Consider the following 246,434-nt stretch of genomic DNA (forward strand, 5'->3'; position numbering starts at 1 on the left):
CGATCCACTCGTGCGACTGATTTTTTGACTAGAAATCGAATTTTAACCATCAATCACTCACCGTATTCGCCTGATATGGCGCCCTGTGACTTCTACCTATTCGGAAAATTGCATTTGGCAATGAAAGTAAAACGTTTTGCGTCCGTAGAGGCCATCAAAAAGGCTTGTACCGACATCCTGAAGGACATTCCGGTCAATGACCTGAAACACTCTTTCGAAAAGCTTTTATATCGCGTAAAACAGTATATCGAGGCCAAATGGGACTACTTGGAAAAAATAAACTCGAAGTGATCAGAACAAAGCTCCTGTCGTTTCTATTTTAGCTCAGTCTTTTTTATTTTGGACTTCACCTTGTATATGATCTTACAACAAGAACAACGTTCGCATCTAGTACTTCCTTAAGAATCCAAATATCAAAAAATCCTTTCACACACATATTTTCAATATATTTAAGAAACAATTTGTGTAAAAAAATCAATTCATTTTTATTTCCATTGCTCATATATTTTGATTAGTCAAAATAAAGCAATCAACTAAACAACATAAAAAATTATAAAAAAAATATAAAAATATTACAATTCATTCAAGAGTTTTATATGTACATATGTCTATACATATATTCAAAGACAATTATTCTATTCCTTGGCATATATCTACATTCACAGGACTATATCTACATTCTGACGCTTTAAAAAAAAAAATAGTATAAAAATAAAAAATTGGTAAAAAAATACTTTCAAGGCAAATTTAATATTAAATGAATATATCCACTTAATTCACATTATGCGTAAACAAACAAAACAAAACGTGGTTTTCGGTTTTTTTTTTTATATCTAATATTAAAGATAAAAGTGAATTACCTGCTATTTTCATAAAATAACTGCTGTAATTCTTCGTGCATAACAAATTCATCACAAATTCTATGCGAAACGAGTGCATGAACGTTAACCGTCACTTTTTCGCTTCAAATTTGTACATGTGTATGATTATTATTATTAATATTTTTTTTTTTTTTGCAGGATTCAAATAAAGCTGTTCAGTGGCATCTTAAAGTGGCTAAATATTTGTATTTCGTTTATAAAAAATTATCATTTTTAAAACTCACTAAAACGAAAAAATACGGAATTTTCTTCCTTATATCTACATGTTGTAATTGCCATTCATTGGGTTACCTGAAAATAAATATAAGTTAATAGACATTCTTTTATGGCCACGGTCATAATAATTATTTCAACTTACCCAACATGTCCATTGTTATATTGGCGGAATTGGGTCTTATCAAAATTTTAACTGGTTTGTAATTGCAACTACCAGTGAAGTTGGAATTTTGACTCAGCAGCGCTATGCGCGGCGAAAATAATGCAGTATTTTGAGCAGTCGAGCATAGAGCGTTCGATGTAGTAGGCGATAGCAGTTCTGGAATAGGATACATTGATGAAATAGCTTGCTCTTGTATTGTTGGCATGGGCTGGTGTTGTGATAAAACTTGTGCTTGAAAGCAGTTCACATTCGGCACTTGATTCTGTAGATTCTTAAGATTCACGCATCTTATAACTTTGGGTTTTTGCTGCGCCTCAGACATTTCCGTATCATTAGCAATAACAATATCCTCATCATTAATAATTTCAATGTCACTATCAGATTCATTATCGCAGGGTTCTTGTTTTACGATAGTTTTGCATGTACCAATGTTTAGTTTTTGACCCAAAAACGGTTCATCAAAGCAAGGTGCAATCTGGAGTTTCAAAGGTTTTATTGTATCTACAGATAGTTGGTTATTAGTAGCGAATCGACAGCGTATTCTCAACACTGCAGTTGGATGATTTTTATTGAAATGCTCATCACATTCTGTGAGTTTAAGCGATTCCTCACAAATTTCACAAAAGTATTGTAGTGTGATGAGGTGAAACTTTTTCAAATGTGTTGCATACGCTTTCCATGAACTATCACTGCCTTCTGGGCAGAAGAAGCAGCTCTTGATGGTTGAAAAGGTTTTCCTTAGTTGTGCGAATGCGATGGATATTGATATTTTTACGCACTCTGTCGACCGTATTATGGTCACAATCGGCACATCTCTAAATAGATGCTCTTGGTTGAGATGTTCCAATATTTTTCGCCTATCATGATGATAATACGAACACACACAGCAAACATGTATGTCGAGTACATGTATTTTTATATGGTCTATGATGGGGTCCCAGTTTTCGCTCGTTATACGAAAATCACATTTAGCACACATAAATTTTCTATCACCGATGCGATGGCTTCCTTTCAAATGTGCATAGAATGTTTCATTATCAAATGTTGAAAATGTACAATTCTGACAGAAACATTTTCGTTTGATGTTTTCGCTATTCTTGTAACTCGGAAAGTTTTCTAACCACGAATTTGTAAATGGTACAGTCCACTGTGTTTTTATTGAATCGTAATATAACTGTTCAACATACTTGCAACGATTCTGTACAATTTCTTGCAGCTCTAGCAAAAAACAATATCTATCTTTTTGTTGCTCGGATGACTTCATTAGTACGGTAAATGGTTGATTGAAGTACAACGGCACCTTTTCAATTTGTATCAAAGCAGAGGCTGGATTAATATCTGCATGTTCAAGTGCTATATGATCGTTAGCTACCCTCTGCTTAGGAAATGTTTCGCCACAGTGGTAGCAACCATAAAGATGACAACAGTGCAGTTCGAAATGTTCCTTGAAATCAGTCAGTGGTAATTCTTTTTTCTTCTCATTTGGACAGTGGGGGCACACACTTATAATGCAACAATGACGTTTTCTCATATGTCTAAACCACATCTCGTATGATGAGAAGAATCCACCACATGTCGGATGCGGGCAGTGATACAGTAAATTAGGTGAAATGCCTGTACTGCCAGTTAATTTAAGCAAGCTGTGCCGAATACTTTCCTCAGCTGTTTGCACCAATTGCTCTAAATTTGGTTTAGTTTCACTCTGAGGCTCATTTATTCCATCTGGTTCCGCTATATTTGCTTCGATTGTCTCTTTCGCGTTCATATCCTTGTCATTTAAACCGGATCCCGTTTTCACATTTACTGCCTTGATGCTTCCGAACGGAACAAGCGGCAACGACACATATGTTATAATCAGGTTCTCAAGTAAATCCTCCTAAAAAACAATCAAGTTTAAATAAAATAATAAAAAAAGTTTGAAGGAGAGATTGCATAAAAGCTGCATCAATTTACTTAAAACAGCCTTACTGTTTGATAAGCAAATTACTATTTTTACTCAAAAGTTGTCAAATTATAAGTTTTGAATTATAAATTTTTTTAATTTTGAATTATAAATTACTTTAACACTGGCAACCTTTAGCCATCCATGTATACACAGATGGCTCAAAGCTCGAGGGCAGGGTGGGCGGAAGTATATACTCCGAACGTCTGGGGATCTCCTTCAGTTTTCGGCTGCTCGACTACTGTGTATTATCTTTCGGGCTGAACTAGTGGCAATAATGAAAGCCGCGACACTGATACAGTGTGATGCGAAATACGAAAATAATATCTACATTTTCACCGATAGCCCAGTGGCGATAAAATTCCTCACAAAACAGTCGGCAACCTCCAAGGTAGCCATGAAATGCCGCACATCTCTTAACGAGATGGCTGGGTAAAAGGTAACATGATTTCCTGGCCATCTTGACATTGAGGGTAACTGTAGAGCCAATGAACTAGCGAGACTCGGCACCAAATTGACCAATGAGTACATAGACAATAACATAGGGATACCCTTACAAACATGTAAGCTACTCAACCTTGAAGAAATTGTAAGGAAAGCAAAGTAAAGGAAAGGAAATGGCGTAATGAAGCAACCTGCAAAATCGCCCGTCAACTGTGACCGACTCTAAATGCTAAACGCACAGCTAAGCCAAAATCAACCCAGTCTTTGCACACTGATTTCAGTCACAACGGGGCACTATCTAATAGGTACACACGCCCGAAGGATGAGTGTGCAAGCACATGACTTCTGTAGAAGTTGTCTAGATGAGGACGAGGAAGAGACAATCTCGCACCTACTGTGCCACTGTCCTGCTCTAACCAGACGCAGGGTTACTATTCTAGGTAAACAGTTTTTGAATGAGTTGGTTGGAAAATCTCAGTTCTGCAGAAATCAGATATATTCTAAAATTTTTGAAAAGAACACACCGGTTTTAGGAGAGATAGGGACCGGCTTTCCACGCGGCATCAGGGCTCACAGGGCTATGAACCTGACTGTGTCCTACGGGACAACCGCTTCAACCTAACCTAACCTAACACTGGCAAACAGTAGTCAATTGTCACTGTTAAATTCTATAAAATAAAAGGGGTAAAAGGGCCAGATCTTCCTTAAACGGCATCTTCACATCGTGCAATTACCGTGTAGTGACGGTGACGATACGCCTATTGATCAGCACACGAAACGTACTCACATTTTGAGTGATCAAAATAAATATATTAATATGTATTTTATTTATAAAGCCACTAAATGAAATAGATTCTCATAGGCCAAGTCGACTTATTTTAAGGTTAATAGGCATTAAAAAAAGGAAGTGCAATTAAACTATCTATAATAAATATTCAAAAATTTCAATCTTCGGTCTTCTGAAAATGAAAATGAAAAATCTATCTAAAAAAATTTAGAGATTTCATTAAACTCAATTAAGGTTCTAGTAATAGGAGCATTTCGAGCATAAAGAGATTTTGATAGACGAACATAGAAGAACTCCGAACTACGAAGAGCTCTGGCCGGAATATTCAAGAAAATTCTCTCAAGAAGCACCGGACAGTCGACAGCACCAAAGGTCAAATCAAAAATGAAAGACAAACATAGGATTATTCTCCTGTTGTGCAATGATTTTGAGTTAATCAATCAGCACCGCGCTGCATAGGTAGGGATAGGGATAGGGAATGTAAGAACACTTTCTGGATTCGTTTAATTCTCGTGTAATACGGAGACCAAATGAAGCACGCATACTCAAGTTTCGAACGTACAAACGCCGTTTACAAAAGCTTCAGCGCATAAATATCGGAGAAATCGGAGCTACGACGCCTAACAAAAGCAAGCACAGCGTAAGATTTGGTAATAATAAAATTTATATATTTAATTATATATATAATTAAATATTATATATAATTTGGTAATAATAAAATTTATATGACTAGCACGCTTAGAACAAGTAATTTGGAAACACTTATTATGTTTAGCGGTAGACGATTTTTGATACACCAGTTACTGAAATTATCTAAATTAATTTGCATCAATTCATCAATCGAGAGAGCTATTGTTCGCCGAATAAATCTCAACGTCAGCAAGCAGCACGCACGAATCTTACTGACGAGAAGCAAGAGCAAATATCATTGATAAATAGAACAAAAAAAAACGGAATACTACCTTGCGGAACCCCAGAGCAAGCAACGAAAGGAAGACATCCAATAAGATGAGATCCAACTCAAGAAGGCTAAGTAGAAGCCAATGCCGGCTAATTTTTTAATTAATATTATATGGGAAAACCAGGAGCTAAATCTGCCATAGACTCAGCGCGACAAGCGCACTTACCAATAAAACATTCGCACATAGCTTAATAGGCATGAGTTACAGGGTCCAGACGGATTATATAACTCCGAAATGCAATTGAGTGAAGAAATTCCGAACAACAATAGAAGAAGAGAGATGGAAAGGAGGAATGAAACCTAAACCAAATACTCTTAATATATTTACTGATGGCTCGAAAATGTTAGACGGAGTAGGGGCAGGGATCTTTTGCGCAGAGCTAGTCATCAGACAGCCATTTAAGCACTCCAGCCACTGCAGTATCTTTCAAGAAGTCTTAGCTGTAGGTAAGGCTGCGGAAATAGCATTCGCAAAGACATCAAGCAACGCCAAAATAAGTATATACGTTGACAGCCAAGCGGCGATAAAAACAATAAACTCATATGAAACTTCATGTTATAAATGTTCTAAAAAGCAAGGAAGCCATAGGAGACTAGCCGCAGCCAAACGATTGCATATTTATTGGTTACCCGTATATAAGGGGATTGTAGAAAACGAAATTGTAGATGAGATCGCCAAGAGCGCTGTTTACATATTATACAATTCGAATAAGAAAACGACATACTGAAACTTTTAACCAGTTAAGCGATTAGTTTTTCTTAGACAGCTCTATTTACTGTGCTGAATTAATTTCAAGCGATGGACTGTCGATGCAAAACCGGTTTTTAGCCAAATATTGGATTCACCGTGCGCGTTGGCTGAACGATTATGATAACGATTATCTGGGAATTCAGTGTTCGTGCTTACTTTATAATGTCAAAATAACAGGGAAATTTTCGTTTTTTGCTCAACTTTAAATTTCATAGCAAATGCAATTTCCTTTTTCGTCATGACGCACATATACGACATTAACTAAAAAATGGACTTTTTTGACGCATATATACGACATAATCACTTAACAGGTTAAATACGGTATACAATGACATCGCTGCGGACGTGAAAACACAGATAGACAGGAGGTGAAATAATGTAGCCACTTGTAAAACCGCGAAAATCATGTGTACACAGAATGCAGACAAATACGTCAGATTCGTACTAGCCCTGTCCAGAAAAGAAAACAGAACTATCGTAGGTATACTGACAGGCCACAATTTGCTAGCGGCGTACGCATACAAGATAGGAATTACAAATAACGATAACTGCAGATTTTGCAATGAACTGGAAGAGAGGGAAACGCTAGAACACCTTCTATGTTCTTGCCCTGCTTTAGCTAGAACCAGATTAAAATGCCTAGGGGCTCTACAATATGTGAAGTTAGAATGCCTCTCGGGGTTAGAGCTTCAGAGTTTGCTTAGACTCGCAAAAGACGCAGACGTATTACAAGATGTCTTCTACAAAGAACCGTTAAGGTCTAGCTCCAACTGGTAACACTAAGGACCAATAGGTCTACGGTATGTGATGGCTTTCAGCCAGCCAGGTCAACCTAACCTATGGGGAACCCGATCAAAAGCCTTAGAGAAGTCGGTATAAATTATAATTTTTGCAAATGGCGTCGTACGTCGGTCAATCACATTTGACACTCGTGAACCAGACAGCTATAGTATACAAACAGACAAGGCAGACAAGGAATGGAAGGCGTAAAGGTCAAAATAAAGATTTAAATCAAACCAAATTATTTTATTTTATTTAATAAAAAGTTATTTAAAAATTGAATTAAAAAAAAAAAAAAATAGAGATTAATTTTGCGCTACTATATATTTATTATTGTTTTAACCAGCATGGTTTCATTAAATATGTGTAAGTGCGCTGAAAAATTTAAACAAACTTAAATCATCCTATCGTACTAGAAGACAAATGAACTAAATAAAGGCCCTACGTGGAAAGCCCAAGGTGCACATTCAAATTTATTATAAATAGAAAAATTTGAGTATGTCCTTGCCAAATATTCGTATTTAAGATTATATATTCTGAGACGTTAACCGCAGTTAGCAGATACTTTAATGATTAGTGGCGACTACCAATAGCTGTGCCCTGAGACAACAATGGCAAGAAATTCAAGGTGATTTTTAAAGTAAAGAATGAAAATTAAGAATAGGTGCTCTATCGTCAATTCAATGCTTATTTAGTTTAGACATTTACAAAATGGGCCACTTTTCATTAGAACAAAGTGAGATTTTTAATTTAGGGCTTTTTTGACAGATCACTGCAAACTAAATACATAATTTTTTTTCAGTATTCATTGACATCTCATCATGTAAAGACTTACCCCTCAACAACATTTACAAATCGTACAATTCTATTACGAAAATCGACGCTAATGGAAAAGAGTTCATCGCGCGCTCATGCCAACTTATGGTGTTCAGCGATGAGGCCCAGTTTTGGTTTAATGGCTATCAATAAGCAAAATTGCCATGTTTGGACTGAAGAACAAACCGAAGCCATTCAAGAAAAGCCAATCCATTGGAATCAACCCATCGGCCCATATTTCTTCAAACATGAGGCTTTGAATCGATGCCGGAAATTGAAGTCCGTGATCTCCACAACATTTGGTTCCAACAAGATGGCGCTACTTGCCATACAGAAATAATGGATTTACTGCGTCGTCGTTTCGGTGAGCAATTTATCTCTCGTCTCGGACCAATGGATGATTAGCCACCAAGATTGTGTGATATCACACCTTTATTTGTGGGGTATGTAAAGTCTAAATGCTTTGTGAATAAACCAACTTCGATTGAGGCATTGGAAGCCAACATTACTAAATTTATTCACGAGATACCGACCGAAGTCCTCCAACGAGTCATTCAATATTGGTGTATACGGATGGCAGAAGTACGGCACAGTTGCGGCCAACATTTGAAAGGGATTATCTTTAAAAAATAAATATCATGAATGGTTCTACACAAAAATAATAAAGATTGCCCAATCAATTTTAGTTTTCGTTGTTCTATTTTAATTTAAAAACCGATACTTTTAAGTTGATCACCCTTTATTACATCAGAAACCATATAGCTATGTGTACACAGGTAAGCAAAAATCAACTGAACCACGCTTCCCCTCTCTTTTTGTAGTGGGTAGAAAATTTCACACATTCATATGGTCAGAGTATAACAGTTTGAGAAAAGTGAACAAAAATTTGAGAGCTCTGACACTGGGCAGCATAAATGCGACAATTTTGCAAGAAAATAAACTACCAATAACATTTCCAACTTTGAATGTATCAATTCGTACCGAGTTTTTTTTTTTTTTTTTTGAAGCTAATCTCTCTTGGAAGGTATTTTTCGAAACATTTATGGAACCGCATAAACTTAATTTTCAAACTGCAGCAAATTAAAAATAATTCAACCGATTGATTGAAATATTACTTTTTTGCGATAAAGCTTTCAAATATTTACTTCACATTAATCAAATATATCAATTATTTCCTAAAACTACTACAATTTTGAAAACAAAAGGAAAATTTTAAAAAATTGCGTTTGTGTGTATGTATATATACAATATATATATATATATATATGTATATAGTCGGAGTCGGCTTAAAACTGTAGGTCCCTCCATTTGTAGAAGAACATCAAGACGTACACCACAAATCGGCCAAACACCCAAACAGGGTGTACGCGCCAATTATATATATATATATATATACACCCTGTTTGGGTGTTTGGCCGATTTGTGGTGTACGTCTTGATGTTCTTCTACAAATGGAGGGACCTACAGTTTTAAGCCGACTCCGAACGCCAGGTATTTTTTTATGAGGGGATTTTTCATGGCAGAAATACTCTCGGAGGTTTGCCATTGCCTGCCGAGGAGCGACCGTTATTAGAAAAAACGTTTCCTTCATTTTCACCGAGATTCGAAACTATAGGGCCCGCCCTCTATCGTTACGGATTTGAACTAGGTATTATTTGAAGAATGGTAACACTTAGCTGTCATCTGATTTGACAGAAAATTAGTTTTATTCTTCCGCTGAACGAAAATGGTAGTGCCGTCAAAGACCAGTGTTATGCCAACAAACCAGCAACAATTGATGCACTGAAGACCAACATACGCGATGTCATAGTTGAAATACAGCCGCATACAATCGAAAATGTGTTGAAAAATTGGACCGATCGTATGGAATAGTGCATGGCTAGCCGAGGCAGCCATATGAATGAAGTTGTGTTCCATCATTAACCGGAAGGATTGTACTTCAAAATAAAAAAAAACAGTTTGGAAAAATATTGAGTAGTTTCTTTTTTATATATTAGCATTTTTAATTCCGTACAGTTATATGGCGGACCCTGTACATACGTTTTCTCTGAATGGCGCTGGTGCCAAAAAAAGCAAAGATGGAAAATGCACGCTCTCTGATTTCTATAACTCGTTCTATAATTCGTTATTGTGTTGCTAGCTGCCTTTCGTACAGTGAACCAAATGGAAACCGGGACACCAATATTGAAAAATTTATATAAATTAAGAAATTATTCAAAGATTCTTAAGAATCATTTGCATTATTATTTCTCACCTTTTGCCATTGACGTTGTAAGTTTTTAAGAGTGAAGAAGAATAAGCGATCATCGAGTGATTTAAAAGAACTTATGCTGAAATACCACTCCGAAGGGAAAAGTGCGCGTCAAATCGCGGAAATTTTAAAAAAGAAACCCAAGTCGACAGTATTTAATATATAATGAAAACCATTATTTTCTTAGAAAAAGTGGTACTGGTAGACTTTCGGAAATTAACTCAAATGTGACCAAGAAACGCATTATAACACAGTTAATTTTGCCAAATCATTCAAAAATTCGGCAATTGTAGACGTACAACCACAAACTCTCAGAAATTTTCTGCACAGTAACGAATACACAGCGTACACTCCTAGAAAAAAATCTCTTTTTTCAAGGATTAATGTGAGTAAAAGATTGAACTATGCTAAAGAATACGTTAGCAATCCGAATGAATTTTGGAGCAACCGACGAATTTTGGAGCAACTTATTTGGGTCGAGTACTGTGAAACCTGGTGGCGGCCATGTTATGATTTGAGGTGTAATGACGGCAAATTGAGTGGGCTGGTTTTGTTTTATTTAAGGCACTATGACTAAAATATATTATCTAAAAAAGAAGATTGAAGGAGCATATTTCCCAAAAAGTCAAAAATTACAGTTACGAGCAGCGTTCACCTTCGTGCACGGCAACGATCCAAAGCATACTGCGTTGATTGTAAGGGAGTGGTTGCGTTAGAATGTAAGGGAGTGGTTGCATTGAAAGAAAATTGCGCAATCGGCAGATTAGGGGCACAATACTTAAAATCAGCCTTTGAAGATATATGGGAAAATATTCTAAGAGATGTCACCAAAACTGTAGAGACTCATAGTAACGACGCCTACAAGCAGTAATTAGTGGAAAGGGCTACTGCACAAAATATGAGTTCATTAATTTTCCTTTACTTCTATATTTTCATTACTGCTCTATTTTATGTTTGAGTTGTAAAATTAAGTTATTGTGTTGTGTACTGGAAAACTTCCTAGTCATTTAAATATTATAATATTATTTTTTTCATAATAAAATACTGAATTGAATATTTTGCTTTGGCTTTTGCCCTTTGAAAATTGATTGAACCGTTCTCAAGTTATAAAGGATTGAAGTCAGAACAAACAAATGTCCCAGGTTATTTGTGGTTCACTATATATAATTTTCCTTAGCGGTATAATGGCACTTGCCAGATATTTGCTAGTATATTTATAAAACCCAAGAAACTTTACCTCTTTTCCAGCAATTAGAATTCTCTGGCAAACGAAAGGCTTCTGGTCTGGATGTGACACAACTAAATGATTTTTGACATCTTCGATGTCATGCAATTTCTTTGTACAGTATATACATGCATATTTCTCAACTGCTGCGATAATTTCACTATTAATGGGCAAAGAGTGCATGCTCATCAAATGACTCTGCATCCATACCACATTCTGAAATTCTCTTAAACAATCTATGAAATATAAATATAAATGTTATAAATTTAGGCTATATTCCAACAGTAATTATCACGCAATACCTTTGAACGGGCAAACGAGTGGTTCAACGTGTTTTTTTAATAATTCCGAAATATTTGTTGGTAAAGCGTTGTTAAAAGTTATATCGGATGCACATTTGTAAATAAGCTCCTGCTGATCTGGATGTGAACTTCTCGCATGCATTAAAACATGGCTTGCCGAAGACGCACGATAGCAACAAACTGAACACTGAAACTGCGAACGGTGATGGGATTTCTGAATGTGTTCAATTAACATTTCCGGCGTATTGCAAACTTCTGGATTCAATTGACAATAGGCACATTCCAGATATCCTTCAGGTGGCTGTTCACTTCTGCAATGTTCGCTTAAATGCTCTAGAATTTCACTGCTTGCATCCGTTGAGTATAAACAATCAGTTGCCATGCATTTAAATAGGCCATAATACGAAACTCCGTGCGAATATTGCCGATAAGATATACGACTAGATTTCAGCACTGGCTGTTTGCTGTCATAATTTTCTTTTTCTATTGACAATAGGTCCTGGTTTTCAGTTTTTATATTAATTTCTAAAGCACACACACTACTTGCAGTTACAAGATTTTCCATTGATGCCAGAGGCGCACATCGTTTGTCACTTTCTTGTGCAGGTTTTGCAGGAGAAGTTTTCCTCGATGAATCTATTAAACTTGAATTTATTGTTTCAATCCATGCGTTGTCCAAATCTTCATTATGAATGTAGCTCGTAGTCGGCAGCTCCACCATTTCCAAACTTTTAACAATAGCATTGCCATTTTCCTCGGCAACTTCACCTTCTTCTGGTATTGCTTCATTTATAACCAAAATGTCGTCCTCTTTCTTCAGAAATTCAAAGTTCTTATCTGTTTCAGCAGAATTCTCATATGCTTCCTCATCATTTACGGCTGCCAATATATATTTTCGAATTAAACTATAATCGTCTTGTCTTTTATCGTGGTGATCGCGCAAATGTTTGAATGTATTGGCTTCATTTAATTGCACAAAGTTACATATTTTACAACAATATAAATATATGACCAAGACATTCGGATGATATTGATAGAGCAGTTGAATGCGTGCATTGCGACAAGATTTCGAATGACACTTGTGCGACTGAATATCAAATTCAAAAGGCTTTTCCAACTTGCAAATACCACATTGAAAAGCGTACTCTCCTGTATGTGTTGAAAAATGCTTGTAAAAATTTATAAATTTATCCTTTAATTCATCCTCGCAGAACGCGCATTTAAGTAAATATTTTTTAGTATTAAGATTTGTGCTTTTGAACAAACTTTGCGCAAATGGAATATTTGTTTCTAGAGAACTTAATGCCGCTCTGCTTAAACGCGCCACATACGACTCAGTTTTGTGTACTCTTCTATAGTGATTTGTTAAATCGCTAGGCTTTGATTTGCACAATGCACAAAAAGTTGTATTTTTACTTGTCATTAATATATCAACATTTTTATGTTTAATGTTCAATTTTGCTGGTTTTGGCTCAAGCAAACGATCTTTGTTTTGCTTCTTTGTCTTGCTCACGTCTTCCACAAGGTGGATATTTATAGTTTTAGAACCTGGCGACAGTTTTACTGCCTTCGTGTATTTTAAAATAGTTTTGGGTGAAAGTCGTCTCAGTTTTACAACTGGTGTGTATATCAAAGGCGTTGAAGAAGGTGGTGGCGACGATGTCGATGACGCGGTTAGAGTCGACGACGTTGATGAAGAAGACGATATCGTTCGAATTCTCTTATAAGGCACACTTTTTTGGTATTTTCTTTTTCGCTGACTATTCAACGCTTCCGAATTCATTTCAATTACTTTTTGATCATTTGCAGGTAATTTTTGATATGACTGTATTTGAATATCATTTTCAACTGTTGTTCTCACATTTTCGTCTGAGCGTGTATCAGTTAATATTTGTTGATTTGCCAATGAAAGTGATTTAGTTTCTTGATGTGCTCCTTCTTCTGTACTTAATTTTGCTACTGTATCTTTTCTAAGAACGTCCAATATTTTGTCTCCATATGGTAGTATGGCTTTCAAAATCATGCTTCTCAGATCAATTTGTGGCATCAAAGGCGAATAGTTATGACTCTGTATCTCAGAATCTTCCACAATCTCTATGCCTTTTTTTGGTAGGGAAAAGCTACTGGAAACTTCAGTGCTTTGGTTTGGTGCATCTACACTGTTTGCTCTTAGTAAAGTTGAATTATTGCGCACTTCATTTGAATTTACGTTCGTTTCTGGTTTTGCCTCCTCTGATTGCTTTTCTAACTCTGCTCTCTTTGCTAGCTCGCTTCTTTTCGCTTCTTCTTCTTTCATCATGGCCTTTGCTCCCTTTTCTAAAACTATTTTCGCTGTTTCCTCGGCTTTTTTTGCTTCCTCTGCTTTCTTCTCTTTCTCCGCTTTGAGTCGCTTATATTCACCGTATGTTGTTGGTTCACAGTTCGGTACTTTCGAATTGTTTGTGCTCTTAGCATTACACACTGTTGTAGAAGAAAGTGGTACATTTTTATTTCTTTCCAATAATTTGATAATCCGCGGATCTCTTAGATTTAACTGAAATGGCTGAGATGGAAGTGAGAGAGGTTGCATAGTACATGCGTTCTGTTGTATTTGACTGGTTTCCGTTTGACCTTGAGAATCCATAGGTGGTACATAAATATTTCCGCATTGTTGAGTAAAAGTGGTACCACTGTTTTGAACTATGTCATTAATCACATTTTCCGGCGGCGTGCTCAAATTTACATCTTTTAACAATTGTTCAATATTAACTCCGTATTTCTTTGTAAAACCGTTATAAATTTCTTCCAACTTTTTGAGATCAAAGCTCTCCAAATTTGTTTCAGGGATCGTTATACACTCAGATGTTGGGTCTTCGATTGCATTAACACCGTCTTTTTGAGCTTCGATTTGTTCGAGAGCTTCACTTTTTCCATTATCACTAATTTTGATTGCCTCAATTTCTTCACCAATTTGAGTAGTAAAATCTTCTCTTCTCTTAAAAAGCATCTCTTCATGACACAAATCATATTCATTGGCATCAACATTGTTATTTTCATTATCCGAATCTATGCAAATTGTGTTCTCCGTTTGGCAATGTTCTAAGGTGGATGTGGGTTGCTCCTGATTACATTGAGTGGTAATGCTTGATTGCGGTTGAGAAATTTCTTGTGGATTATCTGATGATGGAATAATGATAACATCGTCATCGTCCGATGAATTTCCAGCATTGTCTTCATCATCTGAACATAAATTTACTCTGAAGCATTTAACTTTGTCGTCTCTATTAAAAATATTCATAATATATTTTGGTACTTTCTGGAAAGAAAAATCATATTAATAATGTATTACTTGATAAATTAAAAAATTCAACAAGATTCTACGTATGTATATGAAAAAAACAAAAGTAAATGAAAGCTACACCTCCTATAACAAAACCCTAAAAGAATTTTTTAGCCTATAGATGGCAGCCACCGTAGTACATTGGTCTGAATCTCCGTGAAAGACTAAAATATCGAAAACGTTTTTTCTAATAGCGGTCGCCCCTCGGCAGGCAATGGCAAATTTCCGAGTGTATTTCTGCCATGAAAAAGCTGCTCATAAAAAATATCTGCCGTTCGAGGTCGGCTTAAAACCGTAAATACCCCCATTTGTGGAAAAACATCAAGATGCACGCCACAAATAGGAAAAGGGGCTCGACCACATACCCTTGGCGCTTACTCTCTTTTGGGGTATTTGGCCGAGCTCCTCTTCCTATTTGTGGCGTGCGTATGTATATATATATATCAGTTTTTTTCTATACGTATTTAAAGTTACTGTTTTCGAACAACCCCATATTTCTTGATGTTTATTTCTACTAAAAACGTACGATAGGTGGCACTGTCGTGAAATTTTTGCCATGTTTTTTTTTCATTGAAAAATTGCTTTTTTACTGTTTTAAGACTCACAAATCGATTTTTTTATAAGTTTTCCATGGCAAAACTTATGAGGAATATTGTTATAAAGATCATTTAATTTGTTAGAAAACAATAGCATAAAAGTTCATATTTGTTTCAGCGATTTGTGAACTAAACGTTTGGAAAATGAGTTTATTGGATTTCGAAATAGGTTGTTTTTTTAAATTAAAAATTAATAACTGCTTACAAAATTTGTGATATTATTGTAATTTTTGTAGAAAATTTAATACCGTCTGGCTAGTATAAGCAGAAATATGCTTGGAAATTTGCCATTGATACTGCCTATGTGCGGCCTCTATAAAAAAACACTTTTTCGGGTTCGATAGCAAAATGTCTGCCGAAACTTGTCTGAAATATAATAATCAAGAACAATAGAATATAAGATTCCCGAAAGTGAAGAGAAATTGGGAGGGTAATTTTCCCGCGACATAATTTTAAAGGATCTGATTGGAAGGTGTCAAAATATCACACTGTTGTAAACCAAAATTAAAGTTTGATAATAGAATGGTTCCATGTGTAGAAGTACATTCACTTGGGAGTGGCCAGGACGATTCTTCTGCATATGGTCCAAGCAGCTCACAACTCCCGGGATTAGCCCAATTATCCTCTGGATAGCTCCCGAACACCCGTTCGGGAGTGAGAAGGCGAATCATTCCAGGATAGCTGGTTGTGTGCTGGGTTTGGGACCCGCCCCAATGAAAAGATATACAAAGCCTCGGATGAGAACTACCTTTACTGATGACGACCCCTGCAAACGAAACAGGGAATACGATTTGAGGGCATGCACCTGGAATGTCCGGTCCCTTAATGGGGAAGGTGCCTATGCCCGGCTGGTTGCTGTTCTCGAGAGAGTAAAGGCTGATATCACTGCCATTCAAGAAATGCGATGGACGGGGCAAGGCAAGAAAAAAATAGGACCTGGCGACGTCTACTACAGCTGTCATGTAAAGGAGCGCAAATTTGGTGTCGGATTTGTTGTGGGAGAGAGACTTCGTCGCCAAGTACTGTCGTTCACTCCGGTGGACGAGCGTCTCGTAATAATCCGCATCAAAGCACTTTTTTTAACATCTCGCTAATTTGCGCCCACGCCCCGACGGAAGAGAGGGACGATGCGACCAAAGATTCTATGAGTGTTTGGAACGTTTCTATAAGCGCTGCCCCCGCCACGACATAAAAATCGTGCTTGGCGACTTCAACACCAGGGTGGGCAAGAGGGGAATTTTTGGTCCCACAGTCGAAAAATTCAGTTTGCACAACGAAACATCCGGAAACGTACAGAGGCTGATCGACTTCGCCGGGGCCCGAAACATGGTAGTCTGCAGTACCAGATTCTAGCATAAGAAGATACACTAAGCTACCTGGCTGTCTCCAAATCGATCATGTTGTGATAGATGGTAGACACGGTAGTGTATTAGATGTACGTACGCTCCGAGGACGCGACATCGACTCCGCTCCGCTCATTATGGGATGAAAGCATGCCTGCCGATTGGAATTTAAGTGTGCTCTGTCCAATCCATAAGAAGAGCGATTCTGCAATCTGTGCCAATTACCGCGGGATTAGTCTTCTAAATATCGCCTATAAGGTTCTAGCGAGCGTATTGTGTGAAAGTCTGAAGCCCACCGTCAACCAACTGATTGGACCTTATCAGAGTGGCTTTAGACCTGGAAAGTCTATCATCGACCAAATTTTCACAATACGCCAAATCTTGGAAAAGACCCATGAAAGGAGAATCGACACACACCATCTTTTCGTCGATTTCAAAGCTGCATTCGACAGTACAAAAAAGAATTATCTGTATGCTGTGATGTCTGAATTTGGTGTCCCCACAAAATTAATACGGCTTTGCAAGATGACGTTGCTCAACAACAGCAGCGCCGTCAGAATTGGGAAGGATCTCTCCAAGCCGGTTGATACCAAGCGAGGTTTCAGACAGGGTGACTCGCTGTCGTGTGACTTCTTTAACCTGATGTTGGAGAGCATCTTACGAGCCGCAGAACTTAATCGCTCAGGCACAATACCTATTTTATAAGAGCATTCAATTGTCGCGTATGCCGATGATGATATCCAGTTCTGCCTTCTCCAAACTGGATAAAGAAACAAAGCGAATGGGTCTGGTCGTGAACGAGGACAAAACGAAGTACCTCCTGTCATCAAACAAGCAGTCGGCGCACTCGCATATCGGCACAAATGTCACTGGTGACAGTTATGATTTCGAGGTTGTAAAAGACTTCGTTTATTTAGGAACCAACATTAACACCGATAACAATGTCAGCCTTGAAATCCAACGTAGAATCTCTCTTGCCAACAAGTGCTACTTTGGACTAAGTAGGCAACTGAGCAGTAAAGTTCTCTCTCGACGAACAAAAAAAACACTCTACAAGGCTCTCATCATCCCCGTCCTAACGTATGCCGCGAAAGCGTGGACGATAACAACATCCAATGGAGCGACGCTTGGAGTGTTTGAGAGAAAGATTCTGCGCAAGATTTTTGGACCTTTGCACGTGGGCAACAGCGAATATCGCAGGTGATGGAACGATGAGCTGTATGAGCTTTACGACGACACAGACATAGCGCAGCGAATAAAGATCCAGCGGCTACGTTGGCTCGAATCCCTGTGAAACTGTGTGATTGCAAATGGTCATGCCAGATCACACTAAATTAGTAATATATGTAGTCTTAAAAGTATTCATCGGTTACCCTGAATGTAACGTGAGAGCTTACATGAATGTCACATTTCTTCTTGACGCACCCAATTTTTATAATTTATATCTAATATTCTAGTTAATTTTAGTATTATATTTTAATAGAACTCACCTCATCATCATAAAATAGATTTCTGTACTGTGTTAATATAGACTGTTCAATCTTTTGCAGCACATTCATTGGGTACCTAAAAGTTTTTGATTATTATTAGATTAGTAAAAAAAATTGTAATAAAAACATATTATTTACCTTTTTCTTGCCATAATCCAATGCTTGATATCTATAAATTTTTTATATTTCTCCTTATCTATTTGAAGAAGATAGTTCATGAATGGCACATATTTCTCCAAATCATCCAACTTCTGATCCACCTTTCTCACCATTTGATTCTGAAAATAAAAATATTATTGTTAAATAAATTGATCAAAAATGAGCAAAGAATTCGAAAAAGTACAATATAGAAAATTGACCTTTTAATGATACTAAAAAGCTATTGTAAATTTTTAAAATGTCTATCTACTGAAGAAAAAAATTGAATTAAATATATTATTTTGCTATGAAATTCATTATTTTTAAATATCCTGACGTTGTTCCGCAAATAGACCTAGAGCCCCTTCCATTCATTGCCTTTACCACAATATTCTGGGTTGATTCAAGATTTATTCCAGTTATGCCACTAGTGTCCAATGATCCTGAAGTGGATTGTGCTTCGCTGTTATAAGGTTGTTTTCGTGCTCGCACCGTTGCTGTTTCGATGTTGATTATATCTTGAGGCTGATCTTCAAGAATAATTATATCATTCTCGTGTTGTGAGTGAGCTGCATCGACTATGGATTCTCGATTGTTCGTACGATCCAACGTTTTTCTCCGTTCTCTGCAGGCACGCGAGCGTTCGGTTGATGTTTTAGGAGTTTTCGACTTTTTCCTCACTGTTGGGATGTTTTGATGCGTGTCTTGGCTACTTTGTCGACTGAGGGCCTCATACAGTAGCGAACGTGGACGCATAGCAATCGAATCTGCTGCCACATTATGTGGCGACGCTGGTTGTAACGCATCACTTTCAACACAAGTGACAGATCCAGCTATAACTGCGTTTTCAAGTGCGTTTACTCGCGCTCTGTATTCGCGAGAGCGCTGTGCCCCAGTCTTCGCTACTTTTTTCACTTTTGGTGCAGTTTTTCCATCTTGGCTTCCTCGGGGTTGGTTCTCTGATTTTTTCGGCATCGTAAAATCTGTGGAGAATAGAAGTTAATATGTAAAGCTATGTTTTGGCGACATATAAATTGCGGAGTACAAAAGGATAAGAGTATTTATTTTTTCATTTAATAGTATACTATGATTTATATATTATTATAGTTTGATTAGAAAATTTAATAAACCAATTCACAATATAAGATTGAATTCAAATCGAATTATAATACCACAAGTCTGTGACACGTAACTATATACATATATACATATATATTATATATAATATATAATATTATATACATACAGTTAGTAAGAGAAGTAAGTATACACCGGACACGTTTTCAATTTTCCCCCAATCAATTCTTTCAAACAAACTAAGTTATAACAAAATTGTGTTTTATTTACATGAATGAAATACAAATATCATATTTAATCCAAATAATGACAAAATTTTAAAAAGGAACAAAATTATAGCTTTTTATATTAAACTTTAGAAAAATGCATGTCTCAAAAGTAAGTATACAGTTCAACACATTATTAATTTGTGAAATCAAAAACATAATTAAAATCAAATCCTAGTATTTGGATGAATAACCATTAGACTTTACAATCGGTTTAAGTCGTGATGGCATTGATTTCACCAAGTTTTCAGTTACTGCTGGTGGTATTTTATTCCATTGCTCTTGAAGGACGTTTTTCAGTTGTTACCAAGTTTCCAACCCTGTTCGCAGCCATACATCCCCAAACGAACACAGAGCCCCCTCCATGCTTCACAGTGCCGGTCATATTTTTTGGATCCAATTCCACGTTAACTTTTCTCCAAACTTTTTCACGGCCATCAGATGTACAGATACTGAACTTACACTCATCAGAAAATATGACTTGGTTCCAAAACGTTTGGTCATATTTTTCATGATCTTTTGCGAATGAAATCCGTTTACTCCGATTGATATGAAGGGCTTTTTTCTAACATTGCGCCCATGATAACTAGCACTATGCAAAACCCGGCGAATAGTTTGGGTGCTAAATTGTTTTCCAGGCTCATTTTTCAATTCGGGGGCACTTACTTTGGGGTTTATCCTGATTTTCCATACGACTAAGCTTTTTTCTCTGGGACTTAAGAGGCGGACGCCCACAACGCTCTTTATTAGTGGTGCTTCCCGCACATTTATATTTATTCACAATATTTTGAACTGTAGCAAAACTCCTATCTATCAAACGAGCGATTTGCCGCAATGATTTATGTTCCTTGTGATATTTTATATTATACAGGGTTGGCCATATTAAAGTGACCCATTGAGTAACCCTATAACTTTTTACTGTAATTTGAAATCTAAGGTTTACGTCAACAAGCCAAATACACTAGGCGCACTTAAGGCCAATATCCGACGGGAAATAGCCGCCATATCGGCCGAGACGCTGGCCAAAACTATGGAAAACGCCGAAAAACGGGCACATTACGCTATACGAGCTAAGGGCGACCACTTGCGCGATATCTAATTCAAAAAGTGATTTAAACGAATCTCCTTGAACTAAATTAAATGTTTTTCACAATGAAACACAAAAAAATGTTTCTTTTTCCATATTTTTTTAATAATCACATGGGTCAGTTTAAGATGGCCAACCCTGTACATATCCAAATACGTGCTAAGGGCGACCACTTGCGCGATATCATATTCAAAAAGTGATGTAAACGAATCTCCTTGAACTAAATTAAATGTTTTTCACAATGAAACACAAAAAAATGTTTCTTTTTCCATATTTTTTTAATAATCACATGGGTCAGTTTAATATGGCCAACCCTGTATATATATTTTATTTTTTATAATCAGTTTTTTTAAATCATCAGAAAGCTCTTTTCCTCTTGGTGCCATTACTAAAAATGTCGCAAAAATTAATACAAAACGTACTTCCCTAAGTTTTTATACTCACTTTGATTATTTCCTTTTAATAGTGTTAACTTTTTTAATCAATGCGTAAAAATAAACGTTATGCTAACTGAACAATCGTTTGCTGTATACTAACTTTTGTGACATAAATTTCGCTGGCATCAAAGGCAAAGCAAATCGTGGATAACGGTACCTAAAATTTACAGCTAAATTAAGGCGCATTTGAAAGCTTATCCCAGTACACAATTACCGTGTGTAAAATATTTTGATTACATATTAAGGAAAGCGTTAGCGTCAAACAATTCCATAAATCAGGCTCCTGTATACTTATTTATGTTACTAACTGTATATAGGTATATGTACATATATAGTTATGTGTATATGTTGTGTATGTTTAGTCAGTGTTTGGTGATGCCTAAAGGTCGATTTTGTAAAAATTTTAATAGTGTAATTATACTTACATAATAATTCTTCACAGATGCCGTTCAATAATCACAGGACACAAATTTTAATAAATATAAATAATCACAAAACACAAAAATGAATAATAATACACGTGGTATATCAACTGCGTATATATAGCATCTGTCGCCAACGCGTACTGCCACAGCACGCACAATACGATATGTCGTATTCTAACTATACGTTGCTCTCTCTTGCTCCGATGTACTAGCGTGGCGTTAGAGCCGTGCGCACATATAGCGTCTAACACTATAACGTGCATAGACAAGGAACGCGCATACGCAATACTATCTATCATATTCTAACAATATGTTGCTCTCTTTCGCTCTACTATAGTAATATGGCTTTACGTTTACGCGTCAGTCTCTTTCTCTCTCTGTTATATTCTAACGCCGGGTATATAATGTATACGTGGTTCTCTCTTGCTCCTACAATACGAGTAACGTCGTACGACTTAGACTAGAGCCTAAGCGTAGGAGTGGGAGAAAAGACGAAGGACCGCACAAAAGGGAGACGTGAATAGTCTAAAGTCTATCTAAGATATATATAAGGTATAGCTCTCTCTCTCCTTTTCCGCTACTTTATATCTTTTTTCTCTCTCGCGGAACGAAAATGCTCAAAACGTTGCATGGCCTTAAAATTTTACTCTCCATTGTTGCTCGTCCAAGAAGTTTCACTTCAAAAATTAAGGACAAACACATCACTATACTATGGAAGCCACTTCAATATGCTTAAATATCATGTCTCTTAACAATTTCAATTTTTCTATTACAGATAAACAATTCAAAAATTGTTTAGTATTACATTGAGATAAAAGGTGGCGATTTGAAAGCAAAGCATACTGTTACAAATTTTGTTACGTTATAATTCAAATAAACCTCTCACAATAATTCCTCTTAGCTCGATCACCGGATTGTCAAATGAAAGTCACAAATAAATTGTAACACTTAACACTCAAGTAGCACTAAAGCGCCTTTTTGATACCATTATCCTCCAACAGGTAGATATCTACAGTAGGGTGGTTCGAATTCCAACAAATTTTTCAAATCAAATTCTAATAGTGCGGAAAAGTTGCTATGGAGTAACACAAGTATTTTGGTAAAAAAAAAATTGAAATCGGTTAATATCTTCTGTTCGCGCAACTCACTTAAAGTTTTGAAAATTTTGTCGAAAATAGTGCATTTTCTGAACTTTTTGAAAGTAAGATTTAATTGTTATTTTTTATTAATATTTTGTTACTTATGCTGTCAGATTGTTAGTTTTTTCATAATAATTAACTTTATGTTGTTTGAGACAATTATTTTTTAAGATCCAGTGGAGGTGAAAGAGTGAGACTGTGATTCTTGTACGCGATATTCAAAAGTCAAATAATATTGACTTTTACTAGCACTTTTTACGAATTATTACCAAGCTATATCACTTTCTTTAATTGTTATTCAGTAGTTGTATTATATTTACTTTTGCTTAAAATGAGTGAAAAAACAAAAAAACTCCGGTTTCATATTTCTCGGAAAGATCATGTTTGTCCAATATTTGGCGCTCCTAAGGATTTTTCTTTAAGAAATCTGCCCTCTTATGCTGACGTTATTCTTTGTTGTTTTGAACAAAGATACGTAATGTCATCATCAACAGAATTACCTTCACAGAAAATTGCTTTTTCAGAAATAGCGAATGTGGTAGCTCAGAAAATTAAGATGCTTTATATGACAGCATCTATCCCTACAGTTTCTCAAACCAGGGTTGAACAAATGATCACTGCATATCATGCAAAATATTGGAAAAAAATAAAGTCTTACAAAAGAGATAAAGAAAATCCTAAGTTTCAGAAAGCTCATGAAATATTCAAGACCGAAGCAGAGAAAATTTTTGACATTTCTTCATGCAAATGTCAAATGTCAAATGACTGTAACTGCGGTAAACCTTTGTCATTATGTATTTGTCCAAACCCTATTTCTATTGACTGTGGATGTGAAAAAGATCGTAAAATTCCTGTCATAGAACGTAAATTTCTTTTCGATCAAAGAACTGCCAGAGTCGGAAAGATTGGTTCTATAGATGTACTTGAAACTGCAAAACTTACTCGTCGAGCTGAAAGAAATGAAAAAACGAAACATAAAATGACATCCTCTAGTACTTACACTTCTTCTGTTGACAATGCCAAAAGTTTTTCAGATGATTTGGATGACAACATTGAAGAGTTCGTTGAGAATCGTTCGCCTGAAGTACAAGAACATGTCAAAGATCCAACATTCGCTCTCAGCCCATCAACATCATACCTTCAAAAGCCTTCTACCTCACAAATGCGCATTAATCTTCCTGAAACTGCAGTAATTAGTGACCGATTTGGTGTTTCGGAAAGAGCAACCGCTGCAATTGCGACGTCAGTTCTGAAAGACCTACAAATCGTTACTGATACAGACTTGACTTTTGTTATAGATAAAAATAAAATCAGAAGGGAGAAATCTAAAATCAGAAAAGCCTTGCAACAGGAACCTAAAACTATGTCCGAAGCCCTTACATCCTTTTATTTTGATGGGAGAAAAGATGAGACCTTATACCAGGAGGAAGTAGGCTCCAAGCGTTATCGCAAAACACGCAAGGAAGAACATGTCTCTATTATAATGGAACCTGGTTCTCAATATATAACTCATGTAACGCCTATTTCTGGTACAAGCAAAGGTATCACTGAAAGTATGATATCTCACTTAAATGAAATGGAATTTGATTTTAGTGAACTTCTCCTAGTTGGTTGTGATGGCACAGCAACTAATACAGGCTGGAGAGGTGGTATTATTAGGCGTATTGAATTATACTTGAACAGACCAATTCAGTGGAATATATGCTTGCTTCATGCAAATGAATTACCTTTGCGACACGTATTTCAACATTTTGATGGAAAAACAAGTGGACCGAATTCATTTTCAGGTACAATCGGAAAACAACTTCAGGGCGTTGAACACTTGCCTGTTGTTAATTTCAATAAAATTGAGTGTGATTTAGTACAAGTCACATGCAGAGACAATTTGAGTAAAGATAAAAAATATCTTTACGACATTGGGCAAGCTATTCATTTAGGTAATTGTTCATCTGATCTGTCTCTGCGAGATCCAGGAAAACTCTCCCACGCGCGTTGGCTCACTCTAGGAAACAGAACGTTGAGATTATACATATCAAGTGAAGACCCTTCTGAAAACTTAGTTCAAATAGTTACATTTATAATGAAAGTGTATTTACCTATGTGGTTTCAAATAAAACTGAACGATTCAATTGCAGATGGTGCGAGACATGTCTTCACTATGATTAAAAATTCTCGGTACTTACCAGAACATCTTCTGAGAGTAGTTGATCCTGTGATACAACACAATGCTTATTTCGCGCATCCTGAAAATTTGCTTTTATCTATGGTCACAGATGAAAATCGGAATGTACGTAAGATTGGGGTACAAAGGATTTTAAAAGCCAGAGAGACAACTTCTACTACGAAGAATTCGGTGCGCTCATTCATTTTGCCAAAACTGAACTTTAATGCCACTAATTACTATGAAATGATCGACTGGTCTTCTACAATACTATCACTTCCTCCAGTACTAAGAAATGTCTTAAATGCAGATCTGTTATCTTCCATTGATAACCAACCATCTATCTCTCAATGGAACTTGTCAAGCTTTCCATGCCACACTCAAGCGGTGGAGCGAACTGTTAAGCTTGTCACTGAAGCGTCGAACAAGTTATGTGGTTATCAAAATAGGGATGGTCACATACGGTCAACTTTATTTTCTCGTTCTAGTTTGCCTAAATTTGATCACAAATCCCAGTTTGTAATTAACGCATAAAGAGAGTTCACTGTACAAATCTTCACGATCGTAAATTTTTTTAATGATAGCAGCAAACAAAAAATTTAAAAAACAAACAAAAAATATTTAAAAAAACAAAAAAAACATAAAATATTAAAAAAAACAAAAAAAAAAATGGGATCAGATTTTTCACCACGTCCTCGTCGTTGATCCTGGGGAAAGCTAAGCGTGAGAAGCCTTATAAAATGCATGAATAAACTGTTTAAATACAAACTAATCCTTATAAATAATTAAATTTAAACATAATAATAAGTAAAACTTTGGAAAACGACATTTAAAACATAATTCTAAAAAAATTAGGAAATATGCATTTTTCGACAAAATTTTCAAAACTTTAAATGAGTTGCGCGAACAGAAGATATTCACCGATTTCAATTTTTTTTTACCAAAATACTTGTGTTACTCCATAGCAACTTTTCCGCACTATTAGAATTTGATTTGAAAAATTTGTTGGAATTCGAACCACCCTAATCTACAGCCAGCCAGAGCTGTTGATATAATGGAGAAGATTGATTGGATTAAGGTTGGCGCACGGCACCAGGCTGTCGAAGAAAGGAGCTTCCAGTGACCTTAGTCGTCTAGCTGCCAAGCCCGGACCTTTACAGAGAAAATGCTCTACAGTCTCCTTCTCTGAAAAGTCCCCACAGCTTCAGCAAGGTGGGTCAAATGGTAACCCTAGCTTTTCCGTGTGTCGATCGTCCAGTGACCGGTAAACACAGCTACGAGTTTGGAAATTTAAAGGCGAGGAGTCCAAAGAACTCTCTGAATCCTTCGTATATCGTATTGATGCCAAAGAGTTTTCGAAATAGCACATGAAGAAATGGAGCTCCATCCTTTCGGCGCTTTCCTGAGAAATAATTTGTGCAATTCCCCTTTAGGTAGGAGGTCTCTGAGGCCAATTCAGTCCCCTTCCTGGGACCATAGTGAAGAAAAATTAAAAATTTTAGCTTTGATCGAGAATTCCCTAAACAAATAAAAAGCAAACAAAAAAAATACCAGTCTAACGGTTAGACGCGATAGAAGTGAAACCTTCCGTAAAACAAACTGAGAGAGAATGAGACGAAAGCAGCATTAGGAGCGGGATAATTATAGGTTCATTATAATATTGCTATAAAGTTCATATTTTATTTTCTTCATTTTACTATTATTCATCCTCAATGTTTTCAATTTCAACAAATGATACGAGTGGCTTATGATAGCTAAAAAATGATACAAATGCTTTGGTTTCGATGTTGTCATAGAAAATATTAAAGTACTTACGATGATCGTTTTCACTATTTTGCACAGTGGATGCATTGTTATGCACAATAGAAATACTAGGTTGTGCATTTCGTAATGTTTTTCGGCGTGCACGAAATTCACGTACACGTTCTGTTGAAGTCTTTGCGGTTTTTTTAGTTTTATTTTCTTTTCGTTCTTGTTTTTTTCTCTGTCGATATGCACGACACCTTTCTGCATTATTTCTCGGCATAATTTCGGTAAATATCTAAAAATGAAAATATTTACGAATATAAAAATACGGACGCAATACAGCACACGCGGTTGCTATTATGAGCGTCGTAACGCGTATATTACACAGACGTACTAACATACACACAAACATTCGTAGGACGCTTGGTTTGAATTTTTTATACATATGTATGTATGCTATACTATGGCCTAGCCTATGTACGTATATACATATTTGTGTTCTGAACTTCCAGCAAAACAATGCTTATTAATATACACATATGCATCTACATACAACCGCACACACAGGCCACTCACTTTATTCCTGTAAATGCGTATGTCGTCCAAAGCTAAAATTCTATGCCTAGCGACTATAAGAACAAAATGCATTAATAGGCGCAGGCGTAGCGGCCATCATCCTAGTTGCCATAGCGCTGAACAGTCGCGGCGGCGCCGAACATTTTCAACTATTGTACTGTGCAACAAAAACTCATCATCAAAAAATTGATTTATAAATTCGAGCTCACAGTTCTAAGAGCAAGTACTTTCATTCATAAAACGAGCCGCCCATATGCTAATTTTCTCGACAATTCGAAAATAGTCAATATTGGAATATTTCGCGTAGAATTATTTGCCAATATTCAATTTTTGTCAAGTCGAGTGCCCGCGGCTCCGTAAATATGTTTGCACCCATATATGTATGTAAATATATGTTTCTAAATGCTCGACAACCGCAGCTGCCTGTTCAAGGTTACTGTACATTAGGCGGGGTCGATTTGTGGGAAGGCAAAAAAATCGCCCATTGCTCTGTGAAAATCATACTCTAGGGATCAGAATAAGAAATTTTGCCGAAGGAACCATACCTCTAAAACGATTTCTGATGTCCCCCAATACGGGTCGAACTTTTTAGTTTCTTTTCTATAACTCACATTCATTCATTTACATATGTTCTGACTAAATAAATTTCTTAAGAGAAAAAATAGATAATATTATAAATAAATAAAAATAAAGAAAAAAACATAGCCATTTAGCTGATTTTTTCATGTAAAGGCCAAAAATGGTGATATTTTGAAATTGGGGGACATCAGAATTCGTTTTAGAGGCATGGTTCCTTCGGCAAAGTTTCTTATTTTGATCCCTAGAATACGATTTTCATAGAGCAATGAGCGCTTTTTAAATCGACCCGCCCTACTGTACATGCAATGCTGTGCCTATGAATGCGCGCTGGATTTCTTGAGAAATTTTACCGTATGTTTTGCTGTGGCGAGGCACATATGTACATACACACAACATATATACATATATCCGCATATATACATACATATATAAATTCACAAATTTAAAATTGCTTATGCCATCCTTCTGTGTGCCTGGTAATGAAGCATTTTCTATACATACATATATATACGTATATCTTTTTTCTTCTTCTTTTTGGTGTCGCTTTTTCGTTTCATCGAGTCTCAAATCACTCCCAACGATTCTAAAGAAGTTTTCACTTCAATAAATAAAAATAAAGAAAAAACATAGCCATTTAGCTGATTTTTTCATGTAAAGGCCAAAAATGGTGATATTTTGAAATTGGGGGACATCAGAATTCGTTTTAGAGGTATGGTTCCTTCGGCAAAGTTTCTTAGTTTGATCCCTAGAATACGATTTTCATAGAGCAATGAGCGATTTTTAAATCGACCCGCCCTACTGTACATGCAATGCTGTGCCTATGAATGTGCGTTGTGCCTATGAATGCGCGCTGGATTTCTTGAGAAATTTTACCGTATGTTTTGCTGTGGCGAGGCACATATGTACATACACACAACATATATACATATATCCGCATATATACATATATCCGCATATATACATACATATATAAATTCACAAATTTAAAATTGCTTATGCCATCCTTCTGTGTGCTTGGTAATGAAGCATTTTCTATACATACATATATATACGTATATCTTTTTTCTTCTTCTTTTTGGTGTCGCTTTTTCGTTTCATCGAGTCTCAAATCACTCCCAACGATTCTAAAGAAGTTTTCACTTTAAAAATTTATACACTCATTCAATTACTGTACTTGTCTACGACTATTAGGCGCCAACAGTTATTAAATAAGCACACACATTGCAAAAATGGAATGTGTGTGTAAATTTTTATTTTGTTGTTGGCATTCTCGATCAAAGCTAAAATTTTTAATCTTGCTTCACTATGCAAAGATATTCTTGACAAAATGTACAGTGACTCACAAAAGTATTTTGCATGAGAAGACAAATAAGTTCACGCTTCAATTCCTGTATATTTTTTAAATTCATTTGTTAATTATTTCATAAATTCTTAAACATAAACCTTATATCTACATAAACAATGTATTAAAACTTTAAAAGAAAAATATGTTCCAATGTAAACGTAAAAAAAATAAAATAAAATAGAATTCATTGCTCACAAAAGTATTTTGCTTTTGACTAGGTGGTGTACAAATATACTAATTTCTATTCATTCAATATTTCGTATGATATCCATTATTTTTGGAAACTGCTTCCAAGCGTCTTGGCATAGATTCTATTAACTTGCGACAAAAGTCAAGAGGTATTTTTTCCCATTCTTGGAGTAAAACATCTTTAAGGTCACTTTTTGACGAAATTTTGTGTTCTCGCACTCTTTCTTCGAGATAGGCCCACAGATTTTCTATGGGGTTGATATCGGGACTTTGGGGAGGTGTTGGCAAATGTTTTTTATTAAAAAGTATCCACATTTTGACATCATGAGCTGTATGCTTGGGGTCGTTGTCGTGTTGAAACAAAAAGTGGTTAGACGACATTCCCATTTTTTCTGCACTGGAATGTAAGTTGTCTTTGAGAATAGACAAATAAAGATGTTTATCCATCGTTCCATCTATAAACACCAGCTTTCCGACTCCTTGGGCCGACATACAACCCCACACCATGACGGAACCTCCACCGTGCTTAACAGTGGATTTAACATTTTTTAATCGCAGCTCTTCATTTGGCTTCCGCCATACCATACGACGTCCGTCCGAACCAAAAATGTTGAATTTGCTTTCATCACTAAATATGACGGTTTTCCAAAACTCAAAACTTTTGGTTTTATAGGTGTTGGCGAATAAAAGCCGCTTTGCTTTATTGACTTGTGAAATCAGTGGTTTTTTCCTTGCTGCACGACCGTGAATATTGTTGCTTCTGAGGGCTCTGCGCACTGTCTCATCGGATACTTCAATCTGAAAGGTTGCTTTTATTTTGTCGTTGATTTTTGGGGCTGATAAATGTGGGTTTTTGCGATTTTCTTTCAATATTTGGCGTTCTTCTCTCTCAGTTAGCAACTTTGGTCGACCAAAACGGGTTAAATTTTCTAAATTACCGCGTTCTTTACACCGTTTTATTACATTTTCTATCGTTTGGCGGCATCGACTAAACATATTGCAAATATATTTCGTAGATTTTCCTTCATTATGGAGATGTAAAATAATTTTTTTTTCAGCTGTAGTTAGTTCTTTACCCTTTGGCATTTCCGATATGCACAGTACCACAATTACAAACGAAATGAACTCAATTACAAATAAAATTGATTATAATACGCACTTGTAGCCACAACTTCAGCGAAAACAGAAAAAGTAACTGAACTGCGTCCAGTAACGGTATCTATAAACAATAAGCAAAATACTTTTGTGAGCACACATTTTCATTGCTACGCACGTTTTTTGTTATATGCACCTAACGGTACAATTTTTGTGCATGATGTGTAGCCCAATTGCTAAGACAGTGCTCAATAATGCGTGTAAGTATTAACATTTTTATTTTCGGATACTTAGTACATACAAAATCTTAAATTTGTACATATGCGCTATTATGCAAAATACTTCTGTGAGCCACTGTATGTATTTCTTCTTTGTAGTTAAACTTTGTTTTTTTGTTTGTGCTTCAATGTGTCAGGATATTCACCTCTATTTTTATTTTAACATCAAACTATACTTTTCTAGCATTACTGGTCTCTCCGTTATTAAGGTAGCATATACTCATTCTACTCGCCTGTCCGTTATAATCTTATGAATCTTCAAAACGCCGGGTAGGCGCGGCAAGTTGCTTGTGTGTATGTTCGCTGTGTGCCAAATGTGCCGAGCTGCGTTCAGTGGCAAAGCAAAGATGAGCAAAGCTGTTCTCACGTATCAGCTCATTTGTTTTGTTGTATACCCCTTTCCGACCGTGTACGCACAATTGTGCGTATAAATTTAAATCCTAATATTTCCGAAAATATCTGCGCTAGTGCAATTCAACCTGATATACACAACTGTGCGAGCTATTTTCTTAATAAAAACACAACGAACAGTTATTTTTCGCGAATTTCGCTATTTTGATGTGCCAGTTCAATCATTTGCAAAAATGAATCGAAAGAGTAAGTTAGAAAAATTATTTAAATTGTGTAAACAGAGAAATTTATAGTTAAAAAATGTGTTATCATAATAATAACAAAAGAAGTTTTAATTAAAAAGTGAAATTAAGTGTATTTTTTTGACGTTAATTAATGTGCAGCCAGTTTAGTTTGAATTGTGCGTGTTAGGACTTATTTAACGAAATATTTGTTTGCTTTTTTTCACTCAGAGCAATTGACTGAAGACGAAGAAGAAATATTGTGTGCACTATTAGACTCGGATTTGGAGTACTTTAGTAGCGATGATGACCTTCAAGATGCTACTTGGGAGTTACCTGGCGCACACAGTGAATCAGCAAATGATTAAAGTGATGACAGTGACGAAGGGAATGGCGAAGGTACTGAGGAACCACCAAATGAAAACAGCAATCGCCGCGAAATTTGGAGGAAAAGACCATTTCAAATAAATCTGGAAGAGAGTGCTTCTATTTCTGTGGTAGTTAACATAGATGTGGAGTCCCCTAAATACTATTTTTATAAATATTTCAATGACGACTTTTTCAAACGCGTTGCGGAATACACAAACAGATACCATATGTTTTCAAAAGGAAAACCACTGGGGACTACAATTGGTGAAATAAAGAATTTCTTTGGCATAAATATTGCGATGGGCTGCATACGTTATCCAAGATTGCGCATGTACTGGGAGACCAAAACGAGGCTTCCAATTGCTGCTGATACAATGTCCCGTGATCGCTTTTTTCTTTTGCGAATGTGTCTCCATGTTATGGACGAAAATGGAGTGACAGAAGCAGGGAAACAATCAAATGTTTTTTGGAGGATTTATCCATTAATTGAAGCTGTAAGATCGGCATGTCGGAGCATTCCTAGAAAGCCAAGAGATAATTATTCCATAGATGAGCAAATGATCCCATTTACTGGTCGTTGCCCCGTGAGACAAAGCCTTCCTAACAAACCTAGAGGAGTGGGATTAAAGAACGAAGTATTAACGACATCTGAAGGGCTGGTACTCGATTTTGAAATCTACCAAGGAAAGACCACACCACTTTCCAATACATACTTAGGCGTAGGTCCAGCCTTCGTTTTACGTTTGGTTGAAACACTTCCAGAAGGTTCAAAAGTGTTTTTTGATCGATACTTTACGACAATACCACTCCTTCAGGCTTTACTAAACCGTGGTATTTATGCTACAGGGACTATAATGAGGAACAGAATAAAAAACATCCACCTTACCAATGAAAGGCAAATGAAAAGGGGTGATATGGAAGAATTTTGTCATAGCGAGGATAATATTGTCGTAGTCCAGTGGAAGGATTCCAAAGCGGTAATCTTGGCATCATCAGCTTATGGTTGCGGGCCTGTTTCCAATGTAAAACGCTGGGAAAAAAAGGAAAAGAGGTATGCTGAAGTACCGGCTCCAAGGATAGTGCGAGAATACAACAAGTCTATGGGAGGGGTAGATATATGTGATCAATTAATGGAGGCATACCGTTCGTTTTTCAAAACTCGTAAGTGGACGTTGAAAGTTTTCATTCATTTTATTGATCTTGCATGCTGCAACTCTTGGCTACAGTACAGAGAACTTTGCAAAATAAATTCGAAATCTCGAGCGGATTCTCATGACTTACTAAGTTTTAGATTAGCATTAGCTAAGCAACTGATAGCTGTTGCGGAAAGACCACGTGAAGAGTATATCTCCGATACCAAAGAAGAAGAAACTCCAAGTGCATCTAAAAAATATCGACCATCTGAACAGCCATGCATTGATAAGAGGCTTGATAGGTACAATCATATACCAGAGGAGCATGATTTGTCATCAGCAAGATGTTGCAGGCGTGTTCGTTGTAAATCCCGCACACGTTTATTTTGTACCAAATGTAAAGTTTATTTGTGTTTAAATAAAAGACAAAATTGTTTTGCGAAATATCATACAGAAAAATAATAAAAGTGCCTAATAAAAATAAAATAAATTAACATTTCTAGCAACGTGCATTTGTATTTATTTATCGATTTTTATTTGTATCCAGGCCGAAACGCTACAATTGTGCGTATCCTGGAAATAAAGGATACACAGAAGATTCGGCGAAATAAACTTTTTAGCTATTTTCTACACTGACCAAAGTGATAGGGACCAAAAATACATACCAATTGGTTGGCTAGATTTGCCATAGTTCGGAAAGGGATACTGCTATTCGTTTTATCGCTTTGCGTTGGCGATACCATATAATATTTCTTTGCTACTTTTATCCAAACCAAGGACAAACACTTAAGGAGGCCGGCTTGAACCTTAAATCTCAAAGTTCTACACATAGCCAATTATTTGTAGCTCTATCCCGTGCAACAAATAAAGAAAGTTTATGTCTGTTCCTGATGAAAAAGCTTTGAATATTATATACACTGAATTTTTTTATTTACTGAACGAAGAAGTGTGATATGATTACCTTATTCACTAAATTTAAGGGTTGTCGTTTCCTCTGAGATTCACAATTTACACCACGACTGAGTAGCTTGTCCTTCTATTTATTCCCCTAATGTTAGAGTTATATCTCACAGTATAAACACATTGACGACGGCACTTCACGACGTATACACAGCTTGTTCACACTGATATTTATTGGTACAGAAAAACGAAAATAAATTCACTTATCTGCTTAAAATCATTGATTGTTATCACATTTACAAGAAAAAAACTAAAGCTTTTTTCGATTTTTTAGTGACAGCACGGCATCTGTTACCATCTCCGGCAAAATGGGAACAGATTTAATTTGATGACGTCTACAATTGCAGTCCTGCAGCCACAACGGCGCGCAGGCGTCTAAATTATTGCCTTCATAAGAATAGCAGATGCTAGCTATCGTCTGCCGTCGTCAATTTGTTTCCATTAGCTGATAACGTACCCAATGAAACAGCTGGTGTATAAGTAGTTAGCTAGTTTTCTATTGTTTACTTGTTCAAACAAATTCATTGTAATGAAACAAACAGATAAGAACAAATGGTACGAAAATAGTTTTTGCTTATCGAATGAGTAGGTGCGTGACTACCATTTGGGAGTGCGTAGACTCGAATCTCCGTGCATAAAGCACCAAAATTAAATTTTTTTTCTAATAGTGAAAAAAGTCTATATGTGTTTGTATAATTTCTTGTATTTGGTAGTCTCTATTTCGTCAGAATTGGGAAGGACCTCTCCGAGCCGTTTTATACAAAACGAGGTTTCAAACAGGGTGACTCTCTGTCATGAGACTTCTTTAACCTGTTGCTGGAAAAGATAGTTATAAGAGCTTAAAATTTTTGGCATATGCCGGTGATATTGACATCATAGGCATCGCATATCGGCACCCACGTCATTGTTGACAGAAATGATTTCGAGTTTGTAAAAGACTTCGTTTATTTATGAAGCTTTGGACTAAGTAGGCAATTAAAGGTTAAGGCTCTCATCCTCATCATACACGTCCTAATGTAGGCAGAAGTTTGGACGATGACAACATCCGATGAGACGTTCCTTGGAGTATTTGAGAGAAAGATTCTGCGGAAGATATTTGGACTTTGTACGTTAACAATGGCGAGTATCGCAGGCAATGGGAGCTGTATGAGCTTTACGGCGACATAGACATGGCGCAGCGGTTAAAGATCCGTTCCGACTTTGAAAGAATTCGATGCGGTACCAGCTGGTGGCATCAGAGGAAGGGAAAGGTCTCCTCTACGTTGGAAAAATGGAAGAGTCCAGAAGAGCCAAAAGTCGATAGCAGAATATCGCCGAACACGCAAAACACTTGTTTATTTATGCCTCTTGCAAACAAACTAAACATGCTATAATGCTAAAATCGTGAGCATATCTTCGAGACGAGTATACCAAAATAAAAAAAATAATAATCGAAAGTCGAATATATGTACGTAGCTCGCGAAATGTGAGAAAGTAAATGTGCCCAGAATCTCTGGTTGTGGGAAGGGTTTGGGACCCGTCATGTAAAAAACAAAATCCCCCGTACCGCGATACGTCTTTTACGCGAAAGGTAGTATATGGAGGGACCATACTGAATAGTAATAACGAAAAATATAGAAGAAGAAGATGCACTAGAACTCCAGGCTAAGGCAACGGTTTTGACGTGCCCATGTAGGCCGGCAGAGCTCGCAATCGAGACGATAATAAATAGGCCGCCAGGCTATGCTATTGATCAGTCCAGCGCTAGCAATTCTTAGGTCAGGCGAACTGCTGCAGTTACCAACTATACAATTTCCGGGTGATATCCAGCCGGGCAGCAGGTGATAGGGGGTATATATATATATATTAAAACTCTCGAATTCGACATCGCCTGACTGTACAACTATTCTTTAACATTCTAAGGTGTTGTCTCTGCGGTTGATGCCTTCATTGATAAGACTTTATTGCATAGTGCGGTGGACTATGAACGCTAGGTCAGCACCACAGTCTCGCACGCGATCTTTTCGGTGCGCGTTATAGCCCAATGCTCCACTAGGAATAAAAGGAAAACATATACAGTTTGGCAAGAATATCTTTGCATAGTAAAGAAAAATTTAAAATTTTGGCTTTGATCGAGAATTGCCAAGAAATAAAATGCAAACAAAAAATGTATACACACATTCCATTACTTTACTTGTCTACGACTATTAGGCGACTACAGTTATTAAATAAACACACACATTACAAAAACAACAACAAAAAAAGATGTTTACTCTATTTAAAAAGTGTCAATAAAATCTTTGCATAACTGGTGAAAACAACAAAAATTGCAGTTATTTTCCGCGAATTTCATTCATTTGGGTTTTTCTGCAAATGGTATGGAATGTGAAAGGGGTAAGAAATTATTTAGTTATAAGTTTAGTTGTTTTCAGTGCTACAATTTGAATAAAAAAAATGCCAGGAAAACGAGTTTCAAAAAACATTATTCAATTAGTGTATTTCTATCACTACAAAGGCAAATCAGCCAGAGAAATCGCCGATATGTTCTCCCTCAAAATTAAAACTGTATATAACATAATAAACTGTGCTGAAAATGAAGAAAGACTCGAGTTGAAAGGATCTACAGGCAGACAAAGAAAGTGACGCAGCGAATTGAACGTAAAATTATTAAAACTTTTTATTATTACGGGTTAAGAGTTTCTCATAAAACTGTTCGAAAAGTGTTGCAAATACACAAATATTCTTCAAAAGTGGTTAGGAAAAAACCCCTGATATCAGCACAAAACGTTAATAAAAGATTGCGATTTGCCACCGAGCACATATCACTTCCCACAGCGTACTGCGATGGCGTTATTTTCTCAGAAGAGACGAAAATGATGCTCTACTACCATGATGGACCCCAGAGAGTTTGGCGTAAGCCTCTCACAGCACTATAAAACAAAAATATTATCCTTACCGTAAAGTTTGGAAAACTGTCAGTAATAGTTTGGGGTTGTATATCAACAATGGGAGTGGGTGAAATCAAAGTTTTTGACGAAATAATGATGAAGTATATCTTGAACGCCGTAGCCGAATGGGTTGGTGCGTGATTACCATTCGGAATTCACAGAGAGGTCGTTGGTTCGAATCTCGGTGAAAGCAAAATTAATAAAAATATTTTTCTAATAGCGGTCGCCATTCGGCAGGCAATGGAAAAACCTCCGAGTGTATTTCTGCCATGAAAAAGCTCCTCATAAAAATATCTGCCGTTCGGAGTCAGCTTGAGACTGTAGGTCCCTCCATTTGTGGAACAACATCAAGACGCACACCACAAATAGGAGGAGGAGCTCGGCTAAACACCTAACAGAAGTGTACGCGCCAATTATTTATTTTTTTATTTATATCTTGATATTACAAAAAACGAATTGACTTCCAGTAATAGAAAATTCGGCTTTGTTGACCTGGAAAAATCGAGCAAATTTAAATACAAATATTATCAAGATAATTATCCCAAACATAAATCTTATTAATGCAGGTCCTGATTACTCGACAACTGCACCAAAGTTATTGATACTCCCGCCAAAAGTCCCGACATTAACCCAATCGAAAATTTGTGGGTTCATTTAAAAATAAAAGTAGGAAAAAGATCGCCAACTAATAAAACTGAATTAATAAGATTCATCAGAGAAGAGTGGGGAAAAATACCTTTGGAATATGATATTCCGAAACTAATTTAATCAATGCGAAATCGTCTTCAAGCGGTAATTGATGCCCAAGGAGGACATACAAAATAGTAACCCCAAAAGACTGCATTTTTTGTTGTTTTCACCAGTTATGCAAAGATTTTTTTGACACTTTTTAAATAGAGTAAACATCTTTTTGTTGTTGTTGTTTTTGTAATGTGTATGTTTATTTCATAACTGTTGGCACCTAATAGTCGTAGACAAGTACAGTAATGGAATGTGTGTATAAATTTTTTGTTTGCTTTTTTGTTTGTTGTTGGAATTCTCGATCAAAGCTAAAATTTTAAATTTTTCTTCACTATGCAAAGATATTCTTGACAAACTGTATATGCATTTTAGCCCTCTCTGGTAATCAGGGAGGAACTACAGTGAAGCTGTTTTTTAGACTGAAGCTAGTAAGATTCCATTTCGGCACATGCAGTCGATCATCTCGTTGATACTATTCAAGAGTCCGTTGCAGTTCAGTTGAAGGTTTCAGGGTTTGAGGGACGAGTGGGTTTAACTACGGTGTTTCTTCTATGTATGCCGCTGTTGTTGTTGTGACCTGGTGGTGGTAGTCGGCCGCGTCACACTAGGAGATTGCGGATTCAGAGCGCTACAGGAGGGGACAACGTAGTCACGTGCCCAATATCGAGTGTTACTTATCTGTTGCTGATTTTTGGATCTAGAGCCAGTCATTTATTCGGGATCTACTTGTGTTAATATCAAGGGGTGTTAGGTGAGTGGGTCTAAGGGATCATGAATAGGTGATTAGTATCGTCCGGGGTACCTTCACATGCCAAACATAGATAGGTAGGAGTTTAACTTCCTACAATATCCAGAACGTAATTGAACAAAAATTACGCGCGTATCACGAGGCAGCTGAAGCTCTTCGTCTGTGATGGGGGTCGTTAGACTTAGATGACGGTACTCGAGGTTCGGGAGTTTAAGAAGATGGTTTGAGACTACCGAGAATGTCGTTTAATGTATGTCTGATTCAGAAGTTGTAGTTGGATCTCGTCAGTATAGACGAAGAAATGTCTCCTGACTCGCCTAGTAGGTGGCTCAGCCTTCAGCAAATGCCTGTGGGGGTGGTTCCTGCAGTAGCAATCCAGTAGTAGTTACTGAGAATCTTACCATAGCCTTAACCTAAAGCATAGTAGCCTAGTTGTGGAGATGTTGCAGGGAGCACATTAGTAGGTATTCCGGGGTTGTCCTGGTGGTATGATGGCTGAATGGCTTAATCCACTGCATATCACTAGAAAGTCCTGTCGCAGGGGCGGTTTTTGGTTATGCCCACGATTGACATATGTTTATAGCTATGAGTACTGTAGTGGTACTGTACACTCTGCGGAAGTCATGCTGAAGTGTAGCTGGGGTTAAGTGTTTCATGAAGAATGGGAGCAGGAGGGCCTCGAGTGCCTTCACTACTGGGGAAAGAAATCGAGCGCTAAGACTCTCGTTGGTTGGCAGGCTTTCAAGGCTTCTACCTGCTTTCGGCTTGGCAAGAATATGAGAGCGGCCAAGGTAAGATTGGCCTTTCTGAGGTATTCTTCTCCCGATGGACCAAAGTTATACAACATCACCATCCCGGCAGACCCAATGGCTTTTTTGGAAGCTTTAGTTTTCCTTATGACTACCCCCACTTCATCACAGGAGAAAGTAAGGTAGCACAACGTTTCGAACTGGTGACCGGAGGATGCAAAATAAATTGTCGCCTAAGTTATGCTATTGATCCTACTCGCGCTAGGAATCAGGCTGCAGTTACCCACCAGCCCGGTGGGGGCGCCGTGGTGGTCACCAACAACAAAACGGGTTTCACCTCTGATAAGCGCACCAATCTCAGCGTGATATACAGCCGGGCAGAAGGTGACATTTTATATATTCATATAAATATTATATATTTTTCGAGCTCGACACCGCCAGACAGGATAGCTTTTCTTTGACATTGTAAGGTGTTGTCACTGCGGTCAAAGTCTGCATCGATAAGACGATATTAAGCAGTATGGTGAACTATAAACGCTAGGCCGCCACCATTGTCTCGCTCGCGATCCTTACGGTGCACATTGTATCCTCACTGGTAATCAGAGGCGAAATTCAGGTTAACGAAATTCCGTCTCAGTATAAAAAAATCGGTTATCGGTACTTACATACGAGGAATGGAGTGACAGTCCTTGGCCGGATATAAATCCGGGTCGTTTCGGTAACGTAGAACCGACTGTCGTGGAAACGATCTCATCAATCTTGTCCAAGAAATTTTTTCATTGTATGTAATTAAATTGTAGTAGCCTAAAGTTCCCCGGAATAGGGGTTGCGATCCGTGATGCCAGAGACGCGTGAGTTTGTCTGCGTTGGACCTGCTGTACCTTCCGCTGTTGTCTGATGATGGGAGGCGGTCACGACAAGCGAGCGGGTGCGGATGTAGAACCCTGCCCACTAGACGACACCAGCCAATGCAGAATTGCACTTGACTGATGTGAGGTTCCGACGTACTCTAGGCTGACGGAACAGACTTAATGAAGGCCCTCACAAAGGAATTTGTGCGGAAAGGTAATGGGAGTTGGGTTGTAGAAATGGGGAAGGCACCAGCGCATTACGCGAAGTAGAAGCCGTGGAGGCTACATACGCCTGATGGCGAGAACAACTTCAGTCCGGAATATATTTAACGCACAATGATCTCCTACATATTTCCCATCGAATTTACATCTGGACAGCATTCTCTACATACATAAATACATGAATGGTCAATTAAACTATAGGGTTGTTCAATAGGTGCACTTCAACTTTTTTCCGATAGGGAGGGGGAACGACGCAATATTTTTTATTTTTCGCTTGTCATTTGTAAACTTCATTAGTATACATTTCATCATGGAACGCTACACACTTGAGCAACGATTGCCAATCGTGCAAATTTTTTATGAAAATAATCGTTCTATTGCTGCTTCTTTAAGAGCATTACGGCCATTTTACGGTCCATTTAACAAGCCGTCCCGTTTTGGGGTTATGTGAAGTCATTGGTCTACAGTAACAAGCCGCCGACGATTTGTGAGCTCAGAGCCAATATTGAACGCGAAATTGCTGGAATTTCGGCCGATTTATGCAAAAGAGTGGTCGAAAATTGGGTTCAACGATTAGACTTCGTAAAACGTGCACGCGGTGGTCATGCAAAAGAAATCGAATTTCATACTTAAATGTATATGTTCAAACTCGATAATAAAAAAAAAATTAGTTAAAAAAGTCAAACCGTTTGTGTTTTATTCAAAAAAGTTCAAAAGTTGAAGCGCTCTTACTGAAAAACCCTATACAATACACTTGGCAGAAAAAGTATCCGTACACAAAGAAATGAAAGCAACATTATCTCTTAAAATTTTAAAATGTTTTAGTTTTTTTACAATGAATTTCTTAATATTTTGCTTTCATATCTTTGTGTACGGATACTTTTTCTGGCAAGTGTATATAATTGGCACTTATACCCCTTATTTTGGGTATATGGCCGGACTCCACCTCCTATTTTTGGTGCGCATCTTGATAATGACCTATAGTTCTGTAGCGCTTTTGAACGGCTGTTTGTTTTTTTATGAGGACTTTTTCTTGGTAGAAATACACTCGGAGGTTTGTCATTGCCTGCTGACAGGCAACAGCTATTAGAAAAAAAATTTTATAATTTTCTATCAGACTAATATACGAAGAATGGCAATTAAGATCAGGGAATTTAGTTATAACTCGCAAATTGGCACCACTGCGACGTTAACAAACATATGCATGGCAAGGGGCGCCTTCCTTTAGTTCTCTCACACTTGTGTTTTATGTGTTTTTTAAGGTGCCAAAATTGAACTTTGAGGATTTTTTGTCTCGAATTTAGTGACGGCAGAGAATAGATTAGTCAGATAGTCACTGAAAATTATACATTGATAGTTGAGTACGAGCCCGCGAGCCGTAAATCAGCTAAGCACAGAAAAGAATTGTAAGAGGATAAGGAAAGCGAGGATGCCCAAATCGTGACTGAAGCAATCTTGATTGTTATTCGCACACATTCATGTGCACCTCGAACTCGACAAGAATGGATACATCTCGCACCATGAGACATTCCAAAGTTGTTACACCTAACCTATGCCTCCAAACTGTTCTGCTTAAAACTCAAAATTATAAAAGAGGCTTTTATATTCAACGTCACGGTGCCAAAATGTTCTCGAAAATTTCCTCAAAAGAATAAAAGTCATAAGGTAACAATTTAGTAGATATAATCTTCTTGTCTGTACTCTGTATAACAAAAAACATCAGTTTTAAAGTAACCAGTATTTTTTTTAATTTCAAAATAGTCGGTCTTAATGTGGCGCCCTACATTTTTAATCCGTTTATATTAAGTGGAGTAAAAAGTTCTGAGCATTCTCCACCAGATTCCTTCATTAAGGCATGATACACACATGGAATCGCATTGATTTGAAGATGTTTCAGGTTTTGTCAAGTCAGTTGTATATTACCGAGTCCAAAAAAAGAAATTAAAAAAAAAAATGTTGATAAATCTTTCAGTACCACTACGACCAAGATGAAGTCGGCTAAAAATGTGTGCTGCTTTACAATTACTTCACTTACAAATATTATATATAATTTCAAAAATATATATTTACCACAAATTGTTTGTTGTATTGATATTATCGCACTTCTGATTAATATTTATTTTACGGCATGAATTACCTATACTTAAAGTAAAAGCACATATAAATACTTACATAAATAAAAGTAAAATATTACTGTTTAAGTTTCTACTATTAATCTAAGAATATTACGAATTGCTTTATGTAAAAGTAAATATTGGTTTTTTTTTGGAAAACATCTACATCTTTAATCCATTTATATTAGGTGAAGTAAAAAGTTCTGAACATTCTCCACCAAAATGGAGGTAAAACCAAAATATGTTACTATATCTTTCAGTACCACTACAAACAAGATGAAGTCGGATTTGATGGCTAAAATTGTGAGCTGCTTAACAATTAGTTCTCTTACAAATATTAGACATAGTTTTACAAATATATACCACAAATAGTTTGTTGTATTGATATTATCGCACTTCTGATTAATATTTATTTTACGGCATGAATTACCAATACTTAAAGTTAAAGCACATATAAATACTTACATATATAAATAAAAGTAAAATATTACTATTTAAGTTTCTACTATTAATCTAAGAACAGTACGAATTGCTTTATACCATATAACAATAAACAAATGAACTTAATAAGAGCAAAATATGCCAAACTTCGAAGACATATCGAATTTTCGTGTATTAAGCTATATGCAGCTATAAAAAGGGACGGCAAAATGATTTGCATCTACATTTCGTAAATTTATTAAATTTAAATTCAAACCAATTGGTACAAATCTAAACGAATAATCAAAATATTAAGGTCACTCAATGAAAAACCCCAAAAAGACCCTAATATGAAAATGTTCCCTAAAACTTCTTTTCTACAATCTCCTTGTAGTTGCAAGAATATTCCACAAATTGGAGCTATTTGTGAACGTAGCTACTCACTTTCAGGTTATAGGATAAAAACATAAAAACTAACAAAACCTTATAATAGGTTCAACTGTTCAGGTAATATATTTTCTCGAACTTAACTCCCAATCCGTAATAAAATAGCGAGATTACCCATAAAAGTATACTCAAAGTAAGAATACTACAACAACAACATCACACATAAAAAGTTTCTCTCCTGAAATCCGATTATAAAATAATCTAAGTTTATAAAAACGTATGGCGCAGAAGCTTGGACGATGACAACATCCGATGAAGCGACGCTTGGAGTGTTCGAGAGAAAGATTCTGCGTAAGATTTTTGGACCTTTGCACGTTGGGAACGGCGAATATCGCAGACGATGGAACGATGAGCTGTATGAGCTTTACGACGACATAGACATAGCGCAGCGAATAAAGATCCATCGGCTACGCTGGCTGGATCATGTTGTCCGAATGGATACAAACGCTCCGGCTCTGAAAGGATTCGATGCGGTACCAGCTGGTGGTAGCAGAGGAAGAGGAAGGCCTCCTCTGCGTTGGAAAGATCAGGCGGAGAAGGACTTGGCTTCACTTGGTGTGTCCAATTGGCGCCGGTTAGCACGAGAAAGAAACGACTGGCGCGCTTTGTTAAACTCGGCCAAAATCGCGTAAGCGGTTATCGCGCCAATTAAGAAGAAGAAGTTTATAAAGATACTTTTTTTCCTACAATCCTGTGTTTTGTCGCCAGCAACATTAGAAATAGATTAATTCGACTACAATTTGCAGTTTTGCAGCCTGAAGGCGTTATGTCACAAAATAACTGCGCTCATAGGAACGTGTGTATTTTAATATTTGACATATTAGTTTATCTTAGGACTTTAATATATAATATTAACCTCAAAATTCGACTTAGTCTGGGACTACCATTCGGTGGGATACTCTCTGGGGGCATGAAACATAAAATCCTGGAATAAGTTTTCTCTAAAAGCTATCGCTCCTCACCAGCAATGGCAAACGTTCGAGTGGTATGATAGCCATTTTTGCCCCTATTTCCAAATTTCCTACACTACTTGGTTTTTAACAGACGTCAAAGACGGAAATCAAAATAATTTTCACGACAATCGGTTCTACGTTACCGGAACGACCTGGATTTATATCCGGCCAAGAACTGTCACTTCAGCAGCATTTCCCATACATGTATGGGGAACGTTTATGCTGCTACAACAACAACAACGGAAATCAAAATAGTTGAACCTGATCTGAAATGTAGACTCCAACTTGGAGACGATTAGCCTTGATTTATCGGGTACATTTCGTCAAAAAAAACTAAAAATTAAATATCCGTTATGTATACGTGTGCGGTCATTTTCTCTGTGAATTTTGATGCAACAAACTGGTTAACGTTATGCTACACTAAAAGAGGAACCTAAATTTACAGGTCGCAACCACTATCTATATGATCTGTTATATACTCGTACATATACTAGCATATTCCCGACATGCGCTGATCTCCGTATATACTATGTATGTGTGTACAAAAGAGTGGAGAGCAACGCAATAACAAATCACTTCTGCGTATTAATATTTTACATATTGAAGTGAAAACTTCTTTAGAATCGATGGGAGTGATTTGAGACTCGATGAAACGAAAAAGCGACACCAAAAAGAAGAAAAAAGATATACGTATATATATGTATGTATAGAAAATGCTTCATTACCAGGCACACAGAAGGATGGCATAAGCAAATTTAAATTTGTGAATTTATATATGTATGTATATATGCGGATATATGTATATATGTTGTGTGTATGTACATATGTGCCTCGCCACAGCAAAACATACGGTAAAATTTCTCAAGAAATCCGACGCGCATTCATAGGCACAGCGCACATTCATAGGCACAGCATTGCATGTACAGTAGGGCGGGTCGATTTAAAAATCGCTCATTGCTCTATGAAAATCGTATTCTAGGGATCAAAATAAGAAACTTTGCCGAAGGAACCATACTTCTAAAACGAATTCTGATGTCCCCCAATTTCAAAATATCACCATTTTTGGCCTTTACATGAAAAAATCAGCTAAATGGCTATGTTTTTTCTTTATTTTTATTTATTTATAATATTATCTATTTTTTCTCTTAAGAAATTTATTTAGTCAGAACATATGTAAATGAATGAATGTGAGTTATAGAAAAGAAACTAAAAAGTTCGACCCATATTGGGGGACATCAGAAATCGTTTTAGAGGTATGGTTCCTTCGGCAAAATTTCTTATTCTGATCCCTAGAATATGATTTTCACAGAGCAATGGGCGATTTTTTTGCCTTCCCACAAATCGACCCCGCCTAATGTACAGTAACCTTGAACAGGCAGCTGCGGTTGTCGAGCATTTAGAAACATATATTTACATACATATATGGGTGCAAACATATTTACGGAGCCGCGGGCACTCGACTTGACAAAAATTGAATATTGGCAAATAATTCTACGCGAAATATTCCAATATTGACTATTTTCGAATTGTCGAGAAAATTAGCATATGGGCGGCTCGTTTTATGAGTGAAAGTACTTGCTCTTAGAACTATGAGCTCGAATTTATAAATCAATTTTTTGATGATGAGTTTTTGTTGCACAGTACAATAGTTGAAACTGTTCGACGCCGCCGCGACTGTTCAGCGCTATGGCAACTAGGATGATGGCCGCTACGCCTGCGCCTATTAATGCATTTTGTTCTTGTAGTCGCTAGGCATAGAATTTTAGCTTTGGACGACATACGCATTTACAGGAATAAAGTGAGTGGCCTGTGTGTGCGGTTGTATGTAGATGCGTATGTGTATATTAATAAGCATTGTTTTGCTGGAAGTTCAGAACACAAATATGTATGTATGTACGTACATAGGCTAGGCCATAGTATAGCATACATACATATGTATATATGGCGGCCGCCGTAGCCGAATGGGTTGGTGCGTGATCACCATTCGGAATTCACTGAGAGGTCGTTGGTTCGAATCTCGGTGAAAGCAAAATTAATAAAAATATTTTTCTAATAGCGGTCGCCCCTCGGCAGGCAATGGCAAACCTCCGAGTGTATTTCTGCCATGAAAAAAGCTCCTCATAAAAATATCTGCCGTTCGGAGTCGGCTTGAAACTGTAGGTCCCTCCATTTGTGGAACAACACCAAGACGCACACCACAAATAGGAGGAGGAGCTCGGCCAAACACCTAACAAAAGTGTAGGCGCCAATTATTTATTTTTTATTTTTTTTTACGTATGTATAAAAAATTCAAACCAAGCGTCCTACGAATGTTTGTGTGTATGTTAGTACGTCTGTGTATTATACGCGTTACGACGCTCATAATAGCAACCGCGTGTGCTGTATTGCGTCCGTATTTTTATATTCGTAAATATTTTCATTTTTAGATATTTACCGGAATTATGCCGAGAAATAATGCAGAAAAGTGTCGTGCATATCGACAGAGAAAAAAACAAAAACAAAAAGAAAATAAAACTAAAAAAAACCGCAAAGACTTCAACAGAACGTGTACGTGAATTTCGTGCACGCCGAAAAACATTACGAAATGCACAACCTAGTATTTCTATTGTGCATAACAATGCATCCACTGTGCAAAATAGTGAAAACGATCATCGTAAGTACTTTAATATTTTCTATGACAACATCGAAACCAAAGCATTTGTATCATATTTTAGGTGAAAAAAATTTTCACCACATACAATCTATATAAATAAAAATGAAATGATGTTCGTTTGTCCGCATTTTTTTGGGCCGATACGAGGCCAATTTTATTCGTTCTTTTTTCATATTATAGGGATCCACTAGGGGAAGGTTTTTAGCAAAAAAAATTTCTTTTAAATATTTTCTTCATATAAAAAAAAGAAAAAATCAAAATATTGTCTAAAACAAAACTTGCTCGATTGTTAGATTAAAGTAAGTTTCGAATCGACATTCATTTTATGTGTACAACTTTTTTTGAATTTTTTGTATTTGTATTGTGATACAGAAATGTATTGTATACAGAAATGTATTGTATACAGAAATTTCAAATGATTCGAATGAAAATTTTTTTTTTTTTTTATTTCTTCCATAAAATATTACACAATAAGTAATTTGATTTACAAAAAGATGGAATGAGAGTGATATTGAAGGGCCAATGCCCCCAAGCTCATTTAGAAGAAATATATACATACTAGCGTACCCTCGCCCGCTTCGCTAGACGATGAATTCAATGATTTGCTGAAAGAGAATAAAATTAATATAATACGAAACAAAGCAAATTCTTTGATACAATTTCATTCGAACTTTATTGTAACACTTTTTGGTAGACAACGTTTTTGGTTTTTTCATCTTTCGCGTGAATAATGACGATGGTTTGCCAACTCGTGAGCAAGCTACATACAATTGTCCATGAGAAAAAATTGGGTATTCTAAATTAATACCGCACATTTGTAGAGACTGTCCTTGCTCCTTATTAATTGTCATAGCGAAGGCAAGGCGAATAGGGAACTGCAAACGTTTGAAATCGAATGGTAAATCCGTCTGAATCAGTGGAATTCTGGGTATCAAAACGTCTTCTCCTTTGTACTTCCCTTTCAAAATTGTTGCTTCGATAACGTTACCCATTAGCTTCTTCACAGCGAGTCTGGTACCGTTGCGCAGCATAATAATCGGTGCTCCAATTTTTAATCGTAAATTATGAGGTGGTAGGCTTGGCAAATCGAGTGAGTTTAAGAATTCAGTTGGATAATTTACGACATCATCTTGATCAGTAATAGTGTCCATTGACTTACTTATATGCAACTATGTCACCAGGTATTTGATCTAAAATAGCTGAATTTATATCATTGACGTCCTTATTTTTCCCGGCTAAAATTGCTCTTTCGCTGAGTCAATCATGGTTTTTGTAATGTTGAACTATGTTTGGAAATACACTCTGTATCAATGCCTCTTTAGACTGTGCAAAAGTGCAGAAATTGTTAGGCAATGTTATCATTCCTGTTGTTTTTGAAAAAAGGTTTATTTTTTTTGGTTAAAAAGTGCTTTTTGAAGTTTTAAAAAACACTTCGCTCTAACAAATTTCTTCTCAGTTAATTGCTGAAAATTAAATATTTTGAAAAAACTATTTTTTTTTAATTTAACGTTTTTGAGAAAATTTTGTTCTTGAAAAAATTTCATACTTTTGTAAAAGTTTAAATTGATTTGTTAAAAAAGATTTTTTTCCGCTTTGAAAAACACCCCCTCGAAAAAATGTATTCTCTATTAATAGTGGAATATGAAATGCTTTGAAAACACCATTTTTTTTTAATTTTGTTTGGTTTTTAGAAAATTTTGTTTTGAAAAAATTTCATACCCTTGAAAAAGTTTTATTTTATTTTATTTGTTTAAAATTTTTGAAATTTTTTTTTTTGTAATTTTAGAAAAACACCTCTTCGAAGAAATTTCTTTTATCTTTTTGAGGAAAATTTGGTTTTGAAAAAATTTCATGCTTTCGAAATTTTTTTTTATTTTACTTTATTTCTTCAAAATTTTTGAAAACAATTTTTTTTATATTATAATTTTCGAAAAACACCCCTTTGAAAAAATGTTTTCTATGTGTATAGTGGTATTCCATTAACTTTTAGGATTATAGTCAAATACTTACAAATATCTACGCTTTCACAAACAGCAACAATAAACAAATTTCCTCAAAACCAAAAAATTTACTTTTTTCTAAAAAAATTCTAAGCAAACAACGTAATAAATTTAGAATTTTGTGTTCACGAAAAAACAGTATTGTTTTTATTGTATTAACTCAAAACCAAAATGTTGCAAAAAATCAAAACAAAACTAAATTATTTTTTTGTGTTCATTTGGTCCATATGTTCCATAAAAAGTTGATATGGTAAATAATATGCAGGGTCTGATACACGCAAATTTCCATTGACCATTATAGTGACAAAATTATCGATCACCAATTCCAACAGGATTTCAAAATCAGAGTTGGAATGAGTTGTTGTGTGGTGTACTTCTGAAAAAATGAGAAATAAACAAAATAAATCTAAAAATTCGAATTCTAACTTTATCTTGTGTATGTTCTTATTACCTTTGAATTTTTCCAATGAAGCACCATTCATTTTAAATTTTCCAAGAATTTTTTTTTTCATTTCGCGTTTCTTTCCTTTTTCATTCGATTCCAACATTTGTTCATAGCCGAAAACATCGTTTGCAAACGCATTCATTTCCATATAGAATTGGTCAAAGAAAGCATTGCTCAATTGAATTGAAACATTATTTTCATAAATACTTAGGACCTTAACTAATGCACCTTGGTACATACCCAACGCAGATATTCATCGCGACCTTGACATCGATCCTATTGATGAAACAATACAAAGCGCTAGCAGAAGACACATAAATAGACTATTAACGCATACAAATCCTATGATGAGAAGACTACCAAATAAAGAAAAATCTACCCAAAGTCGGCTTAACCGTCAAACACCAACAGATCTTGCAAAATCCTTGTAATCAATTGTCAACTAATCGTATATGTCATTGTTTGTTAACCACTTGTTTTTAAATAATATGTATATATTTCTTCTAAATGAGCTTGGGCGCATTGGCCCTTCAATATCACTCTCATTCCATCTTTTTGTAAATCAAATTACTTATTGTCTAACGACAGGTGTAATATTTTATGGAAGAAATAAAAAATTTTAAAATTTAAAAAAAAATTTCATTCGAATCATTTGAAATTTCTGTATACAATAACGAAAAATTCAAAAAAAGTTGTACACATGAAATGAATGTCGATTCGAAACTTACTTTAATCTAAGAATCGAGCAAGTTTTGTTTTGTACAATATTTTGATTTTTTCTTTTTTTTATATGAAGAAAATATTTAAAAGAAATTTTTTTTTGCTAAAAACCTTCCCCTAGTGGATCCCTATAATATGAAAAAAAGAACGTATAAAATTGGCCTCGTATCGGCCCAAAAAAATGCGGACAAACGAACATCATTTCATTTTTATATATATAGATAATAAAAAAACAAGTATAGTTTACATGAATTTTTCTATTTCACAGATTTCACCATGCCAAAAAAAAAAAATGACGAACGTTCACGAGGTACCGAAGGAGAAAAAATAAAAAAAAATTAAAAAAATAGCCAAAACGGAAGCAGAGCGGATTCGCGCATACCGAGCGCGCATAAGGGCCCTCGAGAATGTAGCCGCGGCTGCATCTATAAGCAATGTTGCTGTCCTCAGTCAACGGAGTAGCCAGAGTGATCAGGAAGCAGGGAATACTCATCAAGAATTTGTTGTTCGAGCTGATGTTCATCAACCAGATTTGCCATCGCTTTCGGATGCTCCGTCAAGGAGCAGTAATGCACAAGTTCTGCGTGGCACATTAATGTTGGGGAGACGTGGTAAAACTCCGAAAACATCAGCAGAACGTGTTCGTGCTTATAGTGAACGGCAAAAGTCTGCAAAAAAATGCTACCAACCGGCAACACGTTGATGACATTTCTGTACTTGGTGAACTATCTCAACAAGTAATCAACACGGCAATAGCCACGGCAAGTCAAGAATGCGCAGGGCGAAGTCGTACATATCGAAATTTTGTCGAAACAGTATGCACTCTCGGATCTTCAACCAGTGTACCACCGTACCACACAGAAGTTTCACTTCTACCACGTGTACGATGCTGCACATGATTTTTTTTACGAGGAGCTTTTACATGGCAGAAATACTCGGATGTTTGCCATTGCCTGCCGAGGGGAGACCGGTAGTAGAAAAAAACGTTTTCTATCATTTTGGTGTTTCATGCACGGAAATTCGAGCCTACGCACTTCCGAAAAAATAGATTACACACTACAAATTTCGTTAAAAAAGTGCTATCTTTTTGCCAAGTATATAAACGATATTTTTATAGACCTGAAAGCGTTTAAAAATATATAAATGAATTTTTAAATAAATAAATGCAACGGAAATATAAATTCCACGTAAATAAAAAAGTATATTTAAACCATAACGCCTTCGTATGCATACGTAGCTCAAATAGTTCATTGTAACACATAAACAAAATCCAAAAAGAGAGTTAATGTTAACATATAGGTATTACATATGAATTGTTCAACTTTTAATAGTCAAATAAGTATAACTCACCTATATCACTTTGTTTAATACATTTTGTTTGGAACGAAATTTGTAGGCGAAATGAAAAAATAACTATGTTTAGCCGATGTATGCTCAAGGAACCTTACTTTCACGCTTACTACATTCAACTGTACTCTTTTTTTCTTAAAACGACCGCAAAGGAATAGCGCTACTAAAAAAATACACTTACATACGTACACACAGTTATAGTTTACAATCCACATTTAGGTACAGTGGCTCAATAAAGAACTCGGACAAACCTTAGTTAAAATTTTGTATAAAAAACACTGCTAAAATAAAGGCAATTTGAAACGATATATTTCGATTTCTAAATGCTTTATTTATATAATTTAAGAAATAACAAAAACATAAGATAAGTCGTGTACACTTCTTTTACAATAACAAAAAACTTTCAAAATGAGGAGAATTCACGCCAAAAAAGAACTCGGACATCTGGCATCACTTCGTAATTTCTGACAGTTTAAATGGGGGAATCCCATTTTTTAAATTATATATAGTTAATTGAGGAACGATCGACAGTTTTGGAAGTAAATTGTGTCAATAAAATTGTGTCAAGTACGCATTTTCTTTTTCCTTTTTTTAAAATGAGTCGACAACGTGGCCAAACTTCGGTGGAAGTGCGAAAAATAATTTTTTGAGCAAATAATAATTATTGAGCAACAAAAAAATGGAAAAACCATGCGTGAAATCGGCAAACTTGTAAATCGACCGCGATCAACTGTATGTGACACCATAAAACGCTTTAAAGAAACAAAATCTGTAGAAAACAAAGTGAAATCAGGACGGCCAGAGCTTTTTACGGACGCTAACGAGCGGTGGATAGTAAACCAAGTCAGAGCAAATCCTCATTTAAGTGCTCCAAAACTTACAACACAAGTTAAAGAACATCTTGAAATTGACTGCAATCCAGAAACTTTGCGATTAATTCTAAGAAAAAACTACCTTAATGCAGAGTCGCAAGAAAAAAAACCAACATTAGTAAGGAAAATAAAAACAAACGAATTAATTTTGCAAAAACCTATAAAAATAAGGACATTGAATTCTGGAAAGATGTGATATTTTGCGACGAAAGCAAATACAACATATTCAGATCAGATGGGCAGTCGTATGTATGGAGGAAGCCAAATGAGGAGCTGAAAGAGAAAAACCTGCGTGCCACTGTTAAACACGGTGGCGGTTCAGTGATGGTTTGGGGATGTATGTCCGCCTCCGGACCCGGAAATCTTTTTTTTGTTGATGGCATAATGGATCACAAGCAATATCTATCAATTTTAAAAAGAAATTTAATTCAAAGTGCTGAAAAATTGGGCATAAAGGAACAATTTTATTTTTACCAAGACAATGACCCCAAGCATAAGGCGCTTGAAGGTCGCTTGTGGTTGATGTATAACTGCCCGAAAGTGCTCGAAACTCCACCACAGTCCCCTGATATAAACGTCATTGAGCATTTATGGGCGCATTTGGAGAATAAACTCAAAATTCATAAAATTTCAAACAAAAAGGATCTCGAAGCTGCTCTTAAGGACGAATGGCCTAAAATTGATCCTTCCGTTTGCAGAAATTTGGTGGAGTCAATGCCGAAACGACTAAATGCTGTTATTTAATCCAAAGGGTTTCCCACAAAATATTATTTTTTATTTTTATTGGCTTTTAAAGTAAAATTAATTTCCATGTCCGAGTTCTTTTTTGGTGTGAATTCTCCTCATTTTGAAAGTTTTTTGTTATTGTAAAAGAAGTGCACACGACTTATCTTATGTTTTTGTTATTTCTTAAATTATATAAATAAAGCATTTAGAAATCGAAAAATATTGTTTCAAATTGCCTTTATTTTAGCAGTGTTTTTTATACAAAGTTTTAACTAAGGTTTGTCCGAGTTCTTTATTGAGCCACTGTATGTAATTAAGCACCATAAGCAAAAGGTTCGTGTTCGTGTATCGCTAACCAGCTCTCAGTGAATATCACAAAATGATGACGTCTGCGAATGTTGTTTTCATTTTTATTTTTCAAACGGCTCTTTTGAAATTATTGTTACCATACCATAATGAGCGTTAAAAACGCAAAAAGGTTAGGTCAATTACTTGCAGATGACAGAAATCCATCGTACAATTCTGAGATTATTCTGCTACGAATAATTCTCAAAGCTTCTTTGACAGTGTATTCAACTTCGATTATCTGCTACTTCTTTTGCAATTTGTTCAAGCTAAGTTATTATAAGATTCAATATTAACAGACAAATTTTTATATACAGGGAAATATGTAAAAAAGTCGAATACGTTCATAAATAAATGGGTGCAACGGTACACCGAAGTTAAAAACGACTTCCCCAAACAATGACCAAAAAACATGAGATCATTGCTTTGTTTGTGGAAAAGCCAAACTTATCGTTGCGTAAAACTGAAGCTGCTCTAAGGAAAACTGATACTAATGTATCCTAAAATACGATTCGAAGACGAATCGGGATCGGGTACTTTTTCCCCCGGCCCCGGAGTTTTCAGAGGGGCCCGGACTCGAGGGTAATTCCAAGAAATTTCCTGCTTGAAAAAATATAGTAAATAATAATTCTACCAGAGTTCCGTCACAGACTTTTTTTGGTGTCACCATATCGAATTTTATGATCACGATTACGAAGAATAAATATAATATAATAATTTTCTCATTCCTCTGGCTATTTCCTAAAATTGAAAAAGCAGAACTTCAGACAGCAGCTCTAAATTTTGCTAAAAAATACCCTTCTGATGTGTCGGAAGAAATCTCAATTGAGATGTGTCACTTGAAGAGTGTGTACAAGGCGAATTTTCCTGGAAATTCGGAATGTTGTATGCCTCCGTTCGACTTGTTGAATGCCATCATAGCTAAAAACTTGGATACTCTGTTCCCGAACATCTGCATTGCTTTGCGAATATTCTGCACCCTGCCATTATCGGTTGCCGGCGCCGAAAGATCGTTCAGCGCTTTATCAAGGATCAAAGACTACCATCGTTCTTGTTCAACTCAGAGTCGAGTAACAGGATTGGCAACTTAGTATTTGGAATCTGAGTTAGCAAGGAAACTCGACTTTGATATAAGAAAAGCAAAATTCTAAGCATCGTGGCAGTCATTTTCAAATATTTGTAAGGCTCACAAAATGAATAAACAATTTTTACTTTTTTCAGCTGCGTTTTTTATTTCAGATCTGCTGAAGAGTTTTCTAAAATTCATTTTAATCAATATTTCATAATTAATTCTATCAAAAATTTTATCAATGAGTTTTTCAATGTTTAAATGTTATATCACTATAACATAATACGCAATTTGATAAATAAAAAAAATTTGAAGGGGTCCGCATCTCAAGTTTCCCCCGGGGCCCGAATACTCTCTCCACGGCCCTGGTCAAGATTCATTAACAAAAAACATTTTTGTAATGTCGCTTTTTTTATATTACTAAATCCACGAAAGTAAATACACTTAGGGGTTAAACTTCACTTGCTCTTTAAACATACAATAGTAATATATTTAAACTACGTTTCCTTGAAAAACTCTGTAATATATTATTATATTAACATTACCTGACGAACGAGAAATTTAATGATTAATGCTTGATATTGCCACTCCATTGAAATGGGGCGATAATTGAATTTTATAAGGTGTTGGAAGGTCAATTAAAGAACACGCATTAATAAGCAATAAATCCACAAAATTAATCTGACCGTTCACATATGGCAGATTACCTGCAAAATTGATAATCAGCTGTCAAAACTGTTTTGAAAGGTTTTTCTTCATATAAATTATTTTGGTGGAATATTTCGGTGTTTTTGGTTTCTTCAATTATTATTAACGATACGAAGAAAAGACAAGAAGAAGGAATAGCTAATTTTCTTGCGCAATTGAGTGCTAATAATAAACAGTTGGAGGAAATCCGCAAATGATGTTGACTAAGGTTTCAAAAAATTATGGTAGCAATGCGCATGGTATATTCTATATTACATTTTATAATAAGTAATAAGGGGGCAAAACCTTTATGGACACACGTTTTTTTCTGTAAAATGAATCCCTAATTAATAATATTTAACAAAAATTTTATTAGAATTATGCCTACAAACCGGTTTTCTTTGCCGGCATCCATTTTATTTAGTTTTTACTTTGACGTTTTTCTTTACACGCGTAAAAATAATGATCTATTGAAACACAGAAAACACAGAGTTGTATGTCAAAAAGTGTGGTTATTATCTAAGATTATTTTATAATCTCAGAATTTGGGATGGAATTTGTATGGGAAATTTCGCTTTTTAATTACGAATTGGGAGTTAAGCACGAAAAAGTAGATATGACTTATTTGTGAACGTATCATTACTTAATATTGTAGGATTAACATATTTACTAATATAGTGGCGGTGAAATTTATATGGTACAGGTATGCTCATGTATGGGGTTGGATTTGGAATGGAGACATATTTAAAACATGATATTGGAGCACAGATACGCAGGCAAAGCAATATATTAAAAGGAGCACGCGAAATAATATTATATCAGATATATACAGGTAAATCAATATATTAAAAATTATTAAAAACAGTCGTAGGCGAAATATCTAAATAAATCTCTCCAAATAATTACTCTGAGTTCGATCACTGGATTGTCAAATAAGAGCACACATTGATGGCAACACACTTTGCTTTACTTTATTTCGAACACTTAACTGCTTTACTTTACATGTACAGGTTCGCCCTACGACTGAATGACTTTATTACTTTTAGTTTATTCTCTTAAACGTTACATTTACAACTGAATATGTGCTTAATAACTATAGTAATTTCTAGATCTGGCAACACGTATCTTCTGCCGAGTTCTATATGCTGCCGCCATCATGGCGAATTGTTTTTGTTTTGGCATCTGGATTGCCATTCCCCGTAATTGTATGGGCAATGTTTATGCTGTTACAGCAACAAAATTATTAGGGCAAATCAGTAAATTAATATAACTGACAAGAACTGTACAATATGAAATCCCTTTTTACCTTTTGCCGCTTTGATATAGTTAACCGTTCGGTTTGATCCGAGGGATTCGATATAAATATGTTAAAAGGTTATACGCAGTTATGAAGCAAATAAAAGATGGGTTGTGAAGGATTTATCCTGAAGAAACTTCAGAATATTTTAATTTGAAAATTTTTGATGGTTATAAAAGCATCCTTCAAGAACGTAACAAAAATTTTTATTTATCGCGCTGCAGGCGATTTCTGGAACCTCCTTTAAAAAAAGGCGATTTACGGTGTACATCGTAACTCAGGATTGGATTATCTGACATCAAAAAACCAAACAAATTTTGTTAATATATTAGATTATCTAGTAATTAATCGTTCGGCTAATCAAAATAGTGAATTTTCACAAAATGGCAGCTTTTAAAAGAAATGATTTCGATTTTTACGTTAAAATTTGGCCGTAAATTGATTATAAAATGGAAAATAAGTATCAGATTTACAAAAGGAACGATTAATTACTAGAAAATGTATCTTTAAAGATTGAGTTAAAACGGTTGACCGATCAAACAAGCCGTTTTCGAGATATCGTGTACACCGACTTGAAAAATGCTGTTTTGAAAAAAACATGTTTAAAGTTTCAATACCGGTTGAACGCGCCTTAAAACGTGCCGAGGCATCTCTACATATTTAGGTATAACTCCGAAAGTATTGCTTAGATCTACTTCAAATTTCGTGCGTATACTTTTGAATATATGTACATTACAAAAATGCAATAAAAAAAATCGATTTTTTTGAAAGTCATAACTGCGTATAACCCCTTAAGGAATAGTATAATAGAGTGGAATTATCAAGCATCATTTGGATAATTTTTCGTTCGGCACACAAGCATTGTATACATTTTTAATAACAATATATTCAATTTATCGGCCTTACGTACCGAATTTTTTTTGGTATTGTAAATAAAATTGAAATAAGATACAATGTCTAAAGAGAAGTGTTTGGTTTTTAGTGATTGAAAATAACATTATAAAAGTGTTGGCTCGGGTTTAGTATAATGCTGCATGGGCAATCTTAGGCAAATTATGTTTGAGATATTTAATGAAACTTGGTGGAGATGTTAGAGAGTTATTCTTGAACCTTTTTTTATAACACATTTTTTCATAAACTTCACTTCAATTTATAAAATATACAGTCAAACGCGTGTTTTTACTTGCTTTGACACTGGTATTCGAAATATTTCAATGAAAATTAAATACAAAGTCATTAATATCATAAACAATGTTTAGTACTGTACAAAAGTACTGTAGATTTCAAATATCCTTCCAGTAAGCGTCTCCGCTTCGAACTTCTGAGGTGTCTGGGAACACCAAATTTTTACTAAATTTCACAACTAGAACAATAAAATACTTAAAAACTATAAGACCTATAAGAATCAGGAGGGTGGAGTTTTCAGCTTTAGAATGGAAATAAACAAATGAATCCCCACTTAACCATTTTTTTGTTTTGTTTGCAAACTATACTAAAAATTTCCAAATTTTTTTTTTTTGTTTACAACTTTTGAGCGAACAAATAAAATGGTTTCCTCCTTCAGGTTCAATACACATCGATTTATACCCATCTTAATTTTTTTTTATTAATTTTCCCATATGTCCCATAAACTGGATAATTACCTAAATCTCATATATATATAATTGGCCCGTACCACGTTTTTGGGTGTTTGACCGAGCTCCTCCTCCTATTTGTGGCCTTCGTCTTAATGTTGTTCCACAAATGGAGGGACCTACAGTCTCAAGCTGACTCCGAACGGCAGATATTTTTATGAAGAGTTTTTTCATGGCAGAAATACACTCGGAGGTTTGCCATTGCTTGCCGAGGGGCGACCACTATTAGAAAAATGTTTTTCTTCATTTTGGTGTTTCACCGAGATTCGAACCTACGTTCTCTCTGTGAATTCCGAAAATTATTTTATAACCCAAGATATCTGCACAAAACTATTCTTCCACTACATATCGTGGAAAACGACAAATGCTGGAATATTGGAATATAATTTCCAGCAACACTGGAAAGTTCTTTCAATTCATTGAACCAGATACTAAACATATACATATTTACACGAACTTCCAGATTGCATACATACATATATACACGAACTTTAGATTTAAGTCTACTCAGTAGATTTGTGTTCTTTTTTTTATTGTTTTATATGTCTATAATTTCACCTCAAAGATTAAAAAAATATTAATATTACTATGACAATTCGAGCATTATTATCGTTCGTTATGGTATTTAATGTCACAAATTACAATGTCGACTTCTTTGTATTTGTTGCCAATTCATACAAAGCGTTTGAGGCTTTAATACACTTCTGCATTTTCACAGATATTATTTGTATTGAGCCACTAACTCACCCGGATTTCACTAGGCAACATAACTAATTTTTAATTTGTCTATATACTGTAAGAGCTCATAAAACTTAAAAAGTGGCAAATAAAAAATCTGAGTTGAGAACCTATATGTGTTACTATAGGTAATTGTGTTACGTTTTAACTAATCGCATTTCAGGTATGCAATTTTAACATCGAAGTTGACACGCTCAAAATATCGATACATCAATAAACTATGTTTTGTATCGATCTTTTTGATAAACTGAAAAATCTTTCAATGTAGCTTGAAGGGTTGCATCAGCCTCTCTTTTTCTTCATGATTGACGCAATAATCAACCTGACCCAACCAACGAAGCCGCTGGATCGTTACTCGCTGGACAAAATCTCATACAGCTAATTGTTCCATCGCCTACGATACGCGCTGTCGCCAACGTGTGTAGGTCCAAAAAGCTTCCGCGGGAACGCCTCATCGGATATTGACATCGTCCAAGCTTCTGCCCCATACGATAGGACGGGTATGATGAGAGCCTTATGAAGTGTTAGTTTTGTTCGTCGAGGGGACTTTAATACTCAACTGACCACTTAGTCGAAAGTAGCACTTGTTGGCCAGAGTGATTCTCTGTTGGTTTCACATGGTAACACTCCTAAGCAGCTACCAGATTACGAGAATCTATCTATTCAAAGTTGCAACTTGCAACGTTTTTATACGAGTACACTTTTTACATGAGTAAACCTGAGCAATTCGCATCCCTTGCAATTGCAACTGCATTGGATCTGAGATTTAAGGTGCTTTATTTCATAGATTCTACTACCAAAGCAAAATAATTCTCTTTTACATATAAACAATTATATGACGAGCTTCCAATATATGATTTAGGGAAGTGAGTCCACTGAGGAATCTGAAAGGGAAGATAGGTTGGAATGTGACAATTGGAGTTATCATAGAGAAATTAACACAAAAAAATTTGAAAATCAGGCCATAGGAAAATGACTAAAACCCTTGATTTAGAGTTTCATATCTTTTTGTCGTTATCAGTCGTAGAAATATGCTTCCGTGCCTTTACAAAATCGATATGATATATATGCCAACTGTAGCAACCTCGGGGGCTAGCGCAACAATAACCCAACAGAGGAACCGCTTAGTGGCCACCAGGTTATGAATATTGCTGTTATTAAATTATGTTATTAAAATATGTAAACCATTGTTTTTACGCTTGAAAAATAAATTGAATGCATGTTATATGTGCTGGAGTTATTACACCAAAAACTAAATAAACCAATAATTTATTAAAAGTATCGATGTATCGTTCACAAACAACAACGTTTTTACATCGATGTTCAAATATCGATTTTTATATGAGCGATGACGCATTACCAATTTATCTACCGAATTATCGCTACAGAAACGGTGTTGCCGTGCACAAAATAATTTTATAATCCCACATCTACTATTCACAGCCAAATCATCTACCGAAGGTGAATCGATATATGTTCAGAACAGATGAAATGTTTGTAGTGATCGTTAAGATGGAGGAGCCAAGTAAAGTAAGTAGATAAAAAATTTTACTTCGATTTCCTCGTCTGCTATCGCCATCAAGGCGAATTTATGTTTTGTTTTTGTATCTCATTCCCTCGCTATTGTTGCCAGTCGGTTCTCAATGTTTCTCTGTTCATATTTCTCACATATCTTATCAAAAATGAAAAGGGAATCTTGGTTCTTAAATACTTTGAAAATTATGCTGTTACCATTTGTACATTAGCGCATAGTAAGCGTGGTGGTTGTCATATGCCTCTTCATAATGTTTCGGGGCCAAAATAGACACGTTCATGCAATCGATAGCCTAAATGGTACTTCCCACTTCTCGATCAGGTTGCTGAAGCAAATAGTTCTGTTGCCGCTTGCCAATCCACTCGAGTAATAAAAAACCTCACCCTAGCGCAAAACATGGAGCTGTTAATTGAATTCGTTACACAATGCATGATATGGCTAACGGAACACTGGCTCATGGATATTACCCATTGCTCACCTACGGGTCGAACATCCAGTTGCAAAAAATCGCAGTGCATCTTCTTCTTTTTCTTGATTGGTACGATAACCACTTAAGCGATTTTTCCTGAATTTAACAAAGCGCGCCAGTCGTTTCTTTCTCGTGCTAACCGGCGCCAGTTGGACATACTAAGTGAAGCCAAGTTTTTCTCCACCTGATATTTCCAACGCAGAGGAGGCATTCCTCTTCCTTTACTACCATCAGCTGGTACCGCATCGAATACTTACACAGCGGGAGCGTTTGTATCCATTCGGACGACATGACCCAGTCAACGAAGCCACTGGATCTCAATTCAGATGGCATGACCTAGCCAACGTAGCTGCTGGATCTTTATTCACTGCACTGTGTCTATGTCGTCCTAAAGCTCATCGTTCCATCGCCTGCGATACTCCCCGCCGCCAACGTGCAAAGGTTCAAAAATCTTACGCAGAATCTTTCTCTCAAATACTCCAAGTGACGTCTCATCGGGTGTTGGTATGATCATAGCCTTATAAGTGTTAGTTTTGTTCGTCAATAGAGGACTTTACTACTCAGTTGCCTACTTAGTCCCAAGTAGCACTTGTTGGTAAGAGGGATTCTTTCTTGGATTTCAAGACTGATATTAGTATTGGTGTTAATGCAGATTCCTAGGTAAAAGAAATAGCTTACAACTATTATAAAATATTGTGCCAAAGCGGTTAAGTTTTACGGTTTATACGATCTTTTCCAGCTTCAGGTTAAAGAAGTCGCACGACAGCGAGTCACCCAGTCTGAAACCTTGTTTGGTATCAAACGGCTCAGAGAGGTCCTAGCCAATTCTGACGGCGCTGCTGGTATAGAACAGAGTCATTTTGCATAGTCGCAGATAGATAGATATTAGTTTTATGGGGATACAAATTTCAGACAATGAGGCATAGAAGCAATTACCTTTCGTACTGTCGAATGCAGTTTTAAAATCGACTAATAGATGGTGTTTGTCGATTCTTCTTTCAAAGGTTTTTTCCAAGACTTGGCTTATTGTGAATATCTGATCGATTGTTTATTTTCCAGGTCTAAAGCCGCACTGATAAGGTACAATCAATTGGTTGATGATGGGCTTCCGGTTTTCTCGCAATACGCTCGCTAGGACCTTTTACGCGATATTCAGAAGGCTAATCTCGCGGTTATTGGCACAGATTGCACTATCACCCTTCTTATGGATTGGGCAGAGCACACTTAAATTGGAATCGGCAGGCATGCTTTCATCCGACCATATTTTGCATAGAAACTGATGCATGCACCTTACCAGCTCCTCACCGTCATGTTCGAATAGCTCAGTCGGCAGTCCATCAGATCCCGCGGCATCGCTGTTCTTTAGCCGCGTTATCATTATTCATGGTCGCGTAGCCGAAGGACAATTCGGTGCATCTAGAACCCAGTAATATAAAGGCAGAACTGAGAATTGAATTAGCTTGAAGGTTGCAAGATTTTCCTGTTTTCAGTCGAAATCGTTGTTATTCTGGAACGTCTACGATGATTGTCAAGCTGAGAAATTAGGTCCTTAATCAAGGCTGGAGTTACCCGGAATAGTTTTTGAAGCTGCCCTGCAGCCAATTGGAAACGATTGTTCAAATGCACGAGCAACCCTCGATCCATTGTTAGTTCCACGCGAAAAGTCATATGCCAAATTCTCAAAGGACATATTCGACTTTTTTAATAAGTTTTTGTTAAGGTATTTTCAAAGATTTAATACAAACCACTAATTCTTGTTTTGTCGTTTAATTTAACAGCAATAAAATTTTTGTCATTTTTTTGCAAAAATAAAAAGCAAAACCTTGAAACTTGTAGTTAAGGATTGATGCTAACGTGAATATCGTCAAAATGTTTTAGTGAATTGCACTACAGCACTGGCTTATTGGTGGCTCAAATTCAATTTCTCCACTTTGCTGCATATCTTAAATTATCTGATTTTCTTCCTCCCGCTTTGCTAATGGGGTTCGGTGTGGAGCTTCACGAATTGACTTTGCATCTCCTAATCGATGTGACGCGATGGCAGTTCTATAAAATTTTCCACAATCACCGACTAACATGTAGCCGAATTTCTCTAACAATTTCTTAGCTTCCTTTATCTCTAGCCTTTCACTTCAAGCAACCAAGTCCTTCTAAAGTCGGGGGTTTTTTCTCCTTGCTTCCTTGAATTCTTCCCTTTCCTGTTGAGTATTTCGCAGTTTACTATGACTTCTACAGCCTAGCATTTTCCAATCGAAGCTCTAGAATAACTGGTGACTTGAAATCATTTAGCATCCTTACTGGAACCCTTGGGTATTTTCTCGTCTTTACTAATGTTCTTCCCACGCTTATATTTGCTGTCTCTTCAGCAGCTTTTATTATCCACATTTCCCGTTGTTTTTGTTGTAGCAGCATAAACATTCCCCATACTTACATACGGGGAATGCTGCTGGAGTGATAGTCCTTGGCCGGATATAAATCCGGGTCGTTACGGTAACATAGAACCGACTGCCGTGGAAACGTCCACATTTCCCGTGCCCCAGTCTGCTACCATATTAGCCCATATGATTGCATTTTTGCTTCATATTTTACTGTGTCAATCGCTCGGTATTACCAGTAGTTTTGCAAAATTCAATGGCTTATTAAGAAAATAAGCAAATAGTGGCTAATTAGTAAATAGTGGAAACTCTTAATGCATCTTTGGCGAACAGAGAGTTGTCGGAAACTACCTCTTATTTTAGGATACTTTATAGTTTCTAAAAAAATATCATTGTCACTTTCGTATCAAATATCACTTTCGTCGGTCTCAACATTGCCACGATCAATTATGATTAAAGTGTTTTGTGCTGTTATTAGAAACCTTAACGGTTTAAAAAATAAGTAATAAGTGCATTCAATCACCTAATAAATATCTTCGTACTCTATATTTGAATTCTATAGTGCTAGGATTGTCATACAGCCATCGCCCCGCAAAATCGCTCCAGTAGAATGTTCTGAAAAGAGTCCTTCTCCTGTACATAACGATATAAGTAATGCTTCCTTGAAAACGCAACATTGAATTTAGTCCTTAAGTTCGTGTTTTATCGTCAACCAGAATAAGATCTATATAAAAATTAGTTTAAATAAAACTACTAAATAAAAAAGGGTTAACCATGGATGCGCCGCCTCGGGCTCATTCTAGCTATAAAAAATTTCGATTGGTATTGGAAGAGCATTACTAGACAACTTCGCTCCCATCCCATGAGGCCCGATCTCAAAAGCCGTTGCCGAAAAGTGACGTACGCAACTTTTTTGCCTGGTTTCAATGAAGAGCCGCAAGATTTTGCCTTTTTTTCATTTCGTCTTTTGGGACATGAACAATCATAATTTTCTCAGTAATGAAAGATACGAAAGTCAAAACAAAGTAGAATGGGCAAACCTACTGCCTGACAACTTGTTTAGGAAAAGTTTCCATTTCTATGCTTTTGAGTCCTTTTCCTTTAGAATTTGCTTTAAAATAAGCAGTAATTTTGGCTGACACACTGTGAAAATTAGATATCTTACATCACCTTTAATTATTGCTTCGTGTATTTTGGGCATACCGTTATCCATCAATTTAAATTCTTTTCATCATAAATGTTTTACAAGAAATTATAACAATGATTTTTTCAGTGAAGTAGCACATTCAGATTTGCAACATCATTTTGCATTCGTACATTGTACATACATTGCACGTTTATTTTTTCTACTTGAACTGAAAAATTAGTTATATCTACACTTTTTACAAGAAGGTGAATAGCCCTAAGGTTTACTGTAGTAGTTCGGCAGCTCTAGTTATCACAAAAGCCTCAACGGTCGTTGGAAGTTCTCTCTTCTGGCAGCACTGAATGCAAATTATTGTGTGAGCATAGAGATAAATAGCAAGAAAAGCAGTGGAAAGCTATGGAATCTGACAGTTAGAAATTGTTCGTTAAGTGTTGTGCATTAGCTCGTATTTCTTTAGTTTTTGATTGTTTGTAAAGTGGTGTAGTAAATTTTAAAAAGTTATTTATAAAAAAAAAAATAAAATAAAATGCAAATACAAGGGAAACAGTCATACAAAAACCAGATACGGACTAGAAATAAACATTGTTTGCGAAAAAACGTTTCCAGTGACATAGATACACAACCGTCGTCACGTTGTTTATCTTCTTTAGCCGCTCCACTAGCTCCAAGGCTTTTGTTGCCATCCATATTGCCGCTTGAAAAAAGTGGAAAATCAATGCTTCATCATTTTTTATGTTGTCCAACTGGACTCCAACCTCGCCGTAACAATTATAGTGCACCAAATTCACCCCGCTTCTACCGAAAAGTTCAAAGCCTTCCTATACTCGTGTTGTCTCTAATTGTTATTTTTGAATGCTTTTGTGTTGGAATCTGTGCAGAAATCGAAAGTAAAAGTGCTTTATTAAGTGGGACATTGAAAACGTCAGGAGACGATGTTCTACCAAGAATTATTGAAAAACAGAATAATGCAGCATTGGCGCAATTCTCCGACTCTGACAATTTGAAGTAAGTTCAGGCTTGTATAGTTTTATTATTTATATTGTAAGCAAGACAGTAAAGCATGCTTAAAGAGTTAGTGAAATCCAAATTTTTGTTGTTTCGTGAGTAATTTTATGTTGTAAATTGCATTTCTATCGGGTATGAAGTATAAAGATGAGATTTATTACCGCGCATGTCAGTGGGCAAATTGCCAGCAACAAAATAAAATTGTTCTGAGGGTTATAGAGAGGCACATAGCTCATTTTCCACATGTTTTAAATTACAATTCATATTGTAGGTCCAGAAAAATTCATTAATATACTAGTTTACGCACATTAAAGCATGTGTTGAACGTTTTAAAACTTTACTTCCATTCAACGACTTGTGATGGCAGATTTTTTTATTTGGGTTGGCTTTCCTTTATGGCCAATAAAGTTCTGCTTATAATGTGGATCTAATTTAAAATGTCAATACATTACACAAAGTCAATATTTAAGCCTTTCGATTTAGAGTATTTTTTTTTTATAAATTATCATTAAGAATTAAGGTAATTTCTAATTCAAAATTTTGTTAAAATAATCGACTCGTTTTAATTCCAAGATTTATATTCCAAAAACGGAGCATAATTCCTTAAACCGTTCAAAAGTTACTAACAAAAAGCAATTCCGTTAAAGTGATATTTTATATTACTAATTATCCTTTCAATAATGTACCAAATTACCGTATTACACAGATTAGACTGAATTCTGGATATTTTCAGCAAAATAGTGTGATAAATGTGAATTATTTCAATATTTTAAAAACTAAATTGTAAACATAAAATTAGCGTCGAAATTAAGCTTTGACAAATAATGTCTGGTATTGCCACTTACGGCACTTTTCGTTAGTATATTTATTAAGTGTTCATTGTATTAAGTTCATAGAATTTAAGAGCGCAGAAGTTTTTACTATATATTAAAATATTGTTTTAATTAAATAAAAAATTTATAATAAATATAAAATATAATTTTATGATGCGCTGTTTTTTGTAATGCCTGTATTTTGATTTGCAATGTTTTGCACATACATATAAATATGAGGGTTTCTTTTAAATCTATAATATTTTAATGTATGGTGAAAATTTAGAATAAAAAATCGTGAAATTTACACTTTACACAAAGAGAAAAATCCATGGGTTTCGCGTCTGGTAAATTTGAGAGCCATTGTGTGGACATTATGAAGTTCGGAACATTGTTTTTAGCCATTCTTGGTTCACTCGAGTTTTGTGAGACGGTGCCGGTCCTGTTGAAACGTCCATGGTCTGTCACCGAAATGTTTGTCTGCCCACGACTTCATAGCAACCTCCAGAATACTTTCCCGACAATATTTCGCATTCACCTTGACGCCAGGCTCGATGAAAACGATTGGAGAGTGGCCATCTGCGGTTACAGCGGCCCAAACCATTACCTGTGGCGGGTGCTGCCTCCTGGTGGCTAATCGATGACTCGTATGTTAAATTTGAAAAATTCTCTCGTCAGAAAACACAATGTTAAAAAATTTAACGCTGATGCTACGGACAGATATTATCAGTTGTTTCGCCATTTGATTGGCACTTTGGATTTCGCTAAGGCGCTTCTTCACTTTTTGAACCATTTAACGTGACGTTGCAGTCCTTTGATGACCACCTCCATGACGTTTCGCGATGCTACCAGTATCATTGTAACGAGTAATGGTGCAATAAACAAAGCTTTATTTACTTTAGGGTGCTCGAGCTCACGAACAATCTATGGTTGTGATTTTCCAGCCAAATATAATGATTTTCTTTTTCGCGTTTACATTCTCGACAAAATGCTTCCGCGGGCTTGTAAACAATACTCTGGACTGTCATTAGCGCGAGCAGTCTAAAGTTGGTTACACTGCGAGTGCCGGGCTCTGTAGTTTTTCTTCTTATAGCTTAGACAGACGGCGGCGTTAATCGGTTTTACCGGCATAGTTAATCCTGATTAAAATTGTAGTGAGACAGACGGTTGTTACGCGAATTATTCAACAGCTACTAACATTTCATCCAGTCTTTCTTGCTCTTCTCTTTATTATGTTTCACTATTTTATTATTTTTCATTCACAATAGATATTAATACTATCGTTCAAAGTTATACGCCTTTTAGAAATATCAAATACTACATTATTTAAGAAGAAAAAAAATTCATGTCTGCCTCGACTGCATTTTCAATTTTCCAAGAACTTGTTGAGAGTTTATGACACTATTCCAGAAATTGCTTGTTGGGTGTCACACACGATTAACGTACTTATTTGTTGGGCCGTGTGACAAGGTATGACTCCCTGCACCCAAATTGATATTTTTAATTTTAGTTGTTTAGGGAACTTTATTTTCTTTAAAAAAATATAGAAATACATTAGATCGACTTCTCATAAGCGGTAACGGTATTTCAGAAATTTCGAAAGTTAGCAAAAAATGTGCAATAAGCATCACCACGGTTAAATTTTAGTTGTTGTACATTCCATTTTGTAAAACAGTTATTAAGATACTACATACAAAGAAACTTGATCGATACCTATTCTAAGGTTATTTTGTGAATAGAATATGCTATGCTTAACTTATGTATCGCACTTTTAATGAAAAAGCGTTCATTTGCTATGACTAACAGTTTTTGTTGTTTTTACACTTTATCGTATTTCGCAATTGTTTACTTTGGCTCGGCGTTATTTTAGGACTAAACTTAAATATACGTATGTAATAGGCTTTATGAATATGTTAACGGGTGTATATATGTATATATACGCACATATACATATTCATACTTATAAATAATTGTTTGTATGATCAAACATATGGGAAATGATGGTGCTTTTGTTTTCAATCCCAGCACACCTAGCATACTGGGATAAATTAAAGCAACCCGAATTTGTATCCGCTAAGGGCTTTCACTTAGCAGCATTCCCCGAAAATGTGTGGGAATGTTTTACAACAATTGCAATCGCAACAACTTCCCATATTACGGAGGGTTAAAACAACTTTTGGCGCCTCCAACTTTTAACAAGCGGTTATATCTCAAACATTTCGTAATGCATGCAAACAATATTTTGTGATTTCACAAATTTTGGTAAAATTATTGAATTGCATTTAACTAAAACACACACTGGGTACATATATTTCCATTTTTCTTTACTCACATATACGTTTTGTTGAAATTAATTTTTATTTAATGAGCTCAGTCCACTTGAGGTTGGTCAATGGTTTACATATGCACATATGAATCGTTCGTTTGCTGCAAGAGTGTTATAATACAATTTTTTTTATAAGAATTTAAGTCTCAGGTTGCTAGGTGAGTGAGTATGAGGGGCCACGTGAATGTGGTTAGCGTCATGTGGGGTACCTTCGTATGACGGACATGTAAGTAGAAGTTTAATCTACTACAACATCCTGAAGGCAAATGTGTCAAGATGACGTGGGTCTCACGAGGCAGCTGGTGGGACACCGTTCATGGCAATCGGAGGGCGGTAGTTTAAAAAGGTGGTAAGAGAATCTGGTGGAATGCCTTTTAAGGCTGATTGCAGCGTCTTCTAATATGCTCCTTAAATTGGATTTCGCAGAAATTCAAGAATCCGTTCGATGTCTGTTTGTTCGGAGGATCAATTGTGTAGCTTGTCTTTTTTTTGATATTTTTCAAGTGCCTGTAAGGATATTGTGCTTTGAATAAGGACGAAACATAGTAGTGTGTTTCTCTTCATGAGGTACGGTTCACTAGACAGGGCTAGATCGCTGAGGCGGCAGCCCTTGGTTGAGAAAAACCAGAGTCACTCCGGGTAACGAGAACCAGCTGCCATGGGAATGTAAAATCCTTATACCGTGTACGGATTCCACGAATTGAAACCCATGCAAAGGACACAACAGCAAAATTTTACAGCGAGAATATTCTCTGTAAATCTCCCCGAATATATATCTGGTTCGTTTTGAAATCGACTATCGTGGAAACGACAAAACCAAAACTAGTAGGCAGCATCAAAATATGTGAACCATATAATTTCAAGATTGTATAACACAGGCAGCCGCCGTAGCCGAATGAGTTGGTGCGTAACTACCATTCGGAGTTCGGAGAACTTAGGTTCGAGTGACCGTGAAACACCAAAAATAAAGAAAAAGTTTTTTCTAATAGCGGTCGCCCCTCGGCAGGCAATAGATATCCTCCGAGTGTATTTCTGCTATGAAAAAGCTCCTCATAAAAAAAATATTTGTCGGTCGGAGTCGGCTTAAAAATGTAGGCCCTTCCATTTGCGGAACAACATCAAGACGGTACGCGGAGCTCGGATAATCACCAAAAAAAGGAATTACCACTAATTTTTTAGTGGTAGTTAAAATAAGGGTTTCGTTATCACGTTATCTTCAGTTTTTCAGTGTTTTAACTATCACGTTTATTGGATTCATTTTTTACTGAACTATGCTTAACCCTGGTATAACAATATACGAGTGCTGATACTTTTTAAGTAAAGTCAAAATGTATGTACATGTATTGGGGGCTTTTTTCGTTGTAATTACGTGAGACGTTAATGCCCGCAAGGCCACTTGTTGACTTCGAAGGACAGGCAACTTGACGCGGTGCAGGGGCCTAATCGAATCTCAAACCGGATCCAGACACGGGAGGAATTGTCGTTTAGACGATAACTCATCCGATGTCTGGTACTGCTTGAGAACGATGACCAAGAGCTGCCACCTCCTAATCCAGGGATTTACGCATCACCGTGCCCATTGGACGATTTGTAGCCAGGAGGTTAATTCGGCTGAATTATTTCGGCGCTACCTTAACACCGGACTGTATTGAGGAGTAACTGTGGCCATATCACGACAGGGGGCTGTAGGACGGTCATAATCCTTCCCAAAGATAAATTGAGAATGCTCGCGGGCATTCTCACAGGCCACTGCAGACTGCGTCGTCATCTGCACATGATCGAGATGTGGTCCATTGATTCTTGTCGTTTCTGCGACCAATCCCAGGAGATTCCAATGCACCTTTCCTTGAATGTAGCGCTACAATGCGGAGAAGGTTGAGACATCCCGGCCAACTGCAATCAGAAGAAAAGTACATACGCTCAATACAACGCAGCTCTATCCTAAGTTTAATAAGGGAACTGGGTCTGGATGAGGTACGGTGCTGAGCAGAGGGCACAAAAGACAATGAGATCGAAGTGCAAACCTCAAAGAAATCTATCTATTTGACCCCGAAGGAGGAATCCCCACTTGTATGTTGCTTTCAACCTGTGCCTTGTGGATTTATTAAATTAAAAATGTGTTTATGTTGAAAAATATCAACTATACTAATGCTATTAAGCCATTTTTGGCTTTTATTAGGTCTTCCTTTGCCAACTATTTATGAGACACCCCTCAATATTCATACTTAAATATGCCCTGCAGTCCGTTAATCTAAACCTATTTTTAGTGCTTAAAATAAAACTCAGGGCATGCCAATTATCTTTTTGATATTTTTTTACTTAAAATATCGAAGTAAATTAAGCACTGAAATAATGAAATGATTGCATAACATTTCTGCTGTGGTGTTAAACTTCGAACACACTTCATTTAGCTAATTTCGTTTGCTTTCGCCATCCATTTATAATTCTATCGAAATCGCTGCAGAGCTTTCGGTGTCGTGACAAAATAGATTTTTTACTTTTAGTATGTATGTATGCATTTGTATAAAAAAAATCAAAATATATCAAACTGGCAATTAATTATTTGCTCGCTAAGTCAATCCCAAAATTTTATAAAACAATTAAATTATTTAACTGTATTGTGTTCATGCTACATACGTGATTTTTAAAATAGTAATCCAATTATATTTTTAACCCATGTACTCTTCTGTCAATTGTGCGCCCATATTTCAGAAAGCTTAAACTGGTTTGAGCCGGCATTCAACGTCAATACAACCAACGCCGCCGACTTTGGCTTCATTGTACCCTAAATCAAAACAACAAACAAAAATGAAAATACCAATAGAAGAATCGCAAATCTCTTATTGTGACTCATTTTGCTTTTGTTTCATACTTCATTTGCAAATTCAGGAATTTAAGTTGTCGCTCTTTCTTCGCCGAGTTGTCTTATCGCTTTCAAAGCGTTGACGGAGCTCTCCGGCTTCTGAAATTCCGTACTCTCTTTATGCACATACATATCATACGCATTGCAAAATGTGTACAATGAACATAAGCTTTCGTAGGAGATTTCGTCTGTGCAACTTCAGGCTCTCTTTCATATGTACAGACTTGTATAAATATTTGTAGGTTCAGACAATATTAGCACATGTACATATGCACATACATATTTACATATACATATGTGTGCATCTGCCAGTGTAAATTTGCAAAACGGCATTGAGTAAAACAACAAATAAAAACGTTTAAAGTGTTGAAAATAAGTACAATACAGAAATGCAGGCATTATAAGTTAAAATGTAGTGTCAAAAATTATAGACTTATGATAAAACAAAGAAGTTTTTTGCTTAACAATATTGATTACTTTTTGGTTTAATTATTCTTTTAGTCAAAACTAATATGTATACTCGCTCCTATGTATTGACGCCGAAGTAGTACATTTTTTAGTCAATATGATAGATTTTTGATTACTTAATTTTTGTAAAAAAATATTTTTCGATTGAATTTTATTTCTTGTTTAAGATTGATCACAAACACTCTGCAAGTTCAAAGCTTGGGCATATGCTTTGATAGTTATTCTTAGATATTAATTGAGGCCTTCTAAAATTAATGGCGTCCTCTGTATTGTCAGATCAACCTTTAAAAGTTGAAAAAAAGTTGAAGATCCGAGCACAGTGTAAAGATAGATTTTTAATTTTTTTCTTGTAAAAAAACTATTTTTTTAATTTGATTTTACTTATTAATAAAGATTAATAATCAAATTTTGATTATAGATGTTTTGCCCACCTAACTCACCCTTGCTCACCAACTGCTCACATAATTAAGTGGTTGAATTTTACAATGTTCGTAATATATATTTTTCAAGCTGAATGTTTTTCTTTAATTTTTTATAAAATAATAGTTAATTGTATAACAAAAACTTTAAAATCAAACTTCCAAACTTTTTACAAAATTCTCAAAAGTTTAATAAATTTCAAAAAATTGCTGTCAAAATGCTTAACTTTTTAATCAGAATCTTTATAAAATTTTTGGACAAGCAGTTTCAAAGTCCATTCAGTTTTGGCATAATAAAATCGTGTTAATTTTTGAAATTTTTTTTTGCACTATTAATATCCATTTTTTTATGTGAGGTGAAATTTTAAGGAGTAATAATACGTACATTAAAATGTAAAAAACGTACCAAATCGACTAAATATTAAATCCAAGGCGAATCTATTAAAGATGATAGCAGTAGACCAGCTGATTTGTTTTTTCCCCTCACCGTGTACTTTCGGATGTCCGCACAAAATGAAAAATCGAAAAGCCCCTATATTCGCACTATCTTCGCATGCTTTTAGCGGTGCGTCCTTTTCTTTTATATTTTCTTTTGTGGTGACATTCCAATGTACATAAAGTTGTTGTTGGTCTAGTGCTAAAATCCGTCTGATGTTTTTGCGGCTATTCAATTTTGAAAAAAACACTGCCTTGATTTGCAGCAAGGTATAGTTAGCACTATTTAAAAAAAAATTTCAAAATCTTTCTGGACTTCAAAGTGGCTCATATAGGACTATTATTTTCCAGAGTTTCAAATAAATTTTAAGAATACTTGCGCTTTGCTTAGTTTGATCCAAATATGATCCTCACGCGCCGGGTATATGTACATACAGCCCGCCCAAGCATAGACATTTCTTTATTTAGGAATATAAAATAAGAGGGTATGTTTTATATTATTATTCTCATTTAACTGACCGGCATTTGACTTTTCGACAGACAGTCAGTTCTGGATGATAGCCGAGGAATGAAAAGTTCAAATAAATTTGGTATGCAAACAGGGTGATTGAAGTGAGAGTGAAAGATATACAGTATAGCCCAAAGTATGTATATGTATGTATTTTAAATTAGATATTAAATTCTTTACTTGTTTGTCTATGCCATGGAAGACATAATAAGACCTCAATTTGATCACAGGGGCAGTGATTGTGCACATAGACGTAAAATTCATTTCTCACCATTGAGTATCATTTAGAATGAAGGAGGTCAAAATAAATGATTATCAAAACGTAAATATGTACTCAATACATACAAACGTATGCATATAGATGTATCTGTTCTCTGTATACATTAAACGCGACTGTTTTGAGAAGATAAATTATAACAAAACAATATTTACATTTTGCAAAGCTGGCATCAAAGTTAAATTTCAAACAAACGAATATATGCATACATACATATTTATGTATGTAATTATGTGTGATGTCATATCCGGTGTTGACAGGCTTGCTGCGATATGCATTTTTACTTAACATTTTTAATTTCTCATAAACTACATACACATACATAAGTATGTATATGAGAGTCAAAAAATAACAAATTATGCCAAGTTGGTGTATTTCGTCTATTACTCTGAATCTCCGTCGAATTTGCACACATTCGTATATACAATAGATTCTCCTTCAAGGAAAGTAAACAAAAGAACATGCACCAATCTAAAGAGTGTACAAAAGAGTACTGCGAAAACTAAATTTTCTCTCTATCTCTGTGATTTCTATTTGCATTCATTCCACCATTATTTTGCTTTGAGCTCTTTTTTTTTTGATAAGTACGAGTAAGCAAACGAATTATAATAATAAATAAGAAATATAATATTTGATGAGAGTTAGCAGGCGCAAAAACTTTGCCGGCATAAAGTCTACATCTTCACATATATAAAATAAAGGGTGCTTTTACGTGAATGAATTTTTTTCTTAATTGCTAGATAGCTTCATGACACGGTGTACAGAATACAACAGACGGTGGAGGCTTCCGAGAAACGCTGTTTTGTTTTTCTGGATTTTGACAGCTGGATAACGTTAGCACTGCAAATGAGCAAACAAAAGGAAGGGAAGTTGTAAATATTCAGTGAATAGTTGGCAATATTGTGACTTTTAAATTAAACAAACTAGTAAAAATAAAGTGTTGCGTATTGTTAAATTGACAATGACGCCGTGGCAAAAAAGCATGTATGTGTTGGAATAGTTTGACACAATTTTCTGACGGCTTTATCGAAAATTTCAGGTCATTTCAAGGCGAATTTATACAAGAAGGTAGCACTAGAGCAACAATAACATTTACATGAATTTCGTATTTGCAATTAGATATTTTGAATGTAAAAATCAGAATGTAAACAAAGAAACAGTGCAACAATAAAGAAGTAGGTCACTATGACGTTCAAAATACCAAATTTCAAGAAAAGAAACAGGTCGGCTACTCCAGTAATAACACCTTGACTGAAGTCGCCTTGGGTCATTCGTTACGAATGGCCAAATATGGATATTGACACACTGTATTCACTGTGGCCAGTTTAATAAACAACTTATTTGCATCACCATTGCTTATGCGCCTCAAAGAAAGGGTTGACTCCACCAACCACAATGAATGAATCATGCTAAGGAAAAATTAAAGAATTTGTGAATAAGTTTAAACATTACTCAAATTGACTTGTGAGTGGCTTTTTTTACTGCATGCTATTTAAGTGAGGAGTTAACTGTTCTAATACTATGTGAACAAACGAGGTACGAAGAGTTTTTATTGCACATATTTTGAGTTAGTGAAAGTCTTGTAACGTCAAATCTGACATCTGTCACTTAAGTTTGACGCTTTTAACGTAAACACACATTCAACTTTTTGACCCACGGGCAATATTTATGTATACAAAACCTTTTTAGTAATATAAAAAATAAAATATTATTGTGATTGTTTTTGAACTTTCGTCGTGAATTATCTTTGTAACAATGATAATTTTATAATATTCACTTTGGCGATGAATCAGTGTCAGAATCTGCTTTATACTCGTATTGCTTTCTCAGTGCCGACATTGTATTGAATTTTGCGTTTTGGATCTTTCACCCAATAGGGAAAGGCTCTCTTAATTTGTGGTTTAAAAAAAGTTCATATTTTATTGCCTTGAATTATTTGTATGCTTTAAAGCTTGCAATTCGCTGCCAACCATTCTACTGCCTCCCTGCTCTGAACAACGATCTTGGACGTTATACTAAACGACTATCTATGTAAAAGTTAACTTTGGAGTTGGTCCCAGTAGGTAGGAATAGGTCTAACTCTGGATAGTAGAACCGTCCGTATAAAAGTTATGTGCATTGCCTTTGCGCTAAAGCTCTTACGCGATCATCAATCTTTTTCGATAGTAAACTTGAACCTGTTTTCCCCTTTAAAAACCAGATCCATATAGTCCATATTGTTCCGGTTAATTAAGCTATGCCCATAGGTCCTGTATGAGAGTTCGTTTAGGGCTTTTAGTCTTCCTGCATATTTCGCTGCAAGGGTTTCTTTCAAAACATCTATCGGTGGTAAGTCAAGTGTGTATTCGAGGGCCTTCGTTGGATTCATTCTTAGCGCTCCCATAATGCATAAAGTAGCTAGTCGATAAATCTTTGCCATAGGCGCAATGTATGAAGATTTTCTAGTCACGGTCCACCACACACCAAAGTACCATAGAGTAGTATTGCTCTCACCACTGCTATGTAGCACCAATGCTTCAGAGAGGGGGATATACAGAAGGTTGCTCCAAGCATCCTTTTACACGCATAGAGGAATATTAAGATATTACGAAAGTGACTTAATTGTTTAAGCAGTAGTGATATACAGTGGCGGCGCGAAATATTGAAAGATTTTGATTATTTATATATTATTAGTTTTTATTTTTTTATAAAAAAAGAGTTCATACTACACAAAAAAAAACTATTTAGTTTCAAACTTTGTACAAAATTGAAAAAAATTAAATTATATGCCAATATAAGGATTGCTCGACATTTTTTTATAAGACAGAAATGTGTAACATCATCAGCAAAAAAAAGGAATAAAAAATCAACGCGAATTTTTTGCTACTTTTGCACAAATATCCTATCAAAATTGAATGAGCAACAAAATTTCACCACCCTAAAATTTTCTTAAATCTCTAGTTAAAAATATTTGAGACTTTCCTGAAAATTTTTTGAATTTTTTAAAGGTCTTGTTTTGTAAAAAAATTAAAGAAAAAAATAAATCGTCAACATTTTGCATTATGTTGTGCTCTTATTATGTTGACCACCCCTTTATGCATTCATATCTCTTGTAATGTAATGACACAGTTTTTCGATCTAAAAAAAATCGACTGTAAAAACAAATACTCACGAGTATGTACATATGTAAACATTTCAAGTGGAGTATTGGTATATTTATTAATAATGTGGATTATTATTGAATACGTGTTCTTATATGTATTGCAATTCCGACTTTATAATATCAATTTCATAAATTCTGTTTTAATAAATTTTAAGTGGCCCTGAGATATTGGTTCATTCATGCACATACTCTGTCAACTGTTTAAGTAAATAAAAATTTAAAGATTACTTATCTTACCGATAACATTCTGACACAAAAGTGCATACATATATACATATACGATCAACAAATAAGCCTAGCGTACTTTTGAAAAAAAACCCCACCTGACTTAAGCCGGTGTTGCATTCGGAGTTCATTTCAGTGATCTTGCATAGTTATGTTCATTTAGTTTTTTATTAAGAATTAATGTTTAAAATAAAAATTTTATGACGAAGAATTTCACTATTTTTGTATTAAAACCTGGTCGATAAATCCTGGTGCATTGCAGGTAGAAAAATCAAAATCGGTAGATTCATTTATACATTTTTAAACATTTATACAAATTTAAAGAGTTTTGTTTGTCGACTTTCCCGATTGTCTTCTTTTTATCATTTTGGCGATAAGTGTGATATACATACACACACATTTGCGGTACTCAAAATTTTTAAACTCAAAAGACTGCAGATATGGTACAATGAGAAATATGCGTACATACATATATATTGTGTTTAAGCGTAAGCCCTATTTGCTTAAACGAACACATATGCAATATACGGTACGTATGTATATATGTGTAAATTTAAAAATAAAGCTTTCTTTTTTTGATAAGGCCATATTTTGCGCATTGATAGTATACATCTTTACTTATACATACATACTTATAACTGGTCATTGCCGCCGCCAGTCTCACGCTGCGCTAATTTTCAACTGAAACCTTATAGTATCGTTCGGCTACCTATTCGTACATCTATGTGACATCATTGGGATGTTTACGGTGCCGAAAACTCGCCTAATTTGTTGTCACCACATTTTAATTTGTCTTTACCGATTATTGCGCCACATACGTATGCATATGTACCATGTAGTAAATTGGATTATCTCTGAACTAGTAAAGAACTAGTTAATTTTGGTATATTACCGTCGGGTGCTCAATCTGAATGTCTCAATCTCTCTCACTTTAAAAGAAAAACTTTAATTACTCTCGCAATACGTATAAATCCGAGTAGACTGTTTGAGAGCTCAGACTTTCGTCTCTCATCACATCTTAACCACTCTGCAAACAGACACACAAAAAGTATTCCGCCATATTTGAAACTCTATTCCAATGTGCTTCATAGTGAAAAGATTTTAAAAGTGAGTTCTTTAACAGACCGTTATTCACCTCTGAGCTTTTTTGACATAATCCGCTGATGGGCTGATGTCACTTGAAGTGTGCTTACAAAAAAAAACTAACTGAGATTGCGTTGGTGATATACGAAAAAATCAACCAATGACACTTCGTTGTTATCTGAACAAGGACTATTTGGGCAAGTTTGTAAATACATGTGAAATGATCGTGCTGAATTCGTTTGCCGAATCCCCAAGTGACGTGGCAGCCAAAGTTTCCTTCACAATATTCTTTTTCACCATAGCTAAATAGCAAACCCGGTAATTTATCATCCTTGAATGGGTTTGTCATGTGGTGAGGGCTGACCTGCATCTTCACCTATTATCCACAATATAAATACTTCGGCGTGGAGCATCGATACATACTCCTTTTGTATACAAGAGACAACTTTTATACAAACTCTGTTCCTCATTTCAGTGCTATTCTATTTTTACACTTTGATGAGAGATGGCTTCCAAACTTGCCAAGTTTCCGAAAGAGCTACTGCTATTTCCTTCATATAGCAGATGTCGGTTTGAATCCCGCTATACACCCGGGCATCAGAGCCTCAACTTTGTTGTAGCAGGGCTCACTGCGGGAAGGTGTTGACACAGAGAGGCTTTTTGAGTATCATAATGGGCCTCATCCCCTAGTTATTTGTACAATAAATAGATGTTTGCGTCGTAAAGGGTGTTTTTTTTAGAGGTTAGGTTTTACAGATGAAATAAAACGTATATAATTTAATGTTATGACCAAGAATTTAGCTTTATTATAAAGATAAGGGTTTGCCATTATGTTTTAAAAATGATTTCGGGCAAGTGGCCGCCGCGGCTGGCTCGAATAAATTCCAGCCGAGAGGCCCAATTTTCGAACACTTTTTGCAGCAATTGGGGCCGTATGTCAGCAATAACGCGCCGAATATTCTCTTCCAAGACGTCAATCGTCTCGGGCTTATCTGCGTAGACAAGCGACTTCACATAGCCCCACAAAAAATAGTCCAGCGGTGTTATATCGCAAGATCTTGGAGGCCACGCCACAGGTCCACGGCGCGAGATAATGCGCTCACCAAAAGTTTCCTTCAATAAATCGATTGTTGCGTTGGCTGTATGGCATGTAGCGCCGTCTTGTTGGAACCAAAGGTCGTCCACATCAACATCGTCCAATTTAGGCACGAAAAAGTCATTAATCATGGCTCTATAGCGCTCTCCATTGACTGTAACATTTTGGCCGGCTTCATTTTTAAAGAAATATGGACCAATGATTACCTCTGCCCATAGAGCACACCAAACAGTGACTTTTTGAGGATGTAACGGCGTCTCAGCAATGGCTTGTGGATTATGTTCACTCCAAATGCGACAATTTTGCTTATTGACATACCCATTCAACCAAAAGTGAGCTTCATCGCTGAACAAAATTTTCTTCGATGCGTCACGCGAACCGAACCATTATTTTCGTAATAAATTTGCACGATTTGCAAACGTTGTTCAGGTGTAAGTCTATTCATTATGAAATGGCAAACCAAACTGAGCATAAATCGAGTGACAGCTGTCAAAAAGACCATCTACGAAAAAAGTAGTGCCAACTTGAAAACCTAACCTCTAAAAAAACACCCTTTATTAGCGGCATTTGTTGGCTATCAACCATTTTTAACCAACGTTTGTGGCAATTAACCAAACAAAAACTAATTAAAAAGAAAATTATTTGCAGAAAAAAAAGGTAAATGGATTGGATACAAGCTTCGAAAAAATCCGAACGAAATAGCTCATTCAGGTTTGCAGTGGAACCCACAAAGCGCTAGAAATACGGGGGGTCTAAATGGGCTTGCAGAAAATGTATTAATAAGGAGAACTGCAAATCCTTCAATGAACTAAAAAAGATGTAGCAAGAAACCGTGATTTGTGGAGACCTTTTGTAGATTCTAGACTCTAAGTTCTTAATTATGATGACAATTTTTCTTGCTAAGCAAAATTGGGCCTCGTTCGAGAAGATGATTTTGCATCATATTTACATATTTGCGCACTGAGCTGGAATTTTAATAATTTCCCTCACGTTCGGCAAGCGTAAACCGGTGCATGGTGGAATGTCAAACTTTGCTGAATATTTTGACAGCTGCTGAAGCATAGAAATTAGAAGAACTATCATCGCTATCACCCTTTATTACATTTATTAATTTCATATTTATGTTACGTAGGGATCATCTGGCATTTTGGAGCTATTTTTCTGGTCACTACTGTATGCTACTTATGTACCTATGTATGTGCATTCTCCCCCTCTTCAATCCTATTTGGTGCTTCTCAAATTGAACAAAATCAATTGTCACTGATAATCAATTTTGATTGTTTGGCTTTCAAATTTTACACTTTTAGGTTGTTAACTCAATTGCTTTGGTCATAGGTTTGCGTATATTGCCTAGATTACAGATTTATTAGAGAAGTTCTTTTCTTAATAGAAATAGGTCTCCAATTTGAATGAATAATAAATAGTTTTAGAGTAATTGAAGAAGAATCATGTTGCGTGCACGCAATATGTATAATACATAAGCAGTTAAGTGTGCATACATAGTTATACATACATATGTATGCATATAAGTACAAGGTGGCGCAAAATTAATAATCCAATTGTATTTTCGAATGACTTTGTTAGAAATTTAAGAAAAAAAGTTATTTTGGGTAATGGAAATATTTATTTTGACCTGTTTGTACATACTCTAGTTGTCTAGCTCGCAAATATCAAATATGATTGACTATGACACCATTTGCAAAAATTATAAATCTTCCGGTAGGGTGATTAATTTTGCGCCACCTTGTATATACTAGTGTTTGTAGAAATTAGAATGGCCGTAACGATAACTTATTATGAAGTGCAAATCTTATTAATTGTGACTTGATAATAATCAAGAATGTCAATCATTTTGAATATGTTTTTACGTCACTAAAAGTAAGAAAAAAACAAAGTTTTTGTAAGCGTAAAACATAACGCATGTGCTCCGAAAAGACCGCGAACGAAAAAACAATTATTTCTGCATAGAAAAATGTAGTTCTTATCAATATACCTACATTAATTTTGCAAGTTACGAGATAAACTACTAATACTAACAGCCAGAAAAGTCCGTTAAGTATGTCAGTATATTAGTTAGGACCTGAGTTTGAGTAAAGGCGGAAAAATAATTTTGTGCATCGTGAACAGGAAGCGACGATAGGTACCATAAGTGTCGATAAAAACTGTAAACAGGTGTGTGTTTCTTGATGTTTCAAGGTATAAAAACCGTTTCGCATGAAATAGTAGCTGCTCCTATTCCGAAAAATTTCACATTTTGCATACTCCTCCCAAGTTCGATGTTTGCGAAAACGCCTTTACTGAACATTGGAATATATTCACAAAACAAATCACGTCAATGCGAACATTTTTAGGTAGTTCCAACAACGCTTTCCGCAGCAACTTCTTATTTGTAAAAGTGTATCTTTTTCTTTGAGTAAGCAGACTTGGCCTCTTTAGTCATGGTTTTAATCTCATTTGTTTGTTTTATTTTATTTAGTAATGAAGTTTCTTTTTTATTTATACATATTTAAGTATGCAGAGAATAAAAGTGCATTTGTTTTGTATAAATACCAATAAAACAAAACAAAATTTTTCGAAATGAGTTTTTTATTTCATCAGGCTTTTAGTCTACGCTTTTATGATTATTACAATATCCTTTAAATGTCCACAAAGAAAAAAATTTATATATAATTCAATAACACTAAAGATTTTCTAAAAAAATTAGCCATTCAAAATGTGCAAGTCACAACTTATTTCCAAAATCTATTTCTTCATCACTTTTAACTTATAGCCACATTTTTTAACCAGAATTTTAATGATTTCGCTATTCGGTATCCCTTTGTTTTGACTATTTATTTTATAATTTCGAATTACGAATTAAATTATTTTATTACCAAATAAAATATTGTCAGAAATTCATAAAAGGAATATCTGCGTTGTTGCGTATCTTGATGTAGCGAAATCTTTTGACAGCGAGTATTGTGTAAATTTAAACAGTATCTTCCACTGGGCTACCATCTGATAATGAAAAGCTATTTTGCAAACAGATAATTCTACGTAAATATGGAATAATACTCTAATATTCATTTCTTGGAAGTCTCAATGTAGCGTACTAGGCCCTGTACTATATGGCTGCAAGTATCAACTTGATAGCAACTTTCGCAGATGGTACCGTCCTTTTGACAACTCATAAAACCTTAGGAGCACCAAAAAACAAGATACAGTAGATTTTGGGCAAAACTTTAAATTGGTTTAATTCTTGGGGTATACAAATCCGTAGTGACAAAAGACAAAACAATTCATGCAGTTTACTCTAACGAGAAGGTTGGACATAAGAATCTATCTATAAACCATTCACAAATCCCGATAGATACCAAAGCAAGATACCTTGAAATGACCATTGACTCCAAACTTCTCTACAAAGAATTGAGGTAAGATTCCGACAACGTCACTGGCTACTTGGCAGGCATTCGAAACCGTCATTACTGAATAAAATACTTATATATAAACCTGTGATTGTGTCAATCTGAGCATACGGTAAAGAAATCTGGGGAACCGCAAGCAAAATTAACATGAACATTATTCCACGACTACAATCAAAAATACTCACAGCAGTAACCAATACCCACACAAATACTCAATCAAAGTGTTACATTGATAATTATTATTGTTATGAAATCCAAGGTATAAAAATAATTAATTAGTGTCTTAATACAGCTGTAATTAACAAAGGAGGCAAAAAAAAAAATATTGTATATTAGTTTTTTTATAAAAATATAATTCGTACCACAACAAAAACCATGAATTCAACCTGTGTGCAAAATTTATAAAAATGCGGCAAAATTTGATAAAATTTCAAACTTTTTACTCATAATTTTTAGATAAAATCAGGCTATACAGTTTTATAGCTCATTGTGCAAGGTTTAAGTGATTCAAAAATCAAATTAATTTTTGAGATGTTTTTGTTTTAACTTTGCTGGCTGTCTTGTGCATTTTCTCCATTTAACACATCCTCGATATTTTGTTTTATATGGAAGAAAACAGTCAACGCCGTCGACACAGAAATCCCTCAAACATATAGACTGGATTATTTACATAAATTAAAACATTTTCTTATTTATTGTTAAAACTTTTTTTGAAATACATAAAATATTTAAATAACAGTAGCTCAATTTTCACTCGATAACATTGGACGGCCGCCGTAGCTGAATAGGCTGGTGCATGACTATCATTCGGAAATGCGTAGGTTCGAATCTCCGTGTACGAAAGACCAAAATGAAGAAACAGTTTTTTCTAATAGCAATCGCACCTCTACAGGCAATAACAAACCTCCGAGTTTATTTCTGCCACGAAAAAGCTCTTCATAAAAACCACCTATCTAACCAACGTAAATCTGCAGATCTCCCCCAGATTATTTAACATTGTTGCTAGCTCGTTCTACTTTTTGTCGCATTCGAATTCACCGTGGAGTTTAAAGCAAAACGTCAAAACAACAATTTTATCTTTTTAATATTTTATTAATCATTTACAGAAAGAAAGAATAAACAATTACGAATTTTATTAGTCCTGCGTCTAAAGTCAGTATTGAACCAGCTTTAAATAAATATTTGGAATATTTAATTTAATGTTTTAAAGTTATATATCAGAAATGCATGTACATATATTGCATTGAAGTTAAAAAAAAAATAAAATCAAAATGGCACTACGGACTAAATTCATTTGTTTTGGCGTTTTGATTTTCAATAAAAACCCAATCTAGTGCTTCAAACACTATGGTAAAAGAGAGAGAACAAGACGAATCCACACAAGTTGAGTACGCTATAGCCGATGATTTGCTTTCTTTCTTCCGATTTGCTGGTTAAAATACCAGAGTGCCCTGCTTCCATGATGGAAAGAATAATGAGATGGCGCCTATCGTGGTCCCGTTACTTTGCGCTCAGCGAATTTGACAACTAGTTACGTGATTTTAGCTCCAGTATGGCCAGATTACCATTTTCGTAACTTGATTTAGCATTTTTTTTTTGTTATTTTGTATCGCAATTTTAGTTCTTTCTTCATGACATTTTTATAGCTGTTCTAATTAAAATATCATGTTTATAATTTTGTAAAATATACATTTTTTAATAATTATTTAAATAATTCACTCAGTTTTATTTAGCTTTACTTTTTTTTTAACATCTGGTGGCATTGCACGCGATTGGAGGTGTTGTTGGTGTTCTTCTGCTTTCGGCAGTCAAATCTCTCTCTCGCTACTGCAGTGTTGCCTAGCTTTGGATATAAAAACGCACTAAAATGCCCATTCAAAGAAAATAACCCAACAAATTTTTATTGAATCACTTAAAGAACTTTGTATGCGTGACAAATTGTCTTTAAAATGTGCGTTTTTTTTTAAATAAATGTGTTATGCTTATGTACAATTTAATTTATGAGGTTTTTTTGCTAAGCGAGACTCTTTTGTTAAGGGAACGACTTTTTTGCTATATTTGAAGTTATGTATTAACTAGATAAGGTACTCATTTTGTAAAAATGTCAGTATGGTTTCTTTAGTATTTTCTGGTATTTTCTTTTTTATTTTTACAATGAATATAACTCTTAATGCCCTATGCCTCACTAAGGATTGATGACCGGAAGAAACGATTACACATCTATGGTTTTAATTCGCATTCAATAAATTCAAAGGCTTTTTAAAATGTGTAAAAAGGTTTTCAATCTTAAGAAGAGTTGAGAGAGGGGCATTTAATATTTTTGCATAACATTAAATGGAGCCAAAAATTAAATTTTCACCTTCAAATTATCAAATTTTATAAGAGTAAAAAAATATTCATTAGCACTAAAATCTTCTCAGAGTGACCTTTTTTAACTTTTTTTTGTTTAATAATATAGTTGGTTTTTTAACTTAAAGTTTCGGTAGCTTTAAATTAAAAAAAAAAGAAACAAACACGAAACTTAAAAATTTTTGCATTTTGGGTATACAAAAGCACTAAATTTATTGCGAAGAGTAAATGGTTGGCAATACTGCACAACTCAGCAAACGTGACGTCACGTACGCTCTGATGGGCGCAATCTTCTTTCTATCATTCTTGCCCTGCTTCTTCGTTGTTGCATTATTTGTTTGTTTACATTTTCATTGAAATTTTGATATTCGAACAACCAAATGGCAAAATCAAAATGTGTACATGTAAAGGTTGTTGCTCTAGCAAAGTCACCTTCTATGAATTTGCTTTAGAAGATAACTTCCAGCTGGGTGTGTAAGAAATATTCCAACTTCTTTCGCCGTTTTTGTTTTTGCCAAAAGTGCTCTTAAAGAGTATGTACTCGTATGTGGTGTGCCTTGGAAAGCAAATGCTTATGTGATGCCATATCTTGTTTTTCGTTTCCAGAATATTGATATTTCTTTCTTTTTATTTTACTGCGGAGCTAATTGAATTTGCAACTCAACGTATTGTTACAGACCAATGCTTAGCAAAACTTTTTTATGTGGTTTATAACGTCATCGGCAGCATTTTCACATTCATACCTGCACACGTTCTTCTTATGCTTGGATGTGTGAAAGTATGTAGCTTCACAAATGGCCAGTTTGGGGAATGGTGCCGTCGTAAATTTGTTGAAACGTCGTGAACTGAATTGGCCAAAAATTTGCATTTGATTTGTTCTTATACATATAGGTATATATATACCTATATTATGAGTATAATAAAGGGTGATCAATTTAGAGGTATCGGATTTTAAATTGAAATAAAATAACGAAAATTCAAATTGATTGGGCAATCTTTATTTTTTTTGTATAGAACCATTCATGACATTTATTTTTCAAATATAAAACTGCGCCGTTATTCCCCATCCATAAACATCAATTTTGAATGACTCGCTGGAGGACTTCGGTCGGTATCTCGTGCATAACTTTAGTAATGCTGGCTTACAGAGTCCGGCATTCGAAGTGTAACCAATTAAAAAGGCCATAAATTTAGTTTGGAAAATTACTTTTATTTAATGCAACGTAAAAAATGTGAGAAAATAATACAAAATTAAGAATCAATTTACTTTTGGCGATATGACCACCTTTTGCCTTGACTATGGCCTTGAGGCGGTCTAGAAACGAATCGCAAGCTGCCCGAATGTGACTTGCAGGTATTTCGGCCCACTCGCGGACACTCGCTTTTTTCAACGCCTGAAGACTGGTGAATCTTTTAGTTCAGACCTTGCTCTCCAAACTGGCCCAAAGAGAATAATCCATCGGATTCGCGTCTGATGAATTTGAGAGTCATTGTGTGGACGTTATGAAGTTCGGAACGTGAGAGAGCACCCATCTGCGGTTATAGCGGACCAAACCATTACCTGTGGCGAGTGCTGCCTCCTGGTCGCCAATCGATGACTCAAACTCTCTTATGAACGGTCAGTCAAATAAACCCTATCGTTTGGGGAGTTTACGAATTGCTCAATTTGAATAATTTTCTCGCCAAAAAACACAATGTTGGGAAATTGGCCGCTTTCGGCCAAGCGAAGCATTTCCTTCGCTCTCTCAAATCTGACTTGTTGCTGCTTTGGTTTGAGATCATACGCCTTTTGCATCTTGTAAGGCTTGACTTTGAGATCATTTTTCAGTATGCGGCGAATGCTATGGTCAGATATTTTCAGTTCTTTCACCATTTGATTGGCACTTCATCGGGATTTCGCTCAAGTCGCTTCTTCACTTTTTGACCCATTTCACGTGACGTTCCTGTTTTTTGATGGCCACCTCCATGACGTTTCGCGATGTTACCAGAATCATTGTAGCGAGTAATAGGGCGATAAACAAAAACCCTATTTACTTCGAGCTCACGAACAATCGCTGGTTGTGATTTTCCAGCCAAATATAATGCAATCACACTATTACATTTGAAATCCATTACTGATTTTCTTTTCGCGTTTACTCTCGACAAAATGCCTCCGCGTGCTTGTAAACAAAACTCTGGACTGTCATTTAACCAACTAACAGACAGTTGATGCACGTGCATCAACTGCGCGAGCGGCCTGAAGTTGGTTCTACTTGGAGTACCGGGCCCTGTAGTAAATACTAGTCCTTTTGACTGGCATTACTATCTTAAATCTACCATGTTCTATTTAACCCAGATGTCCCCTGCCTCAGGTTGGGTATTGGTTGAAAGCCAAATTATTTTAGTAAATTTTCCGCCTTGCGGACAAATTTCAAAATATCTGCAACAGAAGCATTCTTGATTTCAGTCGGATCTATTTGATCTCGCTGCAAGATGTGCAGTCTTGTCTTTGCCAAGGCAATACAGTTGCATAAGATATGCTCTGTGGTTTCATCATCCTCCAGATAGTGCCTACACTCTGTCTCATTCCCAATGTGAATTATTGAGAGATTGTAATTTAAGCAATAGTGACCTGTTACCCACCACTCTAAGGTAGGCATTTACGCATGTTTCCTTTGTGGCATTGTTTGTTGCGCTCTGGCTTATATTCCGGGATTTAGTTTCATGGTTTCATTAACATCAATACAAGAACCGAACTACCCTCTACTTTTTCCATAGGCTGACTGTAAGAAGTTAGTGAAAAAGTGGACCCATAAAAAAAAAAATAATTGCACACTATGAGTGCCACCTATTTCCTAACCCAGCTTAACTTCATGAATTACACTATGGAACAATTTTCGACTTGTGGCTTAGGGCATTTAGGTATTAAAGGTCTATAAATCACATTAGCCCTCTAACTACCCTTTTTAATCAACTTTCATGTAAGGTCTGTAAGGACCAATCAGATAGGCATTAAGTAATTTTAGATTTCATAGAAAAACGTGTCGGGGAGTACATTTGAAAAAAGTTTTATTTATTTTGATAGTTATGTGGCACCGTTTTGTACGACACCAAAGGTTACGACAGGGTTTGTTTCATATGTAGACCTTATCCTGCGTGTTCATGTGACTCTGCATTATTATGTTCTGAGTTGGCTGATATTTGCAAACATGTTAGTTCAATTTTTACAGCGCCATGATGTTTTTTACAGAGCCACGTTGTGCAAAATATGAGACATATAAAAACATTTATAAAATCCAAAATAAACAACAAGGCTGATCGGTGATCGTTGAGAAATCAATATTATCAGTAAATACTTTCACGCCCCTTTGAATGAAAAAAGCTGTTTGACTTTCGCTAAAGATTTTCGTCAAAACTACATACATTGGTTACCAATGTGTTAAAAGGGAGCTTCCCCGATGCGCCTCTAATAGTACTCTCAATCTATCTAATCAGTTGTATTTATGCATATATGTATTTATTTGTATCTGTAGGTTTGCAGACTTATGTGCAAAACCCAATGACAAGACAATATGACGCACGAAATGCTCCATACATACATAATTATCTATTTTTAATACGCAATGGCCCCAATTTTTCACACATTTGGAATATGTGCGCTTAAAAAATAAGTATCAGAAAATCAATTTGAAGAATAATTTTTGAATTCTTTTGCATACAAATATGTATATGATATTGCATTGGTATTTCTAAATCTAATGTGAGGAGAGCAATAAGGTATCGCTGCGCGCATCTGCATAATCAGACATATGAATATAATATATTATAATTGTGTATGTCACTAGTGCCTACACAGGTGCATACAAAAGGGGATTTGAAGAGGAAGGAATTTAACTTTAGCGATAATGCTAGACACATTAAAAAGAGGTTGCCAAATAAATATATGGTATTATGCTTAATTAATTGACTATTCTTCCGACTAACTATTTGCGGGAAAGTTGAATAATTTTTACTCAAAACATACTTACTAGGTTGTTCAATAAGCTTTTGCGGTTCGATAAGAAAAACACAGTTTTTTGGTTTGACATACACTTTATTATTCAGTATAGTCTCCCTGTATATCAACAGACTTCTTATTAGACATGATTTCGCCAATTTATGAATTCCATCCCTGAAGTGAGCATCTGGAAGGGTATGCAGAATTTATTCTTTTACCAGTTTGTACGTAATCCACAAACATAATTCCTTTCGCATCCCAAAAAACTGATGCTAACACTCTTGTCTTGATTTAAGTTCATGGTGATAGACCCAAGTCTCATCCGTAGTGATAAATCGACGCACAAAATCCGCTTTATCTTTTCGAAAACGCTTTGGCACTTGTTGGCTTAAAGCAACCGACGGATCCAAGATGGAGTCTGGAACTGAAGCAGAGGATTTCTTTAAATCAGCCAATATTTCAGTATCCTTTAAATTGCCGAAAATTAGTAGTGTTTTCCAAGCAGCGGTCTTCGCGATCGTGCAGTCATGCAAAATGCTTAGAGATCGCTACTGGACATAAAAATCTTTTCCGATAGTCAATCGTCGTCATGTTGCAGATCTCTACTGATCAACTTCTGTAAGGAGGAGATCAAACGTCTCGAATCGCAGGAATCGTTTCTCTTATCTAAGTTCCAGGGCATAGGAACATAGAGAGGAAATAAAATTGCCGATGAGCTTGCCAGGAAAGGCTCGATAGAACCGGTTTCAGTTGTCCCCGTAGCAGGAATCGTGGTTCCCTTGACCATTGTTAAAAGGAAATTCCACAATTTCTTTCTTAAAAAAGCTCAAGACGATAGAAGCAGAACGCTTAAAGTGCTAGGATCCCCCGCCATTAAATTTCCACCAAACATTGCTGTGTTCACCGGTCACTGGGTGATCGGAACTCATGCGGAGAAGCTTGGACTTCCGTGCAATCCCCACTGCAGAAGCTGTGCGGATCCTGCAGTGAAAGAGACTGATGAACACTTTGTTTGCAAATGTTCGGGTCTGGCGGCTAGGCACTTGAGGTTCCTTGAGATGACTTTTGGGGATAGCCTGAGACAGTTCTTTAGCTTAGATTCCTTTTCTCTCCTCCACTACATCAACAGATCTGGCTGGCTGTAGATGGTTTATCTTCCTTTAAATTTTGTAACTTTTTGGCAAGTAATGGTCTACATTATGGTATCAAAACGGCACACTAGTAGTACCTTTGGTACTATTGCCATCTAACCTACCTACCTACCTACATACATTCTTGAATTAGTGGACAAACCCTTGGCGAAATCTGTTTTTATGATTGGCGTCTGTTGGTAAAAATATTAAAAAAAAACACCACGATAGTTTTTTATTTGTTTTTGTTATTAACCCCACTCCACTCCAACTGAAGTGTGTGCCATACAATTACCACACGAAATAAAAATTATTCTACGCAAGAGATACATTTTATCTGTTTTAACATAGAATACAATGAAAACTTCACTACATACCTCCTCCATCTACAATCCATAAATGCAGACTTGTAAATACATAAATGTTTTTTCTTTAATATAAAGAAAATATTGTCAGTTTAACTTGGACCTTATCTATTACTTGTACATACATATAAAATATGGCTAGGCAGAAAACTAAGTAACTACATAAGTTATATTTTGCGCCGCGACACACTCACATATACACATATGTATATACATATGTACATGCGGCTGAGTTTGAACCGATTGAGACCAGTTCTATCAGGAGTGAATGAAATCTGCGTAAAACTTCGATGAAGTACATTTAGTACATATACTTATTTTATATATACACACACTTATGTATGTAAGAAACCGTGAACATAAGTATCCATGTACATATGTATATATGATAATAAAAACATTAAGATTATTCACTTTTTGCGAATATCGTTTCATAAAATTCTGCAACTTAGCTAACAAAAGCTTATCGTAATCGTAAAATATGTATCTCGTATGTCTGTCTATAAATATACATACATATGTTTTTAACTTTTTAATAATTAATATACATACATACATACAGATCTATGTTATAATTGCTAGAATTATTTTTAAACATCAGGCGACAGTTGTACATACGTACGTACTACATATATATTGTATATATATTGGCAGTTGTTCAGATAAGTTACTGAGAGGGATAATTTATTTTTTTTTTCATAATTAAAATGCCGAAACTTTAAATAACACATGGGCTAGAAAGTCCCGGGTCTAACACATAGATGGCACTAGTTCTATTGCATTCACCTTTTTTCAGTTCATACTAACCTTAAACAGACAGCTGTTAAAATTTCTTGATATTCTATTCATTAGTTCGTAAGTTTATGTGCTAAAAGTGACGCTACTTTTGTTATTTTCAAAATAATGGATCAAAGAGAATTTCGTGTTTTAATTTTACACTGCTTCTTGATGGTAAAAAATATCGTTCAAGCGAAGCGATGGCTTGAAAAGTGTTATGGGGACTCCGCTCCAGCAGAAACAACGATAAAACGATGGTTTGAGGTCAGACGTGGTCGAAGAGGCACTGATAATACACAACGCAGTGGACGTCCAAATGAGGCGGTAACACCAGCAAACATTAAAAAAATCCACAAAATCGTTCTGAATGATCGAAAAGTGAAGTTGCGTGAGTTAGCTGACATCATAAAGATATCAAAAGAACGAGTTGCCTTTATATTGCATGAGCATTTAACTATGAGAAAGCTCTGTTCAAAGTGGGTGCCGCGTTTGCTCACTATTGACCAAAAAAAAAAAACAACGCACCGTGTCACAAGTCAATCAAAAAAATGGCAAAACTATGTGAATTGAACTTCGTATTGCTACTTGAAAATTGTCGATATACTCAAGTATCGAGTTTTTCGAGTAATTTGAGCAATGCTTGTTTTGATTAGTTCGACTTTTTTGTCAGTACTTTTTTTTTAAGTGATAACATCTTTGGATAGCTAGAGAAATGCATTTAATGAATAATTATTAGTCTTCGCGATATGCCAGGTTGTTCAAAAATTTTCGAAAAAACAAAAACAAAAAACAGCAACGAATGAAATTCGAACGCGAATAGATCTATTGCCATTACTCAATACTCGGGTACCTAGAGCTCTACTTTCGCCCATAAGCTCTCGACATGGTTCAATGTGAGGTACATTTCTTGATACGATTTTGCTTAATATTTTGCACAATCCAAAAAATTGGATCAACGCGTTTAATAATAGATAATATTGGATGTGAAATCGCGAATCATATCATGATAGAAGCGTGAGGTGGCCGAAAGGGTTAGAAAACAAGATAAAACGCAGGTGCGTTCTAAGTGCACGAGTATTAAATAAAAAAATAGAAGGTATTCGAAAATATGTATTCGAAGTAACTACCATTGCTAGATAAACATCTTTTAGGCAATTTGTGAATGCACCGCCAAGAAAAATTTTCGCCGTTTGAACCAAACCAGGAATCGAACCATATTTTTATGATTTTTGCAAGAAATGCAATGCCGTTTTGCAAGTGCGTGTACCGTTAATGAAAAATCAAGATGGAGCTTTGCCTGGTGAGTAGACCGCATGCGAGTCTGTCTTCCAGCAAAGCGAGATGGTGCTTTTACATCAAGAAAAACCACAATAGGGCTGAGTTTCAACAGATTTACCGGGTTTTAGAAACTCCGTTTTAATTTAGTTACATGCTCTCGTTTGGTAGGGCTAATTATTTGGTTATAATATTTGTCTTTTGTTTTACTCGCCAAAAAGAAACATCAATTAGTATAATTGACAGTCTTAAGGAGCTGTTATGTCGACCGCAACTGTATGTGTGTAGTGTATGTACGTATGTACATATGTATATATACACTCTCCAAACTCAAAAATTTTAGCGCAACAGTTGAAACTGAAGTGCTTTTCCCCGGCTTTTTTACTTGCTTGCGTATTTCTTCCTACAATAAAGAACTCTCATGGCACTTTGTTTGAGACAGGTACATGAAGGGAGAGCATGATAACAGTGATAACGCAACTCTTCATGATTACGTGATATTCAATAGAGCATAACCTCATTGCAATATTTTTTGGCATGCTTTTTTTTTGCTATTTTTGGAAACTGCTGAAAAATATATGTAAAAAATAGCAGACAGTCGTAAACAACCACATTTTCCATTTCGTTAAAGTTTGGCAACCAAAATTAAATACATACATATGTGAATGTAGATGCATGCATATTCGGTTGGCAAAATTTCACTCCAATGTCCAAAGCGAAATTTAGTTGTTTCTCATGTGAAAAAATATTGATAGGCTATATTCCGGCGATCGGTTGATGGACCGGCTTGTTTGCGTAGATCATTACCATCAAATAGTCATACAAAAAACAAAAAAATAGAGCAGTACTTGAATTATTTACTTACAGTATTTGAATACACACGATATTGGAGGCCAGTGGGCGGGTACATTTCTAAAGATAATTTTATAACCGAATACTTTCTACAAGAAATCAATGGCTTAAAGCTCAGTAACGTAGGTGATCGCGTCTTACTGGAACTAAAGGTCTTCCAGACCAAGGTCACGCACTTTTCTATATCGGTAGCCATTCAGATCCGCTAATCGATAAAGAGAATAACACCCTTTTCTCGCTACACTCAACCTGTCTAAACAGCGCGCATCCTGGCCCTATCGTTACATGAGTTAGACGATGACGATCTGTAACTACACCGCACTGGCAGGAACTAGTGAACTGCTACAACATTAACAACAAAGAAAGCATTTTTCAAAATGCATCGGCAGTTGTTGAATTGCCTGCTTCCGAAAGACAGCAGATGGGATGAGCGGGTATATTCTTTACTTAACCCTAATTTGTAAAACAAATTTCCCCAACTTGTAAACGTTGCTAAATTGTAAGACTTTGCATTATGAAATATCAATAATAGGAAATGGAGAGTTGCTCCCTATTGTCAAATTAACTTTTTTTTGAAAAAGGTTTGAAAAAAAAAACGCTATAAATTCTTGTTGGGAAAACAATTTCAGTGCTTTTGCATGCCATGGGACAAATAACTGCATACCATTCATTTTATAATAATAAAAGATTTGAGAGTAGACATATGTACCTATGTATGTATATATGTATACATACGTATTTTTTTACCAAAATAAAATCTAATATTTGCTCCTACGAAATTTTTTTTAGATACAGACGCACGATTATAGTATACTTGTAAATATGTACATACATATATGCGTGTTTGCATGTTTTTTGCCAATTTATTTGCAAAGCGTCCATTTTTTCGTCTCTTGGAATGTGTCCAAATAATTATTTAAAAAATATTTGTCTGCTGATATACTAAGTATTTCTAATTTAGTCAAAGGCAACACTCTAAGAACGTCAATTTGTAAATATACTTGCATATCATATATATATACATACATAAGGAAGGTCGAAGCTAGACATGGAAATAAATATGCATGCTTATATTAATGAACATGGACCTATAGAAGTTATGAGAGCCCTGTCTTAAAGTATAAATCATTAATTGCTACACAATTTAAAAAAATCCTAAGTATGTACGCCTCCAATTTGTATGAAAGACGAGACGAAACCTTTTAATGGCAGAAATGAGCGTGGAGGCTCACCATTGTTATTAGAAAAAAAGCTCTACCATTCGGTGTGTCATCACAAGTTACAGATAGTGATTAAATGTTTAATAGTCTAGACAGACGGCGGCGTTAATTGGGATTACCGGCGCAGTTAATTCTAATTGAAATTGTGCTTTAACAGACGATTATTACGCGAATTAGTGAACAGCTGATTTGTTTATAAGATAGTTTTGTCAGTAAAAGATGGATCGCAGGCGACAAATACCGGCATTAGCTGCCCTGATACTAAAAAATTATTATTTATTAAAAAAAATCTTAAATTGCTATTAAAGCATTTTTACCGAAGACTTTTATTGCCGTTGCTATTTACAACCTCTTTCGACCTCTCGACCAATTTGTTGATGTCGTTCCGCCAAAAGTCGCCTAGTCTGGTCTCCAAGAAGTTGTTGGGCCAGTTTTTAAGGACCTCTTTGGTACCGAAGAAAACCCCGTTCATATGGCTTGACAGGGAACTAAAAAGATGGTATTCGGTCAGTGCAAGGCCCGGAGAAAATACGGCGGATACTGAAGGACCTCCTATTCGAGCTCTTGCTGTAGACTCGCCTATGACATCTTCTCTATACACGTTGCAAATGTCCCGGGCTGCTTCGGCAACTTTTTGACCTCGGTGAAAAGCAAAGAAGAGCAGGGGTCGAAAATGTTGATTTTTGCTTCCTGGGAATTCCGTTTCTAAGCCTCAAAACTAATAAAAAATTAAATAACTCCAAAATATAATTAACATATATTAGTTGTGTAGAGCAGAAAGAGTTCTATCGAATGAATACTTACACTTTGCCAAACAGCAAAATAAAAGAAAATATAAATATGCTATGAACTCATTGTTTTCATCCAACCCAATATTTATCAAATTTTGAATCCACCACTCAAAATCATTTTTTTCATAAAAAATGTTTAATAAAAAAGTTATTCAAAAACAAAATTAATGATAGATTTTGCGCCACCTTGCATTAAAATACAGAAATTTAATGCTTGCCAGAAAGTTCTAAAGTTTTGTGTCGAAATATCACAGACAAATATCGCACAGAATATCTGCAGAAATTAATGTAAGAAGTTAAGTGTATAAGTACTTATGTACAAGGAGGTTCGTGTAAAAGTGGTGTTTTGTTTTTAACCATATCTTATTTTGACCGTGACAACTCTTTCCCGCTGAAAATCTTGACATAAAGTTAGGTTAGGTTATAGTGGTAGTCGGTCTGTACGACCAACTCACTTAGACCTTACAGGTCCCTTCTGATACCACTGTGAGACATGGGAACCTTATTTATTTTTCTCTGTGAAACCATTTCGGGGCTCTTATGTGGCGCAGTATTGGTCCAATCCCCACGCCAAACAGTTCCGTAAGAGAATTGAAAAAGCATCTACTCCTGCTCTAATTTTAGCTAAGGCTGGAAGTTCTCAACTGTTTCTTTCTCTTCCTCATCTCTACAACTTCTATAATACTCGTATTCATGTGAGAAAACTCCTAGCCTCAAAGAATGCCTGCCATATAGCCAATGACCGGTTATACAAGCCCCGAACTTTGAGATGTCCTCTCTTCAAAGGTTAAGCAGTGCGTTTGTCTCTTTCTTATTTATTTGCGGTCACAGTAGCCCAGCTGTTACGTATGTGCCTCCATCTCTCCATTACCTCTTGGCCTCTTGGATGATGTTGCTTTTAATTATTAGTTTGCTCTCACTAAGCAGTTGAAGAGTAGTACCTTTACTGGCTAGGTCATCGGCTTTACATTTTCCATTCTTGACATAAAGTCAGTGTCATATCTTCACGGATTGAAATGAATCGCTTTATTTTATTTTTTGCAAACTTATATATTTTCAAAGTCAAAGAAGTCAAAATCGTCTTTTCTGACGAAGTGCATTTTTATATTGGCGGCTATGTTAACAAGCGAAACTGCTGCATCTAAGGATCGAAAAATCGTGATCGTCGAGTAGCCAATGCATCCTCAGAGAGTGACAGTTGACCCGGTGTCATCATTGACCCATATTTCTTTGAAAAGGCTGCTGGGAACGCCATTTCGCGTCATGCCAAAATCATCTTTTGCGTGTCAAGTTCGGTAATCGTGTTATCAGCTGTATCGACGATATAAATTGGCCACCTCGGAGCTGTGATTTGACCCAGTTATTCATAAAAGTATATATAGTAACTACTCGAAAAAACAATTCACACTTGAGAAGGGTAGAAGACAATTGATGATTTTTGAGTTTAATGACCAATGTCTGATTTCGACGGTCTTAATGTTAAGATTTTAACAAGTTATGGGCCTTCGATATCATTGTAATGTCTAACTCAGCTTTAAGGTAGCAGAGAGAGGGGTAAATAGGGGTCCACGAAAAAAAAAATTGAAAATGTTATCGAGTTAAAATTTAGTTAGAAGATTTGTATCCTCAATGATTATATTTTTTTTCCATATTACAATGAATATTTTAAATTCCTATAGAAAAGGGTAAAGGGGCCGCGAGAATTGCATTGAATAGCGTCCCCAATATGGTTAATCCGAAGATGTGGCACGTTGGCCAGTAATACGCTTGCACCGGTTATGACAATTATATCCTCTCTCTAATTTTCCCCCAGAAAAAAGCTTCTCATAAAAAATATCTGCCGTTTGGAGTCGGCTTAGAACTGCAGGTCCATACATTTGTGGAGCAACAACCAGACACACGCCACAAATAGGAGGAGGAGTTTGGCCAAACACCCAAAAAGGGTGTATAAACGCCAATTATTTCATATACCATATATGGTTATACCATATATGGTATATATAATTTTCCTCATTGAAGCCATGCAGTAGATAGTCATCAATTAGTGAAAAATCTAAACATAGCCTTAAGATATACACATAAAACATATATTGTATTTGAAATGAATATTAACTTGCAAATATTTGCCTCTTATGGTCTTTACAGAAATCGTATTGTGCGCGATGCCTCGGGTGATGATCTAAAAATTTTTGGTTTTCGTATAGAGTCCAGCAACAATGAAATAGAATATCATGAGGGTGGCGTGCCGAGCGTTCTTAAAGATAGTGAATTCACAATGCGAATTTTCGGTAAAGGCATTACCCCAGATACAGTTATAACATTTACTGCCATCTCTAATACGTTTGGTGGAAAATGTCAGATACCGGCGACATTGTTGTACAAGCCCTTAGAAGGTTCAGCGACCAACGAATCTGCTGTCTATCGCTTGTCTCTCCCAAAACTGGATACGGCAATGACCAATGGCGGCGAAACATTTTACTTGTGTGCCAAAAATGATCCACAAATGGATGTGGTGAGTGTTTTTTATTTTTTGCGTCATATTATGTTGGCATATTTAAAATGGCGTATGTATGTATGTATGTATGTATTTTTAGGGAACCGCTACGGATACGAAGCCAATGGTACATCAAGGTGAAAATGTCCATCTTCAGATGCGGACTTACGAAAATTTGCTACCGCTCTGGCTGTCAATTACTATCATCCTTGTTTGTTTGGGTTTCTCTTCATTGTTTTCAGGCCTTAACTTAGGTCTGATGTCACTTGATCGGACCGAATTAAAGGTAGGTACATAATGCACCAAATTATCCACGTCAGTGATTCGGAATAGTAGTGGAAAATATTTTTTCTTTTGATTGTTTAAAAATCTATTAATTAATTTTATTATTAAAGAAGACTTAAAAAGATATGCTCGTATTGTGCAGTCATGCAATTCGTAGGTATTTTGAGAAGGTTGCATTTTTTATTGCAACCAGTGGTGTAAATACCGATTCTGCACGAAGGTTACACTTGCCAGTTCGTCTACTTTTTCGTTTCTTTCACTGTTCCGGATTAAGGTAACGTTATGGTTTACGCTGCCGCCGTAGCTGAATGGGGTGGTGCGTGACTACCATTCGGAATTCGGAGGAACGTAGGTCCGAATCTCGGTGAACCACCAAAATGAAGAAAACGTTTTTTTCTAATAGCAGTCGCTCCTCGGCAGGCAATGGCAAACGTCCGAGTATGTATTTCTGCCATGAGCAGAAAAGCTCTTCATAAAAAAATATATCTGCCGTTCGGAATCGGCTTAAAACTGTAGGTCCATTTGTTGAACAACATCAAGACGCATACTACAAATAGGAGGAGGAGTTCGGCCAAACACCCAAAAAGAGTATATATATATATTATATATATATATATGTATATATGGTTTACGCTCAAGGTGGTAAGGCTATTTCTGCTTTGTTCCACTAGTGTAGAGGTTGTTGTAGCCGAATCTAGTGCAGCTTGGCTAACCGAAAGAAATGCAATATTGCCTTTAAAAGAGAAGTATGCGGCTTGTAGCCTACACACTTGCCCTATTGCAATTACTTCTGCCCTGAAGACACTGCAAGTATTAGGAAGGCGCACAGATTTTTCAATTTTCAATTGTCTAAAGTAAAAAGATTTTAAAGGTGAGCTCTTTAACACCCCGTTCGGCTCTGAGTTAATTTGACAGAATCAGCTGATGGGCTGACGTCACTTGGTGTGTATTTACAAAAAAACAAAAAATCTGAGATTGTGTTGGTGATATACAAATCAACCAATGACACTGCGTTGCCGTCTGAACAGCGACTGATTGGAAGAGTGTGTGAATATTCGTGAAATTATCGTGCAGATTTCTACTGGCAATAAGATTGTATTAGTGATATAAAACAAATCAACACAACCTTCGCTCATATTGCTTCGTTGCTATCTGAGCAACGACTGATTGTACGAGTGTGTGAATATATGTGAAAGGATCAGGCAGAATTCGGCTGCCGAATCGCAAACCGGGTAATCTATCATGCTTGCCTGCTAAAACACCACAATCCATTGAGCCTTCTGTATAGTCTGTAGTGTTTTTTTAGTTTTAGTGGAAGTCTCTTACTCCATTCCCAAGAGATGAAATAAGCCGTATTTTGAATAAAAATACATAGTTAAACTTGAAAGAATTTAAACTGTTACATGTTTCATTTTAAAACAATATCTAGACGCGTCGTTTCCTTTATGATGCATGAGTATTTTCCACAACGAAGTCATGAAGCGTGGGATGTAGATAAATCAATCAAGTTTTTTTCTTTTCTTATTATATTTAAATAATTTTTTTTATTATATTTTTTACAGATCTTGTGTAATACCGGTTCGGCTCGCGAACGTCAATATGCCAGAGTTATTCAGCCAGTCCGCGAAAAAGGCAATTTCCTACTGTGTAGTATTCTCTTGGGAAATGTGTTGGTGAATTCCACATTCACTATTCTTTTGGATGGGCTAACATCTGGCTTATTTGCTGTTATTGTATCAACGCTTTCAATCGTTATATTTGGCGAAATTACACCACAGGTTAATCCTTATTGTGTTTTGTTTTAACGAATTTCATAAAAAATGTGTATAATATTCTTGTTGCAGGCTGTTTGTTCTCGCCATGGTTTGGCGATCGGCGCAAAAACAATTGGCATTACGAAAGTGGTAATGGTACTCACATTCCCAATGTCATATCCAATTTCTAGAATGTTAGATTGTGCTTTGGGTGAAGAGATCGGTAATGTTTATAATCGCGAACGTCTTAAGGAATTGGTGAAGGTATGTAACGAGCGAATGGCATTAAACGATTAAAGGAACTATGTATTCACTTTTCTGTATCTGTGTTTGTATAGGTCACAACCGGTGTTAATGACCTCGATAAAAATGAGGTCAATATTATTTCGGGTGCACTAGAGTTGCGGAAAAAGACTGTAGCCGATGTGATGACACACATTGATGATGCTTTCATGTTATCACTTGATGCTGTTCTAGACTTTTCAACCGTATCGGATATCATGAAGTCGGGTTATTCTCGTATACCTGTCTACGATGGCGATAAGAAAAATATCGTTACCTTGCTGTATATTAAGGATTTGGCATTTGTTGATACTGATGACAATACACCATTGCGCACGCTATGTGAATTCTATCAGAATCCTGTACATTTCGTTTTTGAGGATATGACACTTGATCTTATGTTTAACCAGTTCAAAGATGGTACTATCGGACATATTGCATTTGTACATCGTGTTAACAATGAGGGTGACGGTGATCCGTTCTACGAAACAATCGGTCTCGTAACGCTTGAAGATGTTATCGAAGAATTAATTCAAGCTGAGATTGTTGATGAAACTGACGTGTACATCGACAATCGTACAAAGGTTCGACGAAACCGTAGCAAAAAGCAAGACTTTTCAGCATTCGCTGAGCGTCGTGAGAATCAAAAGATACGCATCTCGCCGCAACTCACCCTTGCTACGTTCCAGTACTTAAGTACATGTAAGTATATTAAAATAAATAGTTTTTCTTATTATACAGAGGATTGCCACAATTTTTGAGTGATTGTGCATATCTATGTCAAAAATATTTCAAACCGAAGTCAGCAAACTACCACGATTTTCAGTATTTTAGCATTATGAGGACTTCTATCTGTCTGATTTCCAATTTTATTTGTTAAGTATATAATATAAAATAATTGATACTTCACTAATATTTTCATACATCATACATATAACTGCAAAGAAAACACCCAGTCGAAGTTTAAATTTAAGCACAGATAAATATTCAATTTTTAAAAAAGTTTTGTGGAGGTTAATAATTTGGCCACGCTCCTAAATTTTTGTTTATTCGAATTAAAAAATGCTCATTTATTAATACACACATAATTTATAATTTGTATAGCTGTCGATGCCTTTAAAAAGGAAATTGTTTCCGAAACAATCTTACGGCGCCTACTTAACCAAGATATTATCCATGCCATCAAGTGCAAGGGTAAAAGCAAGGATGATCCTCGTTTGTTTATTTATCAACAATCAAAGCCTGTGGATTTCTTCGTACTTATTTTAGAAGGTCGTGTAGAAGTGACCGTCGGTAAAGAGAACTTACTCTTCGAAAGTGGTGCATTTACTTATTTCGGTACCGCAGCACTACAACCAAATGTCGTTGTTGGTAAGTAACAAAAATTAACTTAGCTTTTAGATTTCATTCATAATTGTTTATTTATTCACATTTTTTTAATGCAAAAGATTCGCCCACTCAACAACTACGTGGTTCTATTCAGTCATTGAACATCGATGCGAAGATTCGTCAGACATTTATACCTGACTATTCGGTGCGTGCAGTCACTGATGTGGTTTACATCGCTATAAAACGTAGCCTTTACTTAACTGCCAAGAAAGCGACACTTTTGGAAAAGACCCGTAAGAGTGGCATTGAACTGAACAGTGAAATCACTGATGATGAAGTCGAAAGGGTAAGTTTAAATATTCATTTATAGTTCGAGAATTTCTTTATAAAATGTATATAAACGAGGATACCTAGTAGTAAGACTTATAAATATAATTTTTACATTAATGAAAATAATTTAATTAAGACAGTTTAAGTTTAGTCGTTGCTGGGGGGAATACTTTCCGTTCCTGCCGTAACGTTGGGACAGTGAGTTGAGTGTGGGCACATGAATACGGGAATTATTATTTTAGTTTGAAAAAAAAAAAAACGAAAATATTAATATTTTTGTTGAACTTGCTCTATTTCAAAGAAGTAAATTCGTTTATAGAGGAAAACGTTTATTTTAAAAATATCAAACAAAGAAAGAGCAACAAATGTTGCAAAAGATAATATGAATTTTATTATTATGAATTATATAAAACGCAAAAAATTAGTAAAAATTAAGAACAACATTTTTGTATAGGATTTTCTGTAGCATATTTACGCTTGCAAGGTCCAGCAGTTGCCCCTTGGCAGGCAATGGCAAACCTCCGAGTGTATTTCTGCCATGAAAGAGCTCCTCATAAAAACCATTTGCTGTTCGGAGTCGGCTTAAAATTGTAGCTCCCTCCATTTGTGGAACAACATCCAGACGCGCGCCACAAATAGGAGGAGGAGCTCGGCCAAGCACCTAACAGAAGTGTACGCGCCAATTATTTAAGTTTTATTTAAAGGACCAGCAGTAGGCTAGCATCAGCTGACGATCCCAACGTCCTTGATATCTTTTTTTCTCAGTTTTGTCAAAAACTAATACGGTTTTCGAAGGCCTCCAAACTTACTCTTTATTATATTAAAATTGAATGGGCTACGCACCTTAAAATTTTCTTAAGGTTCTGTCTAAAAAGTTGAAAATTTGTATGATAATTTTTTTTAATTTGTAAAGTTCTTGTGAATTTTGTACAAAGTTGGTAGCTTTGAGTCGTACGGTTTTTTTTGTAGAATGCTCTCTAATTTTATAAAGCAAAGACATAGAAATTAAATACAAAAACAATTCTTAAAACTTAGTACCTAATCCGGCGCAATCCTATTATTTTGAACTCGTACATACCAATATAAATATGAATTCAGGTGTAAAATCTCGGATAACGATAAGTATTTGACTCGTTATATTTCGAAAAGGACACGTTAAAGAGGATAGTTTAGTAAAAACGTGTATTTTTTACAGAACTATTTGTCATGAGAATCAGAGTCCATTTAAAGAAAATAATTTATAAGCTGAGTAATTTGCGCCGCAAAAAGAGTTTTATTTGCTCTTTTTTGTTATCAAATCATGATCTAATGAATTAATTGATAAGTTATTTTTTACAATTCGCCCCAGCAAAGTGGCAGTTGACGCACTTTATATACTAGGTTGTTCCATAAGTTTTGCGGTTCGATAAGAGAGGGCGCCTAAATTTTCCTGTTATGTTGGCACAATCTTCAAATTAACGTATGCGCAGTTTCATTTCAATCTGTCTATTCAGTCTTTGTTTACAAGCCATTTAGTATCGGTCTGTCAGAGTTGGGAAAAAATGAAATATCGCTCAGTGATTTATTTTTTTTGGAAGGTTTTAAAGCTAACGAAATTTACGAACGAATGTTGAAAGTGTATAAGGACTTTTCGCCATTAATTAGTGGAGTAGAAAGATGGATGCTGAATTTAAACGTAGTCGTACAATCCTTGAAGGCGATCCACGTCAAGCACGTCCAACCAGAGCAGACAGCAACAACACCAGAAATCGTAGAATAAATACAGGATGTCGTATTGGAAAATCGTTGAGTGACTGAAAAAGATGTAGAGAAGCCCTAGGTATCTCATTGGGCAGTGTAAGCAATATTTTCATTGAAGTATTGGGTTTCAGAAAGCTGTGTGCACAATGGGTGCCGCATTCATTCGCTAACAATGGAACAGAAATGCATTCAAAAGCGACTTTCTCAGCAAGGTTAAGACTGTTTTCAAAAGGATAAAGCGGATTTTGTACGTCGATTCATCATTAAGAATAGGGATTGAGTCCATCACCACGATCCTAAATTAAAACAAGTGACTAAAGAGTGGTATGAGTTGCTGTCCAGAAATCAGCCAAGAAGGTGTTAGCATCAGTTTTTTTGAGATGCGAAAGGAATTTTGTTTGTGGATTACTTGCAAACTGATAAAAGCAGAATTTATTTTTTTATACTATTGTAACCTTTTAGACCAGCTGAAGGAAAAAAATCGTGAAAAAAATCTCATTTTGCTAAAGGAAAAAGAGCATTTTGACCATGACTAAAATCCATGAATTAAAGTTCGACAAGTTTGAGCACCGACCATATTCACCAGATTTGACCCTTAGCGACGTCTATCTGTTTCCAGATCTAAAAAAAATTAATGTAAGGAAAGCGTTTTTCATCAAATGATGAGGTCATAACAGCCGTGGAAGCGTATTTTGCAGATTCTGACTTCAGGGATGGAATTCATAAATTAGTGGAATCTCGTCTAACAACAAGTCTATTGATGTTCAGGGAGACTATACTGAATAATAAAGTGTATGTCAATCCAAAAAATTGTGTTTTTCTTATCGAACTGCAAAACTTATTGAACAACCTAGTATTATGACAATTTGGCTTGTTAAAATGGCAAACTATTCAAAGACATCCGTTTACTTGGACGCAGATATCCCTTTCTTTCTCATATCAACCGAGCAAAGTAATTAAATATTTAGAACTTTTTCAAATTTTTAAATAATTCATCAGCTAAATTAATTAAATTGTTAATTTGCTTGGATCCTTTTAACTTGCTTTCTACTTTTTTTCTCTTTTTGTATTGTAGTTATTACATTCGGTGACCGAAGATGAAATAAGAACACGCCACAATCATAAGACATCAGGAGTAACCGGTAGCAACACGGCCTCACCATCATTAAATGTTAGTACTGCAGTGTTTGCGTATATCTTGTGTATTATATTTTAAAAACAACTAAAATTTATTCATCGACAGGACGTATCATTACAGAGTCATAGTAATGCACCGCCGCCGCACAATTTGCATAGCAGTAGTAGTGGTGAAGTCTTGGATGTGGGCTCTTTGAGTAGCCAAGTTACATCGGATCCAGTAAATGATCACTCAGATCACAATGGCGAGCGGGAGAATGTCGCTACTACACCACTTTTGCCTAAGCCTAGCGATATTGCTAACAACAAATAACAACAAACCTAACAACCAACGCTGTTAACTCAAAAGTGTACATACGCATAAGAGTAGAGAAGTAGCAAGGCATTGATGCTTGTTGGTTTGTCTGTTTTCTTTTTTGGTTCTAGATATCACAGCGTATTAAAAATCCTCATGCACGCTCCATTTACCACCGTCAACGTTTTTACCACCATCGACATAAAGCGTAACATACACCAGCATACATTTAGAGTGCGGATTTCAGTGTCACCTCTTCCAATATATCGTACATACCAATACAAATATGTACTTAATTACAATACGACTAATACCTGCGCATGTTAATGTAACACTTTACCAGTATCGTTGTCAACTACCGCAAGATAATTACTCTTTTACTTGTTATACTTATCCTTTTACTATGCAGCGTAACTTTTGTAACTCTATAAAATGTTCAGATTTATTTAGATTTCTCTGAACACGCCGTCACGCTCTAGTTTTCGTTCTTTAAAATTAGCTTAAGCGTAAAATCTAATAATAATCAAGATGAATCAATTAATTAAAAATAATAATGCGAAAAAATTTCGAGAGATACACAAGAAATATATTACGTGCATACATATTTTTTCAACTAAACCTAATGGAGCATGTAAAAGAGAATATTTTTTTAAAACCAGATGTATGTAGAAGACAAAACAATAAGTAAAAAAAAAACAATAACTATGACAAAAGCATTTTCAGAAAGTGCTGATAACATAAAGAAAATTTAATTTTACACTCTTACGATTGCATCGAGAAATTGTGCTTTTGACTAAACTTCCAACGACATTTTGGCATAGCGTAGGCTCAATTTCACAAGTGGCATGTTGGGCATCGCCTCTGAGTTCGAAATATTTCCTCCCCAGCAACTCTAATAGAAAAAATCCAACGGCGTTAAATCGAATGTTACTGGTAGCCAATTTACATTGTCGTGACGTAGGATAGCGACATTTTCAAACCGTCTCCACAAAACTCTCATCTTTGCAGTAGTAGATTTTCACACATTCTTTGTGATGTGGCTCAGTATAATTTTCCATAATTAAGCCGCCTCTATATTCAAGCATAACATTTCTGTCCAGAGTTAAATGCGGTCACCAATATTAGCGTACTTATATTAGTTTTAATAGCGTGTCAATCGATTCTAAAAACGTCATACTTTTTTCTGTTTTTTCTGTTTAAAGTGTTACAATAAAAAAAAAAAAAAACAAAGTTAGTTAAGCGGTCAGCAAAAGTCATAATCTTATACATGTGAATTATCTCTTACGTGCGTCTTTTAAAACATTTCATGTCGATACGAGTGACAACACAATAATATATTATACATACATACGCTTACATACATATACGTATATAGACATGTATCTCATTGACGTTATATCTGAAAATGCCTTTGTCATAGATTAAATCAGTAATACGATCGTAAACGAAGGACCAGTTAGGAGATATGCCTATCAAGTTAAACCAAAAACAGAACAATTTTAATGAAAAAAACTAACTTCTGGTCGGTCAAAAAACGTATGTATGTAATAATGTTTGAAAATTATACCTCAGTACGTACATTGTGACGTACGTCAAATAATACCTAATGTACTTAAGAGCGATGTGAAACAAAAGCAAATACAAAAAAACAAAACAAAAAAAGAACAAATGTGGTAGTATTGTATGTATCCCCCCTCCTCACGTCTAATTAAAAAAATTATAACTTACGCACTATTGCAGAAAAACTATTTTTTGCTATTATCGGCCTCGTGTTATTGTCGATGTTGAAGGTTTGTTATTGGCCAACAAACAACGTCGATGTTATACATACATACATACATACATGCATGCAGACATAAAAGTTTTGTTCAATGCCACATATGCTGTTTTATATATTAACTTAAGAGATTTGTTACTGGCGTTTATCTACTATATATATATATATGTATATACAAATATGTATTTAAGAACAAAGAGCGCTTTTATTTAATTTAGTTTATATTATTTTTGTACGGAAGTTAAAAACTTCCTTACTTGTTGTCCATTTAATTATGTTAAAATTCAAATTATACTGAAAGTAAATCTATTATTGCAAGAAATTAACAATTTTACGTAAACTTTCACGAATTTAAGTCATTCAACGTAAAATATATAATATATTTGCTAAAAAGAGTTGCAAACCCTTCAAGCGCTTCCTTAACTTCTCGTTTTAAAAACTTGCATACATACTATCGATTTAAAAAAGGTAAATGAATAAAATTAATTATTCTGAAGTGTAAACGATTCGTTTTTTTTTTTTGTTTGTTAATCCTGGATCACTAAGAATTCGTCTAAGGGGTTAGGGGTAGTCAGAATTTTCAAAAAATAGAATGTTTTTTTGCATTATCTTAAAGTATAATATCTTAAAAATATTGGCCCCTATTATGAGCAACATTCGATCTTCGACTGTAGTCGAAAGTGCTGATCGAACGAATTTTCATTTTGTATTATGGTGCTCATTCGTTGAAGAATAGGACTATTGTGAATTTCGATCGCTCGACGCATTTACAATAGATAATTTTTTCTCAGCTGATACAGCAAATCAACATAAAAGACAACCCGATTGTGTTGAAATTCTTTGCTAACATTATTTTTAAAAGTTAAAAAAAGTATTTTTTGTGAAAATGAGTACAACGGAGTTGTGGTTCGACGATTCATCGGACGATGAAAGATTAGTGGAATTAGCTAGAAGTAGAAAACAGTTGAGGGGCGCATCCAACCCCCTAGAAATGGCTTCCACTGAGTACGCTTAGAATTTTCAAAATGTGTTGACGTACTTAATATTACAGAAATTTCCTTATAGATTTTTAAAGAACTTTAGATTATCTAAAGAGGCGTTTACGAACCTACTGTCCAGTACAGAAAACCAGTTGCAGCAGTGCACCCGAGCCAAATCCATTCAAAATATTTTAAAGCTAGCCACAGTTCTGCGATTTTATGATCAGGGATCGTACCAATTGAGTATTGGTAATGAAGGTATGCTAGGACTTGCTCAAGCCACTGTGTCTGTTGTGCTATCGGAAATAATAGATGTCCTGGAAAATTATATTTGCCAAAGATGGATACAATTTAGTAGTACAGAGGCTGATCTACAACAAAGAAAAGCACATTTTTATAGCAAATACAGCATAAGAGATGAAATCTCTTGAACATTATAGAAAAATCTAAAAAGTATTAAGAAGAAACCTTTACGCCACAGTTTCTGTTTTATTTTTGTTATAAATTTTCTTTATTCAATTATTCGTCATTCGAAAAAAATATGTATTTCAGTTCCTCTACGTATTTCAGCCCATACCTGCCAAGGGAAAATAAAAATGTATTTCTATAAACATCACAAAAAAAAACCATTATTAACCTTAATCCATTTTGCTGCCGTTCTAACTGGTGGTCCCAAGCAATTCAGCTCCGTTGTAAATTCCTCCCATTTTTTTGCTGCATGAACTTTGGTGCAAATCTCTTTTGCGAATTGTGGATTCTCTTCCATTAATGAAACTAGCCTTTCTAATTGCTGTTTGGAACTCACGACTTTCGACCTGCATAAAATTAGCAAAATTAGTATATATTTATTATTTTGTTACTATAAAACCATAAATAATCGAAAACAACTTACATTTTAACAAGTTTACCCACAATACGCAACACAGTCGAAAGCAAAATTGCATTCGACTCTAAATTCGGTATTCAACGAAAATTTCGACAGGGCTGCACCGCTCATAATACCAAATTGACATTCGATTTTCGATCTTCGACAACCAACGAATATCGAAGATCGAATGCAACTCATAATAGGGGCCATTGTGTGAAAACTTTAAGTCAATCCGACAAATACTTTTCCAGTTATTCAACAATTGATGGATGCTGCACGTATGAAAGTGGCAGATAAGCGCGCTAACGATAACACTCGAGAAGGTTGAATGTTACGTAGGCAAAAGCAAATCGATATTTTGGAAGCTGCTATGACGGCCAAAGAAGCGGCTGGATCTTTATTCGCTGCCCTATGTCTATGTCGTCCTAAAGTTCATACAGCTCATCGTTCCATCGCCTGCGATATTCGCCGTTGCCAACGTGCAAAGGTCCAAAAATCTTGCGCAGAATCTTTCTCTCAAACACTCCAAGCGTCGCTTCATTGGATGTTGTTATCGTCCACGCTTCTGCGCCATATAATAGGACGGCATCATTCTCGAGCCTTATAAAGTGTTAGTTACCACTCAACTGCTTACTTGGTCCAAAGTAGCATTTGTTGGCAAGAGAGATTCTACGTTGGGTTTCAAGGCTGACATTATTATCAGTGTTAATGCTGGTTCCTGAATAAACGAAGTCTTTTACAACCTCAAAATCATAACTGTCAACGGTGATGTGGGTGCCGATACGCGAGTGCACCGACTGTTTGTTTCATGACAGGAGGTACTTCCTTTTGTCCTAGTTCACCATCAGACCCATTGGCTTAGCTTGTTTGTTCAATCAATATCATCGGCATACGCCAACAATTGTACGCTATTATAAAAAATTGTGCCTGAGCGATTAAGTTCTGCGGCTCGCACGATCTTCTTTTTTTCTTAATTTACACTCATTTATTTAAATTAAAAAAAAGGAAACGTAAAAATATACTAGTTTTTAATTTGTAGTCTATGAGACAAATGATTAGTGACAGAGTAACACTGATTTAAGTTTAGTGATCTAGGGTTAAAATAGTAGTAGGTCGAAATTTTACTTGATCAGATGAAAGGGAAGAACCATATGCCCAAGTAAATAATCTGATCTATTCAAAAGCAGCCGCAGGCGATAGTGAAAATAGTGTATCGTAATGTGGTTGTTGTGGCAGTTAATCAAGCCCGGTGCGGATAGTCACAGATCTGCATTGTCATCTCATCAAACAGTGGGTCCAAAAAACATTCTTTTTCTACAAGTTGGGTCCAAAGTAAAAAGAGTGTTAGGTGAGTGGGTTTAAGTGGGCACATAGAATAGGTGGTTAGTGTGGCGTCATACTTTCTCATGCCGAGCATATGTTGAGTATATCGGGATCGATTCTATATAGGTAGGAGCTTAACCTACTTCAATATCCTGAACGCAATTGTGCCAAGATGACGCGGATCTCACGAGACAGCCGGAGCTTTTCGTCTGCGATGGGTGGTGGTTGGACTCCGATAAAGGCATGCAAGTTAAGCCGCTGAAATTGTGAATGTTGTGATGATGTTATGATATTATGATGCCAATACTGTAACAGCTAATTAGTGCAATTTTAGTTTCGTCGATTCCCTTCAGTAAAGATGCACCTCACACAGGCGGGTCCGTTGTCGAAAATGCCGATAAAATCACAGAAATAATCGAAGTTGTCCGGTATGTTAGTAGTCGTAGTATCGCTCAGGAGCTAAAGATCCGATCATAAAATAGTTTAAACCATTCGCGCAAAAATTTCAAGCAAACATAATGGATTTCTTTTTCCCCAAACAAATATTGAATATTAACAGAAATCTGACACAAAATCCTTACATCTCTGTTATTCGAAAATGCAATGTCAGGCATGAAACAAATCAACATAGGAGTCAGTGTAGACCAATTAACAGACTCAATAGTCCTGTCTTCAACCTTTAAAGAAGAATAAATTTAAAAAATTATAAGAGGTGACAATAAGCCCCTCTTCCTCGAAGACGGATAAACTCAAAATACACCATTCAATCATTAACGGCAAGTATAAAGTATATATATATAGGTAGCACTTACACCTGTTTTTTGGCTGTTTGACCGAGCTCCTCACCAATTTGTGGTGTGCGTCTTCATGTACTTTCACAAATGGTGGGTCCTACAACTTGCTTTTTATGAGGAGCTTTTCACGGCAGAAATACGCTCAGGAGTTGTCCATTGCCTACCTATGGGCGGACGTGTTAAAAAAAACGTTTTCTATCATTCCGGCCATTACGAAATGGTAGTCACGCACCAACCCTTTTGTCTAAGCCAGTGCCAAGTCGTTGTAGGCTGGTCAAATACTTATTTTTTATAGATATTTTTTAAGAATTTTTTTTTTTTTTTTAAGAAAATAAAATGCGATCGTTTTGATTTTGTAGTATGTTATTATTGACATCAAGTAGTATACAAAAGCAATTATTTTTTGACATATTTTTTGTAGTAAAGTAGATTCTAGCTCTTCAAAACATCTGAAACGAAAAAATTTAACTGATTATTATTCTGCAGGCTTGTCATTCTGGCAGGTGCCACAATGCCACAATGGGAAATTTGTTTTGAAAAATAACAAAATGGCGGACTTTTGAAAAAAAGGTATATTTTTCGGGTGGAAATCAGTCTGTAGTACGGAAAGTTACGACTGAAAAGAAACGAAAGTAGCACCTGCCAAAATGACAAGTCTACAGAATAATAATCAGTTAAATTTTTTTGATTCAGATATCCTGAAGAGCCAAAATTCTGTTCACAAGCCACTTATCTTTTGTGACCACCTTTTGCCTTGACTATGGCCTTGAGACGGTCCAAAAATGAATCGCAAAAGCTGCCCGAATGTGAGTTGCAGGTATTTTGACCCACTCGCGTCCAATGGCTTTTTTCAGCGCCTCGAGACTGGTGAATCTTTTGTTCGTATCGTGCTCTCCAAAATGACCCAAAGAGAATAATCCATCGAGCTTTGTGAGATGGTGTCGAGTCCTGTTGAAACGTCCACGGTCTGCCACTGAAATGTTTGTATGCTCACGGCTTCAAAGCAACAAGAAAACTTTCCCGATAATATTTCGCATTTACCTTGACGCCAAGCTCGATGAAAACGATTGGAGAGCACCCATCTGCGGTTACAGCGGCTCAAATCATTACCTGTGGCGGGTACCGCCTCCTGGTGGCCAATCGATGAGTCAAATTTTCGTATGAACGGTCGGTCAAATGAACCGTATCGTTTTGCGAGTTTACGAACTACTCAATTTGAAAAATTTTTTCGTCAGAAAGCACAATGCTCGGAAATTTACCGCTTTCGGCCAAGCGAAGCAACTCCTTCGCTCTCTCAAGTCTGACTTGTTGCTACTTTGGCGTGAGATCATGCGCCTTTTGGATCTTGTAAGGCTTGACTTTGAGATCAATTTTCGGTATGCGGCGGACGCTACGGTCAGATATTTTTATTTTTTTTTGCCATTTGATTTGCACTTCGTCGGGCATTTCGCTCAAATTGCTTATTCGCGTTTTTTCGCGATCAGTATCATTGTAACGAGTCATTTTGCGATAATCAAAAACTTTATTTACTTTAAGGTGCTCGAGCTCACGAACAATCGCTGGTTGTGATTTTCCATCCAAATATAATGTAATAAAACCTGTAAGTAGGTTTGAAATCCATTATTGATTTTCTTTTTTCGCGTTTACCGTGCATCAGCTTGGCGAGCGGTCTGAAGTTGGTTACACTTCGAGCACCGGACAATGTAATTCAAAAATGCTGAAATTAGTAAACTCCTTTGAGGAGATCAAATCTCTTGGCTGGGCAGGTAACATTTCTCTGATCTGGGTTACAGGGCACAGGAACATAGAGGAAATTGAAATTGCTGATGAGCTTGCCAGGAAGGGTACTGAATTGGCCTCACAGACCTCCTACAGGGGAACTGTACAAATTATTTCTCAGCAAAGCGCAGAAAAGATGGAGCTCCATTTCTTCATGTGCTATTTCGAAAACCCTTTGGCTCCAGTACAATATACGAAGGACTCAGAAAGTCCTTTGGACTCCTCGCCATTCAATTTTCAAACTCGTAGCTGTGTTTACCGGTCACTAGACGATCGGCACACACGCAGAAAAGCTAGAGTTACCATTTAACCCCCATTGCAGAAGCTGTGGGGGCCTTTAACAGAAGGAGATTGTTGAGCACTTTCTCTGTAAATGTCCGGGTTTGGCAGCTATACGACGAAGATCACTGGGTGCTCCTTTCTTCGAAAGTCTGGGGCAGTGCGCCAACCTAAATCGCATCAATCTACTCCTTTACATCAGCAGCTCTGGCTGGCTGTACATATCTGCCTGTTAGAGGTCTCATAATGGTATCAAAACGGAGCTTCAGTGCTACTCGAGAAGTGCCAGACTGGCACTTCAACCATTTCCCCTACCTACCCCCAACAACAATTGAAATACTGATGGAAAAAGTGGAAAATTCAAAACGGCTGTCCATTCCATAGTGTGCCCTCCAGGCACATTCTGCTGAATTAAGTTTTCTAATTTGCATAGAATGTGACCAGAGCGTTCGTTCAGCAGTTTTTAATATTGGAAACATTTTTCCAACAGAAAAACAGGCGGAAGCGATAAAAACTACCAAACACAAGTGAAGGCCAAGTCCATCTCCAACTGATCTTTCCAACGCAGGGGAGGTCTTCCTCTGCTATCACCAGCTGGAACCGCATCAAATACTTTCAGAGCCGGAGCGTTTGTATACATTCGGACAACATGATCCAGCCAACAAAGCCACTCTCAATTCGCCTTGGATTTTGCTAGTTATCAATTATCTAGTACGCGAACTGACCTGAAAACAAGTACGAGCTCTAAAATGAACAAATAAATCGTGATTTAGAACACCAAAACTAAAACTAAATAGGTTAATTCTCATATATACTCTCACCCAAAATCGAGAACCTGTCTGACTAGTTGCTTTTTCTGTACTTTTTGGAGTAGTCTTAAAGTACGTTCACATATGCATTTAATTACCAATAAATCCACAAAATTTGTCTACCCGTTCACATATGGCAGATTACCTGTAAAATTGACAATCAGCTGTCAATACTGTTGTGAAAGATTTTTCTTCATAGAAATTATTTTGGTGGAATATTTCTGTGTTTTTGGTTTGAAAAATTATTATTATTATTAAATGCGCAATTGGCTGCTAAAAATAAACGTTGGAGGAAATCCGTAAGCGACGTTTACTGAGGTTGCAAAAAATGATTTATAATAAGCAATAAGAGAACAAAACGTTTATGGACACACGCTTTTTTCTGTAAAATGTATCCATAATTAATAATATTTAACAAAAATTTTATTACAATTATGTTTACACACCTGTTTTCTTTGCCGGCGCCCATTTCATTGAGTTTTTATTTTAACGTTTTATCTCGCTTTTAATTACGGATTGGGAGTTAAGCACGAAACCAGTAGATCATCTACTTATATGTGAACGTATTATTACCCAGTGATTTGCACATTTTTGTATATTAGGCACAAAAACATTAATGTTTTATACCCAGTCTATTTCTTATTGTTTCACAAAATATTACATAAAATATTTTTTAGAATGCATTGCAAAGTTCCAAATGTGCATGCAAACGCCATATTCAGTTTAGCATTCGTGTTCTAAGTCATAAGTCATGTTAAGTAAAGTCTTTACATTTATTAAACACAAATTTGTAAGAACATCTACAAAATCTTATTTGTTATTTTTGAGTAGATAAAAATAAAATGTTCTTATCACTTATACAAAAACCATGTTAACAAACTTTGATTAGCCTGGTTAAGAATTCATATAAATGATTTGTTAATAAGTAAAAGTAATTAATGAATGATTGCATTGTGATCGGCGGAAAATATTTTTTGATAATAAACGAGCAAAGAAATATAAAAATATTGTTGCAATAAAATGTAATTTAATGGCGTTAATAGGTTTTGAATTGACTACATATTTAATTTCCAGATAAATTCATGCCGACATCGATATTTATTATTATATTATTATATTTATTTTTTTTTTTAAATACTTATTTCGCTATTAGAACTAGTGTTCGAAATAATAGCAGTGATATATAAAAAATAAAAAAAAACTTTGATATTGTCTTAAATGCATATAAAGACTGACATTTTAAACTTTAAATATGACAAAATAATTTGTGCGTAAAACGGGAAAATCATTAAAAATCTACTTTTCTAATGAAAATCATACAACTTTACGCCATACCTGCTCAGCTAACCGGCAAACAAATTTCTAAATAAAAAAATTGAATACCAAAAACTGAAACAAAAAAATAATAAAAAGCCCTTCTAGATCACTGTTAGGAAAACTGACACCTTTGACAGATTAGATTCAAATATATTAAAATTACAAAAAATGACTAGTCAATTAATGATGGAATAGTTTAAGATCTTAAGCAGCTAAAATCGTCTCATTTGGTTCTAATTGACGCAAGTAAAGCATTCGTCATTCATGAAACAGCAAAATAATAGAAAAAGGATTTCTAATAGCGGTCGGCTCTCGGCAGGTAATGGCAAGCCTCCCATTTGTCATTCGGAGTCGGCTTAAAACTGTAGGTCCCTGCATTAGTGGAACAACATCAAGACGCGCGCCACAAATAGAAGGAGGAGCTCGGCCAAACACCTAACTGAAGTGTACGTGCCAATTATTATTTTGTTAAGCATTCGGAAATCGGCCAACAGTCGATTCTACATTACCTTATATCCAGCCAAGGAATGGGGAATATTTTATGCTGTGATACAACAACAAAAATATCAGTTTTTTGCTCCCAGACACCCAGAATTTCCCTAAAATTTTTGCTGAATGTTCTATGCTGTTATATCTACTACAAAAAAGGATTGCTGGTCCTTTATTGTTTAAAAAATTAACCCTCCTTTGGGCAGCCGTGTATGACCAGACTTTTTCGACTTTGAACGTGAATTTAACATATTTCTATTATAGCTAACGAATTTAGCTTCCAGGTAACTTCCTCAAAAATTTAGTTTTCTATCGATTTATGGATATAACATTTTAAAAAGGATCCTCGAACAGGACGAAAAAAGGCCAGACACGGGTGTCCAACCGAAGGCTTTAAAAAAGTTGCCCAACGGAGGGTTAAATAAAATATCATAAAATGGGTTGATATTTAGCTTTTAAAACAGCTTTAAATCAACCACACAAATTTCCATTAAGATCTGCATTCTTCATGTCAGTGCACAAGGCTCAAGATCAAGCTAGAGAATTTGTGTGCGCGTCTTAAAACCCATATTTTTAACACTTATGCACTTACATATGTGTGTGCATTCATATGGCTTGACATAAAATTTCATTCGAATATTTAAAAAATTTTCACGAGAATAGCTATTTTAAATACTTTACTACTACTAAGAAGTTAGTCTTCGCAACTTTTAATTTTTGCACTGAAAACTCAAATCTATAATCCATTTTCAAATTATTTAGTCATTCACGGACATTTTTGTTACATTCAAAGACACATTTTTTTTACATTCAAGGACACGTTGTTGAATGCTAATTTAATTGTGGTGAAATTTTAAACTGATTTTAGCCCCGCAAAATTGAGCTTTTAAGTTTAGCTGGAAAGCAGGTTAACCCTTGCGATCGGCAAATTTCTCTGATGGGAGTGCCAGCTAGCTTTTAGCAGTTCTTCCTCCTTTAGTGATTTAAAGTAAATAAATATATGGATATTAGAACAAACACAGATCGTTGAAACTGATTTATTGTGTTTCTTTTTTCTGAAGTTTAGATTTTGTAAACTCTACTGATCACGGAAATTTTTTCTTTTCTCTTATGGTGCTCACACTCACACACGTAAACGTAGGCCCATACGCCCGTATCAGCTGACACGATGAAACAACGATCTACGATAACGATACGAAACGGAACGGTGGTGAGAATTCATTTACATGGGGCTCTCATTAGTTTCATCGTGTCAGCTGGTACAGGCGTACATTTACGTTGGTGAGTGTGAGCACCATTAATGACATCTTGCCATTACGCCGACTTGCAAATGCATCTACCGCAAAGGGTTAAACTTGCACTAAAAAACTAAAACTAAGAAGTATATCCCATTTGATGTCCACAGGTTTTTTTTTTTTTTTAATTAAAAAATTACTAATAATAATAATACTAATACTTTGAAAATTAGGCGGAAACTATATTGCAAATAGCTTTCGTTTAATATCCGTTATGTGATTTTTATTTACTTTTTGAATAATTTGAAAAATGTGGTCATATTATAAGAATGGTATAGGGATGCTGCTCCTAAAAAATAAAGCTTGATATATTAAAAAGATATTTGAGGCCGTTTCCGATAAACCCAGGACTATACATATGCACATATATTGTTACATATACTGTAAGAATTTTTCGTTTAAAATTGATCAAGTTTTCAGAATGGTGATGAACCATTAGATTAAGAGAAATATGTGACACATGTGTGTGTTTTTAAAGTGCGTCCAATATCAGACCGTTAACTGGCTCTCAGCGAATTTGACAGAATCTGCTGATAGGCTGACGAAACCTTGGTGAAAGAGTTATCATTCGTGGGACGAAAAAGGGGATGCAAAAAAAAATCACAGTCTCCGGCGAAGTCGTCTCGTTGTACGAGGATGTGAATTCGTGTGAAACGAGTGGGCAGAAATCGCCTGCCGAGGGCCTCGCACAATTTTGTTGTTCACCAATGCTAATGGCCAAACCTGGTAAATCTATCATCCTACCATATCAATATCAACATCCTACAATAACCATAATCATACTGGCGCGTTAGATACAAAATGCTTTACTTCATATTATGCTGGAAATCATGTCATGGCTGGCTGGCTCAGTATGCTGGTCTCAATCTCAACGAAAATCTTTCGACCCATGTCAAGAAAATTATGAGCAAGACGTACTCCATAAATTTATAAGATTTGTGGGATACAGTGAGCGCATGCAAGTAAAATCAATTCTGTCAAAACACGCACACGCCCGTTCGATTCGCTGCTCTCTCCTCACTAACAGTCATTCTATAAAATATTTTTTGTTTACATAAATATAATTTAATGTTTCTTCATTGAATTAATTTTTACTTTTACCTAAAAAAGCATTGAATTCATTTTACATAATTGAAATTGTTCATTGCATATATCAGTGCTTGTGCCAAAAGCGGAAAAGTGCATACTGTCAGCGTCAAAAGAAAGTGTACGCCACATATTGATAAGTTTTGACTGTTTATTTATTTATTTTTCAATTTCGATTAATTTATTTTTTATAAATGTAGTTCATACTATAACAAGAACCATATAAAACAAAGCTTCGAACTTTGTATGAAATTCGGCAAATTTTACATACAAATTTCCAACCTTTTACTCAGAATTTTTAGAGTAATTTGAAGTAAAGTTGCGAACTTTGTATAAAATTCGGGAAAATTTTAATCACAATTTCAAACTTTTAGAAAAATTTAGAATTTTTCGAAAAATTTTGGGTATGCAGTTTTATAGATCATTGAATTTTAGTATAACAAAGTGCAAGTTTCAAGTCATAAATCGGGTTGATTTTTTACAATTTTTTCTGCTGACGGTTTTGGGTGTTTTTTTCCATATAAAAAAATGTGGAGTAGGCGTTAAATGGAAAATGAGCAAGACCGCAATAGAAAAAAATTCTCAAAAATCAGTGTGATTTTTCACCTACTTGAAACCTGCACTTTACTATACCAAAATTTAATATTTAATAAATAAAAAATTTGAAAATTTGATGAAAATTTGCCGAATTTTTTTAAATTTTATACATAGCTCGAAACTTTGCTCTGTACGGTTCTTGTTGTATAAAGTATATTTTTATGAAAGAATAATTAAAATTACAAAATAAATAAAAAAATAATTGAAATTGCAAAATAAATAAAAAATAATTGAAATTACAAAATAAATAAAAAAATAATTGAAATTACAAAATAAATAAAAAAATAAATGAAATTACAAAATAAATAAAAAAATAATTGAAATTACAAAATAAATAAAAGAATTATTCAAATTACAAAATAAAAAAATAATTGAAATTACAAAATAAAAAAATGCTTAGTCAAAATTTATCAATATCATCAATATCGTACACTTTCTTTTGACGCCGACAGTATGTACAATATGTACATTTGTATGTGTTTGAAGGGTGATTATTTTTTCAGTTATTTAAAAATAAATGAACTAAAAGGAATAAAAAATTAGAACTCTTTTAATAAATATTACTCTTCCATCTAAATTTCAACTATATATTTTACTGCTGTTATTTCGCACACATTGTACGATACTTTCCGTGAATGATCATGATCGGGGGGTTATTTTATAGGACGGTATGAAAAGCAAGGTCGGCACTGTTTATCTATCATTCCCACGCAGTCGGGTCTACGTTACCGGGATGACGCGGAGTTATATTCATGAATGAACATCACTTCAGTAACACTCCTCAAAAACGAGTGCGGAATCTTTTTTGTTGTTACAATAACCACAATAACCACAACAACAACTCTCTATATAGGAAATCTAATAGTTACCACAGCTTATGTGTACATTGCTTCTACGTTATTTACTTTTTATTGCAATTCATTCACATGCAAGTAGTTTAAGAGCCAGTTCTTCAGTGCTAGTTTAAGTATGGTGAATTATTGAACTGATTTCAACTCTGCAAAGGTGGACTCTTAAACTTAATTAAGCTGGAAAGCAGTTTTAAACTTCCACAGAAAAACTGGAACTAATTTAGACAAAATGTTTGAACTTTTCGTCTAATTGTAGGCAAACAGCCCACAGATATGCAACTAAATTTGGATAGAAATATTGCGTTTTTTGTGTGCCAAATGCAACACAAAGCCATAGTAGTGTAGGTAGAAGAAGCGATAGATTGAAGTAATAAGATTAATTTGCGTATTTAAAAACTTTTTAGCAAATGTATATGTATATACAGGGTTGGCCATATTAAATTGACCCATGTGATTATTAAAAAAATATGGAAAAAGAAACATTTTTTTGTGTTTCATTGTGAAAAACATTTAATTTAGTTCAAGGAGATTCGTTTACATCACTTTTTGAATATGACATCGCGCAAGTGGTCGCCCTTAGCTTGTATAGCGTAATGTGCCCGTTTTTCGGCGTTTTCCATAGTTTTGGCCAGCGGCTCGGCCGATATGGCGGCTATTTCCCGTCAGATATTGGCCTTAAGTGCGCCTAGTGTCTTTGGCTTGTTGACGTAAACCTTAGATTTCAAATTACAGTAAAAAGTTAAAGGGTTACTCAATGGGTCAGTTTAATATGGCCAACCCTGTATGTACATACGAATATTTTTTTACATTATGTCAATTAATATATCAAAATAAATATTCTTTTTGTACGCTAAAAATTATCCGTTAACTGCAATGCTCCGAATATACGTTTGAAAACAAAATCTTTTTACTATCGTTGAATATCAAATTAGCCCTGCAGTGGTTGCGTGGTCCAGATATATTAATCCACTCAAGTAAAATCACAAGTTTCTTAATATTCAAGTGTTTGTTTTTGTTGATTTTAGATAAAATATGTGTTTCTCTGCCTCTGAAGTTTTTCTTAATATAAAATATTTGAAAAAATGTTGAAATTTAAATAAATATATAAATATTTGGAAAAAAATTTAAATTCGTGCCCTTTATTTTTTTATTTTAAAATGGTATGTAGACCACGCTACAAATCGTGTCACATTTAGTTACGCGACTGCTGCAAGCTTAATAAAAATAGCCCTATTGTTACAAAAAAAATTTAAAGCGCACATTCAAAGAGTATTTATTGATCGATAAAAAATTCTTCAATTGCAGATTGACAGTCGAATTCGCATTAGAGTGCCTTTTCAACGCTTAAGCCGAAAAAATGTGCAAGGCGCAAATTTCAGCGCATTTGCCGCGTTACAGAGCGTCAATCTGGAGCATTCAATTAATTTCGAGAACTCAATGCCCTAGAAGATAGCCCCCCACTCAGATATTTCCACGTTGTTTACTCAAATATTCGCTTTGGATGTATTTTAATTCTTATTATTTAGAATTAAATACAGTTAAGCGTGTCGTCCAATATGTTCCATAGAACCTAATTGGTTTGAATATAAAATAAATTTAATGATTTTAAATTTTCATGATTTAAATGATTTATGGTCTACAACCAATTTATATATGAAAAGCCTTAATGTTTTGTATTTCATGCACTTTTATATCAACCAATTTGTGCAGCCTTTATTGAATATTTAAGACAAAATCATGACAAATCAATTTTATACGAAAAGCAATTATGAGAAATGTTGCTCGCGAGTACATATTTGGCGTATGAAATATAAATACTATCATTTCGGGCCCGATGTTCATTCAATTGAAATGAGCTTAAATTTAGTTTAACCTATTCAATAAATCTACTGCTTAAATTGAGTAGCTTACAAAATATTAAAATAAAAAATATAAATGTAAGTTGTGTGAACTTTTTGCTTGTTGCTTGTTTTTTTTCGCTGCGTATAGTTGTTGTCAGACTTTGTTACTGTTGTTGTTTTGTGGAAAATGCATCATTTTATGCTTCCATAATAAATAATGCATTACCACTTATGTAATATAATAAGTCCTTCCAGTTTATAGTATTCTTAAAAGTTTAAACTCTTTTCTACTTAAAACGACATACGGCATAATAATCGAATTTCAAGAATTCTATTTTCAACTGTTTGGATTTATATAGCGACTTGTTTGAAATGAGAGAAAGGAGTAAAACTGTATATTCATGCACTGCGGCAAACGAGCCCTCAAGCTCAATGTCTATTAGTTGCTTTAACAGCTATTGCAACTTTCATCTGCTAATCTCTGCGCGAACTAGACCGTGATGGTGTTGAATCACCTCGGCGACTGCGTTTTGTCGGGATGTTACGTCTTGGTGACGGCGATACAGAATCATCGTAGCGTCGCTTTGGCGATGGCGAAGCCCCTCCGGTGCCACCATTGCGCTCGTCTTCGCTATATCTATGGTATGTGCTACCATTCTCTGTGGCGCCGCGTCCATTCTCTCGCGACTTACTATTGTAAGCGACATCACGAGACTTACGTGAACTTTTATTCGGTGAAACTGAACGACTCCGACTGCGAGATCGACTTGCCGAAGCAGCAGTTCGTGAACGTGATCTGTGAGTGCGAGAAGCACTACGTGACCGACTCCTTGAATTGCTTCTGAAATTAAAAAATGGAAAACACTTAAATTAATATATGTAAATAATATTCATATACATAAACATAAATAGATATTATATATAATAAATTGTAATCAGATTGGACGTACTTTTTCCAATAGGTTCGTTTTTGACAGATCACGCTTAACTACTGTCAAACTAAATACATAATTTTTTCAGTATTCATTGACATTTCACCATGCAAAGACTTACGCTACAACAACGTTTACAAACTGTAGTTGTATTACGAAAATCGAAGCTCTGTGAAAAGTGTCCATCGCGCGCGCAGGCGAACTTATGGTGTACATAACCGTTCAGCGATGAGACCCATTTTAGCTTTAGTGACCACGTCAATAAGGAAAATTACCGCAGCAACCTGAAACCATTCAAGAACTGCCATTACATCTATTAAAACAACCGTTTGGTCTATGATGGTTTTGAGCTGGAGGAATCATCGGCCCATATTTACTCAAAGACGAGGTTGCGAGGTTGGCGCCAACGTATCAGCGTACACTATCGCCACATGATAAACGACTTTTTGAGGTCGGAAAATGAAGCCCGTGCTCTCTACAACATTTGGTTCGAACAAGACGGCGTTACTAGCCATACTGCTAGGGAAACAATGGATTCACTGCGTTGTCGTTTCGGTGAGCAATTTATCCCTCGTCTCGGACCAGTGGATTGGCCACAAACATCGTGTGATATCACACCTTTGGACTTTTATTTGCGGGGGTATGTAAAGTCTAAATGCTTTGTGGATAAACCAACTTCGATTGAAGCATTGGCAGCCAACACTACTAAAGTTATTCACGAGATACCAGCGAGTCACTCGAAATTGGTGTTTACGGATGGTCGAACTACGGCGCAGTTGTGGTTAACATTTAAAAGGTATTATCTTTAAAAAATAAATGTCATGAATGGTTATACACAAAAATAATAAAGATTGCCCAATCAATTTGAATTTTCGTTATTATATAGGGTTTTTCAGTAAGAGCGCTTTAACTTTTGAACTTTTTTGAATAAAACACAAACGGTTTGACTTTTTTAACTAATTTTTTTTTTTATTATCGAGTTTGAACATATACATTTAAGTATGAAATTCGATTTCTTTTGCATGACCACCGCGTGCACGTTTTACGAAGTCCAAACGTTGAACCCAATTTTCGACCACTCTTTTGCATAAATCGGCCGAAATTCCAGCAATTTCGCGTTCAATATTGGCTCTGAGCTCACAAATCGTCGGCGGCTTGTTACTGTAGACCAGGGGTGGGCAAAAGCCGGCCCTCTTGCTAATTTTATCCGGCCCGTTGAAAAATTCCGCACATAAATTTGTTTAAACTCTTTTATGAGATTTTGTTGACATCAGCATTATTAGTGTGCGTACTGTATATATAATAGTCTTAATAAAATGGGCGGTCGGCTAACTACACTAGTGTGGACGATGTCGTGAGCTTGAAACAATCCTCGTGTGTTTCACACGGGTCGCTCGCGACGATCGCTCTCAGGGCGGTTTTTTCGTCAAACACAAAGGAGATCGCGCTAGGTTCGAAATGCCTGTGAGTACGGCATATGCCATAGATGACTAGATGTGAAACTCTTTTTCTCGTGAGAGCGCTGAAAAATGTGCATTTTTTATAACATTTTCCAATATTGCCACACCGGTAGAAACATGAATTGGGTATTTTTGAATCAAAGGTCTGGAATTTTTAGTTTCCACACCACCATTGAGGTTAGTATTTAGTGTGCGGTTGCCCAATAGCCTTATATCACTCGTAAACACCTACATAACTTTAAATATTTATTTTACCGTTTGATGTTTTTCTTTTCTTTTTTTGAATTCTATTTACTATTATATTTACGAAATGCAATATAAATGTTAAATTGTAATAACTATGTGTCAATATAAAATAATTTGTATCATTAAGACATAAATAAGTAACAAAATAAAATGTTTCATTGACTGGTTTATCTAATAGGCATTTATTTATAAAAATATTTCTTTAAAAATTACGTGACATATTTTATTCAAATTGAAATGATACTTAGTGTTTTTGTCAAAAAAAAATTGGCAGGGAAAAAACTCCATCCAAAACATCCGCTTGTGCAAAGCATATGCGGTATAGTCCTCCGGCCCGGGAGACATTTTGAAAATTTCATTTTGGCCCGCGCTTTAAAGTATTTGCCCACCCCTGCTGTAGACCAATGACTTCACATAACCCCAAAACGGGACGGCTTGTTAAATGGACCGTAAAATGGCCGTAATGCTCTTAAAGTAGCAGCAAGAGAACGATTATTTTCATAAAAAATTTGCACGATTTACAATCGTTGCTCAAGTGTGTAGCGTTCCATGATAAAATGTAGTTGAAGTTTACAAATGACAAGCGAAAAATAAAAAATATTGCGTCGTTCGCCCTCCCTATCGGAAAAAAGTTGAAGCGCACCTATTGAATAACCCTATATTTCAATTTAAAATCCGATGCCTCTAAATCGATCACCCTTTTTTTAATTAATAAGCGAGCTCGCAGCTATAGGTGCTTTGCGATGATGGAACATAACTGTTTTACTTAGGGATATCGAGAGTTCAATTATATTGCAGAAAAGCAGAATAGAGAGTACGAGCTTTCCTATGACAGTTGGTTCTACGTTACCTGAACGACCCGGATTTATATCCCGGCAGGGACCGTCACTCCAGCAGCATTCCGCGTACATGTATGAGGAATTGCTATGCTTCTACAACAACAATAAAGTATGAATATTACCTTGACCCTCGGGTAGGCGTGTTGTATTTAGAATAGGTGAGCTCAATGGCACAGAAGAGAATTGCACAAAAAAAAAAAAAATTCGGCTCTACAAGATGGTTGCTTGGAGGCTCTGGATAGCCATTGCGACCATTGCTAATGACTTCATTCAGAGGTACGTTGCACTAGACAGTGCTAGTTTACTGATCGGCAGCCCTTGGTCGGGAAAAACTGTCATTCCTGTAACGTGGAGCCGCCTGACATGGGAATGTAAGTAAGCTGCTACAACAACAACAGCAGCAACTTCATTTAGAAATATTGAGAATATTAGCCAGCTAAGGGCCGTGCAAAATATTATTTTAGAAAAATACTTCAACAATTCACCATTCTACATAATTCCAATTCATATTTTAACAATACCTTTATAACTGCGCAACATAAAACACGTAAACATAGGTTAGGTTAAATGGCTGCCCTAGCTAAAGAGCTCACTTAGACAAATGTAATTCGTCCGTTGTGGTGCCATACATGGGAGAGGGGAAAGGAGATGGGAAGGAAGAAGGAGCTTTGGGGTTTGATACGATGATGACCATACATTTTACGACGGCGCCGACGGGGGCTGATTTGCGTTCGTAGTTGGCCGTAACAAGCTACTAATGAACTTCATCAACTTTATGACATCTACACCGGCTATATCCGCAGGCGTAGCGAAAAAGTAAGAGCCCAGATATCTAAGTCTTTGCCAGGCGAGAGCAGGGCAGCTGAGAAGAAGGTGTTGAGATGATTCCACCTCGTCCTCCAGACAGTTTCTGCAGAACGGACTTGAGGCAATCCCAAGTCTTACGGCGTGAACACCTAACGGACAGTGTCCTGTAAGGATGCCCACCAAATTTGAGAGCTGGGGTTTTGTTAGCCTTAGGAGTTCTCTTGAGCGTCCCCGATCTACCCGTGGCCAGAAGGATCTCGCGACCTTGCACGTTTGCGCAGTAGCCCAGCGCTCGCTGAGTTGTCTCGAGGCCCATCTTTCCAGGAGCAGACCACAGCTTCTCAGGGGAACCCCAATTCTCTCATTACGCGACGAAACCGTCTCCAAAGTTCCCTGTCTAGCCAGCTCATCAGCCCAGCAGTTTCCCTCTATGCCGCTGTGCCCGGGTACCCAAATGAGCCTGATGATGAAGTATTCGGATGCAATCGAGAGAGAAGCCAGACATTCTCCGACCAATCTCGAGCGCACAAACAGCGAGCCCAAGGCCCTAATTGCCGATTGGCTATCGGAGTAGATGTTTACTTCCTTAACGGTAATTACCGAATTGAGCAACCAGTCCACCGCTTCCTTAATTGCGGATACCTCCGCTTGGAAAACACTACAGTGGTCCGGGAGCCTAAATTTAAGTTTGATGGGAGGCTCCTTGCAGAATACTCCCCCACCAACCCTTCCGTCCAACTTCGAGCCATCCGTGAACATGTTTGCCATGCCTTGCCGCCGAATGTTGCACCCCGCCCACTCATCCCTTGAGGGAATGTGGGTAGAAAAAGGTCCGCTCGGACCTAGCGTGGGTGTACAGTGGTCCAGCACCATAGGGATGAACTCAAAGTTTTTAAGAATACTAGAGTGTCCGTAACTTAAGTCTAGCCTATGGCCCGAACACCTTAACCTGATTGCGGCGCGTGCAGCGGTAGTTTTTCCTACAATGTCCACGGGCGCCACATTCAGCATAGCGTTAAGCGCTAGAGTAGGAGTGGTACGGAGAGCCCCACTGATTCCAATGAGGGCAGACCTTTGTACCTTCTCCAGCTTCTTAACTGATACCATCCTTTCTAGCGAGTTCCACCAGACAAGGACTCCGTATAGCAAGATTGGTTTTATAATCGTGTTATAAAGCCAAAAAGTGACTTTAGGCGAGAGGCCCCATCTTTTGCCGATAGCGCCCCTGCAACCATACAGGGCGACTGTTGTCTTTCTGATTCTCTCCTCAATGTTTGGCTTCCATGTAAGACCTCTGTCAAGGATGAGTCCCAGGTACTTCACCTTGTCAGAGAGCACCAACGGAGCGCCCGATATTGAGGGGAGAAGCACTCTTGGTACTTTGTATTTCCTCGTAAATAAGACGAGCTCCGTCTTCAGAGGATTAATCGATAGGCCGCATTTAGCGGTCCAATTTATAACTAGATTCAGATACCCCTGCATCAGTTCCATCAGAGTATCTAGAAACTTGCCTCTGACAATAAGTGCCACGTCATCCGCGTAGGCAATCACCTTACAGCCCCTCCCCTCCAGCTCCTCCAGCAGACCGTTAAGTACGGCAACCCAGAGTAGTGGCGAGAGAACACCCCCTTGCGGAGTGCCTCTGTTCACTTGCCGGCGGAGAGAGGTGTCACCCCATTCTGCCACGACCGTTCTATCGGTAAGCATCGTGTGGATAAGCCTTATAAGTTCGGTTCCGACTCCTAGTTTACCTAGCGACCTGGTGATTGCCTCCGGGAGGACATTATTAAAAGCCCCCTCAATGTCGAGGAAGGCACCCACAGTGAACTCCTTCTGGTGGAGGGACACCTCGATGTCCTTAACAATTGTATGCAAAGCAGACTCTACCGATCTGCCTTTACAGTAAGCATGTTGAGCGCACGATAAACGCCCCCGAGGAATTTCACTCCTTATGTGCAGATCAATCAGCCTCTCCAGGGTTTTCAAGAGGAACGAGGAGAGACTGATTGGTCTGAAATCCTTAGGGGATACATGTGAAATCTTACCTGCCTTGGGTATGAAAGTTACTCTCACATCCCTCCAAGATCTGGGTATATAGCCCCTATCTATGCAGCTCGCGTAGATAGGAAGAAGCCAATGACAAGATACCTCAGCAGATTTCTGCAGTTGAGCCGGTATAATGCCATCGGGCCCAGGTGACTTGAAGGGTTTGAAAGAGTCAATCGCCCAAGCCAGGCGTCGCTTATTCAGCCAGCGGCGGTGGGTGTGTGGAGTGCTATGCGTCCTATCCCAGCCGATATTAAGCGAGCCCGGATTTGTCGGAAAATGGGCGTCAAGGAGTAACCGTAGTGACTCCTCGCTGCTCATGGTCCAGCACCCCGAGCTGTCTTTCAGGTACCCCATAGGTGTGGAGTTCCTCGAGAGAATACGTCTGAATCTCGCGGACTCATGACAGCCCTCCACGCTTTCGCAGAATTTCCGCCATGAGTCTCGCTTCGCTTTCCTGATTTCGGACGTAAACATAACACACACATAAATATACAAAGAAAAAAATTCACCGAAAAACTTTCACAAGTACATAGACTAAAAAAATCTGACATTGGCCATGGGAAACCTTTAATTTAAACTAAGAGGCAAAAAGTAAGGTTCCATAGATTACAAACTGTTTGCTAGCTTTTATTATAAAGTATTCATATGTATATAACAATGAAAATGTTGTCCCCAACTCAAAGCCAAATGAGACCTAAGACTCCTCTCCCTTTGGATCAATCCCATCGAAACAGCATATTTCTTGAGCCTAACGTTACATGAAACAGGTTAGGTTAGGTAGACTTGGCTGACTAAAAGCCATTACATGGACCTTAGTGGTACTAGATGGAGCTTGCTCCATACGTTTCCTTGTAGTAGGCTTCCGCGTCTTTTGCAAATCTAAAAGTAAGCTCTGAAGCTCTAACCCCGAGAGACATTGTAACCCTTTCATATTGTAGAGCTCCTAAACATTTCATTGGGTTTCTAGCTAATGCAGGGCAAGAACGTAGGCGTTCAAGAGTTTCCGTCTCTTCTAGTTCATGGCAAAATCTGCAGCTATCATTGTTTGTAATTTCCATCTTGTATGCGTGTGCCACTAACAAATTGTGGCCTGTCAGTATGTTGTTGTTGTTGAGGTGGTTGAGCATTTCTGAGCTGAATATACTCCTAATTAGTGACCAGCACCGTTTTAGTACCACTATCTCGTGTGATGATGGTTTTTTTTTTTCAAGTCAGATCCATTTAGTGAGGTCCAAGTATAGCAGCAAATCCTTTATCTCAATGTCTGGGAAAGGCTTACCGAAGGATCGGAGTCGTGCCCTGGCTAGTCCCGGACATTCACATAAATAGTGGAAATGACTTTCCTTCGCCCCTTCCGCTTGACAGCTTCTACAGATAGGATTGAAGGGTAGATTGAGTCTAGCTGCATGATCCCCTACTTTCCAATGTCCTGTAAGGGTTGCAGTGATGCGTGAAATGTTTGGCCGAGAACATCCTAGCAGGTCATTCGTCCTTTGGATTTTGTATGACGGCCATGTGTTTTTTGTTGTAATACATGTAGGTATTTGCTTCCATCTTCTTTCGGCTAAAGCATGATAGTGTGAAGCAATGGATGCTTGGATGTCTGTCAGTATACCTACCATAGTTCTGCTTTCCTCTCTAGACAGGACTAGTACGAACCTGGCGTATTTATCTGCATTCTGTGCACACAGGATTTTCGCGATCAGATGTGTCAGTCTATCTGCGACTTCCCTGGTCCTAAGAACGTCTTTACATGAAAATTCATATAAGTTTATTGCCGTCTGACTATCAACGCATATTTTACAAAATGATGTCCAATTAACACGACCACTGTTCTCTTAAATACTAAATAAGTATGTTATTAAAAATATTTGGCATTATGCCTTTTTTAATACTGACAAAGCAAACACATGCCGTCATTAGAATGGAGATATACAAGTATATACGAGTATATATTTTCCCGTGCTTCCTAGATGGAACATAAAGCGTCGCCGATTGGGAATGGCGAGAATTCTCGATTAATTACGTTTGTAAGAGACAGTATGCGAATATTTTAGAAAAGATTGTACGGCAAAAGCAGAGGACGAAAGCAGATTTTTCCCGAACGCTCTTGTGCATCAGCATATATCGCTAAAGAACTTATTTTCTGCAACCCCGGTCAAATTTTTCCACAGTCTGCTCTTAATTTCTCTCCATCTTATTGAGTTCGTTGTTGTCTTAATGTTGTAGCAGTAACTTTGCGCTGTCATTGTAGTGTAATCACCTGTCGTCTTCGTCTAGCTCATCTAACGGTAGGCCCAGGCAACCAGCCGTTTCGACGAGTTGGCTCCAGAGGGAGAGGAATGTTAGATGAGTGGATTTGTTGGGGCATGTGAAAAGGTGGTTACTGTCGTGCGGGGTGCCTTCACATACCGAACGTATGTTTGGTACGTCGGGATCAATTCTGGATAAGTAGGAGTTTAACCTGCTACAGTATCCAGAACGTAGTTGTGCCAATGCTGACTTAATAGCCCAAACTTGTTAGAAGGTAGAATTGCCCTTCGCTAATATTTTTGTTTTTTAATTGATCTATGTGCGCATGGACTCCCTCAACTGCTCAAGCAGATACGTTCCCACAATCCATTTTATGATAATATTGCAAAAGTGAATTATTGTTCTTTCGCACCAATCTTCAGAGCACTTAGATGTTGGATTGTTTGCGCTTGATTACTTTTTATTCTTATAACAGATTTTGAAGATATTCTTTTTAAACCAACAAACACATGGTATGTGTCTACTTGCAATGTTAAATTGTCTGTAAGATTTTATAATAGATTTAAATATTTACTTTTTACCCCTACAAATTGAAATTAATATTGAAGTTCAAACGTGGTGTCCTGAAATAACTGCTCTCTAGTTAACTCGGCAGGGGCTAGTTTTTTTAATGATATAAAACTTAGCTGTGCAATTTACCCATTTATAACGATATAATATTGGTAATGAAGTAGGAATTTAATAAAGTAATAATTTTCTGAAGGACACCGACCTACTCCGTCGTATCTGATTCAACATACAGTACATCACGAGACAGCCGAAAGCCTCTGCTGCTAGCGCTGCGTTTGCTTAGTTTACTTTTAATTTTATTATCATGTAAGCTCTAAAAAATAAAATAAATAAAATAAAGTAATAAGACTCTTGTTGGGTTATATGTGTGGCTTTTCAGCATAGGCATTACTGTTTTTTGCCTAATTATAAATTTTTGATATTGAAAAAGTAAATTCAATTGCAACACTCTCACGTTTGAGAAAAAATTATATAGCATAAAATTAATCACCTCTTTAAAATTAATGTTATTGCATTCAAAACAATTTTGGACTACGTCAAAAGTTTATTTATGCTTAATTTTTCGAACTTTTCTTGTTTTCTTGTTTTCCAATTTACAATCGCTCGTTTTCCATTGTCTCCTTTTAAGATACTTTTTTTCTGAAAGTAGCTTTGTTCATTATTTTATATTCTTACATATCCTTATAAACAAACACTTAGTACAGCTAAATGTTAAGTCTAAAAAAAAATTAACTAAACTTAGATAACCTAATCCGACTACTACTCCTTAGTCTTAGGTTTTTTTTTGGCGGGAGGCGCCTCTTCTGGCTGTTCTTGATCTTGGTTCTTATTTTTCTTTTTCTTCTTCTTTTTCTTTTCTAAACCAACAGTACTCTCGTCTTTAGTTTCATTTGGCTCGACCACAGATTCATCTTTAACTTCAGCTGATTCTGAGTGTTTTCGCTTCTTAACAGATAATGTACTGTCAGCTTCAGGTTGATAAGTGAACACCTCGCTGAAATAAAATAAAATTTGATATTAAAATTTTTTTAAAGGCAACTTAAAATTTGCAAAACTATTTAATTGCATTTTCAGACAGCCAAGGTTTATCGTCATTTTATGTAATCAGACAGATGCGAAACCTTTTTGTTATCATCATTAAGTGCAAAAATTGTTTCACAGAAAGAGAATTTCACATATTACCTTTTTGCCTGATATTTCTCGAACTTTGCTTTAGCTTTTCCGGTGCCTGATAATTTTCGCAGATTTCCTTCTTCTAGTAGACGCAATCGAGCTTCTAGTTTCACCTTATGAGTCGCTCCCAGTTCACAACTTGCTTCCTCTCCAAAAGCATCAACACGTGTAGCCAAAGATGCCTTTGCTGCCAGCGATCTCGACATTTTGCCTTTATTTTTTAAACTGGCTTGCCCAACCAGTTGAGCATGGAAAATTAAACCATATTTGGGAGTATCTTTTTTTGTTTTTAACGCACGGAAAAGAGCTTTCTCGGCACCCAAAATTTGTACAGTGGAAGATGGATGTTTAGCAAGGTTTATAAGTGAGCCTGCATGTGCAATAAGGCGGGCACCAACGGTTTCACCAACAAGAACTGTTAGATTAGGTGCCATCGCCATCATTCGTGTCTTCAAATAATCGTATAAATGAGTTCTATATTCGTCGATGGAAAGTATTTCATCACATAGGCATTGAATATTCATGATATCCTCTTCAGATATTTCGGTTCCCATTGATATCTCAGCGGCTTCTTTTACCTTTTCCTCCACCTCTTCTGGTAGAATATCAGAAAGATCCGTTTGTGCCATATTTTCCCGAGTGCCTACTAATTTGACAGTCTTTACGAATGCAATATTATCTGTAATTAGCTTGCCAAGTTCTGGAAAATGCCAACCGTACCATTCACGAGCACGCATCATATAATTATTTAACTCTTTATCCAAATCGTCCAATAGACATTGCGCTTGCACAATCATTGTGTCTATTTTGTCGGGTGAGAACTTTAATTTGTACCGCGATAAGGAGTGAGCTAAACCGAGTGCCATGGCTGTCATTTCACGCTTGGGTAGACCACTTAACAAACTATCCGCCTGTTGACGTATGCATCTCATCAATTCTTGTACACCCGTATTGTAGACACATGGCACAGCTAATTTATCCTTAATGGCATTACCCAACTTCGCATCAGCGACCAGTAACGAAGATTGCACTTCGTTGCTGAACAATTTTTTCAAAGTCTTTTTAAGAGGTTTAGACATTTTTCCCTCAACTGCAGCTGTAGCTGCTGCCAATGCCTCCGTGGTGTCATTGAATTTCTCAAAATGTTTCAACTTCAATAATTTACTGGCCTTTTCCGGTGTTTGAAATTCCAGATATAGGTTATCTACTTCTGCAAGCTTTTTTTCGTCTAATAGCTTAAATATTGCGTAGCCCGCCGGAGTTTCGTATAACACAAACATTTTAGTGCCACAATTTAGTTCATGCACAAAAAAAAATTATGCGTTCTTTAACTTAAATATTTTCAGTTACTTAAAATATTATTGCTGACACAAAAATTTACTCCGAACTACACCGACGAAAAACCAAAATGAAGGCTGAAACGGCACTCGTGGAAAACACGTGTGTGCGCCTTTGATTGCAGCGAAGCCTAGCGGCTTTTTCGACAAGAATTTGCCTTCTTTTACAAATTTGTGTCTTTCATTCACAATGAGTTTGTTCGCGTACTTCGTACTTGGCGAATTTAATAAAACCTTCATTCACAAATTACTGTGAGTTTGTGAATATTCATTGAAATTAGTTTTAAATTAGAAAAATACAAAATTTTAAATTAAAAATACAAAATTTTAAATTAAAAAATGTACAAAATTTTAAATTTTGTGTTATATTTGTATTTTACATTAAAACTTGTTGTACAAAAATTTTAATTTTGTATTTTTCTGCAGGTGACGCGTAATTAACATGAAGTAATTTACGGATAACGATCAAATTCTTTTCCAGTACAATATTTAATTTATCCGTTTTTAATTAAATACTTTAGCACTTGCCAAATATCGCTTACTTAAACGCGGTGCCGTCCAACATTTTATAATATAATTGTGTACGAGTATATAATTTGTTGTGTTTGACAGTAGTCCCTTGTTTTCGCTTACTCTTCCTCTTCTTTTCATTCGTTTATTTTCTATCCTGACGTCACTGCCCCTGCCAATTAGCTCGTAGTTTTCAACTAAAGTAATTTTTTTCATTCAACGTCGATTTCTCTGTTTTCTATTTTAAATTTTTTTATGTAAACACGAATGCTCGTAATCATAGAAAAGTAAAAAAATAGGTTTTAGTCAACTTAATATGCAATTTATCACAAAAACAGGGTTTTTACTTTAAAATGTGAGTAACGTGATTTTAAAATGATAAAAACGGGTATTCAGTAGCTTCTTTGTATTTTTGTTTCTCTACTTCTAAATGTAAATAAAAATCAGCTAGCACTGGTAAAACTAATTAAAGTACTCATATTTCTTTATTTTACCGAGTAAATTTTTATTTATGACTGAATTGCTCTGTTCTCTCTCATTTTAACTAGAATTTAGTTTTAACATATCTATAGGCGCCTTCTATTCGCAATTTCTCTACTCGCTATGTTAGGCGTGACAACCATTCGCTTAATAACGCTTGGCCGAAGAGACCTTATGATTGACAAAATTTTAAAAACTGATTTAAAGTTAAAGTTTGTTTTTAACAAAAATGTGTTTTAACGAAGGACTATGTCTACGGGCCGAAGTCATCAGCTTTTTGGATATTTTTCTCTTTGAGAATAGACAGATGACCATTTGCTAGAATTTTGCTGCTGGTTAATATTTACTAGAAAACTACCTCAACAAATTTAATAACTGGAAAATTCTTGTTGGATTTCTTTTTTGAATTATTATTATTTTTACTTACTCATAAGTAAAATGTTTAAATTGTACGCGATATAGACAAAGAACTGTTGTCTATTTTTTTGTGTACATATTGATGCTTACAAGAAAAAATAATTTGTATTTAACACAAATTAAAATATCTTCAAAAGGTTCTCGTAGACGATATAAATAATCCTTTTAAGAGTGCCTTTTGACTTGACCGTGTCTGTCAATGTGGAATGTGGAAAGTGGTATAAACCGATAATAACTAAGTTTTATCAGCGGAAATTCGGAGTTGATGTTGTTGTATGCGGTCGTCATCGTCCAATTCATCTAAGGCCCCGGAAACATGCTGTTTCGATGGTTTGGACCCAGAGGCAGAGAGGTGTTAGGTGAGTGGTTTTAAGAGGGTATGTGACATTTAGTTTCAACAAGACAGCATAGCACTTGAAACGATTGAATATTGCGGAAAAAGTTTGGCGATTCGATTATTTTTTAGAAATTGTGGCATTGAATGACTCCAAAAAGTTTGATTTAACACCTTTAGATAAATTCCTATAGGATTATTTGAAATCATGGGTATATATAGGGTGGATCATGTAGAATTCATGTAATCGGCTATAAAAAATCATGTGAATCGGCTATAAAAAAAACTAATCAATATTTTTTCAAACTTTTTTTTTTATTTTGAAGACTGAACATTGTCATTTATGAATGAAAAATAATATCGTTCAAATGACTGCCACGACTGTCTTTACAGTAGGCCATTCGATCAACCCAATTTTTAAGCACTTTTTCGATTGTTTGGGCTCCAATTTCATGAATGGCAACTTCGATTTCGTGTTTTAAAACACCAATCGTCTCTGGATGGTTCGCATAGCATTTGTCCTTAACGGCTCCCCACAAAAAATAGTCCAACGGGCTTAAATCACAGCTCCGAGGCGGTCAATTGATATCGGAATTTCGGCTGATTATTCGGTTTTCAAAAACGGTAGCCAAAAGTTCGAGTGTAACTTTGGCAGTGTGACAAGTTGCACCGTACTGTTGAAAAATTTCGTCCATGTCATCCTCTTCAATTTTTGGAAACAACTCGTTGAGCATGTCACGGTAACGCTCGCAATTTACTGTAACCGCGGCTCCTCGCTCATTTTCGAAAAAAATGGCCCGGTAATGCCGCCAGACCAAAAACTGCACCAAACAGTGACTCAGTGTGGATTTTCTGAGCCCCAAATCCGACAATTTTGCTTATTGACGTAGCCACCGATGTGAAAATCAGAAAAGAAGAAGACTCACCACTATGGAAATAGGTTTTCAATATTTCCCAATTTTGTTCAAGCGTATAGCGTCCCATTTCGTAAATGTCAAACCTTTAAGTAAATTATGAACACATTTTACATGTCATTTGTGTTACCATTATCAAAAAAATAGGTGGTTATTTATGACTATTACCCGAATTAGTCGAAAAAGCGATCGAAACTTGGGTTCATCGGATTCGATCCTCCAATAAGAGCCGTGCAGGCTATTTGGAAGGTTTTATATTCAAAACTTAATTGTATTGATTTACTACACATTGAATAGAAGCATTTTAATTCCGTTGAAGCTGCTATTTTTCCTTATAAGCTGTTTCATAATTTAAACATAGTGCTTTAACGTAGGGCATAGGTAATAACTGAATAATGCTTTTTCGGTCTACTGTAAAATTTTACTAAAATGAGTTAGTACCTCTTGCCGCGACGACGACAATATGTACATATGCGAAAATACTGACACCCAACTAAATGCATTCAATTTGGGTTTTTCTTTTCCTACATATTTGCAATAATTTACTCAAGACAAAAGACAAAACGAAAAAAAATTTCAAAAATAAACAAAAAATCGAATGTCGAAAAAAATTTTCAACATGAAGCAGATGAGAAACTGATAATACCAGTGAGAGTGTAAGAAAATTTTCACATAGAGTTTTTACACACCGTGAGAGTATTGAAATCACTGATGAACATTTTCCAAGAGAATGAATGCCCATTCTCGTTACTAATTAAATGAATGAATATTTATTCTCATCGTTTTCGGAAATCTTAGCGTTGACACTAAAAACATACAGAAAAAGCAAATGGCGCATGGTCATAATAAAGTCTATATGGGCTTTAAATTAAATGTTGTTTAATTTAGTCATAGTCCGAGTAGCGACCAGTTAAAAAAAAAAAACAAAAAAAAAAGAATTAACCTGATTCTGAAATTATTAACGAAGCAACGTTACTTAAGGCCCCTTCTATCCAATTAATATCATCTTTAGCCGGTTGTAACATATCGAGAAATAGCAGTTTTTATTTTTCCCATGTCTTCTGTTCGATCTTGGTGATTAGCAAAAGCCCATCGTGATTTGTGTATGTAATTTATCCTAAGTTTATAATTTATTTATACCACTCTGTAAGCAATACCTCAATAAGGAAAGAAGGACTGAAGCGGTATATCCTCAGAAAAAGCCAATGTGTAATTTAATAAAATATATAAAAGGTGTTATTAATAATACGATTGCGTCGCTCTTACTAATTTCACGGAAATTTAGTATAATAATAAGGCAAGGTTGTCCCCTGTCACCCCTTCTCTTCGCCATCGTCCTTGATGACGTCATGAGCCAACTGACGCTGCACAAAAAAGGCATCGTATGGAGTTTCACCAGACATCTTGAGGGCCTGGACTTCGTCGATGACATCTGCTTCCTCTCTTACGACTTGCAAGCGAAGGCGGACAAACTAGTCGCGCACTGTCGGACTGGAGGTCAACATCACCAAAACCAACGCTATGAGAGTTAACCACAATAACGCAAGGCAGATATTGGTTGACGGATGCGAGGGGGAATTCGTCGAAAGTTTCTGCTACCTCGGCTGCATCATCACGGCAGATGATGGAGCAGATGAAAGTGTCAACTGCAGGCTAAACAAAGCAAGGGCGGCATTCGGGCGAATGCGTATAATATGGGGGAGTTCTCAAATCTCCAGGTGCACTAAACTACGAATATTCAGCTCATGCGTGAAGTCCGTATTGTTGTACGGAAGCGAAACATGGCTGGTCTCTAACACCATCACACAGAGGCTACAATCCTTCATCAACAAATGCCTCCGCCTCATCTGCAGAATATTCTGGCCAAACACTATCACTAACGACGCATTGTGGAGATTATGGAGGGATAGACAAGGAACCCATTCTTAGGCAAATCAAACGCAGAAAGTGGCGATGGATAGGTCACACATTGAGTAAACTACCAGATAGCAACTCGAAAATGGCACTGGACTGGAATCCGCAAGGGAGCAGAGTTCGAGGTCGTCCAAAAACCTCTTGGAGAAGGTTGATGCTGAGCGAACTAGCAGATGCCGACATCTCATGGACGGTGCGAAAACAACAGCACAGAACTGTGTACGATGGAAGAGTCTTGTCGATGCCCTATGCTCCCAAGAGTGAACAACGAAAAAAAAAATCTGGTACATAATTACTTGGTCCATTAGATTAGTCCAATTTTTGACTACTTTTTCCAATAAATCTCAATAATAAATCTAAATGAGCCCAATCAGTAAAAATACAACGCAAACGATGATCATTTGGCTTGAATTCTTGCTCGACCTGTTTTTTAGTTTGTAAGAGGTCAACCTGCTACAGTATCCAGACAGTAAGTGAGCCAAAGTTACGCGGGTATCATGAGGCAGCTGAAGCTCTTCATCTACAATGGGTGGTGGTTGGACTCCGATACCGACATTCGGGGGTCAGGAATTTCGGAAAGTGGTGAAAGTCTCTCGAAGAATGTTGTTTAAGATCTATATACATATGTACTGTCCGATCCAGTAATTGTGGACGTGTGTTGTCGTGGATCCCGTCGGTGTAATCGAAGAGATGCCTCCTGACTTGCTCAGGCTATTGCAAAAATATTTGCAGGGGTGATTCCTGCAGTAACACCAAAACAGGAGTTGCTTGCAAAGCATTTTACAGTGCTCCTTGGCCGGGATCGAAGCCTCATTGTGACGGTGTTGCAGGACAGACATCAGGAGGCTGTCCTGACAACAGTATTTAGACAGGTCGTAGGTTTGTTTACTGCGTTTTATTTATTAATAAAGACTATATTTTCAATCATTTTGTAGCATATTGTAGAAAGAAATACTGATTAGATACAGACCGCAGATCCGGCAAGGTTATTTTTACGTAAAACTTGGAATATTCAAAGAACGGGACCCCTACATATGGTGTGTAGTGTGATTGCTACATTCATCGCTAATTTATTATGCAAGAATAATTGATAGAAAGGTCAACTTGTCTGGCTTAACATTTGTCCTTTGCAGCCCATTATTGTTCTTTTAACAAAGAAACTAGTGAAAAAAACTGTTATTTTTTGAGATGCAGGTGGAATGGCGTTTCATGTGTGCTCAAAAACTGTTTACGAAACCTGTTTGATAGTTGTGTCGATAAATTGTCAAATATTTTTAAGATTGTGGCTAAAAATGATAATAATTTCTGATTTACTTTCAGGTCTAACAAAATGTTCTCCGACCTTTGAATAAAGCATATGGATTGGCCAGGATTTCAGATTAAATTCAATAATTTTGGCACGAAATGAAACAGAAAGTTGCGGAACATAAACCACAGACTAAGGTGTAATTTAAATTAGATTACTTCGAGGTTTGCACTTCGACCTCATGGTCTTTTGTGTCCTCTATTCATCAGAGTACCTCAACCGAACCCAGTTCCCTTATTAACTCAAGAGAGAGCTGGGTTGGATTAAGCGTATCCGACTCTCTTCTGGTTGCAGTTGGGCGAGATATTTCAACCATCACCGCGTTGCGATGTAATTAAAAAAATATTATTTAGAAATTAAATGAGAAAGAAAAATACGTTTTAAAAAAACATCATTTCATCAGCGACTGCCCAAATCGAAGCCATTTTTGGTTTTACGTTACTGGAACGTACCCAAAGACTGCCCCCAGAACTTAGTTCCGCAAATACTTATTGGAAAAATAATCTTTTTCCTTTTACTTCTCAAAAAGGAAGTAATATTCTTGTATTTAAGTAATTAAATTTCGCTACATAATTTTTTTGTCTACCAAATATACATTTTGAATTTCAAGAAGCTGGTATGCCTTTGAAAGTGGCAAAATACACTTGATCGCAGGTGCATATGTTTGAGATTTCAAGAATTGACACAAATTATTTTGCTCAAAATAAATTAAGAAGTTGCATATGCTATCACATGTATAATATTAAATTAAGTTTCCGACAATATCAAACTAATTACTAGATACTTATGTACATACATTTGCAAGTAGTTCGACTTAAACAAAATATATAGAGTTTTGTATAATAATATTAAATATGCGTATAACACTTCAGTGAGCTCAGTGTTTAAGAGATATTCTTTAATGTAATTTAGCAATATTTTTAAAATCTTCATGCAGTAATAACTGGCAAAATTATAGTACTCACCGACGTCGACTACCACGTCGACTATCACGACGCCGACATTCTCTAGCATAATGTCCTCTTCCACCACATTCATAGCATTTGTTATCATCAGAGTTGTTTCTGCGTGAACGATCGCGCATACTACGTCGATCACCACGCCCACTTCCTCCACCGGCAAACTTTCCTGTAGATAACTCTACTCTTGCTCGGCGTCCACAAACTGTGCGTCCATCTAAACCGCGTACAGCATCTGCCGCATCACGAGCGCTTTCGAATTCAACGAACGCGAATCCCGGCGGATTGCGTGCAATCCAAACACTTCGTAAAGTTCCATAAGCGCCAAACGCGTATTCTAAATCATTCTTTCTGGCACTATTGCCTAAATCACCCACATATACCTTCCTGTCGCTGGGGTATCGTGACATTTTCTTTGACTTGAGTGTTAAAAAAAATAAAAAGTCATTGAAAATGAAACGAATGAAAAATCGATTGCAGGTAAGAATATTAAACAACCCCCACACAAAACTATAAAAGAAATTCTTACCATTTTCACTGCTATCCACGGCTTCAATTAATTACGTGCTATATTTTCCTCCACAATTCTACTTTAGATTATTTTTCAGCAATTTGCACAAAAATTATTTTCAGAACATCGTCGCTGCGAAAAAGACCGCTTGCAGAAATATAAGTCGATGCAAAACTTGTCCGCAAACAGTAATGCCAGATCAATTATTTAAATAAGAAGAGTTTCTCGCAAATTATGTATTTGTAAAATTTCCAAAAAGATATTAGCTTTATAGACGCGAAACAAGCTGAAAAATATGTTCGATATACATCCCTTGAATTATTAATTTTTTATCGATTTTTAAATATTTTGCATCTTGTGCTGGTTTCAAAAATTAGAGTTTTTAATGCGTAATTTTTATCTTTTTCTTCCTTGGTTTGTCTTTTATGATCTGCAAATAACTTTAACTATAAATTAGATTAAAAATTCAATTCGCGCGATTTCCAACACTATTGTGAATACTCCGTAAAAACGATTCGGCCATGAGACGCAATGCTTTGTTTGATAATGAAAAAATCCGGCAGCACTGTTAAGGGAACGAAATTTACATGATGGAGCACATACTAATGGTCTGATTGCCATGTGTTATGAAATGGTAATTTTTTTAGTATCCCCTTCCACATTGGATGGAAAAAAATACTCTATATGCTAAACACTCATTGCTTCCGAAATTAGTTGAAATTACACTACAAAAGAGGATACACATTGACATTATATTAAATTTGCTCCGCCTTACTAAACTCTACTTTGCCGAGCCGACCTCAACTGAGGGACCATGGCGAGGGCGAAGAAGATATATAAAACCTTAATGAAAATTCATTAGCATGTTTTTTAAAATACCATTCCATACATACCAGTTTCAAAAAATTATACATTTAAACTAGGAATGAAAACCTGAAACTAAAATAATCAGAATATTTAGGTAACAAAATCTTGTTTATATCCGCCCAGGAATGCCACTCCATCAATATTCCCAAAATATTTATAAAGAATGTTTATGCTGATATAACAACGGTTGTAAAAATTTTCAGTAAGGTATGCCATTTCATTATGCATGGTTTCACGTTGGGCGAGCGAGTCGAAATTATCATAAAATAATATGGAAATTCTGGATCAGTGTTAAATACCGACACCCGGATTTTTGCAAAATCAGAACCATTTTCTCGCACAAGTTCCATATTTTGCTCAGCGTCTATGTCAACAAACCAAATTGTCATTATTGGAACAAACACAATCCACAAGTGTTTGACCAAACATTAACCCATTCACAATGAATGGTTGGAGTGATTTATCCCATGGAGGTATCATCGGTCTTATTTTTTTCGAAATGATGAAGGAGAGACTCCGTGACTCTCAATGCTGCTAGGTATGTAACGATGTTAATCAACTTTATTTGGGCTCAATTGTCAAAATGATTATTACCAAGGCGAATTAGTTGAATAAAGGAAACAAATAAAAGCGAAAGACTTGTTTAAATTGTTACAAGTAACTTAGTATTATTATAAGTAAAACTTTGTTCGGATCTAAAGGGTTTTTCAATTGGCGCGGGTGATTTTGGCGCCCTGTGGCAGCCATTTTGTTTTGGTGACATCTGTCAAATCTTTTGTTTATTATTCAGTTGTTTATGCCAAATCATCATGGCAAGTTACACGATTGAACAGCACGTTCAAATGATAAAACTTTATTATCAAAATCAGTGTTCATTAACGCAAACGTTGCGCGCATTGTGCCCATTTTTCGGCAGACGTGGTGGCCCTTCCAATTTCTTATGGCCCATATTGAACCATATGGACCTAGACGACATGTGGTTCCAGCAGGACGGCGCTACGTGCCACACAGCAAACGCCATTTTATTCGATTTCAACATCTACGCGCCCTTATTGAAAAACCCTTATTATGTACTCCTTTACTCCCGTCTGGTAGCACTACGGTTGGAATTGTCGTCCAGCGGAAGCAATATAAATTGTCGACTCAAATAGCTCGCTCAGCTCGTCGTGTCCGATGAAGTACAACCACCAAATGGGATTGTCACCCTGTTAATGTGTTAACGCGTCGGGTTCGACAGACCAGAACCTGAAGTTGCAGGTCTTCAAGTGCTCAACCTACTTAGGGTATTTATGTTGGATGAACCGTTGCCGCACGACCCGGATTTATATCAATGTCAGTACTGATACCAAGTCGGAAACTAATTCACTAGTTTCGAGCACTTTATTGATTCGGTAAAAAAAAAACAACGATTATAACCAGTATAGTAATAAAAACTTTAAGGTAATAATAAACTTATAGTTTGTAGGGTATCCCCTTCTATCAATAACAACAGCTTGAAGCCTCTTTGTAACCGATAATACCAACTTCTTGTATATTCAGAAAAAGTCTTTTGCTACTCTTCTCTTGACGCCTTTTTCAGATCAGATTGGTTTCGTATTTCATATTTTCGAATCTCTTTATCTATAACCCACCAAAGGCTTTCAAAAAAATTCAAATCTGGCGATTTGAATATGCGAGCGATTCCAAAGGGCCAATTCCGTACAATCATCGATTTATGGTATGTTTCGGGTTGTTATCCAGATAGAAGCGAAAATTGTTACCAATTAATTAATTTTGATGCACTTTGTAGCAAATTTTCCTTTAAGATATTAAAGTAATATGTTTAGGCCTAGCCATATTAATTTCAATAAAAGTTAAATTTATGCACGGGGAATGTTTATGCTGCTACCACAACAAGAACAACCTGCAAGTCACATTCGGGCAGCTTGCGATTCGTTTCTGGACCGTCTCAAGGCCATAGCCAAGGCTAAAGGTGGTCATATCGAGCAAAAGCAAATTCTTAATTTTGTATTATTTTCACACGTTTTTTACTTTGAATTGAATAAAAGTAATTTTCCAAACTAAATTGATGGCCTTTTTAATTGGTTCCACTTCGAGCGCTGGACCCTGCAGTCGAAAAATTTGCAATTGTCAAAGCTTTTCACCTTTTACATTTTGCTGCCGTTATAATTTACGGCCAACAAACAAAGAAAAAATATGAAAATTTATGTAATGGTATATGCGTTTTATTAAAAACGTTTGCAGAGTTGATTCCTAGGGGCAAAAAATTCAAACGACTCAGTTAAATAACAAGACTAAGCAATTCGTATTATTATCTTTTATTTAATATTTATGTTCCATTACAAGGATAAAAGTAAGTAATTCACTCGACTGCAGAAAAAATTCCACAGGCTATTTTTCTGTATCAGTTTTTTGATTCTGAAGTAAATTTTCAAATAAATCTAATAAAGTACTTTTTACTGTAAATCAATATAATTGAAATGCCTGTTAAATAAATGTGAGTATCATTAATTGTATATGTAAATATATATGTTTACACGTGTATTAATCATAATTATTAACCCAACCTGTACTCTATATGTATATGTATACATGTGAGAATGTATATATGTATTGTAAATATGAATATTAATGTATGTAAATTTTACCGACTCATGTACATACATATTTATGTATATGCTTGTTAGTAAATATGTATACTGGGTGAACAATGTGAAATAAGCTACCTCATAAAATATTGAGTTGTATGAATGAACGATACATAGATCAGATCCTGAAATCCTGTCTCCTGTATGCATGTTAAATTGCCTAAACACACTTTTTATAAAAAGCTACAAAGTCTACAAAAACTCGATTCGATCATGTATGCCGTTATTCAGGAGTACTTACTATAAAAAGCTTTTGGAGGGGTTGTGATGTTCGGAATATGTAACTATATTTCGCAATATTGTAAAACTTTTCATTCTCACATATCAATGCCATTACAGTATGCGTTCCCATAAAGAATGGGATATTTTTAAAACATGCATTTATGTATGTATTTTTTTTTTTTTTTTTTGATATTAAGTATCAATAAAAACATTCTAATTTCCAATTTCATACAAGCATAGCTCAAACCGATAAGTACCATATTTGGCAACAGCTGTTCATTAAAAAGTAATATATGATCTAATATGTGTACTTTTGATAAAACAACCTAATTGATTTTCTCAAAATATTTACTATTTTCATAAAAGTTCAATAAAATACTAAATTTTTCTATGACAAATCAGAATTTATTTACCTTCAATCAAAACCGCTTAAAGTCACATAAGTTATATTGCCAAAATATATTTATATATTGTATAATATTTAAATAATTGAAGATAATAAAATAAATTTAGAATTACGCATGCGCACGACATATAGAAATTGTAAAAACCTGTTACCAAATTGGGAGAATGCCAATACGCAAACGTTTCGAAAATGTCTCGTCAAAAATGGCATCTCGCACGACGGCGATGTGAATTGACCACCTACATATATCATGCAACTTGACAGTGTTGTATTTTCTCTTTAGCATTTTTCGAAAGGAAGGGTGTATACCAGTAACCCAAGAACAATTCCTGTACATAGAAAGGAAATTCGAAAACCCGTACCCAACGAAAATTTTGTCAAAAGTGTTCTATACTGGACCTCTATGTCTACACTCCTTACTATAAGTATAGAGCTTTTCAACACTACTTTTAATTTCAAAATAAGGATACCCTATGATTAATACATTAACTATTATTTTTTCGGTACGTTTACATATTTATGAGGCTTGGGTCGATTAGTCGTTCTATTTGATATCTACACATGTACGCACGCTTTATTAAAAAGTGTTTAATTGCATTTTTGAATTTGTTTAATTCTCGATTCTAGTATGTTTTTATTTTGGTTTATTGGGTTCAAATCGGTTGAATGTACTAGCTTTTGGAAAACAATTACACCATTCGAACGGCATATGCCGTTGTGGCACTAGGCCAACAACAATGTTCTGTACGTTTGATTGGCGAAGCGAAGTATTGGAAAACTAGAAAACAAATAATGAATTCATCTTGTTTCATTCCGGGCTGACAACCACATGGACACGGCGAAAGAAAGAAAAACAAATCAGCTGATTTACCAACATCACCTTTAATAGATTCGCCTTGGCCGTTTATGAGAAGTTTTTCGATTACGGAAATGTCTAGCAAGAATCAATATTTTTTTTTTATAATTTTTAAGCCACTCCGTTGAATAATTCTACATATTTTTTTTCTTAATTTCGGCGTTTCCAGCCAAGAATTAAACAAACTTATTCCTTAATATAAAGTAAAATTCGACAAGTGCGCTCTTTCCAAGACACCAAAGCAACTTGAAGCTGACTATACAGCATAACTGTACTTTGAATAAGTTTTAAAAAGAGCTGAATATAAAGAGAAATTAATTTAGTTAAAAAAAAAATAGTAAATTCTAGTAAAATTGTATTTTTAATATATGTACATACATATGCAGGTACAAACCGTTTTATAGTGAAAAGTTGGTGTTACTGGTTGTTTTAGTTCCTTCAGCTAGTGTTTGTGTGTTAGACTGAAGAGCGTTTTTTATATATGAGTATACGGGTATGTATGTATGTAAGCACGCTTGGACTTTTACTTTGATATTTAAAACCTGCCGTATGTCAGATTAATATAGAAATTGTCAAGTTTTCCTTGTTTGTTGCATTTAAACTAGCTACAGGTGTTCAAGGACATAACATACATACATATTTTTATATTTTATATGGGCCTAATAAACATACATATGAAAAGATATATTCAAATTTATAAAATTCTTTTAGAAAACGCACTGCAGAAAATGTATTGTATATATTTATTTAAAGAACAAAACTCATATTGCTACATTAATGTGTTGAACGTACGTAAATACAATTTTCGTTAAGTGATTATTTAAAAATGAAAACGTCATTAATAGACAATTAAGGTGAGTGTAGAAAATTTGCCTTTAAACATCTAGTTCTCAACGCATAAAAAAAATGTTGGTTTAGATGTTATAAGTTACATACATATGCTATTACTCATATATACGTATACATATATATGTATGTACGTGAAGTCGGTTTTTATTGCATAAATTTTATATTTGCCTTTGGTTGGAATTTATTGTTGCATTTTTTTCAATCTTAAAAAACGTTAATGTAAAATTTACGATGACGACTGCAGCTATTGTTGTATTTATGTACTTATTTTTCGCTGAACTCGTTTCAGATTTCCAAAACGGAAACTCTTATTTAGAGTCATTCTTTACTAAGCTATACACTGATATACATAATCAATTAATGATTTTTTTTATTCATTACACGTTTCACATACTCGATTTACTGTTACTTTTGGTTTTTGTTTTTCTTTTAATGTTGTCTAAAGGTTTCAGTTTGTATTTTATTTAATATGATCAACAGAACTATATGTATTGGTGAGTTTTTACACATACATGCCAGCAAATGTTATTTTTCTATATTTTCCTTATTTTATTGGTTTTCTTGAATTCTGACGATAATTACTCGCCAAGTTGGCTAAGCAACTACATACATGTCTTCGCTGTCGTTATAAACAATATCATTTCAAGTGCCCGAATTCTTATACGGATTTATTGCATAATAATCAAAGCGAGCGCTTTTCACTTTTTTGTATCATTTAAATTATTAAAAATTTATTTTGCATACCACTTGTTGCTTTATTTTTAACACTCTTTTTCCTATTACGTCAAAACTTTTTACAATTCAATTATTATATTTAGTAACAATGTCCTTGATAGATATTTTGATTACTTAGGCACTGTGTTCATATTATAATTAAGAATTAATTCAATTATAAGTAATCAACTGACAAACACAATAAAATGCCCTGAACATAAAAGGTATGTATGTATGTTTGTTTTTAAGAAAATATGCCGAATAGAAAGGATCAGTGGTGACTGCACATCAACACATTAAACAACAAAGAAAACCGCCTGAGTAAATATACCACCACATTTGGAGTCATCTAAGCAGTTATACGTTAAGATAAACGCAAATAAATAGATACATACATATTATAGATGTTCCGTTTAAGACTATTCGCTTATATACTGCCTAAAAGTATTAATATGTATTCCCAAATTCCTTATGCATTTGTATAGCTGGTTCTTGTTTGGTCATACCGCATTCCCTTAAATAATTATATGTGTGTATGTAAATGCATGCTGATCTGATGCTAGAGTTGCTTAATACATACATATATTTTAAACATACATAATCTCTTAAAGGTTATAGCTACACATGTATACCTAGTATGGCTACTTACAAGACCGGCGGGTGTAATACCGCGATCAAACTGATCACACGGGAGCAGAACTTAACATTATTATGCATGTATGAATGTACTATAAGATGTATGTTTGTCTTCGCCCTTCTGAAGAGTTTTGCAATATATATGTAATTACTTATTGTGACATAGTCGATTTTTAATAAAAATTTATTATTTTTGCTAAAACTTTACAAATGCACTAATTTACTTCCAATATTTTTAATTATTGCTCTATTTCTTTTTTTATGTTGTTGCTTGCTTAAATATTTCGGTTTAAAATTTTTGCCCTATATTAATGTGATTTTCATTTTGTTATGTATCAGAATGTTTGTTTACGCGAACTTGCGTTCAACAAATATTAAAGATTTAATTTTTTTTATTATTATTATTAAACACAACGTTTGCCCAAACAACATGACGGGCGCATTTCGCATGAACACGCTAAGTAAGGCAGGAAAGTGTTGAGATTTAAAACGGATCAGCTATATTACACAAACAATTTTGCCAGTTCGTAACGTAATTTTTATTTTTCTTTAAAACTTAACATAATCGTGTCTGATGTGAAGAAAAAGTACGGTTTACGAGTGCGTTTAAATAGGTATTTGAATTTTTTTTTAATAAGAACTCTCTTGGAACGTCAGGTTTAACAACAAAATAATAAAATATTTCTCTTTAAATATTTACATTCTAATGTATGCGGGATTGTGCATACACTTCGGCTCACATAATTCTCAAGATTGTATGAAAAAAAAAAAATTGCCAAAACTCAATGTGATTTTTAAGCATCCTCAAACTTACATTTTCCTATACTAAAATTGAATGCTATAAATCTGTATGTCCAACAATTTTCTAAAGATTCTGATTAATCAGTTCAAAATTTTGGTGACACTTTTTGCGAATTTTGTACAAAGCTTTTTGTTATACAATACACTTTTTTATAAAAAATTTACGAAAATATTTAGTTAGGAAATTACTGCAAGCATTGTAAAATGATGAAGCGACTTAATTATTTGAGCACAAGTGTATATGTATTGCATAGCTTTAAGGTGTGATCGCACTAAGCGGCATAGAATGACAAAATATTGTTTGTATGGAATCATATGAGACAGCCCGCACTATGTGGGAACGGGCAAGGATGCGTAATATTCTACTTTTTTTACAGCGTGATTTCAAAATTACATGCAGCCACATTTTTCGCTAAATTTCTCCTCTTCTTCAAATAGTAATGCTCTTATCACTATATAAATATAATTGTCGCCCATCTTGTTTAAAAATGTCCAAACAAATGAAATCGGACTTTTGCGCGCTGCAGTATCGCGCCGCTTAGTACGGTTACACATTTGTTTTTATTTTTTTCCAAAATGTTTTATTGGTAACAAACTATAAAATATATGAATAAACTTAAACAAATTTTAACTGTTTATAATTTTAATAATGAAATAATTGAAAAATATTTCGTTGGCAGGATTCTAGAAAAATTTACAACAAACTATTCTTTAGGTATCCAAGTATTTTTCTTGGGAAGATTATAAACAGAAGCCTTAAATTTGTTGCTACTGCATTGTACAGATTTAATTTGTAAATTTTATTAACTTACTCAGAAATAAAACTGAAAATGTTATAAAATTTTATTGAAATAAACCTTTTATCATGTTGGTCTGCATTAAGAGCGAAATTTTCTCTCAAGCAACGTTTCATTACATAACGGGGCACTGCCTAATAGGTAGACACGCCCAAAGGATGGGTGTGCAAACACATGACTTCTGTAGAAGTTGTCTAGATGAGGACGAGGAAGAGACAATCTCGCACCTACTGTGCCACTGTCCTGCTCTATCCAGACGCGGGTTTACTATTCTGGGTAGACAATTTTTTATTGAGTTAGAAGATCTCAGCTCGACAGAAATCAGAGATATTTTAAAATTTTTAAAAGGCACACACTGGTTTTAGGAGTGATAGGGACAAGCTCACCACGTGGCATCGCAATGGGCTATGAGCCTGAGTGTGTCCCACAGGACAACCGCTTCAACCTAACCTAACCTAACGTTTCATTAGAGTGCTTGACATTTTAAGTTTTCTATTAAAGAAAGTAAAATAAAGCTAACGTGATGGTGATTATTTTTGAGGATGAAATAAAAATCGAAAATATTATAGCATTACTACTCAGCAAAACAATAATTAAATTACACAAATATTATATTATTTTTGAAAAGAAACCCAAAGTTGAACCTTATTTCTGATAAACAAAAGAGATGCCCAGAATCGTCAATATTTTTTATTTAAAAAACAGAGCTTAAATAATATTTAGTTCTAAAAAATACAAATAAAAAGAAAATATTCAAGTTTTTTATTAACGATACAAAAAAGCATAAATAAAAATCATTGCAAATTGCAAGAGTATGTATGCAAAATTATTTTGCAACATACATAATATATTGATTTGTTTGATTAAATATTAAAATCTACAATTTGTGCCCTGTGCATAACAAATAATGTTCATGTATTTTTCCCTTGAAATAGTTCCTAAAGTTGCTCTGCATATTTGAGCTTGAGCACGGACTTCTACATAAATCTTTTATAAAAATTTCATATAAACAAATACTCTGATACACAATCAAAACAAGAATTAAAAATGTTATTTTTTGTGTATGCTTATCATCAGCGGTTATTTAGAACCGCCCTAAGCAACGTTTTTGATTTTCAATAGTAGAAGCAACATAACGTGTTCCATATTATACGATTTTTAATGCTAATAAAGCTGGTATTTTCATATCCACTAAAATTTTTCTGTGGAGGTGTATCTATTTGAGAACGAAATTTTGAAATGCTTAAAACCGCGTTCCGAAAAGCGTTCTGTTCGTATATAAAAATCCAGAACCGGCATAGACTCGACTGTTGTGAAAAAACGTCGGCGAAAAAGAAAAAAAAAACAATCATTTAAGGCCTCTGGATATAATGCTGCCAATAAGTAACTTGCCTATGGAAACGATTTTTCAGTTATTATATAATTTAAAAGTACACAAATCCTACATTTTGTCTATAATATTTCAATAATTTTCAAATAACTTCAAAATGATTTTATTGACATCGGTGAATTTTTAACAAAGCAACTTACATCAACTTAGCACTTTCTGCCTGTCAAGCATTAAATTTTTGCGCTTTAAAATATTTTTAAACTACTAATCACTCACCAGCTGTGAGCTTTAGAATCCATCTTAATAAAAGTTGAACTAAAATAATAAAGTTGTCTGAAGCAAATGCTGTTTAAGTCAAAACAGTTTATAACAAGTCTATAGATATGAACATCCATATTTGAATCTATATGCATAAGAAAAAAAAAAAAAATAAATAAAATAGTAGCTGTAAGAAAAGTGTACACTTTTTGGAGAAAAATCAACAGCCTCAATAAGGTGAGCAAAAACAGTAGAGCTGTAAAGCAAAAATATTAAAAAAAACTTATTTGAAATCAATAGGTACGTCCATAGTTCGCATTTTTTAGTTCAATAATTTTTGATTTACCATAACTTATAACCTATAATAATCTTTTTTGTAGTTTTTGAACAAAAAATAAAAACATGTGACACAGAAGATTTTTTCTTTTTGTCAATTAATATTAATTGATACCGCTAATTTTATAAAGCACTGTGAACCCATTGGCATCTTCTGCACAAACTTACATAAAAATTAAATTGATATTAATTTGGATCAATACGTACACACAAGAATATATGTATGTATGTACATATTGGTGGATTTGAGAAAAAATATAATTGACTTAGGAATTTTTCTACTTGTCAAACATGAAATGACTGTGTCTTATTTCCATAAAACACATTTATTGCTGTAAATAAAATAAAAAAGCTTTCTATGAAAAATCAGAATTTATTAATCCAAAAATATGCATAAATTGTTTTGGACTCTTGTCAAGTTTATATGTGCATACATACATATTTATTAAAGTTTAATTTCAGCATAGATGCTTAATTGAAAATAATCTCAACTGTTCGCGAAATGCAAGGAATTTTTTTATTTTTGAGAGTTTTTTTAAAGTTCCTTTTTTTTTGTTTTTGTGTAAAATAACTATAATTTATCTAATCGAATATGCGACTCAAGCAAACTTTAGGCAATTAATATTCCTATGTCATTAAACAAGTTTTTTTTTAACAAATCAAAAAAGCAATTTTCCGACGTCTAACTGTTTTCATTCATGTGAAATACTCGTACACCGAGGTCAAATTGAACAAATTTTAGGTATATTCGGTTACATTGCCTAATGCATTTCCAAGAATGTTTAAGATGTTCATCATCAATATGTATGTATGTATGTATTTATCTATTTTTAAATTGTTGTATAACCGTTATTTAGCACTTGTGTCTTCACTATTGTTTTACTGTTTCGAGCACTATTGTACACGCACATCACCATCATCATTGACATTTTGTATCATTGTAGTCAACATCAAAAATATGTGTATGAATGTATTTTGCTGTCATGTATTGATAACTTATTTTAGTACCAATTCGTTATTAAAAAAAATACACATTTCGTAACATGTGGTTATATAGTACATGTCTATGTATATAGGTATTATAAGTATCATTCTTATGACCACTTAACTGTTATTTTAGTTGGCTTTTATATTTATTTTTTGCAGGCGAATAGTCGATGTTAACGGCGACGATAATAACAACAAGCCGACCGGCTAAAAGGTTATCAGTTATCTCGTTCACGCAGCGGCAAGTTGTGCTACGTCGGCGTTAATATCGACCGACGGAAGGATGAATGAACACGACCATCGTTAACCATCCAACCGTAGTTCTCTTTAGAGCAACGCGACACTTTAACACTTGGCTATATGTATGTTATGCTAATTATTTAAAATAAGAACGAAATGGTAACCTCATCCCCTACTTCTAAGAGCTTTGTAGTTAATTTACAATTATCTTATTGTTTGGCCATTTACAATTTTCAAACTGATTTTCTATCCTTGGTTTTAACATCATGAACTTTAAATTGGATTTGTTATTGTTATTATCTTTTTGCTATACCTATTTGTTTCACGTTTGGGAAATTTTTTTATTTTGAATGCTTAATCCTTTATGTAAAAGTTTAAATATACGCATACCTATGTATGTATGTATATGTGTAATATTTGTGCCTTTAGTAAGTGCTATACAAATATATATTTTTTATTTCATAAAAATCGTACGATAAATGTTTTATACTCACTAATAATGCGCTAAACTATGTTAAATAGCCGGTCCCTTATGTATTTCGATTCTATCATGCAATTATTGTGAAAATATCAATAAATTACAAAACTTCGAAATAATATTTTTGTTCAAAGAGGCATTTTTCAATATTCTGTATTACCATAATGTTTGATTACTTGCCAACACAGAGTCATGGAATTTATGGTTGGTTCATATTTCATTCACGAGTCTAATTAACTAAGCGTGCTAAACGTGTTGCAGCTTGCCTTATATGCATATATGTATGTTTGTTTGTGTTTGTCAAGTCAGGGATTGTATTAGAAATGCTATATTGTGGCTATTTCGTATAATGTATTGCAATTTGTATGTATGTATGTACTATATATATGTATGAAACTTATGTATACAGCTCTTCGTTAGTAGTGTATGTATGTACTACTTCCTTACAAAATTTATGCTTATTACTTTTTAATAGTAAATCAGTCAATTCGTTATTAAGTATGTATGTATGTATATGAAAAACTGAAATCAATCAGAGATTGTGAACTGTATAGAAATATGTAATTCCGTCTAGATTTTTTATTTGTATTTAAACTATGGTCTGCCAACTTATTTTACACTGTTGAAGAAAAAAATTCCATAAATATATATATTTTTACAAATGCTTATGTATTTTTATTCTTCTTATCAAATTTTGTAACATCATTTCTAAGCAAACTTTTCATGATTTCAAATTTAAGTATAAAAAATAGCTGAGACATGAACAACGTTTCCATACAATGTGGCATACATTTTTTCGCCCCCTCAAGAAATTTTATTTTATTTTTCATGTTAATTATAAAGCCCCAAACATTGAAACAGACATATCTTTATAAATTGGGGACCACTCAGGTATGAAATATTTTGGAAATTCGATTTACAAAGGTTATTTAATCTACGCTGTTTGATGCTTTGCATTCCACGTTAGGAGAAATAAAATAAAACTCAAAAAATTATCATTTCCTTACGAAGAGAAATAAATGTAAAATCAAGAATTAAATACAAATTAAAAAAAAAAGATGATGATAATATCGGAATCTTAAATTTAAAATTGAAAGCAATAAAAATCATAGTAGGTCAATATTGAGATTAATAAAATAAATGAAAAACACCTAACGAGCCAAAATATTATATGTATATGAAATAAATATTTTCGAGCAAAAAGAATTATATAAATAAAAGAGGCAGTTTCTAGTTTTTATTGGTAACGGTGGATGATACAACAGAAATTAATGTATGTAATCAAAAATATTGTTTGAATTCAAAAGTGTTATTCGACATTTAGAACAATTTTAATCTTATGCTTTTATTTAAACAAAAATAATGTTTGTTTTCAGCCCCTGGCCAAGGATGTTATTAAAGTTTTTTCTACTTTGGACGTGAATTTAACATATTTCTATTAAAGCTAACAACTGCTAAAGTTAGCTTCTAAAATTTCAATTTTCTATCGGTTTGTGGATACAACCTTTTAAAGAGGATCCTCGAACAGAACGTAAAAAGGCCAGACCCGAGTGTCCAACCGAAGGTTTTAAAAAAGGTGTCCAACGGAGCGTTAAGGTGGTACACAACTACCCTAATGTAGTACTACCTTACTAAAACATTTAGAAATCAATAAAAATATGCGTCATTTGTTACATTAGCTTCGTAATTTAAAAATTTAGAAAATCATGGGATCAATAAACAAATCTGACCAGTACCATATCCCACATCTGAATAAACCGATGTTTGATTTTAAAATGTATTTGTATATTTGAATTTTTTGATTATTGCTAATTGCAAAACATTTCGATGGATTTAGTGAATTTCTTAAGCATTTGTAATATATTTATTTACATACAAGTATGTATACGAAGTATATCATAACAACGTTACACAACAAAATTAATAAAAAATTAAACACTCTTTTTGATAATTGCGAATAAATAATATTCATACACATTTATGTACTTATATAACAATAACATATGTATGAATTAGTGAGAATAATGAGTAAATATTATGATATTTTTACAATATTAAATACTATATGTGTGTATATAGTGAAACCATTAAACAACTATGGGTCTCCAGATGTTTGAGCAATATCCTTGCAGTACAAAAATCTCTGAAACTAGTATAAGTAGACTCAGCTAATTTTATGTTCTGAAATAATTTGATGTATTATTGAAATCCCTTTAAACGAATATGATGAAGTTTTAAGTCATAAACACTCAAATTTTCTTGGTTATTTCTTTAAATGTACGCTTGTTCGATTTTGGATTTTATTCCCCACATAACATGCCATTTATACAAGTTGCTAAAAAATATTTAAATGAGATGCATACGTACAAATAATATAATAGTATTGCAATACACCCTTGATAAATGGCCGAGCTTATCCTGCAATTTGTAGAGCGCAGTGTAACGTTGCCCCACTAATGGAAGCTCCTTCGAACGGCAGATGGGTTTTATATTTTTTCTTGAGGAAAATGCACTGCGTGGGGCGGACAATATTAGAAAACTGTTTTTTTTTAACATTATAATGTGTAGTCCGACTTCAAAACTTACAGCCAATATGTCACGCACAAATACATTTGGTTAGGCGAGCACCATTTCGTGTCGCATGCTTTACCCTAATCGACTACAGAAATTAAATTGAACACTTTACCGTTAAACTTGAAGTCAATCAACTTAGGGACCAACTCGGCAGATATACTGTACTATATACACATAAACCACTGGAAATTATTAATATAATTTTGATCATAAATATTTCATATTCAAGCCGCTGTAAATTTAAAATTATAGAAAATATAATCCTTCGAAAATATTCTGATCCCACCATTATTATGATATATTGAAATAAGTATCAATTTCTCCTTGTCTTCTCCTGATATATAAACATATAAATTTGTGAAAAGATCTTAAACGCATGTATTATTAGCAAAATTCACCTCATTTTATTTTATAACTGACGAGTTAGCAATATTAACTCAATATGAAAGCATAACAATGCAGAAAAATTATATGTATAACATACCCAAGATATGCCTCAAGGCTCATTCATTTTACCTATGTATGTAGCTTCCCGTCTCATCTCATGTTAGGTTGAAAAGTATTTCATTTAATTACGATATTTGATAATAAGTATGTATGCATGTATTTAAATATATATGTATATATTTTAATATATGTATGTATATATTATATATTCAATTAAAATGTAAACTTTAAAATTTATAGTAAATCATAATAATTAAAGAAATTGTTTTACAATTAACAGTCAGTGTTGGTTTTGTGTTTAATCCTCTTTTACTTTACGTTACGTTACGTTTACTTTAACTTTGCATCAAGTGGTTGCTTGCTATTTAATTTAGTTTTACGTTAAAATTTTATACTAGCGTACATTAAATTTAGATTTGTTTCATTTGTAATTGTAATTTAGCATTCGTTCTATCAAATATGTACTTATTTTGTTTTGTTAAATTAGTTATCATTATGTTACGATTAATTTAATTTTACATAGATTTAAATGTATGTGGTAGATAATAAATTGTAATTTTTTTCTATTCTCCATTTAAATGTAATTTAGTTATGTATGCTTTTTAAAGTATGTAGGTGTGTTTACAGTAATTTATTGTTATTGTATCTGGTATTTATATTAAATTTAATAATTACGTCAGGTTTTCTTGTTATAATATTCTATTAGTTTATTTTTTTTTCTTTTCTGAGGCTCGCATCGGTGATATTTGCGAACACTAGCTACCACCATTTTGTTTCCGTTCCGTTTGAATAATATAAGAATCTTTAATGTTTTAGCTTAATCCTTGTAACATCTATTTTCGTCGTAAGCATGTTAATGTAACTGAACTGGTTCTCGAAGAAAATAAAAACAGAAAATTGATTTTTTGGTGCTCACAAAAAGCAGGTAAATTCAAAAGTATAACCATAGCTTACATGGATGGTAAGTCTTATATGAAACCACGTCCAACATAAGTTATTTATTTAAAGCACATTTTAAAGTAATTGTGGACATGACGATGTTAACAATTTAAACCAAAATACAAATGCACTCTTTTAAAAACTCGTACTTATCGCAAGGACAATTGCATCCCTTTTGAAAAACAATTTTACAAACCACCTTTTGTGTTTACTACTATTTTTGTTTATTTGCATTACTTTCGCGGACACCGTCACGTAAGTTGTAGTGGTAATTATCGTAGTAATAGTTATAAACTATATATAGACTACATCATTGATGACATATACTATTTCTAAATTAAAACATTCCGTTTATTTACTCTTATCAACTTCAAATGTAATTTTTTGTTCATTTTCCTTTTTTTTTTGTCCTCTTGTTTCATTAAATTTTGATAAATTATTGTACGTAAACTATATTTGTAGGTAAATATATATTTGTATCTATATATATTGGCTCATTAATTCACTATTACTACACATAATTTTTGTTATCCTTCATAGGTTATAAAGTGAATTTATGTGTTTACATTTCGTCTTCACCTATTCAATTTTTCTCATTTACATTCATCAAAATTAAAATAGTAATGCATATGTAGTTTTGTATATTATTAAGATATTGTAATTTACTATTTTTACTATAATTTTAGTTGTAACTAAACATCAAACCATAAGTGTTACCATAAGTTATATATGTATATTGGCGTATAAAATTTACGCACACAAAATAAAATTTTTAAATGAAATTTAACAATACTCTCTTGAAATTATAAAAAAGGGAAAATCAACTGGAACTGCCAGCTAGATTAGACTGTAGTGCCTTAAATGCGGCAAACGCACAGATATGCAACGAATTTACAGATCAACAAACTTCCTAATATAGAGAACTAAAAGTAAATATTACTGGGGAGTGAGATAAAACAACTCCTTAAACACTAATAGCTTATTCAAATGATTAGGTACAACTTATAACACGTTAAGTATAAATGTATTCCCGAAAAATATGCATCTAAATTATTGTATTGTGCCTAAAAGCGAGTTATTTTGGGCATTCATTCATTAATTCATGCAAAAATAAATAACTCAAATAATTCAAAATAAGGGCGCTACCACATATGCCCATTTTTTCTACAGTCTCGCATATCCGTATTGCTGTACCAGTTGATTTATTCTATCAAATTTATACTAGATTAATGTGAACAGTTTACGATTTGTTCTCTAAAATCTTTCAAATCATGAATTTACTTTTTGCTTGTGATTTTAAGCTACGATTTATGTTTACTCTGTGTCTGTGTATAACGGATGGTAGCAGTGTTTATGTATGTATGTTAAGTGCCTAATGCTTCTTGCTTTATGTTTATGCCTTCACATATTTTTATATTCTTTGTCCTTTTTCCTCAATATAAGTAATGTATGTATATAAACTTTATATTTAGTATTTGTTTATGTAGTATATATAGTTAGTAATTAATTTCAACAACTGAACTGAATGAATAGACGCTAAGCTTAAATTTAATCTTGTTTCACACATACAAGGCCGAAAGGCAGCGTTCACTAGTTCGGCGAGGACGCTGCAAGTTGGGCGCTTTAAGTGTGTGTTTCGACTAATGCGTCTTAGACTGCCTGTGAGGCAGCGTATGGTGGTTGTGTTGCACTGTCATTTCCATACGCTGAACGCGGCCCGGCGCCATAATTCGAAGCACCGCCATCTGGTTTGTAGCTGGTGTAGTCATAGTCATAACCAGAGCCGTAACCGCCGTAGTCATACTCCGAGCCCGATTTTGAAGCGGAATTACCCGGACCAGTACGTGGCATTCCGCCTACGGGGCCAGTTGTCGAGGGACCTCCTGCTCCCCACGTTTGAGCGCGCGAATACATATCTGTAGCGCTTCCGGCAGCAGCGCCTGGTGCTCCTGTTGGACCAGCCGAGTTGGGTGGTATATTCCACGAATTCCAACTGCCACCGCCTGAAGGACCAGATGGCCCGCCAGTTGAAGTTGAATTGTACATATCATAACCTCCATATCCTTGGGTTTGTTGGGGACCAGCAGCATAGTTTGACCATTGTGGTGGTGGTCCTTGGGGGCCTGGTGGTGCTCCCCAACCTTGGTAAGAACCAGGACCACTGTTCCCATATCCATAGCCTTGTTGTTGTGGCGAAGTGCCCCAGCCTTGGTAGCCTGGCATCATATTCGGCGCACCAATTGGCATATTAAGTGGTGGTCCTCCCATTTGGCCGTTCTGACCTTGCATCATGTTAATTGGAGCATGATGAGGGCCCCAGTGGTTGCACTCGTTACCAAGTTTGCCATAACCACCACTAACATTACTGTTATTAGCGTTTTGGCCACCAGATCCATCACGAGGTTCCGCCTTTTTAATTTCCACCTATGAAATAAAAATTAAATATTTATTTATAACTCTTCTTGATACATTTTTGAATTTGTTTTAAAGTCAACAAATAAGTAAGTGAATCAAATTTGTACTGGTAGAAAAAAAGGCCGTATGGGTAGGCTTTATACCAAAAATAATAATATGGATATCTATATCATTTTAGTTAACGATCAATATTGTTTATTTTTGTTTTTAGCGCAATTGTATGTAAATCCAAATGAGAGGTTATCGGTCAATATTTCTATATTTTTAAATTTCTTCACAGTTATCTTTTCTAATCATTGCAATATCGTTGAGGGTAAGTGGAATTAAAGACCTGGGTGTAAACTTTCACTCCAAGATTATTTTCGTTAACCATATTATTACATTATAACTGAATCGTATCAAACACGCATACTTTTGTTAGGCGCCACAGTTCAGATTTCACAGACCCGTATACGCTGGAGCTTTTGTCTGGTTTCCATACTATGCATGCCATGTTGTTAGGGTTGAGATAATTCAGAAAACCATCCCATCTCCGCCTATGAATCTAGATGCCTATTAATAAATTTAAAATCTCTGGATAGTAGGAGAATAATGGTATTTTTTATACTGTCTCCGTGGTGTTGTTGATTGTTCTAATCTCCTCGCGATGATTTTCTTTAATACTCCCATCAGATCTCTTGGTTGCTCAGAGCTTTTCTTTGTAAGTCTTCTTAGGTCTCTGTATACTCAAAAAACTCCTATGACCTAAGCCTTAATTCAGTTCAATAGAAACTCAAAATATGTCTGAATTAATAGTTCAGTTTCAAAAAATCGCTGTATGCATTATTTCAATGTCTATTATAAGTAGTTTAAATAAAATTTCGGCTTATTCTTATTTACATTTAAAATACGTAAGTCTTAGACCATAAGTGTGTCTTGATGACAACCACCCTACCTAGACCATAAGAATATTTTTATATTGTATTAATGCGCTAAGCAAATAAATTATCACGGTTTTTTCTTTCATTAAAAAAAAAATCGATGACTAAGGTGAACCTGTCGTCGACCAATCATCAAATAGTCAATGAAATAATAAAAAAATCGAATAAAACAAGAGACATGTGGGTTAAATACGATTAATCAGTTTTTTAGTACTCACTTGCTTTCCATTAAGATTGATGTAGCGTTCATTAGTAACATGTTCCACCGATGATTCTTCTTCAAAGGATAGAAAGCCAAATCCTCGCGATTTTTTCTTCTCTTGGTCATACATGATCACGACCTCAGTTACTTTGCCATACCGTCCAAAGAAAGTACGTAAATCCGTCTCAGTAACATTGGACGGCAAACCACCAAGGAATACTTTATAGCCGCCTCCTTTTTTAGGTTTCTGCAGTGTACGTGGGTTACACGGTTTTGGATCAATTGTACGGCCGTCAAGAGTATGAGGCCCACTCTGTAGTACATGGCTTACATTTGCCGGATCCGCAAATGTCACAAAGCCGAATCCGCGCGAACGACCACTCTCGTTGTTCTTCATTACGACGCAATCAATAATCTCTCCAAAACGGCAGAAATAACGTGAAAGATTTTCCTGCGTCGTCTCCCACGATAGACCGCCAACAAACAGTTTTCCCCTCTCATCCTCCTCCATGATCTTCTGAGGACTCTTTTTGAATTAAAGTGATATTTTAGTTAGAATATGGAAATTATATAAAAAAGATTTCTTACAGTTGCTGTTGTTGAAATCGTTTTTAGGCCGTTACTTCTTCTGTTACTTCCGTAAAGTTTTCTATACTTTCGTTGCCTTGTTTGTCACCGATTTCAGTACTTTTACCACCGTTGTAACTCGTGAGTAGTTTGGCTAGTTTTTTCTGTAGTTTTTTTTTTAGCGTTAATGTTGTTTTAGCAAAATATAGCTAGCTTAAGGTGAATAAACTCCGACTTCTTAAGGGGTTTGCATATGCTATATCCACACTTTTTGGGTGTTTTAGCTAAGAAAACCAAAGCCACGCCTTCAACACGTAACTTTCTAAATAAGGTTTAACATTGGAAGAAAGAAACGTGAATGATGAAGAGTTTACATGTAAAAAGAAAACAAATTAAAATAACTCGTTCTAATGTAAAAATAAGGGCGCCGTAAAATTTAGTGAAGTTGAACTCTAGAAATATTGAGTGGAAGCCCAGCATACACCTGCATTAACACACTCAATACAATTTACACAACCACTTCTATGATAGTACCTATTGCTTTAACAACTTATGAGACAAATGTTCAGAATTATGATTGTAGTTTTATCAAAATAAGAATTCAATACCGAATGCTTTGCCCTGCTTTCAACAGACTAACTTAACATAAAAACCAAAACTAAAACATTACGGAGAACACAGATTTATCGTTTGGCAACACCAGTATGCGAAAAAATTGACGTACCTGGCTCCGAAATATTCACCTCAAAGATAGTTATTCACCACTAGCGGCATTTCTATCCAAAAACAAAATGGAAGTCGCATGAATGCTTCATCAATAAAATCACATAGTAAAATGCAAATAATTAGTATAGACAAACTAGCAGGTTGATTCTTTCACAAAAGAAAAAAATAAAAATGTTAGATATTATTTAAGTGTAAATCGTAGGAAAATACTTAAACCGCCACATATGTAAAATATAACCTATAAAATCAAATTGAACAATATTCAGCTTCGTCACAAAATGGGGCAAATACATACTAACACAAACCCATACGTATGTACATGTAAAATACAATGAATGGAATGCCTATGTCAACTCGTTAAGGATTGGACGATTTACCGGTCGCTAAATACGTCCACATTACCTTTTTTCTATAGAGATATTAACAAAATTATTATTGATATCCCTTGATGCGCATTAATATCTATTTTTTTAATAGACGACGCTGCATATATGTATAATTAATGTACATACTTGCGTAAATGGCCGACTCGGACTACGAGTTGTGCCGTGTATACACGGTATACATATTTGTAAGTAGAGGTGTGTGAATCGTGTGGATATACATAGTATTTTTATGTATAGAATAAAACGAGGAATTTTTCGCTTTCCACACAAGTCTCTGGCACACATTGTACTATGCAAACAGCCAAATTTTATACATTCTACTGAAAAACAAAAATATATCACGAGAAGGTAACCGCCTCATTGCTCTACATTTTACTCCAAATTAATGATTCCGTTATCGTGATCGTGGTTTCTGCCATCAATGTGGCCATTTCTGTATACGCCAACATAAGCACTCTTTTTAACAAAACACTACTGTGCATAAACCAATAAAGAAAAATTGGCTCCGAGGGTCGCCAGCTACCAGCTTGCTGCTTCACAAAATTCCGACACCCGAAAGCGTTATATAAAGTCCTTAAACCTTAAATATTTTATTCTCACCGTTTCCGCCAAGTGTTCGTCTGCGAGAATCTCAATTTATTCGCACTGCAAATTCACTAAATTTAAGTTTTTTCCTTAAAAAACTAGCTTATAATTAATTGTATGATTTGATGCATACGATTATAACCTAACTTAAAAAAATGATTTCGACAAACTGAAACGCTGCATGCAGGAGGTGAGTTTTCCCTGTACTGAACTGTGGTGAAACAGTCTACGTCGCAGAGTACAATGACTGCTTGTCCAGTGTTATCTATATATCTTTCCCTTTTCTTCGTGTGTGTTATATAGTCCGGCAATATTCTGCCACGTTTTGAAAAATTTTCCCTCCACAAATTGCTCTTATGTTCCAGCGAGAGTGTCAAGCATTAACCCTTGTGTAGTCAAATTTTCTTCTTTTCAATATTATAATGCACGAATCTCATTGACCATATTTTAAAGAAAATATTGCAAAAAATATATAATATTTGTAAATAGAAAATAAGAATTTTCTGATGTAATGAAAGTTATAAAAATATATATTTCTGCTCTAATTTGTTTAACCTATGGTCAGGCAATCGTTCATAGGCGAGAACTGACATTGTAACCTAAAGCAAGATATACCCATGCACACTTGTATGCATATTTCGTCGAACGTCAATTCACAAATAAGCAAACTATAGTAAGCAGTATGTAAGTAACAGTATGGCTTGCAATTTATTATTTACTACATTATGATTTTTCTTTTTTTATTTATAATTATACCTTTTTTTTATGCATGCTGTATCTTTTTTAATAATTTTCATCTCTTTCAAAATATTTCTCTCCTGAAAGATTTCAATAAAATTGCGCCAAAATTCATAATCATCGATTGCTAAGGTGCGCACGGTACGTTCCTCATTGACACATCTTGAAGGATGAAGTTTTGTCTGCATTGGACACTATACATGCTGAGAAGGAGCGGTACACTAGACAAGTCTAGTTTACTGAGGCGCCAGCCCTAGGTCGCGAAAACTCCGGGTCATTCCGGTAACGTAGAACTGGCACGCTCATATCTATTTCAATAATGGGCAGGCAATTTTAAACATTTAAATTTTTCGGATATATGTTTGCAGATCCAATATTTTGTTTTCATTTAATTTTTTTTTATCTTTTGGATTCAGTAGTATATTAAGCTCATAGGGAACTAGGGAAATGTTTACTGTTATATTATTTTTACTATTATTATTATAGTTAGTATGACTTTTTTATATTACGGTAAAATTTTCTCTAGATAATATTTCTTTTGATATCCACTAGAAATGAAAAGGTGTTTAAGTGGTACTTGTTACTTTTAAACTATCAAATTCTCTTACCCCTGGCCCCGACATGTGGACGCTGATCGCATGCAAATCATCTCATACGATATAATGCAAATAGAAACTGCTCTTCGCAGACCTTATACAACAAGTCGAAGAACTTATGACATGACGTTTATCGCATGCAATGTGTTGTTAATTTGGTATTTTGACCACCTTGCGAAAATTTGCACAATTTTATAAAATCAAAAGAGAAATTTAAAAATAATTTGTTCCTTTTACTTTATTCTTTTTATTTAATATTTTTATCCCATAAGAAGATTGATTTACATACATTTTTTTCGCTTAATAAACTTTTGTTTTACTCGAAAGGGATTTGTACGCAAGTTTTTTTTAAATTAAAAGTTATGCGATGAAATGCCCACGATAGTTCATCGCAAATGAAAATGAAGCAATTAATTTCCCATAACGCTAGCAGCTTTAGAGATGGTAGCGATTGAATCTTTCGACCATTCCATCTGATTACATCTGCAAAGATGTTGAACGTGGTTTCCTAATTCTCATCAATGAAAACTGCGGATTCGAAGTTTCTTCCTTGGGCTGAATGCAACTCTAAAAGTACTCCAAACCGAGTCATCCAGATCTGCACAAAAACCTCAGCAATGGTTTTGGCCGCATGGTCTGGTCAAGTCGCTTGTTGCAAACGGACCGCCACATTCATAGCTCAAATGATGAACCCTCGTTATATAGCTGCAATCTTCCAGAACTTCAATCATTTGGACCTTTCCTCTATAACACAAGTTCGCCTATACGATACTCGAGATGGTTTCTCTCCACCGTATTTTGCTTCATTTCGCCCGAGCTTCTGTTCGGTTGGCTACGTGGTATTCGACAACTGTGTACAATATGTCTAGCCTTACCGCAGTTGAAACACTTTTCATCCGAGCTGCTGAATCTTAGGTAAGAACTGAGTTTGAGGTAAGGACTACCTCTTAGTTCTCCTAATTGTTTCTTCCCACGAGGTAGGCTCTTCAACTTGAACCCGATGGACTTTGGGCACTGGCTTGCTTAAGAGAGCTACTGTTTCCTATAACAGTGCAAAATAAACTGTTTCAGCAAATGTATCTTCCGGTGTTAAGTTTGACCCGCTTGGTGTTCGGATTTCGCATACTTATTATGCATGCTTAGAACTTCATCTTTTCCATAAAATGTACTGTTTCTTTTGCATACGCCAAATGCGTAAAACAAGGTCTCATTTGTCCTCTGACAGCAATGCGTCAGTTCCATCTGGAACATTAGCTGCCTTTACGTTACGCCCATAACGTCTCTCTATTGCTGCCATTAGACTCCCATAGTTACCTCTATTGGCTTCTGGATCTCCTGCAGTACTTCGGCGGCGGAGGCTTTAAGCGAGACTACGAACGACGTAACCTTGTTTGCATTGCTCTAGTGATTTGTTGTTGCTGTTGTTTCGAACTGGAGCTTAAATATTGGAAATGGTAAAGTGCCGCCGAAGGATGGAGCTTTTACTTTGGGACCACTGGTTGAAATATTTGGACGATTCAATTTTGGTTCACTCAGCCTCAATTGCTTCTAGTTGCAACGTCATATGTGTATTCTCTGCTTCTAATTTGGACATACGTGTATTCCGTTTTTGCAGCTGCGTATTTCGACGATAACCGCTTACGCCTTCTTCCTCTGCTACTACCAGCTGGTACAGCATCGAATACTTTCAGAGCCGGAGCGTTAGTTGAAGTCGCCAAGTACGACTTTTATGCCGTGAACGGGGCAGCGCTCATAGGAACGTTCCAGGCGCTCATAGAAGGAATCTTTGGACACATCGTCCTTCTCTTCCGTCGGGGCGTAAGCGCAAATGTGCGATACGTTAAAAAATCGCTCATTGATGCAGATTATTTACGTGGCGGGTCCCTAACCCAGCGCACAACCAGCTATGCTGGGATGCTTCGCCTTCTCACGTTGGCTTGTTCCCGTACGGATGTTCGGAAGCAGAGGATACTTGGGCTAATCCCGGAAGTTGTTAACTGCTTGAACCATATGTGGAAGAATCGTTCTGGTCAATGCAGCAACGAGTTTCACTGATGGCAAAATAGATTATGTGTATTTGAGTCGAATGCAGAAAATAAATGGAATTTAAACACTACGGTACGTTTTACATATAATGTCAGTCAAACGCGTTACCACAACGGGCACAAAGGACCCATTGTGGCAGTCCTATTAGGCATAAGCTATTGCGGCGAATTAATAACATTTGAATTGAACAGTTCTTCTTCCATATCGTTCTTTTAAAAATGTGTTTCATTTGCAGACCTTTCATATGCTATTAAGCTACTCTTTTTCTTCCATATAAAGAAAAAATCGAAGAAGTACTTCGTATGACAGAAAAAGCGTGACATCTTGGTGAAAAAATGCACTCCTGCTTTTTCACAGCAGAAATATACACGGGGCACTACCAATTTGTAGTCACAAGCAAACTTATTCGCCTACAGAGCCCACAATTCATTATAACTTGCATAAAATTGCTCATGCAGCATTGTACTTAAGTCAACCCCTATAAGCCATTTAAATGTATGACAACACAAATCAGCTGTTAGTTGTTGGGTTATCGAATTTCGTTAAGCTACCGCCACATGCTCATGCATTTGCTGTCCAGCAGCTTATATGTGTGCGTGTCGGGTGACACACGTAGTTCTTTCGTGCCACACATACTTGTTGTCTGCTTTTGCATAATGAAAATCAAAAATTTTAGATTTTTTATTGGGCAAGCGTCATGCACCCGACACGCACACATATAAGCTGCTGGAGCTTGTCGCCGTATCTTTAGAATATTATTTGTAACATTATCAGACCTATGATCTCGATAACTCGTTAACATTTTATTGAGTAAAAAAAAAAAATGTATAGATGCAAAAGACGCGACCGAACTTATAATACGTTCACATGTAAGAAGATTATCATGATTAACTCCCAATTCGTAATTAAAAAGCGAGATTTCCAATACAAAATTTCTCTCACAAAATCTGTTTTCTGTGTTATAGATAATTATTTTTACGAATGTCGAAGTAAAAACTAAATAAAATGAATGCCGGCAAAGAATACAGGTTTGTAGACATAATTCTAATAAAATTTTTGTTGGGTATTATTAACTATGCATTCATATAATGGGAAAAGCAGGTATCCATAAACGCTTTGTCCTCTTATTACTTATTATAAAATGTAATATAGGATTTCGAATGCGTCTTGATGCTATACGTTTTTGAAATCTCAATAAACGGCGTTTACGGATTTCCTCCAACTGTTTGTTACTAGCAAAACTCCAAAATATTCCACCAAAGCAATTTCTATGACGAAAAACCTTTCAAAATAGTATTGACAACTGATTATCAATTTTGGAGGTAATATGCCGTATGTGAACTGGTAGATTAATTTTGTGGATTTATTTCTAATTACTGCATATGTGAAAGTACTTTTAGTCCTCTAGAATATTAGTGAATGCATCTCTGAAAGAAACATATCTGTTCTCTTTGTTAAAATTCCGACGGTCAGAAATTGATTTGTAAAGAGCAGCCAACTTAAAGACATTGATTTAAGTTCAATTTCGGTTTACTTGGATAAATGTCGAATAACTTTATTTATTGAATTTCTTGCGATAATTATTTTAGTCGAAGTGTTTTAAGGAAAGTAAAAAGGTTTAGCAAACTAGTGCTTCAACCGTTCTCAACAAGTGCTCGAAATGGAAGCATTTCATAAGCTTCAACCAGAAAGGAAAAATGACGCCGATAGTTCGCAGGATCAAATTGAATTAAACTCAAGCGTCGAGATGCGTTCACCTTCCCCAGTCTTTAATATTCAACCGCGGAAACTGCGTTTTGCATCTCCACATATTGATGAAGAACAACATAAACGTTCCAGCCTAATACAGACACGCTCATCTGCAGCTGTTCCGGTATCAGTTTCTCCTCCATACCGTAAGGTGCGAGCACTGAGACTTTTTGACACCCCCGCCACTCCAAAAACTATTCTTCAAAAATCAAGAAATCATCTGTCTGGAGCGGTGGCGGCAGACGGTGCAACTAAAAACGAAATAATTGAGCGACCAAGATCGCTGCCGTTACACAATCGAGTTTTAGACAATTTTCAACCTCAAACAGCGAATGTTAATCCTTTTACACCTGATAGTAAGTTAATATTTTAATTATATTTGATATAAATATAAAATGTATATTTTTAGGCTTTTTAGCGCGAAACAAAAAACGTTGCCGAACTCAATTTGGACGAGATAATTTAAGCAATCAGTCGGTGCAAATGTTTTTAAACAGCGAGGATGATGATGAAATAGATAATGAAGGAGATGGAAATACGGAAGTGCTGCAAGCACCTAAGAGACTAGCTTTACAAGATACTAACATCAGTCGTTACCAAAAGGAATTTTTAGAAATTTCACTAATAGGTTAGAAAATATTTCGCGGGCTGTAAAATGAAAATAATTTCCAATTTTTGTTTCAGGAATAGGAGAATTCGGTTTAGTTTATCAATGCCTTAATCGATTGGATGGTTGTATATATGCCATTAAAAAAAGCATAAAGCCAGTGGCAGGCAGTTTCTTTGAGTAAGTTTCATACAACCATGTGTATATTTTTGTTATATTTTTCGATCAAGTTTTAAATATCTGAAACAATGGGTATGGTATGATGATATAGATAAATTTTATTTATGAAATTTTATTAAAATTCAACATTTTTCAAATACATTATTACTATATATTAAGAGGTAGTTCTATTCAAATAGCTTCAAACATTTTCATGGTTTTAGCTTTCACAAAAATCCATTTGACTAATCGCCAAAAAAATTTTCCTAATAGTAATAGTAAGTAATAAATAATTTTTTATAATTATTAATTAAATAATTATTTTTTTTTTTTTTTTTTTTTTTTTTTTTTTTTATTTATATAAATAAATAAAAAAAATAAATTTATTTGAAATAAAAAATTTTTGGTGAACAAAACTGAGTGCAGGTGTATCCACCCATGATTATTTACATAAATATTTTAATTTAATTTGAGCATTCGTGGTTAAAATTAGCTACTTTGATATTTATTTTCAGAAAACGAGCTTTGAACGAAGTATGGGCACATGCGGTTTTGGGTAAACATGACAATGTAGTACGGTACTACTCTGCTTGGGCAGAAGATAATCATATGCTTATACAGAATGAATATTGTAATGGGGGCAGTTTACAATCTCTTATTCAAAAACGTTTTCTTGTTGAATCCGAATTAAAAATCCTCTTACTTCATGTGGCAGAAGGTTTGCGTTATATACATTCTAATGATTTGGTTCATATGGACTTGAAGTCGGGTAATATTTTCCTCACTAAAATGCCCTCATTACATAAATCCACTTCACTTCCGCTGACAAAAGAGTATTATGAAGATGGCATGGATGGAATATATGAAGAGCTCGGCAATACAGAATGTATTACAACATATAAAATTGGTGATCTTGGTCATGTGACATCAATAAAAGAGCCAAATGTTGAAGAAGGCGATTGTCGTTATCTACCCTACGAAATACTTCAGGAAAAATTTAGTGATCTCTTTAAAGCAGATATATTTTCACTTGGTATGACATTATATGAAGCTGCAGGCGGTGGGCCTTTACCTAAAAATGGACCGATGTGGCAGAAACTTCGTAACGGTGAGGTGCCAAATATACCTACATTAAGTGCAGAATTCAATGAGCTCATCAAACTTATGACACATCCGGATCCGGAACAACGCCCATCTTCCACATCTATTTTTAATCATCCGTAAGTATAAACTTAGAATTACTAAATATTTTTAAAATCATAATTTTTTTCATCTAGTATACTGAGCTCGATGGAATCGAAGTCTAAATCCCAACTCAATCAAGAGTTGAACATTGAAAAAAGAAAGAATGAGATATTGCTGCGAAAGTTGCGTGAAGCTAAAAAGCTGATCAAGCAATATGAACAAAATGATAGAGGTAAGAACCAGAAAACGGTATGAGTGCCTATTTTTGTGACTCAAAATCAGTGATTCCTAAAGCCTATACTCGTACGTTAATTTTCCCAAATTATTGTTCGCCTACAAAATTTAAATTGAATGATGTTGTAGCAGTACCTTTGCCCTGTCAGTGTAGTGTAATCACCGGTCGTCTTCGTCTAGCTCATCTAACGGTAGGCCCAGGAAACTAGCTGTTTCGACGTGTTGGGTCCAGAGGGAGAGAGGTGTTAGATGAGTGGGTTTGATGGGGCATGTGAAAAGGTGGTTAGTGTCATGCGGGGGCCTTCACATGCCGGACATATGTTTAGTGTGTCGGTGTCGATTCTGGATAGGTAGGAGTTTAACCTGCTACAGTATCCAGAACGTAATTGTGCCAAGGTTACGCGGGACTCTCGGGGAAGTTGGAACTCTTCGTCTGCAATTGGTGGTGGTTGGACTCCAATAACGGCATTCGGAGGTCGGGAGCTTAAGAAGGTGGTAAGGGTCTCCCGCTGAATGTCGTTTATGGCCTGTCTGTACACTGTCCGATCCTGGAGTGGTCTGTCTGTTTTGTCTAGGCAGCCGGTTCTACGTTACCAGAATGAGTCGGGTTTTTCCCGACCAAGGGCTGCCGCCCCAGTAAACTAGCCCTGTCTAGTGTACCGTATCCCTTTAATTGAATGATGTTGTTGTAGCAGCATAAACATTCCCCATACTTACATACGGTGAATGCTGCTGGGGTGACAGTCCTTGGCCGGATATACAATGATGAACAAAAGTATTGGCACAGCAAGATACTTTCACTTTAACATTACTTTTTGTCCACTTATGAAGTGATTTTTAATCGCAAAAAAAACGGGCTAGACAGAAGAACATATTACCAAGCATATTTCCTTCAATTCATTTTATTATCTGTTATATTTAATTAACACTAATTATAATATATTATTAAAAAAGTACTTATTATAACGGAACAAAATTATTGGCACACTTCATTAAAATTTAAAAAAAAAAACAATAACAAAATAGTAAAATATAAACAAATTAATATTTTGTAGCCAAGCCCTTTTGCTGGATGACTGCTTCCAGCCGTCTTGGCATCGATGAAACCAATTTTTGGGTGGTTTCTTCCCCAATATTCTGCCATTCCTCCACCAGTGCCACCTTCAACTCTGCTTTTGTTGAAATAGCAGGCTTCTTAACGCGCCTATCTAGCTCTTCCCACAAATGTTCGATTGGGTTTAGATCAGGCGACTGAGGCGGATGCGGCAATGTATGTTTGATGTGGTGCGCAAGCCACATACGCACATCATGAGCAGTATGCTTCGGGTCATTGTCGTGTTGAAATGAAAATGAACCGGGCAATTTCAGCTTTTCGGCACTTTTTTTGACGTTTCTCTTCAGGATTTCCATATAATATTTTTTATCCATAATGCCGTCAATGAATTCCAGCTCACCAACACCTGCAGAGAACATGCAGCCCCACACAATTACTCCTCCACCACCATGTTTTACAGTCGCAGCAAGGTTCTGTTTTTGCAGTTCGGTGTTAGGCTTTCTCCGCACAGTTTGGCGGCCATCAGATTGAAAGATATTGAATTTGCTTTCATCCGAGAAGAGTACATTGTCCATTGTCCCAAAAGTCACTTGGCTTGCTTAAGTACTCCTTCGCATAGGCTAAACACTTCTTTTGGTTCACTTTAGAAATGAGAGGTTTGCGTCTAGCCACGCGAGAATTGTAGTTCTCCTCATGCAATACCCTCCGGACCGTTATTGGATGAATATCCTTTCCCATCTCTTCCTTAACTTCTGCTGCGATTTGGGTGGAGGATATTCTTGGGTTTTTTACCTTCTTGACTATTTGGCAGCGTTCGCGGTCGTTTAAAGCCTTAGGCCTGCCCGTACGTTTCACGCTTTTCAAAGATGAAGCGCTCTTGAAACGTTGAACAATGCTTCGTATGGTGTAGCGACTTCTGTCCATCATTTCACCAATCTCAGCGTATGATTTGCCCTGATTATGCAAATATAATATTATTTTGCGCTGAGATTCGGTGGTTTCACTTTTTTTGCTGCTCATTTTACAAAAATTTAAGCAAAGTTTACTGTAATTGAAGGCACTATGCTGTTTGTAGTTTGAATTTTGACAAAAACTCAATTGCTTGTGTGAACATAACGGGACTTTTGAAAGAAAGTTGCTAGATCAATAAAATTTAGATGAAAAAGCCTGATAAGACTTAAGTGTGCCAATAATTTTGTTTCGTTATAATAAGTATTTTTTTTAATATTATAATTAGTGTTAATTAAATATAAAAGATAATAAAATGAGTTGAAGGAAATATGATTGGTAATATGTTCTTCTTTCTAGCCCGTTTTTTTTTTTTGCGATTAAAAATCACTTCATAAGTGGACAAAAAGTAATGTTAAAATGAAAGTATCTTGCTGTGCCAATACTTTTGTTCATCACTGTAAATCCGGGTCGTTTCGGTAACGTAGAACCGACTGTCGTGGAATTGAATTGAATTGAATGATCGTAGCTGCTGCTGTTCTACCGGCTATTTAATCTTTAATCAGTCATGCTGTGTACGTAACCCTAACAGCTGATTTTTAAGTAGACATTTGCATTTTGTCATAAAATGCGAGTATTTTTCCACTAAGTCAATTAATTTTTCGTTGTTCATTTCTAATATTAAAATTTGTATCGCAAATATCAAAACAGATGTAAAGTATTTCATAGCTGTTTACGGTTACGAAGAAAAACCAAAATTCAAAGTATATATACGGTTGAGTGCAGGAAACACCAAAATGAAGAAAACGTTTTTTCTAAATGCGGTCGCCCTCGGCACGCAATGGTAAACCTCCGAGTGTGTTTCTGCGATGAAAAAGCTACTCATAAAAACCATTTGCCATTCGGAGTCGGCTTAACGCACAACAAATAGGAGGAGGAGCCCGGCCAAACCCCTAACAGAAGCTATTTATTTTTTTATTTAGGTGGAAAACTTCATGAAAAATGTACATAAAACACACACGTATACAGAAAAATATAAAAATTGTATCAAAACCTGAGATTTTTTGGTCATCACTGCTCTAAAAATGATTGCGGTGCGATCGCGCCACCGCATACCATTTTGTATTGTCACCACTTATAGACTCATAGGTGTTTGGGTATTACAGTAACCGAGTCACTTGTATAGGGAAATGTGCGATATACGCGACCGCTACCGCATTTTATTTTGGTCTAGACTTTAGGCACCGAGTTACTGGTTTCCCCAAGTGTGCGTAATTGGCATTACTTTTCATGGCACATTCTTTTAGTTATTTTTAATTTTGGAAAAATAAACATTTTTTTATTCATAAAATCCTATAAATTACAGTTAATCAATCCCCAATGGAACAACGTTGTTTACGATCATATTCACGGAAGAAACGCACATCTTGCATCGGTTCTAAAGTAGATGGACTGCGTGATCGCAACAAAAATGTTATTAACAAATTAAATTATTGACTTATTCAGTGAATGCTGCCAACATTTGAAGTTTTAACACGAATTTTATCCATTGTCTTTATTATTTAATCTATGAACACACTGTAAATAAAAAAAATATATAATATATATGTATGTATGTATGTACGATCAACTGTACGAATATAGCTTTATTTCTTCATTTGTTCATCACTGTCGGTGATATTACTGATTTAGGAAAATACTTACAGGTTGATAGATAGTAAACAAACAGTCTACCTAAAGGCAATCAAAACATAAATTAACTTCTACGATTGAAGTAGTATTAGAACTACATAAAATAGTACTCATAACACAAGGCGAACTCATAAAATTCTTAATAAAAAATTACGTATAATATACATACATTTTGCACATGTGTAAGAATGGTATTCAAAAATACAAATGCATTTGTAATAGTATTGCATGGTGGTAATTTGGATCAAAAAGATGTACAATCATTTTTATTGTTTTAGTGTTTATCGCACCTTTACATATGTTTACTTATTGTAATTTTTTAGACTTTACTTTTATTTTCGATGAAAAATAAAAAAATATAACGTGAACATTTCAACACTTGAAACATCTACATTGGCCTTATTCTTTTTAATTCTTATTTATATCTTTTTATTTGTATTTTTTTTAGTTTATTTAAACAATTTAATTAGAAAAATCTTTCTCATTACTATATGGATCTACTTCATAACAATAAAACCCTTGGTACTGTCAGTCAGAATCGTTGATAGTTTTTTTTCGCTTCTTGGCTTGTGAGATTTTCTGCTTCGGCCAATCCTCCTAAAAAAATTACAAAATTACAGTATTATATTGTATATTAATAATTTTTAGTAAACATACTTCGCTTGATTCTTCATCTGATGAGTAAATGGTTTTAACTGGATCTGAATTTTTCTTATTGCTCGTACTATGATTGTTTGTATCCTTTTTACTGGTAGGTTGTTTTCTACCACGCCCACTTCCACCACGTCTCCCCACGGCTGTAGTCTCGTCTTCCGCCGCCAGTGCAAATAAATCACTGTATTGCTTCTAAAATATTACAACATAGAAAATAGAAGAAATTAGTTGCATTGTAAATATTAAAAAAGTCATCATCGCCCAAAGTATTTCATATATTATGATATAAATGTAGGGTAGTAAAAATAAATTATTATTGAATACATTTTAGCAATACACGAGCGCTGGTTTCAAGAAACATACAAAAACATATAACAAAATTAATTATAGCAAGTTGCTGAAAAATAATTTTTATACAGGGTCCGGCACTCGAAGTGTAACCAACTAAAAAGGCCATAAAAATTACTTTCATTAAATTCAAAGTAAAAAATTACTTTTATTTAATTCAAAGTAAATAATACAAAATTAAGAATGCATTAACTTTTGCTCGGTATGACCACCTTTTGCCTTGACTATGGCCTTGAGACCGTCCAGAAACGAATCGCAAAAGCTGCCCGAATGTGAGTTGCAGGTATTTTGAACCGCTCGCGGACAATAGCTTTTTTAAGCGTCTCGAGGTTGGTGAATCTTTTAGTTCGTATCGTGCTCTCCAAAAGGGCACAAAGAGAATAATACATCGGATTCGCGTCTGGTGAATTTGAGAATCATTGTGTGGACGGCACCTTTTGACTCTTGTAAGGCTTGACTTTGAGATAATTTTTCAGTATGCGGCGGATGCTACGGTCTGATATTTTCCGTTCTTTCGCCATTTGATTGGCACTTCGTCGGGGATTTCGCTCAAGTCGCTTCTTCGCTTTTTTTCGCGATGCTACTAGTATCATTGCAACGAGTCATTTTGCGATAAACAAAAAATGTATTTACTTTAAGGAGCAGCTTACGAAGGAGCAGCGATTGGTTGTGATTTTCCACTCAAATATAATTCATCACACTATTACGTTTGAAATTCATTACTATTTTTTTTTTCGTTTTTACCCTCGGCAAAATGCTTCCATGCGCTTGTAAGCAATACTCTGAACTGTCATTTAGCCAACTAACAGACAGCTGATGCCCGTGCATCAACTGCGCGAGCGGTCTAAAGTTGGTTACACTTCGAGTGCTGGACCCTGTATTTAGGGGCATTTGAGAATTTCGATATTTAGGCTGAAACCGGTTCTGGTTGGCCAATCACTGGCCGACACATTAATAATTCTGACGCTGCTATGACGCTTATGAACATTCATAACTAAATTTTTTTTAAACAATTCAAAAAAGACTGGATGAAAAAAAGGTTAGATGAATTACAGTGAAAAAAATGAAACAAAATTGAGCCATTTTTAAAACAAATGATAAAACAAAACTGATCACAACGAAAATAATGTACAAAAAATGGTACAAACAGTAGCGAACGGAAGCGCCTAAAGAGGGCAATGCTATATATTTGGTGATATTAGGGAAGGAAGGGAACAATACTGATCACTGGAGAAGTAAAGTATAATTCAATATAGGCTTGCAAAACATAGTCAATCCTCATATCTAACGTAATACAATTCATTTAAAGCATGTTTTAATTTTGATTGTATAATTTGTTACTTTGAGACAATTATTATAATTAAAAATGATACCGATATTGAAAAATTATTTACACGCGCTTAAAGTTTCCACCCTCGTAAAAGAGGTGTCGCTGCTGATACTATTTTTGTGTTCGCTCTAGTAATATTCTGGTGATTTTTTATTGTTAAAATTAGCGCTATTATGAACCCTGATTAAAATAAAGTTTTTTTATGACAAAAAAAAATATGTTTTGTTTAAATAGGCAGCCGTCAGCTGTAAAGCTGATTTTGAAAGTGAATCAAAAACGAATTAAGAAATTAAAAAATAATTCGTTTTTCAAAATCACTTGTATTCAGGTAAATTTTCATGTTCACTTTCACAGAACCTGTCTGAGTTTGAATAAGTCACGTTATGTCAACTTACTTTTGTGCTCTCATTGCTATGCGTATACGCCGCCTGTAGTGCGCGTTGCATAGTGTCGTAAACGTACAGCCCTGTGCCTGTACCATGCCTGCAACTTCGTCGATAATGTTCCAGGTGACTCAACACCTCAAGTTTAGAGAAAGGCAAATGTTATATTTAAAGCTTTTTTTATAATTTTCGTATGTATATAATACCTGATCGGCGGAGGGTAAACCACTCATTGCTGAACTACCTTTAGTTAGCCTTTTTCGCTTGTTCGGAGATGAACTGGGATACTTTGACGTAAGCAGTGATGCTATGATTTCTGATAATTTTTCCTCGCCCCGTTGACACCAGAAGCTTTTAGATGATATATTGAAACACATAATTATACAAACAGTTCCAAAGATTTATATGTATATACAAGTTTGCTTACCGCAATGCCGAAGTAACAAATGGATCGCCCCGAGATTTTGTCTCTCTACTCAGCAAAAGACGTATCAGTTCATTCGTAGGTTCCTCGTTTTTAAGCCATAAGAGCATATAACTGAGCGCTTCTGGATGACTTGAAGATTCAAGCTCAGGTAAAATATCCTAATATATGCAAGTTTAGTTTTAAAATTTTAGAAATAAATAAAATTGAGTATTAAGCTCGAATTATATGCTGGAAAAGAAAAATTATAATGGAGTCAAGCTCTCGAAACCAGACAGTTGTTTGCTGCTGAAGTGACAGTCCTTGGCCGGATATAAAGCCGGGTCGTTCCGGTTACGTAGAGCCGACTGTCATGGGACAGTTGTTTGGTCGGTGTAACCTGAGCAACTTCGTTTTGCCGTCTACTGCACAGAAAACACGTTATCTCTTTCACAAGCACAAGCAGATCTCTGCGACCTCCTGAACCAACTCAGTAGTATATTTTAAATAAATAATGCAAATAAGCAGCGGCCGCCGTAGCCGAATGGGTTTGTGTGTGACTACCATTCGGTAGAGCTCGGGTTCGAAACCCATTGTCGTGCTTGAAACACCCAAATTTAATTTTTATCTATGATTGGGCTTTTATAGTTAAGTTAAAAACTGTAACTGTACACTGCAAATCGCTTATCGAGATAGGTACACTTATCAACCTTGATAGTAAGACCTTTAAAGTTAGAGTGGATGACATTCTCTGTGAAACACGAGTTTGGCATGGGGAGCATATTAAAAACGATTTGTGTTTTTCTCTTACAATAGTTTTCTCAAGTTTATATTATTTAATAAGGCCAGAATGAGGAAAAAAACATTAAACTTTTGTAGTTTTATACAAAAATAATATTTTGGTAAAATTATGGTAAGCATTCTTCAATTTTAAATAGCTTCTCGCGGTCGGCAGCTTCTCATAGCACGAGCTCTCTAGCGTTAAACCAAGATATGCTTCAAGTTATGTTAGCATCGAACACAGAAAGTTGAAAAAGAGTACTTGAGAATTGTCTAAATGTATGGATGAAGTCATACATTAAATCTATGGAAAAATTTACGGCGAAAACGAATTAACAAGGCTTAACCGTTAAACTGAAGATAATTCAAAAACTCTGACAAAATTATCTCATATGACAGTTAAATCGGGAATTTCGGCATAAGGCATCTTGATATACTTCAGATACTAATAATGAATGTTTTTACGAGAGTCCTGATGCATGCTATATCCTATAATAAGCGAGGCCTATGAATAATGCATGCACCCATCACTAGAGTCTCATGCAATCTAGTTACTTACGCAGTTGGTATAACAACGGGCAATTACTAAGAAAGAAAGCTCATACGTCTCTCTTTACCTTGTAAATGACGATAACCAATATCTCGCCCGATCTGTCTAACTTGATGTGAAACCCTCAGCTATTTTCCAGAATTTAATACCCTTCCAAAGAGAATTTTCGCTTAAAATAAGTAACAAATTAAATTACCTGTAAACATTTAAGCGGGACATCATGCGCTTGCACTAACTGCCACAGACTCAACTGCTCAAAAGTTTCATAAACCAAGCTTTCTCGCAAGCAGTCTATCAGTCCATCTTGTTTAAAGAGTGTCAGTTTTCCCTGCGCCACATAATATATCAGGTCACGCAAGTTCTTCGCATCAATACACCTCAATGTAATTCGCAGCAACTCGCTATTGTTTATGGCTGTACTTTTAAACTCGCGATAAATGTCTGGCAATAACCAAAGGAATATCGCTGTACTTTCCTTTTCTAACAAATCTAAGTCCCGTGCTAGACAATCATCTATCTTTTCACCACTCGCCTCACACAGCAAACGATAAATAGGCGTTTTAAATTGAGCCGCTTGCTGGCTATTCTTACGTGTCTGCAGTTTAACGTGCACCTTCATGAAATAGAGTAGCAAGTAACCGATTTCCGGGATCCGCTCACATATCTCTGCTAGCAATGTTTGAAACGGTTTTTTGCTCTTCTCATCATTTTCGTAGAGAAAACGAAACAGGCCGAAAAGTGGATAGCTTATGCTCTTTGCCAAATTTTTTTCATCTGTTTTACTATCGGTGAAGATATTTTGTTGTGGCAATGTTTCGCGTAAAATTAAATGCGTATTCGAGATCACATAATTCAATTGAGCTTCATCCAATGCTGAGGCGGGCAATGTTCGAAAATCCGACAAAAAAGCTTCCCACGTAAATGAGTTGCGTTTTGTGACGAATGTTTCGAATGTGTCACTAATGGAGGCGGGCAGATCTATCTTTTCCGGTGTTGGCTTCTCTTTTAATCGTACTTTCGATAAAGGCAGATCGTCATCATCGTCCGTAAGCTCCTCATTCTTGGTATCTTTCGCCACATCTTCGTCATCTTCACTGAAGGCGGCTTCGGCTTCAATATCATTACTTTCGGGCGCTATAATCGACAACTTATTATCTTCATCGATGACAGGTGCACCACTGGCGGCAACGCTACCAATGCCACTTGTATCAACGACGCCTTGTGTTTCTGCTAGATCAGCCACAGCAGAACTGAGTTGGAAATTATTTTGTAGATGCATTTCATGCTGTTGCGCCAATGGCCCACCGAAAAAGGTTTGCCCTCTGTGCAGTAGACGCTGATCTGCTTCTTTTTTAAACGGTGGCATTGTTACCATTGGCGACGCAGTATGGGTGGGTAATACGAATTCACGGAAATTTTCACGAATTAAATTACGCAGTTCTCGATCCAATTTCGGGGACTCGAATAGTGGCTGCAAGTTTGGAATGACCTGCAAACAAAAATGTTATATTTATATGAATAGTTTTAGCAGAGATACATATATGAAAGATGGAGAAACGGAAGGTAGCGATATTATGTGAAAGAACTTTTTTAGGAAATAAATTGCAGACAGGCGTTTATGCTGAGCATCTTCCTCAATTTATGATTGGTCTGCAAATGACGGATTCTACTGTTTTATGCCGCTACCAAGAGGTAGATAGTTTAGACGAGAAGTTTTTCATTGTTCAAAATTCACCTAGAGGTTCTTTATTGGCTACCAAGCGAAGACAGAAAAGGGAGGGAAAACTGCTCGCTCAAATACGAACTGTTTGAAGTTGTAAAAGGAGCATGGGAAGCATACTATCACAGGATGTTATTGATAGCTTAATGTCTCTAATGCCTAAAAGATGTGCTGCAGTCATCCAAAATAAGGTAGAAATGTATTTATTTACACCAATATATGGGTGCTTTAGTTTTGTCCATTGAATTTTTGACTATTGTAAACTATTTTATGGTAAATTAAAAAAAAAATTGGCCACAAGTATGCTGTTTTATTCAAAGTGAATATATAAACAAAAATAAAATGCAAAATATTTGTATTTCTGACGCCATTGTTTTGAGAAAATCAGCAATCGTAATAAATGCGACGCCCTCCTAGGGAGTTATAGTTTTGGCCAATACTGTATGTTTGCATATACAATATTGACAATTCACGTACTTTTTATAAAAATGTAGGTTAAACTATAACAAAAACCATAGGTAAAATCAAAGTTTAACACTTTGAACAAAATTTAAAAAAAAATTCAGCAAATTTTTATCAAATTTTGAAACTTTATAGGGTATGAAGGTTTATATCCCTCTCAATTTTGGTATAATGATCAAGTTTAAAGTACGTAAAAATTCGCATTAATTTTTGATACGTTTTTTTTATGTTGCCGAAGTTATGCATTTCCTTCTATATAATGAAAGCTGTGCAAAAAGTAGCTGTACTATTATTATGTGATCCTCTGTGTAATCAGCATAAGATGTTTGGCTGTAATCTTCTACAGTTTTGTGCTGATTTTTATATAACTACTGTCTCTTGTCGACCGGTAGAAAATTAGCAAGAGTTAATACGTGGTCGTAGGTAACATTAAAGAGCAACAAGAACTTTGGCATTCAAACCTACTAAATGATCGTAGCAGTTTATCAGAAGTTTATCTCCATATCACAATTTAGAGATAATTTTTGTCACAGAACAAAAAGCCTTTGAAATTTGGAATGTGGAAACATTTCAGCTAATATTTTGCTCGCTTGCTTAAGTATCATAAACACTTAACGGAAATTATCCACATAAAAATGTTAACGTACTCATGGTAGTTAAAACTTCAAATATAACGATAAACTAATACGTTTAACCAACCTATCTGGATAAATAGTAATGTTTCGTTTTATTTCTGATCAACGCGATATTGAGTAAGAATTCAGATTCATCAAATAAAAAATAAAAAAAAAAAAATTTTGTTACATAGTGTTGTGGCATATATGTATATATGTATTTATAGGAATTGTATGTGAAGCTTCTACCAATTAATTTAATTATTTTTTAAATTTTTCATATTTTTTAATACATATGAACTAACTGAAATGTATGTGATTTAAGCGAAGCACCTTTGTTTCTTTTTTTATTAATAAAAAAAGTTGAGATTTAAATTAAAAATATAAATAAATTTTTTGTACTCAAGAAAATATTCGCTATGGTTCGGTAAGTCTTCGACCTAAAAAAATTATGGTCGGTCATTTTCTAGTTATAGTATAATGAATATCTGTTTGCTTAGAAATGGAGTAATATAAAGATTTATGTTGCACACAATTTTTATGACTAGTGTGCGGGTAGTGGTTGAAATTCTACTAGTTTCATCTTTATTCTCGTCTCTTTATCTTTGTCTCTATCTCTATCTTAGCATCCATTTTTATCCTGTTCTTATCTTCATTCCTATATTTATCTTTATTCCTTATCTACTTATTCATTATCACAATTGTGCTTATATTAAGCTTTAAAATTTACCTTCAACTTTGTTTCTATATTTACGCATTTTTTATTTTATTTCTGCTTTTGTCTTTATCCTTTTCCTCATCTACACATTCATATTTAATTTCATCCTTGTAGTAATATTAATCTAAATAGTATTCTTAAACTGTTAATGCGTTAACATAGTTCAGTTTTAAAAACAAAACATACATTTAGGAGGCACAAACGCATACTTTGGGATTTGTATTGACATTTTTAAATTGATATTTTCTTTTTGTAAATTAAACTAATTTGAAATTTCAATAAATTCTTTCCTTAAGCCAAGGCGAATTCTTTCAGGGGGTGGCACTAGGCCAACAACAACATTTTATACATCAGAATGGCATATGAATGAATGTAAATAAGATTCGTAATTTAATTTGGTGCTGACATCCGAATGTACACGTCGCAAAAAAATGTGCAGTGGTATACTGCTACCACGTTTTATAGATTCTCCTTGCCTAATAATAGTTATAATAAGCAAAATAATAATCGGCCGTAGCCGAATGAGTTGGTGCGTGACTACACTTCGGAATTCTGAGTACGTATGTTCGAATCTCCGTGAAACACCAAAATGAAGGAAAAGTGTTTTCTAATAGCGGTCACCTCTTGGAAACAATGGAAAATCTCGAATGAAAAATAAATAAAATAAAAAGTGCGCAATTTGTTTTAAATAAATACATAAATCACTTTTGTTTTCAGCTTTGACGTGACATTATAATGGGCGAAACGTTGCTGTTGGCCTAGTGCCACCACCTTTAATAAATTCGCTTTACCTTTAGCATCAACATAATTTTCGAATGATATGTAAGAAAATATGCTACGCTATTCCAAAAAAAAAAAAAAAAAGAATTCAATAAAAAATATATTATATAATTTTGATGTTAGTCATGGAATTAAGGTAGAATCGAACGTACAATTATTTGATTATCTGTGCAGAATCAACAAAATCGAAAAACCAAACAAAAAATAAAAATTATTTCAATACAGTACAATATAATTGGGTCAAATGTGTGTTTCCCTTCAAAATACATACCTGCTTTTCGAGAATCTTATTTAATGAATTATACACGCCTTTGCGTATTTTGTCCTCGTGCCGTATGTCAAAGTTTTTCATTATACGACAAAGAAAATCCAATAGTGTACTGCTTACAAATGGATGATTTCGTATTGAATGATACATTACTAAAATTCCCGGTTCAATGTTCATGATATTATCCTTAATTGGATCAAAAAAGAGCCAATCATAGAAAAGAGAAAGCTTGGCATTAGCCAATGCAATCGGGTTTGTACAAGATGATATTAGCCATCCAATGATAGCCCATCGGGGTATAATATCCGAACAGAGCATATCATTTGTAGGATGAATGACATTTATTATAAAACGTATCAAATCTGAGCGCAAACTGTGAGATTCCGGAGTTGCGAAATATTTATCCTGGAACCAATCCTGGTAACGTTTCTGATTGCCAAATTTAACCGTAGAAGCAAGGAACGTTAATTTACGTTCAATGTCTGGAGTTAAACGACTTTGCAAGAATCGTCTACTTGTACGTGTTTGCAAAAGTTGCCAAATTCCTGTAAATGTTGGATGTAGACTTTCTGGGTTATGTAAAATGTCGCGCCATAACTGTTCGAATTCGGGTACTCGCGCGACATTTTGTAAAAGCCTGTAAAAAATGGTTTACACTTTAATACTTCTTTAAAATGAATGCAAAGGCTCTATGCCCATATAAGTTAACGTAAATCGCTTAAATCTTAAATACATATTTAGCTTATAATGAAAAAAAAACATACAAGAAGCTTTTCAAAGTAAACATGACTATATCTGGGTTCCATTATATATCATTGACTTAGTCAAATTCCATAGCATGAATAGAAGCCGAGTTAATATCTTTGCAGTGTATTTTTTTGAGTACTTATACATGATATGAGAATCGAGATAAGAAGCGCATTCATTAAAGGTGGTGGCACTATACCAACCACAATGTTTTGTACGTTTAATTGTCAAAGAAAAGTCTTGACAGAGTAGAAAACAAAAAATGAATTCGCCTTGTTTCATTCTGGGCTGACAGCCACATGCACACGGCGAAAGAAAAAAAAAAACAAAGCAGTAAGAGCAACAAATTATTGGGAACGTTTCTTTCATTATTTTCATTCGACCGCGCAAATTGATTTTTTTGAATATAAAAAATCTTTTGCCAATAAAATTTATTGGTGCTCTTATTTTTAAAAAGTTCTGTTCACGTTCGAACATCCTTGTATGAGAAATACGAGTATATATTGATAACAGTACAACATACCTGACAAAATCTCTACCCAAAGGTATAATGTCCAGGAATCGATCACGAATTAACGATATTATAAACTTCACTTCTTTTTGTCGAAGCACAGTTAATGAGGGATTCGCATGGTCTTCTATAAGCCGAACGTAGCTGTAAACTACTGTTTGTACAAGGAAAGCCTGTGATTCTAGCCAAGCACGATACTCGATGAATATATCGAGCAGACCCTCAACTAGAAAAATGTTTTTGATTGAAACGTCACCACCGCCTGCTTGCCTAAGGCAATTCCACACAATATTTTCTACTAAAAGCACTTGATGTTTGACAAGTTCGCGAAGTAGCCATATGAGTTGGCGGCGTGCTATTTCCGTTAATTTGCCATATTTTTCAGCCACAAGCATCGTTAAATTTGAAACGACCATGTTCATTCCATCCCGAGCGACAAGTGTTAAATCTCGATAAGCTTTTGGTGCTGTGACAGGATCGGTTAGCATTGTGTATAAAAACCCTATTGAAATATCTTCATGCTGCTTCTCCTTACATACGAGTTGGGACAAAATGTCATGCATATCCTTCTCATTGAGACCATTGATTTGCTGTTGTAGGCTTATATAGGCACGTTCAAATCGCTGTAAAGAAATTTAGAAAAAAGGAGATATAAGGCTAAATGTTAATTGTATATATTTATGCGTAACCGCATTTTAAATATGCTGCTTTCGAAATGTTTTGATTTCTACTTCATAAAGTGCACAATTTATACGTATTCCTGAAGTTTAACAAATGTGACATGTATTTCTGACTTTGCTACTGTACTACAAAGTACATGTTACAAACCTCTTCTAATTCGTCTCGAAAATCAACGGTCGTACAAGTGAATAATTTCGATTGATTGTGATTGCTGTGTTGCTCCATTTGTAGATCTCCCTCCCGGTCGGGAATGTTGCGGTCGAAGTCAGAGTCTCTTAGTCGCTTTAGATACATGCAACTCTTACTTCATATTTCAGGCCCCAGTGCCGTTTCCTTTCTTAATGTGAAAGTATTTAATGGATTTTAATTTAAAATCTACATCGACAAATAAATAAAATGAAATTTTATAGTAAAATCTTAAAGTGAGAAAGCCAGCAGTTTTCATCAAACGAGTTAGTTGTACAGTGTTGCATTCAAGTTCTAAAAAAAACTTTGTATGCTTTCAACCTGTAATTTTATACCTCGTTTACAATGATATTATAAAACACTTTTAGTTCTAGTTTTCGATCCATGGTATAATATAGTAATATGTTTTTTGTAACCAATAATAATAAAATACATGAAAAGGAAGATAAACTACTTGTTTGTGCAGAGGAGAAAAAAGCGAAAGTAAGAAATTGTATATACAAACACAAAACACTTTCTTTCCACGGCGTCATCGGCGAAAAAACTCATTTAGGGACTTTTAAAATTCGCGCTGTCGTAATTTAACTCGTGGGGCATAATTTTTATTAGAATATTTACAAACACATGCTTTTTTGTTTTCCTTTTCTTTGTTTTGTTTATTTCAAGTGATAGCGTCAACTAGTTGTCAAAGTCGTGAGAAATAAAGTAGCGGTTTTCGAAACGCGTCACCTTTAGTATTCTCTACATCGTGTTTTGCTACTATGTATAATTTTTAATTTAATTCCGTGACCACATATTTTAAAATTATAAAAAGCTTATTTTGTACAAGATAAATAATTGCTCGTTGTCTAACATTATGGAATTATTCTGTGAGTTTTTGATAAAATATGTTACCTGCTTCTGTCCTTTGTTGTGGTCAGACAATGGATAATTAGTTTTATATTTCCTTTTACGAGCTCTTCAATGGTCAACGAAAAAGTGCAGGTAAACGGAATTGCAAATATATAAAATGATTGCGTGGTTCAAAACAAAAACTTGAGTTCAATTTAATGAAAATAATATTTACAAAAATAAAAAATAATAAAATAAAATAAACGATTAATAATATAGCTTCAGATAGTATTTTGCTATCCAAAAGGCATAATTTAATCTACCTACTTTGCTGTCATCATTTGAAATTTGATAGAATTGCTGTGTGTGTGTGACGTCACACTTTCGCAATTTATTCGTGTGAAAGTTTTTTCTATTTCGTCAGGCAATCACAAGACTCGAGTGTATTTCTGTCATGAAATAGCTTCTGTTAATAAATCTGTCATTCGTGATGGACATAAAGCTTTAAAGCTCCCCTTCGCTAAGATGGCCATACTTCTTATAATTATCAAATGCTATCATTATCGTTGCTCCTCGTTTGTACAATATTAGAAGCATGTAGATCACGCCAGTCGCAATAGAATAAACATCATATATTTTAAATGCCAATTGATTTGTTATGTTTACTCAGATTTTTATTTATTGGCAAAATTATATGAGGGATATGGGAAGTCGAGCAATAAGGTTATCGGTAATCGTAAATTGTTAGAAACGCAATTTCGTGGACCTATTTTATCAACATTCCGCAGAATTTAATATACAAGTGTTCAAATTAAATCGATTACAGTTAGTACCATCTCTTATCTTTGTTTAATGTTGAGTTGTCTCATCGGCTTTAATTAAGGTTTTAATTCGGGGAATTCTGCGAAATATTTTAACTATTTTAATTGTGCTTTGAAAAGGATTAAAAGTGGAGTTGGAAAAAGAAGAACTCAAAGTTATGGAGGAGATGATGGAAACTATAGTACCGCAAGAAGATTTTGATGTGTGTAATAACAATGCAATTATTAGGAAATAAACATCTTTTTGTTTGCAGCGAAATGAACAAAGATATCTTCGAGAGCTAGAGTTGGATGGACGTGCAAGTATAGAAGCTAAATTCGGCTATGCATTCTGCCTTGTCAGGTGCGCTCACAAGCAGGACATCGCTAAGGTATATAAATTTTATTCTACGCATAAAAAATATTTTGGTCGAATGAATCATCGATTATATATTGTATAATTTAATATATGCACTTTTTGATGAAATATAATTATTCCACTAATTTTAGGGGATAGAATTATTGGAAGAACTCATGGAGCAACATCCAGAGGGGCGACGAGATTATCTCTATTACTTGTCGTTAGGGGAGGCACGAATGAAAAACTACGCTCTTGCCCTGCAATATTGTAAAGTTTTCTTGGAAATAGAGGAAAATCCACAAGTTCGGTCCTTAGAGGTATTTAGAAAAAGTTATTTTATAAAATATAAATATAATTATTACTCGAAATTATTCAAAAGCCTTCAATTGCGAACGTAAAGAGGCTTTGTATTTTGCGAAATATGACTTTGCTGGTTATTTTAGATATAACACATATTCATAATTAAAATGTGACGTATGAATGTGTTTTACGTGGCTTCAGTTTTCTCAGTATATAAGTATACTATAGTAATTAGTTATTAACATCATATTTACGCTATTACAGAAATGACTGCGTAAATCGCACATTTAATAATAATAGCATTCTGCTGCATAATTGTACTGGTGTTCAGGATGAGCATTTGGCAATTTGTAATGTATGTTTAATGTCCTATTACGGTTATGCAGTTTTTATGTTGTTTTAGCAGTTCTGCGAACTCTATTAGTACGTTGAAGTCACCGATCGTCATCGTCTAATTCATCTAACGGTAGGCCCAGGAAACTGCTGTTTTGAGTGGTTGGGTAGAGAGGGAGAACGTTGTTAGGTGAGTGGGTTTGAGAGAGCATGTGAATAGGTAGTTAGAATCGAGCGGCGTACCTTCTCATGCCCGACATATATTGAGTATGTCGGCGTCGAGTCTGGATAAATTGAAGTTAAACTGCAATATCCAGACCGTAATTGAGCCATATTGCTGGAGCTCTTGGTCTGCAGTGGATGGGGATTCGATTCCGATAACGGCATTCTGGGGTCGGTAGCACAATGAATTTTTTATATGAAGATGTGAAATAATCAGTGGCCGAGTAAGAATGTATTCTTTTCTAACATTTTTTAAATTTCTTTTATTTATTTATTTTTTTATTTAATCGATTATTTACTTTAAGTTTGCGTGTTTTTCTTCACTTGAAAATTCTTGTGGAGATGACGACAATGCTTTCGCCGATTTACAGCACCGCATAAAAGCCCAAACGAAATCATCATGGTAGATCATTTCATGATCATTTCATCATTTTTTTTAATATGATATCCGGTATATATGCCGAATCAACGAGTTACATGTTCCATTCGATTAGACCAATTTTTTAGTATTTTTTCCATTAAATCTGGCCGTGTGGCGTCAATGGCGGCTTGAATATTGCAATAAATGGCAATTCGGATCACCGTAACGACAGCTCCTTCCTCATTTCGAAAAAAACAAGGACCGATAATGATGAAAATCGCGAACATATTTCTTTTTTATTTATTTTATTTTTTTTAGAGCAAATTTTCACAATTCGGAACCATTTTTCTGGCGTAAAAGGATTCATGATAATTTGCCAAACCTTAGTGACCAGAAATGTCAACACAGTTTGCCATTCTCAACTGTGAAACCATATTTATCGATATCGATAGTTCGCATAAAGCAAAAAAAAAAATTAAAAACACCCGATATATATATATTATAATATATACTTAACTATTAAAACTTCCTGCTAAATATATTTATGCCTCCATTTATGCGTATATAAATAAAATTCCATTTTTTACAGGAGTACATTCAAAAGCGATACGATAAAGATTTGAAGAAAGGTATGGCAGTTGCAGGCGGAGCAGTACTTGTGTTGGGCGGTATTTTGGGTCTGGGCATTGCGCTTGCCAAAAAGTAATGCTTTGAAAATCAAGTATAAATTATATAGTTATTATTTTATAAAATACTTCATATTAAAGAGACTAATTTGTTAACTAAATTTAGAAAATATTTTGCATTATTTATACAAACAATTTTCATCTAAATTGAAATTGTATGTGTTTGTTTTATAATTTATTTGATTTATTAAAATATTTACATCATTTATATTTGTAGTAAAAACAGACGTGATAAATAAATAATAAACGAGCGAGGATTACCCACGACATCTTAAAATATATATGAAGCCAAATATTGTTGAAACTAACTAATCTGATTTAGAAAATATCGTAGAGCAGTACGCCCAAAGGAAGACTCTATGTACATATGAGTTTTTTTACAAAGATGTTTGCGTCAGCCACATCAGTTTTCAACGAAATCGATTGTCTTCGCACATCCACTTCGCACAGTTGTAAAACTTCCTTTAAGAGTACTTTATTAAATACTTATACATAAAAAAAGTATAGTTAAGCTTACATGCATTTTTATTAATTCTCACGATCGGTAGAAGACGGGGTAATTATTACAAATAAACCATCTTTTAGCCGAATTAAAAACGTAACTTCAGTAGAACTTAGGAAATGGAATTAACATAATTGACACACATTTTTTAGATCAATATTTTGTCTCAAATACATAAATTTGAAACATGGATTGGGGCTTTTAAGGGCCCAATTTTGTAAGTTCTACGAATTAAAATATTTTGTTTCTCTAATCTGTTTATATCGCTCAGTAACCGTACAAGGGACATGAATTGTCAAAAAAGACAAATGATATTTTAAGTATCTTTATATTATTTTAATTCTAAATGTGATTTTCGCTCTAATCATTTATCTTGTTGTGAAGTAAAGGTTTTTCTTAATATGAGTTGTTTCTTGTCCCTTCAGTAGTTATGTGTGACATGCACACAAATGTTATAATTAAAATCTTTTTGCAATAGTTCTAAGTTGTTTTTTTATTTCTTTAGTTTTAGCTTAATATGTATAAAATTGCACATATTTAATATAAAACGTAGATAATCTAATTCGTATAAATACAAACAAATATAAATGCATCCGTTTCCAAAACTTAAGCGTCATTAATAAATATCGTTGAAATTTACACCTACCGCGTTTTAATAATTTGCCAACTCTTTTATGGCAGAAAGGCAGCGATATTTGTCAGGCAAGTAAAATGGTTCAAAAACATGTGGGAATGGGGTGTCCCACCCAGTAACGCGCTTCACTGGCGCTTCCAAGTGCAAAAAGCAATTTTCTTGTATAGAGGCAGCTAACTCCGCTCCGAAACCTTGAGTAAGTGGCGCTTCGTGAGCAATGATAACTCGACCTGTCTTCTTAACAGACTGAAAAAAGGTATTTAATTTTATCTTATTTCGTCCAGCGCAGAGTTCTGGGTAGCTTTGTTTTTATAAATGTATTTACCTTATATATTGTGTCACGATCCCAAGGCAAAATAGATACTAAATCAATGACTTCGCAATTTAACTGAAGCTCTTTCTTTGCTATTTCTGCTACCTTATATCAGAAAAAAATACAGTTTCTTCACGGTATTTGAATTTTAATTATCTTCTACTTGCCTCTAGTAGTACATGCACCTGAGTTCCCCATCCAATCAAAGTGATATCTTTTCCTTTATGCAGAACTTCTGCTTTCCCCAATTCGGAGACGTAATCTCCTGTAGGCACTTCCTCAACAGCAGCCCTGTAAAGGGTTTTTGGTTCAAACACTATGCATGGATTAGGATCCCGTATGCAAGCTAGTAGCAATCCTTTAGCCTTGATCGGTCCTCGAGGAACTACCACTTTTAAACCAGGCGTATGTGCAAAGTAAGCTTCCGGACTTTGAGAATGATAAAGAGCACCATGACCTACAGCACCGCACGGTACACGGAACGTCAAAGAGCCACAATCAAACAAGCCACCACTGCGATAACGACATTTCGCAGCTTCGTTAACAATTTGATCAAATGCTGGAAAAATATAGTCGGCAAATTGTATTTCAGCTATAGCTGTGGAACCCACATTCGCAACACCAATTGCGAATCCAGCTATTCCTTGCTCACAAAGTGGAGTATTAAACACGCGATCTTTGCCGTACTTATCGCGCAAATTAACTGAACAACGAAACACCCCACCGAAACCTACATCTTCACCGAATAGTAGCGCTTTAGAATCTTGTGCAAGTACTAAGTCCATAGCATTATTGATTGCTTGAACCATATTCATTTTTTCACTGCCATTATCCGTGAATGTAGCTTCCTTGGGCGACTTGTCAGGATAATAGGTGAAATGGGAACGACTCAAGGCCGTCACAGTTCGTGACTTCAGTACGCTCAGTAATGGACAAAAATATTTATTCATTTTGGAGTATAAAACAACAATTAGCTCCTACACACTTGTTTCGGTGATAATGTTAATGTTATCTATCTGAGGTTATGTAATCTAGCGATCTTTCTTTTGCGATCATATGTTCGCAAGAGTTGCCAATAATTTCAGTGGACAGTTTTCATTATCACTAAAACCACGGAATCGAAAGCTTCAATGCATAATATTGATATTCCAGGGAATTATTCAGTTTTAAAAATATTCCCTCAAAGTAGTCCGGATGAAAAAAATTCTTTCGATCTTACTTGGAACTGGAAAAATCAGCGCCAAATAGTAGGAGGTAATGTATCGTTAGCGGCCGCCGTAGCCGAATGAGTTGGTGCGTGACTACCATTCGGATTTCAGAGAGAGAACGTTGGTTCGAATTCCGGTGAAAGACCAAAAATGCAGGAAAAGTTTTTTCTAATTTTCTAAACAACATCAAGACGCACACCACAAATAGGAGGAGGAGCTTCGGCCAAACACACAAAAAGGGTGTACGCGCCAATTATATATATATATAATGTATCGTTTTTCTTTACACACCGAATCTCAATGCAGAACAAGGTTGAGTGTATTGCAATTCTTTCATAGGCAGGAATAGAATAACACAATACGGTGGAGAGAATTCAGAAGGTGTGACCAACATCAGAATGTTAACCGGCTCTCAGAGATTTGAAGGAATCAGCTGATTTGTTGACGTAGCAGAGGATGTAACATCAGTTTGTTTACGACAAAACTGAGATTGTTTGGCGATATAAGAAAAAATCAATACAATAAAAGACAATAAATCGCCATTCGTGCTGGTGAGTCGTATTTAAGAGGTGTTCTAAACACAATCAAGAGAAGAACTATTAAGTTCTAAGTTGGGATTCTACACCAGCCTGGGGCAGTATTTTGTAAATACTGTGTAAGGTCGCTAGTGCCGGCGTAGTGCCAATGAAAATATTATATTAAAAATTTTAAATTGACTTTCTCAAGTTTTCGCGAAATCAACAAATTTGAGTGAATGTGCGAAGGGCACGAGATAACAAAAATTTAATTCCGTTTTGGGCTGAAGTGTCTTTGGGCAGATCAGGGTGGATAGCTGCTAGCGGATACTGAAACCACAAGTGAATACCACTGTGAAGTTACTAAACTAAATTGTGTTGCCACCTAATAATTAATTATACTTACAATACCCACCACCAACGGGTCGTGAAAATATAGAAGAAATGCTAAAATAACCTTGTATTCTATCAGCCTTGCACCGTGCGTTTACATTTTCTGATACCGTCTTGTTTCTATAATGACAGAATAAGAGATTTAAATTTAATAATAAGTACTTTAGTTCGATTTTAATAATTTACGTTGTAGGATTAGTATGCAACAAAACTTGAATGTGTAACCATGACATCATTATAATAAATTGATTGCTCCAGATTGTTTGGGCTTTCGACTTTTGACACAGTGATTGACACATTTAGTCAATCATTTGTATAAATTTAAATACTTGACCTCGCAGAGCGCGTATTTACAATTTGCAAGCTTTTACATATATTTTTGTTAGGATATTAATAACATATTTTATTTTGATATGGACGATAATTCTGAAAAAAGTTTACAAATAGACCGTACTTTAGAGGATGGTGCCTGGTTGGATTCATTTGACAAGCTACTAGAGCCAAGACCGTTTGTATTCGATATTTTGTGTGTTTTCAAGTCTGGGAACTTTTTATTTAATTAACTTATTTTCAGAATACTACGCGAATTAAATATTTTGAAACGGGAGGTGCATGCGTCATTCAACCGCGACTCAAGTGTGGAAAACAGTACCGGTGGTAAAGCAAATGAAACAGACATTTCGAGAACTTCGCGACATTCTCCAAGCGTATTGAATGAAGATAAAATTCGCAAATCCAGCTCAATTTCCACTCCTTTAGTACAGCACGGGTTGAAAGCTGATCCGTTCAAGTGTTCGTTATCGCCAATTGGCGCATGGCGACTTCTATATTTTGATAAAGGGAAAAATGGTGTTAATGATGGCAATACACATCAAGGTAGAGGGCATTTAAAAAGCACACCTCTAAAACCGAGAATTACCGTGGTTGGTTCGTATATACCAGCGTAAAATTCATATTCATATGTACATAGGTGAATATTCACATTTTTTGCAGATTATGATGAACCTGTAAATCAAACGATTGATGGGGAATGTTTAACTTCCACTTTATGTAGAGACCCTAAACGGACAGGGTGTGGCAAACGCACTACTAATTCGAGGCACGTTTGTTTTGAGCCAACAATTGACAAAACATTAAATAATTGTGTAGAGAAGGCAACAACGAAGGCGTCGTTAGAACTCGTAAATGGCCAACAAAAAGAAGTGATAGAACAACGCATTCCTAGTCTTACACTACAGCCAGGAAAATGGCGAAAATCGTTTAGTGTATGGCGACGTAAACAAGGTAGCATAAATTTTAACAGAATTTTATTAAATAAACTTTTTGGTTAAATATATTTTTGAATTTAGTTGACAAACGCCCAAGTTCGTTGAACAACCGAAAATCAGCAAATCGCAACAGCTCTGTAGAGTATATTGGGATTGTTGGCACTGTTGCAGGTAACAGAAAATCGATATATTTAAAGCCTGAACACGTTACGTTTGGATCCATTTCTATACCTGAAAGTGGTGATGTGTGGGAACGTCGAGTATTGGAGCGTTGTAATCAACAAACCCCCTTACCCTTTGAAGAGTTGTATTCAGCGGATAAAATGCCGTATTGCGTGAAAATTGGCGAGGGAGCTTATGGGGAGGTGTTTTTGAATGCAATGAGTAAACGAAAGATGTATCACGCAAGTAGTACAGTGATGAAAATTATACCTATTGAGGGCCAGATTGAAATTAATGGCGAGACACAAAAAACGTATGCGCAAATCTTGTCCGAAGTGGTGATCTCATTGGAATTGGCAAATTTACGAAGAGATGTAGATTTAAAAAATGTAACGCCTGGGTTCGTAGATGTTAAAAAAGTGGGTATAAGAACTAATATGCTATATTTTAAATGTTATAAATATTTATTTTTACAGGTTGCTTGTACCAAAGGACAGTACCCGCATCATTTAATAAAATTATGGGAATCTTTTGATGAAGAAAAAGGATCAGAAAACGATCATCCAGACATTTTTGATGCCACTCAAATTTATATAATTCTAGAACTGGAGTTTTGCGGTAGAGACTTGCAGAGTTTTCAGTTTCAAAACGCTGAACAAGCATACTATGCTCTCCTTCAGGTATGCACAAAAAAGAAAAGTCACCATTAGAGGCGTTTTTTTTTTTGAAGGAACAAATTTATTTGAAAATATTTGAAAAGTGGGGAGTAGTAGTTGTACGCGACATATCGTCTGTTAATTCGATGGGTGCGACGTTTTGGTAGTGCAAACCCAACTCAGGGGTTCTTTAAGTTTTCTTTGCAAAAGTATAAAATATCTTCCATACATTTTTACACAGTGCTGTTAATGTGACAATCCTTGGCGGTATATATGTATGTAAATCTTGTTAGTTCCGGTTACGTAGACCCGCATGTGTAGGGAACAACAGATTTTTGTTGTAACATTATAAAACATTTCCATTTAATGCATATTTAAATAATTGATCATTTTTACTTTATAAATATTATTATTTTTAGTAACTTTTGCCTTGCCACTTTCTCGTTGCAGGTTGTGTTAACGTTAGCTGTAGCCGAGCATGCATATCAATTTGAGCATCGAGATTTACATTGGGGAAATATTTTATTATTGAACACAAGTGCAAGGGAGTTGAATTTTACATTGGACAGTCACATCTATGTTGTACCTACAAAAGGAGTCAAAGTTACTCTAATCGACTACACCCTTTCACGTATGACTGTTGACAATTGTTGCCATTATAACGATATTTCTTGTGATGAAGACCTATTCACCGCCTCAGGTGACTATCAATTTGAAATATACCGTATGATGCGTGACATTCTAGAGTAAGTTTGGAATTATTTATTGCTACTAAAAAAAATATCTCATATACTGACATATAATTACAGTAATAACTGGCAAACCTTTGAGCCGCGCACTAACGTATTTTGGATTTCTTACATCATCGCAAAGTTGATTGACGGAGTTCAGTATAAAAATAAGCGTACTAAAACACATACAACATACTATGCCAAACTGAAGAATCTTATGGGAATCGTTTTGGATTTTAATAGCGCCATTGAATGTGCGAAATATTTAATGAACTAGGTCTAGTAAATTATATACATATACTTTTTTCTATTGTTATATTTGACTATTAAAATGTTTGTAATCCATTTTAATATCCACTGAGCTGCGTCCAAGCCATACACTCTATATATTTGATAATGATTGCAGGAGCAATTTCAGCCTTTGTAAGACCATTTTTTTTATTTCCTATGACGAATTTTGTTTCTTGATGGCATACTTTAAAGCTAGCTGGCAACAATAATAAGATATTTAAATACACATTTTTTTACCTTTTTAGTATTGCTACGAAACAGTATTATTTTTTTTTTCGATTTATCTGAAGTTAAATGAAAAGTATTTGTAAAGTTTTTTCAAGCAAAAACTCCATCATGACTACATTCACACACATATATAAGCAAATGATCAAGAAAGCTTAAACTATGACCGTTTAATAGAGTTAAACTATGCAATATAATAAACCTCATTTTGAATTTGAATGAATTACGATGTGCCAAAGTAACCTTTGTTTTAGAAACAATGAGTTTGTCTCTTTTAAATTCAAATTGGATTTTTCACAAGAATTAGTATGTGATGAGAAGTAAAACAAAATGAGAGAAATGGCAAAATGCTCGAGGCAATATTTTTGGGACATAAGCGACTTAGCGCTCAAACGACAATTTAGACAAAAAAATTAGAATGATTTTTCGGACAGTCGATACTGATTGCATTTCGCCCTTAATTTTTATTTTTATTACATTTATCATAAATCAATAAAACTTCTACTCAATACATATGTATAACCATATTAAATGAACTCGCTTTGTAGATTTACACAAAATTTCTTTTGTTAATGGCTCTGTTCAGTGGATGCTAATTTTATTTATGACATTTGAAGTTTTACATTTTATTATATAACTTTTGTATACATTTTGTGCATGCTATTTTTATTTTTTAGTTAGCAATAAGTGACGATTTAATTGCAATAATATATATCTTTACCCTAATGTATTTTAAATAATGCTGCAGTAAACTATTTGGTGTATGTTGAGGATTTATTACGGAAAGAGGGTAAAATAATTTCAATTACACCCTCAAAATTTGAATTTATCTGTGTATACACATATATACGAGGGCGGTTCAATGAATATCCGTGTTTGATTACAAAAGGCGTGTCTGAGGGAAGTTGGTGTTAGCATCTTGTGCTGCCATCTATTAAACGACGGCAAAACAAATTTCAGACTGATTGATATGTTAGTTTGGATTTGGCAGCTATTCGAGTAAGACGTGCTTCGTAATTTTCGCTAAGATGGAAAAAGAGCACTATCGTTCGGTAATTCCCTTTTTTTTCAGATGGGGAAAAATGCAAAGAGATAAAAGCAAAGTTGGATGCTGTCTATGGGAACGCTTCGTCCCAGTTAGATATTGGTCCAACGAATTTAAACATGGGCGAACATCCGTTTTTTTATGAGAAGCGACCAGTACGCCCGGCAGACGAGACATGAGTCTCGCTGATCGACAAACGAAAGTGCGCGAAGTAACAGAGGTCATAGGTGTGTCGACCGGAACGGCAATGAATATTTAACATGATAAGTTGGAGATGAAAAAAATTGTCAAAAATACTCCCAAGTAACAACAAGCGGATGCGGCTGTTGGAGCAATTTGAGCGGAATCCGAAGGAATTTTTGCATCGATTTGTCACTGTTGATGAAACCTGGATTCGTCATTACACTAAACTAAGACAATCAAAGCATTGGATTTATCCCGGTGAGTCTGTTCCAAACAACGCGAAGACAGTCCCATCGGCCGGAAAGGTCATGGCGCCAATTTTTTGGGATGCAAACCGTATTATGTATGTATGTATTTACTCGATCTGGCTCCTCCCGACTTTTTCTTGTTCCCTAACATGAAGAAATGGCTCGCGGGAAAAAAATTAGTTCAAACGAGGAAGTTATCGCCGAGACAGAGGCGTATTTTGGAGAGTTCAACAAATCTTATTTTTTGGAGGGCGTAAAAAAATGGCCGGAGCGTTGGGAGAACTGTATCTTTCTAAGGGGGGACTATGTTGAAAAAAAAAAAATTTTAAAGAATGGTGTCTTCATTTCTAACACGGGTACTTATTGAACTCACCTCGTATATGTATATATATATGGAACTTGTACCCAATTTGGGTGTTTTTGGCCGACCTCCTCCTACTATTTGTGGTGTACGTCTTGATGTTGTTCCATAAATGAAGGGACCTACAGTTTTAAGCCGATGATTTTCAATCGGAGGTTCTCCATTGCCTGCCGAGGGGCGACTGCTATTAGAAAAAACCTCATTTTGTTGATAGAAATTTAATATCTAATATACTTAGTCTTGCCATAAATTCCGTGACAAATTTTAGAATTCATACGGCGATACGAATTCGCAAAAAAAATTTCCGTTATTTTTGCTTTTGCTCGCATGCATTGTCTGCATTATACTCAGTTTCGCGGCAAACTTCGCTTTCTCACAATGGAGTGGGAGCTAAGGAAAATCGTATTGCAGTGATTGCATTACAAAAGTGTGGTAAAAGTGCAAATGAGATTTCCGAATTGCTGTAAAAACTTAATATTTCGAGAATGTTTGTTTCCCGCACAATCAATCGTTTTGCCCAAACGTCTGAAGTGAGAGAAAAGAAGTGGTCGTCCTCGCATGGTTCGAACCAGTGCAGCCATAAAAGCCGTTCGAGAAAGAATTCGTAGAAACCCCTTAGAAATATTAAAATCATGTTCAGGGAAATGAATGTATCAACCAGATCCATGTCAAGACTAATTAGGGATGATCTCCACAAGAAAGTCTTTCGGCGCTCAACTGGTAATCTTTTGACAAAGCGCTTGAAATAAATTTGACTCGACAGATGCAAGCAGCTTCGGTGGCACACGGTCAACGCCATGAAAATATTCTTTTCACAGATGAGGAAATGTTCACTGCTGAAGAAGTTTATAATAAGCAAAACGACAAAATCTTTGTTAAAATTTCTAAAGGCGCAAAAAATGTTGTTCCAAGGGTTCAGCGTGGCCACCATCCAGTCTCCGTAATGGTTTGGGGGGGAATGTCTTGTAAAGGCGTTAAATCTCTTCATTTCTGCGAAAAAGGTTTTAAGACCGGGGCAAAAGTGCACCAGGAAGATGTCTTAGAAGTCGTGGTAAAGCAGTTGAGCAGTACTCTCTTCAATGGAGAGCGTTGGACCTTCCAGCAAGATTCCGCTCCAGCTTATCAGACAAAAACCACCCAGTAGTGGCTAAAAAACAATATCATTGGCTGTCTGCGCACTTAACTTGCAACAGAACTTATGCCGGTTTCCAAAAAACTATGTAGGCAAATGTGATGGTAGCTTCAAAATTCGCTTTACAAATCATTACTACCTTTTTTGCTGCAGCTGTTCTGTTTTCAGCCTATTTTTTAAATCTGAGGTATTATTTCCAATCCTAAGTAAGCATATCGAGACACAGTCTGTATTTCTTCCTTACTATAATACCATTTCTCCTCTATGCTAAGTTTCTTCCTTTTCTGAACACCATGGCTTGTGACTTGTAGCCCAGCCCCCGCGGCTCAAAACGGACCCATTTTGTGGTCTAAGTGGCATCGTTGTCTCTGTGTGCGATGCGGCTGCCAAACCTAACCTAACTTATGCCCACCATAACTTTAGGAATGCAGTCCATAAATGAAATTCCTCTGTAGTTTTCAACTAGGGCAGGATTCTTCTTCTTTTTCTTAATTGGCGCGATAACCGCTTACGCGATTTTGGCCGAGTTTAACAAAGCGCGCCAGTCGTTTCTTTCTCGTGCTAACCGGCGCCAATTGGACACACCAAGCCAAGTCCTTCTCCCCCTGATCCTTCCAACGCAGAGGAGGCCTTCCTCTTCCTCTGCTACCACCAGCTGGTACCGCATCGAATACTTTCACAGCCGGAGCGTTTGTATCCATTCGGACGACATGACCCTGCCAACCTACGCAAAGAATGTTCAACATCGAAAAGCTGCAATCGCAACAGACAGCTAGAAGATTCGCCACTCGACTCTCACTCCTGCTCTCAGAGAGCACTGCCCTAGGGCAGGATTGCATCTACATATATTATTTGAGAAGGGTTTTAAATTTATATCACTTTTTTATTTAAAGTGAAAATTATTTCATTTGTAACAAAACAAGAGACGATAGTTAAATTTATGCGTACAGGGTCCAGCACTTGAAGTTTAAACAATTAAAAAGGCTATACATTTAGTTTGGAAAGTTACTTCTATTCAATTCAAAGTAAAAACTGTGTGAAAATAATACAAAATTAAGAATCCATTTACTTTTCCTCGATATAACCACCTTTTGCCTTGACTATGGTCTTGAGGCGGTCCAGAAACGAATCGCAAGCGGCCCGAATGCAGGTATTTTGGTACACTCGCTGACTTTTAAGCGCCTCGAGACTGGCCCAAAGAGAATAATCCATCGGATTCGTGTCTGGTGAATTTGAGAGCCATTGTGTGGACGTTGTGAAGTTCGGAACTCTGTTTTTTAGCCATTCTTGGTTCACTCGAGCTTTGTGAGACCGTGTGGAGTCCCATTGAAACGTCCATGGTCTGCCACCGAAATATTTGCCACGCCCGGTTTCAAAGCAACCTCTAGAATACTTTCCCGGTAATATTTCGCATTTACCTTGACGCCAAGCGGTTACAGCGGCCCAAACCATTACCTGTGGCGAGTGATGTCTCCTGGTGGCCAATCGATGACTCAAACTCTCTTATGAACGGTCGGTCAAATAAACCCTAACGTTTTGGGAGTTTACGAATTGCTCAATTTGAAAAATTGTCTTGTCAGAAATTGATCGCTTCGGCCAAGCGAAGCAAGTCTGACTTCTTGCTGCTTTGGTGTGAGACCATGCGCTTTTTGGATCTTGTAAGTCTAGTAAGGCTTGACTTTGAGATCATTTTTCAGTACGCGGCGGATGCTACGGTCAGATATTTTCAGTTCTTTCATCATTTGATTGGCGTTTCGTCGGTGATTTCGCTCAAGTCGCTTCTTCACTTTTTGAAACATTTCACGTGACGTTGCAGTCTTTTGATGACCACCTCCATGACGTTTCGCGATGCTACCAGTATAATTGTAACGAGTAATGGTGCAATAAACAAAAAAATGATTTACTTTAAAGGGCTCTAGCTGACAAACAATCGCTTGTGATTGTAATTTTCCAGCCAAATATAATGCAATCACACTATTACGTTTTAAATCCATTAATGATTCTCTTTTTTCACGTTTACTCTCGCCAAAATGCTTCCGCGCGCTTGTAAACAATACGCTGGACTGTCATTTAACCAACTAACAAACAGCTAATGGTACGTGCATCAGCTGCGCGAGCGGTCTGAAGTTGGTAACACTTCGAATGCCGGACCCTGTAATAATACTTTAGCCTCTTCATATCTGATAAAGTAACTTAAGGGGTTAGGGGTAGTCAGAGGACCGAAAAAATTATGATTTTTAATAATTTTTTTTCTGTTAGTCAATTGCTTTATTTTACAAAAATAAGAACATAACATTAGCATTAATACATCATGTTTCGACTTGACTTTAGAAAAATTTCAAAAAAAATCAGTAATTTTAAAAGTTATCGCTGTTTGTGCGGAGCGCGTTTCTCCAGAAGTCCCTTGCGTTGATCAACACAAGTTCTTGGAGATTCATTTAAAATCAATCGGACACGAGAAATTAGTTTTATTAATAGACAATCTTGTTCCTGATCGAAGCTTTTTTTTTAATTAAGAATATGGCGGCTTCAGGAATATTTTTCAGATTTTCGAGAAAAAAAACCGACAATTATTGTTTAAAAAAATCGAAATTTTTGAAGAAAAAATTCTTCGATCAGGCACGAGATTTTTATGTTTTTCCAAAGCAATATACATTTTATACGGTTTTTTAGTTACAGTTATCACCAGTTCCAAAAACATAGTTTTGAGAAAAACACATTTAAAGTGTTACCGAAGCGCCCGAGCCCCTTTGTTCATTGTTGAATAACTCGTAAAGTATTTGAGGGATTCACTTCAAATTTTCACACAATATTTTTGAGAAATTGTACTTTAAGAAAATGCTATAAACTCCAATTTTTTGAAAATTCTGACTAGCCCCAACCTCTTAAGGTATGTCGAAAAAAAAATTGATGCAAAGAAATGAAAAAGTAAACAAATCTATTTTTTGGTTGAAAGAAATGCATACCATATATTTTTTAATTTCGCACAATCAATGTGGAAAGTAGTAGGGTCTAATACATATTCATTTATGTAAATAAAAAAAATCAGTGAGTCAGTACAACCTTTAGTGCTGTTTTAAATTTACAAATGCACTTTTTTATGATTTTGCTGTACTTCAATTTTACTGCATACAAACGTACACACACACACACATATATTTGCATACACTGCTTGCAAGTTCATTTCAGCTGGTTGTCAAATTCCGTAAATAAATAAAAGCTCTCCACATTATCGCAAATTTAGCTACTCTCGTAAGAGAACTTTGCATATCCTGAGCTTTACAATGTGTCGCTATTTCGTAGTCGCCGAAAAGGATTACTAGTATCTTCGGCTTTTTGCTTTGACACATATTCATACCAAGGCAAGCAGTTTGTTCTTTTGTTGTAAATATTAAGAGGAAAACGCAGATGAAATTGCATTTATTAAAATGTGCTAAACGTTTTAAACACTTAAAGCATACAACTGATATCATTTTCGTAGTTAATTCAAGCAGTTCTATTATTAGTTTTATCTAAGTATGAAAAATATCAAAAATGCTCCTAATATAAAATAATTTTCCTCATATGTGAAACAATGAAGCAGAAGTAAACTTAAAATTCCTAACATCAAACGTTGTACAAAATCGATATCTCGCCAAATCTCGGAGGTGCGTTGGCCACGTTTAAGCGATGCGAAGCGGGGAGTGGCAGAGTACTGCGTTTAAATTGTGCATTTTTAACAATAACTGTGACAGTATTACAATATAAGTTATGAAAAATTGGATGTGACACACAGCGCCAAGCTCCAGTTGAATGTGTGAAAAAATTGAAACAAAACCACAGTAGTGAAATAAAAAGTCCTTTTAAAAGCAAAACAAGATTTATAAAATACGAAGCTCTTGTGTTTCAACTAAATTTTTCAAATTTAAAGAAAATTAGAAACAACTTAGAAGTAAAGGTAAGGAAAATATGTCATATACGCAAATATTGATATTGTAAATATGTCAGCGTAAGCATCCCAAGAATGAGTATAAAGGCACACGCATGAATTTTAGTCACATACACACACAAACCTACACATATTCATACATATTTATATATACATACATATACAAGGCATGGACCTGGTAAAGTAATACATATGTAAAAATATTGTCTACTAACTATACAGTCGCACTTTCAATGAATGGTAAACAGTATAAGCCTAATTTTTAGGTATGAAGGGTTAGCAGGTTGAGGGTAAATGATTCATAGCGTTATTGTCACAACCAAGCAACTTCATTTTCGCTTTTAAAATGTATGTAAACTATTTGGAGCCTTGTTAGTGACATGGAAACCATGACTACTTCTCCCCACTTCTCTAACGCAAAGAAGCAACTGGTAAATCAGACATGGGCGTAGTGCATTAGTTTTGAGTGCACTGATGTATTAACTGCCACTAATTCTCGTGCTAGTGGAGTTGGTTTCTATTAAGTTCTAGTAATTGTTTAGTGAATCGATGCAGTCGCCAGCCAAATAAAAAGGAAAATAATACAAAATTAAGAATCAATTTACTTTTTCTCGATATAACCACCTTTTGCCTTGACTATGGCCTTGAGACCGTCCAGAAACGAATTGCAAGCGGCCCGAATGTGACTTGCAGGTATTTTGACCCACTCGCGGACAATGACTTTTTTCAGCGCCTCGAAGCTGGTGAATCTGTTAGTTCGGACCTTGCTCTCTAAAATGGCCCGAAGAGAATAATCCATCGGATTCGCGTCTGGTGAATTTGGGTGCCATTGTGTGGATGTTATGAAGTTCGGTACGTTGTGTTTTAGCCATTATTGGTTTACTCGAGCTATGTCAGATGGTACCGAGTGCTGTTGAAACGTCCATGGTCTGACACCGTAATGTTTGTCCGCGCACGGCTTCAAAGCAACCTCCAGAATACTTTCTCGGCAATATTTCTCATTTACCTTGACGCCAGGCGGTTACAGCGGCCCAAACCATTACCTGTGACGGGTGCTGCCTCCTGGAGCCAATCGATGACTCAAATTCTGGTATGAACGGTCGATCAAATAAACCCTAACGTTTTGGGAGTTTACGAATTGCTCAATTTGGAAAAAATTGTCTCGTCAGAAAACACAATGTTCGGCAATTGACCGCTTTCGGCTAAACGAAGCAACTCCTTCGCTCTCTCAAGTTTGACTTGTTGCTGCTTTGGTGTGAGATCATGCGCCTTTTGGATCTTGACTTTGAGATCATTTTTCAATATGCGGCAGATGCTACGGTTAGATATTTTCAGTTCTTTTGCCATTTGATTGGCACTTCGTCGGTGATTTCGCTCAATTCGCTTCTTCACTTTTTGAACCATTTCGCGTGACGTTGCAGCCTTTTGATGACCACCTCCATGACGTTTCGCGATGTTACCAGAATCAAGAAAGAAGAAACTTTATGGTGACAAAGAAGCCCATAATTTTTGGGTATAATTTTTGTGCAAGTGGTTTAAAATTGTTTTATGGTCCGTATTGAGCTCATGGGTGATGTTGTGACTATTAACATGCCGGTCACCTTCGATTATTTCTGTGATTTGATCAACATTTTCGACATTGCCGAAATTTTCTTGAACATCAAAAATGCCTGAACGGAATCGACGAAACCAAAATCGCACGTAATTAGCTGTTGCAGTATCGGCATCCATTCACAATTTCAGCGGCCTCCCTTGCATTTTCGCTTTTATCAAAGAAAAACTGTAAAATGTACCGAATTTCCTCTTTTGTTGACTGCCCTTGTTCACGCCCTGTAACTCACAACTGAATGGAACAAACAAAAAAGAGGAAAAGAAATTTTTATTTTGGGTGAAATGCCACCTAAACTGTAAATTGTTAGATCGATACTTTTTGAGATATTGCTCACTACAGCTATTGGTTTTTTTCTATTGGTTTATATCCTGTACTTAATTTTTACACAGGATTTGTGTTCCAAGCGGTACTTTTGCCTTCTAATCAGTGCTACTAGCAAATTTCTTAGAAACCTTTTCTATGCTCCAAACCGTCAAAAATAAATCTCTAAATGTATCTGGAGCTGGCAATTGAAAGTGAACGAAAATAAATCTTCACATGTAACTCTTACCACAAGCAGAACCACTTGCCCACAAATCAATTTAATCCTTACCTCAATCCCGCAATCTGATACTGGCTCATACCAAGGCATTCATTTGGATAAACGGCTTGGCTGTTAAACTGTAAATCTTCCCATCTCAATGGACAACAAGCTTATCCTATACAAATCTGACAGTTTCTGGCTTTATGCTGCGATTCAAGAGGTTGCCTGAGTCTTTCTGGGCTCAGAAGTGAAGAAAACTACGGAACCCAAGCTGGCGCTACACTGTGGGGCTAAACCAAGTAAAGTACTTATTAGGAGGTTGCAATCAAAAGAGGTTCAAAGACAAACTGATAATGCCCACAGATCTTCTTTGCAGACTGCGAAGTGATTTGCATAGGATCGGGATATGGTCAAACGGCTCCTGTCCATTCCGCGCCCAATTACCAGAAACACCACCACACTTGCTTCTCGAATGCGATGACATATCGAGAAGAGGAAGTAAGCATTTCGGCTGGAAGACCAGCTTAGTGCCATCGTAGTTTTATTGAAAAAACAGGGTCTGGCTGAGGTATTCTGAATAGTAGGATGACTGGGATCATAAGACTGTCCCCTATTCAAACCATTCTATGAAATTTATGCACAAAGCTGTGTAAAGCGCCCAAGGCAGGTGTTACAATTAAAATGTACTGTTTGGACCATGGCTGAAAAATAAAACTTGAATTAATAAGGCAGCTTTCGTTGTTCATTTCTGAAATTCGGGTTTTTTCTTTCGGCGTTTCGGCATTACGATTCATGCGGTGCTGCTTTGGAACTATTTACATACATATGTATCGAATGTTTTTTAAGAACTTGAGACCTTAAAATGATAAATAAGACAAAATAGTAATTTTGGTTGGAATTATTTTTTTTTATTATAATCCCGTTGATAATTGAATGCCATTTATTTTTTGAATTTGATATCCGCCGCGGCTACGAGTCGATCAGTACAATTATTGACTGCTTTTTCCAATAATGACATCAATGGTGGCTTGAATATTGCAATAAATCAACTGTATGGCAATTTGCGCTGTCTTAGAAACAAAAATTCCGTCAGCATGGCTTGATAGCGCTTGCCATTCACCGTAACGGCAGAGGTGCTTGGCCGAGCTTCTCCTCCTAATTGTGGTGTGCGTCTTGATGTTGTTCCACAAATGGAGGGACCTACAGTTTTAAGTCGACTTTGAACGGCAGATATTTTTTATGAGGAACCTTTTAATGACAGAAATACATTCGAAGGTTTGACATTACCTCCCGATGGACGACAATACTTTTCTATCATTTTGTGTTTCGTGCTCCAGGTTACTTCCCCTTTATAATTCTACCATGGTTTGGGAATTACAACTTATCACTTTTGAGTTGTATAAACGAAACGCGATTCTGTGGGACACTCAATATTAACGGACAGTCAAGACTTCAAATAAGAGTGGGCTGTCGAGTCAAAACAACCTATGACACATAAGAAAATATAATATTTATTTTGAGATGCTTGTAGTTTGCTTCTTTCTTAACTATCAAAGCGCACAGAACATAAATTGTCAACCAATAGACATTTCACTTGTCGGTGCTCCCGACGATATGAACATACACGCTAACGAGAGCTTTGATGAATTACTTTTTTATTGATTCCAACGTGGTGACATTGCGCTGACTATTTGGAGTAAAAAAGATAGAACTATAGTTTCCGAAGACAAATGTTACACAAATGGCTGAATTAAGATGAACATTCGCAAAATTGCGAGACTAGTTTGAGTCAGTGTGACAAGTGAAAACACGAGATGTTCTAAACAGGTCAAAAAGTAATAGTTTCATTGACCCTTTGAGCAACATGCGGTTAAAATAGGGCCCCTGTCACTCTACATATTTCGTAGCTGCGAACTCGAGAGTAATAAGGAAATTGTCCTTCACTATCTACACTTCATAAGGGTGCAGCGTTGGCACACCACAGATACAAAATTTAAAATTTTTCTGACATCCCCTGGTGCTCCTTGTCTAACATAAAAAGATTCATTTAAAAGTTTTAAAGGTTTGAAGATAACAGTAAATCGTGACAAGAGACGATTTCAGAGATTCTAGCGGAAATCGTATCAAAATGGATATGCATGCTCTAATTAAGTCCTGGGCTAGACATGCAGATGCGGCTACTGCCAATCAGTCATATGAGAAATAATCATAGTAATCATTTCTGCACATTAAGTGTCTTTTTCTAAGATTTTCCTTGCATTTTCTTTATATTAAATACAGCTTATCAAAGGTGTTTGTTTCATTAATTTTTATAGCAAAATGCATTCGGTGGGCATCCATTCGGCGATGGCGATAAAACGCCAACGAAAGCGACGTGATGAACAGAAACGTGCGCGGGAAAGACGCTACAGTACGCAAAGTTCCGAGAGTGGAGAAACATTCCATTCGCCAAGTGGTTCCTTTCGACGTAAGTTTCACCATGCGCATAGCGTTGCTAAGCCTGGACCAAACATGCTTGATAGTCAGGTAAAAATCCATCATAATATTTGCCGATAAGTAAGCGCATATGTAATCTTTGAGTTATTCCTGGAGGAGGATATATGAATGTACTACACACATACATATTTATGTACGTATATGCTTACAGGTTGTCACAAGCATCGGAATGCTTCACATTGGCATCGTATTTATAGTTTTTGGAATATTTTTATGTGGTGCTGGTATTATACCCGATGAAACAATGTCATGGAATGTGTTCAGTAAGTAAAAAATCAAATGTACTGTATATGTATGTATAAAAATATGTTAGTTATAGGGTGAGATAACAGGGAAAGATATCAAATTCATTCATGGTATTATTTTGAAGCTATAATTGGTGTTTACTCCTGTTTGGGGTGTGCGTCTTGGTGTTTCACAAATGGTTTTTTAGGAGACGCTTTTTCAAGGCAGAAACACACTAAGAGGTGTATTGTATTGCCTGCCGGGGGGCGACCGCTATTAGAAAAAACTGTTTCTATAATTTTGGTGTTTAATGCCTAAGGCCTTTGGACCTGGGAGCTTCCGAATACTAACCAAGCACCAAACATTCGGCTACGGCGGCCGCCACTGCTTGCTGTATTGTGCGTCATTCATATGATCGCCTCGGTTCGCACGGAAACACTGCCACCCGCGCTCAAGCAAAGGTTAGCTTGTTAGTTAAGATTAAGGGCTTAAAATAGTTGTAGAGAAAATAATTGAGAGGTGTAAAGCCGCTTGAAAATTTGATAAACGCTCGCATGAGATCCCCAGTCGTCAGGTTTCTATTTCACAACTTTGAGTGTTCCGTCGCTTGTATGACATTTAGTGCCACCTTACTCGATGCAATTCTTCTTCTTCTTTCTTATTCGTAATGCAATGCTAATGGTACGCCTTAAAGGAAAACTCAGCAGCAAATTGACCACAAACAAAGACGTTCGACAGGGATGCCTCTTATCGCCGTTGCCTTTTGTTTATAACAGTTCTTGAAGGCGTCTTAAAACTTAAAAATACAGAAGTTCCAAATGGACTGCAATGGAGGGTAAGGCAGAAACTTATTGAGCTGACGAGATCTGTTTTATGACTTACACATCAGGACGCGCAGTCGATCGTAAAGTAAACTTCACAAAAACTAAGCTTATGAGAATACAAATACATCTCCTCTTGAACTCACTAACAACGAAAATGAAGATGGGGATGAGTTCTGCTACCTCGGTAGTCAAATCACAAAAGATGGCTTGCTTGTATTTGTAAAGCACGAACTACGTTTCATAAGCTTAGCAGTCTGTGGACCTGGATTTTGTGTGATCACATAAGTGTCGACGTCTTCAAACGTTTGTGAACAAATGCCTCAGAATTATATGCGTATCTTTTGGCCGAGGACAATCTCCAATATGGACCTTTTCCTGCTTACTAAAAGCAATCCAATTAATTCCAAAATAAAAAGATGAAAATGGAATTGGTCTAGACATGCTCTGCGTAGAGAACACGATAGTGTTGTCAAAATGGCTTTTCAATGGAATTCGCAAGGAAGTCGACGCGGAGGTCGCCCACGTCAACTTTGGATGCACACAATTTCTCACGAGAGTTCTTACACCGCCACCTGGAACCAAATCAGATACATAGCGGCTGACTGCAATCATTGGAGAACATTTGTCTCCGCCCGATGTTCCACCTAGGAGCCATATAATATGCATTATGATGTTTTTCTCAAATAGCTTTTTTTTTTATTTTTAATTGAGAATGTTATCTACATCTATAGTTTATCTAGGAGTAAAAAAATATTCGAACCACAGCTCGTGGTTTTCAAGCTCTGGCCAAAGAAAGTCAGTTACGATCGCTTTATACTGAGGACCATTGATGCTTTCTTCTCGAAAGAAATAAGCTCTAATGTTGCGATCTTGTCAAAAGCCGCTGTAAACAGTTAATCTTTGAGGTTGCATTAATGTTTTTTGAACATCTACGGATTGTCTTTTTTTTCTTTGTTCACTCCTCTCGGTAGCATAAGGCCTCGACAAGACTCTTCCATCGTACATGGGTCTGTGCTGTTGTTTTTGTACTGTCCCATGAGATGTCGGCATCTGCTACTTCGCGCGGCATCGACATTCTCCAACTGTTTTTTGGTCGACCGCCCTTGCTTTGTTTAGCCGGCAGTTGACATTTTCATCTGCCCCACCATTTGCCGTGATGATGCAGCCGAGGTAGTAGAAGCTTTCAACGATTTTCACTGAGCATCCGTCAAGCAATATCTGCCTTGCGTTATTGTGGTTAACTTTTATAGCCTTGGTCTTGGCGATGCTGACCTCGAGTCCGACAGTGCGTGCCAGCGGGACTAGTTTCTCCGCCTTCGCTTGCATGTCAGAGAGTTTGTGAGAGAGGAGGTAGATGTCACCGGTGATGTCTGGTGAAACGGATTGTATAAGGAATATAAATGACTTTTTGTTATATGCTTAATTTTTCCTAACTCGGGAGCTCGATTTCTTGTGTATCGAAATACACGGGAAAGCGCGAGCAGGAATCCAATGGCATTCTCGGTTAATAGTCTAGTTTACCAAATTTTATCTATGCACATGCACGATTATATGTATCTATATGTATAAATTTGTATTATATGTTATGATTTCTTTTCATTTAGGCTCAAGTTCGGCATGGTGGAACGAGGTTACTTGCACTGGACTTTTTTCGCTCGGCTTGGGACTTTTTTTGCTTGTACTGAACTGCCTAATCAGCCGCAAAGAGGAAGAAGATCTCGAAGACTACGTTCAAAGGCAATTAACTAGATCAAGATCTGGTCATCGTCTGGAACGTGACGTTGAAACAGGCGTGTTAACTACGCGCCATGCACGCAAAGCAGTGGCTTTACAAAAGAATATGCGCAACGGAACTGCCACTGATGTTGCACTAGTCAATAGCACGTCGGCGGAAGAAGTAGCAAATGGTCCGTTGACAGGGCGTAACTGTTAGTCTTTTAGTAATGAAAAGTAAACACTCTAACGACATATTTTGTTTTTTTTTTTTTTTGCTCTGTATTCTATTTTCTGCTAACAGGTTTAGCCAATTCCGGTGATATAGTGCTAGAGAAAATCGTAGAGGAGGATAATACGTATATTAACGATCGAAGCGCTGGCATTTCGCCCATAGAGATCGAGAATGATACAAAACAATTGCTGAGGAGAGAGTCTTTAAATGAAACAATCAATATAACACGAATATAAAATTTAATGATGTACACTTTGATATTTAACAAATTAATATTTTACTATTTATTATAAAGACTTTTATTTAAATTTAAGCCTTTAAACTATAAGTAAAATTTGAAATATAAGATAGTTCAAGAAAATCCCATGTGACCATATTTTTTAACAAATGTCTTTTATAAGAATTTTCGTATTTGCATATATGTATACCTAATTAATAACATTTGTAAATCGAGAAATCGTGCATATACGTACATTATTTCCTAAATATGATGAATTATAAAAGAAAAAGAAAAACAAAAAATAGAAGATTCAATGTCGTCAAGTGAAAAACCAAAAGAGAAATAATAAAACAGATTATATAGTGCATACATACATACATATAAACAATAAATAGTACATACAATTTTTCGCACAACCTTAAAGAATTATCATACTAAGGCACTTGAACCGCATATGTCATTAACCACAGTTTAAAATACGATTCCTAAAATAGCACTTCAAAGTAAAACTCAAATAGATATGTATGTATATGTGAATGTATAAAATACTCGTACTGTATTTATACGAACCCTAAGCCGAAAATATTTCCAACTATGAAAATGCAAAATAATTGCATACCGCAAATTTAAATACAATATTGCATTATCTTTGAAATTAAATCTAATATAGAAGGGAAACGAAAGTAAAAATAAGAATAAACGTAAAAAATATTAATTATATGCACAATTCGATGAAAAGACTTTTAAATAAAGCTGCATATATACATGTATATATATGTATGTATAATACGAAATGTATCTTAACATAGTCTAATCTAAACTATACTTAAAACATATATATTATATATATTTTATAACGCTCTAGGCAAACTTGAAATATGTACATATGTATGTAGTTATACCTACTAAATCTTTATACTCTAATCCTTGCGGTATTTATTAATAGTAGCCTCAGTGCTTTAGCTTCGATGGCCAATGAAGGGATGTACGTTTTTTAAATAACTAATACACAGGTTTACAAATAATTAATGTTATTTTTTACTCAAGAACCAGATTATCTAGTCATAATCGTCATATTTTACCTATTTCAATATCTTTTTCATACCTTTTTATGCTTCTTTTGTGTTGACAGAATGAGAATTATGAGATTGGATAGTTTCGCCTTCCTCTTGATATGGATATTAACCCTCTGCGGTCGTATTAAATATATCAGACGTCAGCACCATTATCATCTGTTTCTGCCATTGGCACATAGGGCCTCAGTAAAACATCTCCATCTGGTTCTGTTTTTTGCAAGAAGCTTGATTTCGTTCCAAGTTTTTCCGGACGTTTCAACTTCCTTCTGGACTCTTCTCCTTGACGGCAGATTTCATTTGCGTGTGTATGCCCAATCCACCTCCACTTTCGCAGTTTTACCTTGTCGTGCTGGTCGGAATTAATTTCATTGACAGAGCAGTGACACATAACATCTAAGCTTATGAAGGATAAACACGATTTATTAATTCTATATTCGGCGGCCACCGTAGCCGACTACCATGCGGTATTCAGAGAGAACGTAGATTCGAATCTCGGTAAAACACCAAAATGAAGAAAAAGTTTTTTGTAATAAGAGTCCCACCTCGGCAGGCAATGGCAAACCTCCGAGTGTATTTCTGTCATAAAAAAGCTTTTCTGCCGCTCGGAGTTGGCTTACAGTTTCAAGGCTGCAGGTCCCTCCATTTGCGGAACAACATCAAGACGCACGCCACAAATAGAAGGAGGAACTCGGCCAAACACATAGAAATGATATACGCGCCAATTATATGTATAAATATATATATTATATATAGGTATATAATATATTAATTCTATAAATAAGTATAAAAAATTGCTACTCAATCGGTGAAGGAAAAGCGTATCTTTGTTGGTTCACAAAATACTGTTTCCTATGTAGATCGACGTGCTCAAATAGTTTACAGAAGCGGTAAGAATGAGGAGGAGGAAGAGTGTGTCAGGCATCTTCCTGCGTGGCATGGTATTAGGTTTAGATACTTTGGCTTATCGTTCTTGAATGTCACTAGTGACCTTAAGGATATAAGTATCAGCCAGGTCTTCACTTAAAATAAGATGGCTTAATGAGGAGTGACAAGTGAACTGCAACTGTGGTACCACATCGGATCGGTTACGGTTTAGAGACTGACTGCCACTTCCACCTGCCTACCTACCTACTATGAATTTTTTCTTATTTCATTTATGCAGCAACAAATCTTTAATACTCAGTAAATAAATAATTTATTTTGCGGTTGGAATCTTTTTATTTTGCAGTTGGAATTTTTTAGGGAAATTTGATAAAAATATTATTAATTTGTAGTTTTATAAATAAAATTTTCTTTTCTAAGTAATTTGTAAACTATTTAGTAAAACCAACTAATGATATCGCAAAAATCGATTCTGTGTTGGCGGCCACTTGTTAAGCTTTATTTAAAAATGGCCAATGCATAAATGAATATTTTTATTCTCATGCGAATAACTTTTAACTTTTATAACTCTATTGGAGAATTTTTTTCATTTATATTTTTATTTTTTTTCTAGCTATCTCGTGTTTTAGTCGAAAAAAGGAAAATCGTTTTTTATATATTATTTAAAATATAAATCACAAATTTTCATATCTTTGCAAAAAAAAAAATTTTATAACTTTGAATTTTTTTAACTTTGTAAATATCTTGAAAACGTTTAATTTTAATTAAAAATAAAGCCTGTAATTTTATATATCACTTGTTTTTCATCAGTTAACGAAATTTCTAGTAATTCAAAATTTTTGATCTAACTTTTCTCCTTTGTTTTTTAAAATCGAACTTTTTTTCAAAACCTTTCTTTGGCGATATCTCGAAAACAACACCTTATAAATGTAAAGTTTTCGCGCTCAGCGACCGATTTGACATAAGAATTGAATGATTTGTTTCTTCGGTGAAAAAGTCATTAGTTATTCGTAAGCCAGTGTAATTACATAATAAAACTATAATTTCTTACTACTTCTTGGTAAAACTTTTTTTTAGTTTTCAAGTGGAACTAAGTTCGTTTCTTCAATTTAATTGACTTTTGTATATATTTTAGTAAAATTAAATTTATATACGTATCCGATTTTCTATACATATATACTATTTATTTTAAGATTTCCAAAGCATATACAGTAGCAGACAGAAGTATTGGTACATTTGGTATTACAAAAATGTATTTCTAATTTTAATTAAAATATAAAAAATATTAATTTTCGCATATTTTCCATAATCTTCTCATTGATTACCTATCAATTTATAGGAAAAATTTTATAGATATATTATTTTTTACATACACAATAACAAACCCAGTAAACTCAACTAATAGAAATTTAGCAATTGCGTATGTAGAGGGAAAAACAAGCCAATACAAAAATTAATAAGGTTAAAAAACTTTTTCATGCAATTTGAAAAGATTATTTAAAATATATATTTTTTTTAACATTTTTGTTATTATTATTATAATTTTTTCCTTTGTAAAACAGTTTATAACAGCACTCTCACCAAATTTCTTCAGATTTATGTAGTATAAAAGGGTTACAAAACTACCTTCGGTAGTGTTGCAAAAATCGCGAAGTTGCGCCCATCAAATGTTTCGATTATCGAGTTATTGATGTAACTTAAGAAATATGGCTTCTAAATGTATAAAATTATGGGGATATGCGGTAACAAACCTCGAAAAATAGTATTGAAGAATACATTTAATTTTTTTTTGGCATATTTTTCTGTTTAATATGAAGTTTACTATATGCGTTGTGAGCCCTATAATAAAAAAAAACACTTAAAATATACAAAATAGATGTCTTTTGAAGTACCTCTATTAATTTTAAATACTCTAAATGGTCAAAAGCGCAGTTAGGGTACTCTCTGTTGCGTATTATCTGGTGTATTGAGTTTGCCGCCTATTAACTTGAAAACATTTTGCCATCTGGTTTCATTTCTTCTTTTGTTTTGCATACAAATTAGAGATATCATTGTGGCTAAAATTTCCTCGAATTGGTTTCTTTTTATTGGCGGTGAAAAATGGAAGACATGTAATAAGTTTTGGTAATTTGATCAAGTCCAAATTTTGTTAGGTGCTGGCTTAAATTTTTTTGTGATTGCGACCAAACTAATTTACTTAAGGCGAATTCATATAAGAACAGCTGATAAGTTTTTTTCTTTTGTTTTGGTAGTTTAAATCTCAAAGTAATCTGTTTTGTTAATATTCTGATTGAAATTCATGGAAAGTAATCAGCTGATTTTGATATTGAACCAAATTGAAAAAACAAAACACTTGCAAATTTTGTTTTTACACTAATGCTACCACCTTGTATGAATATATTCGCCTCGATTTCATCATATCAGCACAGAAAAATAAATTGATGGATCCAAGGCAAGGCGAATTTATTACAGGTGACAGCAAACACATATAAGTAAAACCCTACATGTATTTGTTGTTGCGTTTGGTACAAGCATCACGTCAAAATCAATAATCAAATGTAAACATACGAATGTAAACATACCAATACATATAAACAAAGCATATCATTTTGACGTAAGCCATAACTACGGCGAAAAATTCAGCTGGGTGAATGCTGTCACCTTAATAAATCCACCTTGATCCAAGGCGAATCTATTCAAGGTAGTGACATTCGAGCAACAACTGCATTTTTTAAATTTGAAATGTCAAGGATAGAAGAATGAAATGAATGACAATTAGATAAAATTAGTTTGTCGCGCATTCACAACACAACAACAACTTTCTGTCATTCCGATTTACTGGTATTTCTAAATTAAAGGCGAAATGAAGAAGAAGAACTTAACGACTCTAATCAGACCATCTTCTATAGATACGCCTTGGATTGGAGGTAATCTTTAAACACAAGGTCAGTGTGTGAGATCAGAGAAACTCCCTTTGGTGGTTAACGCAGTTTCAAAACATAGAAGTTGTAAAGCAAGGGAGAAAGGACATCACTCTGCTGTATCCCTTGTCTTATTCTCCTCTCTTTTGAGATTTAATGTCGAAGTATTAGGAGCCTGTACAGATTATAACTTTGTGAAATATGCTACTACCGTTGGACTCATGTTTTTCAACATTAACATACCTTCCACTCACTCGGAGCACTCGGAGTGCACTCGGAGTTCCTTCCGCAAGGCCGATCGGTTAACGCTGAATAAACGCTGAAGCGTTTGCGCGAGAAGTTATTTACTATAGTTCGTCGCTGCCAATGACTTTGGATGCTTTCCATTTCAATTCAACCGGGCTATTCGGGTCATGTTCTTCGATTTCGATGTAACTCAAATATGTTGCTCTCTGGTCAAAATAATGAGACACGTATTTTTTTGTTCGCCCGAAAAACATTTTTTTCAAGAGTTATCGGCAATTTTGTTTTTCGGCTCAAATTCGATTTTTTTTAATTATGTAAGAAATTTTTTTTTTTAAATGCCCATAACTTAGTCAAAAATGAACCGATTTTAATAGTTCTGGGTTCAAAATGATCGTAATTACTTACACGAGCGACTTCATGTAGAAACAATTGCAAAAAAGTAGTTGAACATTTTTTATTTAGCAAAAAAGAAAAAAAATTTAAATTTTTTCGAAATTAAATATTTCAAAAAGTGTATTTTTGTTTTTTTTTATAACTTTTTTTAAATCAAAATGACATCTCAAACTTTAATTGAGCTGAATGCCTAGTAGCTAAAATGCGTTGTTTTTGAGTAATGAATTTTTGAGTAAAAAACCTGTTTCGCCCTTTTTGTTTTTTGCAAAATAAAAATTTTCAACTACCTTTATGCAACTGTTTCTACATGAAATCGCTCGTGTAAGTAATTACGATCATTTTGAACCCAGAACTATTAAAATCGGTTCATTTTTGACTAAGTTATGGGCATTTAAAAAAAAAAAATTTCTTACATAATTAAAAAAAATCGAATTTGAGCCGAAAAACAAAATTGCCGATAACTCTTGAAAAAAATGTTTTTCGGGCGAACAAAAAAATACGTGTCTCATTATTTTGACCAGAGAGCAACATATTTGAGTTACATCGAAATCGAAGAACATGACCCGAATAGCCCGGTTGAATTGAAATGGAAAGCATCTTTGGAGTATTTTGACTGATGGCCACCTGAACTTCATTGCTGGAGAGAGCAGCGTGATGCATGGTTCTATCGGAGGATGCCATTCCGATGGCAGGTGGTTCTATGAGACGGAATGACTCGGATTTTTCCCGACCAAGGGTTACCGCTCGAGGAAACTATCACTCTTTAGTATAGCGAATTTAACCTCCTTAAAGTAATGTGCAACTACATATGTATTAGAAACAATATAAATTGGGTGAAACTGGCTGGTCAGAAGAAATAGTCGTGTTGCTGAGCCCTAGATCAGTTTGAAAGAAGTGCTAAAGATTATCATAACATAAAAGCATTGAAGCAGAAAAAAAATGTGACCATCAAAGGCAACTAGCTCAATAATTTTACTTTCAACAACACTATCCATTGCGCAACACGTGACAATGTTTATCTCGTAAGGCCCCGATAGACCTTTTGGCATGGGAAATGGTGTTGATATATATTTACAATGTGGTATGAGCGATCGTCGACAGATGTCACAGATAGCGCGGATTGAAATGCGACCGGCCAGCGCTGGACTGAGAAAATGCAATCAATAAAAGAATTTTCGATGCCCACAATTTGTTTGTCAGAAAAATGTTAGGAGGCAAAAACTTCAAAAAAATAAATAAATAAATAGGGTTTGTTCAAAACTGAAAAATAACCATTCGTTTATGTAAGCAATTCCTCGTTTAAATAAAATATTTTTCCCGCCAGCCATTTTTTTAAATTCAGGAACAATTAGTAGTCCGAGGGATCTGAAGGGGATGTGAAACGCGCTGGAGCCCTACTTTCATTCAAACGACCATCGTATATGTATAATGCAAATTAAAATGGTGAATGGTATCAGAGATTTCATTAACATTCTCTGTTACCATTATTAAACCAGAATTACAGCGCGCGTCAAAAATTAATGAAGTTTCACCTTTCATTTGGATGAGTTGCTGATGTTGTTTTTTACTCCACAGTCGGTGGATATCATATTTTGGAATTTTTGTTTCTTAATTGGTTGAGATACAGTTATTAACTTCATCGGCGAATTAACTCATATTGCCTTTCTTGAAGTGCAAATTTACCTTCGGGAAGTAACAAGTGATGCCTTAATGGAGTCCTTCATTTCTGTTTGGGCCTGACAGCAATTCAGAGTGCACTAAATCACAGCAATCCGAAAAATGCAATTGATTTTCGAGCGGCTTCGTCTTTCGTATATAGTCTTGTTGCCTTGGAAGCCCTATTGAGCATGCTGGTATCTTCTTTGCCTTCCAAGGCGCATTTATTGAAGGTGGTGGCACTAGACCAACAACAATATTTTGTACGTTTGATGGTCACAGCAAGGTATTACCGAAGTAGAAAACAAAAAATCAATTCGCCCGGTTTTATTCTGTGATGACAGATACATGGACACAGTGAAAGAAAAAAACAAATCAGCTGATTTACCAACACCACCTTTAATAGATTCGCCTTGTTGCCTTCTCAGCAGTTAGCAAAACGTTTCGTGCAAGTGGAAAAACGTGTATTTTGCTATCTGCATCGAAATCTCCTTTTTTCGATTTATGGAACTTTCTCTTATATGTAGGTATATGTATTCCTGGTTTTATTTTTTTCTTTCTGGATAATTCTCTTAGAAATTGAGAATGATAAAAAAGCGTTGGGAATATCATTATAATGAAACTAAACAATCAATATAACGCGATTATAAAAAAATTATGATGTACACTTTAATAATTAAAAATTTAACTGTTTTTATTAAAGAAAAACTTTTCATTTAATCTTAAGTATTTAAAACATAAGCGAATATTCAAATGTTTTATGAAATAGTTAAAGAAAAATCTCATGTGATCATATTTTTTAATAAACGTATTTATATTCGAATTTTCGCATTTCTGTATATTTACCTACGGAGAAAATTAAATTTATATTATTACCTAAAAATAAATGAAAAACGTAGTAAACGACGTGAGCTCAAAGGCAGAATTACAATCGTATAAGTATTGTATATTAAATACATAGAATTCCTCGTCCAAGATTTAAAAATATAACTATGTACTAACGCACTTTTACATCATGTCAATAAATGACTTTTAAAATTGAACATTCAAATAAGAATTGCCAACCAGAAATATCTATGTTTAACAATGAAAGCTCGAAATAACTGCTGCAACATTTAAATATTATATCTTATTAAATTTGCAATTTGATTTAATATAGGAATGAAAAAATATATATCTATATATTTGCACAATTTAAAATCATGTGAAGAGACTTTTCGAATAAAGCTAAATGTATAAATATGAAACAAATTCTACTCACTATAGTATAATTTAAAATAAGTATATAAGTACAAGGTGGCGCAAAGTTAATCATTTGATTATTTTTGAATAACTTTTTTACTAAAAAAATATTTTGTCTCTTGGAAATCTCTATTTTGTCCTTTACGCGCTCGATTGCTTGCCTGTTTAGGTACTGCGGCTGTGTAGTACGCAAGTGTCAAATAAGATTGAGGTACGACACCATTTGCAAAAATTATAAATCTTGCGGTAGAGTGATTAATTTTGCATCACCTTACATATACATACATATATTTGGACTTCATATGCTTGTGTGCATAATTTACATTCGAATACATACAGAAAGAATGCCAAGTGTATCCGCTGAAAAACTTCATCGCTTAAATTTTTTGGTAAACAATTTTTTGTTTTTTAATTTCAGTATTTTTGTTTTTTTCATTAATCAGAGCTGAGAAATTTTACTTTAAATGATGTCTTAGTACAGTTGTTACAAACAAAACGTTTATGGGTACCTCGATTAAGAAGAATTAAAATAGTAGAACTTTGAAAAAAAAAAATTAAAATTTTTAATAAAAAAAAAATTTTAATTTTTAATTAATTCAATTTTTTTTAATTAAAATTGTTTTTGTGCTAAAATTAAGATCAAATTCATTACCATAATTCAAAAAAAAAAAAATTTCAATTTTTAATTAATTCAATTTTTTTTAATTGATGATTAATTATGCTAAAATTAAGATCAAATTCATTACCATTTTTGTTATCGGAAAATACGAAAAATATTAAAATTTTTTTTGTGCTAAAATTAAGATCAAATTCATTACCATATTTGTTATCGGAAAATACGAAAAATAGAAACCATTTTTTTTTTTCTTTTAGCCTAGACAGTCGGCGGCGTTAATCGGGATCACCAGCGCAATTACTTCTAATTAAAATTATACTGTGACAGACAGTTGTTACACGGACTAGTGAACAGCTGATTTGTTTATTGAGTAGTTTTGTCAATAAAAAATTTCAAAAAACATAAAAATTAATAATTGTAAAAGTTATCCCTGTTTGTGTGGAGCCCGGTACAATGGTACAAGAGAAATAAGTTTTGTTATTAGATAATCTTGTGCCTGATCGAAGTTTTTTTTTCAAAATTAACAATATGGCGGCCTCAGGAAATATTTTTCAGATTTTTGAGAAAAAACCGACAATTAATTGTTTAAAAAAGTCAGGCACGAGTTTTTTATGTTTCAAAAGCGATATAAATTTTATTGAAATCTATCAAGCGGTTTTTAAGTTACGGTGATCACCACTTCAAAAAACATACTTTTGAGAAAAACGCATTTAAAGTTTTTGTTTTTGCTTGTTTTTGCCCTAGCGCCCTTTGTTAATTGTTGAATAACTCGAAAAGTATTTGTCGGGTTTCCTTCAAATTTTCACACAATGTAATAAATATTATATATAAAAAAATATTATACTTTAAGAAAGTGCAAAAAAAATTCAATTTTTTTTAATTCTGACTACCCCTAACCCATTAAAAAAATCTTAAATGGCAGTTCCTCAAACTGCTCCGAAATATCAAAAGAATTAATGTAATTTCAAACGTGTCAGTTCAAACTAGCATTGCATCCAAGGCGTATTGAGTCTATCATCCTTGCATTGCACTCAAGCTTGCTTGTTCTTCTCTTTAAAAGTTTCATTATTGTTATTTCATATTATTATCATACATATATTCATTATCGAAATTCACTGAAAAAAGATTTGTCCAAAAGGAAAGCCAAATCTGTAACCCCTATATCTCGGCAACCACTCAATATTGCATCAAATTTCATTCAAATCGAAGCAGTGAAGTTTGTAGTGGGGACATTTGACATGTTTTGACCCATATGTACTGTATGTATGTATGTAATATGTATCTGTATGAGCGCCATACTTCTTATATAATGCATATATCATACATAATTATACAAATATATATTTACATAATTATCCCAAATCTTAAAATTTGTTCCTGCTTTAACGTAGAGCTTTAACTTCAATGCCCAAACACGTACAATTTTTTTACTGAATTGAATTTTTCATTCCGACTTGGCGTATGGGTTTCAAAAGATTCGTCCGGAATGAAATTTATCTTGTATTTTATCTTTTACTTTGAGCTTACTCCATATTTAATCTACAATTTTCAATAAAACGGTGTCAGAACTTTTTTAAGAACATAAATTTTCGAAAATGAAAGGTATTGAAATATAAAATTCTTTTTAAATACAATAATATGAATAAAAACTAATTTTGCTTATTTTTATTTTGGTTTTATTAGAAAAAGAAAAGATTCTCATTATTTTTATGGTCTCTATGAAATGAAAGTTAAAAATAAATAGTCCGTATATCAAGAAATTTTAGACTCCCCATTAATTTTCATGCAGAAAAGTTTAAGGAATTTAAAAGCTGACGTTTCATGAAATTGACGTATGGCTAAATAGATGAAAAAATAAAATTTTGGTGCTGTTTGGCTCTCATTTTTATACATTTGAATACAGTTTGTTTCTTTCTGAAAGGTTCTAAATTAACTGACATTCCTGTAAATATAAAGTAAATGCACTATAATGTCAAAAAAATATTGTCTTTTTTAAAAAGAAAAGAAAACATATCGAAAAACACAGTATATTTTTGAAAATGTTTCGCCCATAAATACGAGTACCTCTTACCTTTCACTAAAGGTTTGAAAGTGCTCAGAAAAAAATGGAATTCGTCATGTTGACTTTGAGATTTCCGAATTCCATTAATGAAGCTTTAAAACAACTCTCTATGGGTAGGGTTCGATACTCCTCAATAGTACAGCACTACCCAAAGTACTCTTAACGTGGTCGGGGGTGAAGGGCTGGATTAAAGTGTGATGCGACCCGTGCCGAGAATCTGTCAGGCTTGGGGCCCTTCTAATAAATAACCAAGTCTCGAACGGAGCTTACAGATACCTGGCGCCCTCCGTAATAACTAGCCTTACCCGTGTAGTTCGGAGCTATAAAAAAAAGGAGATCGGTCCTCCTTCTAAAAGACCGACAGGAACAAACAGTTCCGCAATAAGAGCAAAGGTCGCACCGAGCTCGAAGAAAACGCCATCTATCGGCCAAATAAGTCGATCGAAATACACAGCGACAGCCTCAGCGAAAGCGAGGCCAGTTGCCACACAACCAGAGCTGGACACAGGTCCAAGCACAAGTAGGGGTGCACTAGCCGGCAGTCAACTGTGATTCAGCCCCCAAAAACGGTCCCGACCGGAAGCACTGCTACTGCTAGCTCCGGTACCGACGGATGGCCGCTTGTGAGGGTGGTAGACCCAGCGAAAGCGAGCTACCAGGATCGCAGAAACGCAGCTAGGCTCCTAAGGAGGGTGCACGAAACTCACCCAAAGGAAGGTGAAATGTCTCAGGAGTTGAAAGAGGCGATTGAAAGAGCGAAAGCGATCATTCCTGATTTCAACCCCGACTTCAAACCAATACAATCGGCTCCAAAACGACAGCGGTCCTTGGAGGATAATAAGCCAAACGCAAAAAGGCACAAATCAATGGGCGTGACGCCCAGAAGATCATTTGCGGAGGTTGCAAAAGACCGCTTTATCATAGGGGTCCTGGACGAGAACCATCCTGAAGGTATGATCCCCAAGGCCCAATGGAAATGGATCGAGGCCGAGCTAACGAAAGTGGCACTGAAGGTTATTCTGGAGAACCCCGGCCCCCCGCCTGCGTGCGAAGACTTAGGCTGGCACCAAGGCCAGATAAAAATAATAGCGTGCGACGATGAGAGATCGGTTCAACTGTACAAAGAGGCCATCTCCAAAGTCGGCGAAGTGTACCCAAATGCCAAGCTAGTGGTCGTGGACAGGAAGGATATTCCGTCCAGGCCGCGAGCAAGGGTTTGGTTACCTTCAACCGTCGAAGACCCGGAAGAGATTATGAAGCTCATTCGGGTCTGCAATCCGGATATCCCAACGCAGGAGTGGAGGTACGTCAAAACTCTTACCAACAAAAACAGCGTGGAAGAATCGAAAGAGCAGAAGCGCGCCATCATGCAGGCTCTCCTGCTCCTCACAGAGAACTCAATTGAACCGTTAGCGAAATGCGATGGGCAACTGAGATACGGTTTTGTAAAGGTGAAGCTTCATATTTATAAAACCGACACAATTTGTGAATCAATCAGTGAATATTTTGATTTTTGATTTGATTAAGTCCGATGTGCTAAATTGCTATAGAGCTAATCAAAATGAAGGCCCTTAATGCATTTTTTCCTTGCTTTACGCTTACACTTCCTTATTCCTTCTCTTCTTGTCTCTTATTTTGCTTCTGAATATTAAAAAATTATTGAGGAAATATATTTCCAAGAACAAAAAATGTTAGGTAATAAAAATTAATAACAAAGGGAATTTTAAATATTTCATCTATGTATTGCTGGATAATATTTTGTCGCCTGCAGTACTGTACCACGACTCAAGGTGAGTTGAGTCCTATAGGTGGCGTGATTTTAACAAGTATGACGTCAAGCACCTTAATAATACAAAACAAAACAAACAAAAGCAGGAGAAATTATATGTTTGTGAAAATTCAGTAAATGGCTTGGTAGTATGGTGCTTTATGAAATTTAAACTAAACAAACTAATGAAAACGAAGTGCCGTATGTTAAATTTTGAAAGCACAAATTAACATAAAGCATCCAAATGCAGTTTGTTTGCGTTTTTATGCGGACGCCGTGGCAAGAAAGTGCGGGTGTGTAGCCTCACTGAAATCTTTGTGTTTGGTGAAAAAAGGGCACAGCATTACAATTGCAATTGAAATACTTGAAACAAGGTTAGTTCTTAGAAGCTAACTTCGGCAGAGTATTTTGTTTTTGTAGTTTGAATGAAGTCTTCAATGAGAATATAGTGAACAAACAAGGCAACCACAAAGAAGCAGGGCACTTTGACATTTAGATCACGTCACACTTATGTCTCAGGGGCAGGACAAATGGAACAAAGTTCAACACATGGCTGCCGAAATAATACAGCAACTCCGATATAGCGAGCAGGCAAGACGGAAGAGCAAACTCCAAATAGGAACGTAAAGCAGCACATCTATCCAGAGATGAAAATGCAGGTAAACTGACGATACCACTATTAGAAACAAAATTTTCTATGGTAATGAACAGGGGCATGATGGGAGAGGGCGTATAAATCCGACAGGCGTGGCTCTCTTCAGAAATTACTTAACAGTGGGTGGTAATAGGCAGATGCAGCTTCTGACGTTTTGCATCAGAACAGTAACTTACCCCTTCTGACGAAATACTTGACGGTAGTACCGGGGGGATCGGTATTTTGACGGTAGGAGGTTTAGTTCGGGTTAAAGTCCCACACTGACGGGGCAAGACTTTCGATGCTTCGTCTTTTTACTAAAAACAGATCTTTTTCAACAGGCTGCATACTACACGAAATATTTTAATATGTTAAATTTTCCACTAATAAATCCGTCGTAGTTTGCAAAAAGAAACTTTAGCGTAGTGGATCTTGTCTTCTATCACTTCGAAGATAACGTTAAGTATTTTATCATGAAAAATGTTTAGCGGAGACTGCTTGTAAATACTAAGTACGTGACATGAAAAATATGTGGCACGGCAACCCTAGTGTCTGATTAGAGCGTATAGGTGTCCCATATTCGCTACATTTGTTAATAGAATTCATTTATTTTGTATTCGTCATGTTTGCATTGGAATAATTTTCCTCTAGTGAATAAACATCTGAAGAGTAGTTATAAGTATCTTGGCTTATAGACGCATCTGAAGACAAATTGACAGGATGACGAACAACGGCAATGGTGGTAGTTTGCAGCAAAACGAAATAAAAATCGATCAGCCACAGGAATTATGTTTTGAGAAATGTATGTAATATTTGAGTCACTTGATTTGTTTGTGCGTTTTTTACCATATCAAATGTACATTTCATAATAGGTCCAGAAAGTAGTGAGGAGCAACAAAAACGTTTGGAAATCGAACGATTACTGCAGGAATACAAAGGTTGCATACCCATACAAAAGCTTCAAGAGGTTGCACGTTCAGATCATGGGTTAGTTACAGATGAACTGCGACGTTTATTGTGGCCACAGTTGGCTGGTGTGGATACATCAAATTTGGAGCCTGCACCCAGTCTTAGTGATTTAACGACACATCCCGAATACCAACAAGTGGTGCTTGATGTGAATAGATCGCTTAAGCGTTTCCCGCCTGGCATTCCATATGAACAACGTATAGCATTACAAGATCAATTGACTGTTTTAATACTGCGTGTGATAAAGAAATATCCTAATTTGCGTTACTATCAAGGCTACCACGATGTAGCTGTGACATTTTTGTTGGTCGTCGGCGAGGAGGTTGCATTTGCGGTTATGGAAGAGCTATCGACCAATCATTTTTCAGAATGTATGCAGGAAACAATGGATGCTACGCAAAAACGGCTTATGTTCATATGGCCATTAGTCGATTTTGAAAATCCTCAATTGTTCCAATTTTTACAAGAATCTGCAGTAGGTACACTATTTGCATTGCCCTGGTATCTTACCTGGTTTGGACACAGTTTGAATTCGTATAAGGATGTGGTGCGACTATATGATTACTTCTTGGCATCACCCATTTATATGCCAATATTTGTGACTGCTGCCATCATATTGCATCGTGTAGAAGACATTTTGAAGGTCGATTGTGATATGGCCTCAGTGCACTGCATTCTGTCCAAGGTAAAAAAATGATAACAAACTATAAATCTAGCGTAAACTGCAGATGCTGTGAATGTACTTAATGTGCGAGTTATAGGTCTATGTATTTAATGATTGTGAAGCTAAATGAATAAAGTGAAGTGTAGATTTGATGCCATAACAATATTCGGATGGTAAAATCGAATACTTAAAATATTTATAATTTACGAAAATTCGCCTTAAAGAATGGAGGACCTATTCCAGAAAGTCCCTTCAGCTCATCGGTACCGTGGTCGCATTTTTTGTTATAAATTTTAAAACTTTTTACCGGCAAAATTTTTTCCCCCGAAGCTTAGTCGAAAATATAAACTTTCTTGCGTTATGTTTAAAATGCCCTTTAATAGTTTGAAATTTTATATCTACATACAACATAAATATTTGTATTTTTTAGCTTCCCGATAACCTGCCTTTTGAAGAGCTTTTAAAAACATCGAGTATTTTGTATGATAAATATTCGTTGACAGTAATTGAAAAACATGTTGAGGAGTTAGTAAGGAGAGAGTAAGTTTTCTTAACTAGTGTGAGTACGGGTGCTATCAACTTAATGTTTTTTTTATTCTAATTTAGAAAACTTCAACGGCAGTTAGAGGAGCAGCGTATTCAAGAGCGTCGCAAGAAACTGGCCCGCAGCGCTCGTGCCGGTAATAATGTGTTAGCGCGATGGTTACCGCAAGTACTCACTCCAAAATCAATGATAGTAACGACAGCGTTCTCCATTCTGGTTGGCATTTGTGCGTACTACTACAAAAATCAGTATCTGTCGGCGGGAGTTAGTTGAGTAAGCATTTACATGCAGCCAAGCCAAAACCATGCGCTGCGGCATGCGACAACCCCCATTTGTAACTGGATGATCGGCTTTTCATTTTACTAAATGCAAAAAATATTGTAATAAAAAATTTTAACCATTCATATCCATGGCTGGAAAAATACGTTCACTACATTATACTATAAGTTTTTCATTGCTCTTCTAAGCTGGAATTTTAAGGGTACTTTTTTGGTTTCATAGTAGTTAATTTATGTATATTGATAAGAATATTGTTATGCATTGTATTTGTTATTTACGAATGGCTTTAAGTGATTAAGAGCATCACATCTAGTATGAAGCGGTGCACTAGCTGTATCTATCCACATTCATTACCATATATACTCATATAAGTCCAATGTATTTATACAACACGCATATGTTGCAATGTAAATTTTAATCGAAGTTTAATGTGAATATAATAAATTAAAAGGCAATGTTAGATTTCACAAATATTTGGGATATTTAAAATATTTATTCACTATTATTGATACTGTAGTTGGCAGAAATAGTCAAATGCTAGGGAATGTTTCTGTAATTACAACTCTGTATAGCTCGCTCCTCTAGTCTACTCTTACTGTACTGTACTCATGACTTCATTATTTGTAGTTGAATATAACAATCTACGTATGGACATACATACGTATATAAAATAAAAATGTCATGAAGGCCCGGTTATTGTTTAAAAAATATCGAGTACATAGTAATTTTTTTTTTGAAATTTGTATGCTAATAGTTAACCAAACTTTGAGTACTATTCATTGTCCTCGATGGCAACTGACGGTAGGCCATGAAGCATGAAGTCTCGGTCGGAAACATTTTTCAAGTAACATCCCTTAATAAAATTGTTTTTGCGCGATTTCGAGTGATCGCGCGAGTGCGAGTTACCATCTTACTACATACCAACCGTTGTGGTAGCAGCATAAACATCCCTATACATGTAGCGACAGTACCAGTTGGCCAGATGAAGAACTGCTTGTCGTGGAAGAACGCGTCGCCATTGCTCGTTGTTGTTATTGTAACATCATTGGCATTCCCCATACATATACGGGGAATGCTGCTGAAGTGACAGTCCTTGGCCGTATACGAGTAGATGTACATATATTCGGGTCGTTCCGGTTACGTAGAACCGGCTGTCCTGGGAACGAAGCGTTTGTTCGTTCTTCTGAAGTACCGATACAAGATGCAAGGACGTTGTTTTCGTCCCATGACGCGAGTCTACGCAAGGACTATCACTTCAGCAAATCAAAATTAGACATTTTTATACTGTTACAACAACAATACTTGTTGCTGTTGCAGTTTATTTATTGGGAGGACTATAAAGGGTGATACATGGGATTCGCGGGTGGTTGAGAGCCTGTATTTTTGTTTATTAACTTCTTTTTTTGTGTAAATACTTTAGGTCGCTATACAAAGTGTGTAATGTACTACGTTTTACTACTTTATTAACTTATTACTATCTAAGCACGGGAAATATGAAGGAGGCGGGAGTATTTGATAAATACACACATACATACGTAACAAAACTTTCCAGAGTTCCCCGAAAATGATAGTACACATTTTTTCCAACGAACTTAAACATTCAGAAAAAACTGCCTAATTTTAGGGCTGCATGAGACTACTTTTATTGTTATCTTTGGCAAGTGCTTCTTCCAAGGCCATAATAAATTCATTCAATTTATCTGGATTCATTTCAAAATGTATTTTGCTTATTTTGCCATTCGCATCACAGCAATTGAAGTATAGTCGTACTAGTTCACGGTAATTTTGAGCGAAGCTACTATCTCCAAGTACCACACGAGCATCATAGTCGAATGACAATACCAACGGATGTTCTTGGGCATTATGCAGCTGCAACATATATTTTCCAATTTCTGATTTACGCGCCTCATATACTGCTGGTACCAATCGCTGGAATTCAGGACTTAAATTACTAAATTCGTAGAGCAATTCCGCTTCCGTGGAATTTTCATTTTCGTAGTGTGACCTGTAGGCACGCGCAATTTTACGAGTCATCAACATGAAATCGTGCACATTCTGAAACCCATACTTGTGGCAATGTTTTTCCATTTGATGCTCATCACTATTGCCAAGAAGCACATCAACCGAGTAGTTCAGAATCTGGAAGGGAGCAGTAAGTTCATTGGCAACACTTCTTTACTTGTTTAGGATTTCGCTACCTCATAAAGGATTTCCTTGTTATCGATATTTAGTAAAAATGGACAACCTAGAAATGTGTAGCCGAGTGACATTTTCCTTTAATATTTCGCAAATAAAATCTCTGTTCTTAGAAATAATTTTATTAGAGAAATTCAGAAAACTCGTTTAATTCAACAACAAAAATCCGATTAGTCAGCTGGTTTTGTTTACTGTCCGAGAAAACTCTAGCCGCAATAACAAACTGTGACGGCGTTAGTGCTGATTAAATAGTGGCGACGGAATGAAATGGGACTTTGTGAACAAGCAGAATTGATAAAATCAATACAGGGCCTTTCATTTTCGAGTTTATTTTTTAACGGCATTTTATTTTTGAAGTTGTTTGGAAATATATTTTTTTCTAATCGTAAGTAGAAAATTCGTCGTAGCCCAATTGATTGGTTTGTGATTACCATTCGGTAGAGCTCGGGTTCGAAACCCAGTGCAAACCTCCGAGTGTATGTTTGATATGAAAAAGCTCCTGATAAAAACCATTAGCCGTTCGGAGGCGGCATAAAACTGTAGGTCTCTCTATTTGTGAGAAAACATCAAGATGCACACCAAGGAGTAAAGGAGGAGCGCAGACAATTATATATATATATGTATATATATATATATAGATGTATTGTCGCAAGCTCCCAAGATGTATATAAAAGGATTAAACATTTTCTCACTATCTTCTAGAAATAAGAATTTGGGGCCAACTGGTTGGTAGGATGAAGGCATTTGCTTGGGTTTTTCTGCTCTCGATATAAACACTATTTTAACCCCAGTCCGCATGTTGGATATGTAACCCAGCAGAACAGATGCTCTATTTGGTTCACCCCCGCTGGAGTAGACCATTACACTCGCTCTACCGTGGCAAGCTTGGTCGCAAGGCTTTGTTTTCTATTGGTATTGGGTCAACCTATGAGCGAACCCAACATGGGTAGTAGAATAGCCCGGCTCAGGCAGAGGCTTCCAAGTTTCTCCCCGATGTTGTGTAAAACTCCCGTCCGATCTTTTGAAAGTACAAATATTATATTATTGGTATGATCCTTTGATGGGATGGTTATGGATTTACCCACAGTGTTAACTCCATGTAGCCCTCTTGCATATTCTTACATAGGCTACAAATCTTTCGCCAACAAATGCCTCCGCGTCATCTGCAGAATATTCTGGCCAAACACCATCAGTAACGACGCACTGTGGAGATTAACGAATGAGGAACCCATCCTTAGGCAAATCAAAAGCAGAAAGTGGCGATGGATAGGGCACACGTTGAGAAAATTACCACATAGTATCACGAAAATGGCACTAGATTGGAACCAGAGCAGAGGTCGTGGTGGACCAAAAAATAATTGGAGAAGGTCGATGTTGCGTAGTTGTCTAGTAGATACCGACATCTTATGGGACGGTACAAAAACAACAGCACAGAACCGTGTACGATGGAAGAGTCTTGCCGATGGCCTATGCTCCAAAGAGTGAACAAGGGAAAAAGATTAAATTCTTGGCAAAAATGAATTTTTTAATGACCCTGAAAAGAAATTTGACACAAAAAAATGGAGGAAATTGTTCTTCATCAAATGAGAGAGAGTGTATTGAAAAAGAACGATGTCACAAGAACCTTTTAATCTTTCCATCGAGACTCAAGTTCCCACCGTGAAAAGAGTTTTACAAAAAATTGCTGAAAATATGCTGAAATGCGACGAGTCGAAATCAAACTATATATATATATAATAGGCGAGTACACCCTTTTTGGGTGTTTGACCGAGCTCCTCCTCCTATTTGTGGTGTGCGCCTTGATGTTGTTCCACAAATGGAGGGACCTACAGTTTTAAGCCGACTCCGAACGACAGATATTTTTTTTTTATTTTTTTTTCAAACAATAGTTGTCTTGTTTTGTTTTCATGTGACCAAATGTCTTTATTCACTCCATTTTGATTTGAATTTAATTGGTTTTCATTAAAAACTGCTTTTGTTGCTTTTTTTTATAAATTTTTTGCTTGCGAACATTGAGAGTATTTTATACAAAACCTGAATTCCTTAGAGAAATGTTTTGTCATTTCCAGTGACATGCCATAAATTAGCGAGCACAAGTAAGAGGATCTGTGATGGTCTGGGCAACATTAAAAAATAAATGCAAGCCCAAAATTGCTCTTGTTTCCGGTATAATGGATGCTCTGATAGATTGGGACAAACTAGCAAGTAAAGCACTCAGACGTAATTAAGTCCATTGTACTGCACTCGGATTCCTTTTAATTTTCTTTAAATCTACTTGACTTCCGATGAAATCTGATTAGATCTTGTGGTGCCAAGGAGCCAAGGTGGCCGCTTCTTAACATATCAGTGCCAAAAACCTCAAGCCTAATTTGAGCGAAAGCTGGGCAGACGCACAGAAAGCGGTCCTCTATCTCATCCACCTCTCCACATGCTGGGCAGAGTGCATTGTCTGAGATGCCCACCTTTTCCTTGTGCTTTGCTCATAGAAAGTGGCCCGTCATCAGTCCAACTAGCCGTCTACAGTCCCCTCTGCTTAGTGACAGGAGGAACTGCGACAGTCGATCGGATATGACAGGTAACATCAGTTTTGTCCATCTGCAGCCTCTCTCATTGTATAATGAACTCGACGAAAACATGATCAGAAAATTCGAGACAAGATGAGAAACTTTGTCCACTTTCAGATATGCAACGATCATGAGTAAACAATACGATCACAGTCGTACTCGATTTGTACTATCACTAACACGAAGAGATTGTAGAATCATAGTATGATTGACGTGCTAACGAGACGAGCTATTGAGCAGCGCATGCTTATAAGACAGGAATCTCGGGCAGCGAGGAATGCAGGAGATGTGGGGAGCAGAGCTCAAGGGAAACTGCAGAGCATCTCCTTTGCGGATATCCTGCGTTATTCAAAGCTCGCTTAAAATATTTGGGTGTCACCACAGCTTGACGGATTGGAAGACATCTCAGTAGTGGGTTGGAAATGCCTCCTTAAATTCGCGATAGAAGCAGGCACCATCCGGGTGGACATTTTTAAACGTTAACTAGCTAATGAACTGCATGTGGTATCGCTATGGACCGAACCAGTCTATGCGCGACTGCAAGTCAACCCGGTCAACCTAACCTAACCTAAGAAAAGGGTCAGCGCGTCGAAAGAAATTCCTACTGAAACTCTTAAGAACCTCGCTTAAAATGTTCCTCGTCAATTACTGGTCGTACCTCAAAATAAGGGAAGGTCTATTAAATAATAAGCTAAGATAACTATATAATATTTATAACTGTTTGCAAGTTTGTAAACATAAGGTGTTTATTTTTTTATTTCTCTATTTATTATTTATCTAATCTAAAAAATAAACGAACAAATTTAGTTTTTGTCTTTAAAATTATATTATACTATTAATTAATTACACTTATAAACGAATTTACCATCATTTGTTGTTATAATACTCGTAAAAATGCAAAAAAAAAACAATACTTTGAGTTTATAATCAATCTGCGGGGCCCTCAGAACCACACCCACAGATGCACTAAATATCATGCTTAACATTTTACCAATAGAGCAGTACGGTAAGCAAACAGCTGCCAAAGCAACTTTCAGACTAAGAGAAATCGGCCTACTTAGAACGAACCAAAGAGGACACTCCTCAATTTTAGAACAATTCCCCTGCATTCCCAACACAACGGATTTCTGTAGGACCAAGGACATCAATTTGTATAAATCCTTCGTCACAGTATTTCCTTCCAAAGAGGAATGGGACAACGGGCTCATCGTTAAGATGAATGACTTAAACATCTACACAGATGGCTCAAAACTGGATAACAAAGTAGGTGGAGGGGTCTACTCCGACAAACTCGGAGTATGCCAATCATTTCGCTTACCTGATCATTGCAGTGTATTTCACTGCCATAAAAGAGGGGCTTAAAGAAATAAAAACGAGAGTATTATCCACAAATGAAGTCTTCATTTACTCGGACAGTCAAGCAGCAATAAAAGCGCTGGAATCAAAAACGCACTCGTCAAAAACAGTTCTAGAATGTTTTAAACTACTAGATGACGTATCTAAGTGCTACAAGGTGCACCTTATCTGGGTGCCAGGCCACAGAAACATTGCAGGAAATTGTAAGGCGGATGAACTTGCAAGAACCGGTACAACGCTCGATCTCGAACCGGATAAGGCGCTGATACCCATGCCCATAGCCACTTGTAAATTACTTATAGACAGGGAAACCATCAAAAAGGTAAATACAATCTGGCAAAACCTCACAACATGCGAACTAAGCAGACAGACATGGCCGAACTGGAACAGCGGTCGATCGAAGATCTTGCTAAGATTCAACAGGGAATCTATAAGAAAAATGATAGGTGTATTAACAGGCCATTGTTTAATAGGCAGCCACGCTAGAAGGTTAGGACTACCTTACTTCGATTTCTGTAGAAGCTGTCTAAATACAGAAGAAGAGGAAACAGTCAGACACCTTTTATGTGAGTGTGAACGCCTAGCTAGAAGAAGGCTGCGCACCCTCGATACAGCATTTCTAACCGATGTAGCGGATATAGCCCATCTAAAACTAACGAAGCTCTGCTCGTTTATTAAAGCAACCGGATGGTTTGAAAGGGAACACGTAGAGTAAGGATAAGCTCCAGTGGTATCACAATGGACCTGCCGAAGGTCTAAGTGTGTCTTAGGACAACCACCCTACCTACCTACCTACCTATAATCATTCGCTGCACTGTACTTAAATAAAGGGTTTTCCAATAACAGGTGTTATCTATCGCTATCGAGAGTTGATTAACGATTTTTTATGGCCGAAATTGGATGGTATTGCTCTGGACAACGTTTATTTTCAACAAGACTCCGCTACGTGCCACACAAGCAACGAAACCAATAATCTTTTACGGGAAAAGTTTCCGGACCGTGTTATCTCTTGAAGAGGTGATCTCAATTGGCAACCGAGATCTTGTGATTTAACACCTTTTGACTTTTTTCTTTGGGGCCACGTGAAAGAGAAGGTTTACGACAACAACCCAGGGCCGATTCAAGACCTCAAAGATGGAACTCGTGAGGCTATCGAGGACATAGGGCCGCCACTTTGCAATTCGATTATGGAAATTTTCATGAAAAGGATATTGTCCTGCAAGCGTGGTCGTGGTGGTCATTTGCCTGATGTTATTTTCCACCATTAACGGCATACCTACCTTTTTGTAATGAAATAATTATCCGATCATTTATAGGTATTAAAAACATAGCATTTTTCTTTGAATATCAAAATAACACCTCCTATTGGAAAACCCTTTAGATGCGAAAGCACATCGGTATGTGAATGCATAATGTTTTAGCGGACTCACTTGGAATTTTGAAATTTGCGGGTCTACACACAATTTCGTAATAAAACGGCAATGGAAGCATTGGAGGTGACCATCGGTATAGAGGGATGCACTTACAAACACACTCGCATAGGGGTGTATATGTACGAGTATGTGGGCATTAGCGTGTACGACGTAGGCTATTTGTTAGAACTTGCAGATAGGTATTAAAAAAAAGGTAATATGAATCTGGTTCTCCTATACACACACAGCTATACAAAAGTATGTATTTAAATTTTTAAATTGCTTTTGCTGATTTGGCTGAACTCTTTGTATCTATATAGAATTTTTGCTGAGGTATGTTGTAATGCACAAAAATATTTATACTGCGTATTGCTTTGTAGTTAAATACTTTTTATGACAACGAATACCGAGGATCAGCGAAGATTGAGTTCGGCCTTTTGTTGTTGTTTTGCGGGTAAGGGAGTGGAAAATGCCTAATGCATTATCAAAGCTGCCGTCGCAGCAATGGTATGTCCGGACTCTAAAAACTCCCCCTAGTTTGGAATCGTCGCCCATTCTGAAGCCGCTTTCGCATTCCTTCAGAGTGGCGTTCCACCTTCCTTAGTACAAAGGGGTACACCTAGGTGCCCGCGTCCAGGTCCCGCTTTTTTATCCGCCACTTAGCATCTGCCGATTACATTTTCAGTAGTTTTGTGACCGACTGCATTCTCCGGCGTTCGACGTTCTTGTTCCCAACGCAGGCATTGGAAGAATGTGCGTTCAGCGGTATCTTCGGCGGCATCCCCGTATATGCATGTGGGATATTCGCATTTCCCTATTTTGAACAGGTATTTCTGGAAATACCCGTGCCCCGAAAGCATTTGGGTTGTATAAAAATTGACTTTACCGAAGTTCTTGCTGTTCTATTTTTTATAAGCCCAGCCGTCCATCTGCCACGTGTTTCGTTAATCCAGCGGTCTTGCCATAGCCTTAGCGTTTCATCTCTTATTTCGCGCGCTACTTTGCTAACAATTTCCTCCATTCCCTCCATCTTTAAAGACCCCCACTTTTTCCTCTCAAAGGCTAGTAAGTCTATCGGTATTGAACCGCTTATTACATGAACAGCTGGCCCTGATATTGTGCAGTAGGCGGACACAACTTTCAGGCCGTTCGTTGTTAAGAGCTTGCATCGGTACTTTACCTTCAGCGCATTTGCCCACAGTTCAGCTCCGTATAAGAGAACGAAGAGCGTGGTAGCTATGTATCATTATTTCCCGTTTCGTTTGGGTTGGACGCCCTATGTTTGACATTAGTTTACTGAGAGAGGCTTTTTTTGCTGTGTGCTTTATTTGGGCCCAGAAGCTTAGTCTTGAGTCTAGTCTTACTTCAGTCCAGTGCGGACTTTGCAATACATGTTTATCTAATTTGATAAATGATATAAAAATAATTGCCTTTTTCATCTTCAAAATATGCGTGGTTTTCAATAGGAATCCATATCCATACTCGACATCAGCTTAGTATCAGTTAATGGCAAAAATAGTTGCAATGAGTTTACCAATCTCTTCTAAGCTTATATCGCGCCCTATAGCTTTAGAAATAATCGCTTGGTTGTCCATGCAACTAACAAAAGCAATTATTCAATAAATGAACCTGTCATGCGTCATGCCAGATTGCGTAATAATTACGGAAATATTTTGGATTTTAATGTTAATATTCGACATTTTTCAAATAAATAAATATTGAACAAATTCGTAATGGACAAAAAAGCAGATGACTTACACCATCAATATTTATAATAGCCGAATCCTCATTTCTTGTATAATTGAATAACTACACCTGAGCCGAGTAACTGGACAGAGAGTAAGGGACTCGGTATAAACCCTCCAAAAAACGGAACTAATTCTCTTTACAAGGAAACATAGACTGCCCACAGTCTCCCCGCTAATTTTAAAGGGTGTGGGGACTCCTTTGAAGGAAATTGTTAAATTCTTAGAACTCATATTAGGCAGGAATCTTACGTGGAAATCTAATATTGAGAACAGTGTTCAAAAGCTCAACATTGTATTCCACACATGCAAAAAATCGGTCGGAACCAAATGGGATTTAAAACCTCGCATCACCCACTGACTTTACACAGCGGTAGTTCTGCCTATTTTACTATATGGAATACTTGCATCAACTCAGAAGGCAACCTATACGAAACTGGTGAGCAAGGCCCAAAGAACTGCATTTTTATGCATCGCCGGCGCTTTAAGGACCACCCCTAATAAAGCACTTGAGGCACTAGTCAACTTACCTGCTCTACTTCTGGTAGGAAAGCACGTGGCCGTCGCTTCAGCGCTTAGACTTAATAGTATGGCGCTATGGATGATCTCGCGCTTCGGCCACGTTTCTATACTAACTACATACTATGAGTACTTATAACCAGGAAATTGACTACTCTTTCCCTAAACCCAGCTTCAATAGCCTCTTCAAGACTGGCATTCCGTCAAAAAGAGAGTGGTAAACTCAAAGACCATGGAGAAGAGGGGAAATTAATTTCTACACGAATGGATCCAAGCTAGAAAATAAAGTAGGCTAAGGAGTTTTTTCTATAAAATTCGGGTTAGAGTTATCTGTCCGACTTCCATACTGATATAGCGTCTACCAGGCAGAAGTCTTAGCCATACGGAAGGTAACTGTGTGCCTCAATACATACGCCGTAACAAAAACTACGATAAATATCTTCTCGGACAGCCAGGCGGCCATAAAATCAATGGATCCAATTATGCTAAGATCAAAGGTTGCTCAGGAATGCCTGGTAGCTCTGAATGATATTAGTACCGTCTTTAAGGTGAGCCTTATATGGGTTTCGGAACATAGAGATATTGAAGGAAATTGCAAGGCCGATAAGCTCGCCAGAAAGGGTACGAATCTTCCTCTGCTTGAAAACAGAGGCAATATTTTAACTCCTATGGCAACTTACAAATTAATTATAAAAAATAAAATACTTTAGGAGGCCAATGATCATGGATAGAAGAAAATACGTGTTTTACAACCAGGCTAATTTGACCGCAAATAGATAAGAAAAGATCTGGAGAATTGCTTAACTTCTAAAGAGAGAACATTTCGAAGGCCGTGGCTTGCGTCACCAGCCATTGGCTGTTAGGTAGGCACTCTTCTACGTTAGGAATATTTCCGCACGAATACTGCAGAAGTTGTAGAGACGAGGAAGAGGAAGAAAGAGTAGAACACTACCTCTGTAATTGTCTAGTCTTAGCTAGGAATAGAGCAAGGTTGTTAGGAAAATACCCTTTTGACTTTCTCACGGAACTATCCACTGTTTGGATAAAACCTATCTTACGCTTCATAAAATAGTCTAACTGATTCCATGAAAAGTACCACAACGGACCTACATGGTCTAAGTGAGTTGGCTACTCTAAGCCGACTGCCATAAAAACCTAACCTAACCTAATCTAACACATGAGCTGAAAAGTGCCGGGCCTAACAAAGAAAACACGTATTTTTTTGTTCAAAATTAGATTCATTCATCAACGTTGTTTCCACCAAGAACAACGTAATCATTCCAGCGCCGCTCTAACATTTCAATACCATTTTTGCAGAACGATTTATCTTTTGCCTAAAAATAGTTTCGGCGATAACCTCTTCATTCGAGCGAAATTTCTTGCCGGCGAGTATTTTTTTAAGGTCTGCGCACAACCAGCAGTCGCTGGAAGCCAAATCTGGCGAATACGGTGGATGATGGAGGAATTCGAAATTCAATTCATGTAGTTCTGTCATTGTTTTGATTGACTTGGAACACGGTGCGTTGTCTAGTTTTTGGTCAACAGTGAGCAAACGCGGCCGCCACCTTGAACAGAGCTTTTCATAGTCAAATGCTCATGCAACCTAGAGTCAAGGCGTTCTTTTGATATCTTTACGATGTCAGCTAACTCACACAACTTTACTTTTCGATCATTCAAAACGATTTTGTGGTATTTTTTTATGTTTTCTGATATTACCGCCTCATTTGGACGTCCACTGCGTTGTGCGTCATCGGTGCCTCTACGACCACGTTTGAACTCAGCAAACCATCGTTTTATTATTGTTTCTGATGGCGCGTTGTTCCCATAACGCGTTTCAAGCCATTGCTTCGCTTGAATGGTATTTTTTCCCATCAAGAAGCAGTGTAAAATTAAAATACGAAATTCTGTTTGATCCATTGTTTTGAAAATAACAAAGTAGCGTCACTCTTAGCACAATAACTCACGAACTAATGAATAGAATGTCATGAAATTTTTACTGCTGTCTTTTTAAGGCTAGCACTAACTGAAAAAGACGTGAATGTGTTAGGCCCGGGGCTTTTCAGCCCATTTGTTATATGTTACAAATATAATGTCGAAAATCCAAATTTGTCCATCTCGTCAAATCAAAGTAAAGGAATAATTTAATTCAAAGATGATTAAGACTCGTAAAAAGACTCTAAAAAGGAAAAGAACAAGAGTAATTTATTTTTTTAATTTTTTTTTTCAGAATTCGTTGAACTTTGTCAAAGTACATATGTATGTATGTACTTTTGTACAAATTATAATTCATTGCAGAAGATAGTGGGTACGATAGGTTTAACAGAGCTAGAAAACGAAATTAATAATGTACTTTTGTCTGTTATCTTAAATATTTTGCTTATTTGTACTTACATATTTTGCTTATCGTTTATATTATGCAGCTAATAATATATTATTCGTCGATAAGCATTATCACAAAATGTTTTTGTTCATGCAATATAAATATAGCAAATTAGATATAAATAGAATCGGAATGCTTGCGCAACTAAATGCATTTGATTAGTTGATAAGGTGATGGGATATTCCTCTTTCCTCAAAACTCGATGTTCAGCTTTACTAAGGCATTAATACAAAAAGCTGCCGTAACTGTAAAAACTCTGAAAATATCTATTGTAATGATTTATATATTATTATTTTATTTTGGGATTTGTAATATTAGAACGAAGCGCGAACTCGGTTTCAGTGAGTTGTTTCTCGCCTTAAAAGCAAGATTTCCCAGCACTCGCTCATTTAAGCGAAAAAACACCATTGGCTTGAAGCGCGGCTAAGAATTTGACTTTAATATCCTTAACTACACACTGATCACTTAGTTGACGGTTGCCACAAAGAAATTGTTTTTTATGACATGCAACTATTTAACAGAAAAATTTGATCATTCGTTGACAAGAGCGCACACTGGGCCAGAAGACCCGAGTGAGTGGCCAAAACTCTTTTTTCTTAGGAAAAGGCCATAAAACCGATTAAAACCACGTTTATTATAGTTTTTTAACTCTATGAATGCGAATCTGAAGTCAAAATTAAAAAATTCAAAATGGCGGACATGAATTTTAAAAAATCCGTATTTTTGCTTCAAACTCAGAATCTAGGGGTTTAGAACAATGCACATTACGAATATAATGTTAACTTTGAGAAATTCAAAATGGCGGATCCAAAATGGCGGACATAAAATTTAAAAAATCAGTATTTTTGTTTCAAACTCAGAATCTAGGGGTTTAGAACAAAGAAAATACGTCTAGAATTAGCTGTACTCATATACCCAGGATACACCGCGAGGAAGATTCTAGTACGATTTAGTATCCCAATTTTTGTTTTGTAATTTTTGTAATTTTTAATTTTTTTTTTTGTAATTTTTGTAATTTTTAATTTTTTTTGTAATTTTTTAATTTTTTTTTGCAATTTTTGTAATTTTTAATTTTTTTTTGTTGTAATTTTTGTAATTTTTAATTTGACTTAATTTTTGAATCTGCATTTAAGCTCAATTTGTTCAGAATCAGAAGTTTCTTCTTCTGATAGTTCAAGTTCATCTAGAAGTTTGTGAACGTCATTAGACGCAATCATTTCATGATCGCGTTCGGCCTCTGTTTCATCTTCCGATTCATATTCGTCTTCATTTGCACTGGCACTGCTATGATCATTTTCCATATTTTGAGTATCTAACAAAAGTAACTGTTTAACTTCTGCTGAAAGTGGTAAACGTCTTCTGTTATTAGCTCTAGACAACCTGTTCACACTAGACAGTAATGGATCAGAAGTATCTAGTAATCGATTAAAGAGATCCTCTAAGTTTGTTTTCCTATCACATTGTCTACTGTGCCTGAGTCTGAAGTTTCTGTAATCTTTGTTTCTCGATTCAGATGCCTCTTCACCAACTGGTAAAGTACAATGTCTTATTATTTCTCCAGCATGAATCAAGATTTTATGAAGAGTTGCTGGCATTGGATACCAAGGATACAAGGTAACATACAAGCTTGCAGTGGTTAAGCAGAATTCTTCAAATATTTCTGTGTTGATTGGTAGCTGACAAGAAAGGCAAACTAAAATAATTTTCAAATTATTTATGAACTGGCAATCAATCTTTAAGCATTCAGCAAAAATCTCTGCATTTTGAAATGCCTTACGTGCGGAATTTCCGTCGTTAGTTGTACCAGAACCACCTGCTTTTGGTATATCAACTAATAGTCCCAACTTTTCACGTAGAATTTTTTGAATTTCAGCTTTCCGATCTGCAACAAGTTTTTTATCCTGAGGCGTACTTACCCTCCATTTCTTAATATTAATTCTGTAAGCTATATGCAAACAACATTCATAAAATCGAATCCACGCATGTAATGGGCTAATACCATATTGAAGTGCATTTTTATCTGGAAGGAATACGCTTGTTTTTTTACTAATATTTTATATGTTCGCTCTCGCTCAAAATATGACATCGCGAAATGACTTCGTAGTACTGCAAATAGTCGCTCCGCAGTTTTCGTGTACAAAATAAAAACGGGGGTGGGGGCGCACATTGACCGAACGATCTGCTGAGAGTCTCTCACTCTCTGAGGTACTGGACAGTTCTGGATCTTTCTGGACATAGTTCAATCTCTGTTTTTGGTCTACTGCGCATTTTATTTTAGTGACTATGAGCTCCTGTGTAAAACTACGACGCAATTATTTTTCTACTATGACTCTGACTGTTGCGCAGTTAGAGTCATAGCTTGGAGTCCTAGTTTGACTTGTGCGCTATCAGCTCTACTCTGTAGCTGACAATGTTTAACTACATAGTTAGAGCAGAGCATTATTTGGGGTACTACTGCTGCTCTGAAGTAGTAAATGCAAACACTGAATTAAACTCGATTTTCCCTCGGTAGTTTTGGCTCAAACATTAATGGGTCAGAATTATTTGAGATTTCTCTCACACTAATATCGATATTTCAGACATGTTTATGAAAAGGCGCAAAAAGGCGCATATATACCTTATTTAATACTTCTTTACGAACAATTTGGCATAAAATTTAACTCATTTGATAGGGGAACTTCGGGGAACTTTGTTTTCAAAGTAAGTCATGTATGAATAAAAAACAGATTTTGTTGATTAAATGTTAAAAAAAAAAACTTATTCAACATAAATACACATGGTTTCAATTATAAATTATTTTTTGATATCCATAAAGAAAAGTTATGGACGATAATAACATCTTGAGTAGTATTTTTCACAACAACTTATTGATAAACATTGTTTGAAAGTGTTAAAAATCGAACTAAAACTTTGACCTTGAACTGTTACATAAAAAAGCTAATTGATAAAAACTAATGAAACTTCATAATTTGGTGTAAAAAATTACTCAAAATAAGATGATGTTATAAATTTCCTGTTTAAATTAAGTCGAAAATTTTTATTTTTGGCCATTCACTCGGGTCTTCTGGCCCAGTGTGGAGCGGTGAAGTGTTGAAATTTGCTAATTTATTTAAGGTGATTCTAGATGCTGCCAATACGAGTGCATACGGCAAATGTTGTAGGGAGGATGAGATGCCGCCGTTACTTACGGTCAAAAGCTACCAACAATAGTCTTCTTTTCCTTCATCTTTCTTTAGGTCTATGTCCTGTTTAAAAACAGCATTTAACAATAAACGATTAACTATGAATAAATCTTAAAATAAATCAAATTAACAAATACATAAATTTAAAAAATATATAAGTTTTATAATATACTAGGTTGTTCAATCAGTTTTGCGGTTCAATAAGAGAGGGCGCTGCTATTAGCCTATGAACGCATGCGAAGTTTCATTTCAATTTGTCAATTCATTTTTTGATTACAAGCCTTTAAGTATCGACGTGTCACAGTAAAAATTCTAGTATCGCGTAGTGATTGAACTTTTATTTTTGGAAGGTTCAGGTACGTAGGGGAAATGGTTGAAGTGCAAGTCTGGCAGTCAAGTAGCACTGAAGCGCCGTTTTGATACCATTATGAGACCTCCAACAGGCAGATATGTACAGCCAGCCAGAACTGTTGATATAATGGAGGAGATTGATTGGATTTAGGTTGGTGCACTGCCCCAGGCTGTCGAAGAAAAGAGCGTGCAGTGACTTTAGTCGTCTAGCTGCCAAACCCGGACATTTACAGAGAAAATGCTCTACAGTCTTCCTCTCTGACCCCACAGCTTCTACAATGGGGGTGAAATGGTAACCTTAGCTTTTCTGCGCATGTGTCGATCGTCCAGTGACCGGTAAACACATCTACGAGTTTGGAAATCGAATGGCGAGGAGTCCAAAGGACGTTCTGGGACATTCGTATACCGCATTAGGGCCAAAGGATTTTTGAAATAGCACATGAAGGAATGGAACTCCATCTTTTCTGTGCTTTCCTAAGAAATAATTTGTGCAGTTCCCCTTTAACATGTGTCCTGGAACGGAGCTCAGAGAACACCCAATATATTTGATCTCCTCCTTACAGGAGTTTACTAATTTCGCTCTGCACCATGGCGTCGTCAGGGCCTTATCGCGGCTTGACTATTGGAGAAAATGTTTTAATATATTATCTTCCTCGCTTTTGCGTTCCCTAAGCATTTTGCATGCCTGCAGGAATGCAAAGACTTCTGATTGAAAAACACTAGCAGTGTTCGGCAGTTTAAAAGAGATAGAAAAATTCGCTGATTTAGAGAAAACCCCTGCCCCGACTCCCGATTCCATCTTGGAACCGTTAGTGAAGCCAGAGGTGCAAGCTTCGGGTCAGATTTTTCCCATTTTTTACCGAACATAGATTTGCAGGAGTAGAAGGCTATACTGGCCTTCTTTACTCGATTTTCAACGTGCAGTTCCAATGGAGTTTGGAGTCAAGTATCGCTCCAAGATATCTAACTTCCGCTGAGAGCGGGAGAACGTAGTTGTTTAATTTGGGAAGTCGAAAGGTTGGAAGTTTATATTTTCTGGTAAATATTACCAGCTCAGTTTTGTCAGAGTTGACTCGGAGGCCGCAAGTTGCACCCCAGCGACTAGCTTCCAAAATCTCAGCCATGACTGAGGGAAACGGACCCGATACCATCAGGTCCAAGTCATCGGCGTATGCTACTACATTAACCCCACCGCATTAACTGCGCCAAGCAGGGACGAGATCCAGAGACAGATAAGTCTTTGGAAGGTTTACAAGTAAACGAAAGTTACGAACGAATGTGGAAAGTGTATAAGGACTTTTCGCCATCAGGATAACGAATTTGAAAATCGTCGAGTGAGTGAAAGAGAGACTTGAAGATTAGCCAGGTCTTGAAGACGTCCAAAAATAGCAACAATACCAGATATCGTAGAAAAAATACAGGATATCGCAGTGGAAAATCGTCAAGTGACTGAAATAGATTTAGTAGAAGCCCTTGGCATCTCATTGGGCAGTGTAAGCAATTGATTGAAGTATTGGGTTTCAGAAAGCTGAAGCAAAAATGCATTCGAAAGCGACTTTCTCAGCAACATTTAAAATATTTTAGAGAGAATAAAGTGGATTTTGTGCATAGTTTCATCACTATAGATGAGGCTTGAGTCTATCACCTTGATCTTAAATCAAAACAAAAGGCTAAAGATTCTAATTTCAGGGATGGAATTAGTTAATTGGAATCTCGTGACGCATGGTTGTGACGCAGAAAAGCACCTCGTTAAGGCGGCAGTGAGCTATAAATATATTTGAAAGTTGAATCTATGCCATCAATGATAGATTACTTCTTACTTATACTGATCCACTTTAAATACGGCAAGTGATGAACTACTCGACACCTTTTTTCAATATTGGTAGTGTAATTTCTTTAATAATAAATACTGGCCATTAAAATATTGATGAGAATATTTTTGTTGTTAAAGTATTTACAAACAATACTGTATTTCACTGCTTCAACGTTTTATTTGTATCGACATAAACTAATGCCTTGGTGACTAAGCACAAAGAAAATTATCTGACGGCGTATAAGTTCGACGAACTGATTAGTAAAATTAATACAATACTAAATTAATATGTAATGTTGAACAATTTGTAAATATTTTTTTTGTGTGTTTTTGACTGGTGTAACGCTCTAAGATTACTCGTCAAATTAATCTGAAAACAAATATCAAAAAAGATGTGGAAAATGCCTCTCAAAAATATAGTAAGCTCAAAACATATTTTTAATTTGAAATATTTTTGGCTTCGACAGAGGCAAATTTTAAATCAAGTATTAACAACATACCGCTGTTAAGCTTTACATGCGACGGACTTAACCGCGTTATGTTATTAACACCTTATATAAATTTTGCCTTAACATGTAGCGGACTTAACAGTGTTAAGGCTTAACAGCGAGTGAACTATTTATTTAATTTATTAGATGTACTCCAGCGACTTATAACGGAATCTATATAGCTTCGATGGACTTAAAGTATACTACTTAGGACAAGGGCTACGTAAGCTTATAGAAAAAGCAAAGTCTTCTGGCGACTTCTGACGACTTGATTTGGACAAAGGTTACTTGTATAGTAAGAAGAATAAATGGAGCATCCTTAATTAGTTAAGTGTTTTGCTGTGTGGTTTGAGTCTTCTTCGTCTACAAATGTCGCCTCTTTGAGTCAGATGGTTTTTATGAGATGATTTTCATGGTGGGCCGACTGCAATTGAAATAAAAACCTTTTCCACACTGCATTTCGAGGCTGGGTTCCACTAAATGGTAGGCTTCCTTAAACCTACACACATACGGCACCCGAGTGATCAAAGCCGGCTAGGTAGTAGGTCAACTTAAGTACTTCCTTGCATCAATAGCCCATCCGACCTATCAAGTTGAGACAAATACCTGCAAAACGCCTGCATTCGTTAGAAAAGTGGCAAAGCAGATGGGACTCGTTTGTTAACGGACGTTGGGCCTATAGACTTATCCCCAAAACTAGCAAATGGGTGACCAGAACACACGGAGACGTAGACCACTATTTAACTCAAATATTGAGCGGTCACGGATGTTTCTTGGAGTACCTCCATCGTTTTCACATGGACGACACTCCGTTCTGTTCAAGCTGCAACAATGCAATAGAAAGCGCGGAGCACGCGTTCTTCTTTTGTGATCGTTTCAACGAAAAACGCGGAACGCTAGAGTTAGTCTTGGAAGAACAGCTGAGTGCAGACAGCTAAATCAATAACATGTGCGCTTCAAATGACTGATGGAACGCAGTTAAAAGGATAATACTGCACCTGAAACGCGCGCAGTGGCAGCGCAAAACGCAGAGAAAAAAATCAGCCCTCGATGGGAGCGCTACGAACTGACGACAAATCACAGACGTTCGAGTCACGTGCTCACGACGGCATAAGACGGTATAATATTATCGCAACATCTTCCGATGTTTCTGTTTTGCTGCAGATGCAAAAGAAATCTCGATGGAGTATAACATCCGCCTCCCATTTCTTTCTCTGCTCACCGGCGCCAGTTGGATACACCAAGTCCTTTTCCATCTGATTTTTCCAACGCAGAGATGGTTATACTTGGTATCGAATATTTTCAGAGCCGGAGTTTTTGTATCCATTCGGGGGACATTACCCAGCCAACGTTGCCCCTGGATTCTTATTCGCTGCTCTATGTCTATACCGGCATAAAGATCATACAGCTCATCGTTTCATCGCCTGCGATACTCACCATTGCTAACGTGCAATGGTCCAAAAATCTTTCGCAGGCATACAATGCTTTAATGCGTTAGTCTTGATAACGGCAAAGTATCGTTTGTTTTTTCTTTCCTTTTATAATATTTGCTGCTTTAATAATATAAATAATTACATATTAGTTATAATTAGGACACTTATGAACCAAAAATGGCTCCGCGAAAAGAAATACCATTGATGTAAGAAATTTGGGTATGCAGCATAGAAAAGAAAAAGGTCATAGGTGAAATTTAAAAAAAAGATTATTGTGAAAAACTTAAAAAGTATTGATTCTACCGTGCAGTCGTCGCCCTAGAAATCCATCTCTCAGAGGCATTCGTTTGATTCTCAAGGAAATTAGCAAAATTCCAAAAGTCAATGCTTAAAAATTAGCCGAACATGTAGCAAGCATATCAGAAAAGTGTGTCTATCCAAAAATTCGAAGAGTTCTGAACAATAACAGTTTCCGTAGTAGAACACACGCAAAAACCTTTAATTTCTGGAAGAAAAGGGGATACATTTTTGGCAATAAAGTTTTGTTTACAGATGAGTTACAGTTTAATATATTTTGCGGCGATGGAAGGGCAAAAGTTGGAAAGAAAAAAATGTTGCACTTAACACAAAGAATTTAGTATTTACTGTCAAGCACGCTGGCGGCAACGTAATGGTTTGGGGAGCTGTTGCGGAAAAAATTCCGGATTCTAGCGCTGCTATATTCAAAATGTGCAAGTTCTCACAATGAAGTCAGTTTTTTTATCTTACAGGGTCCGCCACTCGAAGTGTAACCAACTTCAGTCCGCTCGCGCAGCTGATGTACGACTATCAGCTATTTGCTAGTTGGCTAAATGACAGTCCAGACTATTGGTTACAAGCATGCGGAAGCATTTTGGCCAGAGTAAACGCGAAAAAGGAAATTAGGAATGGATTTTAACGTAATAGTGTGATTGCATTATATTTGGCTGGAAAATCAGCTCGAGCATCTTAAAGTAAATAAAACTTTGTTTATTGCACCATTACTCGTTACAATGATACTGGTAGCATCGCGAAACGTCATGGAGGTGGCTATCAAAAGACTGCAACGTCACGAGAAATGGTTCAAAAAGTGAAGAAGCGACTCGAGCGAAATCCCCGACGAAGTGCCAATCAAATGGCGAAAGAACTGAAAATATCTGACCGTAGCATACGACGCATATTGAAAAATGATCTCAAAGTCAAGCCTTACAAACCAAAACAGCAACAAGTCAGACTTGAGGGACGAAGGAGTGCTTCGCTTGGCCGAAAGCGGTAAATTTCCGAACATTGTGTTTTCTGACGAGACAATTTTTCAAATTGAGCAATTCGTAAACTCCCAAAACGATAGGGTTTATTTGACCGACCGTTCATACGAGAATTTGAGTCATCGATTGGCCACCAGGAGGCAGCACCCGCCACAGGTAATGGTTTAGGCCGCTGTAACCGCAGATGGGCGTTCTCTAATCATTTTCATCGAGCCTGGCGTCAAGGCAAATGAGAAATATTATCGGTAAAGTATTCTGGAGATTGCTTTGAAGCCGTGCGCG

General features: G+C 35.7%; 13 protein-coding genes and 1 non-coding gene across 19 annotated transcripts; 6 read left to right on the forward strand and 8 right to left on the reverse strand.

Moving 5' to 3' along the window:
• Positions 1-953: 953 nt before the first annotated feature.
• Positions 954-58,680, reverse strand: LOC129246797 (uncharacterized). Of its 5 annotated transcripts, XM_054885409.1 has the most exons (9): positions 58,557-58,680; positions 26,813-27,038; positions 18,790-19,388; positions 18,406-18,545; positions 18,268-18,343; positions 11,520-14,814; positions 11,230-11,453; positions 1,240-3,136; positions 954-1,172 (listed from the first exon to the last, which is right to left on the reverse strand). In XM_054885409.1, exons 1-9 carry the CDS (start codon positions 58,575-58,577, stop codon positions 1,141-1,143), a joined length of 6,510 nt encoding a protein of 2,169 aa, XP_054741384.1. In that variant the 5' UTR covers positions 58,578-58,680; the 3' UTR covers positions 954-1,140. The 5 variants fall into 5 exon arrangements, with proteins under 5 accessions (XP_054741384.1, XP_054741386.1, XP_054741385.1 ...); XM_054885411.1 differs by lacking the exon at positions 26,813-27,038; XM_054885410.1 differs by lacking the exons at positions 26,813-27,038; positions 58,557-58,680 and adding an exon at positions 51,180-51,331.
• A 5,810-nt stretch (positions 58,681-64,490) lies between these two features.
• Positions 64,491-106,796, forward strand: LOC129247119 (unextended protein). Its single transcript, XM_054886058.1, has 10 exons — positions 64,491-65,077; positions 97,016-97,382; positions 97,465-97,650; positions 99,212-99,427; positions 99,494-99,667; positions 99,742-100,387; positions 100,790-101,056; positions 101,134-101,360; positions 104,160-104,255; positions 104,328-106,796. The coding sequence occupies exons 1-10, from the start codon at positions 64,599-64,601 to the stop codon at positions 104,532-104,534; spliced, it is 2,865 nt and encodes a 954-aa protein (XP_054742033.1). The 5' UTR covers positions 64,491-64,598; the 3' UTR covers positions 104,535-106,796.
• Positions 106,797-120,429: 13,633 nt separating this feature from the next.
• On the reverse strand, positions 120,430-139,821 carry LOC129247084 (serine/arginine-rich splicing factor 3). Its single transcript, XM_054885999.1, has 3 exons — positions 139,631-139,821; positions 139,108-139,520; positions 120,430-121,442 (listed from the first exon to the last, which is right to left on the reverse strand). The coding sequence occupies exons 1-3, from the start codon at positions 139,631-139,633 to the stop codon at positions 121,076-121,078; spliced, it is 783 nt and encodes a 260-aa protein (XP_054741974.1). The 5' UTR covers positions 139,634-139,821; the 3' UTR covers positions 120,430-121,075.
• On the reverse strand, positions 130,258-132,371 carry LOC129247083 (nucleolar protein 58). The gene is made up of 2 exons (XM_054885998.1): positions 130,940-132,371; positions 130,258-130,751 (listed from the first exon to the last, which is right to left on the reverse strand). Exons 1-2 carry the CDS (start codon positions 132,208-132,210, stop codon positions 130,517-130,519), a joined length of 1,506 nt encoding a protein of 501 aa, XP_054741973.1. The 5' UTR covers positions 132,211-132,371; the 3' UTR covers positions 130,258-130,516.
• LOC129249633 (small nucleolar RNA SNORD53/SNORD92) lies at positions 130,824-130,900 on the reverse strand. The gene has a single exon (XR_008582683.1). It is a non-coding gene; the product is annotated as a small nucleolar RNA SNORD53/SNORD92 (small nucleolar RNA).
• A 15,171-nt stretch (positions 139,822-154,992) lies between the features above and the next one.
• Positions 154,993-162,011, reverse strand: LOC129249225 (heterogeneous nuclear ribonucleoprotein 27C). Its single transcript, XM_054888911.1, has 4 exons — positions 161,814-162,011; positions 160,123-160,423; positions 159,551-160,060; positions 154,993-158,421 (listed from the first exon to the last, which is right to left on the reverse strand). The coding sequence occupies exons 3-4, from the start codon at positions 160,043-160,045 to the stop codon at positions 157,648-157,650; spliced, it is 1,269 nt and encodes a 422-aa protein (XP_054744886.1). The 5' UTR covers positions 160,046-160,060; positions 160,123-160,423; positions 161,814-162,011; the 3' UTR covers positions 154,993-157,647.
• A 4,660-nt stretch (positions 162,012-166,671) lies between these two features.
• On the forward strand, positions 166,672-172,749 carry LOC129247009 (wee1-like protein kinase). Its single transcript, XM_054885832.1, has 6 exons — positions 166,672-167,283; positions 167,337-167,555; positions 167,612-167,714; positions 168,209-168,913; positions 168,971-169,110; positions 172,481-172,749. The coding sequence occupies exons 1-6, from the start codon at positions 166,839-166,841 to the stop codon at positions 172,609-172,611; spliced, it is 1,743 nt and encodes a 580-aa protein (XP_054741807.1). The 5' UTR covers positions 166,672-166,838; the 3' UTR covers positions 172,612-172,749.
• Positions 172,718-184,213, reverse strand: LOC129247008 (integrator complex subunit 3 homolog). The gene is made up of 9 exons (XM_054885831.1): positions 183,903-184,213; positions 183,087-183,697; positions 181,820-182,453; positions 177,451-178,743; positions 175,949-176,106; positions 175,728-175,872; positions 175,534-175,659; positions 173,464-173,652; positions 172,718-173,403 (listed from the first exon to the last, which is right to left on the reverse strand). The coding sequence occupies exons 1-9, from the start codon at positions 184,047-184,049 to the stop codon at positions 173,335-173,337; spliced, it is 3,372 nt and encodes a 1,123-aa protein (XP_054741806.1). The 5' UTR covers positions 184,050-184,213; the 3' UTR covers positions 172,718-173,334.
• A 1,383-nt stretch (positions 184,214-185,596) lies between these two features.
• Positions 185,597-188,351, forward strand: LOC129247743 (mitochondrial fission 1 protein). The gene is made up of 5 exons (XM_054887021.1): positions 185,597-185,796; positions 185,848-185,964; positions 186,083-186,250; positions 187,739-187,851; positions 188,053-188,351. The coding sequence occupies exons 1-5, from the start codon at positions 185,752-185,754 to the stop codon at positions 188,072-188,074; spliced, it is 465 nt and encodes a 154-aa protein (XP_054742996.1). The 5' UTR covers positions 185,597-185,751; the 3' UTR covers positions 188,075-188,351.
• A 102-nt stretch (positions 188,352-188,453) lies between these two features.
• LOC129247742 (2-oxoisovalerate dehydrogenase subunit beta, mitochondrial) lies at positions 188,454-190,299 on the reverse strand. The gene is made up of 3 exons (XM_054887020.1): positions 189,452-190,299; positions 189,297-189,389; positions 188,454-189,217 (listed from the first exon to the last, which is right to left on the reverse strand). The coding sequence occupies exons 1-3, from the start codon at positions 190,232-190,234 to the stop codon at positions 188,990-188,992; spliced, it is 1,104 nt and encodes a 367-aa protein (XP_054742995.1). The 5' UTR covers positions 190,235-190,299; the 3' UTR covers positions 188,454-188,989.
• A 1,409-nt stretch (positions 190,300-191,708) lies between these two features.
• Positions 191,709-195,419, forward strand: LOC129248513 (serine/threonine-protein kinase haspin homolog). Its single transcript, XM_054888086.1, has 7 exons — positions 191,709-191,908; positions 191,975-192,327; positions 192,394-192,684; positions 192,750-193,249; positions 193,307-193,510; positions 193,937-194,232; positions 194,296-195,419. The coding sequence occupies exons 1-7, from the start codon at positions 191,814-191,816 to the stop codon at positions 194,492-194,494; spliced, it is 1,938 nt and encodes a 645-aa protein (XP_054744061.1). The 5' UTR covers positions 191,709-191,813; the 3' UTR covers positions 194,495-195,419.
• Positions 195,420-201,071: 5,652 nt separating this feature from the next.
• On the forward strand, positions 201,072-209,503 carry LOC129248376 (uncharacterized). Of its 2 annotated transcripts, none has more exons than XM_054887900.1 (5): positions 201,072-201,639; positions 206,081-206,291; positions 206,413-206,524; positions 208,915-209,238; positions 209,328-209,503. In XM_054887900.1, exons 2-5 carry the CDS (start codon positions 206,085-206,087, stop codon positions 209,492-209,494), a joined length of 810 nt encoding a protein of 269 aa, XP_054743875.1. In that variant the 5' UTR covers positions 201,072-201,639; positions 206,081-206,084; the 3' UTR covers positions 209,495-209,503. The 2 variants fall into 2 exon arrangements, with proteins under 2 accessions (XP_054743875.1, XP_054743877.1); XM_054887902.1 differs by having other exon boundaries at positions 208,915-209,217.
• Positions 209,504-223,518: 14,015 nt separating this feature from the next.
• Positions 223,519-225,901, forward strand: LOC129248031 (TBC1 domain family member 20). The gene is made up of 4 exons (XM_054887439.1): positions 223,519-223,776; positions 223,847-224,628; positions 225,038-225,147; positions 225,214-225,901. Exons 1-4 carry the CDS (start codon positions 223,695-223,697, stop codon positions 225,422-225,424), a joined length of 1,185 nt encoding a protein of 394 aa, XP_054743414.1. The 5' UTR covers positions 223,519-223,694; the 3' UTR covers positions 225,425-225,901.
• An 11-nt stretch (positions 225,902-225,912) lies between these two features.
• Positions 225,913-227,851, reverse strand: LOC129248032 (uncharacterized). The gene is made up of 2 exons (XM_054887440.1): positions 227,629-227,851; positions 225,913-227,569 (listed from the first exon to the last, which is right to left on the reverse strand). Exons 1-2 carry the CDS (start codon positions 227,698-227,700, stop codon positions 227,051-227,053), a joined length of 591 nt encoding a protein of 196 aa, XP_054743415.1. The 5' UTR covers positions 227,701-227,851; the 3' UTR covers positions 225,913-227,050.
• Positions 227,852-246,434: the final 18,583 nt, after the last annotated feature.

Source organism: Anastrepha obliqua, chromosome 5 (genome assembly GCF_027943255.1).
Source record: "Anastrepha obliqua isolate idAnaObli1 chromosome 5, idAnaObli1_1.0, whole genome shotgun sequence".
Classification (NCBI taxonomy): Eukaryota; Metazoa; Arthropoda; class Insecta; order Diptera; family Tephritidae; genus Anastrepha; species Anastrepha obliqua.

What these genes read in the sequence shown, in the direction of transcription:
- LOC129246797 (XM_054885409.1), bottom strand. Translation starts at nt 58,577, where the DNA reads ATGTTGCCTAGTGAAATCCGG. An exon ending in TGGATTATGGCAAGAAAAAG is followed by an intron (nt 18,344 to 18,405) that starts GTAAATAATATG and finishes AAAAACTTTTAG; the next exon opens with GTACCCAATGAATGTGCTGC. An exon ending in ACTCGTTTGCCCGTTCAAAG is followed by an intron (nt 11,454 to 11,519) that starts GTATTGCGTGAT and finishes TATATTTCATAG; the next exon opens with ATTGTTTAAGAGAATTTCAG.
- LOC129247119 (XM_054886058.1), top strand. Translation starts at nt 64,599, where the DNA reads ATGCAAATACAAGGGAAACAGTCATACAAAAACCAGATACGGACTAGA. An exon ending in TTGGCGAAATTACACCACAG is followed by an intron (nt 99,428 to 99,493) that starts GTTAATCCTTAT and finishes TTCTTGTTGCAG; the next exon opens with GCTGTTTGTTCTCGCCATGG. An exon ending in GTTCCAGTACTTAAGTACAT is followed by an intron (nt 100,388 to 100,789) that starts GTAAGTATATTA and finishes TAATTTGTATAG; the next exon opens with CTGTCGATGCCTTTAAAAAG.
- LOC129247083 (XM_054885998.1), bottom strand. Translation starts at nt 132,210, where the DNA reads ATGTTTGTGTTATACGAAACTCCGGCGGGCTACGCAATATTTAAGCTA. An exon ending in GAGAAATATCAGGCAAAAAG is followed by an intron (nt 130,752 to 130,939) that starts GTAATATGTGAA and finishes ATTTTATTTCAG; the next exon opens with CGAGGTGTTCACTTATCAAC.
- LOC129247084 (XM_054885999.1), bottom strand. An exon ending in CGACGTGGTAGTCGACGTCG is followed by an intron (nt 121,443 to 139,107) that starts GTGAGTACTATA and finishes TTTTAATTTCAG; the next exon opens with AAGCAATTCAAGGAGTCGGT.
- LOC129249225 (XM_054888911.1), bottom strand. Translation starts at nt 160,045, where the DNA reads ATGGAGGAGGATGAGAGGGGAAAACTGTTTGTTGGCGGTCTATCGTGG. An exon ending in TCAATCTTAATGGAAAGCAA is followed by an intron (nt 158,422 to 159,550) that starts GTGAGTACTAAA and finishes TTTATTTCATAG; the next exon opens with GTGGAAATTAAAAAGGCGGA.
- LOC129247009 (XM_054885832.1), top strand. Translation starts at nt 166,839, where the DNA reads ATGGAAGCATTTCATAAGCTTCAACCAGAAAGGAAAAATGACGCCGAT. An exon ending in TTTAGAAATTTCACTAATAG is followed by an intron (nt 167,556 to 167,611) that starts GTTAGAAAATAT and finishes TTTTTGTTTCAG; the next exon opens with GAATAGGAGAATTCGGTTTA. An exon ending in GTGGCAGGCAGTTTCTTTGA is followed by an intron (nt 167,715 to 168,208) that starts GTAAGTTTCATA and finishes ATTTATTTTCAG; the next exon opens with AAAACGAGCTTTGAACGAAG.
- LOC129247008 (XM_054885831.1), bottom strand. Translation starts at nt 184,049, where the DNA reads ATGTATCTAAAGCGACTAAGAGACTCTGACTTCGACCGCAACATTCCC. An exon ending in TTGGGTAGAGATTTTGTCAG is followed by an intron (nt 182,454 to 183,086) that starts GTATGTTGTACT and finishes CATTTTTTACAG; the next exon opens with GCTTTTACAAAATGTCGCGC. An exon ending in TTTGTTACTTCGGCATTGCG is followed by an intron (nt 175,873 to 175,948) that starts GTAAGCAAACTT and finishes ATCATCTAAAAG; the next exon opens with CTTCTGGTGTCAACGGGGCG.
- LOC129247743 (XM_054887021.1), top strand. Translation starts at nt 185,752, where the DNA reads ATGGAGGAGATGATGGAAACTATAGTACCGCAAGAAGATTTTGAT. An exon ending in ACAAGCAGGACATCGCTAAG is followed by an intron (nt 185,965 to 186,082) that starts GTATATAAATTT and finishes CACTAATTTTAG; the next exon opens with GGGATAGAATTATTGGAAGA. An exon ending in GGCATTGCGCTTGCCAAAAA is followed by an intron (nt 187,852 to 188,052) that starts GTAATGCTTTGA and finishes TTATATTTGTAG; the next exon opens with TAAAAACAGACGTGATAAAT.
- LOC129247742 (XM_054887020.1), bottom strand. Translation starts at nt 190,234, where the DNA reads ATGAATAAATATTTTTGTCCATTACTGAGCGTACTGAAGTCACGAACT. An exon ending in AGGTGCATGTACTACTAGAG is followed by an intron (nt 189,390 to 189,451) that starts GCAAGTAGAAGA and finishes TTCTGATATAAG; the next exon opens with GTAGCAGAAATAGCAAAGAA. An exon ending in ATCGTGACACAATATATAAG is followed by an intron (nt 189,218 to 189,296) that starts GTAAATACATTT and finishes ACCTTTTTTCAG; the next exon opens with TCTGTTAAGAAGACAGGTCG.
- LOC129248513 (XM_054888086.1), top strand. Translation starts at nt 191,814, where the DNA reads ATGGACGATAATTCTGAAAAAAGTTTACAAATAGACCGTACTTTAGAG. An exon ending in GGTTCGTAGATGTTAAAAAA is followed by an intron (nt 193,250 to 193,306) that starts GTGGGTATAAGA and finishes TTATTTTTACAG; the next exon opens with GTTGCTTGTACCAAAGGACA. An exon ending in ATGATGCGTGACATTCTAGA is followed by an intron (nt 194,233 to 194,295) that starts GTAAGTTTGGAA and finishes ATATAATTACAG; the next exon opens with TAATAACTGGCAAACCTTTG.
- LOC129248376 (XM_054887900.1), top strand. Translation starts at nt 206,085, where the DNA reads ATGCATTCGGTGGGCATCCATTCGGCGATGGCGATAAAACGCCAACGA. An exon ending in CAAACATGCTTGATAGTCAG is followed by an intron (nt 206,292 to 206,412) that starts GTAAAAATCCAT and finishes ATATGCTTACAG; the next exon opens with GTTGTCACAAGCATCGGAAT. An exon ending in TCCGTTGACAGGGCGTAACT is followed by an intron (nt 209,239 to 209,327) that starts GTTAGTCTTTTA and finishes TTCTGCTAACAG; the next exon opens with GTTTAGCCAATTCCGGTGAT.
- LOC129248031 (XM_054887439.1), top strand. Translation starts at nt 223,695, where the DNA reads ATGACGAACAACGGCAATGGTGGTAGTTTGCAGCAAAACGAAATAAAA. An exon ending in GGAATTATGTTTTGAGAAAT is followed by an intron (nt 223,777 to 223,846) that starts GTATGTAATATT and finishes ATTTCATAATAG; the next exon opens with GTCCAGAAAGTAGTGAGGAG. An exon ending in TGCACTGCATTCTGTCCAAG is followed by an intron (nt 224,629 to 225,037) that starts GTAAAAAAATGA and finishes TGTATTTTTTAG; the next exon opens with CTTCCCGATAACCTGCCTTT.
- LOC129248032 (XM_054887440.1), bottom strand. Translation starts at nt 227,700, where the DNA reads ATGTCACTCGGCTACACATTTCTAGGTTGTCCATTTTTACTAAATATC. An exon ending in ACAAGGAAATCCTTTATGAG is followed by an intron (nt 227,570 to 227,628) that starts GTAGCGAAATCC and finishes GCTCCCTTCCAG; the next exon opens with ATTCTGAACTACTCGGTTGA.